Genomic DNA, 243793 nt, shown 5'->3' on the forward strand with positions numbered 1-243793 from the left:
CAAAAGGGAATAAAAAATTCCTAGAAACAAATGACAATGAAAACATGACAATACAAAACATATGGGATGCAGCAAAAGCAGTTCTAAGGGGGAAATTTATAGCATTACAACCCTACTTCAAGAAACAAGAAAAACATTGAATAGACAAGATAAATTTACACCTAAAACAACCGGGAAAAGAAGGAGAAAAAAAAGTAAAAGTAGTAGAAGGAAAGAAATCATAAAGATCTTAGCAGAAATAAATGAAAAAGAAATGAAGGAAACAATAGCAAAAATTAATAAAATAAAAGCTGGTTCTTTGAGAAGATAAAAACATTGTCAAACCATTAGTCAAACTCACCAAGAAAAAAAAAAAGAAGGGGAACACATGTACACCTATGGCGGATTCATGTCAATGTATGGCAAAACCAATACAATATTGTAAAGTGAAAAAGAAAAAAAAAAGAATCAAATTGACAAAATTAGAAATGAAGAAGGAGAGGTTACAACAGACAATGCAGAAATACAAAGGATCATAAGAGACTACTATGAGTAACTATATGCAAATAAAATGGACAACCTGGAGAAATGGACAGATTCTTAGAAAATTTCAATCTTTCAAGACAGAACCAGGAAGAAATATGTTATGAACAAGCCAATTACAAGTACTGAAATTTAAACTGTGATAAAAAATTCTTCCAAAAAAACAAAAGCCCAGGGCCAGATGGCTTCACAGTGAATTCTATCAAACATTTAGAGAAGAGCTAATCCCTAGCCTTCTAAAGCTCTTCCAAAAAACTGAAGAGGAAGGAACACTTCCGAGCTCATTCTACGAGGCCACCATCAACCTAATACCAAAACCAGACAAAGACAACAATAAAAAAGAAAATCACAAGCCAACACAACTGATGAACATAGATGCAAAAATTCTGAACAAAATTCTAGCAAACAGAATCCAACAACACATTAAAAAGATAATACACCATGATCAAGTCAGGTTTATCCCAGGGATGCAAGGATTCTTCAATATACACAAATCAATTGATGTGATACACCATGTTAACAGATTGAAATACAAAAACCATATGATAATCTCAGCAGGTGCAGAAAAAGCTTTTGACAAATTTCAAAACCCAATTATATATATAAAAAAAAAAACTCTTCAAAAAACAGGCATAGAAGTGACCTACCTCAACATACTAAGGCCATACATGATAAACCCACAGCAAGCATTATTCTCAATAGTGAATAACAGAAAGCATTCCCTCTAAGATCAGGAACAAGACAAGGGTGCCCACTCTCACCACTACTATTCAACATATTTTTGGAAGTCCTAGGTATGGCAATCAAAGAAGAAAAAGAAATAAAAGGAATCCAGACTGGAATAGAAGTAAAACTCTCACTGTTTGCAGATGACATGATACTATACATAGAAAACTGTAAAGATACCATCAAAAAATTACTAGAGCTAATCAGTGAATTTAGCAAAGTGGCCGGATACAAAATCAATACACAGAAATCAACTGTATTCTTATACACTAACAATGAAACATCAGCAAAAGAACTTAGGGAATCAATCTCATTTGCATTGCAACAAAAAGAATAAAATACCAAAGGATAAACCTACCTAAGGAGACAAATGGGGAATCCCTGGTGGTTCAAATAGTAAAGAATCTTCCTGCAATACAGGAGACCCAGGTTTGATCCTTGGGTTGGGAAACTTCCCTGGAAGAGGAAATGGCAACACACACAAGTATTCTTGCCTGGAGAAGCCCATGGACAGAGGAGGCTGGCAGGCTACAGTCCATGGCTTCGCAAAGAGTCAGACACGACTGAATGACTAAACACAAATGGAACAATTATGTAAAGCAAATTACACATGCCAGGCTCATAATAGTATCTCAATAAATTACATACTTAAGCATCTCAAAAATTCATTATCATATGTAAGATATATAGCCAAAGGGAATTTGCTGCATGACTCATGGAATTCAAACAGGGGCTCCGTAACAACCTAGAGGGGTGTAATGGTGAGGGAAGAGGGAGGAATGTTTAAGTGGGAGTGGATATGGGTAAACCTATGGCTGATTCATGTTGATGTTTGAAATCAGCACAATAGTGTAAGGCAATTATTCTTCAATTAAAAATTAATTTACAACTAAAATAAATAAATTTATAAAAAAAAAATAAATAAAAAAAAAAAGAAGAGGAAGATGGGTTTAAGATATTTTTCTTTCCTGGAGACTTGGGCTCAGGTCCTGCACCAGCTCTATGCTTCCCCAGCTCTATGCTAATAGATAAAAGTTACTTCTGGCATGAGGTTGAGGAGGGGGTGACTGCCCCTTGATTATTAAATGTAATTCAGAGGCTACAGCAGAAAGGGCTGGGAAAGAAGGCTGGGTTTGGGGAGAGAAAGTGTGGAGGAAGAAGATTATGGAATGGCTTTTATCTGGGCTGCTGACCAAGGTGTCAGGAATGTGAGGCTAGAATTATTGCATGATCCCTGGTTTCTAAGAAAAAAAAAAAAAAAATTAATTTAAAAAAATAAAGTGCCTATGGATAATATGTATTCAATTAAGGTCAATTTAATTTTCTCTATTGAAATTTTGCCTGTTTTCATTATTATCTCCTCTGTTAAGTCTATTGCACTAATTACATTATTGCTAGTCTTGTCACAGATAAATTCCCAAATATCAACCTGCTTGTATAGTTGGATTCTCTCTGTTATAACTCTGCTATTGCTACAAGATAACGTCCTGGGTCTTCCAATGGTCCAACGTGAATAAGACACATACAGAATAGATCCAAATAAAATCAATAGCTTGGAAGAAATCCAACCAAGACCTTGGTCTAACTAAATCCTAATCAACTCATAAATGAAGGCAGGATAATAAACGATTTGTTGTCTTAGGTCACTGAGTTTGGAGTGGTTTTCTATGAAGCATTGTTGTAACAAAGCTTATAGCTTTACATTGTAATATTAAACATAGTACACTCAACAAATATGCAATAAACCGTACAAAATTTAAGTAAATAACAACTGTAATCACAATACTGGTAACTGTGTACCCTCAAATGAAAAATTATATTAGAAAAAATAATTTTATAAAATCCTCAGGTTTTTCATTTTCAGAAGCTGCTGATTCAAAAACCGGCAACTTGGATGGAACAAGATGGTGGAGTAGGGAGTTTGGAGGCTTGCCTCTTCCCATGGACATAAGCCATAATTACAACTACATACAGAAAAACTTCCTCTGAGAATAACATGAAGACAAATAAAAGAGATTGTCCACAACTAAAGATAGAACGGAAAAGCTACAGAGACATGGTATGGCCAGGACCCTTACCCACGGTGCTGCAACCCATCAGTGGGACGGATATTACAGCCTTGGAGGTTCTCCCTAAAAACCAAAGGCTCCAAATCCTGCGTTGGGCTCCCCAGCTCAGATGACTTGCACTGGGAAGATGAGCCTCTGAGCAACTAGCTTTGAAAATGAGAGACTCTTACCTGTGGGTGAGTCAAAGGGCTACAAGAAACCAAGACTTTGCTCTTGAAGGATGCATGCAAAAACTGACTTCCTTCTAGTCCCAGAAGAGAGGTAACAGCCTGGAAAACGAAGGTCATACATGATGGAGACTCACTGACTAAGTTTAGAGTATGTTCCCCCTTCTCCTCCTGCCTTCAACCTTTCCCAGCATCAGGGTCTTTTCCACTGAGTCAGCTCTTCGCATCAGGTGGCCAAAGTATTGGAGTTTCACCTTCAACATCAGTCTTTCCAATGACTATCCAGGACTGATTTCCTTTAGGATGGACCGACTGGATATCCTTGCAGTCCAAGGGACTCTCAAGAGTCTTCTCCAACACCACAGTTCAAAAGCATCAATTCTTTGGTGCTCAGCTTTCTTCACTGTCCAACTCTCACATCCATACGTGACTACTAGAAAAACCATAGCCTTGACTAGACGGACTTTTGTTGGCAAAGTAAGGTCTCTGCTTTTTAACATGCTGTCTAGGTTGGTCATAACTTTCCTTCCAAGGAGTAAGCGTCTTTTTACTTCATGGCTGCAATCACCATCTGCAGTGATTTTGGAGCCCCCAAAAATAAAGTCCAACACTGTTTCCACTGTTTCCCTATCTATTTGCCATGAAGTGATGGGACCAGATGCCATGATCTTACTTTTCTGAATGTTGAGCTTTAAGCCAACTTTCTCACTCTCCTCTCTCACTTTCATCAAGAGGCTCTTTAGTTCTTCTTCACTTTCTGCCATATGTGTGGTGTCATCTGCATATCTGAGGTTATTGGTATTTCTCTTGGCAATCTTGATTCCAGCTTGTGTTTTTTCCAGCCCAGCATTTCTCATGATGTACTCTGCATATAAGTTAAATAAGCAGGGTGTAATATACAGCCTTGACATACTCCTTTTCTTTTTGGAACCAGTCTATTGTTCCATGTCCAGTTCTAACTGTTGCTTCCTGACCTACATTCAGATTTCTCAAGAGGCAGGTCAGGTAGTCTGGTATTCCCATGTCTTGAAGAATTTTCCACAGTTTATTGTGATCCACACAGTCAAAGGCTTTGGCATAGTCAATAATACTATATATTACAACAATATAGACAATAATACTATAATATTTGGGGGTTTCCCTGTTGGCTCAGTGGTAAAGAATCTGCCTGCCAAGCAGGAGACGTGAGTTCGATCCCTGGGTCAGGAAGATCCCCTGAAGAAGGAAATGGCAACCCACTCCAGTATTCTTGCCTGGGAAATCCCGTGGTTAGAAGAACCTGGCAGGTTATAGTCCATGATGATGCAAAGAGTCAGACATGACTCAGTGACTAAAAAACAATTTGTTCAGTCCTTAAGTCATGTCTGACTCTTTGTGACCCCATGAACTGCAGCAAGCCAGGCTTCCCTGTCCTTCACCATCTCCTGAAGTTTGCCCAAACTCATGTCCATTGAGTAGATGATGTCATCCAACCATCTCATCCTCCGTCGCCCCCTTCTCCTGCCATCACTCAATCTTTCCCAGCATCAGGGTCTTTTCCAGTGAGTCAGCTCTTCACATCAGGTGGCCAAAGAATTGGAGATTCAGCTTCAGCATCAGTCCTTCCAATGAGTATTCAGGGTTGATTTCCTTTAGCACTGACTGGTTTGATCTCCTGCACCCCTTTACCTAGGTCTAAATAAATTCCATTTTTTTTCCTCAGTGGAAAAGGATGTTTTTTAAAGTCAGACATATCTGTGTTTGCATCCCAGCTCTGACCTGCATAGTAAATCTGTGACCTAGGGAGGGTAACTTAAACTCTATGGAGAAAATAATGCATATTTCATGGGCTAATTTATAATTTGAATTTAAATATGAAAGTGTGTTGCAAGTATCTATAATTGCATCTGGTATGTGGTATACAAGGAGGTAAATAAAAAAATACCATTATTATTTTGTTGTGAGGACTTCATAAAACTTCAAAGTGCAGTTAAAATTGAATCCTCACTTTATTCCATATGAATCATTTTAAAGGAAAGTTATACTATATTTACCCTGAAATGTCATTCATTAGTTATTGCCATGTTTAGGATGATTGACATTGATATTGAACAGCTGTGTTAAGGTACTGTTTTTCTTAATTGAAATATAATTGTTGTATAAAGTCATATTAGCTTCAAGTGTACAATATAGTGATCTATCAAATATATTACAAAATGATGATCAAGGCAAGAACAGTAAATATCCATCACCAAATGAAATTATTACAGTTATTGTTTTTTTTTTTTACAAACTGTGGAAAATTCTTAAAGAGATGGGAATATCAGACCATCTTTTCTGCCTCAGAAATCTGTATGCAGGTCAAGAAGCAACAGTTAGAACCAGACATGGAACAATGGACTGGTTCCAAACTGGGAAAGAAGCAAATCAAGGCTGTATATTGTCATCCTACTTATTTAACTTATATGCAGAGTACATCAAGGTTCAAAATTGGGAAAGGAGTATGTCAAGGTTGTATAGTGTCAACCTGCTGGTAAAGTGGTGTCAAAAGCAACTTCACTTTTAACTTTTTAAGAGTAAATTGTGTCAGTTATTCATATTTTTTGGTTAAATTTCAATTGAATATATATAGTACATCTGTTTACTGAGAGGTCACCTTTTCAGCAGTCTCTGGATTCTTACAAAATCATTCCTCTGTTCATTCATTTATTGAATAAAAAAATCACTGATTTTTAAGTATGTTCCACAGGCTGTTTTGAAACTAGGGAGATAACAAAGAACCCATGTTCCCTATCTGCAGGGTATTTACAGTCTAGTTGGAAGACAGATATGCAAACAAATAACTTAAACTCAGTAGTAATTAGGAAAATGCTGATTAAACAAGATTTACAATCGTCAGCTTGGCAAAAATTAATATTTTGTACTGTGCTGAATGTTGGCAAGGATATGAGAATCCCGAATGTAGGAATCATGATGCAGTAATACTCAACATTGTGTAATGATGAATTTTGTTTTAGATATGTTAAATTTGAAATATCTGTGGAAGCCCAATGAGGGCATCAGGTTGGAAGTTGGGTTTTCTCCAAAGGAATATAGCTTTTCAGGAGCTATACTTGAGTGCACTCTAGAAGCCAAAACAAAAACAAACAAACTATTAAGAAAAGGTCTTGAGAAGAAAATATTCAAAGCCTGGTCACTAAACGTCACGTCTGCAATGAAGACTGGGTGAGACTGTTTATCATGAGTTTTTACTATGCCAAACTAAAGAAGGGAATGTGGTTGAATGAGGCAAAGTGTTGGATTGGTATCTGTTAATGAGATATGGAGCTCTGAGTTAGCTGACCCAGGTCCCTAGGCAATCCTCAGACGGTGCAGCTTTTCCTTTCTTTAGATTATGAATTTCTCTGAAAATTTCATGGAGTCTATAAATCCATCCCTAGAGCAAAATAGAAACACATTTCAGAGTATTATATATCCTCTGATGGATCCCAGCTTAAAAATACCTGGAAAGATTAGTTATTATTATGACATTTTTCTTTCTTTTCACCTAATCATGTTTTTCTGTAATCTATTGGCTAGTGGCAATGGAGCTCACTGCAGATGGTAGGAAAAGTGATGCGGGCATTAAGTTTAATTCCATTGTGGCATAAGCTCACAGCTGTCCCAGACTGTCTCAGTAGGGTTTAAAGTAAAAAAGAACTGACTGATTCTGTTCTTGTTCCTGGAAATTGATATAAAGGAAACCTAAATTCCATTTTTTCACTTTTTCGTCTTTGTGTCTGCATGATATGTTAGATTGCTGTTTATGAAGCTAAGATATCTTCTGGACCCATTTTCAGAGGCCAAGTGGTATAGAAATAGTGACAAAGAAACTGAATATTGACCCTTGTGTGTCCTGGATGAGGAAATTAAATGCCTAGGAATTTACTCTCATCACGAGGTGACTGTCATCCCAAGCAGTGAGACAATAACACCAACAACCAAACCTAAAGCCTTAGTAATGAATGGTGAAAACTAGACAGAAGTCCTGTCCTCCTTCATAAAATAATGAAAATTAATAAGAGTAAAGAATGTTTAATCAAGTGAACTTGTCAGCCATTTACTATTATTTATACTACATTATTTTCCAGTTCAGTTTTAAGTGTGAAATAATGACTTTTCCACCTTTTTTTCCCTTGGAGTTCAGGACATTTACTTCTGACATTATCTTTTTTACATAGTTTACCTTCATCTATATATTTAAAAAAAGTCATAAGATAGAGTGAAAATGGCACTAGAAGTAACTCAGAGTATCTGGGATCAAATCCTACACCTGATAACACTTGTGTATCTTGGAGCAAGTCCAATAAACTGAGGCCAATACTTTCCCTGTCTATCTGATAAGGCTGCTGCAAGGATCCAATGAGGTAAAGTAGTCAAAGCATTTTTGTCAAATTTGGCTCAAATTTTCAATGAAGAAACTATTGCTTAGACAAATTAGCTTCTCTGGTAATGAGCATGAGGAAAAACTGCTTAAAGGGTGTGTGTGTGTGAGAGTGGAATGTGAGATACTGCCTGCATCCTCAAGGGACCAGCTGGATTAAGTTTAGATGGTTGCTGAACCACTTTATAAAAAGGGAGTATCCTAATAATCACGGCTTTATTTCGCAAAGCATTGTTTACAAATTTGAGGCCACAGTTGGGCTGTTTGACACAACAGCATAAATACAAAAGGCAGGGAGAAGGAGAGAGAGAAACCCTAATGTTTGGTCATTAAATAAGGGACATGGATGAAAAAAACTTTAGTGAGGAATTGTATTAAATTGTTTGCTCTGTGGTGTGAGATGTGAACTCTTTCTTAGTTCCATGTGAAATCTTTTTCTTACTTTTAAAAAAAATTTTATTTTTTTTTTAATTAGTGAAAAATTGCTTTGCAATTTTGTATTGGTTTCTGCTGTACAACAATGCGAATCAGTCATTTGTTGTTGTTCAGTCACTAAGTCATGTCCGACTCTGCGACACCATGGACTGCAGCACGGCCAGGCTTCCTTGTCCTTCACTATCTCCCGGAGTTTGCTCAAACTCATTGAATCCGTGATGCCATCCAACCCTCTCATCCTCTATTGCCCGCTTCTCTTTCTGCCCTCAGTCTTTCCCAGCGTCAGGGTCTTTTCCCTCCCTGCCCCCCACCCCACCCCCATCCCACTCCTCTGGGTCATCTTTATTACAATCTCTCTCTGCCTCAGTGTATCAGGAAGGAGGCTTGCATGGGCGGGGTGGGGGGCGGGGGGTGATGAGGGGGTGGAGACGGGGGGGCGGGTAGCTGAGGGTGGTGAAGGGTGGGGTAGGGGGCGGAATGCAAAGCCCTGAGTTCTGCTTCAAGGCTGAGGCAGAACTAAACCAGAGACTGCCCCCTGGAGGGCAGCCAGATAAGAGCTACATGGGGATTAGCAGAGATAAAAAGATGAACTCAGAAGTCCATAAATATGACTAATTACTTTATTGTTGTAACCAGCCAACTCCTGAGTCTGACAAAAAACAACAAACAGCTTAGTATCCCAGAAAAAGGAGGAGTGACTGTGTTATAATCTGTGGCCTTTCAACTCCTCACCATAGTTACAATAACAGTTTAGCTCTTAAAATCTCCATGGGCGGGGGACGCATTCAGAGAGCTCTATTTCCATCATTAAACTTTATTATTCCTCCAAATCTTCTCTCTACCAAAATATATCTCTCCTATACCTTAGAATTAACCTTATAGAAACCATTCCTTCTCTTCACTGTAATTAGTTACACATTCCAACACACCATAGCAGTAAGCATCTTTCTTTAATAAGAAAAAGCCGCATGAATCTATGGAGTCAGTTTAATATAAGCAACTACATAAGCCTGTAAAAGACTCATTTATTAAAGCCCTTGAAATATTGTGAATTTTTTTTGAAAATATATTTGAATCCATTTTTGATTATTTACTGCTTTCTTCACAAAATATCTAGGTTTATCACCATGCATTCAGAGTTGGTGCTTGCTTTTACCTCAGTATGCCTAATAAAAATCTTTGATTAGATGTATCAGCAGGTTCATGAAGCACCTTTGTGTGGCTTAATGTGAATTTATTATCTCATGGGCTCCTTGGGGCAGTAGGCTGGACTCAGATGAAAGAGGCGTTCTACTCAGTGTCTCCCTAGAGGAAGTCAAGGGATTAGCTGGGGCTGCAATCTCATCTGGGTCTCAGGGCCTCATGAAGCATCTTGCACATGTCTTTAAGAACAGGGTTATTGAAATAATATTTCCTTTTTATTAGGCTTACAAACCAGAAATGCAAGTTGATGAACTTTTGGATTTTTACAAAGACGAGGGACTCTTGGATTTAGCATGTAAGATCTGGGAGAACCTAAACATACTGCAATGTGAGGGACAGTCCCGCTCAGTGAGGGACTGTCACCTACAGCTGTCAACATGCCCTCATTGAGAGACACTCTTGTATTCTACTGAGATGGCAGAGGCTCACGCATACACTGAAAGAGAATCCCAGCTTCTTTGACTCGTCTGTATGAAGGACTCCAAAGATTAAACTACTGTGGTTTTTATGCCGCCTTGTCTCACTCTACAGGTGATAAACAGGGAATGACGTAGGATAGTATCCAATCTGTTGAGGTCAATCATACCATCATGAGCTTATGATGCTGGTTCATTTATCAGGGCAATCAAATATGCCAAGATATGTCTACTATTCCTACCAAATGAATCAGAAACTAGGTGTTATTAACCAGTTGTTTTTAAAATGTTGACTGAGTTTCTATTTTCTACTATGAAAACATTGAAAGTGAAAAGTGAAAGTGAAAGTCGCTTAGTTGTGTCCAACTCTTGGCAAGCCTGTGGACTCTACAATCCATGGAGTTCTCCAGGCCAGAATACTGCAGTGGGCAGACTTTCCCTTCTCCAGGGGATCTTCCCAACCCAGGGAGCAAACCCAGGTCTCCCACATTGCAGGTGGATTCTTTACCAGCTGAGCTACAAGGGAAGCCCATTGAATAACAGGTAAAATAAAATATAAAAGGTGGGAGGGGTGTTTGGGAGAGAATGGATACATGTATATGTACAGCTGAGTCCCTTTGCTGTTCACTTGAAACCCACAATATTATTAATCACCACGCCCTAGTACAGAATAAAAAGTTTAAAGTTTGAAAAAAAAGAAACTATTAAAGATTAAAGACACATAAAGACAGTAATTTCTTGAATGCTGACAAAAGAACACCAAATGCAAATAGATTGTGACAAATTATTTGTTTGATCTTGCTATCCAGGGTCAGCAGGAAAGAGTTCCTTGACAACTATCAATGACCAATACGTAGGATGCAGGAGGGCACTCACACTGCATATTTGCCATCTGAGATATTTAAAAGGCTGTCACATTTTTTTCTTTATGCGTTATAATTGTAATTACAGTGAATCAATAAATGTGAGAGCTATAATACTATCAAATATCATTGTATACTATGTGGATAGTAGGTGATGAATCTGTTATTAAAGCAATTTTAATTGCTCATTTAAGTATATGTCTTGATAGTGAAAATATAATATAGGTTAATAGGATTAACTGAGATTCAAACAGAGAAAGAAATTTATATTCTTCATCAATTTCATCATTGTGGTTTGGGAAGCACAATGCCCCAGGAACAAAGAGCATTATTCTTAATCTATTATGCCTGACTTCTTCTTAGGAAAAAGAAATTCTTTGTCCACAATACATATTTTCATTGATTCTTATCTTCCCACTACTGTTGCTGAGGCTTTAAAAGTAATCACTTTCATGTCTTTAAAGCCTGGTCAAAAATTCCAGGATGAGTTGAAGATTTTTGGTTCACTAAATTATTTCTAGATTTTTAAGGTATTTGGAAATTGGTATTTCTGATTTTATCAGAAGTATTTATCAGACTCTTTAAAACCTGAGGTTACACTAACTTTTCTTACAGTTTAAGTAAATGCCTAGTTAGAGCCAAGATCTTGATATTAAATACCACAAAGTTTCTCACTGGGCTCGTCTGATACCCATTGAATTTATTAGTTCTACTGATGCTATAATAGATAGTGAGACTATACATCCAAATGCTAACAAACAATGCATATGGGCAGTTACACCATGAAAATATGGAATTGACTGGCAGGTCTACTGTGAGATCTAGAAATAGATAGATAGCTGGAATTAAAAGAAGAATATTCTAAAATTAAACTGAATATTTTTGCCATTGAAAAACTCAGCATTGTTTAGGCTTACTATGCCTTATTTAGGAGTACTAACTATTTATTGTGAGACTGCAGAACCAAGAACATCAATTACCCAGCTACTGAGATGAAAACGTTACTATTCTTACTTATTATCATTTGAATGTTGTCCACATACTTACCATACTTCTGAATCACTTGTGATTTTTTTTCTCCTGTTTATAAGTTGTTTTAGTTAATGCAATTCCATTAATCTAAGATAAGAACACTGGATCTTCAAGAGACCAAAAGAAGATTTTATTAAGTGACTTTCACAGCATGAATAAGTCAGTCTTACTAAAAACACCTATCTAGGAATGGAAATTTTGGGGAAAGTTTTTAAAAACATATATGGAATATATCTTAAGAATTATTTTACAGTATGAAAAGAAAATTTAACAAGGTTTCCAGAGATTTTTTATACTTTTAAAAATTATAAAAATTCAGAGATAAACATTAAGAGTGGATTTTTAACTGGAAGAATATAAAGTATGCAATTTGAGAGTCCCTTGGGCAGCAAGGAGATCCAATCAGTCCCTCCTAAAGGAAATCAGTCTTGAATATTCATTGGAAGGATGATATTGAAGCTGATATTCCAATACTTTGACCACCTGATGTGAAGAACTGACTCATTTGAAAAGACCCTGATGCTGGGAAAGATTGAAGGCAGGAGGAGAAGGGGATGGCAGAGGATGAGATGGTTGGATCACATCACCAACTCAATAGACATGAGTTTGAGTAAACTCCGTGAGTTGGTGATGGACGGGGTACTCTGGCGTGCTGCAGTCCATGGGGTCGCAGAGAGTCAGACACGAATGAGCAACTGAACTGAACTGGAACCATAAAACAAAATTCAGAACATACTACACTAATTTTTCAACCCTAAGTTCAACCCTTGTTTATATGGACTTGTAAAATTAATTAGAGAATATTGGGGAAAAGAAAAATATAACAATTAAAATATTAATAAGACAAACCAAATTCAAATTATGGGTGTTTATCACAACTTGATTCTTTAAATCAAATGACAATCACACTTAATCCTGGCTACTTGATATGGTTTAGAAAGTAGTTGGGTACACTCAATTGGGTTGGTTATAACATATATTTTCTATTATCCAATAACTTATGCCTTTGCTAACTAGTATTAGCAAAATCCTATTAAGATTTTTATAATGTCTTCAGATTTACAAAACACTTCCTCTTAACTCTCTCACTTACTTATCCATAACAATATCCTTGTGATGTTGTATGAAGGATATCTCATTTTATGCACTTGGAAATTGAGAATCCTGTTAAGTGATTTGACCAAAACTGTAAAGGTTCTATGGGGCAGGAGATGGAGACCAATGGTAGGTAACCTCCCTCTAGTTCCCATAGTCTCACCGCCTCATCTCTCTCATCTTTGGTACCCCTCATTAGCTGAGGAAGCCCTGATGAGAATATTCTAGTGTTTCAGCATAATGAAACAAAGCAGTCAATGGAAAGCATTCTGGTTCTCAGATTCCTATGCATGTATATATTCATCCATTCAGCACCATCTACTACTTGCCTAGTAAGTAGCTCCTTCCTATAGTAAGGAAGGAAGGAAGGAAGGAAGAATTACTTCTTGTAGTAAGTAATTGCCTTCCTGACAATTGAGGGTGCAGTAACAGCAGTAAACAAAATATATGGCCATCTCAGCCTCATTTTAGTATGGAGAAATATATATACAATAAAAATTAAAGTACTGAGATGTAGTAGGTTAAAAAGTAGGAAAGTCTGTTGAGGAAGGAAAGTTAAAAGCACAGAAGGGAAGTACAGAGTACCAGGAAGGTGGGAAGTTGGAAGAAGTGTAAACAAAGAGGTAAGTGTCTTAAAGATAACTTGTGAATGGAGTTCAAAGCAAAGAAAACAGAAAGTCCAAGACTCCCAAATCAAGAATGTGCAGGGAGGGGTTAAGGAAGGGTCCCCAAAACCGTAGCACAATAAGAAATAAAAATCATAGCAACAGTGGGGTACCAGATTGAACAGTGCACCATGGATTATTTTAAGAACTTTGACATGTATTCTAAACAGAGAACATCAGAGGGGAAAAAAGATATATTTCCAATCACTGGTTAGACAGACATACACTTAGTATTGGTTCAGAACTCTAATATTCTATTCTTCCACTTTAAATGGGAAGGATGGACAAGACATTATAAATATAACTGCAAAGAAATGCTGAGTTATAGCTTAGTAATGACTCCAAATGTGGTAGTTTAGTAACTGTGAATTGTAAAATAAAGCAATTTTTCAGTTAAGTTTTTATCCTTTAAAGAATGATCACATGCCCAGGAGCCATGGGTTACACACTGTGAGAAGCAATGAATAGAATGAGTTCACTGAGATCTAGGTGAAATGCCTGTATTTTTTGAAAAATGAAAGTGTTAGTCACTCAGTCATGTCTGACTCTTTGTGACCCTTTGGGCTGTAGCCCGCCAGGCTCCTCTGTCCATGGGATCCTCCAGGCAAGAGTACTGGAGTGGATAGCCATTCCCTTCTCCAAGGGATCTTCCTGACCCAGGATCAAACCCGGGTCTCCTGCATCACAGGCAAATTCTTTGCCATCTTAGCCACCAGGGAAGAATACTAAAACTGAAATCAAACGATATGGCTTGAGCCCAGATTCAGACACATATGTGATTCTGAGCAAATCACAGAATTTTTCTGAATTCCAGTTCCTTCTATCTGTTTTGTCTACCTCCAAAGAGCATCATGAAAACCAAATGAGGCTTTGAGTACGTATGTGTGCATGTAAGCACTATAAATAATTTTATATATTAAGGGTGTAGAACAAATTATTACAACTAGTAGTAATGATACAATTTAGAAATACTCAAATAACAAGAAATGGGATTTACATATATAATTTAAATTGAAACAGTTAACTTCTGCCTTTTGATAAATGAGGACGTTGCCCAGAATCCCATCTAGAATTTCATCTAGTTTTGTTCTCCTCTATGCTTACTCAGTCTACATATTTCTCCTGAAATCTAGACCCATATTTCCAGGAGCTTATTGAATATATCAAGTATGTAACTTCCAAATTAATATTGACCAAGCTAAGTCCACTATCTTTCTCTTTCCTTCTTTCCACATAGTTCCTCCTTCGGTGAATAAAACTGCCATCTACCAAATTCCTTAATTTACACACCTGACGGTTTTCATGTACCGCTCCTTACCTCTCACATCCTCCATCATTTAAGGTTGATTCTAGATTGATTCTAGAAGAAGTGCCTAATGGCTTGATTTAGTCTTGGTTCTGCTAAGCAGTGAGACCTCAGTGGGTGGAGGAAGGGGAACATTTAACCTCTTGGTACTTCAGTTTTTTTATTTATAAATTGAGTATTCAATTTTCTACTCCACAGGGTGCATATGAGTGTTAAACACACAGCCACATCCCACACGTATCATAGGACAGTTGTAAACTGGGTACAACATGATTGTTTTCTATTATGAGTATTATTATTATTATTAAACCAAACAGGTTCTCCCCTAGGATGACCCATAGGCTCTAACTTCATCCTCTTCTCCCATTATCAGAACCTTACTCCAAGCTTTCATCATCTCTTACTTAAATGCACTTGTCCTATCCTTTTCATGCTTAGTGATGGATCATAACATAAAGATGGATCAACTTGCCTGCTTCCCCTCTGGACAATGAGCACTGAGGCTAGGAGGTTTTACTCATTTTCATATCCTCAAAGCCTAGTACAGGGACTAGTTCATGACGTCTACTCAACAGATATTTACATATTTACCAAAAGGTGTCTACCCAGATATTTACTGAAAGGAAGGAAGAAGAGAGAAAAGAAGGGGATGAGGAGAAAAGAAAAGAGAAAGGGAAAATGGAAAGAGGAAAGAATGGGGGCGGAGGAGGAGGAAAGAAAAAAGTAGATGGAAGTAAGGGGGAAGGAAAGAAAGTGAAAATGTGAGAGAGAAAGAAGAAACATGAGATTGGTTTCTTTTCAACAGTTTTTAACTCTTGAATCCATTTTCCATACTGCTAGGAGAGTTACATCTTAAAGCAAAATGTTCAAGTTAAAACATGCATTAAGAAACCTGACTCCCCAATAGGATAAAGGACAAATTCAGAGCATGGAATTTCTTTTTTATAATTATCTGTCCAAATTCAACTTCTACTATCACATCCTTACCCATGTATCCCATTCTCTAGCTATCCTAAATTTATTGTTGTTCAGTCGCTCAGTCATGTCCAACTCTTTGCAACCCCACGGACTGCAGCACGCCAGGCTTCCCTGTCCTTCACCATCTCCTGGATCTTGCTCAAACTCATGTCCATGGAGTCGGTGATGCCATCCAACTATCTTGTCCTCTGTTGGCCCCTTCTCCTCCTGCGTTCAGTCTTTCTCAGAATCAGTCTTTTCTAATGAGTCGGCTCTTTGCATCAGGTGGTCAAAGTATTGGAGCTTCAGCTTCAGCATCAGTCCTTACAATGAATATTCAGGACTGATTTCCTCTAGGATTGACTGGTTTGATCTCTTTGCAGTCCAAGGGACTCTCAAAATTCTTCTCCACACCACAGTTCAAAAGCATCAATTCTTCAGCACTCAGCCTTCTTTATGGTCCACCTCTCACCCATAGATGACTACTGGAAAAACCACAGCTTTGACTACACAGACCTTTGTCAGCAAAGTAATGTCTCTGCTTTTTTATATGCTGTCTATATTTGTCACAGCTTTTCTTCCAAGGAGCAAGCATCTTTTAATTTCATGGCTAGAGTCACCACCATCTGCAATGATTTCCAAGCCCAAGAAAATAAAATCTGTCACTGTTTCCATTGTCTGCCCATTGATTTGCCTTGAAGTGATGGGACCAGATGCCATGATCTTAGTTTTTTGAATGTTGAGTTTTAAGCCAGCCTTTCCACTCTCCCCTTTCACCTTTATCAAGAGGCTCTTTAGTTCCCTTTAGCTTTCTGCCATAAGGGTGGTGTCCTCTGCATATCTGAGGTTATTGATATTTCTCCCAGCAATCTTGATTCCAGCTTGTGCTTCATCCAGCCCAGCATTTCTCATGATGTACTCTGCATATAAATTAAATAAGCAGGATGACAATATACAGCCTTGATGTATTCCTTTCCCAATTTGGAACTAGTCCATTGCTTCTTGTATGGTTCCAATTGTTGCTTCTTGTCCTGCATACAGATTTCTCAGGAGGCAGGTAAGGTGGCCTGGTATTCCCATCCATCTCTTTAAGAATTTTCCAGTTTGTTGTAATCCACGTAGCCAAAGGCTTCAGTGTAGTCAATGAAGCAGAAGTAGATGTTTTTCTGGAGTTGTCTTGCTTTTTCTATGATCCAGCATATGTTGGCAATTTGATCTCTGATTCCTCTGCCTTTTCTAAATCCAGCTTGAACATCTGGCAGTTTCAGTTCATGTACTGTTGAAGCCTAGCTTGGAAAATTTTGGTTATTACTTGGCTAGCATGTGAAATGAGTACAATTGTGTGGTAGTTTGAGCATTCTTTGGCATTGCCTTTCTTTGGGATTGAAATGAATCCTAAATTTCTTGCCATTCCCTAAACCAATCAGAAACTTCCACCACTCACTTCTATTCACTTTCCCTGGATGGCTCAGCCTCTTGTTTGTCTGGCAAACTTTTACTCATCACCCTACAAATCTTGGGCTTCCCCGGTGGTTCAGATGGCAAAGCATCTACCTGTAATGTGGGAAATCTGGATCCGATCCCTGAGTCGGGAAGATCCCCTGGAGAAAGGAATGGCAACCTACTCCAGTATTGTTGCCTGGAGAATTCCATGGACAGAGGAGCCTGGTGGGATACAGTCCATGGGGTCACAAAGGGTCTGACATGACTGTACGACTAACACTCTAGTTAAGTCTCAGCTCATATATTTTCTCTACTGTGAGGTTTTTTTAGATTACCTTAAATATAGACTTTTTCAAAGAATTTTTTTTTCTTTCCCTCTACTGTCACACTTGCCTGGTTAGATTGTTTTTTAATACATTAACACATATAGTCTGGTGCTTCTTGAGATCAAGGATTGTTCATTTCCATGACTCCTGACACATAGAGGGCTCTCCATGGCTGATTTATTGAATGAACAAATGAATGTTGAATGAAAGCATTGACTTTTTCCATTGTGCTTCTATATAGAGAAAGTGAAAACAAAGTTTTAGTTGCTTAGTCGTGTCTGACTCTTTGCGACCCCATGGACTATTCAGTCCATGGAATTCTCCAGGCCACAATACTGGAGTGGATTGCCATTCCCTTTCTCCAGGGGATCTTCCCGACCCAGGGATTGAACCTGGGTCTCCCACATTGCAGGCAGATTCTTTACCAACTGAGACACCAGGGGAGCCATTGGTCACCAAATCCGTTTATGGATAAGTATGATGCTGATTCCAAAAGAATCAATGGATAAGTGAATTAACGGTTTTAACCATCAGAGATTCTGGATCAATAGGTGTCTTGTACAGCCCAGTAGTCTTTATTTTAACAAGCTCCACAGGTAAGATTGCTTGTGTACCTTTTTCCCTACACAGATATGTCCAGCTAATGGGATGGGAGCTGAAATCTATACCAGGGTTCTTTCTGGAAGCCAATTTTGTGTGATCTAGGACAGTGGTCTCCAACTTTTTTCTTTTTCTTTTTTTTTTTTTTTTTTTTTTTTTTTTTTTCTTTGGGGGCTAATTACTTTACAATATTGTAATAGTTTTTGCCATACATTGACAAGAATCAGCCATGGGTTTACATGTGTTCCCCTTCCCGAACCCCCCACCCACCTCCCTCCCCCTCCCATCCCTCTGGATCATCCCACTGCCCCGGCCCCGAGCCCTTGTCACATGCATCGAACATGGAATGGTGCTCTGTTTCACATATGACAATACACATGTCTCAATGCCATTCTCCCAGAACGACCCACCCTCACCTTCTCCCTCAGAGTCCATAAAATTGTTCCATGCATCTGTGTCTCTCATTCTGTCCCGCATATAGGGTTATCGTTACCATCTTTCAGATTCCATATATATGCATTAGTATACTGTATTGTTGTTTTTCTTTCTGGCTTACTTCACTCTGTATAATGGGCTCCAGTTTCATCCATCTCAGTAGAAAGAATATAATTGTTTTATAATGTTGTGTTGGTTTCTGCTATACAACAATGTGAATCGGCCATACGTACACATATATACCTTTCCTCCTGAGCCTCCCTTCCACCCCTCTAGGTCATCATAGGGCAACATTTTTGGCACCAGGGATTGGTTTCATGGAAGACAACTTTTCCATGGACAGGGGTCAGGGAGGGATGGTTCAGGCAGCAATGCAAGCGATGGGGAGTGGCAGATGAAGCTTTGCTCAGTTGCCCACCACTCACCTCCTGCTGTGTGGCTCCATTCCTAACAGGTTGAGGACCAGTACCAGTCCTGGCCCAGGGGACGGGGACCCCTGCTACAGGAGAAAAGAGCGCAGCTTCTAAGATACAATAAAGCACTGTGGACACTACTGTGGCCCTTCTCAGAGGATGTTGTTGTTGTGTAGTCACTAAGTAGTGTCCAATTCCTTTAAACCCCATGGACTGTAGCTCACCAGGCTCCTTTGTCCTTGGGATTTTCCAGGTAAGAACACTGGAATGGGTTGCCATTTCCTTCTCCAGGGGATCTTCTCAACCCAGGGATTGACGCCATGTCTCCAGTATTCGCAGGCAGATTCTTTACTACTAAGTCATCTGGAAGCTCACCCTCAGAGGCTACTGAATCTAATTAAAAAGAAAGAGGAATTTATTGATAATATCAGAGATTAACCTCTAACAGTATACCAAGGCAAGGTGCGGAGATATTTTTTAGTTACTAAACAGTCATCATTTGAGGTTATTTTAAAACAGCTGCTTGAAGATAGGGTTAAAAAACATTTCCTTACACATTCTAGCTTCAAGTATAAAATTGAATATTAATTCCAAGAAATAAGTGTATGTGATCTTTTGCTTAATAAATCCTGCTAAAATACAATTTCATTGGAACCCTAGAACTTGAAATATTATAATAGTTTTGTGTTTCTAAATGATGGTAATATGAGAATCTGTTTAAACATTAACTAAAAAATGAATTGATCTTCTAGGTTTCAAGTCAATTTCTCACGATGGTGTTTTCCTCTATACTTAGTTTAAATGGTTAAATAAAGCACTACCCAGAATTTATAGCTTAAAACCCAGTAAATGCTTTTAAAAGCTTCATGTATTGGGGTACTTTTTGAAATGGTAACAAAACAGGTACTTCTACATGCCAATGGTTTATATGTGTTACTCATTTTACCTGACCAGGCCATCCCTTCTCTCTTCATCTGACAGCATTTCAGGCATCCTTCAAGCCCAGATCAGATATGCAATTATGTTTTAAAATATGTGTGCCATTGGTTCATTGCTATTACTTAACAAAATAGAAGCAAATGAGAGGAGGGAGGCAGTGAGGAGCGAGTGAGTGAAAGAGAGCGAGATTCTAAAGTTTAAGATCTTAAATACCCAGATCAATGACCTTTTACCATACTGACATATATTTTGCTGCAAAGGAAACACAGTGTCATAGAAATGAACATGTCGTGGCTGGACTGGACAGTACAATCACAAGTTCAATAATGCTATGGTGGGAGCCAGACTTAGGAGCCAGACCAATCTATAAAGTCAGAAATTAACCTGGCTTTTGTTGCGAGGACTCAAGGAACTTATGTATTACGTCTCTGTTTTCGTTTCTTTAAATCTAAAGTAGAATTAATATGAACCCACTTGATGTGGTCAGAACATTAAAATAAACAATAAATTTGAAGGAGTAGCCTATCTCATACTGGGTGCAAATGGTAAGAAGTAGCCACTGGGATACAGTTAATGATATTGACCAGGAAGGTTCATCCAGACTTTTCTTGAATTACAGGCAGTCTATTTTCAGCTCAGACTTCAATAATGAAGTTACTTTCCCCACCAAAAGAGCAACATCCAAAGGAAAGGCAGAATACAGAATTCTGATCAAGTGGAATATGCAAAACACTCATGTCAGATAGTGCTATGTGGAGCAAGAAGATAAAGGCCATTTCTGAATAATTAATGCCAGAGACTTATACAGATCAGGAGGAAGAAAACAAATTTTTATACTGATAAAATGAATAAAATTTCTAAAATGAACTTTGAGGAAAGACAGAAGCTAAGACTGAGGTTTTTTTTTTTTTGGTAAATAAGTCTTATAACAAAACATAACTATCCCAGGATATGCGGTCAACAGTTATTCAACCCTCACATACTGAAGTCCCATAGGTATAATACTCTGCTAAGTTACTGAGAAAGACACCTAAGAAGCTTGTGGCAGAGATCTGCCCAGGATGAAAACAAATGACTGGTATAACCTGAATACCAAGAGCAAAATAAAAATATAAAAACATAAACCAGGCTGGACAAAGTATATCTTCTTAATATAAACAAATACAACCATTTCAGTAAGGTAGAGACTGCCTCGTGGTGATGTCTGGGAGCTTGAAATTAACACTGGGACAGTTTATTATATATGGTTTGTTCTTTGGTTGTCTGGTTCGGTTGTCTATCTCACTAGTGATGGTACAGTCCTTCTCAATCTTTTTTCTCCTTTTTGCATAAAATTCAAAGCATAAACGTATCTCCAATTATTGCTATACATTGCTTTCTGGACTAAAGTTTCACTGCTTGTCCATTATGGTAATGTTTCTTCTGTCCAAAATAGGCATACCATCTAAGTAACATACATAGTTAGAGAATATAGTTTGGGAACGAGATTTCACTCAGCGCATCTATGAAGGTCTTTAAGGCAATTTGAGGAAAAATTTCAATTACCAGGGAATATTAATTAGGCTCATTTATTCACATCCTTCTATTCTTCTACCGTTGTAAATTATATATTTTGCCCCAATTCTCAAGTTCCTTAGGGTGAGATTAAAAAATGCTCAAGCACTAAGTTTTTCCAATAGACTATATATAATTGACTAAACACTGAAACTCTAGCAGATGCTTCTGCTAAAATCTACAGAAAGAAAACAATTTGAAAGTTGCCTGCAGCATTCCTGAACTCACTCTAGAACACTGTGACCCAGGGCATTGAAATACAGAAATATTTTAGGCAATTTCTGTTTTAAAAAAATCACCAGCCTGTTTGATTTGAAGCAGTTGCTCCTCCAACTTTATACAAAAAATAGCACAGAAAAACTGAAGATTGCAAAGTAGATTGGAAGAAGACTCAAATGACTTTTAATGGAATATTATGTGCGCAAAACACAAAGGATTTAAATTAGTATCTTAAAATGTTCCATTTACCACATATCACAGGAAGTAAGAGTCTTTTTTGGGGGGGGGAGGAGGGCTCTTTTCAGCTACATTGCTCCAAATCCTTGACCAGTTGAACTGTTTGTTCCAGGTCATCAAACTCCTTAATAATTTAAATCCCCAAATTTAGATTAAGAAAGGATATGGCTGGTTATGTATTACTGTCAGTTCACTTAGAAAAAACTAATGCTGCACGTACACACGTGCCTGTACACACAAACACACACACCAATCTTGCATATGCACAATTACTTCCGAAGCTTAGAGTAAGTCTATTATCACAAAGGTAAGTATAGAGTGCATTTTCATTGTAAACCAGCATATGGCAACTATGTCAAAGCCTGATTCATCTTTCGAAGTTTAAATTATTTATGCGATGCCAAATTGTCTCAGTTCCCCGCAGATCTCCCTCTGACATGTGGACCTGCTGGCTTTAGATAAAACGACATAGGCCAGCCTTCCTCAATGTAGTCTCTAAAGAAAATTCATTTCTATAAGATGTGAATTGTTGTCACATAGAGAGAAAAATAGCCTCTTGGTCAAAGTGAGCCATGTTCAGTTAAATAAAGTTAAACGGGTTTTCATTTTTCACTTGCTATTAATAATAGGTAAGGTTTCTCACAAATGTTAATGAGCATTGTTCATAAAATGTTAATGTACGTTGTGAATTGGGAAACGGGTGAAGAGTCAGTGCTAAATGCGGTATCCAGCATTTCCCCAAGTTATTTGCGCATCTCAGATTAAAGGAGTGGAACTACAAGGCAGACGTGGCTGGAAACAGCTAAGTGCTTTGCACTCAGGACCCTTCTTTCCCCCTCAGTGCGCCTTAACGCCCGCCATTCCCAACCGTCATCGCTCTCACAACCCCAGCAGGCCCCTTGGGTGCTCAGGCTACTCTTCACCCTCCGATTACTGAAGGCGAATTTTCTTCCAAATGTTGGCAATTATTTATTTCTCTGGAGATCTTTCTTTATAATAATAGCAAAACTTAGAAGGTTTTGTTGTTTGCCATATGTTAGGTAAGGGATATGCCCCATATATTTTTAAATTAAAATTTTTGTAGTACAATATGTGATTATAAGAAATATAAGAATCGTATATATGTCAAACATAATAAAATAATGTCCATTAATCCACCATGCAAACTAAGAAAAACAGCATAATAAACAATTTAGCACCTACCTAAGTGTTCTTCGCTTCTCCAATAACTCATGCCACCAGAGGCATTCACTATATGATTTTTTGAATGTATTTTCCCTTGATTTTAAAATTGTTAATAGTTTTTCAGATATATATCTATCCTTAAATAATCTGTTTGTTTTTGCTTGTCACTGAGATATATAAAAGTAGAATTATGCTACATGAAATCTTCAATGAGTTGAATTTTTCACTAAATATTTTCTAAGATGCAGCCATATATTGTGTGGCAGGAATTCATTCTTGTTTTCCTGCTACTTAATATTCCATTGTATGAATATACTGCAATTTACCTATTTTCCTGTTTATGAATATTTCAGATGTCTCTAGTTTTTGTTATTACAGAGAATAATATTATGAATATCCTTGCACATTTACAAATTTTTCATTAGGGTATAGAATTAAACTCATTAATTCACATGGGAGAAGGAAATGGCAACCCACTCCAGTATTCTTCCCTGGAGAGCCCCATGTACGGAGGAGCCTGGTGGGCTGCTGTCCATGGGGTCGCACAGAGTCGGACACGACTGAAGCGACTTAGCATGTGTGTATGCATTGGAGAAGGAAATGGCAACCCACTCCAGTATTCTTGCCTGGAGAATCCCAGGGATGGAGGAGCCTAGTGGGCTGCCGTCTATGAGGTCGCACAGAGTCAGACACGACTGAAGCGACTTAGCAGCAGCAGCAGCAGCAGCAGTTCACATGTCTATAATGAGTCATATCATATGAGACTGTCAAACTTTAAATATAAAGTCATTTTGCTTACCAAAGTGAATTGTACAAATTTACATCCCCACCAACAATATATATCAGAGTTCTTATTATTTTTACTCATCTATAATGAAGTTATTTTATTAGGTGGATACAAGTTTAGAATTGTTACAAATTCTAGTGAATTAAACCTATGATCATTGTATATTGACCCTTTCTATAGCAAAATATTACTTTTATCAGAGATGCATTTTTCTGATATTAACATATATATCCTTGGTTTTTTTCCTTTTTTTGGTTAATATGCCTGGCATATCTTTTCCAGGCTTACTTTTTGTCTTTATATTTCTAGGTCTTCAAAAATGTTATACAAAATAATTCTATTGCTTGTCAAGTTTATTCCATTTATGGTTACTGTGATCACTGATATATTTGGATTTGTTATATTTGGATGTCTTATATTTATATATTGTACTTGCATTATTCCTCTATTTTATTTTTATTGAATGATTTTCACTGTCATACATATTTTCTTCTGTGGTTATCCTAAAAATTACATGATTTATATTTATCTTTAAAAATGTTACTCAGTATTTTAAGCACTCAAATAACAAAAGAACTCTAGAATCTTGGTACCTAAAGTCTATGGATCATTATTACCATGGGCCTTACCTGGGAGCTTGTCAGAAATGCCCATTCTCACGCCCCACCCTAGAACAACTGCTGTAAGCTCTTCTACAGGAAAATGATGGCTTATCCAAAATCTGGTTCAGATGTCAAGTATGATGATGTCAAACATACACAAACACACACACAATGAGATATGTCTATAAATGTTATTTTTTCTCAAGTTTTAAACAGTCAGAAAAACTTTTAAAAAAATGCTTATTACTTACATAATGAGGCTTGCTGGGTTGAGCAGAGTGTGTCTTAAGCAGACCTGAAAATGGCATCAAAGAGACAAGACAGGAAACTTTAGCAGAGGTTTAGGGTTGGGGGGCCACCGTTGGCACTGAGAGCTGAATATCTAGACTAGGACTGCAACTACTAGGTTTGTTTCTCCTTTCGCTTTGCTTATTAACTAACTCTGTGTCCTGCAGGTGAGATTTCACTTTGACCTGTGTCATTTTTGCCCTGTTTACTGAGTCCAGTGAAGATTCTGTGACAGACTTAATCAATTTAACTCAGAAGTTATAATTAGCTTACAGGGGTGGGGAGTGACCAAGATGATAGAGTAGGAAGAACCTGAGCTCACCTCCTCTCACTGGCACACGAAAATTACAACGACTTAAAGAGCAACTATTGATGAGAAAGACAAGAAAACCAGCAGGAAAGATCTCCTACAACTGAAGATATGAAAAGGGAACCACAACAAGACAGGTAGAAGGGGTAGAAATATTGTGCAGTCAAGACCCATTCACTTGGGTTGGAGACCCAGAAATGGGAGAAATATTACATTTCAGGACGTTCTATCCAAGGAGCAAGAGGTCTAAGCCCCACACTGGGCTCCCCTCTGTGGTAGGCAGTGCCCAGCACCAGGAAGATGAGCCCAGGAAACATTTGGCTTTGAAGGTCAGTGGAGTTTACTTTTGGAAGACAGAAGGCTACAGGAAATGGAGATCCCACTCTTTTTCTCTTAAAATCATTGCATGTATTTTTTATTTTTGGCTGTGTTGGGTCTCCATCGCTACATGGGCTCTTCTGTAGTTGCAGTGCATGGGCTTCTACTGCGGTGGCTTTTCTTTTTGAGGAGCACAGGCTCTAGTGTTCAGCCTTTAGTAGCGGTGGCACTCAGGCTTAGTTGCTCTACAGCATGTGGGATCTTCCCAGGTCAGGGATCGAATCTATGTCTCCTGTGCTGGCAGGCAAATTCTGTACCAGTGAGCCACCAGGGAAGTCCCTAGAGATTCTGTTCTTAAAGGGTGCACACAAAAACCTCAAATGCTCTGGGACTCAGAGAAGGAGCAGTAATTTGAAAGGAGTCTATGTCAAGCCCACCTGCTGATCTTGGAGAGACTTTAAGAGAGGCAGGAGGCAACTGGAGTTATTCCTTGGGAAAGACACTGGCGGCAGCCATTTTGGGGAATTTGTTCTACCACGCGGACACTGGTGCCGACAAGCAGTGTTTTAGAAACCTCCCTGGAGCTTATTATTCCTGGGACCCGGCCCCACCCACCAACGTGTCAGCACCAGTGCTGGGATGCCTTATGCCAAGCAACTAACCAGACAGGGACACAGTCCCACCTACCAGTACGTCCACTAACTTAAAACCTCCTTATACCACAGGTACCCCATGAAGTTGCCCTATTTACCAGAGGACCCAGAACTTGGACACACATACCACTGCATCAGCACTAGCCCTGGGACCAGTGGAGCTCTGTAGCCAGAAACCCTGGGACTAGCTCCACCCACAAGCAGGATGATACCGCCCCACCAGTGATACCCCTGCTCCACTTCATGAAGAGGCCAACATCAACTCTGAAATGGCTTGAATCCCACAGCCAGCCATCCCAAGATCTAGCCCACTCGCCACCGACAGCAATATTAAGAATTAGTCCCATCCAGCAGTAGGCAAACACTAAATCTAGGACCCCCAGCTCCCCAACTACTCACCCCAGAACAAGGCTCTGCCTACCAATGGGACGGCAGTAGCTCCAGAATTGTCCCCCACCCTAGGACTCTGCATCCAGCTGTCTCATGACTCAGCTCTGTCCATCAGCAGTCAATACCCTCTTCACATGGGAAGACTCGGCAACCAGTAAGACCAGGGGCCAGCCATGCCCACAGACCACTTGTAGTGTAAGCCTGTCACGAAAGAAGGACCCGTGCAGCTCACATGGGGGGATCCCTAGAGCATATTGCTATGGTGACCAAGGAGGAGTGTGACGCTGGACGCACAGGATGTCATTTACAAAGGACTACTTCTCCAAGGTCAGGAAAGGTAATCAATGTACCAAATATATTGAAGTAAAAGCAGCAACTCAGGCAAAATGAAGCACTATGTTCCAAACAAAGGAACAAGAGAAAATCCACTAAAGAAAAATAAGTGAAGAAAGAAAAAATAATGAAGACATAATCAATTTATCCAATAAAGGCTTCATTGGTAATGGTAAAGGTAATGATGATGAAGATGTTGAAAGAACTTGGGAGAAAACTGGATAAACAGCATAAGAAGTTTTCAATAAAGAATTTTAAAAATTTAAAGAATAACCAAATAGAAATGAATAATACCATAACTGAAACTTAAAGTACACTAGAAGGAATCAACAGTAGATGAGATAATACAGACGAATGGATCAGCAAGCTGGAAGTAAGGGTAGACATCACTGAACCTGAACAGAAAAAAAAAAAGGAATAAAAAGAAATGAGGACAGTTTAAGAGACTTTGGGACAACATCAAGTGTACTAACATTTGCATTATAGGGATCCCAGATGGAGAATAGAGAGAGAAAGGGATAAAGGTCCTACTGGAAAACATAATAGCTGAAAATTTCCTGAAATTTAGAAAATTAAAAATACATCCAGGTACAAAAATCATACAAAATCCCAAGTAGGACCAACCCAAAGAGGAATACACTCAGATACATTGTAATTAAATGGCAAAAATCAAAAATAAGAAAAGAACATTAAAAGCAGTGAAAGGAAAGCAATGTCATTTATAAAGGAACCCCCATAAAGTTATCAGCTGACTTTTCAGTAGAAAAGAGTGACACAACATACTGTATTTAAAGTGATGAAAGGAAAAAGCTACAACCAAGAATACACTGCCCAGCAAGACTTTTAGTCCAGTTTGATGAAGAGATCAGAAGTTTTACAGACAAGCAAAAGCTAAAAGCTAAAAGCCCACAGCTAACATCATACTCAATGATGAAAAGCTGAAAGCATTTCCTCTAAGATCAGGAATAAGACAATGATGCCTACTCTTCCCACTTTTGTTCAACATAGTATTGGAAATACTTGTCATAACAATCAGACAAGAAAAATAAATTAAAGGTATTCAAATTGAAAATAAAGAATTAAAACCATCCTATATGATGATAAACACATAGAACATTCGACTAGAATTCATCAATAAATTTGGTAAACTTACAGGACACAAAATTAATTTAGAGAAATATGTTGTATTTCTAAATACAACATAAACTAAAAACAAAATATCCAAAGGAGAAAGGAAGAAAGAATTTCACCAAAAAGAATAAAATACCCAGGAATAAATCTAACTAAGGAAGTAAAAAACCTATACTCGGAAAACTGTAAGAAACTGATGAAAAAAATTGAATGTGACACAAACAGATGGAAAGATATATTGTGTTCCTGGACTGGAAGAATTTAATTGTTAAAATAAGCATACTACCCCAGCATCTTTTGATTTCATGGCTGCAGTCCCCATCCGCAGTGATTTTGAAGCCCCCCAAAATAAAGTCTGTCACTGTTTCCACTCTTTCCCCATCTATTTGTCATGAAGTGATGGGACCAGATGCCATGATCTTAGTTTTCTGAATGTTCAGCTTTAAGCCAATTTCTTTACTCTCCTCTTTCACTTTCATCAAGAGGCTCTTTAGTTCTTCTTCGCTTTCTGCCATAAGGGTGGTGTCATCTGCGTATCTGAGGTTACTGATATTTCTCCCAGCAATCTTGATTCCCGCTTGTGCTTCATCCAGTCCAACATTTCTCATGATATACTCTGCATATAAGTTAAATAAGCAGAGTGACAATATACAGCCATGACATACTCCTTTCCTGATTTGGAACCAGTCTGTTGTTTCATGTCCAGTTCTAACTGTTGCTTTTTGACCTGCATACAGATTTCTCAGGAAGCAGGTCAGATGGTCTGGTATTTCCAACTTTTTAAGAATTTTCCACAGTTTGTTGTGATCCACACAGTCAAAGGCTTTGGCATAGTCAATAAAGCAGAAGTAGATGTTTTTCTGGAACTGTCTTGCTTTTTCGATGATCCAATGGATGTTGTCTTAGGGGGTAAAGTTTTAATCCCTAGTATTTAGAATTTGACTGTACTTAGAAATTAAGCCTTCAAAGAGGTGATTAAAGTAAAATGAGGTCATAAGGATAGCCCTAGTCCAATATGACTGGTGTCCTTATAAAAAGATACCAGCTAGGGCCTTGAAAACACACAGATGGAAGAGCAACCAGTGAGAAGGCAGTCATCTGTAAGCCAAGGAGAGAGGTCTCAGAAGCAACTGAACCTGCTGACCCTCTGACCTAGGATTTCTAGTGTCCATACCTGTGAGAAAATACATTTGTGTTGTCTAAGCCACCTAGTCTGTGATGTTTTGTTATGGCAGCCCTAATAGATTAATACAACATCTTCATTCAACAATTTGACAGTCTTGCCATCACACATGATCTGCACAGCTGAGATCTTAATGACATCCAGTTTTCTTCTGGGGCACAGAGGTGAAATCATACTGATGACATCCTCCTCTGAAGATATTTGACACAAACATTAAGGATATATAAATTCTTACAAAGGAACTCAAAAAAGAAGGATGGCATTGTCCACACATAGTTGAAGGTTTTGCCATCTCATTTGTTTTTTATTTTTTTTGTTTAATTAATTTATTTAATTGGAGCCTAATTACTTTACAATATTGTAGTCATTTTTGCCATACATTGACACGAATCAGCCATGGGTGTATATGTGTCCCCCATCCTGAAACCCCCTCCCACCTCCTTTCCCATCCCATCCTTCAGGGTCATCCCAGTGCACCGGCCCTCAGCGCCCTGTCTCATGCATTGATCCTGGACTGGTGATCTATTTCACATATGGTAATATACATGTTTCAATGCTATTCTCTCAAATCATCCCACCCTCACCTTCTCCCAGCGTCCAAAAGTCTGTTCTTTATCTCTGTGTCTCTTTTGCTGTCTCACATACACGGTCATTGTTACCATCTTTCTAAATTCCATATGTATGCATTAATATACTTGTATTGGTGTTTTTCTTTCTGACTTATTTCACTTTGTATAATAGGCTCCAGTTTCATCCACTTCATTAAAACTGATTCAAATGCATTCTCTTTAATAGCTGAGTAATGTTCCATTGTGTATATGTACCACAACTTTCTTATCTATTCATCTGCTGATGGACATCTAGGTTGCTTCCATGTCCTAGCTATTGTAAACTGTGCTGCGATGAATATTGGGGTATGCATGTCTCTTTCAATTCTGGTTTCCTCAGTGTATATGCCCAGCAGTGGGATTGCTGGGTCATATGGCAGTTATATTTCCAGTTTTTTGAGGAATCTCCACACTGTTCTCCATAGTGGCTGTACTAGTTTGCATTCCCACCAATGGTGTAAGAGCATGCCCTTTTCTCTGCACCCTCTCCAGCACTTATTGTTTGTAGACTTTTTGATAGCAGCCATTCTGACCTGCGTGAGATGCCATCTCATTTAAATCCCTGAAAATTATTTGGTAAACTGAGAGTAGCTCCATCCCTGACCATGTTAATAAAAAGTTACTGACCCTCTCAGCAACCCCATTAAACTAGCCCAATATTTTTTAGGCCTTGGGGGTTTTAAAGGCCACATATTCTTTATTTATAAGCTTTTACTTAAGTTGCAAATTTACCCACTTTGAATGGGGCCCCCTTTAGCAAAAGGCTATAGAATTTGTTCAGATTGCAATATGAAAGATATCCCCAGCAGAGTTCCCTAGAAATTCCTTCATTGCAGAGGTTTTAACAACCTTTTCTCATACCTCTTGGAGACTGGCCATTCATGATGGTCTTAAGTTGACCATGAGCTTCTGATATAAGAAACTGCTCTCCTCAGTTTCATCTCATATATTAGTATTATTAGAATGATGACTACTGGCCACATACTGGGCTTTCTTGGAAATAGAGGCTCTCACGGGCCCTAACCCATGACCCCCTTCATACCCACTCTCCTGGGTTATGAAAGCAATACCCTAATATCTCTACTTGGCCACCAAGCCTGCCTTACTACAGGATGGAATCAAACTTAGGTCCCCTGCATATCTGCCTGCAGGAAGGGGTAGCTACCCTTATCTTTAGGCTCTTGCCAAATGCCATGGTGTAAGAGGAGGCCAATCCTCTCACAGTTCTCCTAGATACTTAGGGAATCCCTTGATATAAAGCAACGGGCAAGCAGAGTCCAGCCACTGTATACATAACAATATGGAGTTTAATGGAGAGTTACTGCTTCTTATCCTTTAACCAGGATGTCAGCATAACTGGCCAAAATTCAGGTACTCATCTGGTTTACAGATGACCTTGTGAAAAGTCAGCTCCATCTGCATATGTTACAGACTCTTGTGCCATTGTCAATGGTCTGGCTGTGTGGACAAACCAATGGCAGAAACCACAATTCTTTGTACAATTGCAAACCACAATTCTTGTACAAGGTCACCCTTTGTACCTAAAAGGATGAAGAATCCTTGAAATTTTTTGCTTCATAAATGCACAAAATATAAATCATACTATAAGTTATACATATTTCTGTACATCCTAAAGAAAGACACTCCTGATACACTTCAGAGTTCTAGATTTCATTGATAGTGACCAAGGCACTCATTTTGCTTCTCAGAGGGAATAATGTTGAGCTCCTGAATAAGGCTTTTAATGGAACTTTCATCTTCCTTACTGGCTTCATGGAGCACTACAATGGCTTATTAAGTTTAAAATCTGTTAAATGAGACACACATGACATCAGTCACATTATGACTGGGATGAACTGTAATAGGGCCCGACTCCAGTTTTTCTTTCACGCTGAGCTGCTGACAGTTTTTAAGCCTCATCCCTCACTCTTCTGCTTGTGCCATGCATCTGAACAAGCCGAATAAGAAAGCCCAGGTACTCATTCCTTGGCCACTTGTGAGAAGTTCAAAGCCACTTGTAAGAACACTGAGCCAGCCCACCACTAGCCACCATGAAAACTCCAGGCGAGCTTCCTCTTCTGGCTCTGTCAGGTCACTTTCGGAAGGCTTGGCAGCTAACCGCTTCTTTTCAGCAAGCCTCATAATACGAGTAATAAACCTTTACAACTGTTCTTGGGATGTGTGTGTCTGCGTGTGTGTCATCATTAATTTCGACATCTGAACCAAATTTTTTTGTGAACATATTTCCAGTTTCTTCAGAGTGACTACAACATCTGCTAAATGAGAATTAACTTTCTAAAAAACTATTCCCAAGTGAATAAGATATTCAGCACTTCTCCAGAACACTTTAGCATCACTCTCTCTTCCCAACTAGCATCTTATTTTTCTTTACCTCTGTTCTCTTTTTAACTTATAAATAAGATAGTACTATTTTTATTGCTTCACACAATGTTTATGTGATGTTGACCAACTTGAGTATCATTTCTTCTTTACTCACCTACCTCCTATCTGAGGTCATTGTTTTTTCCTTCTTTCTTTAGAAGTATTTTTATCTTAACAGATCCCAGTGTTGACATTCTTTGTAGATGATCCACCTTGCCTCCTTGGCTGCTTTTAAGAGCTCCCCTTTGGATGAACCTAGAGTCTGTCATACAGAGTGAAGTATGTCAGAAGGAGAAAAACAAATATTGTATATTAATGCATATATATGGAATCTAGAAAACAATGGTACTGAAGAATCTATCTGCAGGACAGGAATGGAGACGCAGACAGAGAATGGACTTGTGGACATGGGGTGAGGAAGGAGAGGGGGCGCTAACTGAGAAAGTAGCACGGGCATGTACACCTAGCTCGTGGGAAGCTGCTGCACAGCACAGGGAGTTCGGCTTGGTGCTCTGTGACGACCTAGAGGGGTGGGGTGGGGAAGGGGGGCTCAAGGGCAAGGGGATATACACACAGCTGATTCACACTGTTGCTCAGCAAAATCTAACAAAACATTGTAATTATACTCTGATTCAAAAAATAAATGATGTGCTGTTTCATCACAAAGAGTGAAGGTTTTAAATTTTTTTCTTTGCACCACTTATGTATAGGTTGATGCTTTTCATGATATTATTTTCACCCATTATTTCTGCAAATATTGCCTCTTTTCCACTTTCTCTGTTCTGATTTTCTGGCAATTTCTTCAAAGCCGTCAACTTACATTACACCTTATTCTTTCCTCCATATTTCTAAAAATTTCTTTTATATTTCCATACTTTTGTCTTTTTCTGTATTATTTTCTGAATGATTTATTTCAGTACAGTCATTCTTCCTTCAACTATATCTGATCTGCTATTTAACTTACCTATTGCTTTTTAAAAAATATTAACAATTGTGTTTCTATACTTAAAATGTATATTTAATTTTTTAAAGTCTTTACTTTTGCATTTTTATTCTTTTAAAAAATATATGTTTAACAAATTCCTTCATAGTTACTTTGTAATTTCTGATCATTTAAATAGCTAAAATTCTTGAGGAAATTTATTATTTTTGTTAAATATCACTCATGAAGGCTTCCTTTTCAGTAATTTTTTTGATCCTGATTGTGAGATAAATTTGCTTGAGATTAATCTGTGAAAATTCTGTAGCCTAAAAAGAATTTTCCATCTTCTAGAGAGGATTTAGATTGGTTTCTGCTAAGAGCCAAGGGATTGTTGTCAACCTGGGCTCACTTAGGCTCATATTAAAGATACTAATGAGTAAATATCAGATTTCCCATCTTGCAATTGACAGAGAATTTAGCCTCCTATTACTCCAATAATATTTGCATGTTTTGGGGGGACAACTTCACTCTTCCAGTTTGCTTTCCAGTTACTGCTCACTGATCTACTCCATCCTAAACTCATAAATTTATTTGAATATTTGTTTACTTAGGAAATTAATCTTGTAGATATTCCTTAACATCCTTGGATTTAGCACTGCATTTGAAAACAATGTTTTATTTAGGATCTAGTTGATTTGTAGCAGAAGGGCCTTCAGAATTCATCTTACTTCTAGAAACAGAAGTTTATTTTAATGATTAGAATATGAACCCTTTGAACTGGAGAGATATTTAGATACAAAGATAAGGTATGCCTCAACTCACAGCCCAGAGCTTCCTCAACCTACCACCATAGGGATAGTCCTTCTCTTACATTTAAGCAGAAACAGGAGAGGAACTAAACAAACTCTTGATACAAGTGAAAGAGGAGAGCGAAAAACCTGACTTAAAACTCAACATTCGAAAAATGAACATCAGGGCATCTGGTCCCATCATTTCATGGCAAATAGATGGGGAAACAATGGAAACAGTGACAGACTTTCTTTTCTTGGGCTCCAAAAATCACTGCAGATGATGACTGCAGCCATGAATTTAAAAGACACTTGCTCCTTGGAAGAAAAGCTATGACAAAGCTAGACAGAGTATTAAAAAGCAGAGGCATTATTTTGCTGACAAAGGCCCATATAGTCAAAGCTATGGTTTTTCAAGTAGTCAAGTATGGATGCAAAAGTTGGACCATAAGGAAGGCTGACCACCGAAGAATTTATGCTTTTGAATTGTGGTGTTGGAGAAGACTTTTGGGAGTCCCTTGGACTGCAAGGAGATCAAACCAGTCAATCTTAAAGGAAATCAGTCCTGAATATTCATTGGAAGGACTGATGCTGAAGCTGAAGCCCAATACTTTGGTCACCTGATGTGCAGAGCTGACTCAGTTGGAAAAGACTTGGATGCTGGGAAAGACTGAAAGCAGGAGAAGGGGATGACAGAGGACAAGGTGGTTGGATGGCATCACCGACTCAATGGACATGAGATTGAGCAGGCTCAAGAGATGGTGAAGGACAGGGAAGCCTGATATGCTGCAAGTATATGGGGTCACAAAAAGTTGGACACGACTGAGCAACAAGGAGACTCACTGGGCTTCCCCTGTGGCTCAGTGGTAAAGAATCCACCTACAATGCAGGAGATGTGTGTTTGATCCCTGGGTCTGGAAGATGCCCTGGAGGAAAGCACAGAAACCCACTCCAGTATTCTTGCTGCAAAAATCTCATGGAGAGAGGAGCCTGGTGGGCAGCACACTCTGAGGTTCATGCAGTCACAAAGAAGTGACTGAGCACGTATGCATAGGAGACTATTATGTAACTCTTCCAGATTTCATCCTTTCCACTGTCTAGAATTATATTTTAATTAAAAATATTATTTTTTATGTGATTGGTTATCTCTCTGGTTGTTATATTTTTATTTTTGTTTCATTTTTAGGGCATTTAGTATTACTTTCCAAAATGCTTCAATGTGCTGATACTAATTACTAAAGAGATACTATTACAAAGTTGTTTTCATTCTCATTCTGATAAACTAAAAACCATTTAAAACTCTTTACTTGGTCTTATCAGTTTGGGAATGTGATTTATACATTGAATAGAAAGGTTAGATTTTACCCAGATTTTAGTAATTACTAAATTTTCATTCAACAGTCCATTTTTCCTGAGCTTCAGTTTCTAACTGGTGTAATTGTGTTCAGAATTTGGAATAGCTATGTGTCACCTTGGTTGTTTAGCATATAACCAATAGGTTACAATTATAACAGCAAAAAGAATTAAGAGAAGCAAATTAGCTTAGTAGCAATTAAATCCAGAGAATCATTCCAAAAAAAAAGCTAAGTAATAACTTTAATTGAGTTGTATGTAAAATGGAAAAACTTCAACATAATGTTTCTAAACATCTTGTAGAAAAGTGACAGTCTACCTATAATTACCTTGCTTAATCACTTTTTGGCTACAGAGAAAAACTTTTATATTGAATTTTTATATGGAAGTATTTTACACTGCTAAAGTGCTCACAAAATGTGAAGGTGACATTCATATGTTAGTAAACTCTCAAAATATAGTTTTTCATATTTTAAGGGGGAAAAATTAATTTTCACATACTATTTATTGCTACTTTTCAGGAGTGAAACAAGATGAAAAAAGTTTTTATGTGATTAAAATCACCAAGAAGTCACCTTCAATCTCCTATAATAATTAAAAATACTCCAAAATACAATCATTTTCCTGCCCAACAGGGGATTTGTCTTTGAATTTTATTATCATCAAAATAAATAAATGTTATTATAAATTTGTCTTAATAGAAACCCCACTTCTTGTCATAGGGAGTAACTGACTTTGAACTAACCCTTCTGCCACACACAACTGTAAAAAAGTGCAGGATTTTAATTTGTGAGAAAGGAGATGCACACAGAGTATCATATTTACCTAGGCATTCTTCATGGATGCACATTAAGATTACAGCTGAGGCTGCTGCTAAGTCGCTTCAGTCGTGTCCGACTCTGTGCGACCCCATAGACGGCAGCCCACCAGGCTCTGCCGGCCCTGTGATTCTCCAGGCAAGAACACTGGAGCACTTGGAGGTTAAATCAAACAGAACAGAGTGATCTTTCTGAGCCGAGAGGTAAGAGACTGGATTCATAGTAATAAGGCAGTTGGAATTTATAGGGTATATCACTTTGCTCATTAATCTGCAATTTGGACACCTAATTTCTGCCTACTCAACCATATGGGGGAGCTTGAAAGATAGGAGCTGGAATCATCTGAAGTTTTTTGTTCATTCACACGTCTGATGATTGACTTTGGAAAGATTCAGATTGTTGGAGGCTAGAATATCTGGAGCTCCTTGGATATCTCCATCTCTGAGAGGTCTCTGTGTGTTCTATGTAGCAGCAATGTTTATGGCAGCCAGATTTCTCATTTGTCTACTAAGAGCTTCCAAGGCATGTGTCTCAAGAGAGATAAATGGGCAGAAGCTGAATTGTGTCTTTTCTAACCTAGCCTTATAAGTCATTCTTATTTTATTAATTCAGGCTCTCTTCCTTTTTTTTCTTTACGAGTCTAGCTAAAAGTTCATTAATGTTGTTTATGTTTTCAAAGAACCAGGTTTTAGTTTTATTGGTCTTTTTCATTATTTATTTAGCCTCTATTTTATTTTTACTCTGATTTTCATTATTTCTTTCCGTCTGCTCACTTTGGCTTGTTTTTTTCTCTATTTCCTTTAGGTGTAAAGTTAACTTACTTATTTGAGATTTTTCTTATTTCTTGAGGTAATCTTGTATCACTATAAACTTCCCTTTTAGAACTGCTTTTGCTAAGTCCCAAAAGTTTTGGATCCCCTGGAGAAGGGAATGACTACCCACTTCAGTATTTTGCCAGGATAATTCCATGCACCAAGGAACCTAGCAGAGTACAGTCCCTGGGGTCACAAAGAGCTGGACATGACTGAGCAACTAACACTTTCATTTCAAATGTTTTGGATCATCACGTTTTCATTTTCATTTGTCTCTAGGCACTTTTTAAATTTCCTCTGATTTGTTCAGTGATAGATTAGTTGTTTAGTAGCATATGGTCCCACATGTCTAGGTTTCTTCAGGGTTTTTTTTTCTTGTAATTGATTTATAATCTCACAGAATTGTGGCTGCAAAAGATGCTTGAGATGACTTCAATATTCTTAAATTTAGTGGGTCTTTGCTTTGTAGCCTAGAATGTGATTTATTCTGGAGAATTTTCCACATGCACTTGAAAAGAATATGTATTCTGCAACTTTCTGGTGAAATGCTCCCTCTCTCTATATATATCAGTTAAGTCCATTTGGTCTAATGTATCATCTACTCAATGATGAAAAGCTGAAAGCATTTCTTCTAAGGTCAGGAACAAGACAAAGATACCCACTTTCATCAGTTTTATTCAACAGAGTTTTGGAAGTCACAGCCACAGCTGTAAGAGGAAAAAAAAAAAGAAATAAAAGAAATTTAAATTCTAAGGGGGCTTCCCTGATAGCTCACTTGGTAAAGAATTCCCCTGCAATGCAGGAGACCACAGTTCGATTTCTGGGTCAGGGAGATTGGCTGCAGAAGGGATAGACTACCCACTCCGGTATTCTTGGGCTTCCCTTGTGCTCGGCTGGTAAAGAATCTGCCAGTAATGTGGGAGACCTGGGTTTGATCCCTGGGTTGGAAAGATCCCCTGGAGAAGGAAAAGGCTACTCACTCCAGTATTCTGGCCTGGAGAATTCCATGACTGTATAGCCCATGGGGTTGCAAAGAGTCAGACTTGACTTTTACTTTTAAGTTGGAAAGGAAGAAGTAAAACTCACTGTTTGCAGAGTATAGGATATTATACACAGGCAATCCTAAAGATGCTACCAAAACTATTCAAGCTAATAAATTAACTCAGTAAAGTTGCAGGATACAAAATTAAAATACAGAAATCTTGTGCATTTCTACATACTAACAACAAAGTATCAGAAAGAGAAATTAAGGAAACAAGCTCATTTACCAAAAGATCAAAAAAATAAGATAACTAGGAATAAACCTAGTTAAGGAGGCAAAAGATCTGTACTCTGAAAACTATAAGATGCTGATGAAAGAAATGGAAGATAACACACAACAGATGGAAAGATACACCATGTTCTTGGACTAGAAGAATCAATACTGTCAAAATGACTGTCCTATCCAAGACAGTCTACAGTTTCAACACAATGCCCATCAAATTATCACTGGCACTTTTCACAGAACTAGAAGAAAAAAATTTTTAATTTGTATGGAAACACAAAAGACCCCAATAGCCAAAATGATCTTTTTCTTAAAAAAATATTTTTCAATTGGAGGAAAATTGCCTTATAATATTTCATTGGTTTCTGCTGATTCACATCAACATGAATCAGCCATAATTATACATTTATCTTCTTCCTCTTGAGCCTCCCTCCCCTCCCCCATTCCACCCCTTTAGGTCATCACAGAGCACCAGGCTGGGCTCCCTGTGTTATATAGCAACTTCTTGCTAGCTATCTATTTTACACATGATAACGTATACATGTTGATGCTACTTTCTCTATTCATTCCACTCTCTTTCCCCCACTGTGTCCACAACTCTGTTCTATACATTTGTGTCTCAATTCCTTCCTTTAAAACAGCTTCATCAATACAGTTTTTCTAGATTTCATATATATGTGTTAATATATGATATCTGTTTTCTCTGTCTGACTTACTTCACTCTGTATAACAGGACCTAGGTTCATCCACCTCACTAAAACTGACTTAAATTCGTTCTCTTTTTGTGGCTGAGTAACATTCCATTGTATATATGTACTATATCTTCTTTATCCATTCATCTGTCAATGGATTTCTAAGTTGCTTCCATGTCCTGGCTGTTGTAAATAGTGCTGCAAAGAACACAAAAACACATGCATCTTTTAGAATTGTGGTTTTCTCAAGGTATATGCTCAGTAGTGGGATTGTTGGGTCAATGGTAAGTTTACTCCTAGTTTTTTAAGGAATATCAATACTATTCTCCATAATAAATGTATCAGTTTACATTCCCACCAACAGTATAGGAGGATTCCCTTTTCTCCATATCCTCTCCAGAATTTGTTATTTGTAGATTTTTTCACGATAGCCATTCTGATTGGTGTGAGGTGATACAATTGTAGTTTTGATTTGAAAACAATCTTGAGAAAGAAAAATGAAGCTGGAAGAATGACATACCCAGACTTCAGAGTATGATACAAAGCCACAGTAATAAAAACAGTATGGTACTGGGCACCAAAACAGACATATGGATCAATGGAACAGGGTAGAAATAAGCCACACACAGATGATCAGTTAAACTACAGCAAAGGAGGTAAGAATACACAATGGAGAAAAGAAAGTCTCTTCATAAGTAGTCCCTGGGAAAACTAGACACTACATGTAAAAGAATGAAATCAGAATATTCTCTAACATCATATGCAAAAATAACTCAAAATGGATGAAACCTAAATGTAATATTGGATACTATAACACTCCTAGAGAAAAACAGGCAGAACACTCTTGGATATAATTCACAGCAGTACTTTTTAGTATCCCTGTCCTAAAGTAAAGGAAATAAAAGCAAAAGTAAACAAATGAGACCTAATTAAACTTAAAAGCTTTTGCACAGCAAAAGAAATCATTGACAAAATGAAAAGACAACATAATAAATGGGAGAAAACATTTACAAATGACAGAAATGATAAGGAATAAATACCCAATACATAAAAACACCTCATACAACTCAATTAAAAAAAAAAAAACCTGATTAAAAATTAGGCAGAAGAAATTTTTCCAAAGAGGAAGAGCAGATGGCTGACAAGCACATGAAAGGATGGTCAACATCACTAATCATCATGAAAATTAAATAAAAATCACAATGAGATATCACCTCACACCCATTGTCAAAAAGAACACAAATAAAAAATGTTGTTGGCAAAGATGGGAAGAAATCGGAACCCTTGTACACTGTTCTTGGGAATGCAAATTTTTGCAGCCACTGTGGAAATCGATATGAAGGTTTCTCAAAGAACTAAAAATTAAACTACCATACAGCTCAGCAATTCCATTCCTGGGTTTGTATTCTCAAAACACGAAAATTCCAATTCAAAAAGATACATGCCCCTAAATGTTCATAGCAGCATTACTTACAATTTCCAAGATATGGAAGCAACCTAAGTGTCTATCAACAGATGAATCAATACAGAAGATTTGGTGTACACAAACACGGACGGACACAATATAATACTACTCGGCCATTTTAAAAAATGAATTTTTGCCATTTATAGCAAGAGCATGAATGGATTTGGAAGGCATCATGCTAAACTAAATAAGTCAGAGAGAGAAAGGCAAATAATGTACGATATCACATACAAGTGGAATCTAATAAATACAACAAACTGGTGAATAAAATTAGTGGTATAGTTGTTCTGCAGTTTGTGGGCTGTCTGCTCAGGGGCTCTATGGTAGGGCTAATGGCGACCTCCTCAAAAGGGCGTAACCACATGCTGCATGATCCCAGTCTGCTATAGTCAGAGCCCCTGCCCCCATGGCAGGCCACTGCTGACTCGTGCCTCCGCAGGAGACACTCAAACACCCAACAGCAGGTCTGGCCCAATCTCTGTGTGGTCTCTGGGGTCTGGTGTGAACAAGGTTTAGTTTGAGCCCTCCAAGCGTCTCTGGCAGGTATGGGATTCAATTCTAAATATGACTTCCTCCCTCCTATAGTCTTTCTGGGGCATCTCCCTTGCCCTTGGGCATGGGGTATCTTTTTTTGGTGGGATCCAACATTCTATTGTCAATGGTTGTTCAGCAGCAAGTCGCAATTTTGGAGTTATTGCAGGAGAAGATGAGAACATATCCTTCCACTCTGCCATCTTGCTTACTTGGATGCAATCTCAAAAACAACAGAAAGATCTCTGTTCGTTTCCAAGGCAAATGATTCAATATCACAGTAAGCCAACCTATGCCCCAACCACTAATGCTGAGAATCTGAAGTTGAACAGTTCTATGAAGACCTACAAGATCTTCTAGAACTAACATGAAAAAAAGATGTCCTTTTTATCATAAGGGACTGGAATGCAAAAGTAGGAATTAAGAGATACTTGGAGTAACAGGAAAGTTTGATCTTGGAGTACAAAATGAAGCAGGGCAAAGGCTAATGGAGTTTTGCCAAGAGAACACACTGGTCATAGCTAATGCCCTCTTCCAACAGAATAACAGACGACTTTACACATGGACATCACGTGATGGTCAACACCGAAATCAGATTGATTATATTCTTTGCAGCCAAAGATGGAGAAGCTCTATACAGTCAACAAAAAAAGACCAGGCGCTGACTGTGGCTCAGATCATGAACTCCATATTGCATAATTCAGACTTAAATGGAAGAAAGTAGGGAAAACCGCTAGACCATTCAGGTATGACTTGAATCAAATCCCTTACAATTATACAGTGGAAGTGACAAATAGATTCAAGGGATTACATTTGATAGACAGAGTCTCTTAAAACTATGGATGGAGGTTGGTGACATTGTACAGGAGGCAGTGATAAAGACCATCACCAAGAAAAAGAAATGCAAAAAGGCAAAATGGTTGTCTGAGAAGGCCTTACAAATATCTGAGAAAACAAGAGAAGTGAAAGGCAAAGGAGAAAAGGAAAGATATACCCATCTGAATGCAGAGTTCCAAAGAATAGCAAGTAGAGATAAGAAAGCCTTCCTCAGTGATCAGCGCAAAGAAATAGAGAAAATAATAAAATGGGAAAGACTAGAGATCTCTTCAAGAAAATTAGAGATACCAAGGATGGTATTTCAGGCAAGGATGGGCACAATAAAGGACAGAAATGGTATGGACCTATGAGAAGCAGAAAATATTAAGAAGAGGTGGCAAGAATACACAGAAGAACTATACATAATAATCGCAATGACCCAGACAACCACAATGGTGTGATCACTCACTGAGAGCCAGACACCCTGGAGTGTGAAGACAAGTGGGCCTCAGGAAGCATCACTATGAACAAACCTAGTGGAGGTGATGGAATTCCAGCTGAGCTATTTCAAATCCTAAAAGATGATGCTGTGAAAGTGCTGCATTCCATATGCCAGCAAATTTGGAAAACTCTGCAGTGGTCACAGGACTGGAAAAAGTCAGTTTTCATTCCAATCCCAAAGAAAGACAATGAAAAAGAATGTTCAAACTACCGCACAGTTGTACTCATCTCACTCGCTAGCAAAGTAATGCTCAAAATTCTCCAAGGAGGCTTCAATAATACATGAACTGAGAACTTTCAGATGCTCAAACTGGATTTTGGAAAGGCAGAGAAGCCAGAGATCAAATTGCCAACATCGTTGGCTCATAGAAAAGGCAAGAGAGTTCCAGAACAACATCTATTTCTGCTTCACTGATTACTCTAAGCCTTCGACTATGTGGATTACAATAAACTGTGGAAAGTTCTTAAAGAGATGGGAATACCAGACGACCTGACCTGCCTCCTGAGAAATCTGTATGCAGGTAGAGAAGCAACAGTTAGAACTGGACATGGGACTGGTTCCAAATTGGGAAAGGAGTACATCAATGCTGTATATTGTCACCCTCCTTATTTAACTTATATGCAGAGTACATCATGCGAAATGCTGGCCTGGATGAAGCACAAGCTGGAATCAAGATTGCTGGGAGAAATATCAATAACCTCAGATATGCAGATGACACCACCCTTATGGCAGAAAGTGAAGAAGAACTAAAAAGGCTCTTGATGAAAGTGAAAGAGGAGAGTGAAAAATTTGGCTTAAAACTCAACATTCAGAAAACTAAGATCATGGCATCCGGTCCCATCACTCCATGGGAAATAGATGGGGAAACAGTGGAAACAGTGACTGACTTCATTTTTCTGGGCTCCAAAATCACTGCTGATGGTGATTGCAGCCAGGAAATTAAAAGACACTTACTCCTTGGAAGGAAAGTTATGACCAACCTAGATAGCATATTAAAAAGCAGAGACATTACTTTGCCAACAAAGATCCGTCTAGTCAAGGTTATGGTTTTTCCAGTGGTCATGTATGGATGTGAGAGTTGGACTATAAAGAAAGCTGAGCACCGAAGAATTGATGCTTTTGAACTGTGGTGTTGGAGAAGACTCTTGAGAGTCCCTTGGACTGCAAGGAGATCCAACCAGTCCATCCTAAAGGAGATCAGTCCTGGGTGTTCATTGGAAGGACTGATGTTGAAGCTGAAACTCCAATATTTTGGCCACCTCATGCGAAGAGCTGACTCATTGGAAAAGACCCTGATGCTGGGAAAGATTGAGGGCAGGAGGAAAAGGGGACAACAGAGGATGAGATGGTTGGATGGCATCACTGACTCAATGGACATGAGTTCAGGTGGACTCCGGGAATTGGTGATGGACAGGGAGGCCTGGCGTGCGGCGATTCATGGGGTCGCAAAGAATCGGAAACAACTGAGCGACTGAACTGAACTGAACATCTCCTTATATGTCTATCATCTATCTTCTTATCTAGATAGACAGCTAGAGATCATCTTCATAGATAGATAGGTAGATAGACATTGATAAACAGATAGGCACATAGATACATAATAGAGAGATAAAGTGTCAGAGGGATACAACTCATATATATTTATCATTAGGCATAAGAAAATATTCAGCAGGCTCATATTACCTTTAGAGATATCTAATAAAAAATACTGGTTCATTACATAATATTTGTTTATTATTTCAAATTTGGTATATTGATTGAAGGGAATAAATATGATATTTATAGTTCTACAACTGTGTATGCCTTAGGTTTACATTAAATTTGGTTATTAAGATTAATTTCACACTTTATAATACTTCAAAATAAGAAAGTAAATATGCAACTTATCCCGGTCTGATACAACTTTGGCATGCAATTTGTTACATTTCACACACCAGGAAAGAGCTTCCCTCTGATGTCACAAGAACACATGTAGTCCAGGAAGCCAAAAGTTATAATTAGTTGTGAATATACATTCTGAGTGAGTTTATGATGGGACAAATGCGATTCGATTTTAGGACCATGACTTTCTAATGCTTCTTTTCCAACCCCTGCTGTCATGAAACCTCTGTGGTAAAAGCAAAGCAGTGGTTTCCGCTTTTACTCCCATTCTTTCAAAGGAGAGTAAACTGGGAAAAACGGTAACATGATTTTTCACATTGAGTTGGAGCTCCCTGACACTGAATGGCCTTATCTTAAAGATTAAGTAAGGTGTGTTTTTCAGAAGTAGAAGCTTGTATTTTAAGTTAACAATGGTTTTCAGAGATGAATACTGTCCTGGACGCAGATCCATAGATTCTTGCTCATTAGACATACACATTTCGGATAAGTATGAAACCAAATTCATAATTATTTCCTCTGGTGTAACAATAGAGTTGGGCTTCCCTGGTAGGTCAGCTGATAAAGAATCTGCCTGCAATGCAGGTGACTACAGTTCAATTCCTGGGTTGGGAGGATCTGCTAGAGAAGGGATAGGCTACCCACTCCAGTATTCTTGGTCTTCCCTGGTGGAGTATGGAAGTCAATATGAAGTCTGGAGTCTGATCATGAAGATGGATCAGCAGAAAAATTGCTTCAATATGATTATTAAGTCACATACCAAGTCACAGTCAAAACTCCTCAACTCAGGAAAGTTTGTGAAGCCAATGTATTTGATAGTGCTAGGTCAATATTTACATGATAATTCCATGTCACAGGAAGACTCTGAAATTATTTGAATCTGTAATCATTAATTCTTCTATATACCATAAAATTAGATATGTTGAACTTAAGCAGGGTTACAATTCTATAATGCCAAAAAAATTGGAAAGAAAAAAAATCAAATTGTCTTATTACTCTATATACATATTATAAGGGAGATAAGGGATGAAATGGAAACAAAACAGCCTTTGTAGTGAAATGGATGGGCTTCAAGTCTCACATTTGTCAATTAGTAGCTATGAGACATTGTTTATTGTCTCTGAGGCTCTAATTTGCAAAACAGAAAAACATTTTACAAATTTTGGGGAAGATCAGTAATAATCCAGGTGAAGTTTCTAAGATGTAATAGGTGTGCTAGAGAAGTCTTTATTTAAATTAGGTGAAATTGGACTTTTAGTTGAATTTACATTTAAAAGCAAAGTTTAATATACACACATATATAATCTCCAAATAATTAAAGAATTTTAGGATTACATGTAATTTATATATGATCCCCCTGCTTAATATAATATCTGATATACAATTTTCCTGAAATGAGCTCATTTAACTTCTCTCGGGCCTTTCCAGTGACGCACAGAAGGCTGCACTTGTTTCAAAGCAGGGACAACCGTGAGTTACGCACATCTGCGTTCTGATGGCTTTTCAGTTCGTCCCATCACTTTTCTCCTTCCTTGGTTAATATTTGAAGACATTTTTGATGCATTACTTTGCCATTTGCCTTCCAGTGGAGCCGTTCACGTTCATCAGTTCTGTTCTGAACCTAGCTCCTAGGACTAAACACAACAAAAGTCATGTAGGTTGGGTCATATTATAGTTCAAGAAAATTATCAGTTCTCTCCTTTTTTGCAAACCTATTACTTTTTAAATTTTCTATGAAACCAAAGGGGGCCTTAGCATTTTGAGAGACTATTGGTTCATGTTAAGTTCTATTAACCACAATTCTTAGTTTTTACTTCCTACTAGGAAGGATTTTTACTACTAGGATTTTTACTTGAATATCTGATCATTGCTAGGTAGCAGAGAAGAGAGTCATAATAGTAATTTGAGATTCCTCAACCTCATAATGCTTGGTATTCCTGATGTAATTCCTATTAATTCCACCTCCTTGAAAACAAAACTATAAAACTCCCCAGGCACAATTTGTAACAGAATGTAGTTAAATCTGCACCATAAATTTACTCTTTATGTCAGTGTAATTTACTCACATCACCTCTCTTTAATTCAATCTTAAGGCATTAAAACCTAAAAGATGATTCAAATGCTTGTTTTGATATAATTCATTATTCATTTATGTTTTTAAAGATGAGGATGGTTATGTTATCTCCAAATGAATTTAGTACATTCAATAAGCAATACAATATTAAATATCTAAAGTTTTGCCATTATGGCAAGGTCAAATGTGGTATGTTTTACTCTATTGATTCATATTCATGACCCAAATGAGGTTACTGCTTATGCACTGGGTACAGTTATATCAAGGTTAGACAAGAAGACTTCTCTAGTACAAGATAGAGCTCTATGAAATCATACAGTAGTGCTAAAATTTGGACTGATGTTATTCTTCATGACATACTATCTAGTTTTCCCAAATATTAACAAAGTGGATCTTTATCTCTGCTACTGAGTTTAACTTTCTAACCTATATATATTGATAATGTGATACTTTTTCAGTTATATTTAATGTAGCTATATGATAATTCACTTATTAAAATGGAAAAAAGTTCTATAGCATATTTCAATCACCTATATAAAAAAAAACAACTCATGAGAAAATTTCCAAATTTTCCTCTTAAAAGTAGTCAAGCCATAATTCTGTTTAAGAATATGCTCTCACATTAAAGTTCTCATATCTCAAATTATTTAAATAAGTACATAATAATACCAGTAAAATTTGCTTTAAAAGTTAAACTATTTTAAAGAATAATCATAGAATATAATGAGAATATATGCTAATACTTGTTATAATTAAGTACAAAAAATATATCAAGCAAAGTAATTTGGAAACTGTGTCATAGTAAATCTGGGTTCTTTTATAGTCTAGCATATTTGTACATTAAGAAATAATTTTGCCTATTATTTCCTCCATTATTTTGAAGCATAAATACAAAAATTACACAACTAGATTTGATGTTTAATAAGTAAGAGTAGCTGATATTCCTGAATCTGTATTTTGTGTTACAGTAAGATAAGTATATTGGAGTCAGTTTATCTAATTACACTTACATTGACCTCATTTATTAAAAAAAAAAAAAAAAAAACAGCCATGGAAGCATATCACACTCATGGGACAATTTCATTATTGTTTCTAAATCCTGGTTTTCCTGGACAGATATGTTTTAGCAGAACTGCTATGATGCACAGCACATGCCACTGCTTATCTGAGTGTCAGCTTCCACATGAAAAACTATTACACAAATCCTACCATTATCAGAATGACTGTTGTGCCAATTCAAACAACAAGGAAATAATTCTGCTACTGATTTTGAAATGGTTAAGAGCATTTCTTTCAACATATGTCTTCTTTTAACTCTCTTTGCCCTCAGAAAATTTGCTAGCCTCTGTATAAATAATTCTCTGTCAAACCAAATTCCATTTATTCAAATATAAAATAAATCTTTGAAATTTTGTCTTTTTTCAATCTGTCTCCTTTCTTTACAAAGTTAAAACCATTCTCCTAATCCTTCAGGTTAAAAAGTAACCATCACTTTCCCGTATTTCTAAAATCTGTTTAGTCCACAAGCATAATCAAAGCTACCTCTCCAATGGATCATTCCCTCTTCATTTTCATTGCCACTTCCCTAGCAAAGTCTTCAGTGACTGATCTATAGTCATAAACATTAAGTTCCATGGGAAAACTCCAAATATTATTTTGAAAATTAGATCCTATTTCTGTTCAAGTTCCCACTCACAGTCCAAAAATCTTAACCAGCTTTTAAACTCAAGTATAAAATGAACGGTCCTTCAAAATCATAGCTTAGATAAGAGAATATAGTGAAAATAGTCAAACAAATCAACACAAATAACATTATTTTCAAAGACAATATAAGTTTATCTTTCCAACTTGTTTAGTTGTGATAAAATGTTAAACAAGCCAAACAACTGGGGAGAATAGAATAATACAGAAACTAGACGACAAAGTATAAGCATTTTCAATTCTTTCTGGAAGAAAATACAGTAAAAATGAAAGAATGGAGAAGGAAATTAGTGATTAATTGTTTAGAAGTGTTTATATACACTACTCATAGTATCACAGCACCTGTGTGCATATAGTTTTATAGTACATATTGATAAAGAGGGCTCTCTGGGTGACTCTAGTGGTAAAGAACACACCTGCCAATGCAGGAGACAGATGCAGGTTTGATTCCTGGGTCAGGAAAATCTGGAGGAGGGTATGGCAACCCACGCCAGTGTTCCTGCCTGAAGAATCCACATGGCATAGGAGTCTGTTAGGCTACAGTCCACAGGGTCACAAAGACTTGGACACAATTGAAGCAACTGAGCATGCATGCATGCACTGGTAAAGAATCCACCTTCAATGCAGGAGATGCAGGTTTGATCCCTGGGTCGGGAAGATCCCCTGGAGCAGGAGACGGCAACCCACTCTAGTATTCTTGCCTGGGAAATTCCATGGACAGAGGAGCCTGGTGGGCTACACTCCATGGGCTTGCAAGAGTCAGACATGACTTAGCAACTAACCACCACCATAGACACACACACACACACACACACACACACACACAATTAGCCTTTCTACTTGTTGGCACTTCTTTTCTCTAAGCTTTCTTACATAAGAATGCACGGTGAAATTTTCAAAACAGTGCCCTGCACATATCATCTCCTGCCCACCATCCTTCATTCACTCCTCATTGTTTGCAAATTAAAATATACAAACTTTGATATGAAATATAAGGCTCTCATAAACCTATCCTTAAGTCACTTTGCTGAACTAAATTAATCTTCTTGCTCCACTAACCCATCTCTCTGTAATCATTCTTCCAATCACAAAGTTTAGTACATTTGTGTTTTTTGATTCCTCTATCTCCACTGGTTAGGTATCCAATAGTCAAGAGTTCACTTGAATCTATATTTTTTACTCTATTTACATGGAAACAACATGCATTACTTTCTGTCTCCGACTCATATCTCTTAATGTTCACTTTTCTATACTGTAATAAGATTGATTTTCCACTCTTGCCTAGACCTTTGTCTGAGTCTGTGAAAATCTTCCTCTATTTTTTCCTATCTACCTTAAATTTCCTTCCTCTATTTTTTCTTATCTACATTAAGATTTTAGACTCTGTGCTAGTTCAACTTTGCAAAGTTAAGGGTCTCTTTATGTATAAGAAATTCAAGCTACCATGGTTATTATTTTTAGATTTAAACTTTTGCTTTTCTAAGCCTGTGTCACTGACTTCCTTCTTTTCATTTATAAAAAGCCTTACTGGATGGTATATTTGATTCACTTAACTCACATTTGTTGTTGTTCTTCAGTCATTAAGTTGTGTCGGAGTCTATACAACCCCACGGAAACACAGGAAGCACACCAGGCTTCCCTGTCCTTCACTATTGCCTGGAATTTGCTCAAACTCCTTTCCACTGAGTTAGTGATGCTATCTAATCATCTCATCCTCTGCCACCCCTTCTCCTTTTGCCTTCAATTGTTCCCAGCATCAGGGTCTTTTCCAGTGAGTCAGTTCTTCACATCAGGTGGTCAAAGTATTGGAGCTTCAGCTTCAGCATCAGTCCTTTCAATAAATATTCATGACTGATTTCCTTTAGGAATGACTGGTTGGATCTCCTTGCAGTCCAAGGGACTCTCAAGAGTCTTTTCCAATACGACAGTTCAAAAGCATCAATTCTTCAGCACTCAGCTTTCTTTATGGTCCAACTCTCACATCCATACATGACTACTGGAAAAACCACAGCTTCAACTAGATGGACCTTTGTCAGCAAAGTGACAATTCTGCTTTTCAGTACACTATCTAGGCTTGTCATAGCTTTTCTTTCAAGGAGCAAATGTCTTTTAATTTCGTGGCTTCAGTCACCATCTGCAGTGATTTTGGAGTCCAAGAAAAGAAAGTCTGTCACTGTTTCCATTGTTTCTCCATCTATTTGCCATAAAATGATGGGATCGGATGTCATGATCTTTCTTTTTTGAATGTTGAGTATTAAACCAGCTTTTTCACTTTTATCAAGAGGATCTTTATTTCCTCTTCACTTTCTGCCATAAGGGTGGTGTCATCTGCATATCTGAGGCTAGTGATATTTCTCCTGGCAATCTTGATTGCAGCTTGTTCTTCATCCAGCCCCACATTTCTCATGATGTACTCTGCATATAAGTTAAGTAAGCAGGGTAACAATATGCAGCCTTGACATACTCCTTTCCCAACTTGGAACCAGTCTGTTGTACCAAATTGTCTGGTTCTGTTGCTTTTTGACTTGCATACAGATTTCTCAGGAGGTAGGTAAGGTGGTCTGGTATTCCCATCTCTTTAAGAATTTTCCACAGTTTGTTGTGATCCACAGAGATAAAGGCTTTGGTGTAGACAATAAGACAGAATGATCCATTCATTGCCTAAGCCAACCATTCAATATCACACTAATCCAAGTCTATGCCCCAAGCACTAAGGCTGAAAAAGCTGAAGTTGAACAGTTCTCAATGACCTACAAGATTTTCTAGAACTAACACACACAAAAAAAGATGTCCTTTTCATCATAAGGGACTGGAATGCAAAAGTAGATAGTCAAGAGATACCTGGAGTAACAGGCAAGTTTGGCCTTGGAGTACAAAATGAAGCAGGGCAAAAGCTAGTAGAGTTTTGCCAAGAGAACATACTGGTCATAGCAAACACCTTCTTCCAACAACACAAGAGAAGACTCTACACATGGACATCACCAAATGGTCAACACCAAAATCAGATTGATCATATTCTTTGCAGCCAAAGATGGAGAAGCTCTATACAGTCAGCAAAAACAAGACCGGGAGCAGACTGTGGCTCAGATCATGACTCCTTATTGCCAAATTCAGACAAATTGAAGAAAGTAGGGAAAGCCACTAGACCATAATCCCTTATGATTATACAGTGGCAGTGGCAAATTGAAACAAGATAGTAGATCTGATAGACAAAGTGCCTGAAGAACTATGGATGGAGGTTCATGACTGTTGAAGCCTAGTTTGAAGGATTTTTGAGCATTACCTTGCTAGTATGTGAAATTGTTATGTACACAGTATACAAGAGATTCTTTTCAAACCACTCTCCTGGTTTTATTTCTTTAATCTTCCTCATGTTATTCTTTCTAGAGCCCAAGCATGAACATATGAAACATATCCATGCTCTAAGACATTAAAACCATCTATAAACATAATAGCTTATTGATATCAATGAATACCTTATAATCCTTACTGGATTTTACTGGACTGGATAACACGCAGCTAAATCCAGGTACACATATCACGAGCTTTTCCAACAAACTGAATTTTGAAAACTCATCTATACTCTTCTTTCTATTTCTGTGTAAGAATGTTGAAACTTGTCTGGGTCAAGTAGATTTTGCTTCATCCCAACTAATTATAAAAGAATGAGAAGAATATTACTTCAAAGAATTGAATTCAAAGAAAATACTAAGAGTTTTGTTAGTTAACAGTGTCAGGTACCTAGTCCTGATGAGTGCTTTTGACATGTAAAGCAAGCAAGCAAACTGAACACTTTTTATCAAATCTATGCATTTACAATGCATATATGCCAATAAGCTACATCCTCAAAAGGGTTATAATAAGGGTGGTGCTAATGACAGAATGCTGATTTTCCTGTAATTTTAGCTTTCTCTCATTTTCCAAGGCATAATCTTATTACTTTCTAATCAGGGGCAATTTGTGTTTTTACTGATTTCTTTTATACTATTTACTCTTAGTTGTAACTGAATTTTTGATATCTTTCTCTTGGTTAAGGTAACATCTGATAATCTTAGTAACTATGGTTACACACTTGACTCAAAAGTTTGTCTCTGTCTACATTTGGCTTCTGATCCCTACCTGAGAACATGTATAGGTTCTATTTCATCTTTCTCTATCATGTTTACTTGCTTTTGGTTTCTCCCTAATAAAATATAGATCACTCATATTTTTAAAATTTTATTTATGAAGTAATATGGTTATATGTACATAATTTCACCATGAAGAAAATGGACACAAGGTGTTAAAAGATTTGGCACATTTCCTATATGAATAAATTAAAAGCATAAAAATATTAAAATAAAATTATAATTCAGGAAGTACTGAATAGGAATTGAAATGCAGAAAGATGTTAGTAAAAATTCTTTTTAGATATTGCAAATATGGATTTGAAACCATGGTAAACTGATCATATTAGATCTGAAATAAAATACTTCCAGAATGGCAGCAAATATATTGTTTGCATGTTTTCTTGCTATTCATAAAACACCTAGTCAATATGAAGTGTATACTGAATGAGTTTAGCTGCACAGGAAAGCTTTAAACTTTATCTCCTTGATAAATCAAAACCAGAAAATTTCAAGACTAGTTTTTGTGTCTCAATCTACCTTAAAGAAACTTTTGGCATTGAAATCACATCACCTTGAACACATGTATCCAGTAGTGCTTCTAAAATGGTAAGAGAGGTTGATAAGGATGTGTTAAGCCTCTTAGAGGGCTGTTTTATTCCTTAAAGATATAGTAAACATCAGTTCCATCTAAAGAACTCCTGTGATGATACTTACATTTATTTAAAAGCTTTTATGACTTTTCTTAGACTGCTTCCAAGCTTGAAACCAAAACTGTCCATTAGCCATTATTACAATAACCCCTAATCTGATCTCTTGTGCGTCATCTATATGATAGTATCATTGGCAAAGAGTTAAAATTATCCGGCATTCTTACCACATTTAGTGAGGAGGTGGTTCGTTATACATTCCTTATGGAATTAGCACCACATTCACATAGATATGAGGCTAAAGAATTATATTTGGAATTTCTGGTTTTATCTCACAGTCCATCCAAGTTTTTAGGTTTTAGGCTGTGAAGGTAGCAGAGTCATAACTGTGTCTCTTGTTTCATGAGATCAAGCTGTGTGACTTATTTTCTCACATCTATGCTTCTTGTGTGTAACCCAGTGCTTGCAACACATAAAAAGGGAACTAAACGAATAATTATTGGATGAGTAAATGACTGAAAGCTCATTCAGCCAGCTACAATGACCTAACTAAATGAGACTTCATGAAGCATCTGGTTTATACTTTAGGCAATAAATTTGCTAGGTTTGAAAAATTGTAACTAAGAATGTAAAAGGAACACTTTTTCTCTAAGGCTTTCCTTCTTTCCCACTGACTCTTACTAATCTTTCAAGACCTTTCAATGTGTCTTCCTCTCCAGGAATCTGTTGGCCCTTTCTTTAGGCTAGGCTAAGAGCTCATCTCCTATATAAATATAACTCATAGTGTAACGAGGAATTAAAATCAAATCAGTATTATTTGGAAAGAATAGTGAGAGAGTGACATGAGCCAAAGCTGAAATGTTAGGAGGGAGTCAAACACAGATTCAACTCAGAAGTGCTGATGGGCTGAAAGACCACCCTGTGGGTGATATAAAGCCATTGGAGGGATTTATCAAGTAGCAGCATTGACATATTTTAATTGAAGATGAATCATTTTGAAAAATGGTGATGGTGGGGGTGAGGAACAAGATTGGATACAGAGATTATCTCAAGAGTCTAGGTAAAAGATGACAAGGGCCTGAATGAACAGGGGTGAGGAGAGAACACAGATTGAATAACTATCTAGAGGATAAAATCAACAGGACTTGATATTGGTTTACATATAGGGAAGAGATATGGATCATTCTTATTCATTAATTGAAGCATTTATTAACTATACTCTATATTCCAGGTACTGTATTTAGGTAGGGGAGACAGGATTAAAAATGGGTACTACTAATGCCCTCAGGGGGTTATAGTCTAGTGAAAGAGATCCTAGTGTTGATGTGAGCCAGAGAGTGGATCTTGATGACTTCTAAGTTCCTGGCTTAGCATGGATAGATGATAGTGCCATTAACTGTAAAAGAAAACACAGGAGGAGCAGGGAGGAAAACAAGATATAAAATATGAAGAAATCACTTACAAGGCAACTTACAAGTAACGTAATATAAATTATTAATAAGATGATAGAATCTCATTTCCTTAAAATTAGTGTTTAAGACTAAATAATCTCCTAAAGCTAACCTTTTATTATTCTATACTCTTTTTCTTTTTTTTTTACTTTTTATTTTATGTTGAAGTATAACTGATTATCGACACTGTGTTAGTTTTAGCTGCCCAACAAAGTGATTCAGTTATACACATACATGTATCCAATCTCAAGTTCTCCCAACTAGGTTGTCACAAAATATTGAGCAGAGTTCTCTGCTATACAGTAGGTCTTTATTTGTAGGAAAAATCAGCAACGAAAGCTTCTAATTAATAGAAAAAAGTAATTTTTTATTTTTAAAACGACTCTTAGTTTCTTAAATAGAATAATTTTTAGGAAAGTCGTCTTAAATATTGAGCTCCCTCTAGTAAATTCAAATTGTGATCTGCCTTGCCAAGTTTAGAGCTTCACAAATATTTTCAGAAATTAAACTTTCCTTTAGCTGTTACTGAATATGGAGGGAGCACAAGACAAAGAAGTGATTAAGGTGGAATGCACTGGACATGACTGAGTATGGAAAGTGGGAACAAGTTCAGAAATTTAAATTAAAATGGATTTGCTAGGAAACAAGATCACATGGGCAACAACAAACAATAAAACAGAATGATCCTGAGGTGGCCTGTTGGTGGAGGGCTCTGAAATGTAGACTGAGAAATTCATATTTGGTTTAATATAAAGGAAGTATTTCTCATAAAGTGGGGTTATCAAGAAAATGAAAGTGAAAGTGTTAGTCACTCAGTCGTGTCCAACTCTCATGTCCAGGGGTCAAACCCCGGTCTCCTGCGTTGCAGCCAGATTCTTTACCATCTAAGCCACCAGGGAGAATGACCTAAACATAATGTTTTTTAAAAAAATTATCATGGCAATTTTATGGAGGATAGAGTACAATTAGAAGGAGTGGGGCAGGGACACCAAGGCTGTGATACGGGCAATTACATGACAGGACAGTACAGCAGAGACAGGTTCAGTGACTCATTCCACACAGGAAATATCAGCTAGAAAAAAAATAGGTAACTTTTTCCAGAAGAGTGCTTTCCTTTTCTAGAAGGATTGCTGTGAGGTTATTTGGGAAATGTCACACTTCAGAAATGAATAGGAAAATCTGGGCATGTTGCAATTAACATGAACAGCTCCAGCGATCTCAGCCCTAGGAAGCGGCACACTTTGGAGGGAGGAACAAATGATAAACCTTAGATCTGAAAGTACTGGGAGTATAAAAGACTTAGTAAGAGCAGCTGGAATGACGTCACTTTAGCTGCCTAAGTGTTGCCGAATCATCAGAAAACTATGATTACATTATTGACTCAGTCATTTATTGCATCAAGAAATGCTAGGTTTTCCAGATTACTAACAAATGAAACGGGAACAAAAGCACAAAACACGCTCTATAAATGATAATATATACTGCAATGGCAAAATGTCAAGACACTGAAGTTTATGAGGTGTCATAAACTTCATTCAGTTATGCTTGTTGAAAAATAAATGGTGTTCTGGAGCAAACACATTTTTAAAAAATACGTATAAAGTCAACTTAAATATGATTTGGGTGCTCAATGTTAAAATTTCTGTAGTCTGAAAAATTTCCTTTTAAAAATGTCAACACTTCCTTAATGGCACAGAAGAAAGTGTAGATGATTTACAAGGCATCTCCATGGATTCTGGTTAGCATTTTTAGAACAAGAGCAAATAAAGCCATGTTGACATTAGCTGTGTTGTTAATGATACAAACAAGGCAGAAGTAAAACAGTTCTGTTGGCCTCATCCCAGACAGATTCTGTTAGCCAAATTTATAAAGTGTACAGCAGATGGCAAGATAAAAATGCATTTTTTTATTTTCAGTACTATGATCGTATGAAAATATATGTTGTAACAATAAGTAGAAAAATACCTCCTTCACATGTATGTTTACACAGATATCACTTAGTATACAAAGTGTGACATGCAGAGATTTTAAAATGAAAGGATTCCAAGTAAATTAATAAATTCAAAATGTAAGATAGACAAATATTCTCCTGTAACTGAAGAAACATGTAATAATCACCCTGCTGGGTGTCTGGCATTATATCAAAAAGTTCTGATACAGATACTAATCTTAAGATTATTTAATAAAGATATAAAAATACATTAAATCAATAGAATATAAAATATAATAACTATAATCACACACTGGTGTAAGTGTTGGATCAAATCTTGCTGGTAGACTAGAGCTGTGGCCCCCAAATGCCAAGGCTCGGCTGACTGCATAGTCATGTGGGAAACATTTAAAAGTCCAGATTCCTTGGCCCTGTCCTAGATTCAATAGGTCTGAAGAGGAGCATGGAAATATGTAATTTTTAAAACTCCTCTTCATATTTGTGTTCAGTCATGCCTGTGAGTCACAGGACTAGAGAACCTACTGAGTAAAGGCTTATTGGAAGAGGTGGGCCTTTGCTTACACAATAGTTTATCAAACACCATGTACTGACTAGTAGCTATTTGCCAGGTACCAGGAATATAAAACCAAAAGTAAACCAACTATTAGGGAAGCTGTGATAATTCATTTAAAGGAGGTATATATAAGATGCCAGGGAGCTCGTGAAAGAAACATTTATATCAAGAAAGATGCTCAGAATCACTTTTATGGAAGAAGTGAGGCTGTTGTTAAAGCTTGTAAGACAGAGAGAAGGATTTAGAGAAAAGAGACAAAGGTAATAGAACAGCAAATATGAGGAGAAGAATATCAAAAAGAAAGCTTAGTTGAAAAGACATTTATTAAAATTAATAGTTTCTAAATATTCAAAAGTTTAAAGATACAAATGATTTAACCATTATTCAGGTACATTTCCCAAATGAATACACATTCATTTTCATGATGGAGTAGTCCCCAGAATATGCTAATGCCGTTTTTGTCTTTCCTATTGTTTTGAAAATACAGGGAATGAATGTTTTGAAAATACAGGGAATGAAAGATATAGTATCAGGATCTCAATCTTAGCTTCACCATTTAGTAACTATATGTCCTTGAGAAAAACACCTACCCTTTCAAAGACTCAATTTCTGCTTTTAAAAAATATTATTTCATGTTTTTTTATTAGAATTTAAGTGAAAACTGCACTGATTATTTTCCTCTCCAATGCCACTTCCGTTCCCAGTCTCAGCAAACGGTGCTACCAATTGTCCAAACCAGAAACCTTGCTTATTGTTGACTATTACCCTAGGGCCACCAACCCCATGAGGCGCCTTTGTGTAATTTAGGAAAGCTTCCTCCTTCCTCCTGGTGGACACAGGCCATGCCAGGGAACATACTCAGGTGAGCTGGGCTCAAATTAGTCTTCAGCATCCACTCATTTCCTGAGCAGTCACTCTGTACAAGGCAACACCTCCAGAATTGAGAACAGCATTTCTGTTTTCCTTTGCCTCAAGGTCATATCCCACCACTCCTCCAAGTACTACTATTATTGTTTTTCTTTTTTTTTAAATTAATTTATTTATTTTAATTGGAGGCTAATTACTTTACAATATTGTAGTGGGTTTTGCCATACACTGACATGAATCAGCCATGGGTGTACATGTGTTTCCGATCCTGAACCCCCTCCCACCTCCTCCCCATCCCATCCCTCTGGGTTCTTTGAACCTGTATACTTCTTGCTAACCCCAAAGCTCCTCTTCTTCAAACTACTCATTCCTATAACATGGATGATTTTTAACAGCCTCCTCACTACATTTGGTATAACTTTCTCCATAATCTAACATGCAGCCAAAATGAAACTTTTCAAAGACAAATATCACTTATCAGTGTCTCTACTGAAAACCTGGCCTGGCAATGGCTTTCCATTGCCCTAGAAAAAAGTATAGAATACTTCATGGGTACCGCTTCATATAAACACAAATTCTTTCATGCGTGATTAGTTCTCTTATTTCTCTGGACTCCTTTATCCCCACTCCACACCGATTGCAGTGCTGCATGAAAATTGTTCTGATTCCTCTGCTTCTTTGTGGATACTGTTTGTTTTCTGAAACTTTCAATTGCCTCTTTTTGAAAAAAATACACTGAAATACAGTTGATATACAATATTATTTTAGTTTCAGATATACTACATAGTGATTTGGTATTTACATACATAAATGAAATGATCTAGAAACCATGCATCCTCATATAAAGTTATTATAATCTTAACTGATTAAATTTCTGACACTGTATATTATATCCCATGGCTTATTTATAAGTGGAGGTTTGTAACCCTTAATCTCCTTCACCTGTTTTGCCCACCCCTACTCTCTGGCAACCACCACTCTACATCGATGAGCTGTTTTCATTTGTTTGGTTTGTTTTTTAGATTCCACATGTGACATAATGCAGTACTTGTTTTTTACTGTCTGACTTATTTCACTTAGCATAATACCTGCTAGATTCATCCATCTTATTACAAATGGCAAGATTTCACTTATTTTTAATGTCTGAGTAATAGTATATATATATAGTGTCCTGTGCTTAGTCACTCAGTCGTGTCTGACTCTTTGCAACCCCATGGACTGTAGCCCACCAGGCTCCTCTGTCCATGGGGATTCTCCAGGCAAGAATACTGGAGCGGGTTGCCATGCCCTCCTCAAACCTAGGTATCCCACATTGTAGGTGGATTTTTTTTTACCATCTGAGCCACCAGAGAAGCCCAAGAAGACTGGAGTGGGTAACCTATCCCTACTCCAGGGGAACTTCCTAACCCAGGAATCGAACCAGGGTCTCCTGCATTGCAGGCAGATTCTTGACCAGCTGAGCTACCCAGGAAGCCATATATTTATACACACACACACACACACACACACACACACACACACACACTTTATACACACACACACACACACACACACACATATACTTTATCCACTTGTCTATTGATAGATATGTAGGTTGTTTCCATATCTTGATAATTGTAAATAATGCTGCTACTGCTGCTAAATTACTTCAGTCATGTCCGATTCTGTGCAACCCCATAGATGGCAGCCCACCAGCCTCCTCTGTCCCTGGGATTCTCCAGGCAAGAATACTGGAGTGGGCTGCCATTTCCTTCTCCAAAATAATGCTGCATGTACATTCAAATATATATTTTTGAACTTGTGTTTAGTTTTCCTTGATTAAACACCCAGAAGTCAAATTGCTGGATCCTATGATAGTTCTACTTTTAACTTTTTGAGGAAACTCCATACTGTTAATCCATACAGTTGCACCAACTTACAATCTCACCAACAGTGCACAAAGGTGTCCTCTTCATCCTTTTTCATTATCACCAATGTCTATTTTTTTTAATGACAGCTATTCTGCCAGGTGTTAAATGATATCTCATTGTGACTTTGACTTGCATTTCCTTGATGATTGGTCATTTTTAGCATCTTTTCATGTGTTAGATGCTCATCTGTATATCTCCTTTGGAGTAATGTCTATTAAGGTCCTCTTCCTATTTTCTAATCAGATTGTTTGTTTGTTTTGATGGTGAGTTGTAAGAGTTCTTTATATATATATACATGATATTAATCCTTTATTTGTAAATATTTTCTTTCATTTATTAGGTGGCCTTCTCTTGACAGTTTTGTTGACAGTTTCCTTTGATGTGCAAAAGCTTTTAAGTTTGATGTATCCCCACTTATTTTTGTTTTAGTTTCCCACGCCTGGGGAGACAGATTTAAAAAAATATATGTTACTAAGACCAATATCAAAGCATAATGCCTATGTTTTTTTCTGGGAATAGTATGGTTTTGCATCTTATATTTAGTCTTCAACCATTTTGAGTTTGTTTTTGGGTATAGTGTGAGAAAGTATCCCAGTTTGATTATTTTGCATTCAGTAGTTCAGCTTTTCCAATACTATTTATTGAAGAGTCTGTCTTTTATACACTGTATATTCTTGCCTCCTTTGCTGCAAATTAATTTACCATATAAGTGTCGATTTATTTCTCAGCTTCCTATTCTGTTCTACTGATCTTTGTGTCTAATTTTGTACCAGTACCATACTGTTTTGATTTCTGTAGCTTTGTAGTATAGTTTGCAAGCAGGGAGCATGATGTCACCAGCTTTGTTCTTTCTCAATATTGCTTTGGTTAATTTGAGTCTTTTGTGGTTCCATACAAACTTTAGGATCATTCTAGTCTGTGAAAAATAACTTTGGTACCTTGATAGGAATTCTATAGATTGCTTTGAGTACTATGGTCATTCTAACAATATTAATTCTTCCAAACATGAGCTAAGCACATTTTTCCTTGTTTATATAATCTTCAACTTTTTTCATCAGTGTCTTATAGTTTTCATAATACAATTCTTCTACCTCCTTTAGGTTTGTCCTAGGTATTTTATTCTTTTTAATGCAATTATAAATGTGATTGTTTTCTTCATTTCTCTATATGATAGATTGTTATTAGTATACAGAAACACAACAGATTTCTGTATATGAGTTTTATATTATGTAATTTCACTGAATTAATGTATTAATTTTAACAGATTTTTGGTAGCAGCTATAGGATTTTTTGTATATAGTATCATGTCATTTGCAAACAGTGACAGTTTTATTTCTCCCTTTCCATGCTGGATTTCTATTATTGGTTTTTCATATTTGATGCTATAGCTAGAACTTGAAATACTACATGGAATAAAGTAGTGAGAACAGAAAGCCAGCTATGGACTAAAAGAAAATATTTGGAAATGGTGCAATTGACAAGGGCTTGATTGCCAATATATATTAGCAGCTCATGTGATTCAACAACAAAAGACATACAACTCAACTGGTCTTAGTAATCTCTTATGATCTTTACAATTGCTGTGGTGTTGGTTGTAACTTTTGTTTCCTTTATGATTTTATGTATGATTTTATGCCTTTCTTTCTTTTTTTTTCTCCTGGATGAGTCTGGCTAAAGTTTTCTCAGTTTTGTTTATCTTTCAAAAAACTGCTTTTAGTTTCATTGGTTCTTTTCCCTACTTTTTTTTACTAAACTTATTTTCGATCTGTTTTATTATTTTCTGTATTCTATTAGCTTTAGGCTTTGCTTGTTCTTCCTTTTCTAGTTCTTTAGATGTAAGGTCAAATTGTTTATTTGGGTTTTTCTTGTTTCCTGGGGTAGACTTGTATTTCTGTGAGTGTCCTTCATAGAACTGTTTTTTTGTGCATTCCATAGGTTTTGGAAAGAGGTATTTCCTTTTTAACTTATGTTGAGGTATATTTTTTGTTTCCTCTGATTTCTTTAGTGACCTCTGATTTCTAAATTTCTGATTTAGTGACCTCTGATTTTCTTTCCTCTGATTTCTTTAGCTGTTTACTAGCATGATGTTTAGACTCCATGTGCTTGAGATTTTTTCTAGTTCTTTTCTTGGAGTTGATTTTAAGTTTCACACATTTGTGGTCAAAAATGATACTTGATATGTTTTCAGTTTTCTAAAATTTATTGAGACATGTTTTGTGACTTAGTATGTGATTATTCTGGAAAATGTTCCATGTGCACTCAAGAGGAATGTATATTCTACTGTTTTAGGATGGAATGTTTGTAGATATCTGTTAAGTGTACTGATCTAATATGTCATTTAAGGTCACGACTTCCTTATTCATTTTCTGTCTGGATGATCTATCCATTGATGTAAGTGTGGTGTTAGGATCTCCTACTCTTACTGTATTGCTATCAATTTCTCTCTTTAATATCTGCTACTGTTTACCTTATACATTTAGGGACTCTTATGTTAGATGCATGGACTTACTTGGTGGCTCAGATCCTAAAGAATCTGCCTGCAATTCAGGAGGCCTTGATTTGATCCCTGGTCCAGGAACATCCCCTGGAGAAGGGATTGGCTACCCACTCCATTATTCTTGCTTGGAAAATCCCATGGACAGAGGTGCTTGGTTGGCTACAGTTCATGGGGTTGCAAAGAATCAGACACAACTGAGCAACTAACACACACACATATTATATGCATATATATTAATTAATGTTATATTCTCTTCTTGTATTCATATCTTTATCATCTAATGCCTTTCTCTTTTTATAGACTTTATTTTAAAGTCTACTTTCTCAGATAAGAGTATTGCTTACATTTACATGAAATAACTTTTTCCAACCCCTCACTTTCAGTCTGTGTGTGTCTTTAGCTCTGAAGTAAGTTTCTTATAAGCAGCATTTAGATGAATTCTGCTATTTTTTAAATCCAATCAGCGACTCCATGTCTTTTGTTTCACGCACACAGTCCATTGACAATGAAAGTGTATATGTATGTACTTATTGTCATTTCCTTATTTTCTGGTTGTTTTGTATTTTTTCTCTGTTCTTATATTTTTCTTTTATTTTCTTCCCTTGTGCTTTGATAATTTTCTTTAGTGATATGTTTCTGTTCATTTCTTTAGGTTTTTGTGTATCTGTTGTAGATTTTTGATTTATGGTTATGATGGAATTATAACAGGTATACCATACATGTTGACCTATAACTATAACTACTTGTTTTAAACTGATATACATTTAAGATCAAACACATTGTAAAAAGATATACATTTTTTACTCTCCTCACCTCACTTTGTGCTTTTGATGTCATATTTTATATCCTCATATTTATCATTTAATGGTTTCCTGTAGTTATAGATTCCATATATACTTGCCTTTACTAGTGGGAATTCTCCTTTCCTATAAATTCTTTTTATTGTACCGTTTTGTTTCCCCTTAGGTAAGCCCCTTTAACATTACTCTTAGGGTTGGTTTAGTATTGATGAACTCTTTTAGTTTTTGTTTTGTCTTAGAAGTTCTTTATTGCTCCTTCAATTATAAATGATAACCTTGCTGGATAGAATGTCCCACATTACAAAATTTTCCCTTTCAGTACTTTACCTAAAGTTCTTGTGCAACTAACTTTTTAAAAAATTTACTTTTTGAAGTAGAGTTGATGCTGTGTTCATTTCTTCTGTACAGCAAAGTGATTATTATATACATATAGATATATGTTCTTCCTCATATCTTTTCCATTGTTGTTTATCATAGGATACTGAATATAGTTTCTTGTGCTATACCAGAGAAATTGGTTGTCTATCCATTCTATATTGTAAATAACAGCTTGCATCTGCTAATGCCAAACTCTCAGTTCTTCCTTCCATCTCCCTCCCCTTGGAAATCACAAGCCTATGTGTCTCCTTCTGTTTTATAGGTATGTCCATTTGTGTTATATTTTAGATTCCACATGTAAATGATATCAAATGGTATTTGTTTTTCTCTTTCTGATCACTTTAGTTTTCTTCCCATTGTGGCTGCAACGATTTAAATTCCCACCAACAATATAGGAAGGATTCCTTTCTCCAGACCCTTTACAACGTTTGTTATTGGTAGATATTTTAATGATGGTCATACCAACTCATGTGAAGTGGTACCACATAGTAGTATTGATTTGCAATTCTCTAACAATTAGTAATGATGAGCATTTTTTTCATGTTCCTATTGGCCATCTGTATATCTTCTTTAGAGAAATGTCTATTTAGGTCTTATGCCTGTTTTTTGACCAGGCTTTTTGCTTTTTTGTTACTAAATTCTATGAGCTATTTGTATATTTTTGAAATCATAAATTGTCTCTTTAGTTGTGGTTTCCTTTGCTATGCAAAGCTAACAAGTTTGATTAGGTCTATTTGTTTATTTTTACTTTCACTTATTTTCCTTTGGGAAAGTTACCTTAGAAAACATTGCTATGATTCATATCAGAAAATATTTTGCATATGTTCTCTTCTAGGAGTTTTATGTTATCATGTCTTATATTTAAGTCTTTAAGTCATTTTGAGTTTATTTTTGTATATGGTCTGAGGGTGTGCTCTAATTTCATTGGTGTGCACACAGCTGTCCAACTTTCCCAGCACCAGTTGCTAAAGAGACTATCTTTTCCACATTGTTTTCAGTCAGCCACAATGTCCATTTGGGTTACTCTGTAGCATATTACGGAAAAACATGAATGAACTTTTTAGGCAGCACAATATATCCTTGCCTTCTTTGTCAGGGTGAATTGGCCACAGTGTCTGGGTTATTTCTTGCCTCTATTCTATTTCACTGATCCATGTGTCTGTTTTTGTGCAGTACCATGCTGTTTTAATTATTTTAGACTTGTAGTATTGTCTAAAGTGTGAGAGGGTTATACCTCCTGCTTTGTTCTTTTTCCTCAGGATTGCTTTGGCAATTCTGGGTCTTTATATGTTTCCATATAAATTTTAGTATTATTTGTTCTAGTTCAGTGAAACTAGAGATGTGCTTTGCTAGTGAAACTAGAGATGTAGTTTGCTTTGGCAGTCTCTTAAACTATCAATACTTTAAAATTTTCTTTTTTTCTTTATTCTGTTCAGCATGGGTGATTTCTACTACTCTGTCTTCCAGATTGCTGATCTGTTTGTATCATCTAATCTACTCTTTCTAGTTTATTGTTTATTTCACTTATTTTACTTTCCAGCTCTGTTTGGTTCTCTATATTTTCTACTTTTTGTTGAAATTCTCACTGTGAGCATTCATTCTTCACATGAATTCACTGAGAATCTTTATAATCATTTCATCTTTGGCATCATTACAATCATCTTTTATCAAGTGTACTGCTTATCTCCACTTTATTTAGTTCTTTTCTGTTGTTCTGTCTTGTTCCTTCATTTGGAATATACCCTCTGTCTCCTCATTCTGTTTAACTCTATAGGTTTATTTCAATGTGTTAGGTTTGTTATGTTACTCAATCTTGGAGAAGCGCTCTTATGTAGGCATCCTGTGAGGCTCAGCAGCACAGTTTTCTCTGGTCACCACAGTTACATGTTCTAGGGCTTCTCCCTGTGTGGGCTGTGTGTGCTCTTCTGCTGTGGTGGGCTCATCATTTATGAGTACATGGGAAGGCAGGCTGGCCCTAACTCAGCTGTATAAGGTTGTGCCCCACTGGAGGTCAGGGTAGGCATCTTACATGGCTGATGTGGGGATGTGGCATGCCCACAGCTGGGCTGGGCCAGTTCTGTGCACAGCAGTCTGTGCAGACTGTGGGATAAGGAGTGAACACAGGACTGTTGCTAGCCTGATGAAGAGTGGACTTAAATATTTTAGGCAAATCTTGCACTCATTTCACAAGTTAGTAAAGTAATGCTCAAAATTCTCCAAGCCAGACTCCTATAGTACATGAACCATGAACTTCCAGATGCTCAAGCTGGATTTAGAAAAGGCAGAAAATGACAACATCCATTGGATCATTGAAAAAGCAAGAGAGTTCCAGAAAAACATCTACTTCTGCTTTATTGACTACGCCAAAGCCTTTGCCTGTGTGGATCACAACAACCTGTGGAAAATTCTGAAAGAGATGGGACTACCAGACCACCTGACCTGCCTCTTGAGAAACCTGTATGCAGGTCAGAAAGCCACCATTAGAACTGACATGGAACAGCAGACTGGTTCCAAATAGGAAGAGGAGTATGTCAAGGCTGTATATTGTTACCCTGCTTATTTAACTTATATGCAGAGTACATCATGAGAAACGCTGGGCTGGAAGAAACACAAGTTGGAATCAGGATTGCTGAGAGAAATATCAATAACCTCAGATATGCAGATGACACCACCCTTATGGCAGAAAGTGAAGAAGAACTAAAGAGCCTCTTGATGAAAGTGAAAGAGGAGAGTGAAAATGTTGGCTTAAAGCTCAACATTCAGAAAACTAAGATCATGGCATCTGGTCCCTCACTTCATGGCAAATAGATGGGGAGACAGGGAAAATAGTGACAGACTTTATTTTCTTGGGCTCCAAAGTCATTGCAGATGGTGACTGCAGCCATAAAATTAAAAGATGCTTGCTCCTTGGAAGAAAAGTTATGACCAATCTAGACAGCATATTAAAAAGCAGAGACATTACTTTGCCAACAAAGGTCCGTCTAGTCAAGGCTATGGTTTTTCCAGTAGTCATATATGGATGTGAGAGTTGGACTACAAAGAAAGCTGAGTACTGAAGAATTGATGCTTTTGAACTGTAGAGTTGGAGAAGACTCTTGAGAGTCCCTTGGACTACAAGGAGATCCAACCAGTCCATCCTAAAGGGGATCAGTCCTGAATATTCATTGGAAGGACTGATGCTGAGGCTGAAACTCCAATACTTTGGCCACCAGATGCATAGAGCTAACCCATTTGAAAAGACCCTGATGCTGGGAAAGATTGAAGGCAGGAGGAGAAGGGGGCGACAGAGGATGAGATGGTTGGAATGCATCACCGACTCAATGGACATGAGTTTGAGCAAGCTCCAGGAGTTGGTGATGAACAGGGAGGCCTGGCGTGCTGCAGTCTATGGGGTCTCAAAGAGTCGGACACGACTGAGTAACTGAACTGTTTATATTTCACTTTTGAGCATAGATATCACTTTTCCTGGTAATCTTTCCTCAACAAAGTAGTTTGGGCTTATCATCTATGTTTTTCTTTGCCCCAAACAAGTATTTTCTCTCTGTAATACATTTATCCTATATTGTATATGTAACTATCTTCCCAGCTAGGCAATAGTGCTGTATTGTACCCAAATACTAAATTGACCCATCTGTGAACAGGCATTGTCCTCTTTCATCTATTCATGAGTGTGAGTTTATAAAGAAGAGCTAGTGAAAGTGGTGGATACTCAGGGGATCTAGAGCGTTTGTTTATGTAGCTTATCTGTATACTCTGATCCTGTTCATGTTTAGTCTTGCTGTTGTTGTTCAGGCACTAAGGCATGTCCAACACTTGGTGACTTCACAGATGGTAGCACGCCAGGCAGGCTTCCTGTCCTTCATCATCTCTCAGAGTTTGCTCAAACTCATGTCCACTGAGTTAGTGGATGCCATCCAACCATCTCATCCTCTGTCGTCCCCTTCTCCTCCTGCCTTCAATCTTTCCCAGCATCTGGGTTTTTTCAAATGAGTCAGCTCTTTGCATCAAGTGGCCAAAGTATTGGAACTTCAGATTCAGCATCGGTCCTTCCAATGAATATTCAGGGTTGAATACCATTAGGTTTGACTAGTTGGATCTCCTTGCAGTCCAAGGAACTCTCAAGAGTCTTCTCCAGCACCAAAATTTGAAAGCATCAATCCTTTGACACTCATTCTTCTTTATGGTCTGACTCTCACATCCATATGTGACTACCAGAAAAATTATAGCTTTGACAAGACGGACATTTGTTGGAAAAATGATGTCTCTGGTTTTTAATATGCTGTCTAGGTTTATCATAGTTTTTCTTCCAAGGACCAAGTGTCTTTTAATTTTGTGGCTATAGTCACCATCCACAGTGAATTTGGAGCCCAGGAAAATAAAGTCTGTTACTGTTTCCATTGCTTCTCCGTCTATTTGCCATGAAGCAATGGGACTGGATGCCATGATCTTAGTTTTCTGAATGTTGAGCTTTAAGCCAGCTTTTTTAGTCTCCTCTCTTACCCTCACCAAGAGGCTCTTTAGTTTCTCTTCCCTTTCTGCCATTAGCGTAGTACCATTTGCACATCTGAGGTTGAAATTTCCCCTAACAATCTTGATTCCAGCTTATGCTTCATCTAGCCTGGCATTTCACATGATGTACTCTGCAAAGAAGTTAAAAAAAGCAGTGTGACAATACACAGCCTTGATGTATTCCTTTCCCAATTTGGAATCAGTCCGTTGTTCATTGTCCAGTTCTAACTGTTGATTCTTGACCTGCATATAGATTTCTTAGGAGGCAGGTAAGGTGTTCTAGTATTCCCATCTTTTTCAGAATTTTCCACAGTTTATTGTGATCCACACAGTCAAAGGCTTTAGCATAGTCAATGAAGCAGAAGTAAATGTTTTTATGGAATCCCCTTGCTTTTTCTATGATCCAATGGATGTTGGCAATTTGATCTCTGGTTCCTCTGCCTTTCCTAATCCCAACTTGAACCTCTGGAAGGTCTCGTTTCACATACTGTTGAAGCCTAGTTTGAAGGATTGTGAGCATTACCTTGTTAGCATGTGAAATGAGTGCAAATGTGTGATAGTTTGAACATTCTTTGGTATTTCCTTTCTTTAGAACTGGAATGAAAACTAGTATCTTCCAGTCCTGTGGCCGCTTTTGAATTTTCTGAATTTGCTGACTTATTGAGTGTAGCACTTTGATAGCATCATCCTTCAGGATTTTAAATAGCTCAGCTGGAATTCCAATACCTCCACTAGCTTGTTTGTAGTAATGCTTCCAAAGGCCCACTTGACTTGACACTCCAGGATGTCTGGCTCTAGGTGGTTATCTAGCTCATTAAGACCTCTTTTCTCTAGTTCTTCTGTGTATTCTTGCAGCCTCTTCTTAATCTCTTCTGCTTCTGTTAGGTTGTTACCATTTCTGTCCTTTATTGTGCCCATTTTTGCATGAAATTTTCCCTTGTTATCTCCAGTTTTCTTGAAGAGATCTCTAGTCTTTTCCATTCTATTCTTCCCTCTCTTTCTTTGCATTGTTTACTTAAGAAGGCTTTCTTATCTTTCCTTGTTATTCTCTGGAACTCTGCATTCAGTTGGGAATATCTTTCCCTTTCTCCCTGTCCTTTCACTTCTCTTCTTTTCTCAGCTCTTTGTAACACCTTCTTGGACAACCACTATGCTTTCCTGCATTTCTTTTTCTTGGGATAGTTTTGGTCACAGCATTCTGTACAATATTATGAACTTCCATCCATATTTCTTCAGGCACTCTGTCTATCAGATCTAATCCCTTGAATCTATTTGTCACCTCCTTGTTTAATCATAAGGGATTTGATTTAGGTCATACCTAAATGGTCTAATGGTTTTCCCAACTGTCTTCAATTTCAGGCTGAATTTTGCAATAAGGAATTCATGATCTGAGCCACAGTCAGTTCCAGGTCTTTTTTTGCTGACTGTATAGAGCTCTTCCATCTTTGGCTGCAAAGAATATAACCAATCTTATTTTAGTAACAACCATCTGGTGATGTCCATGTATAGAGTTGTCTCTTGTGTTGTTGGAAGAGGGTGTTTGTTATGACCAGTGTGTTCTCTTGGCAAAACTCTGTTAGCCTTTGCTCTGCTTCATTTTGTACCCCAAGGCCAAACTTGCCTGTACTTCAGGTATCTCGACTTCCTACTTTTGCATTCCAATCCTCTATGATGAAAAACACATCTTTTTTTGGTGTTACTTCCAGAAATTCTTGTAGGTCTTCATAGAACCTGTCAGCTTCAGCTTCTTTTGGTATAAATTCCAACTGACTTGGAATATTGTGATGCTGAATGGTTAGCCTTGAAAATGAACTGAGATCATTCTATTGTTTTTGAGATTGCACCCAAGTACTGCATTTTGTACTCTATTGTTGACTATGAGGGCTACTCCCTTTCTTCTAAGGGTTCTTGCCCACAGTAGTAGATATAATGGCCATCTGAGTTAAATTTACCCATTCTTATTCATTTTAGTTCACTGGTTCTTAAAATGTTGATGCTCACTCTTGCCATTTCCTGCCTGACTACATCCAATTTACCTTGATTCATGGACCTAACATTCCAGGTTCCTATGCAATAATTTTCTTTACTGTATCGGACTTTACTCTCACCACTTTCAGACACATCCAAATCTGAGCATCATATCTGCTTTGGCCCAGCCTCTTCATTCCTTCTGGAGTTACTTCCCCACTTTTCCCCAGTAGCATATGGGACACCTACAGCCTGGGGGCTCATCTTCAGGTGTCGTACCTTTTTGCCTTTTCATACTGTTCATGGGGTTCTCAAGGGAGGAATACTGGAGTGGTTTGCCATTCCCTTTTCCAGTGGACCACGTTTTGTCAGAAATGTCTTTTGTTTTTCTTTGTCAGAACTCTCCACCATGACTTGTCCATCTTTGGTGGCCCTGCACAGCACAGCTCATAGCTTCATTTACACAGGCTGTGATGGGGCTTCTGGCCCAACCTTATGACTTGGTAGGTTTGACAAAACAAAGATCATGATGAGTACTCCTGAATGCCGTAGTACCCTGTGATCAGATGCCCCATCTACCAGGGCCTGATAGGATGTTGGCAGCTGTTCTTCAAAAGGCATATTATTCTCTAATCTGATGATATGACTTTGTTCATAAACCCCAAGTTTCTGTGTTGCTTTCCACTGCAACTTGCCATATACAAAATAGCGCCCTGATATCTCAAACCTTAGAAGACTTTTTATGTGTCATGTCCTCAGAAACAGGGCTGTTTACACTGCAGCCCATACCTACTACAAAGCCCTTTCCTCTGCGGGCCCTATTAAAGTGGTAGCCTCTCTTGTTTTCTAGTATATGAACCAGAAAGATATTCTCATTGTAAAATATGCTACTACTAGAACCTGAAAAGGCTGCCAAGATTGCCTTTCTTCTTTGTACTGGGAGATCAAAGATGAAATGATTTGTCCTTTACTTTGGGTGGATGCCCTGATACATCTCTGACAACTGGAGACCAAAGAATTTCCATGATGTAGTGAGCTCTTGAATCTTCACAGAGCTTGTTTCCTGCCCTCTCAAGAACATGTCTTACACAGACTTCCAATGGGGTATGTACTTGTTTACCTGGCATAACTAACTGACATTGTCAAAATAACAGCTCACATGTCTTCAGACTATATTTTGACAAAGTGAGGCAAAATTGTTAAATGAATATTCTTATACTTTTCATAAATAAAAACTATTTCTGATTCTCTTTTCTAATATAGAGAGAAGATAATACGTTTGCCAAATCACTGGTTATATACCATGTACCATGAAATCTGATGAACAAAGATATTACATATAGTGCAAGCTGTCGCTTATTTGTGTCCCACCTTTGTGACCCTCTGGACTGTAGCACTCCAGGCTACTCCTCAGTCCATGTAATTTTCCAGGCAGGAATATTGGAGCAGATTCCCATTTCCTACTCCAGGGGATCTTCTCGACCCAGGGATTGAACCTGCATCTCTTGGGTCTCCTGCATTGGCAGACGGACTCTTTCCCATTGCTCTGAGCCATCGAGGAAGACCCCAGTTATATTCAACCAGCTTCTTAAAGTTAAGTGTTACCATTTGGCCTCAATTGTTTTGGCCCCTATCATTCCCATTGCTGTTGATGAGCCTAGTTCTACAATGGTCTCTCCTACCATCAGCCCTGCTCCACAGAGGAAAATCTCCCCCCAGATTTTTAGTAATCTTGGTGCCCCTCCCACAGGTGTACTCCATATAGCCTTAGCCTTAATAAATGGTATATCCTCTGTCGTTCTCCCTTAGAAGAATCCACCTTCTTTTAAGCTTAAAATAATTTTCATAAATAATATTCCAAGAAAATGAATAATTACAGGAATTTACAACCATAAGAAACAAGGCATTATGAGCAAGAACCAGCAGAAATAGAAAAAATATTCAGTAAGTGTTTAGACATTGGAAGTTACCAAATGTGAAGTATAAAACAGGCATCCTATTGTGTTTAAGGAAATGAATGATGAATTTTAAAATATAGGAGAAACTATAAAAAATAAGTTGTATATTTGAAAAATAAACAAGAAAAAGTTATAGAAATAAAAAATTCAAGTATTAAAAAAAACTAATAAAATCCATTTATAATGATAAAATAATAGGTTTAAAGAATAAAACCTAATCTGTTTAGTCTTCCAGCCATAAATGTATATCCACTCTACATGCCTACTTCCCTGAATGTTTAAATCCCTTATTACATCACAGCACACCAGGCATTTCAACCTCACTTGCATGATTGCTTTCTCCATGCTTCTGGAAGTCACTCTAAAGGCAATTCCTCATCATCTTCTAGGGTTCTGTTCAGTTCAGTTCAGTTCAGTTCAGTTGCTCAGTTGTGTACAACTCTTTGCAACTCCATGGATTGCAGCATGTGAGGCTTCCCTGTCCATCACCAACTCCCGGAGCTTGCTCAAACTCATCTCCAAGTCAGTGATGCCATCCAACTATCTCATCTTCTGTCGTCCCCTTCTCCTCCTCCCTTCAATCTTACCAGCAGAGAAGTCTTTTCCAACGAGTCAGTTCTTCAAATCAGGTGGCCAAAGTATTGGAGCTTCAGCTTCAGCATCAGTCCTTCCAATGAATATCCAGAACTGATTTCCTTCAGGATGGACTGGTTGATCTCCTTGCAGTCCAGGGGACTCTCAAGAGTCTTCTCCAACACCCAAGTTCAAAAGCACCAATCTTGGTGCTCGACTTTCTTTATAGTTCAACTCTCACATCCATACATGACTACTGGAAAAACCATAGCTTTGATTGATGGACCTTTGTTGGCAAAGTATTGTCTCTGCTCTTTAATATGCTGTCTAGGTTGGTCATAACTTTTCTTCCAAGGAGCAAGCATCTTTTAAATTCATGGCTGCAGTCACCATCTGCAGCGATTTTGGAACCCAAAAAGTAAAGTCTCTCACTGTTTCCATTGTTTCCCCATCTATTTGCCAAGTGATGGGACCAGATGCCATGATCTTACTTTTCTGAACGTTGAGTTTTAAACCAACTTTTTCACTCTCCTCTTTCACTTTCATCAAGAGGCTCTCAAGTTCTTCTTCAATTTGTGCCATAAGGGTGGGGTCATCTGCATATCTGAGGTTATTGATATTTCTCCTGGCAATCTTGATTCCAGCTTATGCTTCATCCAGCCTGGCATTTGGCATGATGTACTCTGCATATAAGTTAAATAAGCAGGGTGACAATATACTCCTTTGATGTACTCCTTTCCCAATTTGGAACCAGTCTGTTGTTTCATGTCGGGTTCTAACTGTTGCTTCTTGACCTGCATACATATTTCTCAGGAGGCAAGTCAGGTGGTTTGGTGTTCCCATCTCTTGAAGAATTTTTCACAGTTTGTTGTGATACACATAGTCAAAGGCTTTGGCGTTGTCAATAAAGCAGCAGTAGATGTTTTTCTGGAACTCTCTTGCTTTTTCGATGATCCAGCGAATGTTGACAATTTGACCTCCAGTTCCTCTGCTTTTTCCAAATCCAGCTTGAACATCTGGAAGTTCATGGTTCACGTTGAAGTTTGGCTTGGAGAATTTTGAGCATTACTTTGCTAGTGTGTGAGATGAGTGCAACTGTGTAGTAGTTTGAACATTCTTTGGCATTGCTTTTCTTTGGGACTAGAATGAAAACTGACCTTTTCCAGTCCTGTGGCCACTGCTGAGTTTTCCAAATTTGCTGGCATACTGAGTGCAGCACTTTCACAGCATCATCTTTCAGGATTTGAAATAGCTCAACTGGAATTCCAGCACCTCCACTAGCTTTGTTCCTAGTGATGCTTCCTAAGGCCCACTTGACTTCGCATTCCAGGATGTCTGGCTCTAGGTGAGTGATCACACCATCGTGGTTATCTGGGTCATTAACATATTTTTGTATAGTTCTTCTGTGTATTCTTGCCACCTCTTCTTAATATCTTCTGCTTGTTAGGTCCATACCGTTTATGTCCTTTATTGTGCCCATCTTTGCATGAAATGTTCCCCTGGTATCTCTAATTTTCTTGAAGAGTTCTCTAGTCTTTCCCATTATATTGTTTTCCTCTATTTCTTTGCACTGATCACTGAGGAAGGCTTTCTTATATCTCCCTGCTACTCTTTGGAACTCCGCATTCAAATGGGTATATCTTTCCTTTTCACCTTTGCCTTTAGCTTCTCATTTTCACAGCTCTTTGTAAGGCCTTCTCAGACAACCATTTTGCATTTCTTTTTGTTGGGGATGCTCTTGATCACTGTATAATGTCACAAACCTCTGTCCATAGTTCTTCAGGCACTCTATCAGATCTAATCCCTTGAATCAATTTGTCACTTCCACTGTCTAATCATAAGGGTTGATTTAGGTCATACCTGAATGGTCTAGTGGTTTTCCCTCCTTTCTTCCATTTAAGTCTGAAATTTGCAATAAGGAGTTCATGATCTGAGCCACAGTCAGCTCCCTAGGGTCCTGGATAGGATATAAATTCTGTTATCTTAGGAAGTTAAAACATTAAAGTCCTTTCTCCATTCTTATGTGCCTGTTCTTTTGATTAAGCATCCTCAGAATTCAGTCTAATGTGCAATTATCTGGTTTCTGCCTATCCAGGCTATTGAGGTTTTTCAGCTCTTTTGGATATAGTTCCTTTCCTCCATTTTCAAGCTCAGTACTTCCCAGCTTGTTTATGCTATACATCATCCTAGTTAATTATGTTTTAAATGGTAAGGGGGGCATTTCTTCAGTTGAAGGTGAATAGGTACAGAAAAAGTGGCTAGGTCTTCAGGCTCAGAGGTTTCAGGGAAATGAAGGTATTTAAGATTTTGGGGGAAATAAGCCGTGGGCTTCCTAGTGGCTCATCAGTAAAGAATCCTCCTGTAATTCAGGAAATGCAGATGATGTGGTTTCGATCCCTTTGTCAGGCAGATCCCCTAGAGGAGGAAATGGCAACTGACTCCAATATTCTTGCTGGGAAAATCCCATGGACAGAGGAGGCTGGTGGGCTCAGTCCATGGGGTCACAGAGAGACATCACTGAGCAACTGAGCATGGCAGGAGCAGCACAGAGCACAAGCCAGATGTTCCCACTACGTATGTTAGGATCCTGTTCTTTTAAAGCAGACTTGCACTGACTAGGCGGAGAAGGCAATGGCACCCCACTCCAGTACTCTTGCCTGGACAATCCCATGGACGGAGGAGCTTGGTGGGCTGCAGTTCATGGGGTCGCTGAGAGTCGGACACGATTGAGCGACTTCACTTTCACTTTTCACTTTCATGCATTGGAGAAGGAAATGGCAACCCACTCCAGTGTTCTTGCCTGGAGAATCCCAGGGACGGGGGAGCCTGGTGGGCTGCTGTCTATGGGGTCGCACAGAGTCGGACACGACTGAAGCGACTTAGCAGCAGCAGCATTGACTAGGAGTTTAACCTTCTTTGAAGTTTAGCTATTCTGATGATTATGTACTGTGCCTGACCTCCACTCTATAGGAGATAAAGGCCACTTGTAAGTTATAAAGAAGGCCTACTGGCTTACACACTGGCTTTCAATCGGCTATTAATTGGCTTCCGTCTTTTTGTAGTCTTTTTTTAGAGTGTCAAATGAGCTTAGTGATAGCCATCCAGTCTCACTGTCCTTATAATTACTTTTCCCTTATACTTTTTGAATGCTTGAGATGCACATCATAGTTCCTTTCCTTCCACCATTTTACCAACCCAACTTAATGCCCTGAAAAGCTGTGACTATTGGACCATCACCATGTGCCTAGGACTGTCTGTGCTGCACCTACTTCCAGTGATGGAGCTGACATTGCCAGCTAAGGATCAAACCATTTTATTCCAAAACACAATCACTTGTTTTCCCAAACCACACCAGGGGCTAACTATTGCAGACTGAGTTCCCTGGGGATTAGAATCTGATATGAGGTTTCTTTTGAAGAATGTTTGTTAGGGAATATCCTAATATCAATATCTATGGTGGGGAGGAGGAATCAGAAGTGAGCAGAGAGAGAAGTTCACCTGTGATGCAAGTTGAACAACAGACTTCATCAAAAAGTGCTGAAGCAAAAATGGCCCATGAGAGTTATCCTGCATGGGGCAAAAATGGTCATGCCTCTATGCCACTGCCTTAATCAGTGAGTAGATGTGAGCTCACGTGGGAACAGTGAATTTGGGCAAGGGGTCTCACTGCAGTTTTACTAATCAAGAGGGGCTGGTAGCTTAGTGCTGTTTGCAAAGAGCACGCTCGGTAGTTAAAACAACAGGCCCTTTTTTTTTTAATTGGAAGAAAACTGCTTTACGATGTTGTGTTGGTGTTTGCAGTACAATGCAAATCAGCCATAATGATACATATTATAATATATAATGTCTCCTCCTTCTTGAACCTCCATCCCTTTCCCCCATCGCACCCTTCTAGGTCATCACAGAGTGCCAGGCTAGGCTCCCTGTGTTATATAGCAACTTTCACCAGCTAGCCATGGAGATCTAGGAGCATGCCAAGGACTCCACCACAAAGGACAGCCAGCTTTCAAATCTACACAGGCTGATCAAAGAGTTCTTACTCTTAATCTCTATGCTCTACTCTCTGTCTACAAGGTACTAAATATTTCTACCACTTTGCATACTAGAAAATTAAAACACAACAGAGTCATGCTACTCACCCAATATAATCTGAAAGTGAAACTTAATTTTCTTAAAACCAAAAGTTTATGGATCATTTGATTTCCTCTTATATCACCCAGCTATCACTTATCCTACTGCAAAATTTCAAAATTGTGCTCATAGTCATTTCCATAATTTTCAGTGAAAATCTCTAAATTTTTATGTAATCAGTCACTTAGCTCTAATGCCAAATGTTCCATAACATCAACAAAAATAATGGCTAAGAAGTGATACACTTTTTACACTAAAAATAAGCAAAACTCAGCCTAATTTCCAAGTGAGTGATAAACAATAAGATTCTGAAACACTGTAAAAAATAGAAAACTGGTTTCTGAACATGGCTTAACTGGCTTAGCAGCAACACAAGCAAGCACTCATTAAGTAAATTTATAAAAATGATACACAGCAAATCAAGCAATAGTTCAATTTGAATTTTAACTCCTCTTTCTGTAATTGATAGTCCACAAGAAGATGGCTTAAATCACCTTTTTAAACCCTTCTCATTTATTATACTATTTCTTTTCTCATACCCATGCTTGGCCCAATGTGAACTACATTCACCAATTCCCTGAAGGCATCCCCAAGTTTCCTGTTTTTCTTTGTGCTTTGCATGATCCTGTTCCTTTTGTATAACTTTATATCTCTACCCACTTTTCCATTAAACATATTTTGCCCTTTATCTACTGACACTTATCTTTCAAAGTCTATCCACATACTCCATGAAGTCTTTCCTTGACCCCATCAATTGAATCAGATATAAAACATTCACTGCCTCCAAAGTGCTAAGTATTTCATGTATAATCCTTAGATCAACCTCATAAAACTGGTTTTATTTTCAACTTATTATTAATGGGGATACTGTCCTCACCCACTTTGCCCAAAGTCACACAGCTGTAGAATGACCAACCATCCTGGTTCTCTCAGTGTTAAAACTGAAACCAAGTGGTTTCTCTGACTGCAAAATCTTCAGTGTTAAAAGTGGGACAGTTCTGGACAATCCAAGACCATCATTCACCCTGCTGATCACTGGTAAGCCGATGGCTGGGACACAGACCCATGTCTAAAGTGGGACAGTTCCGGACAATCCAAGACCATCATTCACCCTGCTGATCACTGGTAAGCTGATGGCTGGGACACAAACCCACGTCTATTTTACTTCAAAGGTCAAGTTCTACTACCATGTGTTGCTTCCTCTAAGAATTGTTTTTAATTCCTGTGGTATCTTTTGGAAATTCTTTCATGAAAATTGTTACACCTAGCATTATATCACAATTATCTGTTTACTTGCTAAATTTCCCCCAGTAACCTCTTTAAGATACGGGGCTACATCTGACTCACCTTTGGAGCTCAGGTAGCAGCTAGCACAGGACTAGCTGTGGACTTGGTCCCAGTACCTTTCTGGTATTATCATTTACTTCTTTATCTTCTCAGAGTGCTATCTTGACTGCCCTGTTTAAATCTGCAATCCACCTTTGCATCCCACTCTCCCGACCCCCTTAGGCTGCTCCAATTTTCCCTTTTGACATAGCACTATGACCTTTTAACACCCATGGCATACACTCAGTTATTTTTAGTGTTTATTGTCTGGCTCTTCCTGCTATGGCATAAACTCCACAAGGTCAAAATATTTTGTTCACTGTGGTATTCCAAGAACCTAAAACAGTGTCAGTAATATAGAATATTTTCAATAAGTATTTATAAATGAATGAATAAATTAGGTTATTTTATTATACGCAAAATGCACAATAAGTAAAATGACCAGGAATATATCAGAGCCAGAAATAGTGCAAGAAAGTCACAGAGAATATGTCAGGATGGGGATTTCTTCTAAGCTAAAATTCAGTGCATTTATAGATGATGCTTTCTCTCTCCTCAGCCTGTAAAAGACAGATGCTCCTATGTCTCTCTAGAACTGCACTTTTAAATACTGTAGCCACTACCCATGGAACACTTGAAATGTGGCCAGTCTGAATTGAGATATGATGTAAGTGTAAAATACACACCAGATCTCAAAATCCGAGTATGAATAAAAATAAAATATCTTATTAGCATTTTTATATTGATTACATACTGAAATGGTGATTTTTTTGATATTAATATATTACGTTGTCTTGGTCTGTTTGGACTTCTATAACAAATAACGTAGACTTGGTGGCTTTTAAACAACAGAAATTTATTTCTCACAGTTCTGGAGGCTGGAAAATCCAAGATACGGGTGTGAACAGACTTGATATCTGGTCAGAGCCCACATCTTGGGGTAAGGAGACAGCCACCTTCTCTCTGTGTCCTCACATGGAGGAAGGGGAAGAGAGAGTTCGCTGAGATCTCTTTTACGAGGGCACCGGTCCCATTCAAGAGGGCTCCTGACCCAGTCACCTACTGAAGGCCTCTCGCATCCCCTAGTGCAGGGCCTGGAGCAGTCGATACCCACTGAATAAAACTGAAGAATCTCTGCATCACCCCCTATCACACCTCAGTGACTGCTCAGGACCTCTGCCTAGAGCACTGCTGCCCTTCTCCCTCCCTGCTCACATGCTGCTTGCTCATTCTTCAGCTTTTAACTTTAAGAGCTTATTCAGGGAACATTTTGTGACTATCCAAATTAGGTTGTGTCCTTCCTAATAAGCTTTAATAGAAATCTGTTTTCATTTATGTCAATTTCAACTCTACTCTCAACACTATAAACTGTATACAGAGTCTGGATTTTGCTGTTGCTATTTTAAGTGATAAATAAGTAATGAGTAAGTAATTACATAAATAATGAGTCACTACGCACCTTTTTGCCAGTAGTTAAAAAGAAAGTAAAACATGATTAGCATCATAAAGTACACAATTTTCACCAAGTGAAATAAAACCCATTATAATCCAATTGGAATAAAATCCGAAGTCACAGGTGATCATATCACAGAATCAGAAAATCCTTGATCCAAAAGACACATCAGAACCTCTAGATCAGAGGTTCTAATCTATCCCATTTTCTTCATTCATTCTTTCTTTCTTTTTTCACTCATCTGAGTGATAAACACATAAGTTATTGTGGTGTGGAAACCAGGAGCATGGGCTCTGAAATCAGACCCCCTGAGTCAGCGTCCTGAGTTTGCCATTTGTTGGATGTGTAACATCCGGCACATTACTAATCTCTGTGCCTCAGCTTTCTCACCTTAAAATGGGGATAGAAACAGTATTACCTTTATAAAGTTGTACATGTAAAATGTTTGAACATTATCTGATACACAGTAGCACATAAAAAATTACCTGTCACCTTTACTCCTGTTCGTCAAGCACTATAATAAATACTGGGAATACATAAGTAAGACTGGAAGTCTAATTTCAAGTGCTCACGGCCTAACAGCAAAAGTTTAAAATCTAAGAATCTCAGGTCCAGAGAGATTTTACATACTTACGTCTTCTAATGAGAACATCTCTTTCCTAACATATGGAGAAAATCAGTTGTATTTATACAAATGAAGTCGTGTTATTATTAGCAGTAACTGCTAAGATTATCAATGCACCTGCGTGTGCATAATTTATGTATAAATCAAATATACTCACTTATTATTTTCTAGATGGGCATGTCAAATAGAATCTACTAGAAATATTTAAACTTAACTACATAATATCAGACAATACACTCCCCACAAGTGTGATGTAACCTTGTTTTTCATATTGCCTTAATCACTTCCAAGTTTTGCGTCCTTTTTAGAGCATAAAAGAAAGAATATATTTAATTAAAAATGCATAAAAGAACCATGAGTAGTAATCTGGCTAAGAAGACATAATCTGAATCTAATCATGAAAGAAAAAAATCAGACAAACTCCCCCCAAAAATATTCTATTAAAAACAAACAAAAATAAAGGATTGCATTTTTCAAAACGTCAGTGCAGTTAAAGACAAAGTCTTTAGATATATTTCAATTTAAAGAAGGCTAGAGAGACATGACAAATAAATGCAATACCTGAGCGTATACTATTTGATACTGAGGGAGAGAGAGAAATGCTCTAAAGAACATTTGGGGTCAACTGGCAAAACTGAATATGCATTGTGTATTAGCTGAAACAATTACATATATTTTAAATTTACTGAAGTTAGTAACTGTATTTTAGTCATGTAATAGAATATCCTATTTTAAGAAATACTGAAATACTTAAGAATAAAGTCATAATGTATGCAAAATACTTTCCAATGGTTGAGTAAAAACAAACAGAATATAAATGATAAAGCAAGTGAGGTAAAATACTAACACATATATTATATTAGATAAGTCTATTAATAAGCATAGGCTACCAAGTACAAATATTTAGACAGTAGTACTGGTAATATATATATATATATATATAAAGAAAACTGAGTGCAGAAGAATTGATGCTTTTGAACTGTGGTGTTGGAGAAGACTCTTGAGAGTCCCTTGGACTGCAAGGAGATCCAACCAGTCCATTCTAAAGGAGATCAGTCCTGGGTGTTCATTGGAAGGACTGATGTTGAAGCTGAAACTCCAATGCTTTGGCCACCTGATGCGAAGAGCTGACTCATTGGAAAAGACCCTGATGCTGGGAAAGACTGAGGGCAGGAGGAGAAGGGGCCGACAGAGGATGAGATGGTTGGATGGCATCACCGACTCGATGGACATGGGTTTGGGTGGACTCCGGGAGTTGGCGATGGACAGGGAGGCCTGGCGTGCTGCGGTTCATGGGGTCGCAAAGAGTCGGACACGACTGAGCGACTGAACTGAACTGACTGGTAATTTTTCCAGGAATGTAGTATTCACCCTCACCATAAAAAATTTTGAAAATCTGTATTTTCAGATACTTAAACACATCCAACAACAACAACAACAAGATACTTATCTAAATAACCAAAGTTTTTTCATGTGGCTAAGATCAATAATACCTATTTATAATAATTATTATTAATAACCAAATATCAACCTACCAAAACTAAGCTATCCAGATTACTTTCTAAAAAGGCATAAATAAGGCCTCTAAGAAACAAATATGATCTTACAAAGCTCATAAATTTTACTCATAGAAGCATTTTTCAAATTCCTTGTTATAAAGTGTTTTAAATACACTCTAGCAAGCTTGACTATCTTGTTCTGAAATCCACTGTATCCTGGAAGCATAAAATTAAAATGTATAAGGGGAGATACAGAGATGATGACAAGACATGATATAATAAAAGGCCAAAAAATCATTAAAAATAACTACATGAATTCATAGGGTACAAGACATAATAAATTTATGACCTATTTATATAGGTCATTTATTATCTGTCAAATAGATTGGAGAGAGTCCAAAAGATACTGCTTTATTTTAGAACACATAATAACAACTGGTATACATGACAATGATGGAGTATAATGAACCATTTAATTATGTTTAGTGAATAGCAGTGGTATTAAGCTGGTGTAGAGGTGTGCTTTTCAATCCAGTCACCATGGTTTCCAAACTGTGTGCAAAGATGATCTGAAGCATAACAGCAAACACAAAGTGCCAGAGATGTTGCAGGATATTTTAAACTTTTAAGGGAAATACAGCAGCATCCAGCAGACAACATGCAAACCTCTGCTTGGGACAGTTCACAGTTTCATCAATAGATCAGGCTATACTCCTTCTGATTATGTTTTATCTTTGCAAAGCTGGGTTTTTAGTGGTTGCTGTGATAAAAGGAAATGCCACATAAAAATCCACAAGAGCAGGAAATGACAATAACAGTGTTCAATGTGATTTGAAGACTGGAGAAGCTGTTTAATGTCCAATAGGTGTGTGCAAACTATTAGTAATTAATTATGGCTATTTAATAATAAAAACATTATTTTTTCTTTTGATCTATATGTATTTTTCAGTTACTAAATTATTAGGACAAAAACAGTCATTAAACAGTCAATTAACTATATAGTGAATGGAATGATTAAGTACTTCTTTTCAGTTAGAAACTGTGAAAAACTGTGTAGACAGTAAGGGCACCTGTGAAAGAAAAAGGTTTGAGAATCTCTGTCATATAAAATCTGCTCCTCGGTTACTTCTCTGGCTTCACCTTCTAATACTCTCTCCCGTCTTCCTCTAAGTCCAGTCATATTGACTTCTTGACTGTGCCTCTAACTCAGCAAGCATGCTCCTGCCTCAGGGTTTCTGTGTCTGCCTGGAACACTCTTCATCCAGTTACCTCATTAGATAACACTGTCTCTTTTTTTGAATGTTTTTTCAAATATCAGTTTTTCAATGTAGCTTATTCTGGCTAATTTACTTTTAAATGGCAACCTGCTCCTTCTATTCCCAAGTCAATTTTTTTCATTAGACTTGTCATCTTCTAAAATTCTATGTAATTTACTTATTTATTAAATTAATTTATATAAAACTATGTACTTCCATCTATTAGAATATAAGTTTACAAGAGCAAGAGTTTTTGTCCACATTGTTCACTGAGAAGAGGTGGCAAGAATACACAGAAGAACTGTACAAAAAAGATCTTCACGACCCAGATAATCACGATGGTGTGATCATTCACCTAGAGCCAGACATCCTGGAATGTGAAGTCAAGTGGGCCTTAGAAAGCATCACTACGAACAAAGCTAGTGGAGGTGATGGAATTCCAGTTGAGCTATTTCAAATCCTGAAAGATAATGCTGTGAAAGTGCTGCACTCAATATGCCAGCAAATTTGGAAAACTCAGCAGTGGCCACAGGACTGGAAAAGGTCAGTTTTCGTTCCAATCCCAAAGAAAGGCAATGCCAACGAATGCTCAAACTACCGCACAATTGCACTCATCTCACACGGTAGCAAAGTGATGCTCAAAATTCTCCAAGCCTGGCTTCAGCAATATGTGAACCGTGAACTTCCAGATGTTCAAGCTGGTTTTAGAAAAGGCAGAGGAACCACAGATCAATTTGCCAACATCCGCTTGATCATCGAAAAAGAAAGAGAGTACCAGAAAAACATCTATTTCTGCTTTATTGACTATGCCAAAGCCTTTGACTGTGTGGATCACAATAAACTGTGGAAAATTCTGAAAGAGATGGGAATACCAGACCACCTGACCTGCCTCTTGAGAAACCTGTATGCAGATCAGGAAGCAACAGTTTGAACTGGACATGGAACAACAGACTGGTTCCAAATAGGAAAATGAGTACATCAAGGCTGTATACTGTCACCCTGCTTACTTAACTTCTATGCAGAGTACATCATGAGAAACGCTGGGCTGGAGGAAGCACAGGCTGGAATCAAGATTGCTGGGAGAAATATCAATAACTTCAGATATGTAGATGACACTACCCTTATGGCAGAAAGTGAAGAAGAACTAAAAAGCCTCTTGATGAAAGTGAGAGAGGAGAGTGAGAAAGTTGGCTTAAAGCTCAACATTCAGAAAAGTACGATCATGGCATCTGGTCCCATCACTTCATGGGAAATAGATGGGGAAACAGTGGAAACAGTGTCAGACTTTATTTTTGGGGGCTCCAAAATCACTGCAGATGGTGATTGCAGCCAGGAAATTAAAAGACGCTTACTCCTTGGAAGGAAGGTTATGGCCAACCTAGATAGCATATTTAAAAACAGAGACATTACTTTGCCAACAAAGGTCCATCTAGTCAAGGCTATAGTTTTTACAGTGGTCATGTATGGATGTGAGAGTTGGACTATAAAGAAAGCTGAGCGCCGAAGAATTGATGCTTTTGAACTGTGGTGTTGGGGAAGACTCTTGAGAGCCCCTTGGACTGCAAGGAGATCCAACCAGTCCATCCTAAAGGAGATCAGTCCTGGGTGTTCATTGGAAGGACTGATGTTGAAGCTGAAACTCCAATACTTTGGCCACCTGATGGGAAGAGCTGACTCATTGGAAAAGACCCTAATGCTGGGAAGGATTGGCAGCAGGAGGAGAAGGGGACGACAGAGAATGAGATGGCTGGATGGCATCACCGACTCGATGGACATGGGTTTGGGTAGACTCCGGGATTTGGTGATGGACAGGGAGGCCTGGTGTACTGTGATTCATGGGGTCACAAAGAGTTGGACACGACTGAGTGACTGAACTGAAGTGAACTGATGAACCCACAGCAAAAAAAAATTTTTATACACATTTTCTTAGGTAAATGCTGAGCAGTAGCTACTTTCACTAAGGTATATTAAGCATATTCTACCCCATTTCTCCCACTGAATGAAGCCATAAAATCTTGGTAGACTACATGGAGCATCTATTTGAGGACTTTGAAAAGTAAGTGGTAGCAGGACCATTGAAGGGGAAAAAAAGACAAAATTTGAAGCATCACCACGCTGGAGGCAAGTTTCCCATTTCTACTTCAGTATCCTTTAGTATGGATGAAAGACTGTCTGAAACCAGTACATGACAGAATGCATACAGTGAGAGCTTCAAGAGAATTTCTCTAGTTCTGGAATAGATAAATCCACAGCAAAGTTGGAGAGCTGGAGTTGGAATTCAACACTGCTCCCTCAATAATAAGCAGAAATAGAAAGAAAAATTGCAAAGATGTAGAAGAACTGAATATCAACCAGCTGAAATGTTACAGAGTTGTGCATCTGAACACAGCAGCGTAGGTATTCGTTTCAATTGCACCTGGAACATTCACCTGACCATATCCTGAGTCATAACACTTAGAAAGAAACAAAATCATACAAAGTATGGTGTCTGACAATAATGAAATCAATCTAGGAATCATAACACAAAGATAATAGGAAAATACTCAAACACTTGGAATTCAGACAACATATTTCTAAAATATCCATAGGTCAAAGAAGTTTCAAGGTAAATTAAAAAATATTTTGACCTTAAAGAAAATGAAAATGAAACATATTAAAATTTATGTGAAGCAGGTGAAACAATGTTTAGAGAGAAATTTATAGCATTAAATGTTTATATTAGAAATGAAGGAAGGTCACAAATAATGTAAGCTTCAACCTTAAGAAAATAACACAAGAAGATAAAAATAAACCCCAATGATGAGAGGAAACAATAAAGAGCAGAAATCAATGAAACTAAAACTGAAAAATAAAACATCATTGAAACCAAAAGCTAGTTCCTTAACACATCCATTAATTTAGTAAACGTTTGGCAAAACAGATAACATAGAGATCTGAGATATCAACTACCAATACCAGAAATGAAATTAAAGATATCACTACAGATCCAACAGATATTAAAGGATAACAAAAATTATTATGAACAACTACCTGCACAAATTCAATAGCTTAAATGAGATAAACCAACTCCTCAGGAATCTTTTACAGTAACAAAACTCAACGAAGATGAAAATAGATAACATAGATGAATGTACGATGATTAAAGAAATTTAATTCATATTTAAAATATTATTAAAAAAGAAAGCTCTAGACCCTAATGTATATATGAGCAGTAACACAAAATCTATATATTTTTCCCCAAGATATAGAACAAGGAACATTTCCAAGCTCATTATAGTGCTACTCTGAGACCAAATAAGGACAACACAAGAAAACTATAAACCAAAATCCTAAACAAAGTACTAGCATATCAAATTCAGCAATATATTAATATAAGAATAACAGTATACCATGATAAAGTGAGGTTTATCCAGGAAAAACAAGATGATACAGTATTCAAAAATGGAGCAATGTCATCTACCATGCTAAAAGTCCTTAAGAAAAAATGGTCACATGATTATATCCAGTGATGGAGAAAAGTCATGGTAAAGAGCACATACATAAAACCTGCAGTTAACATCATGCTTAAGAGTAAAAGATGCTGCTATTCCCCTAAAACATATAAAGATAATTGCTTTCCAGTTTCATTGATTTCTGCTCTTTATTATTTCCTTCCTTGCCTTTGCTTTGGGTTTATTTTTATTTTCTTAAAGGTTTGTTCATACCACTCCTTCTCATCATACTGGAAGTCTTAGCCAGTGCAACAAGGCAAACAAGATAGAAAGGAGGAAATGAAGAGTAAAAAGGAGGAAAGAAATGTACAGGAAGTCCTCTGCATACAAATCTTCAAGCTGTGAACTTTCAAAGATGCAAAGGTCTGTTTCATCAACATCAGGCATGAGTGAAACTGCAGCTTGTCCTCTCTCTCCTATTGTTGAGGAGCTCTGTCAGCTGGCAGAGCTCTACCATTTTCACTCTGTCAATTTCCACACCTTGCCCTCCTCCAATCAGTAACTTTTACTGCCTGTTCACTCGATGCCAGCTCCTGCATGCCAACTGTTGTACCGTACTACTGTACTTTTTAATGTACTATAGATTAAAATGTTTTGTGTTTGTTTGTTTTCATGTATTATTTTTGTGAAAAGTATTATGAACCTATCACAGTATCTACTACATAGCTGATTGTGTTAGTTGGGTACCTAGGCTAACGTTGTTGAACTTACAACAAATTGGGCTTATGGTCCCACTCTTGGAATGTAACTCATTTTCCCATAGGGAACATACTGTATACAGATTTGTAAAGAAGAAATAGAACTTCCCTGTTCACAAAGGACAGAACTACCTACATAGAAAATACAATAGAATTCATAAAAAAACTATTTGAAAGATTAAATCAGTTTAGAAATGTCATAACAACCTAGAAGATTGAAAACAATTTTGGAAAAAAAAATAAAGTTGGAGCAATCATACCACCTGATGATCAGAATTACTACAGTCTATAAAATAGTGTGGTAATGATAAAGAAATAGATACATAAATTAATGGAGCTGCATAGAATCAAAAATTAGACCCAGACAAAGATTGTCAATGATTTTTTTTTTTACAAATTTGCAAAGATAATTTAAAGAAGAAAGAATCCTTTTTCAATAAACTGCATTGGAATAATTTGACATCCAAAAGCAACAAAATTAAGTTAGATGGAAGCCTTGCATTTTATACAAAATTTAGCTATAAATTAACCATAGTTCTAAATGTACAGCTTAAAGCTATAAAACTTCCATGAGAAGATGTTTGTGATTTAGGTTAAAGATTTTTTAGATATGACATAAAAGCTCAATCAATAAAAATTAAATGAATCCTACTTCATCAAAATAAAAATGTTTTCTCTGTAAAAGACACTTTTAAGAGAATGAAAAGACAAATGACATATGGAAGGAACTAGTCACAAATCACGTATCTAGCAAAGAACAGAGTATATAAAGAATCCTCAAAACTCAGTGGCAGAAAAGGAAATAACCCAATTAAAAAGTGTGCCGAAGACTTAAAGAGACTCTCTACCAAGAGGATATGAATGAAAAAATAAGTACTTTTTAAAATGTACAATATTACTAGCCATTAGAGAAATGCAAAGTAAAACTAGAATGAGAGCCCACTAAATTTCTATTAGAATAACCAAGATAGAAAAATACTTACAACACCAGGTTCAGGCAAACATGCAGAACAACCGGAACTCCCATCCACTGCTGGTGGTTATGCAAAATGGTGCAGACATTTCAGAAAAGAGAATCATACTTTCCTATAAAAGTTAAACATATACTTAACACGTAACCCAGCCACCGCACTCCGAGGCAGGTACTGTAGAGAAATATTTATAAGAAAACTTATCATTACACAAATACTCATACACAGTTGTTCACAGTCATTCTATTGACAACTACAAAAAATTGCAAAGAATTGAAATATACTCCATGGGTGAATGCATAATCAAATTGTAGTATATCCAGAAAATGAAACACTCCTTAGAAGTTTGAAAAACAGAATTATTGATACATGTAACAACGTGAATGAATCTTCAAGGCATTATGGTGAGTTAAAGAAGCTTGCTTCAGAAGATTACATGCTGCATGATTCCATTTATATAATATTCTGGGAAAAAACATAAAATCATATGAGAGAGAACAGATGAGCGGTTGCCAAGGGTAGGGGTTGTGGGGAGAGAGTGACTACAAAGGGGGTAATGCTGAAACTGGGGTGATACAGTTTTACCCTGATTATGGACTGACTACATCATCTACTTATGTGTTAAAATTCATAGAACTCAATGGCAGAAATCAACTTTACTGTATGGTCATCTTAATAATTTAACTAAAAAATACCTAAGAGAGAAATTGTCAGATCATAGGTAGGTTTAGTTTTATTTTTAAAATTCCAAACTTTTCTCTAAAGTGATTAAATGGTGCATTTTATATTTTCCTCAGTAGTAAATGAGAATTTAGGTTGTTCCACATTCTAATAAAAATTTAGAATTACTAGTTTTTCTAATATTAGCCATTCTAATGGGTGTGAAATGATATCTCATTGATGTCTCTAAATGATTTTTTAATCACTACATATTCTTTAATTTGCCACTCTCACAACTCAAACCACTCTTAGGGAAGTTCTTGACTCTTTCTTTCTATATGCTCTAGAATTCATTACCCATAGACACCTAGGTTCATCTAGCCAACACATGTGGACTTATTTTAATGTTGTCATTCCAGAAACAGATTGATAGATAAAGTGGGCTGAAAACACATGTGATCAACCACTTCCATTTATTCAATTCTTAAGCATCATGAAGTTATAAATATTTTAGAGACATCAGGATCTCTAGAGATCACATTCGCCAAACCTTTCATTTTGCAAATCAATAAATGAAGACCATAGAGATTGTATTGCCTTGCCTGGGTCGTATATCTAGCTAGTGTTATAATGCTTAAGAGTTGAAAATCATATCTTCAATGCTATCATGACATTTACTGGGAAGAAATTTTAATGAATTAAAATTATTTTAGGAGCGTGTTCCAGGAATGTATTCATTCATATGACAAATATTGAGTACCTCTCAATGCCAAACGTTATACCAGGTTCTGAAGATGTGAAAAGAAACAGTAAACATCTCAAAGAAACATAGAATCTAGTTAAGATACAAATGCGCCTCGTTCTATACTAAAAGCCATGTGCTGTACACAAGACATAGCATAAAGTGGACAGTGCCCCAGTAGGAAGATAAATTTCTTTAATTGCACTGGGAAAGTCAAGGAAGGCTTCACTGAGGAAGTGATATTTGATTTAGACTTTGAGTGAAAGGAATTATACTTCTGTTTAAGATGAGATACCAATGGAATTATGGAGAGTTTCTAATATTTAAATTAAGGTTAAAAGACGCTTACTCCTTGGAAGGAAGGTTATGGCCAACCTAGATAGCATATTTAAAAGCAGAAACATTACTTTGCCAACAAAAGTCCGTCTAGTCAAGGCTATGGTTTTTCCAGTGGTCATGTATGGATGTGAGAGTTGGATGGTGAAGAAAGCTGAGCGCCGCAGAATTGATGCTTTTGAACTGTGGTGTTGGAGAAGACTCTTGAGAGTCCCTTGGACTGCAAGGAGATCCAATCAATACATCCTAAAGGAGATCAGTCCTGGGTGTTCATTGGAAGGACTGATGTTGAAGCTGAAACTCCAATACTTTGGCCACCTGATGCGAAGAGTTGACTCATTGGAAAAGACCCTAATGCTAGGGCATGGGTTTGGGTAGACTTCGGGAGTTGGTGATGGACAGAGAGGCCTGGCGTGCTGCAATTCATGGGGTCTCAAGGAGTCGGACACGACTGAGCAACTGAACTGAACTGACTGATAAATACAGAAAATATATGCAATCATTTCAAATACAGACTAACTTCCACATCTTCTGAGAAGTAGTTACCATAAAAGAGAAGAATAAGAAAAAAGTCAAGTGACTTTGAAATGAGCTTGGTGGACGTTTTGGTTAAAAAAAAGTCTGGAAGGCATCCCAGTGGGGAAGAAAACAATTTTTTTGGTTTGGGTAACCAAATCATCATGAACTGTGGATTGCTTTTAAAAGTTATAATAAAAGTAGGCACATATAACTCATTTTGCTCTTAATTCTAAAAATATATCATAATTGGAGATGAGCCAAGTGAGGTGACACAAACTGGTTTAGTACTATAATCAAAGAAATAATGAAATTAATTGTACATTCCAAATTAGTGCCTAATTTTTATATTTCTACATGATAATTAGCCACAATTATTAAATACTCATATTTGTAATATTATTTTTACCCAATCAAACCAAATATTTGCAGGTCCAGTTAATGAAAGGAAAAGGGAGAATGGCAGAGTGGAAAGTTTACAATATGCTACCTAAAAATGTCATACTAACTCAAACCAGGTCTTTGACTTCCCTATCAGTAGTAAGTAAACATAGACTTGGACTTCTAAGACCATTCTCAGCACCATCGATTATTATTATTAAGCAGTTACAATCTAATAAACTGCATACCAGATATTATACCAAATTTAGTATCTCAGTGTATTCCTACATGAACATTACTAGATATTATCTAATCCACTTTGAAGATAAGGCAAAGCAGTACAAAGAATTTAAATAATTGGTCTTGTCATATGATAAGTAAAACAGGTCTCAATTTCCGGTAAAAATTTGGTGGAAGCTTAGTTTTAAATCATTCTCTTTCTCCAGAAGGCCATAAAGGAAACAAGGACAATAAGAAAAACGCAAATTTGATTTTCAACAAAGGCAGAAGAAACACCTCCAAACTACAAATTTTGTGTAAAAATGCTGAATTCAGAACTGGTAGCAGAGCCTTGCATAAAACTGTGCTGGGGTATAATAAAAGTTAAGGAGAAGAGTAGGGAAAGCACGGGAAAACGAACCAGCAGACCTGGAAAGAACCCATTCTGACTGGAACTACCGTGAGGAGGAGAAGCAGAGAGACAGGGCGCAGAAGCTACAGAGGAAGAGAAGGCCATGAAACGATAAAAAACAAACCTTCGGAATATTAGGGAACCCCCCCAAAGGCAGCTGCTGCCTGCTCATGGCAACAGCAGAGTAGAAGTTTAGGTATGGCAATAGAAATCTCCTTGAACCAGCTCAGGTTCAAGAAGTAGAAGAAACAGTCTTTCATCTTCCCCATCATGTGCTTCTTATAAAAAAAAGAGGTGCTGGTCCCCCCAAAATAAAACTTAATGAAGCACATGAAAGAGAAAAGGAACAGACACCACATGCACACAACAATACCATGTTTTCAAAATGTGCAAAGAGCAATAAAACTTGCCTATAGAAATACATTCACCAGAAAATATTATCATTATCAGGTGAACATTTTAAACCAAACCTTTTTAGAGAAATAATGAAGCAATCACAATTCTGAATGAAGATCACAAAACAGAAACATAAAAACTCAGGGAAGAAATGGCCAGAAAACAGTTGGTAATAATGTGACAACAGGAGATGAATCAAGAATTAGAAAAGGTTGGGTTAAAAATACAGAAGAAAAAAGACCAAAAGATGTCAGAAATAAGAGTAAATTTGAAGGAAAAGACACTATAAAAAAGCCCTTAACAAAATTCAAACACATTGTCATTAGACAATTTTGAAAAAATAAAAATAACAATAGAATACTGTTTGAAGAAACTACAGTTTATATGCACACAATGGAGTACTATGCAGCTGTAAATATTAATTAATACGATACATATGAACTTAAATAGAGTGATTTCCAGGAAATGTTATTAAGTGATACAAATACCTTTGTACGGAACAAAAAAGAGAAGTAAAATGGCTAATTTATCTTTTTCTATTTACAAAAGGAAACACAGGAATATAAACCTAGTAACAATAAAATTGGTTACCTGTGGGGGAGTATTATGAAGGTGAAAGGGACAAAAGAGGGCATGGCATTTCTCTAAGAAAGTATAACATTTCCATATTTATGACTTCTGGAAGCATGCTAATAGTCTAGATATTCTAGAAATAAAAATTAATCACCAAGGGATGGAGGAACAAAAAAATTAAAACTAAAACTGAGAGCAAACAAAACCAATGTATACCACTGTATTTAAAGTGAATTGCAATAATGCTAACAAGAAAATAAAGGAACAAATTCAAACAATTTTTAAAATTTATTTATTTTTTAATTGAAGTATACTTGCTTTACAGAATTTTATTGTTTTCTGTCAAACCTCAGCATGAATCAGTCATAGGTATACATATATCCCCTCCCTTTTGTATGTCCCTACCGTCTCTCTCCCCAACCCTCCCCTCTAGGTTGATACAGAGCCGCTGTTTGAGTTTCTTGAGCCATACTGCAAATTCCCACAGGCTATCTATTTTACATATGGGAATGTAAGTTTCTATGTTACTCTTTCTATACATCTCACCCTATCTATCCTCCCCTCTCTCCATGTCCATAAGTCTATTCTCTATGTCTGTTTCCACATTGTTGCCCTGTAAATAAATTCTTCAGTACCATTTTTCTAGATTCCATATGTATGCATTAGAATACGATATTTACCTTTCTCTTTCTGACTTACCTCACTCTGTAAAATAGGTTCGCGGTTCACCCACCTTATTAGGACTGACTCAAATGTGTTCCTTTATATGGCTGAGTAATATTCCATCGCGTATATGTACCACAACTTCTTTATCCATTCATCTCTTGATGGGCATCTAGGTTGCTTCCATGTTCTAGCTATTATAAATAGTGCTGCAATGAACAATGGGATACATGTGTCTCTTTCAATTTTGGTTCCCTCGGGGTATATGCTGGAGAAGGCAATGGCACCCCACTCCAGTACTCTTGCCTGGAAAATCCCATGGATGGAGGAGCCTGGTAGGCTATAGTCCATGGGGTCGCTGAGTCAGACACGACTGAGCAACTTCACTTTCACTTTTCCCTTTCATGCACTGGAGAAGGAAATGGCAACCCACTCCAGTGTTCTTGCCTGGAGAATCCCAGGAACGAGGGAGCCTGGTGGGCTGTCGTCTATGGGGTCGCACAGAGTCGGACACAACTGAAGCGACTTAGCTGCAGCAGCAGCAGCAGGGTATATGCCTAGGAGTGGGATTGCTGGGTCATATGGTGGTTTTATTCCTAGTTTTTTAAGGAATCTCCATACTGTCTTCCATAGTGGCTGTATCAATTTACATTCTCACCAACAGTGCAAGACAATTCCCTTTTCTCCACACCCTCTCCAGCATTTACTGTATGTAGACTTTTTGGTGATCGCCATTCTGACTGGTGTGAGGTGATATCTCATCGCAGTTTTGATTTGCATTTCTCTAATAATGAGCGAGTTGAGTACCCTTTCATGTGTTTGTTAGCCATCTGTATGTCTCCTTTGGAGAAGTGTCTGTTTAGGTCTTTTTCCCACTTTTTGAGTTGGGTTGTTTGTTCTGGCAACAGTTGTATCAGCTGCTTGTATATTCTGGAAATTAATCCTTTGTCAGTTGTTTCATTTGCTATTACTTTCTCCCATTCTGAGGGTTGTCTTTTCACCTTGCTTATAGTTTCCTTTGCTGTGAAAAAGCTTTTAAGTTTAATCAGGTTCCACTTGTTTACTTTTGTTTTTATTTCCGTTACTCTAGGAGGTGGATCATAGAGGATCTTGCTTTGATTCATGTCATTCAGTGTTTGGCCTGTTTTCCTTTAAGAGTTTTATAGGATCTGGTCTTACATTTAGGTCTTTGATCCATTTTGAGTTTATCTTTGTGTATGGTGTTAGGAAGTGTTCTAATTTCATTCTTTTACACGTAGCTCTCCAGTTTTCCCAGCACCATTTATTGAAGAGGCTCTCTGTGTCCCATTGTATATTTTTGCCTCCTTTGTCAAAAACAAGGTACCCATCGGTGCATGGGTTTATTTCTGGACTCTCTATCTTGCTCTATTGGTCTATATTTCTGTTTTTGTCCCAGTACCATACTGTCTTGATGACTGTGTACGTGTTAATCGCTGAGTCATGTCTGACTCTTTGCAACCCCATGGACTGTAGCCCACCAGCCTCCTCTGTCCATGGAATTCTCCAGGCAAGAATCCTGGAGTGGGTTGCCATTTCCTCCTTCAGAGAATCTTCCCAACCCAGGGATTGAACCTGGGTCTTCTGCATTGCAGGCAGATTCTTTACAATCTGAGCCATAAGGGAAGCCCCATGGTGTAGCATTGACTGTATTGATGACTGTAGCATTGTAACATAATCTGAAGTCAGGAAGGTTGATTCCTCCAGCTCCATTCTTCTTTCTCAAGATTGCTTTGGCTATCCGGGGTCTTTTGTGTTTCCATATGAATTGTGAAATTTTTTGTTCTAGTTCTGTGAAAAAATGCCATTGGTAATTTGATAGGGATCACATTGAATATGTAGATTGCATTTCAGTTCAGTTCAGTTCAGTTCTGTCGCTCAGTCGTGTCCAACTCTTTGCGACCCCATGAATCACAGCACGCCAGGACTCCCTGTCCATCACCAACTCCCGGAGTCCACCCAAACCCTGTCCATTGTGTCAGTGATGCCATCCAACCATCTCATCCTCTGTCGTCCCCTTCTCTTCCTGCCCCCAATCCTTCCCAGCATTAGGGTCTTTTCCAATGAGTCAACTCTTCGCATGAGGTGTCCAAAGTATTGGAGTTTCAGCTTCAACATCAGTCCTTCCAAGCAACACCCAGGACTGATCTCCTTTAGGATGGACTGGTTGGATCTCCTTGCAGTCCGAGGGACTCTCAAGAGTCTTCTCCAACACCATAGTTCAAAAGCATCAATTCTTCAGTGCTCAGCTTTCTTTATAGTCCAACTCTCACATCCATACATGACTACTGGAAAAATCATAGCCTTGACTATGCATTTGGTAGTACAGTAATTTTCACAATATTGATTCTTCCTACCCAGGAACATGGAATATCTCTCCATCTGTTTATGTCATCTTTGATTTCTTTCATCAATGTCTTATAATTTTCTGTGTACAGTTCTTTTGTCTCTGTAGGTAAGTTTATTCCTAGATATTTATTTCTTTTTGTTGCAATGGTGGATGGGATTGATTCCTTAATTTCTATTTTTGATTTTTCATTGTTAGTATATGGAAATGCAAGTTATTTCTGTGTATTGATTTTGAATTCTGCAACTTTGCTAAATTCACTGATTAGCTCTAGTAGTTTTCTGATTCTATCTTTAGGGTTTTCTATGTACAGTATCATGTCATCTGCAGACAGTGACAGTTTTATGTCTTCTCTTCTGATCTGTATTCCTTTGAAAGTGAACACCCTCATCTTTTTCCTGATCTTAGAGGGAATACTTTCAGTTTTTCACCATTGAGAGTAACGTTTGCTGTAGGCTTATCACATATGGCCTTTACTATGTTGAGGTAGGTTCCTTCTATGCCCATTTTATGAAGAGTTTTTAACATAAATGGGTGCTGAATCTGTCAAAGGGTTTTTCTGCATCTATTCAGATTATCATATGGTTTTTATTTTTCAATCTGTTAATATGGCATATCATATTGATTGATTTGCATATATTGAAGAATCTTTGCATCCCTGGAATAAACCCAACTTGACCATGGTGCATGAGCTTTTTGATGTGTTGCTGAATTCTGTTCACTAAAATTTTGTTGAGGATTTTTCCATCTATGTTCATCAGTGATATTGGCCTATAGTTTTCATTTTTTCTGTGTGTTGTCTTTGGTTTTGGAATCAGGGTGATGGTGGCCTCATAGAATGAGTTTGGAAGTGTTCCTTCCTCTGCAATTTTTTGAAAGAGTCAGAAGGGTAGGCATTTGCTCTTCACTAAATGTTTGATAGAATTCTCCTGTGAAGCAATCTTGTCCTGGGTTTTTGTTTTATGGGAGACTTTTTATCACAGCTTCAATTTCAGTGCTTGTAATTGGGTTGTTCAAAATTTCTATTTTTTCCTGGTTCAGTCTTGGAAGATTGAGCTTTTCTAATAATCTGTCCATTTCTTCTAGGTTATCCATTTTATTGCCATATAGTTGTTCATAATAGTCTCATAATCCCTCGTATTTCTGCATTGTCTGTTGTAACCTCTCCTTTTTCATTTCTAATTTTGTTGATTTGATTTCTCTCTCTTTTTTGCTTGATGAGTCTGGCTAAAGGCTTGTCAATTTTCTTTATCTACTCAAAGAACCAGCTTTTAGTTTTATTAATCTTTACTATTGTTTCTTTCATTTCTTTTCCCTTTATTTCTGGTCTGGTTTTTATGACTTATTTCCTTCTGCTAATTTTTGGGGGGGGGGGTTGTTCTTTTCCTAGTTGTTTCAGGTGTGAGGTTAGGTTGTCTATTCAATGTTTCTCTTGTTTCTTGAGGTAGGATTATATTGCTATAACCTTCCCTCTTAGAACTGCTTTTGCTGCATCCCATAGGTTTTGAGTTGTCATGCTTTCATTGTCATGTGTTTCTAGAAATTTTTTTATTTCCCTTTTGATTTCTTCAATAACCTGTTGGATATTTAGAATTGTATTGTTTAATCTCCATGTGTTTGGGTCTTTTACAGTTTTTTTCTTGTAATAGACATCTAGTCTCATGGTGTTGTGGTCGTAGAAGATGCTTGATACAATTTCAATTTTCTTAAATTTAATGAGGTTTGACTTGTGACCCAAGATGTAGTCTATCCTGGAGAATGTTCCATATGCACTTGAGAAGAAGGTGTATTCTTCTACATTTGGATGGAATGTCCTGAGGATATCAATGAGATCCATCTCATCTAATGTATCATTTAAGACTTGTGTTCCCTTAAAAATTTTCTGTTTTGATGATCTTTCCATTGATGTGAGTCAGGTGTTAAAGTCTCCTACTATTATTGTGTTACTGTCAATTTCTCCTTTTATGTCTGTTAGTGTTTGTCTTATGTATTGAGGTGCTCCTATGTTGGGTGCATAGATATTCACAATTGTTATGTCTTCCTCTTGCATTTATCTCTGATCATTATGTAGTGTCCTTCCTTGTCTCTGGTAATCTTATTTATTTTAAGGTCTATTTGTCTAATATGAGGATTGCTACTCTGGCTTTCTTTTACTTCTAATTTGCATGGAATACATATTTCCATCCTCTCACTTTCAGTCTATATGTGTCTTTAGGTCTGCAGTGGGTTTCTTGTCGGCAGCATATATATGGGTCTTGTTTTTGTATCCATTCAGCCAATCTGTCTTTTGGTTGGAGCACTTAATCCATTTACATTTAAAGTAATTATTGATATATACATTCCTATTGCCATTTTCTTAATTGTTTGGGGTTGATTTTGTAGATCTTTTCCTTTGCTTGCATTTCCTAACTATATAAGTCCCTTTAACATTTGTTGTAAAGCTGGTTTGGTGGTATTGAATTCTCTTAACTTTTGCTTGTCTGAAAAGCTTTTTATTTCTCCCTCAGTTTTGAATGAGATCCTTGCCAGGTACAGTAATCTTGGTTGTAGATTTTTCCCTTTCAGTACTTTATATATATATCCTGCCATTCCCTTCTGGTCTGCAGAGTTTCTGCTGAAAGATCCACTGTTAAATGTATGGGGTTTCCCTTGCTGCTTTTAATATTCTTTCTCTGTGTTTAGTCTTTGTCAGTTTAATTAGTATGTGTCTTGGTATGTTTCTCCTTGGGTTTATCCTATATAGGACTCTTTCTACCTCTTGAACTTGATTGACTATTTCCTTTTCTATGTTGGGGAAATTTTCAAATATAATCTCTTCAAAAATTTTCTCATACCCTTTCTTTTTCTCTTCTTCTTTGGGATCCCTATAATTTGAATGTTGGTGCGTTTGATATTGTCCCAGAGGTCTCTGAGACTGTCCTCAGTTCTTTTCATTCTTTTTACTTTATTCTGCTTTTAAGAACTTATTTCCACCATTTTATCTTCCAGCTCACTGATTCGTTCTGCTTCAGATATTCTGCTATTGATTCCTTCTAGAGTATTTTTTTAATTTTAGTAATTGTGTTGTTTGTCTCTGTATGTTTATTATTTAATTCTTATAGGCTCTTTGTTAATTGATTCTTGCATTTTCTCCATTCTGTTTTCAAGGTTTTTGATCATCTTTATCATTATTCTGAATTCTTTTTCAGGTAGTTTGCCTATTTCCTTTTCATTTATTTGGGTTTTTGTTTCTAGTTTGTTTCATTTGTGTAGTATTTCTCTGCCTTTTCATTATTTTTTTTTAAATTTAGTATGTTTGAGGTCTCCTTTTCCCAGGCTTCAAGGTTGAATTGTTTCTTCCTTTTGGTTTCTGCCCCCCTAAGGTTGGTCCAGTGGTTTTTGTGAGCTTCATATAGGGTGAGGTTTGTGCTGAGTTTTTGTTTATTTGTTTTTCCCATGATGAGCAAGGCTGAGTGAGGTGGTAATCCTGTCTGCTGATGATTGGTTTTGTATTTTTGTTTTGTTGGTTGTTTAGATTAGGTGTCCTGCACAGGGTGCTACTGGTGGTCGGGTCATGCTGGGTCTTGTATTCAAGTGGTTTCCTTTGTGTGAGTTCTCACTATTTGATACTCCCTAGGGTTAGTTCTCTGGTAGTCTAGGGTCTTGGAGTCAGTGCTCCCACTCCAAAGGCTCAGGGCTTGATCTACGGTGAGGGACGAAGATTCTACAAGTGGTTTGCTATGGCATTAAGTGAGATTAAAACAAATACCCAAAAATGAGAAACCAAAGATGAACCCCAGACAAATGGCAGTTACAAAATCAGGCAAATAATAATTAAAATAATGAAATATACACATGCACATATACACCCATAAGCGAAATCAAAAGAATCCAACAAAAATAAAGTTCAGTAGTTTAACCCGGCCAACAAAAGAAATTAAAACTTATATCTATCAGTTAAGAACAAAACTAACTAAAAGGAGAGGAAAGGAATGAAAGAAAAGAAAGAAAGAATTGATATACAAAGTTACATAGAGGTAGATGGAGAAGATTTATCTACAATAAAGATTAACTGCAAGGGTAAAAGAACAGTAGGAAAAGCAAACAAAGGAATAAATGTATCAAAAATATAATAGGTTTAAAAAATTAAAAATAATAAAGAGGAAAGAAAAAATGGAAGAAGAACAAAAAAAGAAAAAAAAAAAAAGAAAACTCCAGAGAACTGCAAAAGCCCAACGTAGAGACCGAGGTTTATATCAACAATAAAAAGTGTGACTGAATATACACATATACATATATACCCATAAGCAAAATCAAAAGCCCAACAAAAATAAAGTACAATAGATTGACCCAGTGAACAAAGGAAACCAAAAATTATATCTGCCAGTTAAGAACAAAACTAACTAAAGCACAAACTGGAAAACAAAACTAAAGCAAGGTGCCAAGTGGGGAATAAAGAAATGAAAATGAAATTAACAAATATGTTGAGAGGAAAGGAAAGAAAGAAAAGAAAGTATAGATATGCAAAGTTAGATAGAGGTAGATGAAGATTTATATACATTAAAGATTAATTGCAAGGGGAAAAGAACAGTAGGAAAAGCAAACAAAGGAATAAATATAGAAAAAATAATAGGTTTTAAAAAAATAAAATTAAAGAGAGAGAGAGAGAGAAAAAGGAAAACTCCACAGAACTGCAAAAGCCCAACGTAGAGGCAGAGGTTTATAACAACAATAAAAAATGTAACTGAGAAGGAAAAAAAAAGCTCAAAAGCTAATTAGATTTCATAGTGCCAATAAAATCTACAAGTACAACACAAGGGGAGGAAAAAGGAAAACAAGAAAAAATCGAAAAGAATCTACAGAACAAGTCAAAACATAAGAAAAATAAATGTTTTTCTTGAGTCACTGCTGTCAGAGTCCTTTCCCGCGCTGGGAGTCCCAGTCCACCTCACCTCCCTAGGATGCCCTCCAACACTGTGCTGATCTCTAGACCTGCTGTGGGGGCAGCTCAGGTTCTAATCTGGTCCTACTCCTGTGTGTTCTTGCCTCCAATGTCCACAGCTATCAGAACTAGTGCACTTTCTTTTGTGGGAGCTCTCAATGGCCTTTTATATATTCCATAGACACAGAGTCTGCCTAGTTGATCATGTGGATTTAATCTGCAGCTTGTACAGCTGGTGGGAAGGTTTTGTGTCTTCTTCCTTACCCCACTGCCCCTGGGTTTCAATTGTGGTTTTACCTCCACCTCTGAATGTGGGTCGTCCACTGGGGTTTGCTCCTGAGGCTGCCCTGAAGGACTTGGGTTTGCCCCTGTGAGGGCCAGCTGTGGAGGTGGTGCAGCTGCTTGGGTCGCAGGGGTTCTGGCAGCACCAGGTACTCAGGGGAGCTGGCAGCTAGGGCAGCAGGAAATATAGTGCTCTAGAAGGGTATGGCAACCAGTGTTGGCCAATACACTCCAGTATTCTTGCCTGGAGAACCCCCCTCCCTGACAGAGAAGCCTGGCAGGCCACAGTCCACAGGGTCACAAAGAGTTGGACACGACTGAAGCAACCCTGCGTGCAAAGACACAAGACTTCTTTGCCTGTGGCAGCTCTGCCGCAGTGAGGGTTGAGCGTGAAGGTGGCACAGCCGCCTAGGTTGCCGGAACCCTGGCAGCACCAAGTGCGCAGAGACACGGCCTGCCTCCACCGCAGGAGTTATGGCCCTATCAGTCGTTTTTCCAGCCTCTTGTAGCTGGCGATCAGAAGGCCTCCTTGGCCAGTCTTTCTCCATAGCTCCGCTGGTTCAGACACTTAGAGGCTCCCTTGCCTGGGGTCCTTCTCTGTTGTTCGGCACATCAGGCACTTAAAGGGTCCCTCTGGGTGGGGTCCTGCTCTGTAGTTCAGGGCGTCAGGTGTTTGGTGGGCCAGCCTCTCTATTGTTCAGCTGCCAAGGCAGGCCTGTTGGGGGAGAGAGGCGATGGTGATGGCTCCACCCTCTACGCGTGACTCAGCAGTATCGCCTTGCTTCCATCGCTGCCCCGCTTTCCTCCACAGGCATTTCCCACCACAGTCTCCTCCCTCACATCCCCTGGATTCATCTCTATACGGTCAACAGTAGCCCTCGCTCTGCGATTGCTCCACAATCCCCAAACTCCAGCTCCAAGCTGCTGCTTGGGGGACCTGTGTCCCCGTCCGGGGTATATATGGCTGCAGCGGGGACTGTCTGATTCTCATTCCATTTAGGCTGCCACAGATCAGCTGTCTCAGTCTCAGCTTTACATGTTTCTCCTCTGACTCAGACAGTTGCCCCAACGTGGGGATCAGACCCCTGCTTCAGTTCCCACCCGCCAAGGGCAGGTCCAGTCCTACTAACACTCCTATTTTCCCTCCTAGTTCCTTCATCCTACTGAGTTCTGCGTGGGTCTATATATTCTTTTCCACGGTCAGGTCCTCCTGCCCGCTCTCAGCTGGTGTTCTGCATGCACTTCTGTGTCTGAAGGGGGGTCCCTGATGCATCTGTGGAGAGAGATGGACTCCACGTCCACCTGCTCCTCCACCGTCTTGTTCTCCTCAAACAATTTTTAAACATGGTATTTAACTATATCTCTTCAGTCAGAGAGAGGAGGGAAGAGATGGGAACAGCAAAAAAACCCACAAACAAACACAAAACACCCTGAATTTTTTGTAGGCAGTTTTATAGTAGTATGGATGAAACAACTCTGAAATTATCTTAGGTATATTGTGGGGTTGAGGAAATTGAATAAATGCTTTGAATGCTTTCATGTTGTTAAGAACCAGGATTCTCACTATGGAAGAAGGGAGATACAAACATAGAAGGGGGCAGGGCAAGGAAAACTCTATGGAGATGAATTGGATTTCAAGGTATCTGTAAGAATAGTGATTTTTAGTATCTTCATAGGTAGATGATTAGATTATATAATACATTATACATAAATATTATATAGATCACATATGTATAGTAGATTATATATGCATATATGTACACTGTGCATACACACACACACACACACACACATTTCTTAATTCTGCTGAAAGGGCCTACAGGCAAAGATAAATACTCCAGGAGCAATGAGCACATTGAGGATCTACATATTGACTTCTAATTGCATTTTCCACTAAAATGACCAAGTTTCCTCATTGAAATGGATGATTCAATGGCGGGAAAGGGTTTGCAAAGTGATCCCAGAACATATTAAGCCACAAAGTAAGAAAAGGTTAGAAAGTAACTGACTGGGGCATGTTAAAAGGACAATGGAGCTAAGGAACTCTGATGAACAGGAATAGGAACTCCCACTGGCCAAATCTGGTATAATGTGAGTACTCAAATACAGTATTGAGAAATAAAAAGTTTAAATTAAAAATAGGAATTTATGAGGTCACTTTGATAATGAATGGCTTGGGCAGGTAGATGAATGAATGAATGAATGAGGGAGAACTTTCCTGACTGATCAAGGTGGAGAGAAAATTGGAGTAGGAAAATAAAAATAATTCAACTGTAATAATAAAGACTGTAAGAGGAAAAGAGCAAATATATGGTGGGTAAACTGAACAGTACCTTGACCTAATGATCAAAATCAATATAGCAATGAGGGGCAGATATGCCATGAGTGCCATCCAAAAGTGATGATCTCAAGACAGGACATTATTTCTGTAGTGCTCCAACTTGTGATGTTTAACTCAAATCTAATCATAAGGAAGCATCAGAACAATCACAATGAGAGGGATATTCTCTTTTTTAAAAACGTACCTGCATATTCAACATATCAAAGTCATGAAAGAGTGAGAAAAGCTAAGAAGCTATTCCAGGTTAAAGTAAACTAAAGATACATGACAACCAAAGATAACATATAAGCCTGAACTAGAGAAAAAAATGTTAGAAAGGATATTATTTGATCTACTGACAAAATTGGGAGTATGATGGTATAAAGTATTGTGTCAGTGGTAAATTTCCTGAAGGTGATGATCACACCATATAGAACACTGTTCTTAGGAAATACAGAAAGTTGTATTTATGAGTACAGATATATTATTTGTGCAACTCAGTCTCAGATGGCTCAGTAAAAAAAATGTGTATCTATCTATATTAATAGATATACAAATAGATACAATGCCACAGATTAGATACATGGATTAGATTAGACTAGGTTAAGCTAATAAAGAAGCAAACAGCACAAAATGTTGGGGAATCTGGGTAAAGGGTATATGGAATTTTGGGGTACCCTCATTAAAATTTTCTTTACATCTGAAATTATTTCCAAGCAAAAAATTCTTATTTAAATTGGGCAAAGAACATAGACACCATGTATAAGGGGTTGAAATGTGTCCCGCCTAAAAGACATATTCAAGTTCTAAACTCTGGTATCTGTGAATGTGACCTTATTTAGTTAGAAAAAAGATCTTTGCAAAGTAATGAGTTAAAGATTTTGAGATGAAATCACACTGGATTAGAATGGGCCCTAAATCTCATGCCTTGTATGCTTAATAAGAAAAGGAGAGAACACAAAGATAAATAAAATGGTCATGTGAGAACAGAAACAGAGATGAGTGTGATACAGATAAAAGTTAAAAATTGCCCATGATTTCTGGGCGCCACCAGAAGCTAGGAAGAGGCAAGGAAGAATTCTCTTCTAGAAATGTCAGATGGAGCATGACTCTTCTGACACCTTGAATTCAGATTTCTGGCCTCCATAACTGTAAGTGAATAAATTTCTGTTGTTTTGAGATAACAAATTTGTAGTAATTTGTTACAGCAACCCTAGAAAATGAATATATAATGAAAAACATAATAAGTGTTACAGAAGATAAATATCAGAAAGAAAAAAGTCAACAAAATAAACATATAAATCAGGCAAAAGAGACTCACTACTTGCATAAATGGAATCTCCAAAGAACAATAAAACATAATAAATATTTTAAATTATAATTCAAAATAGAAAATAATTTAATCTACATTTTGAAACAGCACATCATACTGCACAAAATCTGATACAGAATAGTCAACATGATATTTACCTTGGGAAGTTTACTAGATTTTGGTGATAAAGGCTCTTTCAGCAACCAGACAAAAACTTACAATGGAAAGAAAAAGACACAGCATCATACTTTTGAACTGAAACTGCTTAAAGAAACCAAGATATGGCTGTAGAACCTTCAGCAGTGAGCATTAGAACTTTAATCCATGAAAATCTAAAATGAAAACAAACACTGGGATAAGGGATACACGGTAGGATATTCCATTTATGAATGACATAAATTAAGAGATAAAAAAATAAAAAATGCTCTATGACTCATCCATTTGTACAAGTGAGAACCCAAGAATAAAGGTGAAAATCAAATATAAGTAAAAGCATATTAAATAATACAACGGGAAACAAAGGGGGAAGATAACACTATTGACTAAAATTGAGTTGTGGAAGAAAGGGAAGGAGGAGGAAGAAGATACAAACATCTTGAACTGATATGTTATTTGAATTCTAATAGGAAAATTAGTTTTGCTTGTTTGTTTGCCTGGCCGAGCTGCACGCCTTCAGGGATCTTGGTTCCTTCACCAGGAATCGAACTCCTGCTCTCTGCAGTGGAAGCGCTGAGCCCTAACAGCTGAACTGCCAGGAAATCCCCCAAATGACTTCTCTTTAAAAGTAGTTTTTACCATCATTTTCTCATAAGTCCTAAAAATATGACTTAAAGAGGAAATCTGTGGCTATTTTTGTGGTTTGCATGAAGCATTTTAAATTCTTTTAAAGTTTTTGATTATCAAAAACTTTTATCAATGCCTGTCATATCAAACATTTTGATAAGTACAGTAATATACTAATAAACTTTATTTCTCTCATTGCTTTATGGATAAGGATCAAGACTTTGGGAAGAGATGAGAAGAATATGTGCCTGAATGAAAACTGGCTGAGGACAAAAATCACTGAAAATAACTCTCTAGGAGAGTGGAGGTCTTGCCTTAACTGTAGGAAACAGGCTGAGAAGCAGCAGAGAGAAAGAGAAAGTCATAGAAAAGTGAGGGAGCTAGGATTCCTCATAGCAATAAAACATAAATCGCCATCCTAGTCTGACATCCTTTTTTCTTCTCTTTTATTTCTGCTAACCAGAGCTGGTAGACACAGGTTACTGTTTATGATGAGGGATACTAGTGTTTTCTATTTTCTAAATTTAGTTATGCTGTTAATATTGTGCTTTCACAATAACTGGTGTTCTAAAAATTTAATGGCTTCTTCTAAGCCTAGATTTCCTCATTTTCAATGAATTGGTTAGTTTTTTTAAAAAGCCAAAATAATGGACAAATGAAGTTTGTCTTGGGGAGCAATAAGTTTGGCTCACAACTGCAAAAAAAAAAAAAAATGCTTCCAGTTCCAGAAATGATCTGGCATCGAGTACATTTTTTGTTTTTTATTGCTGCACCTGATCTCACACTATAAATTTGTTTACTGTATATTTTGCAAATTATATGGATTATGTGGGCTCCCTTGTGGCTCAGACAGTAAAGAATCTGCCTGCAATGTGGGAGACCTGGATTCAATCCCTGGGTTGGGAAGATCTCCTGGAGAAGGGCATGGCAATCCACTCTAGTATTCTTGCCTGGAGAATCCCATGGACACAGGAGCCTGGCAGGCTACAGTCCACGGGGTCACAATGTGTTGGACTAAGCACACATATGGATTATGTGGATATATACCTCTTCAGGGTGGGGTAGAGGGATCCACTCCAACGTTCTTCTCAATGTTTATAATACTTGTATGTAGTAGAACTGCAAAACTAATATTTAAAAAAAATCTTTTTATATTTCATATATTACAGCTTTAAACTTATAATTATCATAGTTCCCTTACTTTAACCTTAACTATACAATTACCATTGATCTTCTTAGCAACCTTATAAGGAAAGTATCATTTCTGGTGTTTAATGTAGGAAAAACAGCTCTTTTATTATTAATATACAGCATTTGTTCTTGTTTATTTTATCAAAATTACCCAGAGCAGTACTATATTCCTTTGCTCCTTCTTAGACAAATTTGAAGTTTATATAATAAATTTTTTAATGAATGACTCACATTAAACAGTATCAACTATAGGTTAACTATGATAGATCTTTAGTACCTATTACTATATCTTCCAGTCATTCCTCATCCCACATCATTCCATATAGATTTTTAATGGTAATTTGGAAGCTTCCTAAAAAATCATATTACTTTAAGGAAAACAACTAGGCTATAAAATTAAATATTTCAGAGCTGTAATACAAGCCATGTATGTAAGTGTATATAGTTCCAAGAACAGACAAATGTAACAAATGCACTTATTTGTAAACTCTGGACAACTACATACTAAACTGTAAAACCTCAAAAATGAATGCCATAGGCAGTAATTAGTGCATAAAGTTGAAGAATAAGTCAGTATACATTGAAAGATATACTGAATTCATAATCATTTAAAAATATTATACTAGAGAGAATTACAAGTATGTATAAATGTACACATGAAAAATAATTATTATTAAGATAAGTTGTGAAGATTATATTTATGAAAATAAGTAGGCTATCAAATTCATTCATACATGAGTGTGAATTTCTTTCTCGGTTTACATTAAATATCATTTAGTATTCTGAGCAAAATAAGACTTCAAATAATATCAGATACTACTTATTGAATTTCCATCCTAGCTTTTACTCCTTTTAACATAACCCCAATTTTGGTAGCAAAGTAGGCAGAACAGTGGACTCAGCTGCAGGAGATGAATCACAATTAATCTAATCAAATTCTCCTTTGAGTAATAGGTTTAGTGGGGGGCAGATGACCTAGTTCTAGCCAATAAGTCTTGATAGGATGTCTATGAGGTCAGCTTCTGGATAAGGTTTTCTTCCTTGGTTTTAAAAAAAAACATGCCAGGAGAAACTTGCCTTATTCCTAATTTTGGATGAAGTTATGTGAGACTCTGATGCCATCTTTGGGCACTAGGGAACAATAAAGAGATAAAACCCAAGCCTCTGATGTCAGCTGACTGGAAAGATGAAGAGTTTGAAACCCTGAGGACATAGTGACCCACAATTAACCAACCCTAGAACTACTTTCCTCTACACTTCCTGTCATGTGAGATGATAAATATCTATCATTAAGTCACTTTTTACTGAGTACCTTGTCACTTGAAACCAAAATTTATCCTACTTGACATGGGTACAAAAACCAGGTATCATCTGGTAGCTGGCCAGCACATCTGTGGAGAGGTCTGAATAACCCAAGAGTTGTACAGAGCACTAGATTCAGAATCCAGGGAGATGTGCCAAGAAGGTTGTAGAAGTGATGTTTGTATACTCACTTCAAGGATCAAGATTCATTGACAAGCATCCCTTTGCAAATACAGAAGAATTCTAGCTCTCAGTGTTGTATAAACAATAAAAAAATTCCAAATTAACTAAATCATAGGCCTAAGTGGTGTGAAATGCCTTTTTGAATGTTTCATGTTTCTGAGGCCTTAGATCAAGCACATATTTCTACACTATTCCACGAGCCTTGTCAACTACCAATAGTATGGAATTATAAAAATACAGAAACACTTCATAAAGTGAAAATAGCACTAGATTTGAAATTAAAAGCCACAGTAGTGAGTTCTGACTCTACATAGTATTAGGTCTGTGACCTAGTATTTTCTCACCTGAAAAGTTGAGATGCTGTGTGCTTAGTTGCTCAGTCCTGTCCGACTCTTGCAACCCCATAGACCATGGCCAGCCAAGCTCCTCTGTCCATGTGATTTTCCAGGCAAGAATACTGGAGTGGGTTGCCGTTTCCTTCTCCAGGGGATCTTCCCCACCTAGGAATTGAACCCAGATCTCTTGCATTGCAGGAAGACTCTTTCCTGACTGAGCTATGAGGGAAGCCCTGAAGTTGAGATAATAATACTTATATTACAAAGTTTTCAGAGCCTTATATGTAACAGCGTAGAAAATGTGAAGGCTGATGTTTGTAAAATGAATGAACAATTCCTTTGTTCAGTATAAAAAGTGGATTAAACTTGTCAAAAGTCAATCATCTTTCCAAATTTACAAAAGCTTCATGGCTTTCTTTGCATGCTATCTCCACTGTCATAGTGAAAAGACAACACCAAAGAACAGCTAGTGTCAAAATACATGTATTTGTGGAGACCATAAATTTTGTTGTGTCTTTTGATTTATTCTCGAAATATGAAAATATGCATTTATTGAAATTCATAATACAAAAACCAAAGTCATTACACAAAAATTTGCTCAGTCATGTCTGACTCTGTGATGCCATGGACTGTAGTATGCCAGTCTTCCCTGTCCTTCATCAACTCCTGGAGCTTGCTCAAACTCATCCCCACTGAATCAGTGATGACATTCAACCATCTTGTCCTCTGTCATCCCCTTCTCCTTCTGCCTTCAATCTTTCCCAGCTTAAGGGTCTTTTCCAAGAGTTAGCTCTTTGCATCCCTTCTGGCTCAGCTGGTAAAAAATCCGCCTGTAATGCAGAAGACCTCGGTTCGATCCCTGGGAGAGGAAGATCCCCTGGGGAAGGGAAAGGCTACCCACTCCAGTATTCTGGCCTGGAGAATTCCATGGACTGTGTAGTCCCTGGGGTCACAAAGAGTCAGATACAACTGAGCAACTTGAACTTTCACTTTCAGCTCCTTCCAATGAATATTCAGGTCTGATTTCGTTTAGGATTGACTGGTTTGATCTCCTCAAAGCCCAAGGGACTGTCAAGAGTCTTCTCCAGCACCACAGTTCAAAAGCATCAATTCTTCAACATTAAGCCTATTTTATGGTCTGACTCTCACATCCATACATGACTACTGGAAAAACTACAGCCTTAACTAGACAGACCTTTGTTGGCAAAGTAAGGTCTCTGCTTTTTAATATGCTGTCTAGATTGGTCATAACTTTTTTTCCAAGGAGTAAGCGTCTTTTAATTTCATGGCTACAGTCCCCATCTGCAGTGATTTTGGAGCCCCAAAAATATAGTCTCTCACTGTTTCCATTGTTTCCCCATCTATTTGCCATGAAGTGATGGGACCAGATGCCATGATATTAGTTTTCTGAATGTTGAGTTTTAAGCCAACTTTTTCACTCTCCTCTTTCACCTTCCTCAAGAGGCTCTTTAGTTCCTCTTTGCTTTCTGCCATAAGGGTGGTGTCATCTGCATATCTGAGGTTATTGATATTTCTCCTGGCAATCTTGATCCAGCTTGTGCTTCATCCAGCCTGGCATTTTGCCTGATCTACTCTGCATATAAGTTAAATAAGCAGTGTGACAATATACAGCCTTGATGTACTCCTTTCTCAATTTGGAACCAGGCCATTTTTCCATGTCTGGTTCTAACTCCTGCTTCTTGACCTGCATACATATTTCTCAGGAGGCAGGTAAGGTGGTCTGATATTCCCATCTCTTGAGAATTTTCCACAGTTTGTTGTAATCCACACAATCAAAGGTTTAACAGAGTCACTGAAGCAGAAGTAGATGTTTTCCTGAAATTCTCTTGCTTTTTCTATGATCCAATAGATGTTGGCAATTTGATCTCTGGTTCCTCTGCCTTTTCTAAATCCAGCTTCAACATCTGGAAGTTCTCGGTCCACCTACTGCTGAAGCCTCACTTGGAGAATTCTGAGCATTACTTTGCTAGCTTGTCAAATGAGTGCAGTTGTATAGTAGTTTGAACATTCTTTGGCGTTGCCTTTCTTTGGGATTGATCTTTTACAATCCTGTGGCCACTGCTGAGTTTTCAAAATTTCCAAGCATATTGAGTACAGCACTTTCACAGCATCATCTTTTAGGATTTGAAATAGCTCAACTGAAATTCCATCACCTTCACTAGCTTTGTTCATAGTGATGCTTCCTAAAGCCCACTTGACTTTGCACTGCAGGATGTCTGGCTCTAGATGAGTGATCACACCATCGTGGCTATCTTATTAAGATCTCTTTTGTATAGTTCTTCTGTGTAGTCTTGCCACCTCTTCTTGATATCTTCTGCTTCGCATAGGTCCATACCATTTCTTTCCTTTATTGTGCCCATCTTTGCATGAAACTTGATATCTCTAATTTTCTTGGAGATATCTCTATTCTTTCCCATTATATTGTTTTCCTCTATTTTTCTTTTTTGCAATGATCACTTAGGAATGCTTTCTTGTCTCTCCTTGCTATTATTTGTCATTCTGCCTTCAGATGGGTATATCTTTCCTTTTCTCCTTTGCCTTTCACTTCTCTTCTTTTCTCAGCTATTTGTAAGACCTCCTCAGACAACCATTTTGCCTTTTTGCATTTCTTTTTCTTGGGAATGGTTTTGATCACCGCCTCCTGTACAATGTTACCAACCTCTGTCTATAGTTCTTCAGGCACTCTGCCTATCAGATCTAATCCCTTGAATCTATTTGTCATTTCCACTGTATAATCATAAGAGATTTGATTTAGGTCATACCTGAATGGCCTAGTGGTTTTCTCTACTTTCTTCAATTTAAGAGAGCAACCAATATCCCTCAAGACTTAAAAATTCTACCAAGCTTTTAACAAATGAAATGTAATATATACAGATTACATCATGACTAACTAAGATTTATCTCAGGAATACAAGGTTGGCTTAACAATCAGAACTCAATTTATGTAATTCACCATTAACAAACTAATAAAGAAAAGCCTTAAGGATCATCTCAATAGATAGATCATCTGACAAAAAGAAAGCACATCTACTCCTAATCACCTCTCAGCAAAGAGAGGAATGGAAGCTTACATCCTGAATCTGATAAGGGGAAATCTATGAAAAAATCTGCAGCTAACATGATACTTTGGAGAAGGCAACAGCAACCCACTCCAGTACTCTTGCCTGGAAAATCCCATGGACTGAGGAGTCTGGTAGGCTGTAGTCCATGAGGTAGCGAAGAGTTGGACATGACTGAGCGACTTCACTTTCACTTTTCACTTTCATGCATTGGAGAAGGAAATGGCAACCCACTCCAGTATTCTTGCCTGGAGAATCCCAGGGATGGCAGAGCCTGGTGGGCAGCCGTCTATGGGGTCGCACAGAGTCGGACATGACTGAAGTGACTTAGCAGCAGCAGCAGCAACATCATACTTAATGGTGAAAGACTGAATATTTTCCCCAATATAATCAGGAAACCACCAGGGACAGTCAGCATCCATCACTTCAATTTAAAAATCAACTGTATTTCTAAATACTAGAAATGAGAAATATAAAACAATAGTTAAGCATAGTTATAAAATGGTCTCCAAAATTCTCTCCCAATGTGTACATGATTTGTATAATTAGTCCCCTTGAATGTGAGTAAGATTGGTCAAAATGATGGATTTACTCCCATGATTATGTTACATTTCTGGCAAAAGCAAATTTGTTGATGTAATTAAGATTCCCAACTCACTTTGTTTTGAGTTGATCAAAATGGAGAGTGTCTAGTGGGTCTGACTTTATCAGGCAGAAGTCCTTAAAAAGCATGAGTAAAGGGACTTCCCTGGTGACACAATGTTTAAGAATCTGTCTTCCAATACAGGAGATGTGGGTTTGATCCTTGGTCAGGCAACTAAGCCCAAATGCCACAATTAGAGAGTCCACACATGCTGCAACTATACCTTGCCAAATAAATAAATAAATACTTTTTTTAAAACTTGAATACAATCTCCTGCTAATCTCCAAGAAGATGGAAGCCACACATCCTGAAAGCTGTAAGGAACTAAACTCTGTCATTACCTGAGTGAGCCTGGAAGAGCAGGCTGAGCCTCTTATCTAATGCAATAGTGGCTGACCCACTGATAAGCCATGTGAGCCCTGAGCAGTGGATCCAACCAACCCGTGCCCAGACTCCTGACCCATGGAGACAGATAGTCACTGGGTGATACGTAAGCCACTAACTTGGTGGCTTATTATTATTATTAATTACATAAATTATGGTAGTTTATTTCTCAACATTAGAAAATTTATATAGATACCATTCATAATAACATTAAAAATACGTAACAACTGGAGATAAAACTGACAAAAATGTGAAAGATCTGTACAGCAAAAGTTTCAAAATATTGTTGAGAGATATTAGGCCTAAAGAAATAGAGATACATACCATCTTCATGGGAAAATGGATAATTTAATGTTGATAAGATATCAATTCCTCTCCAAAATGATCCATTTCAATTCAATCCCAATCAATACTGCAGCAGACTTGTTTGTAGAATTTGTTAAACTGATTCTAAAATTTAGATGAAGATGAAAAGGAACCAGAATAACCAAAATAATTTTGAAAAAGAAACAAAGCTGGAACAGTGTAATTCTTCAAGTGTCTAAGACCTATCACACAACTACAGGAATCAAGACAGTGTGCCATTGACATAAAGATTGTCAGACAGAAGAATAAAACAAAAATGTAGAACTTGGAAAGAGACCCCCATAGAGATGAATAACTGATTTACAACAAAATTATAAAGGCAATTAAGTGGGGAAAGAATATTCTTTTAGGAAAATGATGCTGGAACAACTGAATGTTCATACACAAAACAAAAACAAAAACTTTGATCTATACCTCACACCACATTAAAAAGTGACTTAAAATGATTCATAGACATAAATGTAAAACTAAAAACTATAAAACCAAAAGAAAATACAGGAATAAACTTTTGTGACATTGAGTTTGGCAAACATTTTTAACTATGACACTGACAAGAAAAGCAAAACTCATAAAAGTGTAACTGATAAATTAGATTTTATCAATATTAAAAACATATGCTCTTTAAAGGACACTCTTAAGAGACACTTTTAAGATAAGGTACAGGTTAGGAGAAAATATTTTCAAATCACATATATAACAGTGGACTTGCATCAGAATTCATAAAGAACTCATAAAATTCAACAATAAAGAAATAACTTTTAAAAAGCAAACAAATATTTTAAAAGACACAGCAAAGAAGATACACAGATGGCAAATAAGCACATTAAAAGATGATAAACATCATTAGTCATCAGGGAAATGCAATTAAAACCACAATGAGATACCACTACGTTATCTATTAGAATTGTCAAAATTAAAACTGACCATACTAATTGTTATCTGGGATATAGAAGAATTAGAACTGTAATATACTACTGGTGGGAAGGTAAAATGGTATGACAACTTTGGAAATTGTATGGAAATTAAACATACACAAGTCTTTGACTGTGTGGATCACAATAAACTGTGGAAAATTCTGAAAGAGATGGGAATACCAGACCACCTGACCTGCCTCTTGAGAAACCTGTATGCCGGTGAGGAAGCAACGGTTAGAACTGGACAAGGAACAACAGACTGGTTCCAAATAGGAAAAGTAGTACATTAAGGCTGTATATTGTCATCCTGCTTATTTAACTTGTATGCAGAGTACATCATGAGAAACGCTGGGCTGGATGAAGCACAAGCTGGAATCAAGATTGCTGGGAGAAATATCAATAACCTCAGATATGCAGATGACACCACCCTTATGGCAGAAAGTGAATAAGAACTAAAGAGCCTCTTGATGAAAGTGAAAGAGAAGAGTGAAAAAGTTGGCTTAAAACTCAACATTCAGAAAACTAAGATCATGGCAACTGGTCCCATCACTTTATGGGAAATAGATGGGGAAACAGTGGAAACAGTGGCTGACTTTATTTTGGGGGGCTGCAAAATCACTGCAGATGGAGACTGCAGCCATGAAATTAAAAGACGCTCACTCCTTGGAAGGAAAGTTAAGACCAACCTAGACAGCATATTAAAAAGCAGAGACATTACTTTGCCAACAAAGGTCCGTCTAGTCAAGGCTATGGATTTTCCAGTAGTTATGTATGGATGTGGAGAAGGAAATGGTGACCCACTCCAGTATTCCTGCCTAGAGAATCCTGTGGACGGAGGAGCCTGGTGGGCTGCTGTCCATGGGGTCACACAGAGTCGGACACTACTGAAGCGACTTAGCATGCATGCATGCGTTGGAGAAGGAAATGGCAACCCACTCCAGTATTCCTGCCTGGAGAATCTCAGGGACGGAGGAGCCTGGTGGGCTGCTGTCTATGGGGTCGCAAGGAGTCGGACATGACTGAAGTGACTTAGCAGCAGCAGCAGTAGCAGCAGCATGTATGGATGTGAGAGTTGGACTACAAAGAAAGCTGAGCACCAAAGAATTGAGGCTTTTTAATTGTGGTGTTGGAGAAGGCTCTTGAGAGTCCCTTGGGCTGCAAGGAGATCCAACCAGTCCATCCTAAAGGAGATCAGTTCTGGGTGTTCATTGGAAGGACTGATGTTGAAGCTGAAACTCCAGTACTTTGGCCACCTCATGCGAAGAGCTGACTCATTTGAAAAGACCCTGATGTTGGGAAAGATTGAGGGCAAGAGGAAAAGGGGATGACAGAAGATGAGATGGTTGGATGGCATCACCAACTCAATGGACATGAGTTTGGGTAAACTCCGGGAGTTGGTGATGGACAGGGAGGCCTGGAGTGCTGCAGTCCATGGGGTCGCAGAGTTGGACACGACTGAGCAACTGAACTGAACTGAACTAAACATACACTTATTAATTTATCTGGCCATTTCATTTCTGTGTATCTACCCTTGAGAAAGTAAAACATACGTCTGCACAAAAATCTGTACACACATTTTCATAGTAGCTTTGCCTGTGATACTTAAAAACTGGAAAAAAATGAAATGTTTATCAACATATAAATTGAAAAACAAATATGGTACATCCATACAATGGATTACTACTCAGCAATTTTTAGAAAATGAGCTTTTGAGACACACTGTAAGTGAATCTTAAAATAAATATGCTGAGTAAAAGAAGGTAGATGAAAAAAGCATATGCTATAAGATTCTAAGGAACAAAAATAAATGCAGAACATATTTAGCACTCAGATACTTATTTCTAATATCATTTTTCAATACATGGCTGATTCTAGGACTGGGGCAGTAAACAGATGAGCTGAGTCTAAGCGCGTTTTATAATGCCAGAAATTAAGAAATTGCTCAGATACACACATGAACAAATACATACATGAGCTTCCAATGCCCAAAGATGGAACAACTTGAGCATAAAAATAAAATAGATTATAACTCAAAGTATAAAATAAATACCCATGAGTTCATACTGATATAAATAAAACACTGAATAAATTGGTAAATGGGAGAGAAGAGGTAAATCTCCCATGCAGAAGAATTCCAAGTAAGTTATGTAGATACTCCACCCTAAGGGAGGGAACTAGTGTTAGGTTGGTGCAAATGTAATTGCAATTTCATATTGTGAATTTTATTTTTTTTTGAATTTTAAATCATTATAACTAGGTTCAGACACATCTTAATAATCAAGATAGGAACCATTACAGTCAACACATTTTTGCCAACGAGAAATAAAAGTCTGTTTATTCCTGTAGCATAAAAATCATCACTTTGGGATTCAAGGAACTCTTGGAAAGCATTTTCTGCCTCCTGCTGGTTGTGGAAGCATTTTCCCTGCAAAAAGTTGTCGAGATACTTGAAGAAGTGGTAGTCAGTCAGCAAGAGGTCAGGTGAATATGGTGGATGAGGCAAAACTTCATGTGTGCTGTGCTGTCCTCAGTCGCTCAGTCGTGTCTGCCTCTTTGCGACCCCATGGACTGTAGCCCGCCAGGCTCCTCTGTCCAGGCAAGAATCCTGGAGGGGTTTGCCATGCCCTTCTCCAGGGGATCTTCCCAACCCAGGGATGGAACCCGGGTCTCCTGCATTGCAGGCAGGCTGTTTACTGCTGAGCCACCAGGGAACCCCGAATTGGGCCCTTTCTGTTGACCGACGCCAGCTGCAGGCGCTGCTGCTTCTGATGCACCTCATCGATGTGCTGAGCATACTCCTCAGAGGTAATGGTAATGGTTGCTGGGATTCAGAAAGCTCTACTGGACCAGACTGGCAGCAGACTACCAAAGAGTGATCATGACGCTTTTGGTGCAAGTTTGGCTTTGCGAAGTGCTTTGGAGCTTCTTCTCTGTCCAGCCACTGAGCCCAGTTCAACAGTAGTCCCTGACTGTTCTACATGGAGAAATGGTTTGTTGTTACGTAGAATAAGAGAAGTCGACAGACACTTCAAAATGACGATTTTTTTTTGATTTGAAGTCAGCTCATGCGGCACCCACTCATCGGGCTTTTCACCTTTCCAATTTTTTTCAAATGCCAAATGAGCACGGAAAGGTTGACATTGAGTAGTTTGGCAATTTCCTGTGTAACAGTAACAGGATCAGTGTCAATGATCCCCTCAATCGGTCACTGTCAACTTCTAATGACTGGTCACTGTGCTCCTCCTCTTCAAGGCTCTGTCTCTTCTGCAAAACTTCTTGAACCACCACTTCACTGTATGTTCATTAGCAGTTCCTGGGCCAAATGTGCTGTTGATGTTGTGAGTTGTCTTTGCTGCTTTGTGACCCATTTTTGAACTTGAATAAGAAAACTGCTCGTATTTGCTTTTTGTCTAACATCATTAGGGATAGCGAAAGTTGCTCAGTCGTGCCCAAATCTTTGCGACCCTTGGACTGTTCAGTCCATGGAATTCTCCAGGCCAGAATAATGGAGTGGGTAGCCCTTCCCTTCTCCAGGGGATCTTCCCAACCCGGCGATCGAACCCAGGTCTCCCATATTGCAGGCGGATTCTTTACCAGCTGAGCCACAAGAGAAGCCTAACATCATTTCCCTAGTCTAAAATAAACATGACATAAATAGCAAGTAATAAGTCATTAGCAAAAAAACAAAAAGCAAGAAATGCACATTAAAATGATGCTAAATATAACCACATTTAAGAATGTATTCCAATATCAAATGGCAAAGTTCAACAATGCAAAATCGCAATGACTTTTGCACCAACCTAATATCAATATTAGTTCATCAATTAACAAATATACCATATTAATATGGCAATAAGAAAAACTATGCAGAGGATGTAGGGAACTCTGTACTATCTGTTTCATTTCTCTGTAAATGTAAAGCTATTCTAAAAAGTCTATCAATTAAAAAATTAAATAAGATACTCAGTCCCGAAAAAAACTGTGTATATAATTTAATAATTTTAATAAATCAATTATAAAATTTTTTCAGCTAATGTATGGTGACAAAAAGCAGATTAGTGGTTGCCCAGGGATCCATGTGGAGCGACAGGGATTGGAGAGGATAGAAAAAAGGAAGGGATTAAAAAGTAGTGTAGGGAAACTTCTAGAGGGAGACGGTATGATTATCATCTTTTTCTGTGGTGATGGCTTCAAAGGCATATACTATAGTATAGCTTACCAAAATGTACACTTTAAATATAAGCAGCTTATTATATGGCAATTTTATTTTAATAAGGCTTTTTCTTGCTTAGACAACTTTTAAAACTTCCAGACTTGAACTAACTAATCGTCTTAAAAAAATAGTCTGCAGTAATATTTGGAGTTAGCCCCATTACAGCTGAATTTAACCACCGAGCTTTTTTCTTCCAGTTTTATTCAGATATAATTGACATACAGGACTATATTAAGTTTAAGGTGTACAGTATAATGTTTTGAGTTACATTCATCATGAAATAATTATCACAGTAAGTTCAGTGAATATCCATCATCTTATAGATACAATATTAAAGAAATAGAATATTTTCCCTGTGATGAGAACTCTTAGGATTTACTCTCTTAACAACTTTCATATATAACATAAGCACTGTTACTTAAATGTACAACTTATCACGTTGTACATTTAGTGCTTATTTATAACTGGGAGTTTGTACCTTTTTACTGCAATTTTCAATTCCAGCTCCCCCCTTGCCTCTGGTACCCACAAATCTGATCTCTTTTTATATGAGTTTGTTTGTTTTAAAAGTATAATTGACTTACAACACTATGTTAATTCCTGTTACACAACATGGTGATTCAATATTTCTATACTTTTCGAAATGACCACCATGATAAGTCTAGTTATGACATGTCATCATACAGAGATATGACACAGTTAGTGACTATATTCCCCACACTGTGCATTTCATATCCCTGATTCATTTATTCTGCAACTGGTAGTTTCTTTCACCTAATCTCCCTCATCTATTTCTTTCACACCCCACCCCCATCATCACCCTCCCTCTGGCAACCACCTGTTTGTCCTCTGTATCTATAACTCTGTTTCTATTTTGTTATGTTTGCTTATTAGTTTTCTAGGTTCCACATGTATAAATGAAATCATACAATATTTGTCTTTCTTTGTCTGACTTATTTCAGGTAACATAATGCCCTCACAGTTCATCCTTGTTGTTGCAAATGGCAAGATTCCATTCTTTTCTACAATTGAGTAATATTCCATTATATTCTACATATATATCACATCTTCTTTATCCATTCATCTATTAATAGGCACTTAGATTGCTTCCATATATTGGCTACCGTAAACAGTGTTGCAGTGAACATACATCTTTTCTAATTAGTGTTTGTGTTTATTTTTTAAATAAATACCCAGGAGCAGAACTGCTTGATCATTTTGTAGTCCTACTTTTAACCAGTGTATTTAAATAGTGAACTTGTTTAACTTAAAGATTAATATATTTAGGAATTCTTTTGTCAACAATGCTAATCACTCAGCATTGCATTTCATGGCATAATGGTGATTTAGGACATGTTGAGAATTTTTATTATTGTTTTCTTACTTCAAGAATTTCAATCTTGTGGAAATATCTTAGACTTGTCTGGTTTGAGGGAATTTTTATAGTCAATCAAAATTAAGCTAAATATAGTGTGTCATTTAAAATGAGACAGTGCCAATGTTACAGCTATAGCAACCTGGAACCCCCATTCTGAGCCATCTGCTACTTAAAAATCACACTCCTAGGAATACTGGCATTTGATCACCTGGGGCCAAATGTGGCTATGCTACTTATTATCTTTATAATATTGGGAAACTGAGAGCTTCAGTTTTCTCAACTACGAAATGGAGACAACAGTACCTAATTTGTGGAACTGTTGAAAGGTTAAAGAAGTTAACACATGTAAAGGTCTTAGAAGACTACCTGGCAGTGCCATTCAGATTCTACAAAATCTACAGATTCTCTGGCATTAACCATCAGGAAAGTGTAAATCAAAACCACAGTGAGATACCTCTTCATCTCACACACTATGAGAGCTATAGTAAAACACAGTAACAAGCATTTCCAAGAAAGTGAAGAAATTGGAACCTTTATACACTGTCAGTGGAAATATAATATATCTAGTCACTTTGGAAAACAGTCTACAGTTCTTCAAAAGGTTAAGCCTAGAGTTACTATATGACCTAGCAATTCTAATCCTCAGTATATAACCCAGAGAAATGAAAATACATGTTCACAGGAAAACTTGTACATGAACGTTAATAGTAGCCTTATTCATAATAGCCTCCAAGCAGAAACAGCCCAAATGTCCAACAACTTTTAAACAGATAATCAAAATCATAGCATATTCATAAATCATATTATAGTAAATCAAATTATATGCATAGAATGAAATATTACTTGGCAATAAAAAGGAGTGACGTACTGATACGTGCTACCATGTGACTGAACCTTGAAACTTTCTTTCACACGCTATGTGAAAGAAGCCAGCGAAAAAGACCACATATGCTATGATTCTATTTATATGAAATGTCCAGAATAGGCAAATGCAGAGAAGGAAAGTAGATTCAGTGGACTGCTGAAAAGGTTTTAAGAGAAAAAGAGAAGTGACTGCTAATGAATATGGACTTTCTTTTGGGGGTGATGTAAATGTTCTAAAATTAATAGTGGTGATAGTTACACAACTGTGCATAAGCTTAGAACCAATGAATTGCATACTTTAAGAGAGGTGAACCAGATGGTATGTGAATTATAGCCAGTAAAGCATGTTAAGTAGTTTAAAAGAAACTGGAAAAAAAGGAAAGCCTAAAAACAACAGTAACAGTATTAATAATAATAAATTATTTCACTTCTCTGGCCTTATCCTCTTCCATTACCCAATTTACCCCATGCTCTATCCATAATGGCCTCCTTGCAATTCCCATATTACGTCCTTCTAGTTGATGTCCTGTGAACATATTATATCTGCTTCCTGGAGTTCTCTTCACCCCTCCTCTGCCTGCCTATCTCCTTCATATTTAAAACTAGTCAATCAGAGTAAGCTAATGGCCCAAGCGATTGATTCCCAGTGACCTAACATGATAAAATTTACTTCTCACTCCTGTAGACACTCCCCAGGTGATTCAGGGATCCAGACTCCTTACCTCCATCCAGCTCTGCCCACCCAGGAGTCTTCCGGTGTATTCTCTATACCACGAGTCTTCCGCTGTATTCTCTATACCAGGCTGAGAAAACTAGTGGGGCATCAGCACAGATAGAACTCCAGGAATTTTCCAACTGATTAATTCACTTTTGAACATGGTATCTTTAAGAGATGGAAGGATATCTAGCGGTCTTGGGTTCAGCACAGAGACTATTTATTAGCTTATAACCCTGTGTCTCAAATGTATTGCACTATTCCCCTTCTCTCTACTCTATCTTCAGGAAGAGGTGATCTGCTTTAAAAACTCAGTTATTTTTAAGAATAAGAATGCTGAGGGGAGAAAAAGTACTATTCCACATTTCTATTGAGGAATTTATGATGTAGCACAGGATGTCAGCTGAAGCTAAAGGAAACTTTCCTTGAAGAGCTATTTATTAAAAACTGGAGTGCATTCCTTAGGACAAATCAAAGTGTAACACACAGCATCCAAACTACTTGTACAGGTAAATCAGTGTTCTCAGCTATCTCCCGCTCCCAAATTTCTCTGCCACATTGAGGATGGTTCAAGAGGAGTAGGACATGTTGGTTGCAGCGAGAGACATTTGAAAGCACTCACTTTTATGGAAGTCATAAGAGAGAAACGGAGAAGGCAATGGCACCCCACTCCAGTACTCTTGCCTGGAAAATCCCATGGACGGAGGAGCCTGGTAGCCTACAGTCCATGGGGTCGCTAAGAGTCGGACATGACTGAGCAACTTCACTTTCACTTTTCCCTTTCATGCACTGGAGAAGGAAATGGCAACCCACTCCAGTATTCTTGCCTAGAGAATCCCAGCGACGGCGGAGCCTGGTGCGCTGCCGTCTAAGGGGTCGCACAGAGTCGGACACGACTGAAGTGACTTAGCAGCAAGAGAGAAAAATCTCTTTCATGTTATTTAGAATCATCCTCGATATATTTATTCTAAAAAAATAATAGACGTAGCCAAATACCGTTCTCTGTGTAAAATCTTTACAAATCTGAAATGCTGAGAATTCAACTTCTGATACAATCCATTCACTTTTCCAGTTAGGTTGGTAGTGGTACTGAGTTGGCAGTACAAAATCGAATGTGCTTATGCAGTTCATCCCACAGTACCTGTCAATTCAGGCTGGCGCTTGGAATTTCAGATCTGGCCCCTCCGCAGGGCGGGGCGGGGCCGTGGGCGGGGCCTGCCGCCGGGGAGGCGGGGTGCTGAGAAAGCCGGGGGGCGGGTCTGCTAGTGAAGCCTCGTAGTATCTGAGCGTGCGAGGGCCCGCGGCGCGAGCAGCGTGCTCCGGAAGGCTTCGCTTCACGTGGCATCGGAGCGGACCCCGCAGCTCCGGGCGCTTAGTGCTTGCGGACTGCCAAGAGATGTGAGCGCCGCGGAGATGCCCGTGGCGAGCGACCGGGAGCCGGCAGGGACGGCGCCGCTCCTGAGGATGGGCTGCGCCGAGAGGCCGACGCAGCTCCGGGGTGTCCGGGGGAAGGGACGGGGACCGCAGGCCGGGACCGGGAGCAACCCGGCGCTGGAGCGGGCGGAAAAGTCAAGAGCCACAGCCGCTGTCCAGGGCTTGCTAAGCCGCCGGCCCTGGGGAGCGCCCCGCGGTTTGTGAGTACTCTGCGTCGCCTGTCCGCAGAAGGAAGCCGGGGAACACCCCTGGAGAGGTCTACGGGATCCCCAAACCGCTGTCGCCTGGTCTCCCCACCTGCCTCAGGGACAGAGTGACTGCCGCCCCCCCCCGCCCCCAACCTGCGGACCCGGGGCGAGGGCGGAGGCCCATCGGGGCCGCCCCCTTCCCACCCAGGAGGTGGAGAGTTCACCCCCTTCTCTGCCGTCCGCTCCGGCCAAATTCAACTCCCATCTCTCCTCCCGCAGCCCCGAGCCTCCTGACGCCCCCTCGTCCTCCTGCTATCCCCCCCTCCCCAGAGACAGGGGAGGAGAAAAGGGGAGCCCAGGGCGTCATGACTGAGCTGAAGGCGAAGGGTCCCCGCGCTCCCCACGTGGCAGGCACGGCGCCCTCGCCCACCCAGGTCGGAGCCCCTCTGCGGGGACGCCCAGACGCGGGCCCCTTCCAGGCAGGCGAGACCTCGGGCCCAACGCCCACAGCCTCGGGCCTCCCCCTCTCCCTGGACGGGCTGATCTTCCCTCGGCCCTGTCAGGCTCAGGACCTGGACGGGAAGACGCCGGACCCAGAGTCGCTGGCAGACGTGGAGGGGGCGTATTCCAGAGGGGAAGCCGCAGAGGGCGCTGCTGCGAGACCCCTAGAAAAGGACAGCGGGTTGCTGGACAGCGTCCTGGACACCCTGCTGGCGCCCCCCGGCCCTGAGCGGAGCCCCGCCAGACCCCCCGCCTGCGAGGCCCCCAGCCCTTGGTGCCTGTTTGGCGCTGAGCTTGCCCAAGACGCCCGGGCTGTGCCTGCCGCCCAGGGGGTCTTGCCCCGACTCATGAGCCACCCGGAGAGCAAGGCTGGCGACACCCCCGGGGGGGCGGCCGCCGGCCAGAAGGTGCTGCCCCGGGGCCTGGCGCCGTGCCGGCAGCTGCTGGCCCCGACGGCCGCGAGCCACCCATGGCCCGCACCCGCGGCGAAGCCGTCTCCTCAGCCCGCGGTGGTGGAGCTGGAGGAGGATGACTCGGAGCCTGAGGGCTCCGCGGGGCCGCCCCTGAAGGGCAAAGCCCGGCCAGCGGGAGGAGCCGCGACCGGCGCTCCCGCGGGAGGCGTCGCCCCGGTGCCCAAAGAAGATGCCCGCTACTCGGGGCCCAGGGCCGCCCCGGCGGAGCATGACGCGCCCGCCGCGCCCGGGCGCGCCCCGCTGGCCACCGCGGTGATGGACTTCATCCACGTGCCCATCCTGCCGCTCAACTCGGCCTTCCTGGCCGCCCGCACCCGGCAGCTGCTGGAGGGCGACAGCTATGACGGCGGGGCCGCCGGCGCCTTCGCCCCGCCGCGGGGCTCGCCCTCCGCCTCCGCGGCACCGGGCGCGGTCGGCGACTTCCCCGACTGCGCGTACCCGCCCGACGCCGAGCCCAAGGACGACGCGTTCTCGCTCTACGGGGACCCGCAGCCGCCCGCCCTGAAGATCAAGGAGGAGGAGGAGGGGGGCGCCGAGGCCGCCGCGCGCTCCCCGCGGCCCTACCTTCTGGCGGGGGCCAGCCCCGCCGTCTTCGCGGACTTCCCGCTGGCGCCGCCGTCCAGGCCCGGGGAGGTGGCGGCTCCCGCGACCGCCGCGGGGGCCCCTGGCTCGTCCGCGTCGGCGTCGGGGTCCGCCCTGGAGTGCGTCCTGTACAAGGCGGAGGGCGCGCCGGCCCAGCCGGGCCCGTTCGCGCCGCCGCCCTGCAAGGCTCCGGCCGCGGGCGCCTGCCTGCTGCCGCGGGACCTGCCGTCCACTTCGGCCGCCGGGGCCAGCCCTGCGCTCTACTCGCCGCTCGGCCTCAACGGGCTCCCCCAGCTCGGCTACCAGGCCGCGGTGCTCAAGGAGGGCCTGCCGCAGGTCTACCAGCCCTATCTCAACTACCTGAGGTGAGGGCCCGGCGCGGCGCGCGAGGACCGGTCCGGCCGCCCCCGGCCCCCGGCCCCCGGCCCCCGGCCCCCGGCTCCGGTTCCCCCGAGTGGCCGCCAGGGGTGGGTGGCCGGGGCGGGGCGCAGCGCAGCTTGGCTTTCTTTTCCTCACCTCTTCTTCTCATTTATTTTGGGGGGGGGGGGAGGGCACCGCGGGGGCCCAGATTATTCTGTTTCTGGAGCGGGCCTCCTCGACAATATGTTGCTAAACTTTCCAGATTTGCGCAGTCCCAAGGCGAACCAGCCGCGAGTTCTAAAAGTGCAGCGTCACTCTGGGTCCGCCGTAGCCCTGCCGAGCAGAAAGGGTGCGGCGAGTCCAGGGTTTTATAAAATGCTTTTCTTCCTTGAAGGACAGTTACCGAGAACGTGCGTTCCGGAGAGGAGACGGTAACGCATCGTTCTCCCGGGCGGGGTGGCGCTGGGTGCCCGGCCAGAACCCAAAGCAAAACCATCCTAGGGGTCTGGCCACTTAGCGCTTCATTTTCACCCGAATCTCTAGTTTAACATTAATTTATGTGTAATATGCTTACAGTATGGCTTTAAACATAAAGCACTGCAGCGCGCTGTGGGCTAGTATTGTTCCAAGTCCGCTACAACTTCTAGCATACAAGTTTTGAAAAACATTTTAACTTACATACGAGAGTCATGGAAATAAAAAAAAAAAAAGAAAAAGAAAAGTGCTCTGGATTTGGAATCTTGTGTTGTGAATAGTCAACAGTGTCAATATATTCAACAATGCTTTAAAAAGACAAACATGGGTACTTGTTTAATTACAGAGATGAGTTTTTAAAATGATTGTATTCTTAGAGCAAAACCACGTTTACTGTTTCCCACCGTGCAACAAGGTTATAACATTTAATTTGTCAAAAGACTAAATTGATTCTCTGCAATGAGTTTTGCAGGAAGTTTTTTTTTTTTCTGAACATAAAATTAAATAATAATTATTTATTACTTTTGTTGGTGCTCCTGATGAGAGGCTAATAACTTGCAAGTCTGATGAATCCAGTAACAGGTAGTATACCAAGTTCAGTTTGCCATGTTTTTCAGATCTGTATTTATATATGGCTGTAATTTTTAAAAACCTTTTCACTCTGTCTATTCTGGGTTAAGGAAACTTTAGTATTAGATAGTGGTGCACCTAAAAATAAATTGAGTACTTTGTTTTGCATTTCAAGGCCGGATTCAGAAGCCAGCCAGAGCCCGCAGTACAGCTTTGAGTCATTACCTCAGAAAATTTGCTTAATCTGCGGGGATGAAGCATCAGGCTGTCATTACGGTGTCCTCACCTGTGGAAGCTGTAAGGTCTTCTTTAAAAGGGCAATGGAAGGTAGGCTCCTTTCTTGTTGGTTTAATTGTAAATGGACACCATCTAATATTTTACAGATCTTAATTAGCCCTTGCTTCTCCTAAGAAATGATGGTATTCTCATATAACTAAAAATATATGATGATATTTTAACAATACATTTTTATTTATAATAGTCTGTATTGAATGTGGTTGGATATTATAATTGCATAATATTTGACTGACACTTTTAATATTAGACAAAAGCATATGAATCTTGGAACATGCTGACATTGTTTATTAACTTTAGAGAAACAACTTTGTTCTGATTAAATTTTTATATTTCTATCAAATATATTATATATGATACACTAAATTGAAATTTTCTTCCAAAAGTAAAATGGTAGAAGTCATCAAAATTATATATGTACATATATATGATGCAGTTACAAATTTTCTTCATAATTATGTCCTTTCCCTGTATGATGTTTATGTAATAATTATATTATGGTAATTATAGAAAAAAATGTTTCAAGTTCCCTTTTTGTTTAGTGCAGTTTAAAGCAAAAGAAAAATTTGGAATCCACAGTAATTTAATTTCTGCAGAAATGTTTTGCTTGAAGTAAGGCTTTCATATTTTTAAGATCATCTAAATTACATATTTGCCTAATGATTTTCGATTAATTGCATAATGTATTTCAGATTTGAACTTTTATAAAATATATGTTTTAATTTCATCTTTTCTATCTACACTAAACTCTAAGCACCCAAGCACATTTATATTTGAAGATAGAAATACACTTAGACATCATTTCACATTTTAATTCTAGCAATAAGTATATTTTATAACAAGTGAACATGAGTTTAGGGTTGTTTCTGGAGTTCTGAGATCACACCTAGACAAGGGACCAAAGATCTGAATGTCTGCTTTTTTGCTTCCTGTTTGTGAGTTTTCTGATTTCAAGAGTCCTCTACATATAAGTAGGAAAGGAGGGAGTGGGGAATTTTTACCTTAAGGAAGCATTCAAAGGAGTTGACATGTGTATTAAATACACATTTACGCTAAAAGAATATTAACCCAAAAGATATTTAACAAAAAAATTCACTATCCCTATAGATTGCTAACATATAATTCTTCATAATTATTATGCCCTTTTAATGAAAATGATTCTCAACTATCTATTAATGGTATATGCACCCCCACCTACTGAAATTAAAGCTTCAAAAAAAGTTAATTGCTCTTGTGCATTTCTAGAACGTGATTGTTCCCCACGAAGGATGGATGTATTTAACTGATGTTGAGCATATGTATTAAACTTCAGGGGGCTTTAATTGCACTTTAAATTAGTTGAGGTGCTGTGACAACAGGGTATGTGAGAAAATGGGACGACTGAGGGTAGTCTTAACTTCCCACTGACATCATTTAATCATAGTTACAGTTTGAAGCCCTTTGTGTGGAAGAGTTGACTCTCCAGGGGGTAATTGAAGTTACTGTTCCCATCTGACTTTGATTCTGGTTTCTTGAACATTCTCCTCTGCATTAATGTGAAATTCTTTATACTTACAGTTTTCTTGGTCTTATTCTTAAGTGAATGACCCTGTTGGAGTTCCCCAAAATCCAGTTTATTCTAGCCCAACTCTGTCTTTCTATAGATACACAAGCCCTAAAGACATACATCCAAGTTCTAAAGAGCATACAATTAGTTGGTAGCTGACTGAGTGACTGAACTGAACTGATTGTTAGTTAAACATAGGTTAGATTTTCTTTCATTGCAATGCTTATAAATCAGAGATGATATGCAAAAGTAGGCATATGACAAATGCTACTTAATTCTTGAAAGTTATTTCAAAAGTGCATGTAGGACAAAGAATACTCTAATTAAAATATAAATGTTTTCACATCATTATTATCAGAATAGAATCCTAAACATAAAAGATGTCTTCTCAAATTTGCAATGACAAAGCATTTTTGGACCACTACCTTTGGCATGGTTCTGTTTTAATTTTGAGTGATAGAAATGAAGTACCTTTACTCAACATTGTTTACTAAGAGGAGCACAAGATAAAAGTTGATAAATCATTTGGCTGTTAAATGACAAGTAAAATTATTGATCTCTGGACATTGAGAAGAGCTTGTAAAGTGTATATATTCAAGGAAAACTGATGAGATTAAGATTAGACTAAGACTTGAAGATCCATATTAGGAAATTATTAGAGTAAAAGGTTAAGAAGTTTGATTGCCAGTGTTTGCTTGTATCAGTCATTTAAGGCAAGAAAATAGAAGGTTCTTTGAGTTTTCAAGAGCGAGAAAGATGAGTAGAAGAATATTTGTAATTGAAGAGAAATACCTGGTATGAAATCTTAGAGTAAAATAGGGCTGTGTGATGAACAACTTCAGGGTAGAACTATGTGTGGATGCCAGTATGTCCAGAAATTGAAAGGCATAGTCATCAATATGAATATTAAATACCAAGGATAATGATGATAATGGCTTTCAGGAGGGCTTTCTGTGTGCCTGTGACTATTTAAATGTATTGGTCTTGACCCTTTTAAGCCATATAGTGTAGACATTGTCATCACTTTCAGTTTATAAATGAGGAAACTGCCTTTGTAAATTGCCTTAAATCACAAGAAACAGTGGAATAGGATTCAAGTCCAAGGTGTGTGACCCCAGAATCTAAGACCTCCACCATTACACTTTTCTTTCTCATAATAGGAAATTCAGTTTCAGCTTCACAAAGAAACAATAGAGGGTTGGAAGAAAAAATGGGAGCCAAGTGAGAGAACATCTAAGAAGAAGGTAGCAGGGAATCCTAAAGGAGAATGCAATAACAAGGGTGATTGAAAGTGTGTAATGTAAACGGATGGATGATACGAACAGCACATTTAGGGCTGCAGTGAAAAGAGACATTCAGGAGCCGAGAGCCAGTTTCCCCACCTCTCCTCCAGGTTAGAAGTGGGAGACAATAATGCGTATGGAGAAGTTACTCAGGAAAACTGGATTTCCCTTGGTATGAGACAGAAAAGAGAAGAGGCAGAGAAAAAAAGACACCCCTCAGGAAGTAGGAGTATGCGGAGGAGAGAAATGACCTCTTAAGCCGAAAAAACAAAAAAGAAAATATTAGCCAAAAAATAGTTGCTTGAACAGCCCATTGCATTCCTTCGCCAATAGTGGGAGTGAACCAGGAAGTGGTCAGAAATTGCCTTAATGCCTTTCAAGGAGAAGTCATAATGACCTGCCAGTCCTATAAATGCAGGCCTTGTGTTAAGAAGGAAAAGATAATTTCTCACTGGCTTACCTCACTATGCACTGGGACTCACTCAATCCTAGGAATACTAAACATTCCATATGTAATTGTTTGCTAAACGAACCAGTCAGAACAAATGATGCCAAGCTCTTATTCTTTGCGTATTTTACACTGTGACAGCATTTGTAGTGAATACATTTGATGGAATAGGGTTGGGAAATATTGTTAATATAGTTGAAACATAGTGTTTAGAAGACACTAGGTTAAGTAGGTGTTGATGGATTTTTTAATTATATTACGTTATGCCTCATTTTTCTATCTTAATTGAGATATAAGTGACAAATAAAACTGTAAGATATTTAAAGTATATACCCTGTAATGATTTGATATTATAGGTACATGGTGAAAGAAGTCCTCCCCATCAAGTTTTTTAACATACCTCACGTATTTGCCTTTTTTTTTGGCAAGGACATTTAAGTTCTACTCTCTTGGCAAATTTCAGTTATATAATGTTACACAATATAATCAATTGTAGTCACGGTGTCATACATTAGATCCTCAGACCTTATTCACCTTATACGTGAAGGTTTGTATCCTTTTACCAATCTCTCCCTGTCTCCCCCCACCCTCCAGCCCCTGGTAACCACTTCTCTGTTCTGTGTTTCTGTAAATTCAACTTATTTTTTAATTCCACATGTAAATGATACCGCTGGTATTTGTCTCTGTCTGGATTATTTCATTTAGCATAATATACTCTATGTTCAGCTAATTTTTGTTTTTGCATTAATTAACCGAGTACTTATTGAGCACCTGCTGTATGCTGGGAACTATACTAGGTGCTGGTTGAAAAGTAAACCCATGGCTGATTCATGTCAATGTATGGCAAAAACCACTACAATATTGTAAAGTAATTAGCCTCCAACTAAAATAAATAAATTTATTAAAAAAACAGAAAGAAAAGTAAAACAGGGCAGACCTAACTGGCTGCAGCACTAGTGAAGTTTTTAGCGTAGTGGAGGAAAGGGATATTCTATCAGTTAGCATGCATTTAACAAGTTATATTAATGAGTTATGCCTGGACAACTAGTCACTTGGCCCATCTGACAGATGCTGGGGATGACGGGGAAGTCTTTAGAATTAGAAAGACACCCTCATAATCAGGCTTCCCAGGTGGTCCTAGTGGTAAAGTATTCACCTGCCAATGCAGGAGACGTAAGAGACATGGGTTCCATCTCTTGGTTGGGGAGATCCCCTGGAGGAGGAAATGGCAACCCACTCCAGTATTCTTGCCAGGAGAATCCCATGGATAGAGGAGCCTTGCAGGCTGCAATCCATGGGGTCACAAAAAGTCAGACACAACTGAGCGTCTGAGCACGTCGTAAGCAGACCACAGAGGAAATGGAACAGAAATGAAGTATTTTTAAGAGTAGCATATTTCTTTCTGAAGTTGAGTGGAGTTGGCATCATAGTCTAAAAATGAAAACTGATGTGGTAGCATCGTTCTCCATGGTATGACTTCTAAAGCAGAAATGATGAACATTCAAATTTGTAAAAGATTGTTTTGAAGAACAGTTTTAGGTTTATAGCAAAATTGAGAGGAAGGTACCGAGATTTCCCATGTACCTCCTGTGATTGCACATGCATAGCTTCTCTGATTATCAAAATCCTCCACCAGAGTAGTATATTTGTTGCAGCTGATAAATCTGCATCAACACATCCTAATCGCTGAAAGTCCATAGTTTACATTAGGGTTCACTCTTGGTTTTGTACCATTGAGTGGATTTGGACAAATGTATGGTGGCATATATCCATGGTTAGAGTTTCATACAGAGTATTTTCACTGCCTCCCCAAATCCTCTGTGTTCTTCCTATTCATCCCTTCCTCATCCCCAACTCCTGTCAACCACAATATTTATATTGTCCCCATAGTTTTGCCTTTTCCAGAATGTCATATAGTTGGAATCATACAGTAGGAAGCCTTTTCAGATTAGCTTTTTCCCTTAGCAATATGCATTGAAGCTTCCTCCATGTGAAAAGTTCATTTCTTTTTAGTGCAGAATAACATTCCATTGTCTGAATATACCACAGTTTGTTTATCCATTCACCTACTGAAAGACACCTTGGTTGCTTCCAGGTTTTGGCAATTATGAATAAAGCTGCTCTAAAGATTTGTCTGCAAGTATTTGTGTGACCATCAGTTTTCAACTCCTCAGGGCAAATACCAGGCTTTCCTGGTGGTTCAGTGGTATAGAACTCGCCTACCAAAGCAGAAGTTGTGGGTTTGATCCCTGAGTCAGAAAGATCCCCTGGAGAAGGAAATGGCAGCCCGCTCCAGGCAGCTTGCCTGGGAAATCCCATGGTCAGGGGAGTCTGGCAGGCTGCAGTCCAAGGGGTCGCGAAAGAGCTGGACATGGCTTAGCAATTAAACAACAGCAGCACGGCAAATGCCAAGGAGTGCAGTGGCTTGGTTGTGTGGTAAGAGTAGGTTTGGTTCTAGAAGAAACCACCAAATTGTCTTCCAAAGTGGCTGTATCATTTTACATTCCCACTGGCAGTAATTGAGAGTTTGTCTTGTTCCATGTCCTTGCCAGCATTTGTGCTTCTAGCGCTTCAGATTGTCTCCATTATAACAGGTGTTGTTTTGACTTAAATTTCCCTGATGACATATTATGTGAAGTATATTTTCATATGCTTATTTAACGTCTATATATTTTCTTTGGTGATGTGTTTATTACAGTTTTTGGCCCATTTTTTAATTGGGTTTTCTTTCTGTTGAGTTTTAAAAGGATTTTTGTGATTATTTTTGTTTGTTTGAGTTTTGGATAACAGACCTTTATCCAACAGGTATTTTGCAAATATTTTTTCCCACTCTGTCTTTTTGTTCTTTTGGTAGTGTCTTTTACATAGTAGACAAATTCATTTTTAATGAAATATGGTTTCTCAATTCTTTCTTTCATGGATTATGACTTTGGTATTATATCTGAAAAATGTCATTAAACTCAAGGTTATGTGGAATTTCTCCTAGGTTATCTTTTAGTAGTTTTATAGTTTTGCATTTTATGTTTAGTTCTCTGATCCATTTTGAGTAGATTTTTGTAAAAGGTGTAATGTCTGTGTCAAGATTGATTTTTTTGCATATGGATGTCAAGGGATGTTCTAGTACTATTTGTGAAGAGACTGTCTTTTTTCTATTGTAGTACCATTTCTCTTTTATTTTTTGAATTGATTTATTTTAATTGGAGGCTAATTACTCTACAATACTGCAGTGGTTTTTGCCATACATTCACATGAATCAGCCATGGGTGTACATGTGTTCCCCATCCTGAACCCCCCTCCCCTACCCTCCCCATCCCATCCCTCTGGATCATCCCAGTGCTCCAGCCCTGAGCACCCTGCCTCATGCATTGAACCTGGACTAGCAATCTATTTCACATATGATAATATACATGTTTCAATGCTGTTCTCTCAAATCATTCCACCCTCGCCTTCTCCCACAGAGTCCAAAAGTCTGTTCTTTATCTCTGTGTCTCTTCTGTCTTGCATATAGGGTCATCATTACCATCTTTCTAAATTCCATATATATGTGATAATATACTGTATTGATGTTTTTTTTTTCTGACTTACTTCACTCTGTAAAATAGGCTCCAGTTTCATCCACCTCATTAAAACTGATTCAAATGCATTCTTTTTAATGGCTGAGTAATATTCCATTGTGTATATGTACCACAGTTTCCTTATCCATTCATCTGCTGATGGGCATCTAGGTTGCTTCCATGTCCTGGCTATTATAAACAGTGCTGCGATGAACATTGGGGTACACATGTCTCTTTCAATTCTGGTTTCCTCAGTGTGTATGCCCAGCAGTGGGATTGCTGGGCTGTATGGCAGTTCTGTTTCCAGTTTTTTAAGGAATCTCCACACTTTTCTCCATAGTGACTGTACTAGTGTAGGAGGGTTCCCTTTTCTCCACACCCTCTCCAGCATTTATTGTTTGCAGACTTTTTGCTAGCAGCCATTCTGACTGGTGTGAGATGGTACCTCATTGTGGTTTTGATTTGCATTTCTCTGATACTGAATGATGTTGAACATCTTTTCATGTGTTTGTTAGCCATCTGTATGTCTTCTTTGGAGAAATGTCTGTTTAGTTCTTTGGCCCATTTTTTGATCGGGTCATTTATTTTTCTGGTATTAAGCTGCATGAGCTGCTTGTATATTTTTGAGATTAATTCTTTGTCAGTTGCTTCATTTTCTATTATTTTCTCCATTCTGAAAGCTGTCTTTTCACCTTGCTTATAGTTTCCTTCATTGTGCAAAAGCTTTTAAGTTTAATTAGGTCCCATTTGTTTATTTTTGCTTTTATTTCCAATATTCTGGGAGGTGGGTCATAGAGGATCCTGCTGTGATTTATGTCGGAGAGTGTTTTGCCTGTGTTTTCCTCTAGGAATTTTATAGTTTCTGGTCTTATGTTTAGATCTTTAATCCATTTTGAGTTTATTTTTGTGTATGGTGTTAGAAAGTGTTCTAGTTTCATTCTTTTACAAGTGGTTGACCAGTTTTCCCAGCACCACTTGTTAAAGAGATTCTCTTTTCTCCATTGTATGTTCTTGCCTCCTTTGTCAAAAATAAGGTGTCCATAGGTGCGTGGATTTATTGCTGGGCTTTCTATTTTGTTTCATCGATCTATATTTCTGTCTCTTGCCAGTACCATACTGTCTTGATGACTGTGGCTTTGTAGTATAGTCTGAAGTCAGGCAGGTTGATTCCTCCAGTTCCATTCTTCTTTTTCAAGATTGCTTTGGCTATTTGAGATTTTTTTGTATTTCCATGCAGATTGTGAAATTATTTGTTATAGTTCTCTGAAAAATACCATTGGTAGCTTGATAGGGATTGCATTGAATCTATAGATTGCTTTGGGTAGTATACTCATTTTCACTATATTTATTCTTCTGATCCATGAACACAGTATATTTATCCATCTATGTGTGTCATCTTTGATTTTTCATCAGTATTTTATAGTTTTCTATATATAGGTCTTTTGTTTCTTTAAGTAGATATATTCCTAAGTATTTTATTCTTTTTGTTGCAATGGTGAATGGAATTGTTTCCTTAATTTCTCTCTCTGTTTTCTCATTGTTTGTGTATATGAATACAAGGTATTTCTGTGTATTAATTTTATATCCTGCAACTTTACTATATTCACTGATTAGCTCTAGTAATTTTCTGGTGGAGTCCTTAGGGTTTTCTATGTAGAGGATCATGTCAATCTGCAAACAGTGAGAGTTTTACTTCTTCCTTTCCAATCTGGATTCCTTTTATTTCTTTTTCTTCTCTGATTGCTGTGGATAAATCTTCCGAAAGTATGTTGAATAGTAGTGGTGAGAATGGGCACCCTTGCCTTGTTTCTGACATTAGGGGAAATTCTTTCAATTTTTCACCATTGAGGATAATGTTTTCTGTGGGTTTGTCATATATAGCTTTTCTTATGTTGAGGTATGTTCCTTCTATTCCAGCTTTCTGGAGGGTTTTTATCATAAATGGATGTTGAATTTTGTCAAAGGCTTTCTCTGCATCTATTGAGATAATCATATAATTTTTATCTTTCAGTTTTTTCATGTAGTGTATCACATTGATTGATTTGCGAGTATTGAAGAATCCTTGCATCTCTGGAATAAAGCCCACTTGATCATGATGTATAATCTGTTTAATATGTTGTTGGATTCTGTTTGCTAGAATTTTGTTGAGGACTTGCATCTGTGTTCATCACTGATACTGGCCAGTAGTTTTATATTTTTGTGGCATCTTTGTCTGGTTTGGGTATTAGGGTGATGATGGCCACATAGAATGAGTTTTTCAGTTTACTTTCCTCTGCAATTTTATGGAACAGTTTGAGGATAGGTGTTAGCTCTTCTCTAAATTTTTGGTAGAATGTACCTGTGAAGCCATCTGATCCTGGGCTTTTATTTGTTGGAAGATTTTTTATTACAGTTTCTATTTCTGTGTTTGTGATGGGTCTGTTAAGATTTTCTATTTCTTCCTGGTTCAGTTTTGGAAGGTTATACTTACCTAAGAATTCGTCCATTTCTTCCAAGTTGTCCAATTTATTGGCATACCAGTTGCAGATGACACCACCCTTATGGCAGAAAGTGAAGAAGAACTAAAGAGCCTCTTGATGAAAGTGAAAGAGGAGAGTGAAAAAGTTGGCTTGAAGCTCAACGTTCAGAAAACTAAAATCATGGCATCTGGTCCCATCATTTCATGGGAAATAGATGGGTAAACAGTGGAAACAGTGTCAGACTTTATTTTTTGGGGCTCCAAAATCACTGCTGATGGTGATTGCAGCCGTGAAATTAAAAGACGCTTACTCCTTGGAAGGAGGGTTATGGCCAACCTAGATAGTATACTTAAAAGCAGAGACATTACTTTGCCAACAAAAGTCCATCTAGTTAAGGCTGTGGTTTTTCCAGTGGTCATGTATGGATGTGAGAGTTGGACGGTGAAGAAAGCTGAGTGCCGCAGAATTGATGCTTTTGAACTGTGGTGTTGGAGAAGACTCTTGAGAGTCCCTTGGACAGCAAGGAGATCCAATCAATCCATCCTAAAGGAGATCAGTCCTGGGTGTTGCTTGGAAGGACTGATGTTGAAGCTGAAACTCCAATACTTTGGCCACCTCATGCGAAGAGTTGACTCATTGAAAAGACCCTAATGCTGGGTAGGATTGGGGGCAAGAGGAGAAGGGGACAACAGAGGATGAGATGGTTGGATGGCATCACCGACTCGATGGACATGAGTTTGGGTAAACTCCGGGAGTTGGTGATGGACAGAGAGGCCTGGCGTGCTGCAATTCATGGGGTTGCAAAGAGTCAGACACGACTGAGTGACTGAACTGAACTGAGTTGCTGATAGTAGTCTTTTATGATCCTTTGTATTTCTCTGTTATCTGTTGTGATTTCTCCATTTTCATTTCTAATTTTGTTGATTTGATTCTTCTCCCTTTTTTTCTTGATGAGTCTGGCTAATGGTTTGTCTATTTTAGTTATCTCCTCAAAGGACCAGCTTTTAGTTTTGTTGATTTTTGCTATAATCTCCTTTGTTTCTTTTTCATTTATTTCTTCCCTAATCTTTATGATTTCTTTCCTTCTACTTACCCTGAGCTTCTTCATTTCTTCCTTGCTTTAGTTGTAAATTTAGGTTATTTAGTTTATTTTTCTCTTGTTTCTTGAGATAAGCCTATATTGCTATGAACCTTCGCCTTAGCACCGCTTTTATTGAATCCCATAGGGTTTGGGTTGTTGTGTTTTCATTTTCATTTGTTTCTTTGTGTATTTTGATTTCTTTTTTGATTTCTTCTGTGATTTGTTTGTTATTTATAAGCATATTGTTTAGCCTCCATACGTTTGTATTTTTAATATTTTTTTTTCCTGTAGTTGACATCTAATCTTAGCGCATTGTGATCAGAAAAGATGCTTGGAATGATTTCAGTTGTTTTGAATTTACCAAGGCTAGATTTATGGCCCAGGATGTGCTCTATCCAGGAGAAGGTTCCATGTGTACTTGAGAAAAAGGTGAAACTCATTGTTTTGGGGTTAAATGTTCTATAGATATCAATTAGGTCTAATGGTCCATTGTATCATTTAAAGTTTGTGTTTCATTGCTAATTTTCTGTTTGGTTGATCTATCCATAGGTGTGAGTGGGGTATTAAAGTCTCCCACTATAATTATGTTACTGTTAATTTCCCCTTTCATACTTGTTAGCATTTGCCTTACATATTGTGGTGCTTCTATGTTGGGTGCATATATATTTATAATTGTTATATCTTCTTCTTAGATTGATCCTTTGATCATTATGTAGTGTCCTTCTTTGTCTCGTTTCACAGCCTTTATTTCAAAGTCTATTTTATCTGATATGAGTATTGCGGCTCCTGCTTTATTTTCATCTCCATTTGCATGAAATATCTTTTTTCAGCCTGTATGTGTCCATCGTTTTGAGGTGGGTCTCTTGTAGACGACATATCTTGTTTTTCTATCCATTCAGTCAGTCTTTGTCTTTTGGTTTGGGCATTCAACCCATTTACTTTTAAGGTAATTATTGATAAGTATGATCCCATTGCCGCTTACTTTATTGTTTTGGGTTCGAGTTTATAAACTGTTTCTATGTTTCCTGTCTAGAGAATATCCTTTAGCATTTGTTGAAGAGCTGGTTTGGTGGTGCTGAATTCTCTCAGCTTTTGCTTGTCTGTAAAGCTTTTGGTTTCTCCTTCACATTTGAATGAGATCCTTGCTGGGTACAGTAATCTGGGTTGTAGGTTTTTCTCTTTCATCACTCTAAGTATGTCCTGCCATTCCCTTCTGGCCTGAAGAGTTTCTGTTGAAAGATCAGCTGTGTGTTAGTGTTAACTGTGTGTTAACACACAAGGAATCCCCTTGTGTGTTAGTTGTTGCTTTTCTCTTGCTGTTTTTAATATTTTCTCTTTGTGTTTGATCTTTGTTAATTTGATGACTACGTGTGTTCGGGTGTTTTGCCTTGGGTTTATCCTGTTTGGGACTCTCTGGGTTTCTTGGACTTGGGTGGCCATTTCCTTCCCCATTTTAGGGAAGTTTTCAACTATTATCTCCTCAAGTATTTTCTCATACCCCTTCTATTTGTCTTCTTCTTCTGGGACTCCTATGATTCAAATGTTGGGGCATTTAATATTGTCCCAGAAGTCTCTGTGAGGTTTTCCTCATTTCTTTTAATTCTTTTTCTTTTTTCCTCTGTGCTTCATTTATTTCCACTATTGTATCTTCCACCTCACTTATTCCTATCTTCTGCCTCAGTTATTCTACTTTTGGCTCCTTCCAGAGTGCTTTTGATCTCAGTTATTGCATTATTCATTATCAATTGACTTTTTTATTTCTTCTAGGTCCTTGTTAAACATTTTTTGCATCTTCTCAATCCTTGTCTCTAGTCTATTTATCTGTAACTCCATTTTGTTCTCAAGATTTTGTATCATCTTTACTATTATTATTCTGAATTCTTTTTCAGATAGACTCCCTAGTTCCTCCTCTTTTGTTTGGTTTGGTTTGCATTTATCATGGTCCTCTACTTGCTGAATATGTCTCTGCCTTTTCATTTCTTTAGATTCTTGTGTTTGGGGTGGCCTTTCTGTAGGCTGGAAGTTTGTGATTCCTCTTTATTGTGGAGGTTGCTCCCTGTGGGTGGGGTTCAACTAGTGGTTTGTCAGGGTTTCCTGGTTAGGGAAGCTTGCACTGGTGTTCTGGTGGGTGGAGCTGGATCTCTTCTCTCTGAAGTGCAATGAAGTGTCCAGTAGTGAGTTTTGGGGTATCTGTAGGTTTGGTGTGACTTTGGGCAGCCTGTATTTTAATGCTCAGGGCTGTGTTCCTGCTTTGCTGGAGAATTAATGTGGTATGTCTTGCTCTGGAACTTGTCGGCTCTTGGGTGGAGGTTGGTTTCAGTGTAGGTATGGAGGCTTTTGGATGAGCTTGTCAATTAACATTCCCTGGAGTCAGGAATTTTCTAGTGTTCTCAACTTTTGGATTTAAGCCTCCTGCCTCTGGCTTTCAGCCTTATTCTTGCAGTAGCCGCAAGGCCTTTCCATCCATACAGCACAGATGATAAAACATCTAGGTTAATGGTGAAGAGATCCTCCACAGTGAGGGACACCCAGAGAGGTTCACAGAGTTACATAGAGAAGAGAAGAGGGAGGAGGGAGATAGAGGTGACCAGGAGGAGAAGAGGGGGAGTCAAAAGAGGAGAGACCAATCTAGCCAGTAATCAGTTCCCTAAGTGTTCTCCACAGCCCAGAACACCCAGAGAGATTCACAGAGTTAAGCAGAAAACAGAAGGTGGAGGGAGGAAATAGAGGTGAGCTGGGGGAAAAAAGGGAGAGTCAAAAGGGTAGAGTGCAATCAAGCCAGTAATCACACCCCTAAGTGAAAATGGATAATGAAGATTAGATTCTTAAAGGTACAAAATTGATAACAAATACCTAAAAGCAAAGATTAAAAATCTAGAGTAGAGGTTAGACTCTCAAAAATAGATATAAAAATACAAAACAAAATCAATCAAAAAAATTACAAAAAATATTTTTATGAAATTTGCTTTAAAAATAGATTTTCATCTTTTTTTGCAAGGTAATAGGTTATAAAAATGAAAAGTAAAGCAGTAATAAAGAACTTAAAAAATAAAAAATGATAATAGTAAAAATATATCTAGGAATTTCTCTGGAGCTGTTGTGGTTAGTGTGGGGTCAGTTCAGTTTCAGATAGTTCCTTGTTCCAGCTTGCACTTGTTCTCAAGGTCTATAGGCTGCCTCCAGTACTTAGTCAATGTTAACTACAGGGTTTTAAACTGACAGCACCTGTCACTTCCAAAGCGGTTCCCTCTTCTTGTTTATTTTGACTTCCTCTGTTTGCAAGTCTCTTCAGTGTCTAATTTCAGCCCTTACACAAGGGGGTGAAGGTGGTCACTTATTTAGGCTCACTTGTTTAATTGTGCTGTGGGGAGGGAGGAACACAGCAAACAAGTATTGCTGGCATGTGTGGGGAATGCTCGCAGTGTATGGACCACATTGGGTTTGCCCCAGCTCACAGCATGTGTGCTTTCCTGGTCTACACTGCTCAGGCCCAGAGTGCTCTGCAGGGGCACTGTCCAAAGCGGGCTCTGCATTTCGTGTACTTCCCAAGTCTAAGCCACTCAGGTTCAGGTTCTTGGGTACTCCATAAGGGCACAGACTTGGTTGGGCCTGTGTTTTGTGCCCTTCCCAGGTCTGAGCAGCTCAGGCGACCAGATGCTTGGCAAGCACACTATCCCAGGTGGGCAATGCATCTTAATCACCTCCCCAGTTCCAGGTGTGCCGTGTGTCTCCTCTGGGGAGCTGATCTCTGGCTGCAACCCTCCTGGCAGATGTCAACAGTCCAGTATCCCAGGAAGTCTTGGTTAGCAACTGGGAGCTTGCTCACAGTTTGGGGGAGGATGCGTCTCTGGGACTGAGATTGCCCCTTGCCTTCTGGCTCTGGCTGTCGGCTGCCTGCCTCTCTGCCTCCAGCGAGGGGAGGGGCCGGTCTGCAGCTGGCTAGCTCTCCTTTGGTGTCGCTCAATCCTTTGTTCTGTGAAGAGGCCAGGCTGTGCCTTGGTTAGAGATTTTCACTGGAAAGTTCTCTCTCCCTTTTTCTTTTCTCTCTCTCTGGCTATCCCACAGTTTGGGCTACTGTCTCACGTTAGCACCCTCAGATTGTCCTCAGGGCATTCAGGCCCAGTCCTTACCCTAAGCATGCAGCCTGCACCTCCCTGTCCAGCTGCCACTGGCTGGTGGTGGCCGCAAGCGTCTGGGCTACTTCTCCACTGGCAGTTGCAGTTAGGTGCGTATTCTGTGCCTTTTTTTTTTTCCTCCCAGTTATGTTGCCCTCTAAGATTCCAAAACTCTTCAAAGACCTGCCTGTGAGAGGGTTTCCTGGTGCTTGGAAACTTCTCCTCCTTCACGACTCCCTCCCCAGGATGGGTCTCCATCCCTAACTCTTTTATCTCTCTTTTTGTATTTTATATTTTGTCCTACCTCCTTTTGAAGAGAATAGGCTGCCTTTCTGGGTGCCTGGTGTGTTATCCTCTGCCAGCATTCAGAAGTTGTTCTGTGGAAGTTGCTCAGCATTAAAATGAACTTTTGATGAGTTTGTGGAGGAGAAAGTGATCTTCCCGTCCTATTCCTCTGCCATCTTAGGACCACCCCCTCCTAATTTCTATTTTATTAGAGATAAGTTGACTGTATTTGCTGCTGCTGCTGCTAAGTCGCTTCAGTCGTGTCTGACTCTATGCGACCCCATAGATGGCAGCCCACCAGGCTCCCCCATCCCTTGGATGCTCCAGGCAAGAGCACTGGAGTGGGTTGCCATTTCCTTCTCCAATGCATGAAGGTGAAAAGTGAAAGTGAAGTCACTCAGTCGTGTCTGACTCTTAGCGACCCCATGGACTGCAGCCTACCCATGGCTCCTCTGTCCATGGGATTTACCAGGCAAGAGTACTGGAGTGGGTTGCCATTGCCTTCTCCATGGCTGTATTTATGTGGTTCTGTTTTTAGGCTTTCTATTCTGTTCAATTGATATATTTGTCTGTTCTTTCACAATATCTTGATTATTGTTGCTTTGCTGTAAGTCTTGAAGTCAAGTAGTGTCAATCCTCCAACTTCAATATTGTGTTGCCTATCTTGAGTCATTTGCCTCTCCATATAAACTTTAGAATAATTGTGTTAATATCCATAAAATAGCCTTCTGGGATTTTGATTGGGCTTATACCTGTGGATTGTTTTGGGAAGAACTGACATCTTTACAGTAATGAATCTTCCTATCTATTGAACGTGGACTATCTCCCCATTTATTTAGTTCTTTTATTTCATTTATTGGAGTTCTACGGTTTTCCTCATATAAATTTTATACATAGCTTGTTATATTTATACCTAAGTACTTCATATTTGGGGATGCTAATTAAATGGTATTGTATTTTTAATCTAAAGTTCTACTTGTTCATTTCTGGTACATAGGAAAGTAACTGACTTTTGTATATTAGTCTTGTATCTTGTGACCTTGCTATAATTGTTTATTAGTTCCAGGAGTTGTTCTGCCAGTCCTTTTTGGATTTTCTACATAGAAGAACATAGCATCTGCAAACAATGAGTGTTATCTCTTCCTGCTCAATGAGTGTATATCTTATTTTCTTTTTTATTTTTTTTTTGTCCTATTGGATTTGTAGGACTTCTACTACAGTGCTGAAAATAAATGGTGAGATTAGATATCTTTGATTTTTCCTGACCTGATGGAAAATCTAGTTTCTCACCGTTAAGTATGACCTTAGCTGTAGGTTTTTTGTAGATTTTTTTTTATCAAGTTGAGAAAGTGCCTCTCTATTCCTTTGTTCACTAAGAGATTTTTTTCACGAATGAGTGTTGAATTTTGTTGAATACTTTTCCTGCATCTGTTGATGTGATCAAGTGATTTTTCTTTTTTAGCTTATTAATGTAATGGAACACATTAATTTTCAAATGTTGAACCAGTATTGCATATGTGAATTAAATCCTATTTGGTCATGCTGTACAGTTATTTTTATACTCTTTTTGGATTTGATTTGCTAAGATTTATGAGATTTTCTGCATCTATATTCATGAGAGATATTAGTATATAGTTTCCTTTTCCTGTGATGTCTTTGTCTAGTTTTGTATTAAAATAATGCTGACCTCATGGAATGATTAGGAGGCATTCTTTCTGTTTTCATCCCTAAAAGAGAATGTAGAGAATTGGTATAATTTCTTCCTTAAATATTTGGTAAAATTCATCATTGAACCCTTCTGGGCATGGTGCTTTCTGTTTTGGAAAGTTACTAATTATTGATTCAGATCCCTTAATAAAGTTCTGATCAGATTGTCTCTTTCTTCGTATGTGAGATTTGGCAGATTATGGCTCTCAAAGCATTGATCCCTTTTCATTGGAGTTATCAAGTTTGTAAGCATAGAGTTGCTCAAAGTGTTCTTTATTATTCATCTCATGTCCACGGGATCTATAGTGAAGTCTCCTCTTTCATTTCAGATATTAGTAATTTGTATCCCTTCTCTTCTTTTTTGTTAGCTATACTGGTTAGAGGCTTATTAATTTTATTGATCTTTTCAAAGAACCAATTTTTGGTTTTGTTTGTTCTCTTTATTTATTTCTTCTTTTCAATTTCATTGATTTCTGATCTAATTTATTATTTTTCTTCTACTTATTTAGCATAATTTACTCTTTTTTCTAGTTTCATAAAGTGAAAGTTTAGAAGATTGACTTTAGACCTTTTTTCTTTTCTGATATAATATTTAATGCTATTTTATTTTCTAATATATTTAATGCTAAAAAATTCCCTCTAAGCACTGCTTTTGATGCCTTTAATATTTGTGTTTTCATTTAGTTCAAAATATGTTTAAATTTCTCTTGACATTTCTTCTTTAAATCATGTTTTATTTAAAAGTGTGTTGTTAAATTTCCCTTCAAGGAGATCCAATCAGTCCATCCTAAAGGAGATCAGTCCTGAGTGTTCATTGGAAGGACTGATGTTGAAGCTGAAACTCCAATACTTTGGCCACCTCATGCGAAGAGTTGATTCACTGGAAAAGACACTAATGCTGGGAAGGATTGGGGGCAGGTGGAGAAGGGGACGACAGAGGATGAGATGGTTGGATGGCATCACTGACTCGATGAACATGGGTTTGGGTAAACTCTGGGAGTTGGTGATGGACAGGGAGGCCTGGCGTGCTGCAATTCATGGGGTCGCAAAGAGTCAGACACGACTGAGCGACTGAACTGAACTGAACTGAAATATCCATGTACTTTGAAATTTTCCAGTTGTCCTTCTGTTATGATTTTTAGCTTAGTTTCTTTGTGGTATAAGAACAGACATTGAATGATTTCTGTTTTCTGAATTTGTTAAGGTGTGTTTTATGGCCTAGAATGTGGTTTACCTTGATGAATATATTATGTGAGCTTGAGAAGAAGGTATATTCTGCTTCTGTTAAATGCAGTAGTCTATCGATGTCAATTATGTCTAATTGATTGATGATATTGTTGATTTCAACTCTGTCCTTTCTGATTTTCTTCTTGCTAGATCTCTCTATTTCTGCAAGAAAGGTGTTGAAGTAGCTGACAAATAGTGGACTCATCTATTTCTCCTTACATTTCTGTCATTTTTACCTTACCAGATTTTGATGATCTGATGTCAGATGCATATGCATTAATAATTGTTATGTCTTCTTGGAAAACTGGCCTCTTTAGCGTGATGTAATGCTCCTCTTTATTCCTAATAATTTTCCTTGCTTTGAGGTCTGCTTTGTTTGTTAATTTTTTTGTTTGACAGACTCATGAACTTTTTTCCCTGTTTTTGAAGCTCTATGTTACTTTTTACATCTATTTTAGTCCACAAAATTATCCAACCTTCCCTTCTCCAATAGTTTCTTTGACTTATATCTGGGCTTTTAAGAAGACAGTTTGCCAATAATCTTATTTAATATCCTATCCACAGAGAACTATGGCAGTTTTCCTGTTTCCCTAAAAATAAACATGTAATTCTCTGGACTTTACTTCTAAACTCTGTAAATAATAATACATCCTATTATTAAAGATAATAAATTGGATAATTTATTCTTAAACTGCACGTCCCTCAGGTTAATATTTAGCATGAGGAGTAAGCTGGCTTCAGGCACAGTTTTGCACTATGACCCATTGATGTAAGCCTCTGCTTTACTGAAAAAGAAATGGTGAGAACAATGGCATTTGGTGACATATGCCCAGTATATGGTTATGTAGCATTCCCAAATTATTATTGCTCCTTCAGAACCTGCATCTTAATCCTACTGCAGAAACACAAGGGGAGGTATTGGTGTGAAGACATGCATGCTAATGCTAACAGGTAGTGCTTTTCCTCCAGACTTTGCATTGTTGTCCTTTAAGTACTCAAGTATGCGACAGTACAGTCTCCTTAAAAAGTATCAAGACATTGCCAATGAGACTTAAGTTCTCTTTATAACTGCCTCTAATCTGTTCTTGCCTACCATTTTTCTACACTTCTATCTTAGCTTTTTGCATTTTTGTGTATGTGTGTGTATAATATGTTGTTTTAGATATGTTGATACACAAATGATATCATATATCATAATTTGTGTATCACTCCTCATCTTATTTGTTTCATGAAAAAATGATTGGAAGCTCGGTATGTTTCTATATAACCCTAACGTTCTTTTAACTATTACATAATACTTTATAAGATGAAAAGCCTGTTATGAAGACATTGCCACTATTTGAGTAAGCGTTTTGACACTTGACTTCTTTCTGGAATATAATTATTTTCTTTTTTTGGCTGTGCTGGGTCTTCATTGCTGCGCCAGAGTTTTCTCTCATGGCAAGTGGGGGCTACTCTTCGTTGCAGTGCGTGGGCTTCTCGTTGCTGTGGCTTCTCTTGTTGAGGGGCACAGGCTCTAGAGCACAGTCTCAGCAGCTGGCCTTGGACTTAGTTGCCTCGAGGCATGTGGAATCTTCCTGGACTAGGGATTGAACACATGTCCCCTGCATTGGTAGGCAGATTTTTTAAAACACTGAACCACCAGGGAGGTCCATAATTAAGTATTTTGATACTCTAAGATAAATCTGTATAAATTAAATGTTAGCTTGCTTCATGCTGCTAAAATGATTTAATTCATTGATTTATTCACTCCAGATGCATACTTACTGCATTTAAAAGTTACTTGTGCTGGGAATACAAGTGAATGAATGTGTATGCAGTCCATGTCTTTGACATACACAAAACCAAGAAGAAGAAAGCAAAACAAAAACCCTGTTGATAAATTAGTGAACACAAGAATGCATTGATATGTTATGCCAAAGCCACAAATGATTCCCCCTAGGGTTCAGTTAGATAAATCTACAAGGATTGCAGGTTTTTTCCACTAGTATATCCTATTGCTGTATAAGAGCCTTAGTCATTTAACAGATACCTTACTACACTTGATTGTGATCAGGTGCTATTCCAGGTGCTTTCTGTATTAAGTCATTTAACTCCTCTAAGAGTCCCCTGAGGTGGAGGTACTCTCACTATTCATATTGCCGGTGAGAATACAGAAAGGTTACCACACAGTGTAGGGGCCAGCAGCCAAACACAGGGCACCTGCCTAGCTTCTACGCTTTGTGTCCTTCTATACTGTCTCTCCAGATTGTTTTGTACTTGAGCATACATTAATTACTTTATAATTATCAGACAAAACATACTTTATGGGGAAACGGTTTTCAAGTTGGGCTCCTTAACTTAGTCCCATTCCTTCTTAGCGCAGAACAGCCCTGCTTTTGTCTGTTTATTTGTTTGACTCTTCTACTTAAGATTTTATTTGAACAAAGAATTCTCTACCAGCATGTTTGTTAAACACCACTGCATTATGACAGGAAACTGTTAGGCCTCAGTCAAGTGTTTATTCACGTACTTGAGTCAATCCTACACAGTTTCTTGACTGTTCGCTGAAAACTTTTTGGCATCTGTACAAAGATAGGATGAACATTTGGTCAAGATTTCAAATCTAACTCTTCAGTATTTTAAGAGAATATCAACATTGTCACCTGAAAATTACATCTGAGTTATGGAGCTCTATCTTTTGTCAGCAAAACAAAGAAACTGCAGGAAATATCTCATTAATAACTTCTTTAAAGGACTGGTTGAAATAGTTGACTCTTAAGACAGAGACCTCAAAACAGGCACACAAATTTTTTACTTCCCTGGATTTTTAAACTTTTTCCTTATTTGAAACATCAGAAAGTCACATCCTCTGTAATCTGTTGCTGCTTAGTCACCTCAGTTGTGCCCAACTTTTTGCGACCCCATGGACTGTAGCCTGCCAGGCTCCTCTGTCCATGGGATTCTCCAGGCAAGAATAAAGGAGTGGGTTGCCATGCCCTTCTCCAGGGGATCTTCCTGACCCAGGGATTGAACCCACGCCTCCTGCATTGTAGTCAGATTCTTTACCAGTGAGCCACAGGGGAAGCTCCTGTAATGTTCTCTGTCCACCTGATTTGTAGGAGGGAGATGGACACAGTCTCCTAGTTGCTGGATGACCCTCATATAGTAAACTACATAATGCATACTTCGTATCTTCTATTAGTCTATTGTGTTTTCCTTTTTACTTTGACTTCTACAAAGCAAAGAAGTAACTTTCCATGCTCAGTTTTTTAATGTAATTAACTTAGATTTCTGGTTTCATTCTCAACTGCTGCTACAGCGTTGGGCTTATGTACTTTATGTAACATTTTAAAAAATCATACAATACTTTTTTTGAAGTGTAGTACCCAATAATAATCATTATTTCTTACGGGAAAAATACTTTCTATGTTATTTTCTCTTGTATAATATAATGAATTATTTTTGAAATAGAATAAGCAAGCACTGACTATGGACCATGAGCTCAATATTGTGCTATAACATTTGTAGGGCTTCAGTGGTAAAGAATCTGCCTGCCAAGCAGGAGATGCAGATTCAATCCCTGGGTCAGGAAGACCCCCTTAGAGAAAGAAATGGTAACCCACTCCAGTATTCTTGCCTGGGAAATCTCATGGATTGAGGAGCCTGTCAGGCTACATGGCAAAGAGTTGCACATGACTTAGCAGCTCAACAACAACAACAAATAAAGATTAAAGTGTAAAAATAGTGGTTATTATTTATTTAGTGTTTATTAAATTTAGGCACTGCTCATAAGCTACATGTGCTAGCTTATTTAACCCTCAGAACAGTCCTCTCAGGCAGGTTCTGTCTTCTGCATTGTACAGATAAGGTTCGTCCAGTTGGTGAGAAGTGGGGCAGAGCTCAGTTCCTGGAGTTCATGCTGTAACCCTTTCCTGGATCCTTGTGGCCTGTACAGTAGAACAGCATCCTCCAACCCATTTTGGTACCAGAGAGCAGTTTCGTGCAAGACAATTTTTCCATGGACTGGGCGCAGGATGGGAGGATGGTTTCAGGATGATTCAAGCTCAGTAGGGTTTGTTTTCCTATGAGACTCTATTGCCTCTGCTGATCTGACAGGAGAGAGAGCTCAGGCAGTAATGTGAGAGATGGAGAGCTACTGTAACTACAGATAAAGCTTCGCTCTCTCATCTGCCACTCACCTCCTGCGGTGCAGCCTGGTTCCTAACAGCCCACTGACCACTACCGATCCAAGGCCCAGCGGTCGGGGACCCCTCCAGGAGAAGGTACAGTCCTTGATTTCAAGGAACTTGCAGGCAGCTGACAGTTTAGTGCCTGACTACATTCTGTGATGCAGATGAAGTGCTGAAGTACATCAGGGGAGAACCTACCAGTATCCGTCATTACTGACTGCCTTTAGGACAGAAACCATGCTAAATGCTGTGGATTCATTCTCTCTCTTCTTATCCCCACTTTTTAGTGTCTAAGCAGAGACTCACAAGTTAAGATTACCAAAACTAGTAGGTTATGGTGGAAGAGCTTGTTTATTTTGTCTTGTAATAGTTAGAAAAGATGACTTATGGGAAATAGTAGGATTTATTCACAATAGAATAAAGAGTAGGAATTAAGAGGCTTCCATTTTAGCTGGGTTATTCAGTAAATAGTCGTGGAACTACTGGCTCACTGTGCCAAAGAAAAATTTTAGGTGGGTCAAGAGTTTTAAGTTTTTTTTTTGTTTTTTTTTTAAGGAAAAAAAAGATTAAAAAACATGGAAAGAAAAGATGGAGGTATATATTTATAATATTGGAATGGCAAAGCTTTCTTTTATTACATGAAGTTCAGAATTCAAACTCAAATATGGTCAATTTTGCTACATAAATGAATTTGAAACTTTTTCTGTAAGGAAAAAAATGTGAAAGGACGGATAGGAAAGCTATTTGTAACACATGTATAAATCAAAAGGGTGTTATTGCTAAGGTACAGAATATTTTTTCAAACTTTTGTTGTTACAAAGGAAAAAAGATGAAAAGCCAAAAAGAAAAACAAGCAATAGGTATGAGAGCAATTTATAAAACATAGTCTAGATGTATGAAAAATGCTCAGTGTACTAATAATTATTACTGATTAAAGTAATGGGCATGCCAAAAATTATATTGATAAAACCATGAATAATGACCTTTTGAAAGTTGGAGAGCAATTTGATATTATCTATTAAAAGTATTCATTACTTTGGCCCAACAATTCTACTTCTAGGAACTCATCCTTAAAAGAACTCTAGAAATGTGTAAAAATACCTCCAGGTAGATGTTGAGTACTACATTATTTGCAATACTGAGAAAATGAAAACAGTTGGAATGTCTGTTTATAGGTTAAGAAATTATAACACACTCTTGCAATAAAATACACTGTGGCATTTTAAAAGAGTGAGCTAGCTGTCTATATTTCAGGTATGAGAAAGCATCTTAAATATATTGTGAAGAAAAAGTAACAATATCATTTGGGGTAAAAATAATTTCACCCATTTGATATTACTGTGTATAGAAAACTATCTGAGAAGAAGTACACCAAGCTGCTTACTGCTGGGATATGATATGATGACATATTTTGTTCTTTAAGCAAAAATGTCCTGAAGACGCCACTGTTGCATGTCAGCCTCCTGTCTGACTTCGCTCCACACTAGCTCTGCCTAGTGTGAGCTGTAGCTGATGGCAGCGTGCAGCCCCTTTCACCCAGGCACCCAAGGAAGCACCCGAGGAAGTTGGGCACCTGAGGGAGTTGAATGAAACTAGCAAAGGCTGACACAGCAGAAAGACTCAGGAGCAAAGCCTGAGGTCACCCTGCAGCATGAATCAAGGAACTGAGTCTGACTGCAGAGCCAGGAACCGACAGAGGCCCACAAGGCCTCATCACAATGTCGGTATGCAGAAAGACATGCAAGCAAAGCTTTCATTGTAGTCCCTTGTCAGTAATACCTGATTTGACCTGACCTGAATTCACTTGACAGCAGAACCTAACCCACATTCATATTTTATAGGCTATATGAATATTCATACATTTTCCTGCATAAATATTAATGTGTTTTATTACAAAGTGTTGCTCTATATCAACTATCTAAAATCTAAATAATTCTGAATTCTGAAATATATCCTCAAAAGGTTTTGGTAAAGAGATCTGGACATGTACAAAGAAACAAACTCATAAATTTGTTGAACACAGTGTCCACAGTTTTGCAGCGTAGCAGCCCTGAAAATCACTTCTCAGCCTTTTGGTTAAGAAAAGTGTAGTATGGAGGGCTCCGCAGGTGGCACAGTGGCAGAGAGTCCACCTGCTAGTACAGGAGACGCAAGAGACTCAGGTTTGATCCCTGGGTCAGGAAGATCCCCTGGAGTAGGAACCTGTTCCAGTCTTCTTGCCTGGAGAATGCCATGGACAGAGGAGCCTGGTGGGCTACAATCCATGGGTCACAAAGAGTCAGACATGACTGAACATCTGAAAATTATAATGAATATTTATTGAACAATTATTGATATTCTTCTTATACCCACTCCAGTGTTCTTGCCTGGAGAATCCCATGGACAGGGTAGCCTGGTGGGCTACAGTCCATGGGGTCACAGAGCGTCGGACACAACTGAGCGACTAGCACTATACTTTTACTACCATGCTGGATTCTACAGAAGGCTACAACAGATAAGTGAGCTGCAATACCTAACCTCATAGAGTTTTTAATTTCATCAGGGAGATGACAGCCTCATAACTAAGTATAATATAGAATGTGGTTTGGATTTCAAAGGGAAAAAAGATCATATGGAATTAGGGAGACCAAAATGTATTTTTGTGGGGAAGATAGCACATTGGATGGAGTGCTGAGAATGCAGGATCTTGACAGCAGGAGTTGTCATAATGGCTTTTATAAACAAAAAGTAGGAGCAGAAGCACAGTTTGGCTAAAGCATGGAACATGGTCAGGGATCCACAAATCTTTTATCCTTATGTATATAACAACTTGATGGTTTTTTCCTGGGGTATTGCTCTCATGAGATTTTCAAAGGGAGATTTTCAGAGGGATCAATGACACTCCCCCCAAAAGTTAGGTGCCATAGAGGAATGGTGAAAAGTATTATTAAACGGAAGGTTGAAAACATGCGGGATGACAAAATGTGATGTTTGGCAGTTAACTGCGTAGAGAATGAGATGCCCTTAAAATGTTTTGAGCACTGTGGTGATGCATTCCAGTACGTTGCTTAGGAAATGTAATATGTTTGCAGTGTCCAGAGAGGATTGAGGCAGGAAGCTCCAAACCCATGAGAACAGACTGGAAAGGATGCATTAAGGATCTGGGCCAGGATGGTGGCCCAGAAAAATGTGTTCACTGGGTAGATAGGAGCCAAGATTAGTAGGGTAACCAAAGTTTCAGAAGAAATTTGGGAGAAAAAAATGTAGATAGAGGAACTTTGACCTAGAGAAAGAAGATGTACTTGATTATTTAATTAAATAAAAGAGTAATGTTGAAAGTAGTGTTTAGAGAAGAATATCCTAAGAACACCATGCAAAATGGATTTGAATGGAGTTTAGATGCCTTTGAGGGCTTTCCACGTAGCTCAGTTGGTAAAGCGTCTGCCTGCAATGCGGGAGACCTGAGTTCAGTTCCTGGGTCAGGAAGATCTCCTGGAGAAGGAAATGGCAACCCACTCCAGTATTCTTGGCTGGAGAATTCCATGGACAGAGAGACCTGGCAGGCTACAGTTCATGGGATCACAAGAGTCGGACAAACCACATTCTATATTATACTTAGTTATGAGGTTGTCTTATCTCCCTGATGGGTTTCCCTTGTAGCTCAGCTGGTGAAGAATCCACCTGCAATGTGGGTTCAGGTGATGCGTTGGGAAGATCCCCTTGAGAAGGGAACCTTCTCCAGTATTCTGGTCTGAAGAATTCCATGGACTGTGTAGCCCATGGGATCACAAAAATTTGGACACGACTGAGCAACTTTCACTGTCAGTAGATGCCTTTGAGTCAGAGAGAACATCTGTGGAGCTGATATATTGATTATGAGATGTAGTTTAATTTCAAATTGTATGTATTGTATGCTACTTAATGTACTCACCAGGTTCTTGAAATAATGTAATTTTTTGTGCATAGTATAACCTCTGAGAATTGAGACATTCTGGTCTATAAATCCACGTGTTTGTTCATTTATTCATTTATAAACAAAAACATGTATTCAGTGACTTCTTTGAGCCAGAATTTACAGTAGATATTGCAACTCAGAAATGAGTAAGTCAAGTTTGTAGCCTAGGGAAAAAGAACTAGAAGTACGTAATTATTAAATATAGTAATATTTAGGGTACATTTGAACAACAAATTGTGGAAGCATAAGATAATGGGCAGCTAACTCTGGTGTTTAGTGACTGGGAGCAGAGGGGAGCAGTGTGAATCTTACATAAGCGTTAAATAAAAATATTCAATTTTTAAAAATCGTTATAATTTCAAAGCTTGTGGTAGCATTCGTGTGGTTAACAATAGAGACCACGATGGTTGATCTTTCATTAAGCAGAGCACTTTAGCGAATGTTCCTTTATGCTAAAGTCAGTCCAGAGCAAACTTGGGGTTGGAGGAGATGAATGTGTGAAGAGCTGAACTTATACTTTGACCTAGTGTAATATCAGAGGACTGTCAGCTGGTGCAAGAGGTAGGCAAAAGAGCCCCTAACAGCAAAATAAAGGTCTAGGGTACAAAGAGAAATAAATGCCTGTGAGAAATTTCCTGTTACATGGGGATATTTGATAAATCCGTAGGAATGGTGACGTCTGGCAACAAATGTGGCGTTATTTACTGCCTTGTGTTCTCATTAGCTCCAGCTCCCCTGCAATCTTAAGTGAACTTTCACTTTACATGATCACTGTGCCTTCCTGTTGCTTTGGGGAAATGAAGGGAGGTGATGACGTCAGTACAGGTGGCGAGAAACCCAGAAAGAAAGGACTGTAGCATAATGAGCCACGAGCACTTCCTATGGCTGGAGAGAGCCATTTCTCCCCAAACATACTATACCACCCATTTTCCAACATGGTGTACCCACCCCAGGGCCTGTGCATTGACATATGTGAAAGAATTATTATAATTTACATCTATTATTATACAAAAATAAGAAATGAATTTTGATATCAATGGTATCTGTCCTGGCACACTCTTTCAAAGTATACATCAGAGGCTTTGGAAGCACAAGACCTCCTAATGGAAGTGCCTCAGTTATATGTTACAGACGTGTTGGTGAATGCAAACTCCCCCCTTAATTCGGGTTTAGGATATAGCGAAGTATTGCAGCTTAGTTAGATCTGCAGTGAAACCACAGATTAAAGATAATCCCGATTAATTAAGCATAGTGAACAAGAAAAATGTCAGGGCTGGAATTCCTCCTACCTCTAGTAATAGTTCCTGTGATACAGAGCTCTAGACAGTGTAATCAGGCATGTCAGGCGATCAAAACAATTAGAATTTACCAAGATGACAGTTTGAAATACGAATTTATATACATTATCATAAGAAATGAACCTTGCTTTAGGAATATATTTCACTAGAGATGTTGGCCAATAACTATGTGAAACCATTATTGTAAATTAGACATTTAAAATTTAGTCCTCTGAACCTGAGGACAAACCTGTACAATTTTTTAACAAGGTTTAAATTAAGGTCATGTGATACTCAATTTAGTCATTCACAAATTGGATTTAACCTAATGAAAAATGTTTAGAAACCTCCTTTGAGGGTTTCTGAGGAAAAACCACAGGTTTTTGCTATTCTTCCTATGATAGAATAAGTGACTGAAATACTACATCTGAAACAAAACAAAAAATAAATGTAGAATAACTGGATGGCCAGATAAAATGCATTCAGCAAATACTTTTGAAAGATAGAAAACACTGCTCAAGATCTAAATAAATAAATATCAGAAAAATATAGTGTTGAGGTTTATTATTGTGTTCGACTCTGTGACCCCATGGACTGCAGCATGGCAGGCTCCTGAGACAAGTGAAAGAACGCAGTTTCACATCTTGGTTTGTATTACAGTGACTTACGGCCAAAACGTAGTCACCAACAAATTCAATTCAGTACAATTTGTGGTTGTGTTACTCGAGGCTAATGAAATGACTGGGGCAGGCTTGCACAGCCTGATGAATTGAATCTCAAGTAGTCCACAGCGCAGTCCAAACCCACATAGTCTCAGTTGTCGTTTTACAGCGCGCTTAAACCAGTGGTTTAAAACCAGTGGCTTTACACCAGAGGAAGAGATTCTGGATCTCGTGCACAGAGAGTGCAGGAAATCTCCTGGTGGTTAGTTCCCATTTTGTTGGTCTACCTAGGGGTGCTAGCACATACAAAGGTTGATGAGGTTGCCTGCCCTTTCTCTGCCCAGTCTTACTCTCCTCTTGATTTTCAGAACAGGAGCTGGTGGAGGACAGAAGCTGTTTGAGAGAGTTTATTGTAGTTAACATTATCTCATGATCATCAGTTGCTTTATGATGGGATTTTACTGATTGTTAGGTTCTATTTCAATAATGAAATATACAGAAAAAGTATTTTTGATGAGTCAGTAAAGCAAAGATGGAGTCTCAATAGTAATTGCCTTTTTTACTAAAAGAATGTTTTATGGAAAGACTGCATAAACTCCTGATAGGATTTTTACTGTGATATTAAAAAACAAATCCAGGTTAAGGTTACAGGTAGCCTCATATAGGAAATTCATTTACTGCTTCCTTCATAGGCAAGCTAGACATTGAAGCAAACAAACAAGTGGAAATTTTAAGTAAACCTCTGCAAAGTGTCATTACTGTGACTGATTTTTAACACAAGGCCCTTAAGATACAGAAGAGTCATAATGGTACTTTGCAATCTAATGAAGCATGACAACAAAAATCTTTTACCACACAATGGTTTTCTCACTGCACAATATTTTAAAGGAATTGTAGGATTTAAAAACAAGCTACATATTTTCCTGTATAAAAGTATATGTATCCTAAAGTGCTGATCTTTCCTGTGATGACAAGTGTCTCAGTAGTACGCTGCTTAGCAGAAGGGGCACTTCGTCTGCCCTTTCAATTTAAAGACAGTGTTTTGATAGAAGAATGGAAGTCTCTCCCTTTTGCAAGACTTCGCTGCAATCTAAAGGGCGTTTTGAAAAACATTTGTCTGTAGATGATTCTCTTATATGATTTTATTGTGAAGGCATTATGAGTACATTATAGATATAAGGTTTCATAACTGTATACACTTGGAAATAGAATTTTCTACTTATTAAAAAATTTTTCCAGAGTGTCGATGGTTGTTATATGTAGTAGTAATAGAGGCATTTTTGGGCTTCCCTGATGGTTCAGTGGTAAAGAACCTGCCTCCCAGAGTGAGATGTGGGTTTGATCCCTGGGTCAGGAAGATCCCCTGGAGAAGGAAATGGCAACCCACTGCAGTGTTCTTGCTTTGGAAATCCCATGGACAGAGGAACCTGGTGGGCTCAGTCCATGGGGTCACAAAAGAATCTGACGTGACTTAATGACTAAACAACAATGGAGGCATTTATGTAACACTTGTTACATGCCAAGAACTTGGCTGTATGTATTACATGAAACGCAAAGTGGTTAAATCACTTTCACAGGCCAATAATGAATAAATGGCAAAACTGAGACTGGAACCCAGAGAACCGTCTATCTTATCCATTACGTCTCTTCTTATCCATTATATAATGTCTCTTTGTCTTAATTGTTTGTAATGAAAACTAGTTTACATCAGGGAGGGTAAAAATTTGCTAGCTAAATTTCAGGCAGGGAGAGGGGGGACTTTGCATAATTGATAGGTAGAATTGGAAACTGAATATTATGACTAAATAATCTGTCCTGCAAACAGTCCTTTCATTGTACATGGTTTCTGGATGACTCTCTTCCTCCTTCTTCTCAACCTTCCAACACTCTCCCATCCTCACTTTCAGCTGTGCTTCCTAACGTTCTGAAAACACTTCCAGAAAATGCTACCACCACACGTACACCCGTGGCCTCTGACACATAACTGACCTTTCCTCCTGTTACCGGGGATCTGTGGTCCTCCACAGGGACAGCCTTCGGCCCTTGTGCACTAGGTCCAGTCTTCCATTGACTGATGGGCAGGCTCCAGAAATTTTTCCCCTGCCCAAATTATTATTTTTCTCTCTAATTGAGCCTTATTATCAGCATGTAAACATGCTATTATTTCTCCCATCTTAAAAATAAAACCAAAATATTTCTGTTGATTTTCTAATCCTTCAGGTAACAATCTACTAATTTCTCTACTAATTTTGCAGCCAACTCCTCCAATAAATTTTTTTCTCCCTTTGTTTCTTAAGCCTAATCCAATTGGTCTTTGTCTCTTCCACTCACTTCACCAGAACTTCTCTTGTCAAGATTGAAAATGAGAGTGAACCTGTCAGTCGCTCAGTCGTATCTGACTCTTTGCAACCCCGTGGACTGTAGCCTGCCAGACTCCTCTGTCCGTGGAGTTCTTCAGACAAGAATACTGGAGTGGGTTGCCATTCCCTTCTCCAGGGGATCTTCCTGACCCAGGGATCAAACCCAGGTCTCCAGCATTGCAGGCAGATGGTTTGCCGTTTGAGCTACCCGGGAAGCCCTTGTCAAGATTACCACGTTGCAAAATCTGGCCGGCAATTCTTAGTCCCATCTTACTTGATCTGTTGGTGGCATTTGACAGTTGATCACCCCACCTTCCTAGAAATGCTTTCTTCACTTGGCTTTCAGGACAAGACACTCTTGATTTTCCTCACTAGCTCCTGTTAGTCTCCTCTTCCCCTTTAGCTTTTAAAGTTGGAGAACCCAGTGCTTTGTATTTGGACCCCTTCCTTTCTGTTTTTAAATTTGGCTCAGACAATAAAGAATCTGTCTGCAATGCGGAAGACCCAGGTTTGATCCCTGGGTCAGGAAGATCCTCTGGGAAAGGGCATAGCAACCCACTCCAGTTCTTGCCTAGAGAATCCCATGGACAGAGGAGCCTGGCAGGCTACAGTCCATGGGGCCTCAAAGAGTCAAAGGCCTCAAAGAGTCCTCAAACACAACTGAGTGAGTTTCACTTTCCTTTCTGTTTTTAAACTAATTCCTTAGAGCTGTCTGGGCTCATGACTTTAGATAAATCATCCATATCCTGATCACATCCACCTTTTTATCTCCAACCCAGTCTTTTCCGCTGAACTCTAGACTCATATATCCAGCTGTCAACCTGATATCTTCACAGATGACTACTGAACATCTCGAACTATTCAGTCTAAAACTTAGCTCCTAATTTACTCTGTGGATTTTGTTTCCTAAGACAGTGCTCCTCCTGTTTTGGTCTTCAATCCTTTCTGCTGGGAGTCACCTGGAGTACTGGATTAAATTCGGATTTTTGAGCCTCAACCCAGATATGCTAAACCAAAATGTCTAGGAAAAGGACTCAGAAATCTGCATTTCAATGACCTGCTCAACTTTTTTTCTGCTTTAGTCAGAGGAGAGCTATAGTCTTTAATTTGGGAGGTACCAAGACCCGCTTTGGTTTTGAGAAGAAAACTATAAAAGCAAAAGTGGAGATGGGCAAAAACTTATGCCAAGAGGGCAGTTCTAAGATTATTTAAAATACTATTTGATCTAGATCTAGGGCCTTTACTTTTGCTGAGAAACTACTTTTCATTCCCTGAGGCAGTGAAGTTATAAGTGTAGAAGGCAGATGGGCAGTTGTCTCTACAAAGAATACTCTCTTCTCCAGGAATAGTTCTAAAAACTGAGGGGAAAGGGAGAAAGGGTGAAGACTTTGTGTATCTTTATTCTATACCAGGCACAGTAGTAGAAACGCGGTACTGTTTTCATTATCTCCTTTAATTCTCAAATGGGAATTCTTTGAGGAGTTATTACCATCTCTCTGCAGAGGCAAGAATTGAGACAGGGACAGAAGGCAACTTGCTAAAGTCACTCAGCCAGTTAGTGATAGAGCTGGTTCCTCCAGACTGCATAAACTGACCACACCATTTGCACTATTTGAAGTAGGACACCCACCACCATAGTAACAGTTAGGAGATTTATCATAAAATTCTTAAAAATCTGGCAGTAGTATAGTCATATATTTGGGTGTCTATACCTGATTAAAGTGTAGGAAAATGCTAATTAATTGAGCATACAATTTTTTACAACGCTAGTTGAAGGTGAGACCAAAGTGACTCCAGAGATTTTAACAGAGTCTTAAGTCACAGATATGTCTAAACAGAAATCTGAACGAAATAATGAAGTTGAACAGTGATAAATTCAGTATTACTATACTCAAGAGAAAAAACAGTTACAGAAATATGAGGGAAAGAAACATTTACATGTGTATAAACAGTAATAATCTTGCATCAGAGTAGTGTCAATGCAATGATTTAAATGACCTTGTTTACATAGAGTTTATATTGTTTTTCATGTTTTGTATATAGATATCTTAAACAGTTTTAGTAGTATGTGAAATTTTCTTAAGGTTAAGTAATTGTGTGGATTTTTTAAAACTTTGTATGTAATCCCATGTGAATGTGTGTGTGTTGCTCAGCTGTATCTGGCTGTTTGTGACTCACGGACTGTAGCCTGCCAGGCTCTGTCTTTGGAATTTTCCAGGTAAGAATACTGGAGTGGGTTGCCTTTCCCTTCTCCAGGGGATCTTCCCGACCTAGGGATCAAACCTGTGTCTCTTGCATTGCAAGGAGATTCTTGACCATTTGAGCCACCAGGGAAGCATGTAGTCCCTTACCACCTCTACATGCATATGGGTTTTCTAAATAGATAATTAGAAGTCCCAGGTGTTGCTAGTTGAATGCTGCATAAAATTCAGTGTTTTAAAACTTAAAAGATATGTGGATAGTTAGGAGAGACTTCAGAACAGATCCAGAGGCATCATTTTGTTTATAAAGAGAGCATAGAACTAGCCTCGAGAAGAATGGATGAAAACTGATCCACTGTCAGAAAGAATTTTAATTTAAAAGAGATGAAGAGAAGAAAGAATAAGCAATTTTGAATAGTAGCATTGAGGCCTTTAAAAAATGAAATATTGGAATGTCACTGGTTAGATTCTATAAACTGCTTAGTTCCTTTTTTGGATTATATCCAAAATCTGATCTCTTGTCACCATCTCCACTGACCACTTGGTTTCAAGTCACATTTTTTCTCCTTTGGATTTATCGAAACAGCTTCTTAACTGATCTCATGTCTTTCCTTGTCCTGCTGGTTTTATACTCAACCTAGAAGCCAAAGTGATACTGTTAAAATTTAAGCCACATCACGTCAGTCCTCTGATCAAAACTCTGCAGTGGCACTATTTCCTTACAGAGAAAAATCGAAGCTCTTACAGTGGTCTCCAAGGCTCTTCAGGATCTGAGCCCCTTTACACTCTGTCCTTCCTCTCTACCACGATTCTCAGTTGACTAGGGCAGCTCTCACCTTATAGTCTGCTCAGACAATCCAAGTCAGCTCCCAGGGTGTTGGCCACTGGCTCTTTCCATTCTAATTTCACTTCTTGACTCACTGTACTCATCCAGCTCATTCTAACTTGCAGCTTCAATGAATGTCCTGGACAAACTTTGGTGACTTGCAGCCTCCCATTTAACAGTCACATTCCTCCACTGGATTGTTTCTAGTTGTTTAACACCTCCATCAAGAATACGTAGATTTAATTTTAGGAAGAAGCAGACATGAAGTGACTTTCTAAAAGAAACAGAAGAAAAATTTGGGTAATAATCTGCTTTGAGTTCAGTTCAGTTCAGTCCCTCAGTCGTGTCCAACACTTTGCGACCCAGTGGGTTGCAGCATGCTCCCTTGGTGTCTCAGCTGATAAAGAATCTGCCTGCCATGCAGGAGACTTTGGTTCAATCCCGGGGTTAGGAAGAGCCCCTGGAGAAAGGAAAGGCTATCCACTCCAATATTCTGGCCTGGAGAATTCCATGGACTGTATAGTCCATGGGGTTGCAAAGAGTCGGGCATGACTGAGTGACTTTCACTTTCACTTTGGACTGCAGCACACCAGGCTTTCCTGTCCATCACCAATTTCCAGAGCTTGCTCAAAACGTCCATCGAGTCAGTGATGCCATCCAACCATCTCATCCTCTATTACCACCCCCCCCCTTCTCCTCCTGCTTTCAGTATTTCCCACCATCAGGGTCTTTTCCAATGAGTCAGTTCTTTGCATCAGGTGGCCAAAGTATTGTAGCTTCAGCTTCATCATCAGTCCTTCCAATGAATATTCAGGACTGATTTCCTTTAGGATGGACTGGATGAATCTCCTTGCAGTCCAAGGGACTCTCAAGAGTCTTCTCCAACACCACAATTCAAAAGCATCAATTCTTCGATGCTGAGCTTTCCTTATAGTCCAACTCTCACATCCATCATGACCACTGGAAAAACCATAGCTTTGACTAGATGGGCCTTTGTCAGCAAAGAGATGTCTCTGCTTTTTAATATGCTGTCTAGGTTGGTCATAGCTTTTCTTCCAAGAAGTAAGTGTCTTTTAATTTCATGGCTGCAATCACCATCTGCAGTGATTTTGGAGCCCAAGAAAATAAAGTCTGTCACTCTTTCTGTTGTTTCCTCATCTATTTGCCATGAAGTGATGGGACCAGATGCCATGATCTTAGTTTTCTGAATGTTGAGTTTTAAGCCAGCTTTGTCACTCTCCTCTTTCAATTTCATCAAGAGGTTCTTTAGTCCTTCTTCACTTTCTGCCATAAGGGTGGTATCATCTGCATATCTGAGGTTATTGATATTTCTCCCTGCAATCTTGATTCCAGCTTGTGCTTCATCCTATTCAGCATTTCTCATGATGTACTCTGCATATAAGGTAAATAAGCAGGGTGACAATATACAACCTTGATGTACTCCTTTCCCAATTTGGAACCAGACCACTGTTCCATGTCCAGTTCTAACTGTTGCTTCTTGACCTGCATACAGATTTCTCAGGAGGCAGATCAGGTGGTCTGGTATTCCCATCCCTTTCAAAATTTTCCACAGTTTGTTGTAATCCACACAGTCAAAGGTTTTGGTGTGGTCAATAAAGCAGAAGTAGATGTTTTTCTGGAACTCTCTTGCCTTTTTGATGATACAGTGGATTTTGGCAATTTGATCTCTCCTTCCTCTGTATTTTCTGAATCCAGCTTGAACATCTGGAAGTTCTCTGTTCTGGGTCATTAAGATTGTTTTTGTATAGTTCTATGTATTCTTACCCCCTCTTAATACCTTCTGCTTCTGTTAGGTCCATACCATTTCTGTCCTTTATTGTGCCCATCTTTCCATGAAATGTTCCTTGGTATCTAACTTTCTTGAAGAGATCTCCAATATTTCGTGTTCAATTGTTCTCCTCTATTTCTTTGCATTCATTACTGAGGAAGGCTTTGTTATCACTCCTTTTTTTTTTTTTTTTTTGCTGTGGAACTCTGCATTCAGATGGATATACCTTTCCTTTTGTCCTTTTCCTTTCGCTTCTCTTCATTTCCTAACTCTCTGTAAGGCCTCCTCAGACAACCTTTTTGCCTTTTTGCATTTATTTTCCTTGGGGATGGTCTTGATCACTTCCTTCTGTACAGTGTCATGAACCTTCACCCATAATTCTTTCTGCACTCTCTCTAGCAGATCTAATCCCTTGAATCTATTTGTCACTTCTACTATATAATCGTAAAGGATTTGATTCAGGTCATACCTTAATGGTCCAGTGGTTTTCCCTACTTTCTTCAATTTAAGTCTGAATTTTTCAATAAGGAGTAGCCCCCAAGTCAACAAGAGTCCAAAATGCAGTGAAAGAAAGAAAGTGACGTCGCTTAGTCACGTCCGATTCTTTGTGGCCGCATGGACTGTAGCCTGCCAGGCTCCTGCGCCCATGGGATTTTCCAGGCAAGGATACCGGTGTGGGTTGCCATTTCCTTCTCCAGGGGATTTTCCTGACCCAGGGATCAAACCTCTACTGCAGGCAGACTCTTCACTGTCTGAGCCGCCAGGGAAGCCCTTACAATGGAGTACTTGGGTGCAGTCTCAACCCTGTCTCTTATGTTGTTGGAAGGGGGTGTTTGCTGTGACCAGTGTGTTCTCTAGGCAAAACTCTGTTAGCCTTTGCCCTGTTTCATTTTGTACTTCAAGGCCAAACTTGTCTGTTACTCCAGGTATCTCTTGACTTTCTACTTTTGCATTCCAGTCCCCTATGATGAAAAGGCCATCTTTTTTTGGTGTTAGTTCCAGAAGGTCTTGTAGGTCATCATAAAACCGTTCAACTTCAGCTTCTTCAAATGAGTGGTTGGGGCATAGACATGGATTACTGTGATTTTGAATGGTTTGCCTTGGAAACGAACAGAGATCATTCGGTCATTTCTTGAGATTGCAAAATGCAGTACTTGGTTACGGTCTGTATACAGTCAGCCAAAACAACACCTGGAGCTGACTGTGGCTCAGATCATGAGCTCCTTATTGCAAAATTCAGGCTAAAATTGAAGAAAGTAGGGAAAAACACTAGAGCATTCAGTTGTGACTTAAATCCCTTGTGATTATACAGTGAAAGTGCAAATAGATATAAGGGATTAGATCTGAGAGAGTACCTGAAGAAGTGTGGGTGGAGATTCATAACATTGTACAGGAGGTGGTGACCAAAACCATCCCAAAGAAGAAGAAATGCAAGAAGGCAGACTGATTGTCTTAGGAGGCTTTACAGATAGCTGAGGAAAGAAGAAAAGCAAAAGCAATTGAGAAAGGGAAAGATATATTCAGCTGAATGTAGTGTTCCAGAGAACCGCAAGGAGAGATAAGAAGGCCTTCTTCAATGAACAATACAAAGCAATAGAGGAAAAGAATAGTATGGGAAAGACTAGAGATCTCTTCAAGAAAATTGGAGGTTTCAAGGGAACATTTCATGCAAGGATTGACACCATAAAGGACAGAAACAGTAAGGACTTAACAGAAAAGGTTTTAAGAAAAAGTGACAAGAATACACAGAAGAATACACAGAAGAATACACAGAAGAGGTCTTAATGACCCGGATAACCATGATGATGTGGTCACTCACCTAGAGGCAGACATCCTGGAATCCGAAGTCAAGTGGGCCTTAGGAAGCACTCCTATGAACAAAGCTAGTCCAGGTGGTGGAATTCCAGCTAAGCTATTTCAAATCCTAAAAGATGGTGCTGTTAAAGTGCTGCACTCAATGTGTCAGCAAATTTAAAAAACTCAGCAGTGGCCACAGGACTGGAATAATCAGTTTTCATACCAATGCCAAAGAAAGCAGTGCCAAGGAACGTTCAAACTACTATACAATTGCACTCACTTTCACATGCTAGCAAATTTATACTCAGAATTCTTTGAGCTAGGATACAGCAGTATGTGAACTGAGAATTTCCATCTATACAAGCTGGATTTAGAAAAGGCTAAGGAACCAGAGATCAAATAGCCAACATTTGCTGGATCATAGAGAAAGCAAGGGAATACTGGGTATTCCCTTGCAAGGGTAAAGTATCTACTACTGCTTCATTGACTACTCTAAAGCCTTTGACTGTGTGGATCACAACAAACTGTGGAAAATTCTTAAAGACATGGGAATACCAGACCATCTTGCCTGTCTCCTGAGAACCTGTGTGCAGGTCAAGAAGCAACAGTTAAAACCATACACAGGCTGGTTCCAGATTGGGAAAGGAGTATGACAAGGCTGTATGTTGTCACCCTGCTTATTTAACTTCTATGCAGAGTACATCAAGTGATATACCAGGCTAGATGAATCAAAAGCTGGAATCCAGATTGCTGGGAAAAATATCAACAACCTTAGATATGCAGATGATACTACTCTAATGGTAGAAAGTGAAGAGGAAATAGAGCCTCTTGATGAGGGTGAAAGAGGTGAAAAGCAGTGAAAAAACTGGCTTGAAACTCAACATTCGAAAAACTAAGATCATGGCATCCAGTTCCATCACTTCATGGGAAATGGAAGAGGAAAAAATGAAAGCAGCGACAGACTTTATTTTCTTGGGCTCCAAAATCACTGCAGATGGTGACTGCAGCTATGAAATTAAAAGATGTTTGCTCCTTGGAAGAAAAGCTATGACAAACCCAGATAACATATTAAAAAGCAGACGTCACTTTGCGAGAAAGGTCCATATAGTCAAAGCTATGTTTTTTCCAGTAGTCATGTACTGATGTGAGAGTTGGATCATATAGAAGGCTGAGCACTGAAAAATCATTGCTTCCAAATTGTGGTGCTGGAGAAGCCTTTTGAGATCTCTTTGGACTGCAAGGAAATCAAACCAGTCAATCCTAAAGGAAATCACCCCTGAATATTCGTTGGAAGGATTGATGCTGAAGCTCCAGTACTTTGGCCATGTGATGTGAAGATCCAACTCATTGGAAAGACCCTGATACTGGGAAAGACTGAGGGTAAGAGAAGTGAGTGGCAGAGGATGAGATGGTTGGATAGCATCACTGACTCAGTGCACATGAACTTGAGCAAACTGCAGGAGATTGTGAAGGATAGGGAAGCCTGGCATGCTACAGTCTATGGGGTTGCTAAAAGTTGGACACAACTTACCAGTTGAACCACAACACGATGTGTATTTTTGTTTATAAGGATTACATGAAATAAACCAATTAAGTTTGTAATATACTCACCCAGGATGTGAGTCTATAAAATTTTATCTCCTTTCTTCTTCTTCCCCCTACACCTTTTTTCTTCACTTTAACCAAAAATCCTGGAATCTTACACTAAGATACTTTAAAACTTCTGTTATTGTCCAGCTCTTCTTCATACTCTGCCAGAAATTTACTCTTCCCCACCCTCTTCACTCTGGTTTTATACGACCAGCCCCAGTTTGGCTAATATGAAAAACTGGTTCAAACTTCTATCTCATTCTATATGTGTCTGCAGAATACTGTGCTTCTAAAAAAATTCAGAAGAATACTGGTAAATGAATATCTTTACTCAACTATTTGAAATTAAGTTGCAGACATAATATTTCACCTCTCAAGATTTCAAATGTGTTCCTAAGGACAGTTACAAAGTAATCACAATATTTTTATCACACCCCAAAATTTAACATTGATATAATGATTTTATCTGGTATATAGCCATTATTCAAATTTTCCCAGTTGTTCCCAAAATGTCCCATATAAAAAAAAATTTCTTCCATGCAAGGTCCAATCAAGAACTATGTATTTCTTTTGGGTAAAAAGTTTCTATAGTTTTTAATCTAAAAAGATCATCCAGCTTTTTTTTCTGTCTTTCATCACATTGACATTTTTAAGGTGTCCAGGCAAGCTGTTGTAGAAATTCTCAGTCTGGATTTGTCTGATTGTTTTTTTTTCCTACGTGATTAGATTCAGGTTAAATATTTTAACAAGAATCATATACAGAAAAGTAGTTATTAAATACTCTGGTCTCCTGATCTTTTTACATGCTTAAAAATTATGGGGAATCCAAAGAATTTTTGTTTGTGTGGATTATATCTATCAATAGTTGTTATATTAGAATCAAAACTGATAATTTTAAAAACATTTTATTAACTCACTTAAAAAGCCGCAAACCCATGAAATGTTTTCCAATCCAGAAAAATTTAATGGCAACAGTGACATTGTTTTAAATTTTTAAGTCATTTTAATGTCTGCCTTAATTGAATGCAGCTGTGTCTCATAACTTTGCATTTAATCTGTTGCAATATGTTGTTTTGGTTGAAGCATATGAAGAAAATGCAGCATCACACAGATACGTAATTGGAAAAAGGAGTTTCTTAGTAGTCTTTTCATCCTTCACAGGTGGTGGTCATTTCTTTAGAGATTTTGAAAGGGTGATATTCTGCTTCTATTATTCCTTCTGATTTTATCAGCTTTAAAATATTTTTTAGAGTTCTTTCTCTCTTCCAAAAGGCAATTTAGACCTATTTGTTGCTCAGTTATTTCTTTTTAATTATCAATTTTCAAAGTAATAAGTTTATACCCTGGCAACCTCCGCTAGTTTACATTGAGTTCATTTTGTGTTCATGGCTTGTTATCTAGTCACTGTGCTTTAATCAGTCTTCCCCAGTGACTCAGCATTAAAGAATCTGCCTGCAATACAGGAGGTGGGGGTTCAATTCCTGGGTTGGGAAGATCCCTTATAGGAGGCATGGCAACCGCTCCAGTATTCTTCCCTGGAGAATCCCAGGGACAGAGGAGCCTGGTGGGCTACCGTTCACAGGGTCACAAAGAGCTGATCACAAATGAGGCGACTTAGCAGGCCGGCAGGTGTTTTAATCCCTTAAACTATACATAGTCAATATGTTTTAATCACTGAAACTAAATCATTTTTGATGTAGAAATTGTCTTATCTTTGGTCAGTATGACTTGAACACACTTCATTAACTCTCAGTAACATGAAACTCGATCACAATAGAACATCCCAGGCCTGACATGTACATTTCATATCCCAGTGGTGTGTCAGCCATTTCTCCACGGAGCTCTGATTGCTTTCAGATGAAAATGATCATAGACTTGGCGATCAGTCTGGTTCCTAGCGTTCCATTGCAATGGTTCCTGTGCACCATTTTTTTTTCCTTCAAGATACCACTAGCAGCATGACTTTATTCTTCCATAGTTTGCATGAAATCTTAGTCCAATCCTACAGTTTTTAATCAGAAGAACAATCTTATTTCAAAATCAAAATGTACTGGCCAGCAATATAGTAAAAATTACAAACTCTCATCTAAGTTAGGGTCTCTCCTCTGCCCCTGCTCAGCACTGCTTGGGGCCTGAAGCCTGCAGGGAAGAAACAACAAGGTCACCTCCTTCTCAGCCTGCTCACTCTCGGAAGAACCTTTAGAGCTGTTTTTGACCTTTTCAGGGCTGAGGTCTGGGAAGAGGGGTTGGAGGGAGAGGAACAGATGTACACGGCATGTACGTGCATGGCTGTCCCTGGAGTTCTGTGTGTTTGCTGGAAGATTATAGTTGACTGTTTCTCTGGCAGAAGACTTGCGTGGGACTCTGGGGGATACGCCGCTGGGAAGCCCCAGTTGTAATCCTGTAATGCAGGTGATGTTTCTGTTCTTTTCTGGACTCCTCAGCTGTGGATTTCCAGTGCTCAGCCCTACACAGACTCTGTTGGATCACACTGCCTTCCACACTGTCCTCATAGGTTGAACCATTTTTAAAAAGAAAGAGGAAGGTTTTTATTGACATAAATATCTTCAGAAAAAGTGCTTTAATTAAAGATGTAGGTATCAATGAATTGTTGTCAGTCACTCAGTCATGTCTGACTCTTTCCAACCCCTTGGACAGCAAACCATGGAAACTTTGTTACTATCACCCTCAAAAAATATTTTAAATCACTAGCTTTCGAAAAGTCCCCTTGCATCTCTTCCAATCACTCCTTAAAAGTAACTATCATCCCAGCTTCTAACATCATAGATGGTTTTAACTGTTTTGGAAATTTTTATGTCTGAAATTATACAGTGTTTTCCTGTGTCTGCTTCTTTCCCATAACATTATACTTATGGAGTCCATTCACATTTTTGCATGGGCTAGACATTCATTCTCATTACGGTATGATGCATTAAATGAATAAAATACAGTTTGTTTATAAATTATGCTATAGATGGTCATTTTGGTTGCTTTCAATTTGGGGCTATTTATGAACAGTTTCTATAAAAATTCTTATACAGATTATTTGTATATATGTATAGCTATCCTTACAATATAAGTTTTTTCATTTACCTCTCCTAGGACCTTGGGAATTTCACTGGTCCTAGACTCTTTCTTCTATGGTGCAGGTTTATATAACATGTGGTAGTGAAAATCACATCTGATAAAGGCCAAGATTTTTTGTTTATTTATTTTTAGTCATGAATAAGTCCTCTCCCAAGTCAGTTTTGGACAGATTTCTGGCTTCAGTGGTATATTCTTGGTATTGTTTTCTAGCATTATTTTCATGAATAAGACAGCCTTTTGAGCATCTCCATCTTATGGAGACTTCAGTTCCTGTCCCTGTCTCCCAGATAGCCTGATGTCACATACTGCAAACTCTCATGAGCTTAAAACCCTAGCTTTTGGCTCCTGGGTCCCATATCTGTATCTGAAGCTAATTTTGGGCTACTGCAAAGTTCACTAAGATTTGTCTCTCTGGCTTTCATATCTTTTTTTCTGACTTATGAGATTTTCTCTTTTTTTTCTGTTTCTTTCTTCCCTCTCTTCCTCTCTTTCTCCTTCCTTCCCTCCTCCTTCCTTCCTTAATTGTAATTTATCAACACGCTTCTGTCATAATTTACCCAGCATTTGTGTGTTTATGGTGGAAAGAGTGTCCTCATAAGCACCAGCTCATGTTACCTCAAGCCTAAATTTTGGTAGGTTGTATTGTACATTTTTTTCCTTTGCTCCTTTATCTGTTGAACATATACTCATTTCTCTTATCATTTTGCTACATATTTCCCCCTTCTTTTCATAAAAAGACATGAAAAATTGTGACTTGACTTAAACCAAAGTGAAATGTGTTCACTTGTTCCCTGAGAGGCAACACAAATAATACAAATTTCTTATTTTAAAGGTAAATCTCTTTCTAGCTTATAATAAAGAGATTCAATTAAAATGGAATTTTAAGCCTGTATTAAGAGAAATTTTAAAAGCAAAAAGAAAAGGACTTTTATTTTTCAAGTATCTAAAATTTTTGTATGTCACTAGGCAAGTAAAATGGTGATATTTTAATAGTGCTTTTATATTCACAGAATGTGACTTTTTAATAATAGTAATGCTTGGATTATATTAAAATGGTTAATATAGAGACCAATTAGAAATAATATATAAATATAATCATTCAACAATCCCTTTTTTGTACGTCATTAGACATAAATTTTTCAAAAATAAAAACTCTCTGGTTTTCCAAAGATATCTGTTAAAAATAAGCTTGCTGAAGGTGCTGCATATACCTCATGGTTTACTAGTATAAAAAGGCGAGGAATTTACTGAAATAAAAGGCATTCTGTAGTAGTAAATATTGAAAGGTGGTAAATGAAAATCTGGAGCAAGTGATTTTTATATGACAATAAGTGAAACATTATTATAAATCTTTTATTGTTGAGTATATTTATGACTATTATTGTTGAGTATATATGATAGTAAAACAGTGTATGTAATTAGATATGCATGTTTTCAACAATATTTATCAAACTCTTATTAGACACAGGAATCTAAAGACCTAGTTTCTACTCTCACAAAATATAGGGAGAAGCAGGCACATAGCATTTACAAGAGGAATACATTGAATATGCAATTGCACACAAAAGAAATGGCCAGACCTTTCTATCATCAGTCAGGTAAGACCAGACTTGAAAGATGAATAAGAATTTGCCAAGCAGATAAATTTGAAAAGGGAGGAGAGTCATAGAGACGTGTTTCCTAAACTCATATTTCAAGAGTTTAGGAAAAGACAATGATGTCAGTACAACTGGAGCATAAAGAAAATAAAAAGGAGTGTGTAATTTACAAGGAGTCTTGGTAGTTAGCACTCATCTTTTGCTTTTCCCACCATAAAGGAGGTAAGAGATTTTCCAAGGAGAAAGAAAGCAAGGTTCTCTATTGCAGATTTCAGGTAATAGCTCCTCAGGTTTCAAGAGGGGCAAATGATGCATATATGAAAAAGGAGATGTAGATGGTATCTCCTATTTGGGTAAACTCTCCTATTGTTGATCACATGCCACTTAACCTGTTTGTGGTGGCCTATAGCTTATAAATTGAAGAAAGTAGGGAAAACCACTAGGACCTAAATCAAATCTCTTAAATTATACAGTGGAAATGACAAATAGATTCAAGGGATTAGATCTGATAGACAGTGCCTGAAGAAATATGGATGGAGGTTCGTGACACTGTTCAGGAGACAGGGAGCAAGACCATCCCCAAGAAAAAGAAATGCAAAAAAGCAAAATGGCTGTCTGAAGAGGGCTTACAAATAGCTGTGAAAAGAAGAGAAGTGAAAAGCAAGAAGAAAAGGAAAGATATACCCATTTGAATGCAGAGTTCCAAAGAATAGCAAGGAGAGATAAGAAAGCTTTCCTCAGCAATCAGTGCAAAGAAATAAAGGAAAACAATAGAATGGGAAAGACTAGAGATCTCTTCAAGAAAATTAGAGATACTGAGGGAACATTTCATGCAAAGATGGGCACAATGAAGGACAGAAATGGGATGGACCTAACAGAAGCAGAAGATATTAAGAAGAGGTGGCAAGAATACACAGAAGAACTGTACAAAAAAGATCTTCACAACCCAGATAATCACGATGGTGTGGTCACTCACCTAGAGCCAGACATCTTGGAATGTGAAGTCAAGTGGGCCTTAGGAAGCATCACTATGAACAAAGCTAGTGGAGGTGATGGAATTCCAGTTGAGCTATTTCAAATCCTGAAAGATGATGCTGTGAAAGTGCTGCACTCAATATGCCAGCAAATTTGGAAAACTCAGCAGTGGCCACAGGACTGGAAAAGGTCAGTTTTCATTTCAATCCTGAAGAGAGGCCATGCCAAAGAATGCTCAAATACTGCACAATTGCACTCATCTCAAATGCTAGTCAAGTAATGCTCAAAATTCCCAAGCCAGGTTTCAGAAAAGGCAGAGGAACCAGAAATCAAATTGCCAACATCCACTGGATCATCGAAAAAGCAAGAGAGTTCTAGAAAAACATCTATTTTTGCTTTATTGACTATGCCAAAGCCTTTGACTGTGTGGATCACAATACTGTGGAAACTTCTGAAAGAGGTGGGAATACCAGACCCCCTGACCTGTCTCTTGAGAAATCTGTATGCAGGTCAAGAAGCAACAGATAGAAATGGACATGGAACAACAGACTGGTTCCAAATAGGAAAAGGAGTATGTCAAGCCTGTATATTGTCACCCTGCTTATTTAACTTCTATGCAGAGTACATCATGAGAAACGCTGGGCTGGATGAAGCACAAGCTGGAATCAAGATTGTCAGGAGAAATATCAATAACCTCAGATATGCAGATGACACCACCCTTATGGCAGAAAGTGAAGAAGAACTGAAGAGCCTCTTGATGAAAGTGAAAGAGGAGAGTGAAAAAGTTGGCTTAAAGCTCAACATTCAGAACATTAAGATGATAGCATCCAGTCCCATCACTTCATAGCAAATAGATGGGGAACCAGTGGAAACAGTGACAGACTTTATTTTGGGGGGCTCCAAAATCACTGCAGATGGTGATCGCAGCCATGAAATTAAAAGACACTTACTCCTTGGAAGAAAAGTTATGACCAACCTAGACAGCATATTAAAAAACAGAGACCTTACTTTGCCAGCAAAGGTCCATCTAGAGAAGGTTTATTCCAGTAGTCATGTACGGATGTGAGAGTTGGACTATAAAGAAAGCTGAGCACCAAAGAATTGATGCTTTTGAACTGTGGTGTTGGAGAAGACTCTTGAGAGTCCCTTGGACTGCAAAGAGGTCCAACCAGTCCATCCTAAAGGAAATCAGTCCTGAATATTCATTGGAAGGACTGATGCTGAAGCTGTAACTCCAGTGCTTTGGCCACCTGATGCAAAGAGCCAACTCATTTGAAAAGACCCTGATGCAGGGAAAGATTGAAAGCAGGAGGAGAAGGGGACAACAGAGGATGAGATGGTTGGATGGCATCACCGACTCAATGGACATGAGCTTGAGCAAGCTCTGGGAGTTGGTGATGGAAAGGCAGGCCTGGCGTGCTGTAGTTCATGGGTTCTCAAAGAGTTGGATACAACTGAGCGACTGAACTGAACTGAATCAATAGCTTATAAATACTCCATAATGTCTTGTAAGTCCTGGTGATGAAAGAGTGGGTAGAAGGTAGAATGCAGGGTAGTTTAATAGAGAGACTTTTTATAGACTTGTTATATAGCAACAATGTGTATAAATTTGGCAGTATGCAATTTGAACCATCAGTCTATGATTTATGAGAAATCAGCAGATGGATCTGGACATGAATGTGTTTTTTTTTTAATTAGTTTATTTATCTATTTTTTAACTTTACAATATTGTATTTGTTTTGAATTTGCTACCATCACAGTTTAATCTTTTGCAGACTTCCCAGATAATGCTGTAACACAGCCAATGCGTTAGGTGTGAACTTTCCTCATCTGCATATACAGTGAGGTATTGGATGGATTAATACATATAATGGAGTTGTCCTTTTTGTATTCTTGCCTTATTTTGGTGGCTCTGAGTCCTGGCCAAGTGTTGTGATACAGAGTCAGGCCTGGGCCCCATGCCAGATTATCTTCGTCAGCTCTGGTTGGATTGGCTGGCTGCAACATTTCGTAGGTCAAAAGATCTCCTAGAGAAGATTAACCTCTAACTATATGCCCTATAGTTTGCTTGCATGATGCTAATCTGCTTTGCAGTTTTGACAGCCCAATATTAGTGTTGAAGATGCTCATAGCTTAGAGTGCACTGAGCTTCCAGATATCTTTAAGCCGTTCCATTCTTTACAGAAATCTGTGATGATATGAGTCTTGCCGATTCCTCACAGTAGTGAGCTCATGCCAGTAGCCTTAATTACTAGAGATTTTCGTTCCCATGATCAAATTTTGAAATGCTCAGCTGTTTTTCTCTCAAGAGTTATAAAAATTGCATTCTATATGTTAACTATAATTTATTTATTTTACTTAAATATATGTTTCAATGTGTTTAGCATGTGTTATCCTTTCACACCAGACCTCCTCCCTCGTGCATTCTCTATTGTAACTTACTTACTGTGAATTAAATTAGGCATTTCTGAATTCCTTTTGGAAGAGTGGTATATTGGGCCCTTATTTCCTGATTTTATGCATATTTGAGAATGTCTTTCTGTTGACTTTAAAAGTGAATAAATTGGCTAGTTATACATTTCTTCAGTCACCTCTAAAATAGATCTGTCTGTATTTGGGATTTAGGGATGTGTCAGTAAATCATAGTTGTAGTAGACATTCCCTATGTACTTGCTATATGATAAACTATTCCAAGCTCTTATGTGAGCTCATTTAGTTCTTAAATGTGACCCAAAATACTAACAGTGTCCTCCTTTTACTTGCCATAGGTCACCAGCTAGCAGGTAGTGAGGCTTAAATGTGAACTGGTGCAGTATTGCTCCAAAGTTCATACCCTTAATTTCCTATACAACCTTCTGGGTGAATTAAGCTAAAATTTCTGCCTGAGTGACATTAAACATGTTACTTAACTTCCCTGTGCCTCAGTTAACTCTATAAAATGGGATTGATAATACCTCCAAGACTGCTATGATGGTTGAATGAGTTAATACATGCAATAGCTTGTAACAGTGGCCAGCACTTAGTAAGTGCTTAGTAATTGTTGCTGTTATTATCATCTTAGAGATTGTAATCTTCAGATATGGACTTTGAACACGCAATCTGATTTCAGTAAATGCTCTTCTGCACTACAGTATCAATAATTAAGATGCATTTCAGTTAAGTGGGGAAAAGGGATTACTCAAAAAGCAGTATTGGGACATAATAAACACTCAATAAATACTTGTTGAATTAATGAGAATTTTCTTTTTTTTTATAAATTTATTTATTTTAGTTGGGGGCTAATTACAATATTGTAATAGTTTTTGCCATACATTGACATGAATCAGCCATGGGTTTACATGTGTTCCCCTTCCTGGACCCCCCACCCACCTCCCTCCCCATCCCATCCCTCTGGGTCATCCCATTGCCCCGGCCCCGAGCCCTTGTCTCATGCATCGAACATGGAATGGTGTTCCGTTTCACATATGATAATATACATGTTTCAATGCTATTCTCCCAGAACGTCCCACCCTCACCTTCTCCCTCAGAGTCCATAAAATTGTTCTATGCATCTGTGTCTCTTATTCTGTCTCGCATATAGGGTTATCGTTACCATCTTTCAAATTCCATATATATGCATTAGTATACTGTATTGTTGTTTTTCTTTCTGGCTTACTTCACTCTGTATAATGGGCTCCAGTTTCATCCATCTCAGTAGAACTGATTCAAATGTATTTTTTTTAATGGCTGAGTAATATTCCATTGTGTATATGTACCACAGCTTCCTTATCCATTCGTCTGCTGACGGACATCTAGGTTGCTTCCATGTCCTGGCTATTGTAAACAGTGCTGCGAAGAACATTGGGGTACACGCGTCTCTTTCAATTCTGGTTTCCTCGGTGTATATGCCCAGTAGTGGGATTGCTGGGTCATATGGCAGTTCTATTCCCAGTTTTTTAAGGAATCTCCACACTGTTCTCCATAGTAGCTGTACTAGTTTGCATTCCCACCAACAGTGTAAGAGGTTTCCCTTTTCTCCACACCCTCTCCAGCATTTATTGCTTGTACACTTTTGGATAGCAGCCATTCTGACTGAGAATTTTCTAAAAGTGTGTATATATTTATTTAACAAATAGATGTTAAATACGTTCTAGATCTGTATAGGGAGAAGGCGATGGCACCCCACTCCAGTACTCTTGCCTGGAAAATCCCATGGACGGAGGAGCCTGGTAGGCTGCAGTCCATGGGGTCGCGAAGAGTTGCACACGACTGAGTGACTTCACTTTCACTTTTCACTTTCATGCACTGGAGAAGGAAATGGCAACCCACTCTAGTGTTCTTGCCTGGAGAATCCCAGGGATGGCAGAGCCTGGTGGGCTGCCGTCTATGGGGTCGCACAGAGTCGGACACGACTGGAGCGACTTAGCAGCAGCAGCAGCAGATCTGTATAGATAGACTGGAAGGAAACCCGAAAATGAAAGTAGTTGCATGGTGATGAGATTGTAGATAATTTCCTTTTTACACATTTCCTTAATCTGTTAATGACACAGTTTATGAAACAATTTGACCAGATAACTACTGAATTCTTTTTCATATGTTGAGTTCGAGGTACCTACCAGGAGGTGGTTGGAAGGTCGGAGCTTAGGATGAGATTTTGGAGCCATGCACAGATGATGAGACTACCCACATGTTGTTTACAATGGAATACAACATATAAGGTGGAGAAGGAAATGGCAACCCACTCCAGCATTCTTGCCTGGAGAATTCCATGGACAGGGGAGCCTGGTGGGCTACAGTCCATGGGGTCGCAAAGAGTTGGCCACGACCGAGCACACAGCACACAACCTCTAAGGAAAAGCCTAAGGCAAAGATATGGGCAGTGGGAACTTAAAGAAACTGGTGGAAAGAAGATGAAGAGTCAGAAGAGATGTGCTTCAGATAAAAAAAGCAGGGGCAGGGGGACCAGGGGAGAGAGAATTACCCATGGCGGATTGTACAGAAAGTCAAGAAAGAGCCACTGCATTTAAGAATGAAGACATCTTTGGTGGCATTACTCTGCTTTATAAGCACAGTGGACATATAAGCCCGGTTCCAATAAGCTGAGGAGTAAAGGTTGAGATGGTTGGGTGACATCACCGACTCGATGGACATGAGTTTGAACAAACTCTGGGAGTTGATGATGGACAGGGAGGCCTGGCATGCTGCAGTCCATGGGGTCACAGAGAGTCGGACACGACTGAGTGACTGAACTGAACTGAACTGAGGAGTAAAGGAAACTGATTAAAGGCTGCGAATGCAGATGCCTTTTTCACCAACTTAGATGACAAAGAAAGGGATGAAGTCAAGGAGAACTTAGAGTGAGACACACAGTTCCTTTTTTTTTTTTCCTTGACTCTGGAATTTTTGAAATGGAAAAGCTTGAGGAGAAAGGAAGACACCCTTGAAGGGAGAGCGACTGAAGATTTTAGGAGGAAACTGATGGGGAAGATTTGAAAGCAGGCAGGAAGGAATGGTTTTAGCAACATGCAGTGAGCACCCTCTCATGGGGATTTCTCTGAGACACTGAAGAAGGAGGTGCTACTGTAAATCATTTAGAGACAGAAGAGAGACAGCTTAGAAGCATTCCAGCTGCAGATGGTTCGGGCTTTTTTCCTGGATGTTTTTGGCAGAGGAGTATAGAGAAGAACAGCCTGCCCTCAAACAGCAGTTTCATCTCTGAGCACCATTTAAGTGTGTGCTCTAGAGAAGATGGAAAAATCTTGCTTTCTGTTCTCTCATGAGAAATCAGTGCAGAGTCAAGATAAGTGATTATAGACAAATAGGTAAACTTACATACACTTCTGGGCTTCTCTGGTGGCTCAAACAGTAAAGAATCAGCCTGCGATGTGGGAGACCTGGGTTCAATCTCTGGATCGGGAAGATCCCCTGGAGACGGAAATGGCAACCCCGTCCAGTATTATTGCCTGGAGAATCCTATGGACAGAGAAGCCTGCTGGGCTGCAGTCCTTGGGGTTGCAAAAGAGTCAGATACGACTTAGCAACTAAACAACAATATAAAATACTATAGGAAAATTCCATGGTATTTTAAAATTGAAAATTCCAACTTTTAAAATTATTTTTAAGCAATCTGATGATGTTAAAAGTCTCACAGTCTATTTCATAGGAATTCAATGGAAAATAAGATGTGCCAAAGCAGTAAATTTTCTAGTTAATTAATATTTATATGTTTAAGCTGACAATTTTTTCCATTTTTTTAGCCTAAATAAATTAGGTTGCTCCATGCCGTATTAAATGTAACATATTTTGGTCTAAATAATCATCATTGTTGAATATAAAATTTTTATTCCAGACTTTTTGAAGGGTATAGGTAACCACTTATACAAAAACCCATCACAAAATGAGCAGAGTCATGTTTTACCCTTATTTCTTCTGTAGTTCTCTCCTGTCCTTCAATGAGTTTTTCTCATTGTTTTAAATTGTCCTCCCTTTATCATTATTTCTCTCCATCCTATTTTCTAATTTTAGCCACGACAAACCAGACAGTAAAGTCAATATAATCAGTGATAGTTTTTACATGCTATACAGACTTCCCTGGTGGCTCAGACAGTAAAGCATCTGCCTACAATGTGGGAGACCTGGGTTCAATCCCTGGGTCGGGAAGATCTCCTGGAGAAGGAAATGGCAACCCACTCTAGTACTCTTGCCAGCAAAATCCCATTGATGGAGGAGCCTGGAAGGCTACAGTCCATGGGGTCATGAAGAGTCGGACACGAGTGAGCGACTTCACTTTCACAAATTCATGAGATTCTTTAAGAGTTAATTTGCTCCAAGATTCTCCAAAAGAATTAAGCACATCAGTTCAGTTCAGTTCAGTTGCTCAGTCGTGTCCGACTCTTTGCGACCCCATGAATTGCAGCACGCCAGGCCTCCCTGTCCATCACCAACTCCCAGAGTCCTTCCAAACCCATGTCCATCGAGTTGGTGATGCCATCCAGCCATCTCATCCTCTGTCATCCTCTTCTCCTGCGCCCAGTCCTTCCCAGCATCAGGGTCTTTTCCAATGAGTCAGCTCTTCTCATGAGGTAGCCAAAGTATTGAAGTTTCAGCTTCAACATTAGTCCTTCCAATGAACACCCAGGACTGATCTCCTTTGGGATGGACTGGCTGGATCTCCTTGCAGTCCAAGGGACTCTCAAGAGTCTTCTCCAACACCACAGTTCAAAAGCATCAATTCTTCTGCACTCAGCTTTCTTCACAGTCCAATTCTCACATCCTTAGGTGACTACTGGAAAAACCATAGCCTTGAGTAGCTGGACCTTTGTTGGCAAAGTAATGCCTCTGCTTTTTAATATGCTTTCTAGGTTGGTCATAACTTTCCTTCCAAGGAGTAAGCGTATTTTAATTTCATGCCTGCAATCACCATCAGCAGTGATTTTGGAGCCCCCCAAAATTAAGTCTGACACTGTTTCCACTGTTTCCCCATCTATTTCCCATGAAGTGATGGGACAAGATGACGTGATCTTACTTTTCTGAATGTTGAGCTTTAAGCCAACTTTTTCACTCTCCTCTTTCACTTTCATCAAGAGGCTCTTTAGTTCTTCTTCGCTTTCTGCCATAAGGGTGGTGTCATCTGCATATCTGAGGTTATTGATATTTCTCCCAGCAATCTTGATTCCAGCTTGTGCTTCTTCCAGCCCAGCATTTCTCATGATGTACTCTGCATAGAAGTTAAATAAGCAGGGTGACAATATACAGCCTTGACGTACTCCTTTTCCTATTTGGAACTAGTCTGTTGTTCCATGTCCAGTTCTAACTATTGCTTCCTGACCTGCATACAGGTATCTCAAGAGGCAGGTCAGGTGGTCTGGTATTCCTATCTCTTGAAGCATTTTCCACAGTTTATTGTGATCCACACCGTCAAAGGCTTTGCACATAGGTTTTATTAAAAAGTCTATCACAGAGACCTCTTTGTCTATATCTGTTCTCTTGAAGTTCTATATGTTAAAAAGAAAAGGTTTTACTAGAACTTGACTATCTTTACATACTAATGCTTATCAGCAACATGTACCTAATCTCGAAATAACAATGATCTAAAGACATTCTGATGCTGACACCATTAATAAGATGCACAGAAATACCTTATAAAAGATATTTAAAGGAGTTCTGGAATTAGTTTCTAAGATGTGTTTCCCTCGTTTAGGCTTCTGAAGGCACAGGTTTATTGAACAAGTTTAGAGCATTACAGGCATCCAGCTAGGCCAAGCCAGGGGCAGGCTGAGACAGTGCTGCACTTGCCAATGTGCACCTCTCCTCGTTTTAGTTGTCACTGCATAGGCTTTCCAGCAGTGTTTAGATATTTTAAATAACTGCTCTTTTTGTTTGTTTATTTTTTAGGGCAACATAACTACTTATGTGCTGGAAGAAACGACTGCATTGTTGATAAAATCCGCAGAAAAAACTGCCCAGCATGTCGCCTTAGAAAGTGCTGTCAGGCTGGCATGGTTCTTGGAGGTAATGATGTTTTCATCAGTAACTGTCTGATATGTATATTAACTAAATTCTGTCTGATATTTGTATTATAAAACTGTGGGTCAGACAATCTTAGTTTTCTTATTTCTGTCTTGATTATTGGCGTCTGGATGGAGCAGTCGATACCATTTTATTAACACTATGGATTTCCAGCAGGTTGAGGTTTGTTATAGATACGTAGTAAACTTCTATTTGTCTATATTGCCTGTAAGTAGATGTTATGGGAAGGTCGGGCTTTCCAGGCGGCGCAGTGGTAAAGAATCCGCCTGCCAGTGCAGGAGATGCAAGAGACACGGGTTCGATCCCTGGGTCAGGAAGATCCCCTGGAGTAGGAAATGGCGACCTGCCTCTGTATGCTTGCCTGGAAAATTCCATGGACAGAGGAGCCTGGCAGGCTATAGTCTTTGGGTCACAAAGAGCTGGATACGACTGAGCACAGCATGGGAAGTTCACCAGCCTCTCGTTAAGTGACACGGGTTGAAGTGTAGGCTCTGCTGCTCATCACCATGTGGCCTTGAGTACATCACCAGCCCTTTCTGGGCACCAGTCTCTGTCTGTAAAATGAGAGCAGTGAAGTCCCTTCCAGCTCAAACACTGATTCTGTGAATTGGGTAAGTACATTAATCTCCATCTCTTCCTGCCTCCATCAACCCCTCCCTTTCTATGACCCTTCCTCGCTCTCTTTAAATAACTGAATATTGAGCCCTTACACTTACCAGGTAAGTTTTAAGTTCTGGGAGTTCTACAGTGAACAAAATGGACCAAATCCCAGCCTTCATGGAGCTTACACTCTAGGCAGAGGAGAGCAATACATACACATATATGTACATGTATATATATATGTATATATCTCAAGTGATGATCAGTGCTATCCAGTGTATTAAGCAGGGTTCATTAATGGGAGTCTCAGAGAGGAGCTTTACTCCTGAGCTCTTTACTCTGATTAATATCTTCATTTTAGCATTTCCTAAGCAGTAATATCTCTAAAATCCTGCATTTGATGTAGTAGTTCTAATTTTTCTACAATGAGTTTTAAAAATTCATAATTTATTGAATACATGTTTAATATACCACCGGCCACAGTTCATATATCATGAATTTCCCTGGTGGCTCAGACGGTAAAGCGTCTGCCTACAATGTGGGAGACCCGGGTTTGATCCCTGGGTCAGGAAGATCCTCTGGAGAAGGCAATGGCAACCCACTCCAGTACTCTTGCCTGGAAAATCCCATGGACGGAGGAGCCTGGTAGGCTACAGCCCATGGGGTAGCAAAGAGTCGGACACGACTGAGCAACTTCACTTTCACTTTTCCCTTTCATGCATTGGAGAAGGAGATGGCAACCCACTCCATTACTCTTGCCTGGAGAATCCCAGGGACGGGGGAGCCTGGTGGGCTGTCGTCTGTGGGGTCGCACAGAGTCAGACATGGCTGAGCAACTTCACTTTCACTTTCACAGTGAAAAGTGGTATATTTCATATACCATAAATGGTGTCTGTTACCTTCTGAGGAGTGTATGAGACCAACATTTTTTGACTGCTCACTGTGTTAAGCACCCTGCTTAGTTATGTCTCTACTGCCTGTGAACATGATACAGTCTAATCCCTAATAAATAATTGTCAAACAGAAGAGTGAGTGATTTAAGAGTGGTGCCAAACATTTTCATGCAGATAAAACAAAGGAATGAATTAATTCTCTCTGAGGGAGCTGGCAAAAGCTTTCAAAGAATGAATACAAATGTTATCGATGGAAAAGGAGAAAAGTATTTACAATGAAAAACATGATGCATTGCAGTGATGATTTTTCTGGAAACTCAGTTGTTTAGTGGGAACAACAAGAAATGACGCTTGAAAGTTACCCTGGGCCATCTGGGACCTGGAGTTCGAACTCTTCTGTATGCAGTAGAACCAGTGATCTTTCTGACGAACCGTGGACCATCCATGGAATAGAGCCCAAATTTCTAAGTGCAGCACACCAGCCCTTTCCTTTCTTTTTCTAAGCCCTTCTCCCCCCAGTCCTGGGGGAACCCCGCCCTCCAGTCACCAGCTCTCACCTGTGTTTGCCCACTTTCGACTTTTGCCTGTGCTGTTCTTAAACTCCTTGTGAACTGTTCTGTTCCCTTCATATTAAGTTCAAGCGTCATAGTTTTTGTGAAATCTTCCCATCTCCCTAGTCACTGCAGAGAAAGGGGTGGGGACGCAGTCAAATGTAGTGCTTTTTCTATCTGGGGAGGCTGAGCGTCCTTGCACTAGTGATGCTTACTTCTGCACTCCTGCCCTTCCAATGGAAGACTGACCAAAGTGGGAGTAATGAGACCCAGCAGGCCCCCCTCATCCCAGCCCACACGAGGGACTGGAAATTCACTTTCTCTCTCTCCTCCCACAGTGTCTTGTATTTACATTCTTCTTTGTACTTACTTCATTGTTTAGTAACTATTTACTTGTATCCCATTCAAGGATTTCTCCTAATCCAAGATTGAGTTGTTTACAAGCAGGAATTTCATTTTAGTGTTTCAGCACCAAAGTACTTGTTTAAGAAGTGCTCACTGAATATTTGTGACTATTATTTTAAAGTCAGAATTTGCCTGCCAATGTAGGAGACACAGAAGCCACTGGTTTGATCCATGAGTGGGGAAGATCCCCTGGAGAAGGAAATGGCAACCCACTCTGGTATTCTTTTATTTTTAATTTATTCATTTTTTACTGAAGGATAATTGCTTTACAGAATTTTGCTGTTTTCTGTCAAACCTCAACTCAACATCAGTCATTATTAGAGAAATGCAAATCAAAACTACAATGAGATATCACTCTGATATTCTTGCCTGAAAAGTCACGTGGACAGAGGAGCCTGGCAAGCTACAGTCCATGGGGCTGCAAGGAGCTGGACATGACTGAGCACACACATGCTTGTGTGCATTCTTGAATATAAGGTCCAATGTAGTCATTACCAGAACACAAGCGTGTTTGAAGGAGGCAAAGGGGATGTGATTTCATGCAGTGTTTTTCATTTTGAAGAAGGGTGCTAGCCCTTTAAGCAGTCTTGCAATGACTGAATTTATTTCACTCATCTTAACTGTTATAATGGAAACGAGATCTAAGATGGACCAGTGTAAAAATGATGAGACCCCTAGCCTCTGAGAAACTTGAGTTTGTTCAGAAGAGAGACTTGGAGGTTCCAACCAGCAACAAGATAGATGCTCAGTAAGAGACAGAGTGATGAGGAGGAGAGAACTTCAGAGAAGACTCGGAACTGGGCTGCAGGGAGAGGGTTCCATTCTAGGGACAGAGCGTAAAGCAGCATCAGCGCGGGATCCGTGGCAGTGAGCATTCTTGCACCTGTAACTCTGTGCATATTGCTTGAGAAGTTCTCTAGGCTGTATATCTAGAAACATAATCAATTTCTGGTCCACTAAGATCTTGTGTGCCTTTAAACTTATGTTACCTAATCACCAAATTAGCCTCCAGAGTCTTTGCTTCTACCGATGTTTGAGAGCTCTTGTTGTTATGATTTTCAACCTTTTAAATTCTTACCTGTATTTTCAACCTTTTAAATTCTTCTAATTTGATGGTCCTAAAATTGATATCTAATTTTGTTTTAATTTATGTGTCCTAGATTATGGTGAGAGCAAATATTGCTATTTTTATTGGCCACTTGTACTTCCTGTTCTGTGATTTAGCTATCCGTATTTATTGGCCATTTTTCAACGGTATTGTCTTTTTTGTTATTGATTCATACAACTTACCTCTGTACTCTCTTAATTCTTTATTAGCTACATACAATCTACGTCTTGACTTATTACCTTGTTTATATCTTTTTTCTAATTTTTATATGATCACATGTCTCAGTATTCTCCCTTTATGTTTCTTAGCCATGAAATTGTATAGATAATTTACTGAAAATCATCTAAAATCTTGAAAGTTTATTTTTATATTCAAGTCCTTAACTTCCCCACAAGTATTTTTTTTTTTTATGTAGGGAAACAAGAATGAAGCTTTATTTTCTGTATGGATAACCAGTTGCCAGAGCACATTTACTGATAAATGGTTTTCAGTATTTTTTGATACTGTAGTCCTATAGAAGTAAAAATGTTCTGAGCCTCCACCCTGACTCAGATCTATTCACAAGTAAATTATACATATGTACTGGCAACCCACTCCAGTACCCTTGCCTGGAAAATCCCATGGACAGAGGAGCCTGGTCGGCTGCAGTCCATGGGATTGTAAAGAGTCGGGCACGACTGAGCCACTAACAACATACTACTATCAAATTATATATTTGTGATACTTAATTTTTTTTATTCCCTTACTAAAATATAAATATTTTTCTAGTACTCCAGTTACAAATTCCACTGGAACTTGTAGTGCTATATCTGATGTATATCAAATTTCCATATGTATTTACTCCTCTTCCTGGTTTCTCTGATCTGTTCCATTGTATATACCTGAACCACTACCATACACTCTGAAGTGTTATAGCTCTCAAACTGCATTTCAATACCTGGTAGAATAAGTCTCCCTAAATTACACTTTTTCCAAATTATTGACTTTTTTTGGCCCTCTGAATTGTACTTTTAAAAGTTTGATGCTTACAAGGCTTATTCACAATGGTATCTAGCACTTAAAAACATGAGTTCTAACCCCTAGGACTTAGCTATATATCAAAATTCTTTGCCTCTTTTTTCCCCATCAAATACTCCTTAAATCCTGTGGTCATCATCACAAACTGGGAAATAGCATTTAATTATTTCATAAGTGGCTCTTCACAGAGGTTTGTTAGAAAGAAGCTGGCAGCACACTCTGATATGTCTCTCCTGATGTTGTTCTTCCTGGGAGAGTCAGTGGTAAGAGTGTAGGAGTCAGTAATACAACTCCTGGAAACCAGGAAGAAGGTAGTAATTCATTGGATCAGATTCTAATTGCTAGTCCTGTGTTAAATTTCTGCAGTAAGGGAGAATGTACTTGTCGTCTTTTGAGAATGAGAACTTCTTTTCATGATGATGAGAATTGCTCAAAGTTCAATTCTTCAATAATTAGAAGAGTTTCACTGAAGTAATAATTGCCTAGACACTACTGGAAATAGAGCCGGTGTTCTCTCCCTCCCCTCTTTCCATGCACCCTTCCTTCTTTTCTTCTTTCCTTCTTCATGTTTGTCACTTTTCTGAGGTTTCACATTCCTAATATAGTTGTTATTCAGTCGCTTAGTGGTGTCCAACTCTTTGAGACCCCACGGACTGCAGCACACCAGGCCTCCCTGTCCATCACCAACTCCTGGAGTTTGCTCAAACTCATATCCATCGAGTCGGTGACGCCATCCAACCATCTCATCCTCTGTCGTCCCCTTCTCCTGCCTTCAGTCTTTCCCAGCATCAGGATCTTTTCCAATGAGTCGACTCTTCGCATCAGGTGGCCAAAGTATTGAAGTTTTAGCTTCAGCATCAGTCCTTCCAATGAATATTCAGGACTGATTTCCTTTATGATGAACTGGTTGGATCTTCTTGCAGTCCAAGGGACTCTCAAGAGTCTTTTCCAATACCACAGTTCAAAGGCATCAATTCTTCTGCTCTCAGCCTGTTTTATTGTCCAGTTCTAGTACACAACTACTGGAAAAACCATAGCCTTGACAAGACGGACATTTGTCGGAAAAGTGATGTCTCTGCTTTTTAATACACTGTCTAGGTTTGTCATAGCTTTTCTTCCAAGGAGCAAGTGTCTTTTAATTTCACGCCTGCAGTCACCATCCACAGTGATTTTGGAGCCCAAGAAAATAAAGTCTGTCACTGTTTTAATTGTTTTCCCATCTATTGGCCATGAAGTGATGGGACTGGATGCTAATATAGAGTCCAATTGAATAACAATAGATGAAACAGAAGAGAATATTGACTATTGTAAACAATGCTGCTATGAACATGTATTTTCGAGTCAGTTTTCTTTTTTTTCCTTCAGATAAATACCTAGAAATGACATTACTGGATCATATGGTAGTTCTATTTTTAGTCTATTTGAAAACTTCATGCTGTTTTTCCAATTTAAATTCCCACCAACAGTGCATGCGAGTTCCCTTTTCTCCAGATCCTCATTGAAACTTGTTATTTCTCGTCTTTTTGATGATAGATATCTTGACAGGTGTGAGGTAATGTCTCAGTGTGGTTTTAATTTGCACTACCCTGATATTAGTGATATTGAGCACCTGTTCATGGCCATCTCTATGTCTTCTTTGGAAAAATGCCTGTTTAGATCCTTTACCTATTTTTCAATTAGATATATGATTTGCAAATATTTTCTCCCATTTAGAAGTTAACCTTTTCAATGCAACATTATTTACAATAGCTATGACATGGAAACAACCCAAGTGTCTATTGATGGGTGAGTGAATAAAGAAAATATGAGGTATTTTACACACACACACACACACACACATAGCGGAATATTATTCAGCATTAAAAAATGTCATTTTTGGCAACATGGATTGGTTTGACCTTAAGGGCATTATTCTAAGTGAAGTAAATCAGAGAAAGACAAACACTGTATTATCTCACTTATATGTGGACCATAAAAAATGAGCTCAGAGATACGGAGGACAAATTGTTGGTTCCCAGAGGCAGGCGATGGGGGTGGTGAAATGCATGAAGATAGCCAAAAGGTACAAAGTTTCAGTTATGAAATTAATAAGTCAGGGCTTTCCTTGTGGCTCAGTGGTAAAGAAATGAGATGCCAGTTCAGTCCCTGGGTCAGGAAGATCCCCTGGAGAAGTAAATGGCAACCCACTCAAATATTCTTGCCTGAGAAATCTCATGGACAGAAGAGCCTGGTGAGCTACGGTTCTTGGGGTCACAAAAGAGTCGGATACAATTTAGCGACTAACTGACAATGTAATATACAATTTGGTGACTAAGGCTAATAATATATATTGTATTGTATACTGTATTGTATATTTTAAAGATGCTAAGTGGGTAGGTTTTAAAATTCTTATCACAAGAATAAAATGATTAGTAGCTATGTATGAGATGGATGTTAACTAGACTTTATTGCAGTGGTCATTTCACAATATACACAAATAATTGTTATGTGATACATCTAAAATAATGTATCAATTTTACCTCAGTAAAAAAGAGAGAACATTGAAAATATTTAAAAGAGTTAGTAAAATCTTATGATAGAGTATCAAAGGTCAGAAATATTAGTGTTTTTTACATGTCATGACATAGATTTGCAGGTTTGCTTCAGCAGCTATGTTCTGGTTATGAGAATTATATTTGAGTTACTTGGTCTCCGAGTTGCATATGATTCTTGTTTTTAATGACTCACTTCCCTTACCTTCACCAGGTCACAGTGAACTTTTGCATTTTGTTCATTGCTGTGCAGTACTGAGTAGGCAAGAGAGTTACACTCTGAAGGATGGTCATATATCTTCTAGCTTGAGTGTTCTACTTCTAACTTATTTCCTTTAGAAAACATTTTGTGTAACAACTCATAAATTTTTTTTTCTGAAATGAATATAGCTCTGTATTTTGTATTTATTGTAAAAATGTTAAACTACTATAAACATAATTAGCTCTTTGAAAAATAAGTAGCTTTCTACATAAAAGAATGATTAAATGCATAGTTATAGTGCTGAGTTTTTAAAGCTGGCGACTATTTTTATAGGTTTGTTTTTGTTTTGTTTTGTTGGTAGAGAGGCTTATCCTCAAATTTTAAAAGGTTATGTTTGAAAGCAGTTTCTCTCTTACCTCCTCCTACACCTAGATTGGCCTCATTCTCTTGGCAAAGAGCTGCAACTTTCTGGGCTGCAAGACTGTGTGGTAAAGTGTTTTGTTTTTCCCTCCTTCTACACTTGAAGACAACACAGCCTCAACTTCTTTTCTGAATAATTCCAAAATTCTTGACTTTGGGACGCTGAAAAGTACCTTTTCTTGGAAGTCCAGATGCCTACTCTATGCTTCTGATTACTGTTTAAACAATGAAATCTACCCTCTCTAGTGCAGGCGTCGCTGTGGGTGATGACTGCCACCTACCTCTTTAGAACTCTCACGGTCTTCCTCTGATGAGCACCTCCTTTTCCACCCAAACCTTAGTCTTTACATCAGCAACCCCTGCAGAGACAGGACTCACACTGCTTCCCCACGTTAGCGTATTGAAGTCTGCAGCTAAATGATGTATTTTGGTGTCTGCTTTATTGTTCACCCTAAACTTCATCCCATACATACTCGGTAAGGATATTCCTTAGAGTCCTCATTCTCACTTCTTTGCTTCAAGTTTATGGGGGTTTGGAGGGGCTGCTTTTGTGGCTGCCAGCCTGAACGGTTCAGCTGTGTCTATCAGTAGCTCCTATTCTCTAGACCCAGTAAAAATTTAGGGTTGAAGGGTACAAGGATTCCCTTCTGTTTGCAGTCCAGCTTGTTTGAAAGATGGAGATATTTACTCTTTTAAAAACTGGTGCACCAGGATGACCCGGAGGGATGGGATGGGGAGGGAGGTGGAAGGGGGGTTCTGGAAGGGGAAAACATGTACACCCATGGTGGATTCATGTCAATGTATGGCAAAACAAATACAATATCGTAAAGTTAAAAAATAGAAAAAAAAATAGAAAATAAACTAATTAAAAAAAAAACCTCAACTCTAATACACTTGCTTGGCAAGTACCTATTTAAATGTTATACTTCCTATTCTCTAGCATTTTTGAAGTATTTTGATATGGGAAGTAGAATTAGATCCTGAAGGAGGAAAAACAAGCTAAGTCAATGCTGTAAGGGGCTGTGAGAGCAGAGTCCCAGTGGACTGATCGCCGCAACATCATCCTTTTGCTAATCCAAAGTAACTGCATGTATCTAGACATAATCTACTGTAGGGGTGGTTGCTGGTAAATTCACCCAAACTATAATATCATGTACGGATGTGAGAGTTGGACCATAAAGAAGGCTGAGTGCCAAAGAATTAATGCTTTTGAATTGTGGTGCTGGAGAAGACTCTTGAGAGTCCCTTGGACTGCAAGGAGATCCAACCAGTCCATCCTAGAGGAAATAAACCCTGAATATTCACTGGAGGGACTGATGTTGAAGCTGAAGCTCCAATACTTTGGCCACCTGATGTGAAGAGCCGACGCTTTGGAAAAGACCCTGATGCTGGGAATGACTGAAGGCAGGAGAAGGTGATGACAGAGGATAAGATGGTTGGATGGCATCACCAATTCAATGGACATGAGTTTGAGCAAACTTTGGGAGATAGTGAACAGGGAAGCCTAGTGTGCTGCAGTTCATGGGGTCACAAAGAGTCAGACACAGCTTAGCGGCTGAACGACAACAACAGTGATGCTTATTATAATCCTCATAATGTCAAAGGGTTCCCACCATTACTTGTCTACTGATCTTTACCCTCTGTTTCCCCGTTTGATTCTCAGAAAGCATTCTGGCTGTCATAAAATTTCCATTTCAGTATCCTGCATAATATTCTTCACTTACTTCTACTTAGCAGGTCCAGCATTATCTTGTAAGATTTTATGTCTCCATTCAATATAAAATATTTTTGCCAGAAGTAAGACAAATAGCAGAAAGACAGGCCCAGCAAAGTAAACAGCACTCATTTTCAAACATGATCTAGAAATAATACTCAGTATTATTTTATTCAGTCTAGTGGATTACCTACATATTTAACTATTAGCTTGATTTTTTTTCTAATTCACAAAGTCATTCAGTTTATTTTTGAAATAAACTTTATAAGTTCCTTCTGTAGGAATTTGTGATGCTCATTCACTCTTTATATTTCAGAAAATATCTCGATTGCACTTTTAATTAATAATTTTGCTGGTTATAAAACTGAGGGTTGAATTTTTTTTCCTCTACTCCTTACTAATGGAAAGGAAATGGCAACCCACTCCAGTATTCTTACCTAGAGAATTCCATGGACAGAGGAGCCTGGCAGGTTACAGTCAATAGAGTCGCAGAAAGTCAGACATGGCTGAGTGAGTATCCATACCACCTCACTAATGTTTGTCTGATATTTTTGCTTCTATAATTTTTTTCTGAGAATTCTCCCAAGTATCTAATAATTGTTTCTGTGAGGTAATAATTTCTCTGAATTTGTAGACAATGTTTTTTATACTTGGTTCTCCCATTTCACTGTAACATATCTAGTTTTACATTTAGTTTTATTTAAATCATTGTAACTTCTAAATCTGAGAATTCATGTCTTCTATAAGTACCAGAAGTGTTGAAACCATCCCAGTGTTCTTCAAATGTGTCCTTCCTTTTCATGGCCTCTCTCTGCCTCCGGACCACCTGATAGACACATATTAAGTTAGCACGCGTGTCTTTCATACCTCACTTTTCCTGGTGCGTTATCCTCTGTGCTATATTCTGTGCAACTTCATCAGTTCTGTCTTCCAGTTCACCGTTCTTTCATTTTAGTGATGGTACTTTGTTTTAAACATTCTACATGGTTCGTTTATAAATTTATCTATTTCTTTTTACTAGCATTTCCATTTCTGGTGTTTTCATTACTTATATCTTTAATAATTATAAAATATCTATTGCAAGTATTTGTATTCAGTAATGTCAGAGCCCCATAACTCATCATCTAGTTGTGCTCTTCTGGTGTGGTGGTCAAAAATATATCTTTGATTATGGATATGGTTTCTCAATGAGCTTTAATTTTTTGTAAAACTCTGTGTGACCTTAACTGAGGGAGTTTCTCTCAGAGAGAATTTTCATTTTCTTCTTCCAATTACCATAGGCATTTCATCAGCAAGGGACCACTTTTCACATTTACTTTTTGCCTCTGTGTTCCTCATACCTTGCAGGTAGAAGTAAGAGTGTAGCATCAGAACAGTAGGGTTTGATTTCAGTTTCTCCACTAACAGCTGCTGGACCTCAGGTACCTACACCGCTTTTCATATCTCTATCTTCATTTCTATTATGACCACATAGTGAGAGTTATTATGAAGGTAAATGAAGTGATGCATCTAAAGCATACAGCACAATGGCTGGCATGCAAAGATTTCTTAGTGGTAGCTTAAAATAGCCTTTATTCTTAACATCATTTAGTGCAAAATCTATCATTGGCAGACTAAGGGTTTAACTTTAATGCAAAAGATATTCTTATTTCTTTTAAAGTGTTTCATTATTTCTTTGTAGGAACCATTGAAAGATCAGTGCAGATATCTTGGAGTTGAAATTAATTTACACAGTCATAGCTAGTAGAGGTATTTACTTAACATAATAGTTATTAAATAGTCATTGTATGTGCTTATGTTCTCAAGCCATGTCTCCCATGGGAACATGATCTGAAAGGAATGATATGTATTTCATATGGCAAAAAATTTTTCTAAATTGTTGAAAATATTCTTTAGTTGAAGATTTGGGAGTTTTGATTTTTTCCTTTAGAGGAGAATGTCCTATTCATGTTGATTTTTATAAGTGCTTTGATAAGCTGTTTGGGATAGAGCCTGTGACCCCAGGAGCATGTTGGGTTATGAAAGATATTTGCTAATTTTATCCATTAAAGGCAAAGAGGAGAATTTATGTGGTTTAGGATGAAGAGAAGGAGGTAGGAGAAGTGAAGTGAAAAGGGGAGGTGAAAGTGAGATGCCTCCTGCGTGTACTACTTCCCATGGCCTTCCAAATCTTCACTAAAATTCTGTTAAAGCATGGGAAATGTGTATATGGCCCTTCCCGTGAAAGCTGTATATAATGCCATTGTCTTTTTCATTGAAGTGTAGTTGATTTACTGTATTGTGTTAGTTTCAGGTGACATAGCAAAGTGGTTCAGTTGTATGTATTTTTTAGAGTGTTTTCCATTATAAGTTATTATAAGATATTGGATATAGTTCCCTGTGCTACACAGTAAATCCTTGTTACTTATTTATTTTATGTACAGTTGTTTGTGTCTGTTAATCTCATACTCCTAACTTATCCCTCCCTCCTTTTTGTAACCATAAGTTTGTTTTCTGTGTCTATAATCTGTTTCTGTTGTGTATTTAGATTCATTTATATTATTTTTTAGATTCCACATACAAGTGATATCATATGTTTGTCTTCCTCTGACTTACTTCACTTAGTATAATATTCCCTAGGTCCATCCATGTTGCTACAAATGGCGATGTTTCATTCTCATGACTGAGGAGTAGTCCACTGTGTGACAGTGTGTGTGTATGTGTGTGTGTGACAGTGTGTGTGTGTGTCATATCTTTATCCATTCATCTGTTGAAGGACAATTAGACTGCACCCATGTCTTGGATATTGTAAATAATGCTGCTATGAACATTTGTATTTTTTTCAAATTAGAGTTTTTGTCTTAATATGGGCTTAATATGCAAAATATACAAACAGTTTATGTAACTCAATATTAAAAAATCCAGTCAAAAAGTGGACAGAAGACCTAACTAGATATTTCTCCACCAATGGCCAACAGGCACATAGAAAGATGCTCAACATCACTAATTGTTAGAGAAATGCAGTCAAAGCCACAAAGAGGTGCCACCTCACATTGGTCAGAAGACCATCATCAAAAGGTCTACAAATAATAAAGGCTGGACAGAGTGTAAAGGAAAGGGAACCCTCATACACTGTTGGTGGGAATGTAAATTGGTGTAATCACTGTGTAAAACAATATGGAGGTTTTTTAAAAAGAAAAAGAAAAAAAAAAAACTAAAAATAGACCTACTTATGGGATCCAGCAATCCCATTCCTGGGCATACAATGCTATTGTCCATAGGCTTCTAATTTAGCTGAAAATAAATCTGATGTTCTAATTTATTTTGCTTTATTGATCATCTGCTTCTTTTTCCTGACTGTGTGTTTCTTAATTCTCGATTTTCAGTAATTTCATCAAGATTTAGCTCTAGCTTAATCTATTAATTTTCTTGAAACAAAGTAAGCTCCTCTGGGTCTGAAAATTCGAGTTTCCTTAGATATTAGCAAAGTATTCTCTTAATATTACCTTTGAATCTTTTTTTTTGTTTCATGTTTTCTTTCTCTTTTTCATGATCCCCAAGAATAATCTATATGTTGATTCTCTATTTATCTATCTTCTATATCTATCTTCTTTTCTCTATTAACATTTTAATCCTTTGAAACTTCATTTGACAATTTTTCTCAAAATCTTCATGTCTGTGGTTTGGTTTTTACACTGGCAGTTCTCCTTTCTTATTCTTATGACAGGTTTTAAAATCTACAATGATTTTATTTATATTTTTAATTTATTTTTTATCTAAGTATAGTTAACGTACAATACTATGTCAGTTGCTGATGTACAGTATAATGATTCACAATTTTTAAAGGTTATATTACATTTATAGTTATTATGAATTGGCTATACTACCCCTGTTTTGCAATGTATCCTCATAGATACTAATTTGTACCTCTTAATCTCCTACCCTATGTTGTTCCTTTTGGCTTTTCTCTTCCCACTAGTAACCACTAGTTTATTCTTCATATCTAGGATTAAGTTTCTTTTCTTGTTGTATTCACTGGTTTGTTGTACTTCTTAGATTTCACACGTAAGTGATATCATCCAGTGTTTGTCTTTCTCTGTCTGACTTATTTCACTTAGCATAATACCCTCCAAGTCCATCCATGTTGCTGCAAATGTCAATTTTTTTTATGGCTGAGTAGTATTCCATTATATATATGTACTACATCTTCTTTATCCATTCATCTGTTGATGGACACATATCTTAGCAGTTGTAAATAATTCTGCTATGAACATTGGGTACATGTAACTTCTTGAATAAGTGTTTTCAGGTTTTTTCAGATATATATACTCAAGAGCAGAATTGCTGGGTTATGTGATAGTTCTATTTTTAGCTTTTGAGAAAATGTCACGCTATTTTCCACAGTGACTGCACCAGTTTATATCCCCACCAACAGCGTCTGAGTATTCCCTTTTCTCCACATCCTTGCCAACATTTATTTGTGGGTTTTTTTTTTGACGATCGCCATTTTGACAGGTTTGAGATGATACCTCATTGTGGTTTTGAATTGCATTTCCACAATGAATTAATGATACTGAGCATCTTCTTATATGCCTGTTGGACATCTACATTTCCTCTTTGGAAACATGTCTGTTTAGTTCATCTGTCCATTTTTGGGCTTCCCTTGTGGCTCAACTGGTAAAGAATCCTCCTGCAATGCAGGAGACCTGGGTTTAATCTCTGTGTTGGGAAGATCCCCTGGAGAAGGGAAAGGCTACCCACTCCAGGATTCTGGCCTGGAGAATTCTGTGGACTGTATAGTCCATGGGGTCGCAAAGAGTCGGACACGCCCATTTTTAATAGGGTTGTTTGTCTTTTTCTAAATGTTGAGTTGGAGCTGTTTGTATACGTTGGATATTAACCCTGTATCCATCATATCGTTTACAAATAGATGCCACAGTAAATGGGATTGTTTCCTTAATTTCTATTTCTGATAGTTTGTTGTTAATGTGTAGAAATTGTTTTTATAAATTAATTTTCTTTATTTTTTAAAACTTTTTCTCTGTCATCTCCCATTTTATCTCATTCCTTTTTGTAATTAATTTCATCTTTTATTTAATATTTTTGTTTCTGTTCTTTCATTTCATGAAACTTAGATGCTACTTTATCTTTGAAATACAGTGAAAGGATTGCATAAGGCCATTTCCTACAACAATTCTTACTCTACTTTGTAATCATCTGATTTTTGATTTTACATTCCCTTTTTGTCATTTCTGAAAATATTTTTGCTTAAATTCCAAATATGCTTCCTACTTACTTCACATTTAAGTCTACATAATTCTAACTTGGCCTGCTATTGGACTTAGTAATTGCTAGCTGGTTCTCCTTGTTTTCTTTCCTTGTTTGAGTATCCATTTATAATTTGAGCTAGAAGATATGAAGTCTCAGCTGTTTGGTTTGATATGGAAAGAGAGAAACAGTGTTTGGAGACATAAATGTAGCTATTTTAGAAAGATTGTCAACAGCTGGTTTGCAGGCATATGTGAACCCAAACATTCTCCTGTAAAATATACTACATTTTCTGCCTAGATTGTATCTTTTACTAAAGGGAAATTCCACTTAGAGTTCTTCCTATTATTCAAGAAGTGGAAGTGATATGGCAGGAAGCCAGATTATTGTACAAGCCCTCATGGCAAACAAATTGGTTTGCTGCTGTGCAATTGTTAATTTGTTCAGCAAAATGATTGTGTAGTACTACATGCAAGTGCTGTGCTTTCAGTAGGGAGCTTATGTTTTAGTTGAGGCAGAAATGATTATCAAAATAATTATATAACATAAAATATTATATCCTGATAGAAGATGATAAATATTAAGAAAAAATAAAACAAGGAAGCAGGTTTGAAGGCATAAAAGGTTACTGTACATTTGCCTCTGCTCAGTCAAATATGACCAGTAACTCCAAAAGTAATTCTCAGTTTTCTGTTGCTTCTCTCTCTCTCCCTCTTGTCTGGTTTGCCCCTCAGAGTTAGAAGACCAAGTCATGGGGTTAAGTAGTTGGTGTGACCACATAGTCCTGATTCAGTTGTCTGTTGCCATTCCATTATGAAGATGGACTAAAGGACTTATGTTCTCTACTTTCCCTGTAGTCATCATGTGCCCAAGTGGAGGTCCTCTCACTCACTGCTTTTAACATATATGAAGGTGTACTGCATGAATTTCCTAAGTGTTCTTGGGTTCTGCATTCTCTTCTGATGATCCATATATCTATTCCATGAAACTATTAATAATTTAGTAGTTTGGGCTATGGTAGTGTTATTGTAAATTTTAACATATAGCATGGCATATATTAAAATCACAGGTGCTGTTTTAATGAAATTCTCTTGTCTACTATCATACACGTTTATTCTCCTAGTTGTTGTTCATTCGGCTCAGTTGAGTCTGACTCTTTGCGACCCCATGGACTGCAGCATACCAGGCTTCCCTGTCCTTTCCTGTCTCCCAGAGTTTGCTCTAACTCATGTCTGTAGAGTTGATAATGCCATCCAATCGTCTCATACTCTGTTATCCCCTTCTCCTCCTGCCCTCAATCATTCCCAGCATCAGAGTCTTTTCCAATGAGTTGGCTTTTTGCATCAGGTAGCCAAAATATTAGCATTTCAGCTTCAGCATTAGTCCTTCCACATACTCACGGTTGATCTCCTTTAGGATGGACTGGTTGGATCTCCTTGCAGTCCAAGGGACTCTCAAGAGTCTTCTCCAACACCACAGTTCAAAAGCACCAATTCTTCAGTATTCACCCTTCTTTATGGTGCAGCTCTCACAGCCGTACATGACTACTGATTTATTCTGCTAAGTGAACAGTGAAACCATCATTCCTAATTTCAAAAATTATTAGATTTTGATTGAAACAGTATAAAATGTATGTATTAATTTGGACATATTGACACTTTAAGGTTTTCAATTCCGGTATGGATGTCTTTTCATTAATTCACAATTTTTGTGTGTCCTGTGAAAGAATTTTATACTTTTAATACAGGTCCTATGTTTTTCTTCAACATATTATTGAGTGTTTTTTAAACTTCATCCCTTGTGGTAGAATATTTTCTATTTTTCAAGTGGCAATTATTGGAAGCAATAAATCTAGTGATCTTTATAAGCGTCTTCTTTCTAGCCATGTAACTTAATTATCTCAATACTTTGATAGATTATTCAGTTAAGTTCAGTTCAGTCACTCAGTCATGTCCGACTCTTTGTGACCCCATGGACTGCAGCACGCCAAGCCTGCGTGCTTGGGAGTTTACCCAAACTCATGTCCATTGAGTCGGTGATGCCATCCAACCATCTCATCCTCTGCCATCCCCTTCTGCTCCCGCCCTCAATCCTTCCCAGCATCAGGATCTTTTCAAATGAGTCAGCTCTTCACATCAGGTGGCCAAAGTATTGGAGTTTCAGCTTCAGCATCAGTCCTTCCAATGAATATTCCAGACTGATTTTCTTTAGGATTGACTAGTTGGATCTCCTTGCAGTCCAAGGGACTCAAGTGAAAAGGCCAGATAGACTTGGAAAGCAGGGTATATTAACATCATTCTCTTGGAGATCTGTAATCCATACAATGTATTGAAGGTTCTGAGATACAGTGCTAGGTAAGGTAAGGATATCACTTTAATAATACAGCATCGCGTAAGCATTTATGCCCATAGAGGCTTTGTTGTTTGTTTCCTTGGGTTTTGGAGGGAAAGGAAAATACATGATTAGGAGCATGTTTTAATATCAGAAAATGCAAACTAAACAAAGTTATGGTTTCACTTCCTCTCTCAATTCTTTCTAATCATGTTTCAAAAGTCAGAGCTAATGTTAGTGAGTGTCTGCTCTATGCCAAGCACTTGACCACTTACCTGACACATGATCTTACCTAGACTGATGACAGTATTGAGAGGTAAATTCCCTGTTTAAAAGCTGAATAAACAGATACTTGAATAAATAAAATAATCTACCCCCCATATAATGCTTTTAAATGATAAGATTCATACCCAAATATGGCCAACCCAAGGTTCATTTTTCCCACATGGCACACGTTCATGAGCTGTAGATAGATGAAAGAGTTATTACATCTCTTAAGATGTATTTTGGGAATAACAAACATATCGTTGTAGAGGGTGGAGTGTAGAGGTGGCAAGATTGTAACAATTTAGTGCTTCAGGAAAAGTGCTCCAAGAAAAGCCAGAGGAACCAGAGATCAAATTGCCAACATCTGCTGGATCATCGAAAAAGTAAGAGAGTTCTAGAAAAACATCTACTTCTGCTTTATTGACTATGCCAAAGCCTTTGACTGTGTGGATCACAACAAACTGTGGAAAATTCTGAAAGAGATGGGAATACCAGACCACCTGACCTGCCTGTTCACAAATCTGTTTGCAGGTGAAGAAGCAACAGTTAGAATTGCACATGGAACGACAGACTCGTTCCAAATGGGGAAAGGAGTACGTCACGCTGCTTATTTAACTTCTTTGTAGAGTACATCGTGCGAAACACCAGGCTGGATGAAGCACAAGGTAGAATCAAGATTGCCGGGAGAAATATCAATAATCTCAGATATGCAGATGGCACCACCCTTATGGCAGAAAGCGAAGAAGAACTAAAGAGCGTCTTGATGAAAGTGAAAGAGGAGAGTGGAAAAGTGGGTTAAAACTCAACAGTGAGAAAACTAAGATCATGGCATCTGGTCCCATCACTTCCTGGCAAATAGATGGGGGAAACAGTGACAGGGTTTATATTTTTGGGCTCCAAAATCACTGCAGATGATGACCGCAGGCATGAAATTAAAAGGCACTTGCTCCTTGGAAGAAAAGCTATGACCAACCTAGACAGCATATTAAAAAAGCAGAAACATTACTTTACCAACAAAGGTCCATCTAGTCAAAGCTATGGTTTTTCCCGTAGTCATGCATGGATATGAGAGTTGGAGTATAAAGAAAGCTGACCACCAAAGAATTGGTACTTTTGAACTGTGGTGTTGGAGAAGGCTCTTGAGATTCCCTTGGACTGCAAGGAGATCCAACTAGTCAATCCTAAGGGAAATTGGTCCTGAATATTCATTGGAAGGACTGATGATAAAGCTGAAGCTCCAATACTTTGGCCACCTGATGTGAAGAACTAACCCATTGGGAAAGACCCTGATGCTGGGAAAGATTGAGGGCAGGAGGAGAAGGGACGACAGAGGATGAGATAGTTGGTTGGCATCACCGCCTCAATGCACATGAGTTTGAATAAGCTCCAGGAGTTGGTGATGGACAGGGAGACCTGGCATGCTGCAGTCCATGGAATCGCAAAGAGCTGGACACAACTGAGCGAGTGAACTGAACCGAACTGAGTGCTTTAGGAAAGGATCTCTTAATAATACTGTACATTTATTCAATTCTTTAAGTTAATGCTCCTGGTGTGCAGAGTTCTCCTTTAACATACAGTGTTTGACCCACTCTGAAAGAGTCAGTAGCCTACAGATTTAGAGAAATAAAGGCTATGTGAAGAGGCAGCAGTGTGGCCTGGTGGAGAGACCGTAGTCTTTCCCTGACCACTGTAATGCTGTCCTGTTCCCTCAGGTTACTTTTTGTTACCGTTACCCATTTCATTCCTCGTGCACGCTATTGTTTGATATTATCTTGCTCTTTATTTGTTTACGGGCCCTCTCCATCTTCCCCTCAGAATATAAGCCCCACGAAAGCAGACACTCTGATGATTCAGTGCTGCAGTTTCAGAGCCTTAAATGATGCCTAGCACATAAAACCCCTCAATAAATATTTTATGAGTAAGTAAAAGAAAGACTAAAAGAAATTAACCCTTCATTAATATCTCTGCTCTGGCATTTATTATCTCTATAAACTTAGCCAGATACTTAGCCTTTGTAAACCTATTCCTCACGTTAAAAACTGGAAATGCTAGTGTTTATTTCAAATGGTTGAGCATCAAGTTAAATTATATAAGATAGAGACGTAAATGATCAGTGTTAGTTCATCTTTCAGTTTTGCTTCTGTCATATGTCCCCCCCTTCTTTTTCACTGGGATTCATAAAAAGACTGGATCACAAACAGAAAAGTGAACATTTCTATATTAATTCAAATTGCACTTTGTATAATCAACATTTTAGGAAATTGTCTTGGAATTTATTTTATGAATAAGACTTTTTATACTGATCAAAGTGTAAAACATTTGCTTTGGTTTTCAGTAAAATTCCATGGTTTCATAGTGTAGTCAAATCCTGATAAAACCAGATCTGAACTCAGCTATGAAAAGGAACACATTTGAGTCAGTTCTAATGAGGTGGATGAAACTGGAGCCTCTTATACAGAGTGAAGTAAGTTATAAAGTGCAACACCAGTGCAGTATATTAACATATATGTGGAATTTAGAGAGACGGTAATGATGATCCTACACACAAGGCAGCACAAGAAACACATATGTAAAGAACAGACTTTTGGACTACGTGGAGAAGTTGATGGTGGGATGATTTGAGAGAATAGCATTGAAACATGTATATTACTGTGTCTAAAACAGATGACCAGTGCAAGTTTGATGCATGAAGCAGGGCACTCAGAGCGGGTGCTCCAGGACAACCCAGAGGGATGGGGTGGGGAGGGAGGTGGGAGGGGGTTCAGGATGGGGGACACATGTGCACCCATGGCTGATTCATGTCGATGCATGGCAAAACCCATCACAATATTGTAAAGTAATTATCCTCCAATTAAAATTAATTTTTTAAAATGAAAAAAAGAGAAAGGCGGTTAATGTAATTAAAAAGAAAACCATGTTGGAGTTGTTGGGGAGAGAAGGGGCTGGTAAGTGTGTATGTCTTATTTTCTGTTAATCAAAGTATTTTAGGATTGGAAGGAATCAAACATTTGTGCTTTTTTCCAGCATTTCTCACCTAAACATCTTTTTCAGAACCTCCCCAGATGACCATGAAGTCCGTGCCTGAAAACCCAGGGAGATTGTGTGAGAAAGAGTTTGAACTCAGAGTCCACGGCATCCAAGTTCTGTCACTCTAATATTGGGCATGGCATCTTCTCCGCTCTTCTTCTTCCTAATTTATAAATGGAATTAATAATTCCCACTTACTGTGAGGCAACATGATGCATATATAAAGCAGATATTCCACAAACGTTAATTCCTTCCCCTCTAGGAACTCATTCCTTCGCAAAGAAACCTGCTTCATCTCCTTAAACACTTCTGGATCCTTTCTGTATTTTGACTGGCATTTGTTTCTCTGTCCCCTGCAGGTTCTAGCACAATTTGGGGGGACTCCACAGAATAAATGGAATCCTTTTTCTTTATAACAATACCTGAGCTGAGAAATCACAAGGGCAAGTGCTTGCCGAGTCCAGGCAGGTCATTTAAGTGGGCAGAGTGATCCGATTTAAGAAAACTGACCAGAGGCCTCCCACCAGTTTGCAGGCTGCCTGTGCCCCATCCAAAGCAGCAGCTGCAGCGTGGCTGTAACAGATTGTTGCCACCCAGCTAACTCAGAGATGTTTTCATAACTCTGGGAAGAACTGTGTGAGCCAAAGAAAACACGTCTGTGAGCCAGAACAGGCGTTTGGAGACAGCCGCCTGCAACCTCTGCTTAGATGATTGCAAACCGTTATCAAGCCTCCCTTTAGCCAGTTTTCCTGGTGGAACAGCACAGACACTTGACACCATTAAGCAGCCCGTGCCTGGCATAGAGTTGGCAGGGGCTGGAGTCTGGCCTTCCCTCTGATCACCCCAGGGCCTCTGGGGACTAGCAGTGGCCCAGCTGGACATCTTGGTCCCCTTCAACCACTCCTCACGTGGCAGAGTTTCTACTCATCTTCCTGGCAGACCGTTTTTCTTCCTAACACATCACAATTCAGCAGTGGAAAGAATTCTAGAAGTAGAAATTCTAGAAATGGTCTAGAAATACAAATGTGGTCTGACCAACACAAGATGTGGATTCTCTCCCCGCTTAATTTAGAAATGAGGTTCTTTATTTTGGGTCCTTAGATCTCATACTAGTCCATGTATTGATTTCAAGGAATTTCAAGGGATCATGAGCTCACTGAAATTGTATACAAGATTTTGTGGGGTTTGCATGTGTATATGCATATCCTCTAACAGATTCTTAAAAGAATAAAATTCAAAATAAGACTCAACATCTACAAAAGGTTATGTTTTAATTAATGTAGTTTTTAGCAATAATTTTGGGACAGTTTGGTCAGAATAGCAATAACTATTCGGATACTCCTATCAGAATATTGACCAACACTGAACTTGCGTGCGTATGTGCTACGTTCACTTCAGTCGTGTCTGACTCTTTGGAACCCTATGGACTGTACCCCACCAGGCTCTTCTGTCCATGGGATTCTCCAGGCAATGATACTGGAGTGGGTTGCCGTACCCTCCTCCAGGGGATTTTCCAGACCCAGGGATTGCTTCTCTTATGTTTCCTGTATTGGCAGACAGGATCTTAACCACTAGCGCCAACATTGAGCTTAGTCTCTGCTAAGAGCCATTTGTCTTGTCTACATGTTTTTTTTTTTTACTGCAAAGCTCCATAACCTTGCCTTGGATACTGGTATAATTACCCAAACCTATCCAGTGAATGTTGGTGTAATGAATTGTTTAATCCATATCTGAGACCTAACATTTTTACTCATTAGGTCTCATTGTATTAGACTGATACCAAAACCTATAATGCTATAATGCTGTAATTTTAAGACATTAGAAATAATTTTCTGCTGGAATATTTAGTTTCTATGTATTTACATGATCTTCCTTTCTTCTTTCTTTTTTTTTTCTTCTCTGTAGGCCGAAAGTTTAAAAAGTTCAATAAGGTGAGAGTTATGAGAACACTAGATGCCGTGGCTCTCCCACAGCCGGTGGGTATTCCAAATGAAAGCCAGGCCCTAAGCCAGAGAATCACTTTTTCACCAACTCAAGACTTGCAGTTGATCCCCCCACTGATCAACTTGCTCATGAGCATTGAACCAGATGTGGTCTATGCAGGACATGACAACACCAAACCTGATACCTCCAGTTCTCTGCTGACAAGTCTGAATCAGCTTGGCGAGAGACAACTTCTTTCAGTGGTCAAGTGGTCTAAGTCACTGCCAGGTAATAATAATTTGTATATAATAGCACATAATAAAAATTTTGACTATGGCTTCATACTAGTGGGTGGTTAAATAAAACGGCATACAATAAATTAAATGGAGTGTAAACAGAGGGTTGTGGTGTGTTTCAGCAGTTCAAAATATTTATCTAGGACCATATATTATATACTCTTTGTCTAGGACCCTACTGTGTGCTATGGAAATAAAAAAGACATAGATAACATTTTGAGTCTTGCTGATGAACCAAGAATTACATATATGAAGCAGTTAAGGAATAGTATAAATCTGTATTATCTACTAGATAGTATTGTAGTTCAGAAAAAGACAAATTGACCATCTTTTCAGAAATGTCTAGTTCATTCCAAATCCAAATTTAACCAACCTCATGTGGTTGAAAATAAAACTGAATGTATCTATTCATATGACAAATCAAAATAGTATTCAGAGTGTAGCAGAGTATCTAAAGTCAATTAAGAAATAAAATTGCTAAACCTAAAACAAATAATTTGGACACAGAGAAACCTCCAGTCACTATTGTTGTGAATTTATACCCAGACAGTGAGAATTTGAATTATGTCATCATGAAAGGATTTTAGTCACTTTATTTGTTAGTTACTTCTGCTCTCTCAGCACAGTTCCATAGGAGCCAAGAGACTGAAAGAATTACAGGGATGTAGTTCTCACCTGCTAAACCGTGGACTGCAGAGCTAAGAGAATAATAACGTGGGTAGTCATTACTTGTCAGGTGGCGCTAGTGGTAAAGAACCTGCCTGTCAATGCAGGAGACGCCGCTTGGATCCCTGGGTTAGGAAGATCCCCTGGAGGAGGGCATGGCAGTCCACTCCAGTATTCTTGCCTGGATAATCCCATGGACAGAGGAGCCGGACAAACTTTGGTCCTTAGAGTTACAAAGAGTCAGACATGACTGAAGCAATTTCACATGCATGTACACAGTTACTTGTGGAGGCATTAATCCCATAATTAGAAATAAAACCTTTTTTTAAAGTTATTTTGTTTTCACACCAATAGTAACCTTATACTCCTTTAGACTAGTTTATTTTTCTAGTATCTGATCAATAATTAAACATATTATACATTTTAGTCTCCAAGTAAATTTGATAGCCTTTTTTTTTAAAAAAAAGAATTCATTTCCCAATTTGCCTTAATACTATTTCTCAGTTATTCTACCTGAAAGGTTTGAAATATAATAGATGAATTGTTATTGAAAAGTCAAGGTTACATGAGACAGAAAGAAAAATAGATTCCTGTTTGTTGACTCTTTAAAAAAATACATGTTGAGAAAGTTAATTAAACTCACTATTCTAGTGAAGATAAAGTAACATCAAAAATCAAAATGCCCAGGTTCTTATTAGCTTCACTCTTGCTGAAAGGCTTTGGACAGGTAATTTTTTTTATTAGAAAAGTTCTGAATTTTTTTTAAAGTTTACTATAAAGTGGTTATCAAATTTGATAGATTTTTATTAAAATATTACAATAACATTGGCAAACTTTTTCTGTTTTAAAATATGAGTGTTTATGTATTTAAACATTTATGTTTTTCTATTATTTGGAAAGGTTCTTTCTTTGATTTTTGTTGACATAGCTCATATTTCTTTTGTTTACATTTTGTAGGTTCTCTATTGTTAAAAAAAGACTACTATCATTTGGCAAAGTTAGAAAATAACCAGTTATAACTGCAAAGATAATTTATGCATTTTGGAAAAAACTAATTGAGTCTCCTAAGTTGAAATACAACAATCTGTCTAGATTTTTGATCCCCACACACCCTCCAAAAGAGTGAGAGAAAATTTTCACATTGCATTTGGTGGCAACTTCTTTTAATGTTGCAAAATGTAATTTGTATATAAGTAAACAAGAATGATGGCATCCCCAGTATTACATATGTTGTTTTCATTAACTGTATAATAAGGGAAGCATTAAAATTATCAAAGTACTGAGTGGCCCATGTTCTTTCAAGCCTTATTTTCATGATCTGAGTTCTGAGAGTAACTTGAATGAATGATGGAAACAGTCAGTGAACCAGAGTGACCATATTGACCTCTGTGGGAGGACTCATAAGGACGCGTGTATAACAATTTGCTCTCAAAGCTACTAGCTGCTCAAAAGCTTCCAGTTGTCTTTAAACCAGAGTACAGCTTTATTCACATAAGTCGCTCAAGAAATGTCTGTTGCGTATTTCCTTTGTGCAAGACGTAACCATTACACAGTGGTGTTAGACAGAGAAGCCAGCAGACTGGGCTTGTGATGGGATTGCATTGTGGTGCAGCACATCCTTGCACCTGATCATCAGTTTTGTACATAAAGGAAACTTATTTTATCTATTCACTTATTCACTCACAGTGTTATTGGTCCGTGAAAGATGGACTTAGTTAAATGAAGCTTATTGATCGTTTACTTATTTAAAGTGGAAAAAAAAAAGGATATTGCTAGGAAAACATGTAGGTAGATCAGGCAATTCTTTTACAAACAGAAAGTGTATTTGGGAGTCAGCTTAAGATAAGATTCCAGGCCTTCTGAGGCATGAGAGAAGAGAAATCTGCCCCGAAGCTCCAGGGAAAGGAATCATGACCCTAAACTAAACAGGGATAGCACGTGTTCACAATATCCTGTGTTGTCTGCTTAGGCTCGTTTGAATAGTAGACCTGTAGGGATTTGAAGTGAAAACACTGTATGTAATAAGCGTTTGTTCAAGACCTAAAATTCCTAGGGTATATATGTTTATCCAAATAAACCAATGCCCTTTACCTTTGCAAAGAAAAAAAAAAAGATAATTTAAAAAATTTTTCTAGGGGAGAAAAAGATCAGATGCAGGCTGATACTCATTACCAAGGTGACAGCATGCATGAGAGCCACAGGGCGTGTGTCTGCAGGCCCCGAGAGGGCTTTGGCTGCCTGGTCAGGGACTCCCGTTGCATCTTTGTCTATGCTCTTCTTTTGTCTTTGACCGGTTACAGTGACCACAGCATATCTGACATCTTTGCTATAGTATCTCAGAAATATCTTTGTTTTTCTATTTAATGGAGACTCACAAAATATGCCTCATGACAGTACATTTACAAATGATCTCTGAAGATACATTGTCTCTGACATATTCTATCTATATATGAATGATTTTACATTGACATTTAGCTCCAACTTCAGTGGGTAATGTTTTCCTTTTTGAAACTTGAAGTAGCATAATATTTGCAAAATTTAAAAAATGAGCAAGATGTATTCCCTCTGTTAAGGAACATTCAAAACAGTGGAATGAAAGATACTCAAGTGAAAGTGTCAATCAGTCATGTCTGACTCTTTGCGACCCCATGGGATATAGCCCACCAGTCTCCTCTGTCCATGGAATTCTCCAGGCAGGAATACTGGGGTGGGTAGCAGTCCCGTATCCAAGGGATCTTCCTGACCCAGGGATCAAACCCAGCTTTCCTGCATTGCAGGAAGATTCTTTACCATCTGAGCCACCAGGGAAGCCCCAAACAACTATACAATTGACACTAGTACAGCGAGGGAGTTAGGAGCGCTGACTGTCCAAGCAGTCAAGAATCCAGATATAGTTAAGAGAAAGCATTCTGAATAGAAGGAATAGTGTGGCTAATACTGTAAAATAAGGAAATCAAGAGGTATGTTTGGTGAGTAATAAATTAGACCAGTTTAGCATCCGCAGATTCAACCAACCATGGATCATGTAGTATATTGTACTGAAAAACAATCTTGGGTGAGTGGACCCATGTTCAAATCTGTGTTATTCAAAGACCACCTGTATTATGTGAAAGTGACATAAGGTACGGATATGAAAAATGGGGACAGAAGAACATTTTTGTCTTTAGGGACGAGAGAAGGGTTCAGAGACAAGCTATCAGTTAAAGTACACCATGGAGGAGAAGTGAGACTTTGATAAATAGTGTTAAGAAGAGAAAGCATTCTGGGTAGAAGGAATAGTGTGGCTGACGGTGTAAAATAAGGGAACCATGAGGTGTGTTTGGTGAGTAGTGAATTAGACCAGCATAAGAATGGTTCTAGAAGAGTGAAGGTCCCTTAGTAACATAAACATGTTATCATACCTTCCCCCACAGTATAGTAATTAAAATTGTTAATAGCTGCTGATTGAGAGAGTACAGTGTGCATATGGTTTCTCAAACACCATTGGCGTTCTGGGGGTTTCATCATCCAAGAATTAAGAAACCACTGAGAAAATTATATTGGAGAGAATCGCAGAAAGTAAATTTAGAGGTATACATTGTGTGCTGAGTCAGGGTAGACTTTGGATATTAAATGTTTAAGTACTCATTCCCAGTCCAACTTCCTTCATCCTTATTCTTTATTCTGTGTATTATAGCAGAATACATCGTAGCAGAATTGATGTGAGAGAGAGGTTCAGGAGGAATATTTCCTTTGCGTAAATTTTGCCTTGATTCTTCTGTTTATTTGCTGGGAAAAAATATTCAGGCCAATGCTTTGACATTTGTAAACATATTTTACTTCTCAGCCAGACTACTTGCATTCATCAGGATCAGAATACTAGAACAGTCCTTTGCCTGGTTTTTTGCCTTTGAAGCATCCCAGAATATCTTTTGAGTCAGTGATAGCCATTGCATGCATGACAAAATATTTTTGTCTCTCTCCCCAAATCAAATGAATAAATTAAACTACTTCTCCCAAAAAAAAGTGATTGAAAAGAAATGAGATTAGCCCTCTTGGAGTAAAGTCGGGCTTTAATAGTATTTTCATGAAGACATTAAAAGATGATTTTCTAGTATTCTATTCCACTGAAACTACTATTGCCAATGTCGCCAAAATTTTTTGTCAAATCAAATGAATACTTTCAGCCCTTACCATGTTTTGCATACCTCTGAAGGCATGACGGAGTAGCCATGTCTTGCCGAAACTCTTCCTTGAGCGTTCATTCCCTTCCAGGCAGATATGTTTCCTCGATTTACACATCTCCTGTTTCCTTTGTGGATTTGTTCTCCCATGGATTTGGCATTTCCTGGTTCCATCTTCTATTCCAGTAGTTTCTCAGTCTGCAAGGCCGGATGTGCTCACTTACGGCCTTGTCTTCAACTCCCATTATATTTTCATGATTCCTACTTCCATGGTGACAACCTAGATCCTCTACAGAAGTATTGGGCCATATGTTTCTTGTGCTTATTACACATTTCCACTTGAATGAGCTTCCAAGCCAGCATGACCTTCTACTCCACAAGCCTAAGACCTTTCTCTGTATCTTGAAATGGCACTGCAGACAGAATCTTGGTTATAATTCTTCGCTCACTTTTTTCCTTCATCTCTGTCAACTCTGCTTATTCTGTGTATGATTTGTTATACATGCTATTTACACTGCTACTACCTGGGGCTATTTTAAGTCCTTATCATTTTCCCCTAGATTTCAGTCATAGCCCCCGACTGACACTATTATCACAGTTTCACACTGCCCGCAGATTCTGCCACTAGGATCATCTTTTCAAAAGCAATTATAATCTGTTATATTGTTCCCTTCCCTTTCCAGAACAACGTCAAACTTCTTAGCCTTAATATTTCAGGTCCTTCCGGCTCCTGAATTTACGTTCTCTCTCACTCTCCCACTTCAAGCACCTCTGAGGCTTGGTTCCCACAAAGCCCTTTGCTCAATTTGCAGCCTTTCTTCATCCACTTTGTTTTCCCTATCTGGTGGCCCTTCGCTTCTCCTACATTTTCCCCTGGCTAGTCTTCAGGGTGCTAATCAGCTTGCCCTAGGAAGATTTCCCCAAGCCTCCCCAGATTGAGTCGAAGGTCCCTTTGCTGCCTTAAATCTTTACACATCAAATTCGCATTTATTCATAAGGTCATCAAACGTATGTCAGTGATTACACTTGCTGTGCTGAAGCTTCTTTGTTTTCCTCAAAGTTCATAGTTTGTGTGGGAAGGTGCTGAGATGGTTAATGCTGTTCCCTTGTCATAGATTAACTATTTCAGGACGTGACAGTCTTTACAGGAGCACAACTGGTGTATTTTATCAAGTCTTTGGGATTAAACCAGGAGAACCTAGAAGGTCATGTAGGCCAGGTGTCACTGTACACTTTCTTTTCAATTTGCTTTAGGCATTAAGGCTTGGACAGTTTGTGACAGAAATTATCAGGTCAAGTCACGTAAAAGGAAAGAGCATTTTTCTTTACTACTTGTTGAACACAATTATGGGTCATCCATCACTTCTCTGTGTGAAGGTTCTCATTTTGATCCTCATCTCAAATGTACTGAGTTTACCTGATCATTATCATCAATGGGAATTTGATCTCAGTGTTCCCGTCTTTGTTTCAGTATAAAGTAATGAATGATATTACAGTTAATGGTTAAAGAAATTGCACTTCTGTACTAAGCATGTTAAAGTCAATTTAACATTGTACACTTATCTCAGATAAACCCACTTAAAAGGGAGTAAATAAAACTATTTTTTCTGATTTTTCATTCTGTTACATAGAAGGAATAGACTTTCTGCTATAAATATTTGTAATTTTAAATTTTATTTCACCAAGATTTGCCTTTTATATTATAACATACCAAAACTAAGCCAAGTCTATATGTGCCTCCCTTGAGGGAGTCTGGCTTTTCAGAAATTAGGAAACTTTATTATTTATCTTTTATCAAATGATCCTAAACTTAATGGAAGAAGTAATTACCCATTTTTTTAAGCCTATAAAGCATTCAGTTTACAAGCGGCATTTCTGTACTAAATGTATTATATTGAGTGACTCATAATTTAAAAAAAAAAGAGAGGTAATATATAAACATGAACTTCAAGATGCATGTATGACATGAAAATAAAGAGAGAATTATGAAAATTGCATGCCAAGCTTTTCTTGGCTAGTTATTTTTAGAGAGTCTTTCTGCACCTGAGTCAATCAGGATATAAGCAATAAACACCAACGCTACTAAGTTTTAAAAACCAAAAACATCCTGCTATCAAAAACCAAACAAAAAAGAAAAACTTAATTTTCTGAAAAGACGTCAGGGACTCACTGAATAGGACAAGTCTGAAGAGCAGGCAGAAAGCAGGGCCTCTCTGGAGGGCCAAGACAAGCACCAAAAGGACCCCGCTGGACCCCTCTGTCCTCAGGGACGACCACCGTCATGAGTAAAGCCTAACCGTGTCTTGATCTTTGCTTTACTATTTTTTGCTTCAAAGTCCAGATAGTAGGTATCCTACAGATCAAACCTAGATCACAAGCCCAGGGAACCAGAGGCCTTAGCCGGCTTCCTTGTGGGAACGTAGGGTACTTGCTTTTGTAGTTTGGTTGACCAAACTGCGAACAATGGGAAACTATTCACATAGATGGAAAAAGAGACGGGGAGTCGGAGGGAGGGAACAAAGGTAAACACTGGAGGGGCCCCACCGCCTCTAAAGGGGCAGATATCTGCTGCGGCACCGCTAAGTATGAATATGTGCTAAGGTTGTTTGGTCCCTCTGAGACTAAGAATTTCTAGGAAGAGTAGTCTTCCTGCTATTCATACGAAGATGGGAATAGCACGAAGTATATGAAGAGAAGATAACGTTTTCTATCTACTTTGAGATAATTAAACAACTCAGGAAATAAATTTCTTTTACACTTGAGGTCTAAGGAATTAAGTTTGACTCTTGAAATAGGTCATTTGTAAGTGGACTTCAGCCGAATCTTAGAAGGAATAGATGTTATTTAAAAAGTTTTATAGGACATGGTTGATGATCCTACCAAAATATTTACTTTCTTCATATCTTTAATGAAATATTTCATTCACTTTTACTGTTTCAAGTATTCAAGTACAAATAATTTAGAGTTTTATATCTTTTGCTTGATATCTCCCCATACCTCTAATTCCTATGTAAATGGATATTCCATTGGTCCCTCAAACAGGTCCAAAGCTTTACTATTTTCTCTCTTGCCCGTTTTTCCTCCTTTATTTTGTCTCAGTAGTGCTGTTAACATCATCCTGCACCATTCAAGCAAAAACTGAAACATCTCTTTGACGTCCTCTTTTTCCAATCTGTATACAGTCAGTTGCCAATTTCTTTACTTTTACTCTTTAAACCTTTCTCCTATGTGCTCTATCTTCTCTACTCCTACCTGCTGACTTATTTTGAGCTTTTATCATCTCTCACCTGGCCTGTGGCAATATCTCCCAACTTCTCTCCCTAACTTCAGACCTTTTCTTTGAACACATCCTCCACGTGGCTACCAGTGAGCCGTGCATAGTGTAAATCAGGCTGTATCACTCCCCTCGCTGCTTCATAGGCATGCAAGACCAGCCGTGTTCCAACACCAGCCCACACCTCCAGACACCTCTTTGCCTTGCCCTCCTTGACGTTATCACTGCTGAACTGGTTATCTTTCCCCAAGCAAGCGAAAAGAGAATTGGAAAGAGATGGGAAACAACGTTGACTATGTAAGTCAACGTTACTTAGAATATCTACTATCTGAACTTTGACTGTGTAAGTCAACAACTACGTAAGTCATTTGTCCTTTTCCTGCATTCTTCCTCTGCCACCAAAACCAGAGAAAGGCCTAAAAGGTAGAGGTTTGAAGGTGTGAAAGACCAAGACATTCACACCACACACACACACCCACACCCACACACACACACACACATACATACAGACTCTAAGGCTCTTAAGCCATATGGGAGTTTAAAATGAAACTGGATTAAGTTTCAGAAAGCAAAAGTGATCAGAAACCTATGGAATCCACTCAAAATTTAATTAACAGTTGTTAAAGAAAAATTAGACATAACAAAACTGAAAACAGTGGTTTTACAAAATAAACCGATTTATGTTTAAATCCCAAAGAATTAAGATTCCTCGGTGGTCTGACTTTCTTCTGTTCAGGCGTTATCTCAGGCTGGGGCAGTTTTCCTACTCTCTCTACCGCACGGTGTATTCCTTACCTTCTCTATCTTTTAAGATTCTTTTAAGAGCAAGGGTTTTGTCTTATTCATCTTTGTAACCCAGTGTTTTAACTCAGTGCCTGGTACATAATTGACTCTCCATAAATAAATATTGCATGAATGAATGATAGATGTTTGATTTAATTAGTGAGTTCCCAAATGCTAAATCACAATGACTAATTCTAATGAATTCCAGAGTCTCTTATCCTTTTTAGTTTTTTCTGACTTTATTATTATTATTTCCTGATTTTTTTGTATGTAAATATTTTGAGACTGAAAACATTACCCTTGTTGTTGTTGTTCAGTTGCTAAGTCATGTCCAACCCTTTGCAACCCCGTGGACTGTAGCACACCATGCTTCCCTGTCCTTCGCTATCTCCCAGAGTTTTGCTCAAACTCATGTGCATTGAGTCGGTGATGCTATCCAACCATCTCGTCCTCTGTCACCCCCTTCTCCTGCCCTCAATCTTTCCCAGCATCAGGGTCTTTTCTAATGAGTTGGCTCTTCACATCAGGTGGCCAAGGTATTGGAGCATACCCTACTTACATCTGTTTTCAAATGTTTATTTTCAGGTTTTGACACAGTGATTTTTGACACAATGATCATTCTATTTTGAAATTCATTTTGTAGGTTTTCGGAACTTACATATTGATGACCAGATAACTCTCATCCAGTATTCTTGGATGAGTTTAATGGTATTTGGACTAGGATGGAGATCTTATAAGCATGTCAGTGGACAGATGCTATATTTTGCACCTGATCTAATACTAAATGAGTAAGTAGTAACTTGACTTTTGTTGTTATTATTATCAAAAGTGTATATGTAGGATAATCTTGAAAACTACATTTCAGTAGATGATCATACATCTAGTGTCCTAAATAATAAAATTTTTCTGAAATGTTTCTTGGAACTGCTTCTGCTGCTTAGTCACTTCAGTCATGTCCAACGCTGTGCAACCCCATGGACTGCAGCCCTTCAGGCTCCTCCATCCATGGGACTCTGCAGGCAAGAATACTGGAGTGGGTTGCCATTTCCTTCTGCATTCTTGGAACTACCTCAAGATATAACTTGAACTAACAATATTAGTAAAAAAAAACTTTATTATTTTATCAGTGATTTGATATTTAGAGTTTTTTCTTTTATTTCAATATATAGTAGTTGTCACAAATAAAAAATTTCTTAAACTTCATAAATGTATCAAGAAATACATTTGGTCTTCTTAAAGACCAAATAAATGTTTAGTTTATCAAATTAAAATTTTTACATTGGCAGTAATGAAGATAATGAAGTAAATGAGGAATATTTTTGCTTAAAAGTATTGACTTACCTTCAAAAAGTAAAAATATTATTTGTCTTCCTAGAGGATAAATTAGACTGGTAATTTATTTAAAACATTGAAAAATAATAAAATTGAATCCAATTTGCTTGATTATATTGGAATTACTATAATTAACTTTCTGCATATAACTTTAAACTGAATAAGAATCTTTTCATGAAAGTATTTGTACTGTCCTAATAGGGTCTGTTGACTCAGAATTATATAAAATGATAAGTTATACTTGTATAAGTCTTTACAGATTGCAGGTAACTTTCATATATGTTCTTCTATTTTATCCCACAGTCACTTGAAATTTGTAAGGAATCAGTACCCTTTATTTCACATTTCAGAAAACTGAGGCAGAGGAGACTTCATAATTTGCCAAAGAATCCAAGTGATGGTTGGGATTAATTTTATCTCTCCTGAGTCAAATCTAGTTTTGTCGTATTTTTCCCACCATTCCTGATCACTTCTTTGACTAGTGCAGATATTACAAAACAATATATAGCTGAGAAAATTCCTTAAGTAAATGTCCTCAGTATTCAGAATTCATGTTTGTCTTGTCAATTATTTAATGCTTGCTAATGTTCTCTTTTCTGTATCACCGTATATTTTCTCTAAAATCATTCACAGTGCAGCCATTTTACATGAATATTCTAAACTGAATGCACCAAACTATTCTATACTATTCAATTTCTGTGAATTGAATTCACTCTCTCATTGGATTGCACACAAAATTTTATATATTTTATCCACAAGGAAAAAAATCAGTAAATAAATATTTTCTGAGTGTTTCTCAGCACCACATTTTTAACTGCTACAACTTTGTTCTCCTTTCTTGGGTTAGGTTTTTTAAATGTGATAGTAAAAGTGAATAGCAACATTAATCTTAGTAAATGTGTATTTAAAATAAACTTCTAACTTCAAAAATTATTAATCTCAAAATCCATTAGTGTGAGTAAATTTAGAAGACATTTAAAATTCCACATATTGAGTTTGTTTATAAAAAGTCATGTTCAATAAATCAGGTAATAACGAAAACTCATAATCTCTCATAAATTACATAAACTAGCTAAGATCCTGTGTGTGGTTTTTTTCCCCTGTTGTTTTTTTGTGTGTGTGTTGTGTGTGGTGCAAGACAGCGGATGAAGGAGTCATCATTCTATTCATTATGCCTTACCATGTGGCAGATCCCACAGGAGTTTGTGAAGCTTCAAGTCAGCCAAGAAGAGTTCCTCTGTATGAAAGTATTGCTACTTCTTAATACAAGTGAGTGAGCATAAGTAACTGAATGCAAGAGATTTACTTTCTTAACTTTTAATGCATTAGGGAAGTCTCAAACAACAGTACTATTGTATGATTATAGATGAGTTATGAATCTTAATGAGTTGGAAACTGCAAAAGAGAAACATTTATAGACTATAATAAAATTGTTTCAGATTTCTCAGATTTTACCTATCACCTAATACTAAAATAGCCCATCAAGTAAGCCAGTTTCTTTTCTTTTTTAGGTAAAATATGATTGACTTTTTTGTATTCATCCAATTAAGTATTATAAACTAATTAATACTGCATAAACACAGACTATGCTTCCCTTCACCCCCACCCTACAAAGGATTTACTCTGTAAAACAAATGTCAGGATAGTGTAACAGTCATAACACATGACTGCAAGAATCAGTAGCATAATATGGTTAACAGTTCATGTGTCATTCAGTCAGTCCAGCAGGTTGGCCGAGAAAACCCAGGCTCCTTTCATCCAGAGGCTCTACCCTTTGTATCAGCTTGGCGTCTTCTGTTTTATCTGACTAGAGATGAGCACTGAGTAAGAGAAGGCTTGGAGACTAAATGTGGAACTATCTTCCACCCACATTCTGTGGTCCACCCTGACTGCAGGAGAGGCTCGGGAACGCACCCTAGCTGTCCACCCCGAAGAAATAGTGCTGGTCACCGCAGGAGTGGGCAGACGCCCATTCATTCATTCTCACACACAGAGAACGTGCACCTCTGCCTCCGTGGATCTCCAGGGGACTGACTGGAAAACTTTTTAAACTGCTTCCACCTTTTACCCTTTCCTGTGCCCTTCCCACACACAGGTAGACTCAACCTTGACTGTCTGAATTGGTTCCTCCTTCAGTCATTGTGATTTGAAAGGAAACCACAGAAAGCTAAGACCTGAGGTAGAAAGTGAGACAGGAGTCTTTCTCAGAAAAGATTTCTGCAAGGACTTCCTTCTAGAGGCATGAATCTTACATGGTAGGGCCGGGGGAGCATATTAAGACGACAGGCAGAAAAGCTGAACTCTTGAGAAGACAGTTTACCTCATGAAGTCTGTGCCCAGACACAGATTAATACAGGATCTAGGGATTTACCCTAGGGGTTGCCCTTTACCTGACCCTTGGAAATTCTCTCTGGAGCACAGACCTTCAAGCCTAACTGGATAAAAAAAAAAAGCACAAAGTGAACAAAGGAATTGATATGGGACTGGCCAACAGTCAACTGGAAGAACTTTAATAATACAGCAGTTAACTCCTGTCAGTTCTTTTCTTGATAGTAATGAGTTCAATAGTAGATATATCATAGATGGTCCTAGATCTCCCAAATTAGTTGATATCATTAACATAATACTGTATTTATGGGTAGGCTACATTATGCAGGGAACCAAACAAGCCCTAAACCTCAGTAGCTTTAAAAATTTAAGTACTTATTCTTCTTACTATATTTTCACTGGAGATCTACAGGGAGGCTCATTGTTATCAGGTGTTCAGGCAAATGGAGGTGGCCTCTTGACCCCTGCCTCCATAATCACTAGGGCAGTGCTAAGGGAAGACAGTTGTAAGGAAAGGGAGAGAGATACACATGACTGCCACTCACGTACCATGGAAGGCAAGGTTTTCGGCCATTTGCAACTTTAAGAAAAGGGAAAATCATGTACTTAGTGAACTACATGTATACACATATATAAATTATATATCATTACATGTAATAATTTGTGTAATAAAATCTACACAAATTTTAATGGGATTTTTGAGGAGACACTTGGCACAGATATTGAAATTCATCTTTAAATCTTAAAAAATAGGTAAGTATTACAAAAATATGGGGATGGGGAGAGAATTAGAAAGTTAGGATAATTAATAGTGTGGAAAAAGAATACAAACTCTGAATTCTTAGTCAAATCAGACTAGTATATACTAGAACTTTATCTCCTGTAATGGAAACAGTAGAAGTCTTTGAGTATGGGACAAATAAATATTGTTGAGAAAAGAAACTTTATGTTTGAGGAAAACTTAGTTTGAATATTTAGCTCAAATTGTATCCTAAAATAAGTGGCTCATAGTTGTAAACACTTTAGCTTGTTAAAAATAAGCTAAAAGGAATAAAAATGAGAAATCTCAAAGAATACTTCTAAAAATATATGCAATAGAAAAGTTGGCAAAGGAAAAGTTCAATGGCTTGATAAGAATCTAAGCCACCCATTTGCCATTAAAAATTGGATATCCAAGAAAATATGGCAGGTTGAATACACACTTTAATCATTGTTCCTTTAAAACTGCATAAAAATATTAGTCAAGGGATATTTTTAAAAATACAATAAAAAGGAAAGAAAATGAAAGAAAAATCAGTAGCAATAAAATTCTGCATGCCAGCAAGCAGAAACTAATTTAGTGTAGCTGAGAAGGAGGAGGGCTTCCTGGGTGGTTCAGTGGTAAAGAACCTGCCTGCCTGTGCAGGAGATGCAGAAGATGCAAGGTTCTGTCTTTGGGTCAGGAAGATCCCCTGGAGGAGGAAATGGCAACGCGCTCCAGTATTCTTGCCTGGCAGAATCCCATGGACAGAGGATCCTAGCGGGCTACAGTTCATGCGGTCTCAAAAGAGTCAGACGCAACTGAACGAGAAAGTGGTATCTAAGCCAGAAGTAAGAAAAGCCAAAAGCAAGCGCCTTGATTTCTATCACTGAACCTCGAACATGTTTTGCAGTTAGTGACAACAGTGATTTTTTTTTTTTAATGAGAGTGAAAGTAGAATTAAAAACACCAAGTTCTCTTGAGTATCTGTTTCTAACTATCTTCCAACAGTGAGGTTGTTCCTGCAACTAAGGCAGAGATTGTAGCTTTATTCCCTGAAGAGGCTGTAACAGAAGGCAGTTGGGTTGGTGAACTGCAGGCACTGCTGAGGATGAAGTGAAGCGAAAGTCGCTCAGTCGTGTCCAACTCTTTGCAACCCCATGGCCTGTACAGTCGATGAAATTCTCCAGGCCAGAACACTGGAGTGGCTAGCCGTTCCCTTCTCCAGGGATGAGGGTGAGGGGTTGGATAGTGGAAACAGATTAAGATCATATACCAGATGTTGAGACAACATCCTCCAAAATCACCAGTCCTCTAGAACAATGTCATCCAGGTTTATATTCTGCAGATAGGAAAATGAAAGATTCTTTTGTAAAGAATTTATTAAGCTAGAAAAAAAAAGAACTAAATATGCTAATAAGCAAGGCTTTCTCTTTGAAATAGCTCAGCCAGAATGCCCTGCACTAAAGCTTACAGTCAATAATAACTACTCGTTCAAACAGAACTAGCGAGCAGCTTTTTAGTTTCCATGTTTGAATATAAATAAACAACTGGGGCATCTGAGGAAGGTCTTTGATATCAAACGTAAAGACAAAACAGAAAAATCATTTAAAGGAAAGCGAGACTATGGAGAAATTTAAAAGCTATCCTTTGTTGTTGTTCAGTCACCCAGTCATGTCCGGCTCTTTGTGACCCCATGGACTGCAGCACGCCAGGCTTCCCTGTCCTTCACCATCTCCCAGAGCTTGCTCAAACTCACGTCCATTGAGTCAGTGATGCTACCCAACCATCTCATCCTCTGTTGTCCCCGTCTCCTCCCGCCTTCAATCTTACCCAGCATCAGGGTATTTTCCACTGAGTCAGCTCTTCACATCAGGTGGCCAAAGTATTGGAGTTTCAGCTTCAGCATCAGTCCCTCCAATGAACACCCAGGACTGATTTCCTTTAGGATATACTGGTTGGATCTCCTTGAAGTCCAAGGGACTCTCAGAAGTCTTCTCCAACACCACAGTTCAAAAGCATCAATTCTTCATCACTCAGGCTTCTTTATGGTCCAACTCTCACATCCATACATGACTACTGGAAGGGAAAGTCGCTCAGTCGTGTCTGACTCTGCGACTCCATGGACTGTATAGTTCATCGAATTCTGCAGGCCAGAATACTGGAGTGGGTAGCCCTTCTCTTCTCCAGGGGATCTTCCCAACCCAGGGATTGAATCCAGGTCTCCCACATTGCAGGCAGATTCTTTACCAGCTGAGCCACAGTGACTACTGGAAGAACCATAGCTTTGACTAGATGAACCTTTGTCAACAAAGTAACATCTCTGCTTTTTAATATGCTGTCTAGGATGATCATGGCTTTTCTTTTAAGGAGCAAGCATCTTTTAATTTCATGGCTGCAGACACCATCTGCAGTGATTTTGGAGCCCAAGAAAATAAAGTCTGCCACTGTTCCCATTGTTTCCCCATCTATTTGCTATGAAGTGATGGGACCAGATGCCATGATTTTCATTTTTTGAATGTTGAGGTTTAAGCTAGATTTTTCACTCTCCTCTTTCACGTTCATCAGGAGACTCTTTAGTTCCTCTTTGCTTTCTGCCATAAGGGTGATGTCATCCACATATCTGAGTGAATGAGTGAGTGAAAGTCGCTCAGTCATGTCTGACTCTTTGCGACCCCATGATCTGTAGCCTGCCCAGCTCCACTGTCCACAGAATTCTCCAGGCAAGAATACTGGAGTGGGTTGCCTTTCCCTTCTCCAGGGGATCTTCCTAACCCAGGGATCAAACCCAGGTCTTCCACAGTGCAGGGGGATTCTTTAACAGCTGAGCCACCAGGAAAGCCCTATCTGCATATCTGAGGTTATTGATACTTCTCCTTGCAGTCTTGATTCTAGCTTGTGCTTCATCCAGCCCAGCGTTTCTCATGATGTACTCTGCGTGGAAGTTAAACAAGCAGGGAGACAGTATACAGCCTTGACGTACTCCTTTCCCAATTTGGAACCAGTCCATTATTCCATGTCCAGTTCTTGACCTGGTGCTTCTTGACCTGCATACAGTGTTTGCAGGAAGGAAGGAAGTTGGTCTGGTATTCCCATCCCTTTAAGAATTTTCTAGTTTATTTTGATCTACACAGGCAAAGGCTTTAGCACAGTCAATGAAGTAGAAGTAGATGTTTTTCTGGAATTTTCTTTCTTTTTCTATGATCCAACAGATTCTGACAATTTGATCTCTTGTTCCTCTGCCTTTTCTAAATCCAGTTGAACATGTGGAAGTTCTTGGTTCACATACTGTTGAAGCCTCACTTGGAGAATTTTGAGTATTCCTTTGATAGTGTGTGAGATGAGTGCAGTGTTGCAGTAGTTTGAACATTCTTTGGCATTGCCTTTCTTTGGGATTGGAATGAAAACTGACCTTTTCCAGTCCTGTGGCCACTGCTGAGTTTTCCAAATTTGCTGGCATATTGAGTGCAGCACTTTCACAGCGTCATCTTTCAGGATTTGAAATAGCTCAGCTAGAATTCTGTCACCTCCACTAGCTTGTCGTAGTGATGCTTCCTAGGGCCCACTTGACTTTGCACTCCAAAATGGCTCTAGGTGAGTGATCACACCATCGTGGTTATCTGGGTCATTAAGATCTTTTTTGCATAGTTCTTCTGTGTATTCTTGCCACCTCTTCTTAAAATCTTCCGCTTCTGTAAGGTCTATACCATTTCTGTCCTTTATTGAGCCCATCTTTGCATGAAACGTTTCCTTGGTATCTCTAATTTTCTTGATGAGATCTCTAGTCTTTCCCATTCTGTTGTTTTCCTCTGTTTGTTTGTAGTGTTCACTTAGGAAGGCTTTCTGATCTCTCCTTGCTATTGTTTGGAACTCTGCCTTCAGATGGGTATATCTTTCCTTTTCTCCTTTGCCTTCCACTTCTCTTCTTTAGAAAGAGAAAAGAACATATGCTATTCATAAAGCAATACTGAATACATGAAAAAGAAATAACACAAAGAAAAGAATTCTTGGAAATATATATATATATATAATATATATATAAAATATAAAAGTGGGTACAGACTTTGAAAGTTGGAAAACCTCTCAAAAGTGGAGGGGAAAATATCATCGTTCAGAAGGTGGTGTGTGTGTGTGTGTGTGTGCTCAGTCATTAAGTTGTGTCCAACTCTTCGCGACCCTATTGACTAGCCCACCAGGCTCCTCTGTCCTTGGGACTCCTAGCTAAGAATACTGGAATGAGTTGGCATTTCCTTCTCCAGGAGATCTTCCCAACCCAGGGATTGAACTTGCATCTCCTGCAGACAGATTCTATTTCACTGAGCCACCTGGGATGCCCTAAATAGACGTTGGCAAAGTTTAAAACTTCGGTGCATCAAAGGACCCAACACAAAGAAAGGTTAATGCATTGATTTGGTGAAAATATTGAAGAAGATACCTGCTAAAGTAAGAGTATTAATATCCAGACGACATAAAGAATCTCTACAATCCAACAACAACAACAACAAAAAATAAGCCAATTTAAAAATAAGTAAAGCCCTTCATAGACATTTCTCAAAAGAAGATTTACAAATAGCCATTAAGGACATGAAAAGATGCTCAGCATCACTAATCATTAGAGAAGCACAAAAGCCAGAGGTGGATACCACTTCACACCCATCACTATGGTTACTTACTCTCAGTAAAACAAAAAAATTATACTTGATAAGGAAAGAAATCCTAGTATATTCTATATGACTTGACTGTGGTAGCATTTCACATAGCTAAAATAATAAACACTGAATATTAATCTAACAAATATTATGAAAATTATATTAGGAAGATGAGGAATAGGCAGTTCTTTGTATATGAGTGTGTGATTGTGGTATAGGGGTGATGATCTGGAATATGGAAATAGAGCTATAGCTCTATTTTCCATACTGTTAAGAACTCAAGTAACAGCAATATAAGGGTATTACTTAAAACTATGAAAGGAAAGACCAAAAGAAATAGTGGAAAAAATTGAAAACATTGGCTTTCTGAGCATGGGAAAATTGGGGTTGCCTAGGTAGTACTCTTTTCCTTAATAAAGTTACAGCACTGATTAAGTATTTTAAAACTGGTCTTTAAACCACAAACTTAGAAAATATTTTTAAATATATCCTAGTACAAAAAAAATGAGTACAAAACAGAAAAAAATTAAACAAGACCAAATCACTAATGAGCATTAAAAAATTATTCAACCTAACTAAACAATTGGAGAAATGAGAATGAGATATTTTATTTTTCTCTATAAAAAAAAGATTACCCCAAATGAAAATTGCAGAGAACCAACCACCCAACAGTTAAATAGTAAGAAGTGTTGATAATTTAGAAATATATATTTTGAGTGTTAAGAAAGTTAATGCCTTTTACTCTAATAATTCCACTTCTAAGAATATATCCTTTAAAAATCAGAAATACATTCATCATAGTTAAGTTCAGTCAGTTCAGTTCAATTGCTCAGTCATATCCAACTCTTTGCGATCCCATGGACTGCAGCATGCCAGGCCTCTCTGTCCATCACCAACTCCCAGAGCTTACTCAAACTCATGTCCATTGAGTCAGTCCAGCCATCTCATGCTCTGTCGTCCCCTTCTCCTCCTGCCCCCAATCTTTTCCAGCATCAGGGTCTTTTCCAATGAGTCAGTTCTTTCCATCAGATGACCAAAGTATTGGAGTTTCAGCTTCAGCATCAGTCCTTCCAAAGAATATTCAGGACTGATTTCCTTTAGGATGGAGTAGTTGGATCTTCTTGCAGTCCAAGGGTCTCTAAAGAGTCTTCTCCAACACCACAGTTAAAAAGCATCAATTCTTCGGCACTCAGCTTTCTTTATAGTCCGACTCTCACACCCATACATGACTACTGGAAAAACCATAGCTTTGGCTAGATGGACCTTTGTTGGCAAATAATGTCTCTACTTTTTAATATGCTGTCTAGGTTGGTCATAGCTTTTCTTCCAAGGAGCAAGCATCTTTTAATTGCATGGCTGCAGTCACCATCTGCAGTGATTTTGGAGCCCAGAAAAATAGTCTCTCACTGTTTCCACTGTTTCCTCATCTATTTCCCATGAAGTGATGGGACCAGATGTCATGATCTTAGTTTTCTGAATGTTGAGTTTTAAGCCAACTTTTTCACTCTCCTCTTTCACTTTCATCAAGAGGCTCTTTAGTTCCTCTTCACTTTCTGCCATAAGGGTGGTATCCTCTGCATATCTGAGGTTATTGATATTTCTCCCGGCAATCTTGATTCCAGCTTGTGTTTCTTCCAGCCCAGCGTTTCTCATGATGTACTCTGCACATAAGTTAAATAAGCAGGGTGACAGTGTACAGCCTTGATGTGCCCCTTTCCCTATTTGGAACCAGTCTGTTGCTCCATGTCCAGTTCTAACTGTTGCTTCCTGACCTGCATACAGATTTGTCAAGAGGCAGGTCAGGTGATCTGGTATTCCCATCTCTTTAAGAATTTTCAACAGTTTTTTTGTGGTCCGCACAGTCAAGGGCTTTGGCATAGTCAATAAAGCAGAAATAGATGTTTTTCTGGAACTCTCTTGCTTTTTTGGTGATCCAGCAGATGTTGGCAATTTGATCTCTGGTTTCTCTGCCTTTTCTATATCCAGCTTGAACATCTGGAAATTCACAGTTCACATACTGTTGAAGCCTGGCTTGGAGAATTTTGAGCATTACTTTACTAGCGTGTGAAATGAGTGCAAGTATTGTTTATATTAGTAAAATATTGCATGATGTTGCATGATGCAAGTGTTGAATGATAAAATAATTAAATAACTTGCATTTGCTACACATTTCTGTGATACTAAATTTTATGTGAGAATTAAAACATTCATTTTTGAAGAATTTTGAAAGATTTAATTATGTAAATATTCTCAATATAATATTATTAAATATCCCAAACTATTGGATTGTAGGATCTCAGGTGACTTATAGTTTTCTTTGTATTTTCAGTATTTTTCAAAATTTTTCTAATTGATGCACATTATTTTTAAACAACTAAACCAAAAATAAGTATTTTTTAAAGTATTCTCATCTAAAATAGCAAGCATATGGCTAACTGCCCTTCACTCACTCTCTCCCACTTGCCACTAATATATTTACAAGAAATGCTGAAAACCTACAGATGGAATCAATAAGAATCTCTGAGAAAATTCTCCAGTCATGTAATGCTGAGTGAAATAGTTAAGAAAACAATGAATTAATATAAAGAGCTCAAATAAAATAGAAATAATTTTTTTAGAGCTGGTTCATCATAGATCTGAAATCTAAGGAAGAGAGTAGGAGAGGAGAATAATTTTCAGAGATATCCCAGGAGCATAGGATGAGAGCCTAGTGATTAGATTATCATATCCTGGGAGCATATTGTTAGCAGTTGATACTAATAGGATGAGGCAGGATGAGATTAGGCCTGATTTTCTTGTAAAGAGGATAATTGGTTTGAGTCTGGTCCTCAACAGGTAGATGGTTACAGTCAAAGGCTTTGGGTTACTAGTTTTCTAGCTCTTTAAAGCCCGATGAGAAAACAATACTTCAGTAATCAGAAGAAAAAATAATTTTATAGTCATGTTGAACAGTGAGGGAGATGTGAAAATTGTTTGGGATGTTTAAAAAGAAGTGTGGATGTTTAAAATAGTTACTATATGAAATAGAGGGAATAGGTTATGATACTATATATTATAATACTGTATGTTATGATACACATAACGTATACATGCAGTTAAGTTTTCAAATGAAGCAGAAATGTCCTATTGCCCAAATTGCCTAAGTCTCTTTTATACTGAGGATCTGAGCTCTTGAAAACTCTAAACCAGAGTTCATTTTTGGTTTCTATTGGCTTATTATCTCTGGCCTTCTTTTTCCAAAGGAAGTAGAAGTCAAGGTCTGTTGCGGTACAGGGAACAAAGAAAGAGTGTTTTAAAAGCTTTATTTATCTCCCTTAGCTGGGGACATAGAGTTGACTTTGCTCAAATGAACTACACTTCTCTATAGATATATTGATAAAGGTCAAGATCATAAATACGTAGATGCATAATTCCATAGATCATGTGATTTTTCTTTCAGTAATCTGGATATAGTTGCAGAAACTTCACTTACGGTTGAAGATTTGTTTGTGGGACAATTGTGACCAAAGTAAAAGGAAATAAGGGAGCTGGGAGTTCTGGTAGTAGAGTTGCTAAAGAAACCAACCAGGACATCTCAGACAGGTGACAACAGAAGAACCGGAAAGACTTAGGAGACAGGCTGTAGATTTATTGACTACATTGTGGGAATAAGAGAAAGCTATAACAGGAAGTTGTGCCTAAGATTTGGATGTATGAATTAAAGATTTCTGAGGTAGAAGTGTAAATTACCAGTTAACATTATAATGGAAATGAGAGGCATTATCAATAAAATCAGCAACAAAATTGGGGTATTTACCATTAGTATTATTATTTAATATTGTTCTGGAAGACTTAAACAATGTATTGAACCATGAAGGAGAAATGAGAGCTACAACTGTTGGAAAGGAGAAAATAAGGATATTATTTGAGTATGGTATTGTCATATACCAAAGAAAAAAAAGATAATCCAACAAAAGCTGTTAGACTTAACAATATTAAGAAAAGTTATGAGCAACCTAGACAGCATTTTAAAAAGCAGAGACATTACTTTGCCAACAAAGATCTGTCTAGTCAAGGCTATGGTTTTTCCAGTGGTCATGTATGGATGTGAGAGTTGGATGGTGAAGAAAGCTGAGCACCGAAGAATTGATGCTTTTGAACTGTGGTGTTGGAGAAGACTCTTGAGAGTCCCTTGGACTGCAAGGAGATCCAACCAGTCCATCCTAAAGGAGATCAGTCCTGGGTGTCCATTGGAAGGACTGATGTTGATGCTGAAACTCCAATACTTGACCACGTGATGCGAAGAGCTGACTCACTGGAAAAGACCCTGATGCTGGGAAAGATTGAGGGCAGGAGGAGAAGGGGACGACAGAGGATGAGATGGTTGGATGGCATCACCGACTCAATGGACATGAGTTTGGGTGAACTCTGGGAGTTGGTGATGGACAGGGAGGCCTGGCGTGCTACAGTCCATGGGGTCAAAAAGAGTCTCTTGAGCAGATGCTAAGTCAAATGCATAATCCATTGATATGGCTCTAAAATAAACTGAGATGTTCTTTAACTTACCTAGTTGTTCTTATCATATTCTTCAAAAGAACTAGAAGTTTGCATGTCCTAAAACTGTTAGTAGCACTCTTTTCAATGTCAGGAATTCCCTTCTAGAGTTGCATACCAACAGAAATCACTGTACCGTCCAGAAATTTATATGATAAAGTGCTAGTGCCGTCTTTTTAAACATAACTGCCACTTGTAATTATCTCCTCACAGTTCCTTTAGAAGGACTAAGAAGTCAGAGCCAGTTTGAAGAGATGAGATCCAGTTACGTTAGAGAGCTCATCAAGGCCATTGGTTTGAGGCAAAAAGGAGTGGTCCCTAGCTCACAGCGCTTCTACCAGCTTACAAAGCTCCTTGACAACTTGCATGATGTAAGTATTTTGGGTTTTAGAGTATCAGTGATTATTTTCTGAATTATGTCTGTTACTTCTTAAGTGTGAAATGTAAGTTTTGCTTCGTGTGTGTTCTTCAAATTTGTCCTTACATTTTAAAACAGCACTTGCATCATACCGCTCACAATTTATCTTGTGCTTTTTCCATTTTCAGTATAGATCATCGAAATATACTTTTACTAGTATTTGTGAATTTAATGGTTGATAGGGATTGTGATACATATTCCTGAAAATGCTTCAAAATATTTTTGTCTTAAGTTAAGAAATATTTTATATAAGGTGGAAAAGCAAAGATATGGATGTGGAGAATAAGATTCTCACACCATTTTGGATGGAGTTATAAGTCAGTAACAATGCTAATGGACAATCTAGCAGTGTGTGGCAATAGTTAAAGGTTGGATGCTTTTCAAATTCCCACATTTTAGGGATTACCTAAATGATTAGGCAAGTATTTAAGATATATATATGCATCATTGCTTATACAAGAGGGGAAAAAAAACAACTTAGAAATGCCTAACACCAAACTGAGTATATATATCGGGTTAGTCAAGACATATTGCATACAAACTTTTATCATTCCTGTGTTCAGAAACAACGCCAAAATAATAATCAAGGCATAAAAAGCTCTCTGCTCACTAGATCAAATATGAGGCCTCACTGCTGAATGGGAACAGCCAAGAATTATTAGCCATTTAGATAAAGTCTCTCAAATGTAAGGCAGAGAACAAAATAAACAGAAAAAAAATGTAACTTGAAGGAAAAAGCTCCAAGGAAAAAGCTTCAGTGCAGATAACAGAAGAAAGCATCAAAAATTAAAATACTCACGGAAGTAAGAATGATGTTGCATCCGTGAAAAAAGAAGAGAAAACATTTTAAAAAGAACATTTAGTGAGAAAATACTTTTGGATAATTAAAGGAGGGCATAAATTAAAAATTCAATATAAATATAAAACTCAGGAAATATAAATCTCAGGAAAACTCAGATAAAAGTAACAAAAAAGATAAAGATATGAAAATGTAGAGAGATAGCAAATTTAGGGGATTAATCCACAGGGCTTCATTTTCCAATTTGTAGTAATTTCCAAAAGAAAGGATGGAGAAAATTAAGGAGAGGAAATTACGTAAGTAATCTTAAAAGAAAGGTTGCTAGAACTGAAAGATATGAATTTTCTGAGTGTAAGGGCCCAGTATACAGACTCAACCCAATTGAACCAAGGCACATTATTGTAAAATTTCAGCATACCCAGAATAAAGAGAGTATCCTAAAATATACCCGTGAAAAAAGAAGCAAGTCACATCAAACCATCAAGATTCAGGATGTTGTAGGACTTCTCAACAAAAACACTGGAACCCAGAAAATAATGGAGAATTTTGAAGGCAAGAAAAATCTTCAAAGAATTTTGTACCAGCCAAACCATCAAACAAATATGATGGCATCATGAAAGTATTTTCAGACTTGCAAGGTCTCATAGACCTTACCTCAAATACAGCCTTTTTCAAGGGCATCTGCAGGATTTCTTACAACAGAACCCTGGAGTAAGCCAAAGAAGTATGAGATCAACCCAGGAGAGACGCACAGGGGTGTCCCAGCACAGTAACTGATGCGCAGGGTTTCAGGATACTAGCACCAAGGAAAAAAAAAGTTAGATTTGAGATACTACTAATTGTATGAACATACTGAGGTAAGTTTTTACAATTCTGTCAGAGAATTTGACTATAGCTTTGTGATAAATGTAGAAAACACACAAAAAAACCTACAGACACATGAGGCGATGAGCACGAGCAAAATTAAAGTAACTCATATAGGAAAGGAAATGTAATCCAACAAGAAAAAATAAGCATCTTTATAATTAAATGCTAGATACTGATTTAGCCAAAAATTGAGATATGTCTATAACGAGAATAGGAAGAAGAGAAAGTGTGTGTAGTTGAGCTAAATCCTTATTTAATAGGATCTTAATAATGTAAACTTTGGAAAATATAATTTATTAGAAATACAGAGGTAAATATCAAATGACCCGACTAAAGTAATTCAGAGTGGTTGCATCTGTGTCTTTGCTCCTGTAGGTCTTGCAGTACTATCTGACTTTCAAAAATATGTGCATGAATTATTTTGACAGAATTAAAATTAGATTAAAATGATGCTTTCCTGGTAGCCCAGTGGTGAAGACTGCGTGCTGCCAGTGCAGGGGGTGTGGGGTCGATACCTGCTTGGGGAACTAAGATCCCACATGTAGTATGGTGTGGCCAACAAAAATTAGATTAAAATGAATCAGGCTGGGTTGCTTGTATTGAAATAGAATAGTCTGCCTATTGTTATGTGGGAAAAGCTGGATTAAGAAATAGACTATAAAGTAATTTCATTTATGGAAATATATATATGCATATATATTATTATTATTATGCATATATATATATTCTGCATGTACTTGAGTATGTGTAAACAAAAAACTTGAACTATACCAAATGTTCACACTGCTTATCCAGTAGGGTTACAGAATACTTTCATTTCTTTAAATCTTTCTATATTAGAATATTTCATCATGTGTATGTAATATTTTATATATTACTCTGGAAATGGAGGGAGTTTTCATTTTGGTAATAAAACAACACCTGAAGTATTTCTATTATTAGAAAAATAAGCTGCCATGTTTGCATAGTATAGGAGTTTATTATTTTTCTTACATGTTTCTTATTTATTTGTTAAACCAACAGCTTGTCAAACAGCTTCATCTGTACTGCTTGAATACATTTATCCAGTCCCGGGCACTGAGTGTTGAATTTCCAGAAATGATGTCTGAGGTTATTGCTGCACAACTACCCAAGATCTTGGCAGGGATGGTGAAACCTCTTCTCTTTCATAAAAAGTGAATGTCATTTTTATCTTTAAAAAATTAAATTTTGTGCTATGTCTGTTTTTTGGGGGGGTCATGATTATGAGGTCGTGAGTTTTTACTGTTTTTCTCAAAGCCTTACATTTATAACGTATCATATTGTGTAAATTTCAAAGAAAAGTTGTGAGGTTTAATTGTTTCCTTTATAAAGCATAATTCAGATTTTTAGTGTTTTTGTGCACTCATATTTTCCTTAAGAGTTTGCAAGGTTGAAACAGTACTAAAGTGATTGTTAACATTAATCTTATCTGTATCATTTCATATCATTTAGGTGACATTTTTAACTTTCACATATAACAAATCTACTTTAGAGAAAAGAAGAATCTTACACGTAAAAACAAAAAGCTGTTATATGTTCTTTCTATATAGCTCCTTTTGTCTCCCTGATTATATTTACAAAAATGAAACAAATTGGTATGCAAAATTCTATCTATATGAGTGTATATACTTTTTTGTGAGAAGGTAATTTATAACTGTAACTATATTTTCCAAAGGGTTTTTAATGCAAAAAATATATAGCAAAAGAGTTTAAAATTCTTGAAATAGATTGATGCTCCTTAAACTAAGAAAACCAGCTTATATGTTAAGACTGTTTCCCAGATCTGAAACACAGATCTCTAAGGAGGTTGTTAAGGATGGTGAGCCATAGCGTTATGACAAGTGTATCATGAGTTTTGCAGTTTTCTACCAGCCCTTTGTGGGGGGAATTGTCCTTTAACAAGGCATGCTGAATTGAAATAGGAAGCCAGATAGTCTGTGGTCTAACTCCACCCGCCACATCTAGGGCATGTGGAAAATCACTTATCCTTACCAAGTCTCTATTATATTTCCTCATCTTTAATACTGGTGTAATAATAACTTTCCTGCAGAATGTTCCTTTTGGTCAGAGCTTGTTACTCACTTTTCACATCAAAGAAAAAAGGGAGGGAGGGTAGGTGGGGAAAAAAAAGAAGGGAGGGGAAAAAAGAGAGAAGTATTACTCTCTTTCTCGACTGAGGGGACATAGTGGACAAATACAGTTAAAACGTTTTCAGTGTCTCTTATCCAGTCTAAGAGATATTTCGGGAAACATTAAATACTGGCTTAAAATAATACAACCAATTACAATAACTAGAAAACACACAATTCACATTGTTATATGAGCTGAAATAGGAGACACATGAGTTTTTTTCTGAGGTATCCCTGGACACCTAGGTGTCACTATTTTAAACAGGTCTATGTAAAAAAAAAAAAATAGGTGTCACTGTTTTTTTTAAATAGACCTATTTTTAAAAAAAATACACACACGCACATATAAAACAGGAAGAACCACTGGTAAAAACAAAAACCAACCATTTTTTTTTCTAAATAAAATAATTTATACCAATTTTAGGCATATATATAATTTTTAACAGTTCAGAGAAACTAGTAGACCTTATTCTTTTTTGAAATTTCTTAAAAATTGGACATTCCCTTATAAATAAAACATACTTCTTTATGCAGATTAGTAGTTGTTAATGAGAAAAATCAAAAAAACTTTGAAAACAATATAGGAAACATTTACTAAAGCGTCTGATTTCTTAATACGTTTTTAAGTTACCCATTCCCTTCAACTGATAGATACGTAAAGTTTACCAAGGGGCAATGACATAGAATAATCTTCATGAATAATAATACGGCCCCCAAAACAAGATACAGTGATTTCATCTGACCAAAAAACCTGGCAGATCATAATGTTACCATAACTGTTTCTTGCCAATAACTTCTTCCATTTTCAGAATGAATTAGATATAGAGCAACTGTAAACAGTGAATCCTCATAAGGCATTTGAAATAGGGATTAAAACAATCTCTAACCAGGACCCATGGCTTGAGTTCTTTAGGTCCATGTGCCAAACAGGTAATAAACAAATTTCATAATGCTTGGTTATAATGTTCAATAAGAGTTTAAACCAAGAATTTCAAATAGTCTTAACATTAGTAAAAAAAAAAAAAGGTCTCTTCCGTAGCGTGTCTGTCTACATGTCTTTTTCAGTGAATATGTGTCTGTTCCAATACAATGCTGACTGCTATCTAGTCTTTCAAAGTCTTAAACACACAGACTCATTCTCTCTGCATTCTCCAGGCCAAAGTTATTTTCCTAAAAAGGATCTCTTTTTGCCATTTCCTCACTGGAAAATATTCGCTGACTTCCAGTCACCTACTGCAGTGTTCCTCAAAGAGTTAATCGCTCCACTGTGTCCGACCCTTTGTGACCCCTGGACTGTAGCCCACCAGGCTCCTCTGTCAATGGGACTCTCCAGGCAAGAATGCCAGAGTGGGTAGCCATTCTCTTCTCCAGGGGATCTTCCCATCCCAGGGATCAAACCTGGGTCTCCCACAAGGCAGGCAAATTCTTTACCGTCTGATCTACCAGGGAAGCCCACTTACAGTCTCTAGGAGAGCTTGTTACAGATGCCCTTTCCTGGGCTCCATCTTCAAAGATTGTGTTTTAATTGGTCCACTCTTCTTATCAATGCAGTGACATAGGAGTCACTGAAATGGTGTTCAAACATCGGTCCCGGTAACCTGACTCTCTTGACCCTCCACTGTCACACATTCACCTTTTATTCCAGGTGCACAGATCTTTGGTGTCAGTCTTCTGCCTTTATTTCCCCCCTTTGATACCAGTCCTGTCTCAGCTCAAGGCCCAGCCAAACATCACTTCTGCCGTATCTTCCCTGCACCTTCCAGAGAGTGACTTGTTTTCTCCTAAGGCTCCCCAGATTTTGCGCATATCTGGATTCCAATAGTGCATTATTCTATATTCGTACTCTACTGCTAGCCTGAGAGCCCCTTGGTGGAGGAGAGTCGTGTTCCTCATCAGGGAGCTGAGTGGCATGTTCTCTGGGTTTGGTGTTACAATGAATTCCATGTGTGATTTGTTGCATCGGGACATGTTTCCGTGTGTATGACTTGATCACTTTCTCTTCCCATGGCCCCTATTTTCACTTCTTTAAATATTCCACCTTTTCTTTTCCTGCTTTGTGAGTTTTCTCCTTGTACTGACTATAACATAGAAAATATAAGTACATTTTTCATTTAGTAAGAACACACTTTATGCTCCCTGTTCTAAATTTTAAAACATAATGGAGTATTATTTCCCTCCCTAAGAAAAATTCCACAAACGTAATTGTTTCTTAAGAAAATATATGTAGCTCTAAATTGTATTCTAAATACAATTGAGATTTGTATTAAAAACCTCAGTATACAAAATTTTCTCATCTCTGATTTCATTCAATAAATATTTATTGAGTGCCTGTTATAGCACAAGAAAATGAAGGTGTCTAAATCCTGGGATTTAATATTTCAAGCTAAGGTTTAAAAAAATTAAAGCTTTTGGAAAAGAACATGACATCACCAAATGGAAGATATGTAGCCTCTAAATCTTTTCCTCTACAAATTTCTGCTTACTAATGTCCCTGTTCCTATGTGGTCACATAACTTTTATCTTAATTTTATAGGTCATGTGCTTTCTGGAGGCTCTAAAGTGAAATTAAATCACAAGAAGGTTATATATCAGACAATACTTGAAGGATACTGAAATAGATTATTGAGTTAAGAATATTTCCCTGAAAAAGGTTTGAGAAGCCATTTGGGTCTGAAGCAATTATACCTCCAGTGTCAGTTGTTACATAACAATTGTGTTTTTATTTTTAAAATGGCACTTTTTAATTAGGCAGTACTATTATTTTTCATATTTCACATTAAAATAATTAGTTACTACACAGATAATATGCAAGTATGGTAGGTAGCATGTTTTCTACAAAAGGAATCCCTTTCAAATAGCCATACCATGTCAACCTGTAACTTCTAAACAGCTACAATGGATAGTGAGTACTGTGTAAAGAGCTGATCTAGACCCACTTTCCCTTTCTCTGCTGTTTAATACCTGGATGAGCTGAGCAAGTCTGATTAAACTTGCCTGTACCAATTGTTTTGTGATTCATAGAAATGAAAATGAAAAGAAATACACAAGTGTTCAGAAATAGTAACTGCTATTTTTATGTTTTCTTTAAGCCATAGTTCCAGTTATGATTTTATCAAATTAATCTGGTATATTCTATAGTGAAACCAAGGAATCTAGAAAATGAAGTTGGCTTTAGTGTACCTCTGTGTGCATATGAATATTTAATATATTTGATTTGAAATTAGAGTTCAAAGTATTCAGTTAATTTCTTCCTCTGAAAAAAATACAGTCTTTTGAGTTTGTGGCCTGCTTTATCAAAAATCTAAAGAGCCTGTCCCGTTCATTATAATACAAACAATAAAGGTACTGATTTTGACCTTTTTAAAAAATTATTTCTTTAAAATATAGAGAGGTTGACTAAAACACAGCCATTCCAAAAATCAATGCTATATAGTCCATGCTCAGATTATTTTTACTGTGGTAATAATTCTGCATAAAGGAGCAATGGGTCTGGAAATGATAATGAAGTTACCAGCTCCCTAAAAAACATTTCTGTCCGTAAGGCTATGTTATAAAATTCCCAGAAGAGATCTTCATGTCTGCTTTGATTTTGCATTCCTTTGTTAAGAAAGCTGTTAAATTTCTAGAGTTTTTACTGTGAATACCTGAGCACTTTCTCTCATGTACATGTACTGTTTACGTACCAGATTTCAGAATAGAATATGAATTCTTTAAATATTCATACAATCTCCAGAGAATTAGGTATAAGTACTCAAAAGAACATTTTTTTTTTCAATTTTAAAGCTATTTTATTTTTATACTTGTGAACTCACCAACCATGTCTCCATTGATAAAGTTAATGGATAAGTAGACAACCCAAGAAAGGGTAACTACCAGTTGGATATGGGGAATTTTTGCAGCTCTTAAATTTTGCAGGAAATACATAGCCAGAAAATCTCACAGGTTTGCCAAGTCTTAAATTGCTTATTCACACTAGACTAAGCCATGTAATGATTTTAATGAAGATAATATTGCTTGATTTCTGTGGTTTCACTGTTTTCCCTACTCAAAGTTTAGTGAAAAAGACAGTCTCTATCTCTCCACCTTGCATCCATTATCTGTTTAATATATCATTATTCCACACTCTCTAGTCCTTATCAAATTATCAAATTTCACAAATTGAACAAAAAGCAGGAAAATAAATGACTGCTTGCTTCATATTAACGGAATCCAATCCTACCTGGATTGGTCTACATCCATCTGAATGCAGAATGTGAGCTGGGTCTAGATAATTGCATTCAGGTTGGCTCACATTCCGGTTTAAACTCAGGAAAAATCCTTACAGACCATCAGTTACTTGGGGCCAATAGAACGTGTACGTCCAGAGTTAGGCCTGAGACAATATGCCCTTAAAAATTTGACAGAAAAGAGGCTAAGTGTACTTTTCTTTAATAACTTGTCCTCTCTATCATATGACAAGATTTGAGAATTTAGGAAAAGGGGGCATTAGTGATAAGTTAAATAGGTTCAGTTCACAGTTGTTGTTCAGTCGCTAAAGCAAGTCTGACTCTGTGACCCCACGGACTGCAGAATGCCCGGCTTCTCTGTCCTCCACTGTCTCCGGAGTTTGCTCAAATTCATATGCATTGAGTCAGCAATGCTATCCAACTATCTCATCCTCTGTTGCCCCCTCCTCCTTTTGCTTTCAATCTTCCCCAGCATCAGGGTGTATTCCAGTGAGTCAGCTCTTCACATCAGGTGGCCAAAGTATTGGAGCTTCAGCATCGGTCCTTCCAATGAATATTCAGGGTTGATTTCCTTTAGGACTGAGTGTCTTGTTCTCCTTGAAGTCCATAGTAGCAGTGATTTAACACGTATGTTACCTAAATATCCTATCGCCGAGCAAAGACACTCTCAACGGGTTCCGCTCCTCTTCTTGGAGTTGATCGCGTTCCAAGGCAGCGCTCCGGGCACTTGCCTGGAGGCTGCACCCCGGCTTGTCCACAGCCCTGTGCAGCTGTGGAGTTTGGAAGATTGTTACAGGACTGCTGGATTAGTCCCAAAATGTCAACCTCATTTTCAAGTTACTGGCTCTTGTTGCTTTATGTCATGCTGACCTTACATGAGTTTGTTTGCTTTCTTTCTACTCACGGAGAGATGGGAAGGCATTACTTTAAGCTTTTGAAAGCTAAAGCTGGTTGAAAGCTTTAAACTGACAAAAGACTTGCAGAGAAATGTGAATTAAGCAGCTAAGAAAGCTTACCCTGTCCATTGCTTTAAAGAAAATTAAATTATTAACTGCAGTGTGACATCAGTATCATGGTTAACATTTAGATATATATGAGTAAACTATTTAAATGGTATTGTAATCTTTTGAAATTGCTCTTAATACATCAAATCCTAATATATCCAATTTAGCAAGCATAACTTTTTCTAAATGAAACCTACTTAAAATGTTTTCCTCTTGTCAATTACATATAAAGCTTAACACCTCGTTCTATGAAATCTACTTACCTGTGAGAGGTTTTTGTCCTTGCTATGAATTATTTATAGAAAGTAGTAGTTTAAAACTTTTTGCCATTAAACTTTTACTAGCCCCCTCCCTCAGGAAGCTAGATTTTAAAGTATCTCCCCACCAAACTGTATTCCTATTAAGAAATAATTATTTTGTTTTCTTCATGTTTATTATTCAAAGACATATCAATTAGAGTTGCTGAGTAGCATAACAACCATGTCCACACTGATTTAATGGGTTTTGTGCAACTTTCACTGGGTAAATGAAAACATGTTTTTTAAATATGTAATAGAAAAATGATCAATGGGCATCTATCATAGCTTTCTCTAAGAGCTTTCAAATTCATGAGAAACACCAGAAGTTTTATGTAAAGTTGATATAATCATACCATATTCTCATCAAAACAGAGACATGCAGCTCTGCTTAGTCTTTACAGGATAAGAATAGTGTCCAACATTTACTTAAAATGGTGAGTCCTAGATTTGATATAACTGAGGGTAGAAAGAGGTTTTCAAGTGGCAGTCTTTAGAACTCATCATTTTAACCAATTTAGGTTCTTCTTATGAACTGAGTACAATGTGCATTTTCACTTTTTCTGATACATGTACATCCACAAGAAAAGTCAGAACATAGAGGGTTTTTTTTAAGTTTTTCATTGAAATTTGGGGAAAAACAAGAAAAATATAACAATTCTTCATATTTTGCAAGGAGTAAATACAACTTACAGAAGTGAAATGGAGATGTATTCTAAAGAGTAGCTTTTCCCCTTTATTATTGAGTGAACAATCATGCTAATGATAGAAAACATGAATGGTTATCTACAATGATAACAATGGTAAATTTTAGAAAAATAATCACATACTTTCCAATCATATAAAATATAAATATGCCCAGAAGCTTACTTTTTGCTTTTAATAAAGATGCCCATTTTCTAACTTGAGGGTGCGTAGTTTAGAAAAAAATCACCTGATGTGTAAGTTTCTGTTTAGTTGCTAGTTAGGTGTCAACACTTAAAAAGCAGGAAGAGAAAAGGAGAGGGGAGAAAGAGACGGGGAGAGAGACGAGAGGGGGAAAGAGAGAGAAAGAGGGCAGGAAGGGAAGAATGAAGGAGGGACTGCAAGAAAGAAGGAAGGAAGAAAGGAGGAGGGATGAAAAAATTAGGAACAAATTCTCCATTTCAACTCTGAAACTAAAAAAATTTATTAATAGTTTACATTAATATAAAGTAACTGACTCTCAGTTATCTATGTTAATAGAAAGAAAAAAAAACAGCTCTGAAATACAAAAACAAAAAATTGTGGGGTTTCTTTGCAAAGTTGAAAAGTCTTACTTTAGGAGTCAGTTTTTAAATTTATTTATCTTATTTAGGAATCATTTTGTTCTTCACCAACCAGTTACAAACATGACTGTGTTGCGTGTCAGTCATTCTACCAGAAGGTGGAGATAAGCAATGAATACATTAGACAGCAATCCTACCTTCTCTGAGTTTACAGTTGGGTGGGGACTAGACTCGGGTAAATAGGTAGTTATAATGTTGTGTATTGGATGTCATGGTAGAGAAAGTATAAGGAGCCGTTGGAGCACACGAGGGCCACCTAGGTTGAATTTAAGAGTGGACAAAGGCATCTTGATAAAAGATTTCTCTGTCATGATCTAAAAGTGGTTTAATAATCAGTTGAGCATGCAGAATCAGCAAACGCCCAAGGCAGGACGAGAAGAGTATTCCAGGCAGGACGTAAGGGCACAGGCGCAGACCTGATGGTGAGAGTTCGGGGTGGGGCTGATGATGAGGCGGAAGAAAAAAGGGTCCAGCAAATTAATGGTCCTGTAACCATGTTCAACTGTGCAGTCTTGACGCCCGTTTAAACAGGAGAGCAGCAGAATTCAGACTGCTGTATAAGAAAGCTCACCCTCACTGCCATCTGGAGAACAGAGTTGGAGGTGGCTGATTCTGGAGACAGAACATTTGAAGTTGCAGTATTCTAGTGGAAAATAGTGGCCATAAACATAAGAGTTGGAGGTGATCATTTCCTCCTCTCTAGTTTTCCAGAGATGAAAAAAAAAAAAAAAGAATTGACAGAGTTTATGGAAATCGGTAAAATATGCCGTATAAATTGTCAAACAGGTCAGATGCCTATTCTGTCACTGTGGAAATTTCAAAATTTTCATTAAGACGGACGATAAAAAACTAAGAAACTTAGTATACCATGTTCTAGAGTCCTACCAAACAATCTCTACCCCTCTACCCATATTCTCATCTTTGCCCATCTATTAAATCTCAAGATGCTGGTCTTTGCACAAAGGTAAGACTAGAACAGCTTAAATGGAAGAGAAAGGGAAACTAAACTGTATTAAGCTAAAAAATAGAGACATCTTTTGTATAGATTCTTCTTCAGATGCCGTTATTCAGTATAATTGCTAAAGAGTACTTACAAAAATGCTTAGTTCTCTGCAAGGAGTCTTGACTTCTTGATGATGTCTTATTCATGAAAACTTCTTCATGACGCCTTCACAGAGGGAGGGGAGTCGAGGAAGGAGCGCTGGTGAGTCAGAGAGTGGGGAACGAACTTGGCACATGAAAATAGCGTATGGATCGCTTTTCCTTTCACAGAGCCTTATTTTGAATTACCTCTTCCATTTTCCATCCAGTGCCGTTCTTCCTTTTCACTTTCACTAACCCATGACCACTAGGCAAAGGAAGAAACTTCCATGGGGGCAGTGGCAATGGGAAGGGTCTTCTTTCTCCCTGGCCCTCAGTGGCCTCGCCCGGCCCTCCCCACGCCTGGTCACCAGAACCCACTGCTGCCGCCTGCAGTTGAAGACACCGGCTCATAAACGCATCTGTTCTCTTTTGTCCCAGATGGCAGGGTGCTGTAACCTGTCGGATTTTGAAGGACTCTTCCATCCCTTCCCACTCAGCACATCCTTCTGAGGCCCCGCTGCTTCCCCACCTGGCTTCTGTGTGTGGTCACTTTTCTGCAAAGCTGGCACCATGTTGAATCCATGCTTTCCTGAGATGCTTGCAGACTTTATAGTCTTGCACAAAAGCCATGGTTTTCTTGGATTTCCCTTTCCTTGTCTGGGTGTTCTTTTGCTCATCCCCCTTCCTTCAAAACTGGCCCGCTATCCTCTGATCTTCTTACTCTTCCAATTCCCTCTTCTGAATCACAGAGGCCTCTCACTTCCTCTTCCTGTCTGCTGGAGGCTTCCCCTGGGTCTTAGACTGTGTTTGCTTCATCTATTCCTGGGAATCCTTTCTGTTTGAGTCCACCGCTTGAGGATGTCTTTGAGATTTAGAGAATCATTTTTTTTTTTTTCTTGGAAAGTCCCATTCTCCAGACTTGTCTTGCTCTAGATTTCAACGACCGATTGTGAAATCAGAAGGTGAATGTCAACTTCCTTTAAGCATTTCTGCTGTAACAATTCTAATTCTTGGAGCAACATGGCTGCTTCCAACTGACCAGGAATAGGATCAGGTGTCAAAAAGAAGAACACGAAAATTAACATATCTCAATAAGTATATTCTTTGGACGTGCTTTTGGAATTATATGACTTTTTCTGTCAAGAGGATGAGACTCTCCTTTCCTCTGTACATGCCTGGTTCTGTGTGTATGCGTGTATGCAGTCATGTCCAACTCTTTGTGAAACCATGGACTGTAGCCTGCAAGGCTCCTCTGTCCATGGAATTACTGGTTGGTAACAAACCTATAAAAATTATAGCATAGTGGGCTTGTAATGGCATCATCACATACTTATTTTTAATCTAATGCTTTGTACTCACCTGAAAGATTTAGTAGACTTCTTTACACATAGTTGATTTTTACATTTTGTTATGTTGAAGTTGACGAAAAATCCTCTCTATTCCTTGTTAGTAAAACTAGTGTAATATTTGGCAAGACATACAAGGAATCATCATTTTCCTCTCTCAAGATCCATACCCCTTTAGGTTGCCATTGCTATCCTATTTTCAGTAGATTGTAGTGTTAATAGAGAAGATTTATACCTTGAAAGATATTTTAGCCCTGATATACTTCTTGAGTCCACACTCCTAGCTCCTCATTTTTAAGCGGAGAGACAATATTTGAAATTCCTTTGAGGTTCTTACAGAGAGGATTAGACTCTCCTTTTATGTATGCCTGGCACTGGTTCCCTGGTGATGGTCGGGTGACAAATGCAAAACTAAAAATGAGGTGATAGTGAGCACCTCACAATATCGTTACATACTTATTTTCAAGCTAATGTTCAAAATTCTGCTTTGTTTTTACACTAGAGGTAGACTTCAGAGAAAATATTTTGTGATTCACATGCAAAATCTCAGTCAGTCTGCTCCACTTGACAGGGGTCTGACATTAAATTGGTTGGTAGTTTGAAAGTGAAAAAAATATATTTCCCAAACAACAATTTACCACTAATTAATTAGTATTCTTATTACTAGTCTGTGTGATAGGAAAAATAAACACTTCTATATGTCTTTCTTAATGAATTAGAGCACCCAAAACCTCAATACAGTTATATACAAGATGCATAAAAATCATCAGTACATTCTATCAGTCACTTTACATGTATAATCAACATTTCAGGTTGTATGGTAGTGAATGTGGTGAGATTATATAGGTTATATATTATATAGGTAATATACTTGACTGTATGTATGTTTTAATGAAGCAAGGACTGACTCTCAAGACAATTACATTGAACCCAGCTAATTGTTCATGAAGACAAAATGCACTCAACTGTTTTCTAGTAAGATTCAATAATGCAGTGTGTCACACTGGTGAAGTAAAATGTTGAATATTTATTATACAAAATATTACTGATTTTCATGTGAAATTTAATGTACTTAACATTAAAGTGAAAAGAATGTAATCTAATTGCTAACAAAGTATTTCAGACAATTACTGTGAATTTGGTTTCATTACTATAAATATAATTTAATACCGGACATATGCAAATATGCTCCTTTGGTAAATAAGTTCCTGTTGGAGTCGCACATAGTTATGTAAAAACATTCCCTTGATAGCTCCTTGTAAGATCAAAAAACATCCCTGCTGCTGCTGTTGCTGCTGCTAAGTCGCTTCAGTTGTGTCTGACGCTGTGCAACCCCATGGACAGCAGCCCACCAGGCTCCTCTGTCCACAGGATTGTCTAGGCAAGAACACTGGAGGGGGTGCCATTGCCTTCTCCAAACATCTCTAGCATCAGTGAAATACGGTGTGACTATATATTCATTCTTCATTCATAGAATCCCACTGCTTCTACTACTTTTAATCTGTGTTAATATCAATTCCTGTTTATTTAGATCAGGAATCAATATGCATTCAATAAATATTACCAGTCTTTTTAGCTACTACTTGAGTAGATGCTATGCACAGGGCTGGTATTGGGAATGAGCTTTACATATATTATCTCTAGTCCTTACAGTAATCTTTGCAAGTTAGATATGAGTTCCACTTTACAGTAGAGAAGACAGAGGTTCAGAATAGTTCATTAAATTTGAAAAACAATTTCTTGCACTATTGCTCTTCAAAAAAAGAGAAGAAAAGGACATTCTGTCACTTTTGTTCCAAATTAAATTAGTTTTCCTGGCATACATATTAAAGCTTTTGTAATAGTTTTTGTTTGAGAAATAAAGAAAGAAAATCATCCTTATTAATAGATATGCTGTATGTTTAAGTCTCATGAAGGTGAATTGGCTTTGGAATTCTTACTAGAACTATAAAACGCTTCTGGAATGGGGAGTCACTTTTCTGGGGAAACCAAAATATAAATAACATCAGTTTCCCAACATTATAGCCTCTGTTCAGGAATTCATCAAATATCAAAAGAAACTCAACTCCTCCCCTTCTAAATTTATTACTAAAGATTTAAGTCAGATTTAATCACTGGAAATTACGTAGAGAGAAAGATAGAGATTTGTGCAAGCAGTTAATTGACATGGTCTGTGTAGTTGTAAAAACGGGTCTTTTATTGACAGAGAATAACTTTGGATTGAACAGCTCACTGATAGCTTCTAGGTCTTAAAAATTACTAGAATACAGTGCCTTTTGAAATATATACATATTAAAGTATATTTTAAAATCCTACTCAAAGTGAAAGTAGGGAGGATAATGTGCATCCTTAACAGTCACAGTTTCTTGATTTGTAGCCTCAGGGTGGCTCCAAGTGCCTTGGCAATGAGTGCTTTTTAATGGTTGGAATTTTGAGGATATATTCTCAAGATTTCCATTATTATATTTACTAAGTGGTTTTGATAAATTGATGCCTTAGTGCCTGTCCTACTTCAAATATCTTGCTTTATGTTTTAATCCTTATGTACCAGAAGGTTAAGATAAATAACCATCTAATCCTTATTTAAAAGGTAAGACAGATACAGACACAAAGTATTTTTGTTGAAAGATACTTACAGTTGGACCATGTTCTAGACAAAGAGAAACAATTGTAAATATAAAATTATTCGTAGAATTCATATTTGAATTTTGAAATTCTTCCTGAATTCATTGACAGTTTTAGCAGAACTGCACAATGAACTTGTTTCCTTTAAATAAGATTTAAATCAGACCAATGTGGATGATATGTAATAGAAGAAATGTTTTTATTTGTCAGACTTATTTTGTTCTTCACAAATTTTACACATTTCCTAATGGTGACAATGATTTAAAAACATACTCTTCTTGCTGAAACATTATAGAATCATAAATAATTTATCAAAGGAAAGAATAATTTTAAGAATTTGGGTCAATGTCCAAAAAGTATTAGATTTTGTGTGAAATTTTTATAGTTTACCAGCCATTATTACAGTTATTCAAGTTCCTAAATGACATTTAAATTATTGAAATTATGCATGGTAAGAAATTCATATTATCTAAATTCCCACAAAATGTAAGAAAATATAGAAAAGGGGGAAAATCTATAAATTATGCAACAAAATTTAAGCTGAGGGGAGAACTACTATATTCACATTAATTGAGCCAGGGTATCTACAGTTAGCTTGGTCAAATTTCAGAAGTTTGGTTGAAGTATGTTGTCCATTTATTAAAGGATAATTACCACTAAGAATTTCTTTAAAAAAATGTAATAATGACCTGGTTGATAAAAGGTAAGCATGGAGTAAAGTGAACCAGAACATGCATACTTGTTTATCTCATAAATAGAGGTCATCTACGCACCAGTTTCAAATAGTTCTTAAGATTACCCACGTGCATGTAGAAAAAACAAACAGCAATATTGCACTTTGTTTTAAAAGACAGACTTGTCACTTCCTTAAAAGGTAATGCTTCATAGTATCTGTCTTCAATTCTTTGAAGCTCAATGTCTTCACCTATCTAGCAGAGACTATTTCAACAAAGAGCTTTGCTTTTAAGTGAGATGTCTATAAAATTCCTTTGCACACTATAAAACACTATACAGATATATTTTTTCTAAGAGATAAGCACATGCTAAAAATCCTTAATAGTTACAACATATATTTTATGATGTAGGTAGTTTACATTAGTAAATCAACCTTTGGTGGCCAAACAAATACGGTTTTTAATAACCAAACCAGTAAACTCACTGATAGAGCTCCTTATTTGTTGAAAAGCCATAAAAGTGAAAATTCTCACCCTGCAAATTAGACCGCTGACCGGGCACAGCAGCACGTGAGCGAAGGCAGCGCGTGTGGAAGGCAGCCCGACGGCTGGGCCCCCGAGTCCTCTGTGGACCTTCAGGCTGCTAAGCTCAGGCTTCAGCTTGTGGACCTAGTCAGTCTGCTCGACCGCGACCTGTGATAGGCGATTGCTAAGAGGGCTTTTTCTTAAAAAAAAAAAAAAAAAAAAAAGAATGTTGTCAAAAATGGTTGTTTGCACATCCCGTGAATTTTTCTTCCTTCCAAATGGAGACTCATGTTCATGACTACTATTTAAAAGGACTTCATTTAAAGCACATTTTATGAAAATAAAATAATTCTATGTTTAACATTCATGTATACTTAATATCTTCTCTACAAGTAGCTCAGTTAATAGAGTATTTTTTAATAACAAATCTGTTTTCGCAGTGAGGAAGCCGGCCCAAGTAGCGGTGATCTGGGGACAGGAAGAGGTTATTGTTTGTTTCTAAATTATCTGAGTTGGCCATCTAAGACTCTCGTATGGTGGTTTATTTTACCTTTGCTGTGGAGATACAAAATAAATTTCTTCCAAAAACTAAGAAAATACTCAATTCAGAGGCTATTCATCTTTACAGCATTTCCATATTTTTAATAACTTTCTTGCATAGAATTAAGTTGCATATATCATGTGGAGCTATAATTCTTTAACATTGCAATGTCAAGTTATCTATACTGAAGTAAGGCTTACGTTGAAAGTATTCTGGGATGCAAAATGTCTCAACTCCACATGCATGCATGAATGCCAGCTCATGTACACAGCAATCTAGAGAAAGATGTAGCTGAGTTCCTTTTACAAGAGAGAACAAGGGTCATCAGGGCAGGCTACAATACAGGGGGAAATAGTCTGGAAGTTTAAAAATCTTGTGTTCTATGCTGTACTCTGACACTTCTTACTGCGCCAGTGTGAGTTACCTAACCTGTCTGAACCTCATTTTTCCCTATCTGAAAAATGAGGACATATGATATACAGATCTCAAAAGTTTTGGAACTTACAGTTCTATTAACTGCATTGTAGACTCTTTAACTTTGCCTTTTCTTTGCATTGAAACCTAGACAAATGTAGTTCAATCTAACTTTTAACAGATTTTTAATTTATGTCTTGGCTGTGTTTAACCTCATGCAATTTGAACTTGAGTGTTTCCATTTAATTTCTGAAAAAAATGAAAGGAAAACTTACTCTTTATTTCCTACACATCTATCAATAATCTGAAAATTACGGTACTTACAGAAATTTCCCCAGAGTGATTTTTACCCTCTCAGTTATAAAATTGGATAGCTATAGTATATAACACTAATGAATCTTAAAATATTCACTTGTGATATTTTCAAACCTAATGTATTTTTCCTGCATTAAAACCTACTTTTCTGTACTTTATTGTCAGTAAATTCTAATTCTCTGAAATAGCAATTTGTGTCTGATACACAAAAACAATATTCCTTTTGTCTTTCCATCTCCTCTCTACACGTTCCCTTTAATAACACCTTGGTTCTGAAAAACAAATTATGTTTTCCATTATACTTTCTTCAAGTTGATTTTAATGATATAATTCAAGATGTTAATTTGCATTTTAATTCTTCTCAGTTATATTCATATAATCCTATTGTTATAACTGCTTAAAATAATAAGCAAATAGCTTCAAACCATACCCCAAGGATAAATGGTTTAGACAGCAATACGGAATTGGAATTTGGAATTTTATTAAGTCCAAGTTAATTGTGAAATAATTTCAACTGAAGATTAACTGTGTGCATGATAAAGGTAAAAATTATTTAAAAATCATCTTCAAAATGTGTATTTCAAATTAATAGTGTCTTCTGTATTAATTTGAAAAGTCATTATGTTTTAATTGTTCTCTGAATCAGTATATTTTTCTATATGGAATTTTTGAATGACATGAAAAGAACATTGTACCTCTAGAGATGATGTATAAGTTAATTCATCTTGTAATAAATAGAATTTATCATTTAAAACATTACTGTTAAAATGCATTATTAGTGCTGATATATTTTATTGACTTCTGCATATCAAATTCATTATTTTAACCACATTCCAAACATCACAATCTAGTATCTAAATTGATCCTCTTACCCAGATATATGTGCTACTTGAATTATCTTTTTGCTTATATATGTAATATGTTTTCTTCTCTTTTTTCTCTCATGATACTATTTAAGGTTATTTAAAGCAAAAGTATGTTCAGAGAGTCATTGGATGTTAGAGTTACACTGGCCTTTAAAAATCCTCTGCTTCATGAGTTCTGTATCTGTGGTTCAAGGAGTGGCTTTGAGGCAGCCTAAATCCCAATACAGTCTGTGTACCATTTTAGTGTCCATATATACATGTGTTTTCCATTGCTTTCATTAACTTTTTAACTCAGCAACAACAACAAAAATTTGTAAGGAAACAGATCAATTCTACCACCTCATTTTGCAAATAAAGAATCTGAAACTCAAATGAGTGCACAAGTCATCCAAGGTCATAGAGGTTGTGAATGTAAGAGTTGGAGTCAGGTACCAGTTTGTAGGTTTACCACTGAATGTTATTGATCAGGTAGAATTCCCAACAGAAGTGAATTTTCAGCTGATATAGAGGCTGGTAAATTGCAAGTTCCCTTTAATTTTGTTCACGTTGATTTGAGTTAGTGAATTTAACTTCCCATTTCAGTTACCATCACAATATTATTATGATACAACTGTAAGATAATTATCATTTGCTATCCATATTTTATGGATTAATATGTATAGTAATAAAATATGGATTTATTGAAAAATTGAAATGAATTTCTCATATTTCTGCAGATAAATGAAGTTGTTTTGGGACACATTTAACTTCTATCATTCTTTTTCTCAACCAAAAACAATGATAGAATGATAGAAGTAGGCATTTCTGCTCCACTGATGATTATCTTTGACCTATTCATCAATAAATGTGTGAAATCTTTTACTTTCTTGTTTTTCAGGCTAAAAGAAAGACAAAAGCAGAGATCAGAATAAAGTTTAATGAAGAGTTTATTAGTTCTAGAAATTCGTAACTTATCTACATCTTTCATCACTAATTTGCACAAAATTCAGTAGAGTGATTTCATATATAAAATGAATAAATGCATAATCTCTGTATGTATTTTTTGTTTTGAAATATTTAAAATCACGGTTTTGTAGACCTGGAAGAAGAATGAAACTGCATTATCTTCCAAAAGTGACCAAGATTAAAAAAAAAAAAAGAAGATGTAGGTTGCCAACTAAATGCTTAATCCAATGACCTATAAAATAGAATCCTATTTTAATGAATGAAAGTCCATTAATAAATCGACTTAAAATGATTAGGGGGGAATGAAATAGAAAACATTTCTTCAGACCATCTAAGGAACTGAAAAATGACAAGATGGAATGTCCCCCACTGTTCCCAAGAAATTAACCAACATACATCAAGGTTGTATCATGTGCCATTCAAGATCTTAAAGGGTTATCTAAATAGAAGACAAAGTCCATCCACATTTAATTCATGATCTTATTAGAGCTGAGGAATACTGCACACATGATAAAAACTCAAGGAAATTTATGCCATTTTATAACTCAATCTTAAATCATAGGTTTCAATTCTAGTGTTATAATTCAGGGAAGAGAGAGAGGCTACTGTAGCTCAAAGGAATGTAATCTGGAGCTGAGTCTGTTGGGCTTGGAAAGGTTGAAAAAAAGGGAAATAGCAAGTCAAAAAGTGTTAGCATGAAATGCTTCATAGTTGCAAACTTGCAACAAAGTCTTTGGAGAACAAGAGCAATGAAAAAGCCAATGAAAACAGAAGTGCTTGAGTATCTGAGAACTTCATGTTATGAAAACAACAGTTTGGTGAAAGAAGGGGCCTAAGACAAGTATCTAAAGTAAGAAAACTACCATGGTTTGACAGTGTCATTAAAAAGATGTTAAATAAACAAGAAAAACAGGAAAGATTATTGAAAAAGAAAACTTAGAACTCCAAAAAAGAATTAAACTGTACTATCACATGAAAAATGTCACAGTAAATGAATCTTGTCCCTACAGTCATCTGCAAAGGCCTTTTGTTTAGGAATTATTTAATAGCTAATTCTTTCTCAAAGCTCTGTTGCTGCTATTATGACTTATTTTTATGTTTCTTTTCCAAATAAAAATTTCAACATCTGAGAAACGCAAACCCAACTATGTCAACA

The 243793-nt window shown here is 38.1% G+C and overlaps 1 protein-coding gene and 1 long non-coding RNA gene across 6 annotated transcripts; one reads left to right on the forward strand and one right to left on the reverse strand.

The window, feature by feature from the left end:
• Nucleotides 1–121129: 121129 nt before the first annotated feature.
• On the forward strand, nucleotides 121130–225924 carry PGR (progesterone receptor). Of its 5 annotated transcripts, none has more exons than XM_081545982.1 (8): nucleotides 121130–123423; nucleotides 124638–124789; nucleotides 177103–177219; nucleotides 199456–199761; nucleotides 209299–209443; nucleotides 211126–211256; nucleotides 222450–222607; nucleotides 225344–225924. In XM_081545982.1, exons 1-8 carry the CDS (start codon nucleotides 121868–121870, stop codon nucleotides 225497–225499), a joined length of 2721 nt encoding a protein of 906 aa, XP_081402108.1. In that variant the 5' UTR covers nucleotides 121130–121867; the 3' UTR covers nucleotides 225500–225924. The 5 variants fall into 5 exon arrangements, 3 of the variants coding, with proteins under 3 accessions (XP_081402108.1, XP_081402110.1, XP_081402109.1); XR_014069890.1 differs by having other exon boundaries at nucleotides 121137–123423; nucleotides 211130–211256; XR_014069891.1 differs by lacking the exon at nucleotides 177103–177219 and having other exon boundaries at nucleotides 121137–123423; nucleotides 211130–211256.
• Nucleotides 225925–238532: 12608 nt separating this feature from the next.
• On the reverse strand, nucleotides 238533–243017 carry LOC145527816 (uncharacterized). Its single transcript, XR_014069892.1, has 2 exons — nucleotides 240298–243017; nucleotides 238533–239755 (listed from the first exon to the last, which is right to left on the reverse strand). It is a non-coding gene; the product is annotated as an uncharacterized LOC145527816 (long non-coding RNA).
• Between the last annotated feature and the right edge of the window lie 776 nt (nucleotides 243018–243793).

This window comes from Giraffa tippelskirchi, chromosome 11 (assembly GCF_054371585.1).
Source record: "Giraffa tippelskirchi isolate mGirTip1 chromosome 11, T2T-mGirTip1v1.2.pri, whole genome shotgun sequence".
Lineage (NCBI taxonomy): Eukaryota > Metazoa > Chordata > Mammalia > Artiodactyla > Giraffidae > Giraffa > Giraffa tippelskirchi.

Excerpts from the sequence above, each read along its gene's own strand:
- PGR (XM_081545982.1), top strand. The coding sequence starts at position 121,868 with ATGACTGAGCTGAAGGCGAAGGGTCCCCGCGCTCCCCACGTGGCAGGC. Across the intron at positions 177,220-199,455 it reads GGCTGGCATGGTTCTTGGAG|GCCGAAAGTTTAAAAAGTTC; the intron begins GTAATGATGTTT and ends TCTTCTCTGTAG. Across the intron at positions 199,762-209,298 it reads GTGGTCTAAGTCACTGCCAG|GTTTTCGGAACTTACATATT; the intron begins GTAATAATAATT and ends TTCATTTTGTAG.